A 288,358-nucleotide genomic window follows, 5' to 3' on the forward strand; every position below is an offset into this window, starting at 1 on the left:
GCCCAGCTTCCTTCTCCAGCTACCCCACAGCGTCTTCCTCAGACACAGCCCCCAGCCCCTGCCCAGTCACCTCTACATCTCTAGCTTCCCTTAGCTGCCTCTACCTCAGTTATTGCTCTCACCTGCCCAGTCACCCCCACTTTCCTTAGCTGTCACCCCTACAACACCAGCTTTCCTTAGCTGTCCCTATCATCTGCCCAGCCACTCCCACAACCCCAGCTTCCCCAAGCGAACTCAGTCCCTCTTACAGTCTTCAGCTGTCCTGACTGCCCTACATTACCCAGACAGCCCAGCCCCACTACTCCCATCCCTCAGCATTCACCCGCCTGCTGTAGTAGAATCCTACTACTACACTGTCACGTTTTTTTTCTGTCTCATTGTCCTACCCTTGCTACTGCATGGGACAGGTGTATTAAGATGAAAATTACGGTAATTTACAAACTATTAGCAAATAATTTAATGAGTTAAAGAATTAAATAAGTTCATGGAGGACAGGTCCATCAATGGCTACTAGCCAAGATGGTCAGGGACAGAATCTCATGCTCTGGGTGTTCTTAAACCTCTCACTGCCAGAAGCTGGGAGTGGGAGTGACAGGGGATGGATCACTCAATATATTGTGGTGTTTTGTTCATTTCCTCTGAAGCATCGGGTATCACCCACTGTCAGAGGTCAGGATACTGGGCCAGATGGACCATTGGTCTGACTCCGTATGGCCATTCTTATAAATTATCTTGCATATTTGCAAATAATTTGCACGAATAATAAATGTCACACACAGTGCTGGGCAAAACTTAGCAGCTATAAGAGCCCCAGCTGTTGTGGGTTGGCAGAAGATGCAGAAATTCATAGTAATATGTTGGACACCCCTTCATTCTTCCCCTTCCTCCCAAAAATGGTGGGTGCTAGTGCAGAACAGGCCTTATCTAAAATGTTCTTGCTGGGGTCTTGCCAAATTCTATTGCAGGGGGAATATGCACCACCCCCTGCCAGTATATTATTGCAGCGCTGGTATGATGCCTCATCCCCACCGTCCCTGAAAATGCTTTTTTGGTTACTGCACCCCCAAAATACTACTGTGGGGGATTCCCATCCTTCCCCCAAATGCTATTGCTTCTCCCACATGCACAGAATACTGTTTGACAGTGATGGAAAGAAAAGCAAATCTAATATCCTTATTTTTCTACTTCTCTAACGCATTAGTGCAGCAGCTCTCCTCATACACAGGCTTCTTGGGGAGTGCATATGTGGTTTCCAGAGCAATGAATGCTGATGTCGTCATGCTGGTGCATGTCAGCAGCAAGTCCCAGGATGTGTAAGCACACTTCCTCAGTCTGCATAGGAATTAGCATATTAAAAGAATCCGTAAAACTGGAGAATTACAAATTAGATTTAAAAACAAATTTCACGCTGAGATTTCTAAGTAACAAAACTGAGGGGGATACAAATTAATATTTATACAGTTTTTCGTGTGGTTTTGCTGTGCAGTGGTGGTGCTAGTTGTAAGGGGGCTGTGCAGAAGATAAGTTTGCCCAACATGGTATGGAATTCACCAGGTGGGAGTGCCTGCGTAGCAGCATGTAGGTGGAAGAAAGGAGTATGGTGCAAGATCAGGGAACTGGTACTGCAAAAATCCTTCTACCCTCTGCTATGTAGGTGAGCTTAATTAGGGACTGTGACTCCTCCTTGAGCTGTTGAACTAGGGCATGCTCTGCAAGAGTAGATTTCCAGCTGCTTGAGGGCTGCAGGGAGTGGGATCCCACCCCCCTCCCATTTAACTCTTGTATATGTAACCAGTGCCCAACATGCCTGCTTGGACTGGCTGCTGGGCAGAGGATTCAGAGTCTTAATGACAACTTTGGGAGACGTTCAGGCTTGCTACATGGTTACGTGTGAAGCCCAGTTAACATCCTCTGAAAATTTGGTGGTTCATTGTCTAAAAAAAATAAAACCAAAACATACTGAGTGTATGCAAATCTTCATAACTCAGCAAAATCTCAACCAGTATTTGCCAGCACACTCAACCCCCTCCTCATTAAGAAAATTACATTTTCAAAACAATGACTTTATTCTATTTTCCACTTTTGGAAGCTTGCCAGAAACCTTATGCTGTTTGTAAACTGTGGCAATTCACCTTTAATGTAAACGTTAGATGTTTTTTGCTCTTGCATAACTCAAAAAATGCCTTAAATTTAGAAATTCAAACCTGGCATATTCTTGCTTTTAAATGAGTATTGAAAACTGTACTGCATTAGTTGAAAACATGGCTTTGAAGTAAAGTCATGAATGTTTGAAAATGACATACTGAACATGCACAATATTTCTCTTTCCTTAACAAAAAGAACCTTGCACCATACTGAGTTCAGCTGGAAATGTCTGAAAACAGATGAATAGGGCGTAGATGGCAAGTTGTCCTTCTCATGCCTGACCCACGCCTTGTTGGTATAAATTATGTGATTTTTTTAATATATGAACACTGGATTCCAAACTTATTTCAAATCCTGACTAATATGCTCTCCAAAGAACCTTATACATATCCTCTTAAATGCACCCAATTGTGAAAAGGAGAGGCAGAGCTTGTGCAGTTGCCATTGGATGAAGAATTCTTTCCGTTAGAAAGGTGTCTGTTAGAAAGGCCTCTTGGGTTACATCTATGCTTAAAAGTTTTGCAGGCTTAGCTATGCTGGTTAGAGGTTGATTTTTTTTTTTAATGACATGCCTATGCTGCCAAAAGCCCCAGTGTGGACACAGTTCTACTAGCAACAAATGTTTTTGGTGTTATAGCTTATTGAGCTCACCAAACCAACATAAGCTATACTACCAAAGCACTGTTTGGTTGGTATAACTGCATGTACACTAGGAGGGTTTTGCCAGCATAGCTATATTGGCAAAACTCTTAAGTCTAGACAAGGTCTTAGTGTGAAAATTAAAGTTGGTGTGAGGAGAAGAGGGAACTGGTCATTTTAGATTGATTGATTGGCTGGTACCTACCCCAGCCCCTAAAAAGGTTGTGGAACCCTCATTGCTTATTGAAAGAAATGATCAATACGTAGGTCAACTTTCCTCCAACAGTTAATGGTGTCCCTTTTGGGCACCAGTTCCATGAGAACAATAGGACAGTTCTGAGGACCACTGATTGGTGGGTCCCAGAATTGAATCCATTATCTGCACCAGGATTCCTATTTGGCAGTGTGCCATAGACCAGGTATTACAGATTATTTCTGGGGCTCATTGTTACTTGGGCAATATACTGGTCACAAGAATTAATGATGAAGAGCACCTTATTAACCTCCAGAAGGCACTGACGAGGCTGTCTGATGGCGGTCTTAGAGCAAATAAGGAAGATGTGAATTTTTCAAAGATTCAGTTATGGCCATACTATTAATATAATTTGCAAAATAACAAGACAAAGTTGAAGCTATCCTTAAATCACCTCAACCTCAAAATGTGTCACAATTACATGCCTTTCTGAAGCTGATAAATTTTTACTACAGATTCTTGCCTAACATAGTGAAATTGTTACATCCTGTAAACAAACTATTAAACAGTGGACAGAAATGCACACTGCACCAATGCTTTAGATGAGGCCAAGAAGTTTTCAGAAGATCTGAAAGAATCCTTACACACTACAATACCTCATTCCCCTGTGGAATAGGCGCAGTAATTTCACATGTGATGGAAGATCATACTGAAGACCATCTTTTCTTTTTAGGGCTGTCAAGGGATTTAAAAAACTAATCGTGATTAATTGCATGATTTAAAAAATTAATCGTGATTAATTGTGCAATTAAACACACTGTTAAACAATAATATCATTTATATAAATATTTTGGATGGTTTCCACATTTTCAAATATATTGATTTCAATTACAACTCAGAATCCAAAGTGTACAGTGTTCACTTTATATTTATTTTTTATTACAAGTATTTGCACTGTAAAAAAACAAACAAAATAAATAGTATTTTTCAATTCACCTAATACAAGTACTGCAGTGCAATCTCTTTATTATTAAAGTTGAACTTACAGATCTAGAATTATGTATAAAAAAATAACTGCATCAAAAATAAAACAATGTAAAACTTTAAAGCCTACAAATCCACTCAGACTTACTTCTTGTTCAGCCAATTGCTCAGACAAACAAGTTTGTTTACATTTGCAGAAGATAATGCTGCCCACGTCATGTTTACAATGTCACCTAAAAGTGAGAACAGGCATTCATGTGGTACTGTTGTAGCCGGCGTTGCAAGCTATTTTGTGCCAGATGTGCTAAAGATTCATATGTCCCTTCATGCTTTAATCATCATTCCAGGGGATATGCGTCCATGCTGATGATGGGTTTTGCTCGATAACAATCTAAAGCAGTGCAGATTGATGCATGTTCATTTTCATCATCTGAGTTAGATGCCACCAGCAGAAGGTTTGTTTTTCTTTTTTGGTGGTTCGGATTCATCTCTCTTGGATTTTGGAAGTCACTTCAGATTCTTAAATCTTGGGTCTAGTGCTGTAGCCAGGGGTGAAAGTAACTTAAAGGACTTACCGGTACTTCGGCGTCCTTGGGGGGGGTGGGGCTCTACTGGAAGAGGCGTGGTCTGTCCCAGAAGAGGTGGGGTCTTTAAATACCAAGGTGCTTTAAATCAGGATTTAAAGGGCCCAGGGCTGGGGCTGTGGTAGCAGCAGCTGGGAGCCCCAGGCCCTTTAAATCACCCCAGAGGTACCAGCTGCAGAGGCGGTTGGGAGCCCCAGGGTGATTAAAGGACCCGGGGCTCCAGCTGCTACTACCACAGTGGAGCCCTGGGCACTTTAAATCACCATCAGAGAGGGCCCCAGCCTCTGGCGGAGCTTTAAAGGGCCTGGGGCTCCACTGCACTAGCGGCAACCGGGAGCCTTTGGCCCTTTTAAATCACTGCCAGAGCCCCACTGCCACTACCCCAGCGCTCCAGCAGCAGGGCTCATGGCGATTTAAAGGGCCCCAGAGGGTAGCAGCAGTGGAAGCCCTGAGCCCTTTAAATCGCCACCAGAGCCGTGCTGCCAGAGCCCCGGGGTAGTGGCAACAGTGCTCCGGCAGCAAGTTAAAGGGCCCGGGGCTGTAGTGGTGGCCGAGCGCCTGCCCCTTTAAATTGCTGCCACCACTACCCCAGGGCTCCGGTAGGCTCTGGGGATGATTTTAAATGGCCTGGGGTGGTAGCGGCTACCAGAGCCCCGGACCCTTTAAATCGTCCCCAGAGCCCTGGGGTGGCAGCAGCGGGGCTCTGGCGGCTATTTTAAGGGCCGGGGTGGTAGGGGCTGCTGCAGCCCCAGACCCTTTAAATAGCCGCCAGAGCCCCACCGCAGCTACCCCAGGGCTCCAGCAGGCTCCAGGGATGATTGAAAGGGCCCCGGGTGGTAGCTGCGGCAGGCGCCCCGGGGCACTTTATATCGCTGCCTGAGCCCCGCTGCTTCCCCGCTGCTTCCCCAGGGCTCCAGCAGCAGGGCTCTGGCTGAAATTTAAAGGGCCCAGGGCTCCAGCCACTGCTGGGAGCCCCAGGCCTTGTAAATTGCTGCCGGGGAAGCTGATCTGCCCCGGTACGGCACACAGGCTCTTGCCGGTATGCCGTACCGGGGCATACCGGCTTAGCTACAGCCAGAGGTGAAAGTATCTTTAGAAATTTCATATTGGTACTTCTCTGCGTTTTGTGAAATCTGCAATGAAAGTGTTCTTAAAACGAACAGTGTGCTGGGTTATCAGCCGAGATTGCTATAACATGAAATATATGGCAGAATGTGGGTAAAACACTGAGCAGAGGACATACAATTCTCCCCCAAGGAGTTCAGTCACAAGTTTAATTAACACATTATTTTTGTAATGAGTGTCATCAGCATGGAAGTATGTCCTCTGGAATGGTGGCCAAGACATAAAGAGGCATATGAATGTTTACCATATCCCGTACGTAAATACCTTGCAATGCTGGCTACAAAAGTGCCATGCGAATGTCTGTTCTCACTTTCAAGTGACATTGTAAATAAGAAGTGCAGCATTATCTCCCATAAATGTAAACAAACTTGTTTATCTTAGCGATTGCCTGAACAAGAAGTAGGACTTAGTGGACTTGTAGGTTCTAAAGTTTTGCACTGGATTTTTTTGGAGTGCAATTATGTAACCAAAAAAAATCTACATTTGTAAGTTGTGCTTTCACTATAAAGAGATTGCACTACAGTACTTGTATGAGGTGAATTGAAAAATACTATTTCTTTTATCATTTTTACAGTGCAAATATTTGTAATAAAAATAGTATAAAGTGAGCACTGGATACTTTGTATTCTGTGTTAAAATTGAAAGCAATATATTTGAAAATGTAGAAAAACATCCAAAATATGTAATAAATTTGAATTGGTATTCTGTTGTTTAACAGTGCGATTAAAACTGCGATTAATTAAGATTAATGTTTTTAATCACGATTAATTTTTTTGAGTTAATCGCATGAGTTAACTGCAATTAATCGACAGCCCTAAAAATCATATACGTCTGCAAATGGCTTTTTTTGTGTTTGGCTGCATGTATATGGTTCATTTTGTGTTTCTATTTGTGTGTACTTATACTGATTGCATTTGATATTCAAATGGGCCCTGTGTTTATTTGGAAAATTGGTAATCCTCTCTGTTTGGTAACACCTGTATACACATTAACTTTTGCACAATGATTCTCCTGCAGTTTTCCCCTAGACTTGTGAGAGGTTAATCCTATCTGAACTTTGTATAAAGAGAGGGGTGGAAGATGAAGATGGTCTGCAAATCTGTGTACCTTGATCAAAGACTATTGGCCTATAACTTTGGTATTATCCACACAGGAATATTTACCAGTATAATTATATCAGTATAGCTATACCTGTGTAATTCCCTGTATGGAAACTCTTATGTTGCTTCAGAAGTGGTATTAACTAAACTGGAAAAAGGCATTCTGACTCCAGAATGTGCGTGTTCAGGGAGGGAGATATGGTGATATAAATTATAGCAGTATAATTATACCAGTATAGTTATGCCAGTAAATTTCCACATTCAAGCCCTGAATCTTTGACTGCAGACTAAAAATGTTCGGCTAGATCAGGGGTCGGCAACCGGTGGCTCGCGGCTCGGCAGGGTAAGCGCCCTGGCGGGCCGGCCCGGTTTGTTTATCTGCCGCGTCGGCAAGTTCGGCCGATCGCGGCTCCCACTGGCCGCGGTTCGCGGTCCCAGGCCAATGCGGGAGGCAGGAAGCCGCGGCCAGAACATCCCTCAGCTCGCGCTGCTTCCTGCTTCCCGCATTGGCCTGGGACCGCGAACCGCGGCCAGTGGGAGCCACGATCGGCCGAACTTGCCGATGCGGCAGATAAACAAACCGGGCCGGCCCGCCAGGGCGCTTACCCTGGCGAGCCGCGAGCCACCGGTTGCCGACCCCTGGGCTAGATGCAACCTGCAGTTTTCCTCATTACTGTGAGGCATTTTTCAAAAGTCCCTCTTAATGGAGGGCAGTGAGAACTTTTATACAGAACTTGGCTTTTCAAGCATTTTAACCCCATCTAATATTACAAATATTTTTCCTGTCCCCTTCTTCCCCTGTACCAGTGATATACCTGTCACTATCTCCCAGCTATCAAATTTCCCTTGATTTCCTCCAATGACAAGTCCACCCCCACCTTCTCCCAAGATTACACGCTATAGAATAGGCAAATATGTATATTTCAGTGTATTATTAGATAAGTTGAACATATGGTTAGATGAATGTTCATGCACCTGCACTGAATACACGATGTGATCACAATCATGGGCGGCATGTATAAGAGGTCAGAGGAGGCTAAGCGTCCCCAAAAGGCTGTCCATGCAGGGGGGAAATGCTGCGGATGCAGCACAGGTCACCCTTCTGGAGGCACACCGGTTCACCGTCGCCTTTGGACTTCCTCCTCCTCAGCTCCCGCTTTCCTCCTCCTCCTCCTCCTCCTGCCTTGGTGAACTGGGCTCTGAAGTGTCCATGGTGGTCCTTGGAGTGGAGGTGGGGTCACCCTCAAGTATCACATCCAGCTCTTTGTAGAAACGGCAGGTCACGGGGGCAGCACCTCATGGGCTTTGTGGTAGGCATTCCGCAGCTCCTGCACTTTAACCCTGCACTGCAGTGCGTCCCGGTCATGGCCCCTTTCCATCATGTCCCTTGATATCTGCCCGAAGGTATCATAATTCCTACGGCTGGAGCGCAGCTGGGACTGGACAGCTTCCTCCCCCCAAACACTGATGAGGTCTAGCACCTTGCCATTGCTCCATACTGGGGATCACCTGGTGCGTGGAGGCATAGTCACCTGGAAAGATTCACTGAGAGCACTCCACACCTGGCTGAGCAAACAGGAAGGAGATTTTCAAAATTCCCAGAGAATTTAAAGGGCAGGTCTGACAGTCAGTCACCAGAGGGCAGGGCAGTAGAGTTCAAAGTGATTACCAGAGTGGCTAGAACAGGCATTGTGGGACACTTCTGGAGGCCGAGCAGAGCGCATTAACAGACCAGGGCATCCACACTGGCACTGCAGCGCTCCAGCGGGGGCGCATCAAACCTTATTCCACTCCACAAGGTGGAGTACCAGGAGCGGTCTAGCCATGGAGTCTGGGTGGTCTACATGCCTTGCCAGTGTGGATGCGTCGTGAGTTAGAGCGCACGGGGCTGCTTTAATGTGCTCTAACTCACAAGTGTAGCCATGCCCTTATGCAATTTACACTGACACAACTTTACCCTGACTTCTCAAGGTGGAAAAATTAAACACATGCATAAATGTTCACAGGATTGGGTCTTAAGTATGAGATGAGAGACTACTCTTGGATACAACAAACAGATGAGAAGAGTGCAAGCTCATAGTAAGTTGATTATGATTATAAAAAGCACAGGTCAAAAGCAGTGGTCATAACTCTCTATTGCCAACAGTTCTGTAGGGATTACAAGAGAGGTGAGTTTTAAGGTCTAATCAGAAGGTAGGTGGATAATATGATACCTTTGTGGATATTTACAGGGAGAAATCTCAATGAATAAGGGCAACACGGAAACAAAATGAAAAAACAAGGAGAGAATTAAATGCAAAACCATTTTAATACAACACTGAAGATGACCCGCAATGAAAGTATTTGAGGATTATGGTCTCTTTATAATGTAGAAAGAGGGCCTGAAATGTTTGCTTTTTTCCTGCTTTATTTCTAACTCTCTACGCTCGTCAGAAATTCAGGTCATAGCTATCCCTTTGCTTCCCTGGAAAATGGGATGGCTGGCTGGAACTCTGACATTAAAAGGACCAAGCGAGACAATCCTGAGCAACTGAAAGGGGGAGGTATTTTTAGTTATATTAAAGCTCTTGTTTTGTTAAGGTCTATTTAATTCAAATGCTTAATAGGTGTAATAAAAGATTCTTCATACACATCCCCATCCATTCTACTGAGGGATAAGGAAGGTTTTGCACCACTTCCCTGATCTTCCAAGGAGTCATCGAGTAAAAACTAGGAAGAAAACATTTTATATTACTGGTATTCCTAAATAAATAACAACAACAAAACAAACAAAAACTACTATCAGGTCTTCCTTATATTTCTTGAGAAACAAAAATACAGCTTCCGTCATTTTCCCCCTCCTCCCCCATTTAAGAATTTAAATCCATGAAAGTCAGGATGTTCAAATTTTCAGGTACAATGTAGCTGCCATATTGCACACACAAAATATGGAGCATTTCAGTCACTGTTCATGCTATTATAAGTAAAGCACACATCTAAGCAACTAGAGTGACCAGGTAGCAAGGGTGAAAAATCGGAACGGGGTGGGGGGTAATTGGCACCTATATAAGACAAAGCCCCAAATATTGGGACATCTCGTCACCCTATAAGCAACACTGGTAGTTCAAAAAAAACCCAGGAGTACTTGTGGCATCTTAGAGACTAACAAATTTATTTGACCATAAGCGTTCGTGGGCTACAGCCCACTTCATCGGATGCACAGATTGGAACATACAGCAAGAAGATATTTATACATACAGAGAACACGAAAAGGTGGAAGTAGCCATGCCAACTGTAAGAGGCCAATCAATTGAGATGAGCTATCATCAGCAGGAGAAAAAAAAACTTTTGAAGTGATAATCGAGATGACCTATAGACAGTGTGATGATACTTAGCATGGGGAAATAGATTCAATTAGTGTAATGGCCCAACCATTCCCAGTCTCTGTTCAAACCTAAGTTAATTGTATCTAATTTGCATATTAATTCAAGTTCAGCAGTCTCTCTTTGGAGCCTGTTTTTGAAGTTTTTTTGTCGTAAAATTGCCACCTTCAAGTCTGTCACTGAGTGGTTAGAGAAGTTCAAGTGTTCTCCCACTGGTTTTTGAATGTTATGATTCCTGATGTCAGATTTGTGTCCATTTATTCTTTTGCGCAGAGACTGTCCGGTTTGGCCAGTGTATTTGGCAGAGGGCATTGCTGGCACATGATGGCATATATCACGTTGGTACATGTACAGGTGAACGAGCTCCTGATGGTGTGGCTGATGTGATTAGGTCCTATGATGGTGTCATTTGAATAGATATGTAGACAGAGTCGGCATCAGGCTTTGTTGCAACGATAGGTTCCTGGGTTAGTGTTTATGTTGTATGGTGTGTGGTTGCTGGTGAGTATTTGCTTCAGGTTAGGGGGCTGTCTGTAAGCGAGGACTGGCCTGGCTGTCTCCCAAGATCTGTGAACTGGTAGTTCGGTTTTTAGTAGTTTACATTTAACACAGTACTGTACTATATTTACTTTTTTCTTTCCCCCCCTCCCCCCCCACCCCGCTGCTGCCTGATCGTGTACTTCCGGTTTCAAATGGGGTTTATGGTTGATCAGTTTGTAACTCTGGTGTTCATAACTCTGAGGTTCTACTGTATAGTCAATTGCTTGACCACACTTTGATTCATTATGAAATATATTCAAGAGGCCAATTAACCAATATCTGTCAGGTTTATTACTATAAGCCATTAATAATATAGTACGGGGGAAAGGTTCAATAAAATACCAGTCTCTGGGAACCCATCTTGCACTGTGTTGTCATGTTCACCATATACAGAAGGTGTGCTACCCAAGTTAAAGGCTTAAAGCCATCTTTTTATACTTTTCCTGATTACAGGTAAAAGGTGTGGTGCACGTCCTATGAAACTAAATTAAACAAATCACCATTTTTCTGGTACCATGGTGTACTTTTTATCTTTGTTCTGAACACATGCATTCCAGCTACCCCGGAGTCTGAAGGCACCTCCAAGGTTTGTACCAGAGTAGAACATACACATATCTTGCCCTTTTCCTTTATGACATTCCAGTACTATAATAAAGCACTCATCTGTCCTGATCTTGACAGGTTCCCTATTTGCTCAAGCAAAAACTTAACTTCAGTGAATGCAAAGGGTTATGGGATACTTAGCATAAGTGACAGGGTTATATAAAAAGCATAGGCCAATTTAGACTATATAACTGCTGTTCTATTACTGTTTGTGCTTAATGTTATTTATGTTTAATACGTTCTAATAACAACCTACTATTGCTGTCAGTTATTCAAGTAGCAGAGGTCTGTGTGGTGGATCTAAAGGGTCTAACCTTGCTGATGAATCACGTAGTTATCAATATGATGCCACTGATGGAATTTTTTTCATTTTGCCTTTTTTAAAATGTAGAGAATTGCATGCAAACTATGTTAAAATTACTTTACTTTGCACCCGTATTAAGTTATCAAAAGTTAAACCCCTTGTGTGTATGCATTATCATACAGTCTTTAATCACATACTTCTTTTTCCATCATACCCTTGCCTCATTCACTGCACAGGATGGATGATAATCATTTAATGAGCATTCAATATTTTGTTTTATTCTCATTGTTCACTATATGGCCCTATGCCTTATTTATTGCACACTATTCAAACCCTGCTCTGAAGACAGAATTGTTAATTTCCTCATGGGCTTTTCTATAGTGCGTATAGTTAAGGCTACATTTTAGTCACAGGTATTTTTAGTAAAAATCATGGACAGGTCACGGGCAGTAAACAAAAATTCACAGCCCATGACCTGTCCATGACTTTCACTGTATATCCCCAACTAAAACTTGGCGGGGGGCAGTCAAGGGGTGCTGCGGGTGTGGCCCAGGCCCCCTGCAGGTGCTGGGGGGGTGCATTGCTGGTTTTGGGGGGGGATTGGGGAGCTCACAGGCTCCACCTGTCCCTGCAGCTCCGGCCAGGGGGGCTCTCCAATCGCTGTTGCCGCCACAAATGCTGGCTTCGCAGGGGCAGCTCCCATTGGACAGGAACTGCAGCCAATGGGAGCTGTGGGGGCATGGCCTGTGGGCGCAGGCAGTGTGCAGAGCCCGCTGCCCCCTCCTCCACCTATGCCAGTGGGAGCTTGGGAGCCCCCCACCCCGAGGTAAGCACCCCCCTGCAACCCCTGCCGCTAGCCCTGAACCCCTTCCCACACACCTAAACTGCTGCTGCTGGCCCAGGGGTTGTCTGGCTTGGACAGCTCCTGAGCCAGCATCGGTTGCTGCAGAGGTCATGGAAAGTCACGGAATCCATGACTTCCGTGACAGACACACAGCCTTATAGTACCTGAGAGCTTCATAGACTTTGATTCATTGTTATGCTGGGGGTTGGGCAATCATACCACCTGCTTGAAGTTGTTGGTCATGATAGAAGCCTTCCATTCAGGCTAAATGAGGAAACAATAAAATACCCTTATTTAGTGATAGCTGAAACAACGGAAAACCTCTGCCCAAGGACTAGATCACATGCAAGCCTGGGCAGTGGCTGGGCCACGCAGTCCCATGCAAGGGTGGGAGGTTAAATAGATTTAGAGTGCTAACAGGAGTAAAACGATAGCAGATATGACTCAATACACATCTGAAGCAGATTAATGGGTAAATTGCCATTTTACATACTTTTCAAAGATTCTTTTAAATAGATTTTAAGTGTGTGAGGGGGAAGGAGCAGAACACTAGACAAGCATATAGCAAAGTCAGCAAGGATACCCTGGACACATCCAGAGAAGGACTTGTATCATGACCTTGAGAAAAAGCTAGGACAGAGAGCTTTTGGGCAGACTGCTGGCTGAAAAGAAGCATGGAACTGAGATGAGAGCAAAGAAACAGTCTACTGTTGTTTGATTTCTACTGAGGTCAGAGATAAAGGACTTTATGTACATTCTTTGTAAATAAACAGGATTGCATCAGAGAAATACTAGACTCTATCATCAAATTCTTCTCCTAATGGAAACAACCCACAAGACCCCACATTTTGGCTAACTGCTCTGATCAAAAGGGGAAACATATCCACACCTCTGTGAGGTGAAGGGGTAATATCTAGGTCCTGATTTTGTTCAGAGTTCTTAACAGTACATAGCACTTTATATATTCAAAGCACACCACCCTGTTACCTATTTACAGCTGTGAGTGCTCAGCAGTCCTCCAAATCAGAGTCTCAAACTGGGCACCCAGAAAATGAGGAATACACAATTAGTAACCACCTCTGAAAAGTTTGGTTTAATTGACTTGCCTAACATCTACAGGAACTCTGTGCTGGAGCCAGGGAGAGAATCCAGTTCTCAAGGGCACCATTCACCATGAAACTGTATTTTCTCTTCTTGCAGGTCCCTGCCTCATTCACGACATACCTTCCAACTTGTGCAACAAATGAGGCAGGGATCTCATAAACCTTCACTGCATAAACCTAATTCATCACCAGAGCAGGTTGATCCCATACACTAAATCAGACAGGGATCCTGTGGAAAAAATAGTATGTGACCATGTAATTAAAGATCATATAATGCATACACACAAGGGGACTGAATTTAGGTTGCACAGGCAATCTTAATTCTGGCATTTTGAGTGCTTGACTTTGTAACATTAATGTTCTTTTAACATAGTTCTTGTGCTGAATACATGCAGATTGTGCGTGCATATCATGATGCACATATATGTACAACATAGTTGAGTTAACATTTGTGAAACTTTTGAATTTTCTTACTTGTGGATGTAAATCCACATATCTTAATATCACAGTCTTACCTTGTATTGTTATATAGAGCAGCATCTTTTCCAACATTTTGTAGCTCTATGTAACAGCAATGCAGGAGTAACAAACATCAGCAACCAACACACAAGGATAAAAGACAGGAAAGATCACGTCCTTATCCTGCAAGCAGAGCTGTGAGGGTGGATCTTGGAATCCACAGGGAGCCCCATTAGAGCCAATGGTTTTCTGTATGGGGTTCAAGATTCTATCCATTTGAATCTACTTGCAGGATCAAAAGGCCACAGTCTAGTCAAAGCCTGAATACAGGTAGCTCTTTGTTTAAGACAATCCCTATATTTTTTAAAGGAGAGTTTTCCATTCCTCCTCTCAGAAACCCCCTTGTAATCTGATAGATTTCAGTAGCGTTACAGCACTTTGGAAATATAACTGCTATAAAGTGATAAATACCGTTGTGTATGTGCCCTTCTCTTCCTGTTGTAATAATATACATCTTCATAAAACACGACTGCATTCAGCAGTAAGAGGGGTGACCACCTGCCCCTTATTTTAAGGGATGGCCCCAGATAGATGTTTACCTTCCATCCATGTCAATTTAGAATGCGTCTCATCCTGTACTTCTGCAATATCTATGCAAAGGCTTGCAGCATGCTACAGCCGTTTAGTTTTGTACCATGAATCAAGCATGCAGGGCTGTCCCTGACAATAAGCTTTGTCCTGCTTTTCTCTGTGGCTGCTCTTTATTTCCCTGAAACGCAGGCGCTCACGCTGACAGTAAGGGCATCGCACACCATCCTCCAGAGTGTACTCAAGTGGGAGTATTTGCATGCATTATTGCAGGATCCTGCGGTGTCCTTTGGAAAAAAACAACAACAACGCACGGCCAAGTCTGTTAGCCCGGTATTGTCGCTCAGCAGCCCTGCCCCATGCTCGGTAGAGAAGGGAAGGGAAGGGAGGCTCAGCCCCCTGGCCCGGTGCTGCTGGGTGAAGGCGGTTTTGCTTTAGTCCCGAAGTCTCGCTGTTCTGCGCCCGCCCTGGCTGGCGGCGAGGCGGAGGCTGCGCTGGGTACCACGCGCGCCGGGGAGCCGGGGGTGGGCGATGCTCGAGGCGTTGCAGAGCCAGTGCGTCAGAGGGGAGGGGAGCGGAGCGGAGCGGGGGGCGGCAGCAGCAGCGGCGATGAGCTGCTCAGGCGCCGGGCAGCGGCTGTGAGGGAGGCAGAAGGTGAGACGCGGGACGCTGCTGGCAGAGCCGGGCGCTGCAGCCTCCATTCATTCACCGACCCACACGCCCAGCCCTGCCGCCGCCGCCGCCCTCCCGCGGCAAAGGGCCGGCCGAGGTGAGTGACTCCGACCGCGGGGCCGCGCGGCGCTCCCCGGCTAACCTGGCTGCCGCCCGCTGGTGCCTCCCATCCGGGCCTGGCTCGGAGGGCTGAGCGGCGAGGCGGCCGCCCGGCCTCCCCCGCGGCCGGCCCGCAGCTAGCCCGGGGGCGCCGCTAGCCCGGGGCCGGCGCGTGGCGTTGGCGGCGGGTCCCTGCCAGGCAGGTGGGCGGCAGGCGCTGGCCGGGGCTCCCCTCCCCCATGGCAGGCCATGGCTCCAGGTGTGTGCTGGCCCCCCGCCCCCATGGGCTCTCGGCCCTGCTCTTTGGCCTGTTCCTCCGCCGGCTTGGCCACCACCGCCCGGGCTGCAGCCACCCCACTGAAATCCGGGGGGCGCGGAGTGCTGCTCGCTGCATGGGGCCCGCTCCCCGGCTGTGTGTGAATGAAAGGCCTGGGTTAGGCAAAGGCGGCGGTTTCAAGGTGTAGCAGTAAAAATCAATGGAGGTCATTTATGGATGTGTGGGAATAAAGGAGGGGGACTGTAAAGGCCTCAGTCAAACACAGCAGAATCCTTAATTGTAAAGGGGGCTATATGCCCTGCCTTAAAACCCTCTCTCAGCCCTCCTCCCTCCCGGAGTCTCTCTCACCTAGATGAGGGAGGTGTGCTAGATTTGTCAGCTGCTGCACTACAGCTTGTTACTTTTGCACAGGACCTGGATCCACCCTAGCACCTGGGGGGCTGGATGTTTTATGTAAGTTTATCTTTGCTCCAAGGAAATGGCCACATCTCTGGCCCAAACAATTTGATGCAGCCAGGCAGTTTTTGTGAAAGGTATATATTATACAATGGACCTTTGTGGGATGTGTTTTGTTTGCCCCGCAGCAAAGTGTTTTACTTTGTCATGAGCCATCATTGATAAAGCAAAGAGAGGTTTTGGCTATAACTTAGGCTGAGCTGGCCTTCTTGTCCTCTTGTAGAGGCCAAATCAGCTCGAGGAAAAGTGGGATGACTCCATGGAAGCCAGATTTAGAGCAATGGCTTTTACCAATCTTAAAGGAAATCTCAGGTGTAATATACATTATACTTATTTTTAATTACTATATCTGAAGAGTAAAGTGCTTAGTAAAAACTAGTCTTTAAAAATAACACCAAATAAAAAACTGCCATTTTGGAAGTCTTATGAGCTTTGATTACTTTCCCTCTGCTCCTCCTTAACCATGTGCATCCTGATGAAAATGAGTCAACTGTGGGAAGTAGTATTGTCTAGTTGATACTGCTTGTTCTTTCTGTTTATGTGTCCAACTTTTTTTCCCTTCTCTTACCTACTGGCTATCTGTTCAGTAAACACAGGTGTTCACTTTGGCATATTATGCATCACTGTTTGCTGAAGTGTGGTATATCTATTCCAGTTTTTAATTTGTGTATTTGTCATGGCAGGATGATCAACATAATGAAATCAATGCTGCTCCACTGAATGATTGGTAAAGGGTTACTGGAGATCACTCTAGCCTGTGTCTTCCGCCTCCCTCAACCTTTTCATACAGAAACTGAGTACACTGTCAGTTTTTTATTCCAAGTCTTGACTGTACCCACTCTTTTTTCTGGGTTGCTTCATCAGTTTCTGTATAATGTAAACTTTCAGTTAAAATAATTTCTAGTTTATTTAATGGTTACAATGAAAACTTCATGAATGTGAATTTATCCATTATTTCAATTAGTTGAAAACAGTATATCTGACAGGTTTGTGAACTCTTCAGTTAATCTCAGATTGTGTTTACTCTGAAGCTTAATGATAGCTATTTGTTTGAACAATAATTATTTTATTGCTGATCATTTTTGTAGAAAGCACCTGATACTTTGGGACTGTGGGCATTACTTGTGTTTAATACTGTGTTTTCCCCCAATGTGACCCTATCTAGTCTCCATTGTTTAGGGCAGCAAAGTACTAAAGTCACCTAGTTACATAGGGAGCCCATATGTATCTGACAGAATAGTGAGCAGTTTTTAAAATGTACCTTCTCCATTTAATCCCCTTAGTCTCTCCAACAAATAGTCAAAGGTTGCCTTTAGAGCACTTGTTTATGACTTCTACACAGAGAAATTTTACTTTGAAAAGTATGTAAAATGGCAATTTACCCATTAATCTGCTTCAGATGTGTATTGAGTCATATCTGCTATTGTTTTACTCCTGTTAGCACTCTAAAGAATATACAACTCAGAAAGAGTAAGCTTGAGTCTCTTCTTGCTTGTCTGTCAACAGAATTGATTATCCAGTCTCATTTGTACAAGCCAGTGTAAGGTAACTGTGGGTTGCACAGGTATTTCTGAGGGCAGAATTTGGCCTGCAAAATATTTATTACTAGTAAGATGCAAATTGGAAAGACCCTACTTGAGTGTGCAGGGCTGTCCCTTAGTTTATATGAATATATGAGAGAGAATAACTGATCTGGAATAATTGAGAGACAAGTATGGAATCTCATGATGACACTAATTCTTCAGAGTACAACCACACTTTTTACCTGCATCACTTCTTAAATGTAATAGGGTTTGGTGTGGTAGGAGTGTCTACTTTTATACAAAGCTATGGTGATCCCTCACAGGTATTACTGATTATATTGACAGGTATTTTAAAATATTAATAGTTTTAGATCTAAAATGAAACAGACTTTAACTTTACTGTATTTCGAGCTCCTTTGCATGTATATATTTTGAGAAGCTTGGTAATTTGACTGTGTGCGTGCCCCTTTCCATTACCCTAGCATAGAGAAGTGCTTTCTCCCCTCCCCACCCAAAGTTGTAACCTAGTCATCAAATCTTATCAGTCAGTACATTCCAAAAAGTATTAGTCATCCTGTTGTGGTCTGTGAAATGTAAAATTTGGGGCAGATAATAGCTTGCATGCTTTGAATAATGTGAGGTGCATACTCATCTCTGGCATTTTTTATTATCCATGCCTGGCCCTTGGAGTGTTCACATTGTACCATTGCGCTGGTAATAAAGTTGTTGTTTGTAAATTAAGAAAACAAAAACCAGACTCTTGCTCCGAGGAATGTCATTATGGGTATAAGCCATTCTCAGTGCAAAGGGACTGGATAACTTCTCCCCCCTTGCACCCTGTTAAAAACTACTGAGGTGAAAAGTACAAAAGGATAGTATCAGAGGGGTAGCCGTGTTAGTCTGGATCTGTAAAAGCAGCAAAGAATCCTGTGACACCTTATAGACTAACAGACGTTTTGCAGCATGAGCTTTCGTGGGTGAATACATGCTTGCATCCGACGAAGTGGGTATTCACCCACGAAAGCTCATGCTGCAAAATGTCTGTTAGTCTATAAGGTGCCACAGGATTCTTTGCTACAAAAGGATAGTTATGCCTGGGTAACTATTGTCTGGCATCCCTGCAGTTTTGTTTGTGCATACTGACTTTTTTTTTTTTTAATGACCGAATACACCCAACACTCACTTAGTGACTACAAATAATAAAGTGAACATTTTGTAGTATTTGGAGCTCTCAAACTGAGAGTCGGTTTCAGCAAGAGAGGTTTTAAATATCTCCCTGGAATGTATTCCCTCAGTTTTCTCAAAAGTAAGAGACTTTCAAGGCTGCCTTAAAATTATTCCAGAATTAGTGAGAATAGACAGGACTAACTTATTTTTTTCTGTATTTTGAAAATAATAGGGAATTTTATTTTTTATAAATAAAAATTGAACTCCTTGTGCTATGAGTCTAGTGAGTGGACTTTATAGTGGACTGTCATTTAGTATTCTACGTCTTTGCTTATACTACCAAATAGTGTAGTTCTATCTTCTTTATGGCTGCTATGTATTTTTAATAGTAAAAGGAGTCTTTAATAAGAGTTTCATATTGGAGTAACATGGGACGAGGTCCTCCAATTACATCCATATGGGCAGACCTCTGTGCTTGCATGGCTACAATTGCAAGCTCTGGGTTAGGATGAACAGAACTTGACACCACTGTTGATATTTGCTAGCTTTCATGAAGTCAAATAAAATGAAGGTGATAGGTATGCTTCACTAACACGTTTTATCAAGTTTCTTTAATCCTGTGCAATCATGGGGGAAAAGATTACATAACCAGGAAGGGTGGAGCCTTCATCAAATCAGTAGCACCTGGAGCAATGCTAGAAGAATGTGTCTTATTTGGAAACTTAACATAGAGGTGATTAATTACCATTATAACTTCAGTGGCCATTTCTACTCATGGAATCTATTTCTTTCAATGAAGTTCAACTGGTATGGAATGCTGTACTAACCATAGTTTGTTTATACTTTTGTACACAAGCTGTCACATGTGTCAGGTGTTTTATTAGTACATTCTGCTGTGTTACTAGAAGACAAATAATGTGTCTGGCTCTTTGTACTTCTAACACACTCAGCAAGGGAGTTTAGAGGGTAAATACTTACCAATGAATGGCAGTTCTCAAAGCTTTGGTGGAAATTAACCAATAAACTTACTCTTCTATTGGAACTTGGGTGATTTCTAAATTGATTTAAAAAAAACTTCATCAGAGATCCTTAAGTGCATATTAGTTGTTCATCACAGCAGCAGCATAACCACTGCCATGCTGCAGCATTGCCAGCCCAAAGGATGGCTCAAAAATTCTGAGATTGGCTTAGAAATCATGAAATTCCAAAAATAGGGGATTTTTTTCTTTTTTGGTCTTATGGTATTGGCATTTTAGGGTTCATGATCTCCAGCTTCTCTCTGAAGACTTAAGGACTAGAAACTTTTTTAATGAAAGCAAAGGTTCTCTGGTTAAAAACCCGATTCCAGAAACTGGAGCTTTGGTATTTTTATTAATCACAAGACTTGAGAGAAAATCATGAGAGTTGGCAACGCTGATATTGGAACAGACTGATAGTCCGTGTACTATAGTATCTTATTTTGAGCAGTGGTTTATGCTGTATGCTGCGTTTGCTTAAAACCATCTGCAAAGTACAAATGAGCAGCTGTAGCCTTACAGGGAAGGGGGTCTCAGCTCTGCTCTAAATTAAACCATTCCCTCATTTTTGAATGTCTGTGGATACTTTGTAACTTGAGAGCCCATCTTCACCTTGGAATGGGACCAGGAGAGGTTGAACAATTAGGAAATTGTGGGGTAGCTTGAAGAAGTGATACAAGACACAGGCTTGGGAAAAGGAGCATCGGACACCCACAAAGAAGTGTGGGACTCTAGGAGAGTCCAGGATGAATAATGAAGAGAAAGTTAGGATATAGTAGGGAAAGGATTGTATATGAGTTCCTTTCACCTACCAACCAAACAAATGATCACCAATCTTGTCTAGAGTTTTTGTTTGTGTTGTAATATGTTAAATGGCTGGCAGTTAATATGTGTTAACTAACATTTTTGTAAACACTAGTGTAGACACTTCATGAGTGTTTATTCCTACTCATGTTTCACCTCTACCTTTGTTACATGATGTGATTTTGAAACAAAAGGACAACAACAAAATACAGCATTAAAGGTGCAAATGTACAATAGAATCTCAGAGTTACAAACTCCTCAGGAATGGAGGTTGTCCGTAACTCTGAAATCTTCGCAACTTGGAACAAAATATGGTTGTTCTTCAAAAGTTTACAACTGAACATTCTTAATAGGGCTTTACTGTGCAGAAGAAAAATGTTGCTTTTAATCATCTTAATTTAAATGAAACAAACACCGAAACAGTTTCCTTACCTTGTCAAATTTTTTTCAACTTCCTTTATTTTCTTAGTAGTTTATGTTTAACACAGTACTGTACTGTATTTGCTTTTTTAAATGTTTTTTTTGGTCTCTGCTGCTTCCTGATAGCATACTTCTGGTTCCAAATGAGGTGTGTGGGTGACCGGTCAGCTTGTAACTTTGAGGTTCTACTGTATCATTGGTGTTCAGTAGGGGCATTATAAATTCTTCTGTAGTATTCTGTATCCTCTGCTTAAGTCTAACATCTTATTTGCTTCCAGTCTGTTGCTATAAAGTATTCGTCTTTTAGCTGATCCTGTGATACTATAACCTGAAACTACGCCTGTCAGAATGGTCTGGGACCACCTCTGCTCTGTTGGCAGCGGTTTCCTCCTCATGTTTATCCTCTCTGCCTAAGTGCAATGTATTTCATGCCACTGATAACACAGTCCTCTTTGTACACAATGGCTGGTGTCTCTGGCTTCCTTCTCATATGTCTTTTCTTTTATCTTTTAAACTACCTACTCTTTCTTTGCTGCCCAGTTACCTAGGCTTGCTTAAATTCTTCTGGAATTCCTGATCCTCTCTACTTTTGATTAACCTAAATAGTTGTGTTGCTAGCAAATGTTGTCATCTTGTTTTAAATGGATCTCCATAATCATGGTATCTGAGTGCCATGCAATTCATCCTGTTTTTTGATCATTAATAAATACATTGGACACCATCAGTTCTGGTCCCTGGGGCACACCAACAAATGATAACTTTCTATATTAGCAAATTCTTACTATAGATAACAGAATCAGATTCAGTTCTCTCTTTAACACAATATTTTACCTTCCTGTCAACCTATAGGAGTAACTGTAATAATAATGTCAAAGGTATTTGTCTAGTACTGTTCTGAAGAGTGCCATACTTCAGTTACAGTATGTTTCAAATTCTTATTATTCTTAATGTGATACTTATAGGATGAGTAGTGAACTAGAGTTTTAGGAGTGCTAACTCAATTGAATTATGTTCTTAAAATAAAATCTTTAGCCACTCAAGTTCTTGAGCCACATTTATATCTTTATTAATGAAAGTATGTTATTTACACCATATACAAATAATCAATTGAAGCCAACGGCTAGCAGTAATGATGATTCATAGGTAAATGTTCATTAACATATATTATTAACCTTATGTGATGCTTATTTTGATAGGGTGTTTTAATTTATATGCTTGAATATTTTTAGATAGAAGACTGTGCATAAGTGCAGTATTGCGGTATTAAGTGAGGCACATTTTAGGATAACTTAGTTAACTAAGATTTTGTCATGGGTATTTTTAGTAAAAATAACTGACAGAGTGCAGACAATATACAATAAATCACAGAAGCCCAAGTACCACCATGCACAGGGCTGAAGCCGAAGACAAAGAAGTCACTGAGATCTGCTAAAGTCACGGAATTTGTGATCAAATTGTGTCCTTAACAATAACTAATAGCATAGACAGCAAACACCTACTGATTCTGCTGCCAATGGGGGCTGCGGGAAGCAGCGGCCAGCACATCCCTCGGCCCATGCCGCTTTCTGCAGCCCCATTGGCCTGGAACAGCAAACCGCAGCCAGTGGGAGCTGTGATGGGCCGAACCTGTGGACGCTGCAGGTAAACAAACTGCCCCAGTGGATTTCCCTGATGGGCTGCAGGCCAAAGGTTGCCAATCCCTGCCCTAGACAGTTGGAGGAGCGGTGAGGAGGATCCTCCAAAGGACATGCTAAAGGAGTAGTTATATAGAATAGGATGGAGTCACAGAAGCCAAGGAAGGAGAAGATTTCAAGAAGAGGAGCATGGTGACCAGTGTCAGGCAGCTGACAGGTCAAGAAAGATAAAGATGGAGTACTGCTTCTGAGCTTTGGCTAAAAAGAGGTCATTATAGACTTTGGTGAGAGTGGTTTCAGAGCAGGGCAAATGGTGGAACCTGAATTGGAGCGGGTCTAGGATGGAACTGGAGGGGAGGAAGTCCAGACAGCTATTGTACACCATGCATTCAATGGGCTTGGAGATGAAAGGGAGAAGGAGCAGTGGTTGGAGAGGCAAGTGGGGCGAAGTGTGGGTTTTTTTTAAGATGGGAGAGACTAAAACATTCTTGAATTGAGAAGGGAAAGTGCCAGAAGAGAGAGAGAGGTTAAGAAAAAGAATAAAGGTGGGGATGAGTGGATGCCACGCAGCTCAGGAGAACATTACAGGAAGAATACGGACTATGAAGTAAAATTCCTTTTGCTCCAGTTAGTCTTAGCTCTCTGTCATTTAGATGTGAAATATTAGCAAAGATGTATTATGTGTTAGTTTGTTTTTGTGAAATAGTATATTAACTGGTAGCTTGAGTGACAGAGATGGAAGATGGCTGAAATAATTTTCAGATTGATGAACTCTTCATTCAGATTTAATTATAAACTGTGCCTACTTCAAAGTTTCTCATACAGAGATTTTTAATCAATTAATTTAGAAGACTTCTGGCCCATTCTTATTATAGAAAGGTGCCTTGGAGGTTAATTGGCAAAAATCTTATGGACTGGAGACTTACTGTTTAAGAAAACTGGTGATTTTCTTGTTACAACAGGAATACATGGGACAGAACACGTGAATTCAAGCCAGCACATAAATATTGTCTACCTGAATCATCACTAAGGAAACTCAGGCTCTGATTCAGCAAGATACTTAATCACATGCCTAACTTTGACCACTTGAATAACTTCAGTGGGGTTACATGTTTAAAATTAGGCACACATGCTTAAAGTGCAGTTACAGAACATGCTCCTCTTAACTGAACTCTGCCACATGCGTGTTTATAACAATTAATTGTGGTCCCAATCATGCTCCCATTGAGGTCATTGATTTTTGCCATTGACTTCAATAGGCGCAATATTGGACCCTAATATTCGTCAGTATTGATAAGGCACTTAAAAGATGTAAAGAGCTATATAAGTGGTTTCTTACATATTAAATAATGTATTTGTTTGTCTCCAGGGGTTGTGTTTTTTCTCAGGCTGTGAATCTAGAGTAGGAGAAATTCCTAATTATGTTAATAGAAAAAGTAATATATAAATTGTTATACTGACAACATGAAGGTGTTTTTAACATCCAGTTCTATTTTTAATGACTATCAGTTAAAAAATATATGGCAGTGATGATTGTGTCATTTAGTAATACATGGTAAACGTGGGCATCTTCCTTGGGTATTAAATGGTGATGATCTTCCATTTTAGGATTAGAAGGTTAATTTTTAGTATTTTCTCAGAGCTAGACTTCTGTTCCAGAACAATGTAGTTTAAGGTAGATATTCATATTTCTATTGTGATTTAGAATGAAAAATTTTTGCAATGTAGTATTTTATAAACTGATGACTTTCTCTTGCAGAATCCAGTGTTAAGATTCACATTAAAACAAACAAACAAAAACAAACAAACACACCACACTTTGAGCTCAATCCTGTAGGCCTTGCACAAGCAAAATTCTCACTGATCTCCACTGAAGTTCTGCTTATGTGAGGATTGTTGAGGTCAGATCCTTTATCTACAAAAGGATTCCATATCTCTGTGGTGCAAGAATGTTAACATTAATGATTGTCAAATTCGTGTAGTACTAGCAAGGGCAAAAAAACCCCAACAACAAAAACCTACAGTGATTTCTGTTTTTCAAATCAGCAGCTCAGATTTGTTTCTCTGGTACTAACCCAGAGCAGTGTAAGCAGCTTTAAACAGATTACAAATAATGTGGTTGGTGCATTAATCTGAGGCACTTGGTGGATGTTGACAGTGTTTTCTAGACAAGAGATTTTATTCTCTCTCATCAGTATAATGCTGGATATATTAAGAACCAGGGGAGTTACTTATCTTCATGTGGAATTGTATCTTAAAGAGAGTGCTAAAGTACAGGTCTCAATTAATTTCACAATGCTATCATGAAGAGATTATGAAGAAAATTCTGTAATCGAGATAGGTTTGTGTAATTTTAGAAATAGGAATACAATGAAACCTGCCTCAAAGAACCATTACATTTCAAATCACTAATAGAGATGACCTTTATCTGTTCTAAGGATTAACAAAACCCCAGGGATACTTTTGGGGAACTTCTTGTTCAGTTCAGACTTGAGGTGATCCTTGATGGAGGTTTCATTGTGTATATTCTTGTTTGGTTTGTTATCCTGTTTTAAGGCTTTTTCTCTTTTAGTTTTTAAATCTCCAAATCCAGGTTTATGTAACTTGTGTGGTCCCATTGTTTGTAGTCTTTTAATAGCTGTATGTGAGAAAAGCACCACTAATATAGTAGGGAGAATGTGAAAGACAAGGACTCAGGAGACCTAACTGTATTTTGAGCTTTGCCACAGATCTCGTTTGTAGTCTTGGGAAAGTCACTGGGTAGAGTCATGGGGATATTGAGGCTAAATTCATTAATGTTAGAAGAGTGTTTTGAGAGCCTCTGATAAAAGACATTATAGAAATGAAAAGTATTATTCATTTATCTGCTTCTTTTGAATCCACTGTTGTTAATCAAACATTTGAACAAAATGAAAACATTTTCACCGCTTTGTTGTTTCCATTTGTTTGGGGCCTTTAAAAATGCTTTGTAATGCAAGCTAGTTGTTCACTTTCTGCTGTGTTACATAAGAAGGGATGATAAAAGTTTAATGTTGAAAGGAATTAGTGATAAACGAGGATTAAATAATCCAAAATCTTAACAAACAAACAAACAAAAACCCCTAACTGGACTTTGCATATTTATAAACACAGCCTTTCTCCTTTTTATAAATATGATGCTTTGCTTGTTTATCTAATTTTTTGAAGCTTCTACTTGGATTTGTATACAGTACATTTCAGAATCAATGTTACAGGGGTTCTTTTTGTTCTTATTTTAAGTTTGTGTAGCATACTGAGAGATTTGTCAAGGAAGTGCAAATGCTAAACATGGTAGTGAAAATAAATGCAACTCTTTTCAGCTATGTGTTGTAGGTTTTTTGAATAGAAACTCACCTGAATTGGTTAAGTACAGCTATTCTGAAATGTTGATGTTGTGTAAAAATTAATAAACTCCATTATTATCTGAAATGTGGAATTTTTGCTCACTTTAATGATGTGATGTGGTTCATAATAATTTGAAGTAGAGTAAGGAATGTGCAAAACAAATATTTTTAATGCATTTTTTTAAATCAAATATTTAATTCTTAAAATTTTGGGATTTTCCAGCCTTGTCTTATTTTCATCTGTTAAGCCCCTTGAGTTATAAAGAAATGCAGATATATACTCTAGTCAGTAGAAAGAGCTATGTTTATGTGGTTTCTGGGGGAGTGAGGAGCAGGGGGTGAAAAGACCTGCTGATGCCTTGATGTGCAGCCTCACTGGGCACCAAATGACACACATTTTGACCAGAGAGTGGTAACTGTACCAGTTATTTATTTATTTATTTTTACTCTAAAATTTCTTGGTAGGTTTTTTTATAATATTACAAGCTAGTGATGTATTTAAATACTTGTATGGCCTCATTACCATAGTCTCACAATCTAATGAAGTTATCCTCACAATACCTCTGCAAGATAGGGATTGTCCCCATTTACGGAGGGGGAACCGAGGCACATAGAAACTAAGGGCAGGTCTTGGCGGGTAGTGGTCGATCTATCGGGGGTCGATTATCACGTCTACTGTAGACGCGATAAAATCGATCCTCGATCGTGCTCCCCGTCGACTCCGGAGCTCCAGCTCGCGAGAGGCAGAAGCGGAGTCGATGGGGGAGTGGCAGTGGTCAAGTCGCCGCCGTCCTCACAGCCAGGTAAGTTGACCTAAGATCTACAACTTCAGCTACAAAGTTGTGTATCTTAGGTCACCCCCCTGCTAGTGTAGACCTGGGCTAAGTAACTTGCCCGGGGTCACTCAGGAAGTCTGTGGTGGAGCAGGAAACTGAACCTGGGTCTCCTGAGTCCCATGTTAGCACCCTGACCACTAGACTGCCCTTCCCCTCATATTCGTAACAAGGAGCCATAAAAATAGTTTTAATCACTATAAATCTGTGACACGCAGCCTTAGAGTATGTAACAATATAACATTTTTTTTAGATTTAGATTGTCCTTCATTTTTTTGTGCAGGGCACCCCGTGCTCCAGGGTTTATGCTGCATTGGAATGAAAGCTGAATTTGCTGAGTGCATGTTAAGCACCAGATTTTGGGGGATTTTTTTTTTTTAAATCAGCATAGGTTGATGTGGCTTTTCAGCCACACCATCCTCCCAGAATAGCTTCCTTGGCATTTGGCCTGGTATAGTGTGGCTGCTGTGGTTTGAAATATTTTCCTTACAAGAAGTGAAGTTTTTGTACTTTCCCCAAAATCTAGGGATTAGTTTAGGTGTGAGAGGGAAATTCCCTTTTTGTAGAAATGTAAACTGGCTTCCCTGCAAATATATTTATTTGTTTGTCTGGCTGGTCTCATAGTTTTGAAAATGAGAGGGTCGGTCCATATCTGATTCTCCTCTTCAGGATGAGCGCTTTCTTGTGCATGTGATAGATGCTGCTTTGTATAATTCACATTTAGTGCCTAACTTTGCTCTGAGCATTCTGGCCTGGAACTCCCATTCATTGCAATGGGCGTTCCATGTGCATAACTGACTTTCCGTATTAAAAAAGTAGCATGTATACAAAGTTGTCAACAATTGAGTTAGAGCACCTGATGCTGGCCATGACTAATGCTCACTTTACATTGAGTAAAGTTAGGCATAGGTGTGTCCTGATCCTGCAAATACAGGTTATTCCAATGGGTAAAAAAATTCTAACAAAATATTTTAAATAATATAAAGGCTTGAAATTTATCAGTTTTTTATGAATATTCTAAAAAAAAAACCCTAAATCTCTTCTTTACCCATCTATTACAATCAAAGGTTGCCAATATTACATATCTTAGGCTACATAGTGTATTGGCTAAAAACTCACTCTCCCACAGCATGCCTTCCTCCTCTCCTTATGGTCTGTTTGTATATATTAGAACACTGCACATCTTGACCTCCATCTATGGATGTACTTCTGTGGTGGGAATTAGAATATGGTGGAAAGTCACACAGCAACATCATGTTCACTCATCTTGTTAAATGTGGTATTTCAAAGGGCTCCTTGAATTGATCTCAGACACTCTGTGTTACCACAGCTGTTTCTAAAAGAGGTTGCGCATTCTGGCATAGTAATTTATAGGGGGAGGGTGAAAAGTCTCATTCTATTCCACGCTGAAGCAAGTGTAGCATGTGTGACTTTAGTAAAATGAATTTTGAGTATCTTATACAAGATGGTGCACTTATAGTGAGATAAAGTGACATTTGACTTTTGTTTAAATGAAAGAATTACATTTTTTGCCTAATTAAAAAACAAATTATTTGGACATTCTTTCCCCTTTAATATCTGTTTTGCATGAATGCTCATGATGAGTTAGGATGCTTAAGGCTATATCAAATTTGCTCATTCAGCCAGAATATTTCCTGGCCAATTGGAGGGTTATCTCATGAACAGAGCACAATCCCACAGAATATGACAAGGATTTGACATGACAGTTTTACAGTCATGCAACACACAGAGCTTAAAGAAACAAAAAAGAGGAGTGACAGGCTACACAATGAGGACCTGCTTTGTTCCTGGTGCCCCTTTGCTCCCCAGCTCCCTCTCCAAAAAAGTCCAAAACCCAGAATTGTGAAAATATGCAAGGCTCTCTCACCTGAAAAACTGAACAGTAATTCACACAAATATGGATTATATAAGCAACTTCTTTCAGGAGATGAAAACCTTCATGGTTTTTGCTTTCTAGAGTCCAAAAGAATCTTAAAAATGTGAAATTTCAAATAGTCATGGCAGGTGGGACTGGAATTTGCTTATTGCTGGGATCAATGTGTTGCCTCCAACAGCTTAATCTCTCCTTTTAAAATAGATTCCTAAATGTTGGTTCATGGGGCTACTTGTTGGTCTGCAGAGAGCTGCTAGTGACATATTGCTGGCCTTTCTTCTTGTTTCCAGCTGCCCTAGAAGACAGCAAAAATCCATTAGATCCTTCTCCATGTAAGCAATTACTGTGATTTCCTCAGGAATACTATGATTTTTATAGAGAGGGGAGGTAGTGCACAAGGCAGACTCTATGATATGAACTGCACCATGAACATGTCTTTGAGAACTTGTCTTTAAAAGTCATGTAATCTGCAGCACATTCAAAATTTATGGATGATGAATAACAATGATGGGCAAGCTTTCTGCTGTTGTCTGCTATGGTAGATATGTATGAACAATGTTCTTATACAAACACTATAAGAATACTACTGAGTTGGAAATTCATTAGTTTAATTGAGGAGAAAGGTGGGAGGGAATAAAATTGAAAAGTTTGCCTTTTTTTTTTTAACATTGATAAATAATTCTCTTCTGTCCTCCTTTCTGTTTAGTGTGTTAAATATTAAAAAACAAAAAAAACCCAGAGAAACAGCAGGGATAAGGACTCATTAAATAATCACCGGTTCTTGTTGAATAGAAGAAACATTCTTTTAGGATGTTAAAGGAATTTTCTACCTGTTAATATGTTCCCAAAACATGAACTGATTATTTCTTGTCCATTTTTAGATGTAAACAAATATATTTCTGTGTTTTTGTTTTCACAATGACTTAGCAATCAAAAAATTCATTCAGTAAGCCAGCTGTTGCTACATGTTATCTGCTTTGATTTTGCCTTTTTTAATTAAAAAAAAATGCCAAGAATGATGGCCTAGAGTAGAGGTTTTTAGCAATAGCCTGTGGCTTGCATATCTCATACTGTCATGTAACCTGAAGTGAGCCTCTATCATTCCTTATTGTTCTCATACTAGTTCAGATACTTGGGTGTTTATTGAATCGTTTGTTTCTGCCAACATAAGGAAAACCAAAATCTTAGTTGTTTAGGTGATTTGATTTCCCTTAAAGCAGAATTTACTGGCTTAAGATTCTCAGCTTCACCTCTTCTTTAGCAGCTGGAACTAGTTTTTCCCTGTAGTGAAATTTCTGCTTTTATCTTAGGGTCTTTACTTACCTTAAAGCAGCTAAGATCTCACTCTAAAGTGTCATCCAATCAGTCTTTTCTAGCTACGTATAAGCTCACACATTTCCTCCTTAGTTCCTGTCCTGAATGTAGGCCTTACAGAAGTAGTAGACTTACAGGAAGTCTGTATGTTAACAAGCAATTTCAACCTCCTCCTTTATTACAGTGAAGACTAGCTTTTGTCCTAGTCTCTTAATCTCCTGTGCAAACTAGTCCCTTGTACTCTGCTTCCTAATTCCACTAGGCAGGGAAGGGTGAAATTATAGTGGCATGGATGGGCCATCAGTGTGTGTGAATTTAATGTGGAAGGGGTTGGGAAGCCAGAAAAAGACTGGGGAGTAGAGGATGAGGTTTCCAGGACTGTGGGACAGAAGGATAATTCCAGCTCTTGAGGTCTTGTTCACACTAGACTAAAAGGTGGGTTTTAAAGTATTGTCAAATATGTTTTAAAACTCTAGGACAGACAGTGCAAAGTGTATTTTAGTGTATGATCTGGCAGAGGTGAGGAAAAATCCTTAGGGTTGAACAGTTTTTGCTTGCAGTTCCTGCTTTGGTCACTATGGGGCACTGTGGCAGCTGCAGGCAGACAAGGCTGTCTCTGGGTACGTCTACACTACGGGACTATTCCGAATTTGCATAAACCGGTTTTGTAAAACAGATTTTATAAAATCGAGTGCGCGCGGCCACACTAAACACATTAAATCGGTGGTGTGCGTCCATGGTCCGAGGCTAGCGTCGATTTCTGGAGCGTTGCACTGTGGGTAGCTATCCCGTAGCTATCCCATAGTTCCCGCAGCCTCCCCCGCCCCTTGGCATTTCCGGGTTGAGATCCCAGTGCCTGATGGGGCAAAAATCATTTTCGCGGGTGGTTCTGGGTACAGCCTCACCCCTCCCTCCCTCCCTGACAGCGGCAGACAACCGTTTCGCGCCTTTTTTGCTTGGTGAACCGTGCAGACGCCATAGCACAGCAAGCATGGACCCTGCTCAGCTCCATACCGCAATCGTGGATGTTTTAAACACCTCGCGCACTCTCGTGCAGTATATGCTGAACCAGGACCTTCGAACCGAGGCGAGTAAGAGGCGGATACGGCAGCGCGGCGATGACAGTGATGAGGACATGGACACAGAATTATCTCAAACCGCGGGCCCCGGCGCTTTGGAGATCCTGATGGTAATGGGGCAGATTCTATCCATTGAACGCCGATTTTGGGCCCGGGAAACAAGCACTGACTGGTGGGACCGCATTGTGTTGCAGGTGTGGGACGATTCCCAGTGGCTGCGAAACTTTCGCATGCGTAAGGGCACTTTCATGGAACTTTGTGACTTGCTTGCCCCTGCCCTGAAACGCCATAATACCAAGATGAGAGCAGCCCTCACAGTAGAGAAGCGAGTGGCGATAGCCCTGTGGAAGCTTGCAACGCCAGACAGCTACCGGTCAGTCGGGAATCAATTTGGAGTTGGAAAATCTACTGTGGGGGCTGCTGTGATGCAAGTAGCCAAAGCAATCACTAAGCTGCTGCTACGAAAGGTTGTGACTCTGGGAAACATGCAGGCCATAGTGGATGGCTTTGCTGCAATGGGATTCCCTAACTGTGGGGGGGCGATAGATGGAACCCATATCCCTATCTTGGCACCGCAGCACCAGGGCACCCAGTATGTAAACCGGAAGGGGTACTTTTCAATGGTGCTGCAAGCACTGGTGGATCACAAGGGACGTTTCACAAACATCCACGCGGGATGGCCAGGGAGGGTTCATGACGCTCGCGTATTCAGAAGCACTACTCTGTTTAAACGGCTGCAGCAAGGGACTTACTTCCCAGACCAGAAAATAACAGTTGGGGATGTTGAAATGCCTGTCGTTATCCTGGGGGACCCAGCCTACCCCTTGATGCCATGGCTCATGAAGCCATACACAGGCAGCCTGGACAGTGGTCAGGATCTGTTCAATTACAGGCTGAGCAAGTGCAGAATGGTGGTGGAATGTGCATTTGGCCGTTTAAAGGCGCGCTGGCGCACATTACTGACTCGCTCAGACCTCAGCCAAACCAATGTCCCCTATGTTATTGCTGCTTGCTGTATTCTCCACAATCTCTGTGAGAGTAAGGGGGAGACCTTTATGGCGGGGTGGGAGGCTGAGGCAAATCACCTGGCCGCTGATTACGCGCAGCCAGACACCAGGGAGATTAGAAGAGCACACCAGGAAGCGGTGCGCATCAGAGAAGCTTTGAAAACGAGCTTCATCAATGGCCAGGGTACAGTGTGACTGCTGTGTTTGTTGATGAACACCCAACCCCCTTGATTGACTCAGTCCCTGTAAGCAACTCCCCCTCCCCCTTCGAGTACAGCTTACTTATGCAAATAAAGTCACTCTCATTTAAAAAGCATGAATTCTTTATTGATTCATTATAAAAAGAGGGAGAGAAGTAAGGGTGTGCTTTGGGAGGAGGAAAGGAGGGATGGAGAAGGCCATTAAAAAATAATTCAGAGTAACGGCATCCTTCTGGTTGGGCTATCCACGGGGGTGGAGTGGGCGGGTGCACGGAGCCTCCCCCCACGCGTTCTTACACGTCTGGGTGAGGAGGCTAAGGAACATGGTGAGGGGGGAGGGTGGTTATACAGGGGCTGCAGCGGCACTCTGTGATCCTGCTGCCGTTCCTGAAGCTCCACAAGACGCCGGAGCATATCAGTTTGATCACGCAGCAGCCCCAGAGTTGCATCCCGCCACCGCTGATCTTCCTGCCGCCACCGCTGATTTTCCTGCCGATCTTCCTGCCGCCACCTCGCATCTCGGTTGTCCCTCCTGTCCTCACGTTCATCCCTCCTGTCCTCACGTTCACTGGCCTCTTTCCTGTAATTTGAAACCACGTCCTTCCACTCATTCAGATGAGCTCTTTCATTGCGTGTAACTTCCATAATATCCGAGAACATCTCATCTCGCGTCTTCTTTTTCCTCCGCCTTATCTGTGCTAGCCTTTGGGATGGAGGAGGGACGCTTGAAAAATTTGCAGCTGCATGAGGGAGATAAATATTTAGAAAGATACATTTTACAGAACAATGGTTATACTCTTTCACAGTGAAAAGCACTATTCACCTTACATAGCACATGTGATTTCCCTACAAGGTCGCATTTTTCATCTTAATAGTGACTGCTTGCATCTCTGGGGTTACAGATCTCAGACACAGGTCCAGGCATCAGGATTCAGCTTGCATGCGGCCATGGTAAGCCACTGTCTCAGTGATTTACCCCTCCCCCCCCAACGCATGGCTAATACCACGCTAGCTCCCTGCTAATCAACAACCTTCCCCCTCCCCCCCACCCACTGCTTGTCCGGTAGCTTGGGGAAGATCGCCTCGCCGGTGACCAAACAGAAAAGATCATCGGCATTTCACTCCTCCCCTCCCCCCGCTTCGCTACGTGCAGGAAAGTGTTTTTTTTAAGCTGCTGCATTCCACGAACCCAGTAGAAAAATGGCCACCCCCCTTACTTAAATTCCTGATTTTTAACCAGGTTATCCTGAACGATATCACTTTGCTGAGGATAACAGAACAAGATAAAGAGCGGATGCTTCTTGAATGCCAGCAGTCACCGGGACCATACGCTGCGATGCTTTGCCACGCAATGATACCTGATTACTTGCTACATGCATGGCATGGTAAAGTGTCCTACCATGGTGGGCGGAACAAGGATGCCTTGCCCAGAAACCTTCTGCAAAGGCTTCTGGAGTACCTACAGGAGCGCTTCATCGAGATGTCCCTGGAGGATTTCCTCTCAATCCCCGGACATGTTAACAAACTTTTCTAAGTAACTATACTGTCTGCGAATGCATCCCAAGTCCTCTGGGCAAATCAATCATTAAAAAAGGCTTGCTTAAAAAACACTGTTTGCTATTTGCAAAGGTACACTCACCAGAGCTCCCTTCCAGGGCGTCATTCTCTGGAATAGTTGCTTGTGAGGGCTGGGAGCAGGGTAATTCCGTCAGGGTGATAAAAAGCTCCTGGCTGCTGGGGTTCACGGAGTGCTGTGTGCTCTCTGCGAGGTCTTCCTCTTCTTCTTCCTCTTCATCTTCCCCGTCTGCATAATCCTCAGACATGGCAGAGATTACAACCCCCACCTCGGAATCCACGGTCAGGGGTGGGGTACTTGTGGCGCAGCCCCCTAAAATTGCATGCAGCTCATCATAGAAGCGGCATGTTTTTCGACCTGCCCCGGACCTTCCGTTTGCTTCTTTGGTTTTCTGGTAGGCTTGTCTGAGCTCCTTAACTTTCACTCTGCACTGCACGGAGTCCCTGCTGTGGCCTTTATCCGTCATAGCCTTAGAAATTCTTTCAAATACTTTTTCATTTCGTCTTTTGGAACGCAGTTCTGTTAGCACTGAATCCTCTCCCCATATAGCGATCAGATCCATTACCTCCCGAGCGGTCCATGCTGGGGCTCTTTTTCGATTCTCAGGAGACTGCATTGTTAACTGTGCTGATGAGCTGTGCGTGGTCACCTGTGCTGATGAGATGAGATCTCCACGCTGGGGAAGCAGGAAATGAATTTCAAAAGTTCGCGGGCTTTTCCTGTCTACCTGGCCAGTGCATCCGAGTTGAGAATGCTGTCCAGAGCGGTCAGTGGTGCACTGTGGGATAGCTCCCGGAGGCCAATACCGTCGATTGCGGCCACACTAACCCTATTCCGATATGTTAATACCGATATTAGCGCTACTCCTCTCGTCGGGCAGGAGTACAGAAACCGATTTAAAGAGCCATTAAAATCGATATAAGGTGCCTCCTAGTGTGGACGGTTGTGGCGTTAAATCGGTTTTAGGCTCCTAAAACCGATTTAAACGCCTAGTGTAGACCAGGCTTCTTTTGCCTCTTATTGCCCCTTGCTCACTGCTATACGGCAGGAGGAGGGAAATCACCATTGTCAGATGTCTCACTTGCCTGCTGCCATTCCTTAAAAAATAGTGGCATCTGTGGGTATCTTTCTGGAGTGAGGAGAGACCGATGTAGAGATGAATGAAATAACTGAGTGCTGTGGGTGGGGGTGGCGGGTAGATGGTGAATAATAGTATGGGGGATGGAGAGAGAGTAATGGGGAGACAGAGGGAGTAAACATGAAGGAGAGATCAGGAAGTGGAGAAGGAACTGAGGGAGAAAATGGAAGGTAAGAGAAAATACTGACACTAAAAATCAGTAAAGAGAAGAAGTGGGCTGAATCAGAAAAGGACAAATCCTTTGATAAGAGCTTTGATTTGATAAGAGATGGGAAAACAGAAAAGCAATTGAAAAGCAGACATTTAAAAAAAGTGAAAAGACCAAGATACAAACAAAAGCGAAGGGCAGGTAGATAAAATGGAAAGTTAAATGAGGGAGCCATATGTTAATTTCTTATAAATGTTCCTGGAAATCTTACTTTGACAGCAGTTTGAATCTGTGACTAAATCATGGCTGTGTTTTTAAAGACGGAAAACAATTCTGTGAAAGAGGTGACCCTATCTCTTCTCCTGGATCCTAGTGTCTATAGGTACTAGATATCACCTTTACTTACGTTTTGAAAAGCTTGATTTATAGATTACCTTTGAGTCTCCTGGGGGGGAAAAGAAGGGGTCTTGTCATATCACATACCTTTCCAAATGAAAGCACAGAAGTGTGCGTAAGAGAGACCAGAAAGGAATGGGGTGAAATTTGAGACATAAACCATGAATTTTGTCAGGGAAAAGTTCTCAGACCCTCCCAGAGAAATCTTGGTTGCTCATATCTGAAAAAGTCATATAAAGAAGCCACACAACTTGGCTTCCTTCCAAGAAGGATCAATTGGTTAGCAGTGGTAGTGGTAGTTCACTGCTTGTGGAAGCTCTGGATGAAACCTTAAAAATGAGGTCCGCTCTGTCCTATGTGGTGCTCTTTTGAGGGTGTAACTGCTGGCCTGTTGTACCTTGAGGAAGAGGCATAAGTTGACACTGCTTTCACTGGGGACAGCTGAATCAAAGATTCTCCTGAGTGTTGAGAAGCTGCTACTGCCACTCCTGCCAGCACAGTTGCCAACTTTCACAGGGTAAATAAGCACCCTGACTTCCACAATAAGCCAAAAATCAAGCTAATCTCATTTCAAAACAAGGCCAAAACAAGCCAATCCTTAAGAACCCCAACACTTTGTGACTAGATCCCCCTGACATGCAGTCTGGGACTGTGGTGGCCCCCTGTGCAACCCTGACTCTCCCCCCACCCCTTGCCCCTGCTTGCTCCTAGCCCATGCTTGCCAGAAGCTGATTTCCCCCACCCCCCAAAAAAGGCAACAAGCTACATCAAGCAACTTGCAAGCCAATTAAGCCAAAACCGAGCCCAATTTCTGCTTTTTTTTTTCTCACGGGTTTAGCATGTCTGACTGTACTTCAGCTGCCAGGTGATTTGTTAGTTGTTTTCTCCCCCCTTCCCCTCTCACCCAGTTGCCTCTTAGGTCCAGTTATTAGTAACTCTAAGCTGGTGGGCTCCCTCACTGCTAGTTCATCAGATAAAACTCCCAGCTTCAGAATTTCAGATTTTTTTTTTATTTTTTTTTAGGGATGGGTTAATTTCTTAAAATCAAAAGTCTTATGTAAATTAAACAGATAAACCAGATCCTGTTTCCTGCAGGTCTCTGTCTAACTGAGCTGTTCCTTGACCTTTTAGCTTTCAGGTCACCTGATCCCTGGCCTCAAACTCATCATCTGGGAGGCAGATAACTAGGTAACTCCCTTAAAGGACCAGCTGACTCTGTGACACTACTATACAGGAATAGTATCAGTAGCAGCTGTGAGGTGTCTTGTTTGCTATAGCCATTTCTACAATTAAGATTTTTTTTTTATCTTTGTATTTTGTGGTTATTTTGTAAATATCTGGATTGAGGTTTATTTGGTCCCATTGAAAGGACCTTTTGCTGTGTTGCCAGTATCTTGTGTTGTAAAGGTTGTGTGAGTACCAATAAAGGAAATCAATCCCATCACTTGGGATGCAGATAATTAGGCACAGGTGGGGCTAAACCCAACTCCCTTATGTGGTGGGATGACTCTTTGGCAGTAACCGTAGAGGTCTAGGCTAGCGCATGATTGCTAGGCTGGCACAGGTTCTTGTACTGAGGAGGGAGGGAGTAGGAGATAGAGGGTGTTTGTGTGACATTGAGAGTATGGTGCATGTGTTGGAGTGCGTGAAGAGCAATGGGATTACAGAGGAAATGGTGGGCACAGGCAACAGAGTAATTGAAGGAACCTAGTAAGTACCAATACCGATCAAACCAATGGTCTGTCCTATTGCGTGTATATATATTTTTAAAAGCCTGTTACGTTTGCGTGGTAGTCAGGTTTCATTGGCATTAACTTAAACCTGGAAAACTTAATTATGAGAGATGCCTGCTGAAGGATGCTGGGATTTATTAGTATTTGAGAATGGTGCGAATGTGAGGCTAGTGGAAATGAATGCATAAAACTATAATTCCTGTGATGCATGGACATTGAGATATAGGTGTCCTCTCTCATTCTTCAGGAGGAACCACAATCTTTCATTTTTCTCTTCTTTTTTTGAATTGTGGTAGTGCTCAAAGATCCTTACTAGATTGAAGTCTCTTTGTGTGAGGCGCAGTACAAATACACAGGATGGACGCAATTCTTGACCTGAAGAACAGTAGCAGACTACCTGACACATCAGATATCCACCAGGTGTGGAAAAACCTGAAAGATAATCAGTATTTATTTAGGCAAACTGAGCTCAGTTTGCCTAAATAAATACTGTTTTATAGATATTTATAGTATTTATAAAATAAATACTGTTTTATAGATTCATAGACTTTACGGTCAGAAGGGACCATTATGATCATCTAGTCTGACCTCCTGCACAACGAAGGCCACAGAATCTCACCTGCCCACTCCTATAATAAACCCCTAAACTATGTCTGAGCTATTGAAGTCCTCAAATCATAGTTTAAAGACTTCAAGGTGCAGAGAATCCTCCAGCAAGTGACCCATGCCCCAGGCTGCAGAGGAAGGCAAAAAAACCCCCAGGGGCTCTGCCAATCTGCCCTGGAGGAAAATTCCTTCCCAACCCCAAATATGGCAATCAGCTAAACTCTGAGCATCTGGGCAAGACACACCAGCCAGATACCCAGGAAAGAATTCTCTGTAGTAACTCAGATCCCACCCCATCTAACATCTCATCACAGGCCATTGGGCAGATTTACTGCTAATAGTCAAAGATCAATTAATTGCCAAAATTAGGCTATTCCATCATACCATCCCCTCCATAAACTTATCAAGCTGAGTCTTGAAGCTAGATATGTCTTTTGCCCTCACTACTCCCCTTGGAAGACTGTGTTCCAGAACTTCACTCCTCTGATGGTTAGAAACCTTCATCTAATTTCAAGTCTAAACTTCCTGATGGCCAGTTTATATCCATTTGTTCTTGTGTCCACATTGGTAGCTTAAATAATTCCTCTCCCTCCCTGGTATTTGTCTCCTGATATATTTATAGAGAGCAATCATATCTCCCCTCAGCCTTCTTTTGGTTAGGCTAAACAAGCCAAGCTCTTTGAGTCTCTTTTCATAAGACAGGTTTTCTGTTCCTCAGATCATCCTAGTAGCCCTTCTCTGTACCTGTTCCAGTTTGAATTCATCCTTCTTAAACATGGGAGACCAGAACTGCACACAGTAGTCCAGATGAGGTCTCACCAGTGCCTTGTATAACGGTACTAACATCTCCTTATCTCTATTGGACATACCTCGCTTGGTGCATCCCAAGATCGCATTAGCTTTTTTCACGGCCATATCACATTGGTGGCTCATAGTCATCCTGTGATCAACCAATACTCCGAGGTCCTTCTCCTCCTCTGTTACTTCCAACTGATGAGTCCCCAGCTTATAACAAAAATTCTTGTTATTAATCCCTAAATGCATGACCTTGCACTTTTCACTATTAAATTTCATCCTATTACTATTACTCCAGTTTACAAGGTTATCCAGATCTTCCTGTATGATATCCTGATCCTTCTCTGTGTTGGCAGTACCTCCCAGCTTTGTGTCATCCACAAACTTTATTAGCACATTCTCACTTTTTGTGCCAAGGTCAGTAATAAAAAGATTAAATAAGATTGGTCCCAAAACCGATCCCTGAGGAACTCCACTAGTAACCTCTGTCCAGCCTGACAGTTCACCTTTCAGTATGATCCGTTGTAGTCTCCGCTTTAACCAGTTCCTTATCCACCTTTCAATTTTCATATTGATCCCCATCTTTTCCAATTTAACTAATAATTTCCCACGTGGAACTGTATCAGATGCCTTACTGAAATCGAGGTAAATTAGATCCACTGCGTTTCCTTTGTCTAAAAAGTCTGTTACCTTCTCAAAGAAGGAGATCTGATTGGTTTGGCATGATCTACCTTTTATAAAACCTTGTTGTATTTTGTCCCAATTTCCATTGACCTCAATGTCCTTAACTACTTTCTCCTTCAAAAATTTGTCCAAGACTTTGCATACTACAGATGTCAAACTAACAGGCCTGTAGTTACCCAGATCACTTTTTTTCCCTTTCTTAAAAATAGGAATTATGTTAGCAATTCTCCAGTCATATGGTACAACACCTGAATGTACAGATGCATTAAAAATTCTTGCTAATGGGCTTGCAATTTCATGTGCCAGTTCCTTTAATATTCTTGGATGAAGATTATTTGGGCCCCCCGATTTAGTCCCATTAAGCTGTTCGAGTTTGGCTTCTACCTCGGATGTGGTAATATCTACCTCCATATCCTCATTCCCATTTGTCATCCTGCCATTATCCCTAAGCTCCTCACTAGCCTCATTAAAGATTGAGACAAAGTATTTGTTTAGATATTGGGCCATGCCTAGATTATCTGTAACCTCCGCTCCATCCTCAGTGTTTAGTGGTCCCACTTCTTCTTTCTTTGTTTTCTTTTTATTTATATGGAACCTTTTACTATTGGTTTTAATTCCCTTTGCAAGGTCCAACCCTACATGGCTTTTGGCTTTTCTCACTTTATCCCTACATGTTCTGACCTCAAAAGGTAGCTTTCCTTGCTGGTCCCTCCCATCTTCCACTCCTTGTAGGCTTTTTGCCTTTTTTTAATCACCTCTCTGAGATGCTTGCTCATCCAGCTTGGTCTACAACTTTTGCCTATGAATTTTTTCCCCTTTCTTGGGATGCAGGCTTCTGATAGTTTCTGCAACTTTGACTTGAAGTAATTCCAGGCCTCCTCTGTGTTTACATCCACAAGTTCTTCAGTCTGATCTACTTCCCTAACTAATTTCATTAATTTTTTTAAGTTAGCCCTTTTGAAATCAAAAACCCTAGTCACAGATCTATTTTTGTTTATCCTTCCGTTTCGTTTGAACTGAATTAGCTCATGATCGCTTGAACCAAGGTTGCCCCCTACAACCATTTCTTCTAGGAGGTCTTCACTACTCACCAAAACCAAATCTAAAATGGCATCCCCTCTTGTTGGTTCAGCAACTACTTGGTGAAGGAATCCATCAGCTATCGCACCCAAAAAATCTAAGCCCTATTATTACTAGCACTTGTCCTCCAGTCTATATCTGGGAAGTTAAAGTTTCCCATGATCACACAATTCCCATTCGTATCTACTTCATTAAAAACATTAAAGAGGTCTCTATCCATATCCAGATCGGATCTTGGTGGGCTGTAGCACACCCCAAGCACTATCCCAGGGGATATCTCTAGTAGCTTTCTTCCCCAATGTGATTTTTGCCCAGATAGACTCTCTTATCCCTTCCATCACTTCTTATTTCTTTACAGTCTACCTCATCACTGATGTACAGTGCTACTCCACCACCTTTGCCTTTATTTCTGTCTTTCCTAAACAGCACATACCCTTCAATACCTGTACTCCAATCATGACTACTATTCCACCATGTTTCTGTTATCCCTACAATATCTGGTTTCGCTTTCTGCACCAGTAACTTTAGTTCCTCCATTTTATTACCTAGGCTCCTCGCATTAGTGTATAAACATCTTAATTTTTGCTGTTTGGCTTTGCTCACATTCTTTACCCAATTAGGCACAGACATTCTACTGCCAGTATCACCTATTAGACTGGTATCTACAGTACCCTTCCTCCTTATGTCCATTCTCCTACCCACAGCTGTATCCTTTCTTACTTTGTTTTCTTCCCTGTCAATGTTAAAATCTGGCGTGGAAATTACCTGGACATCTACCAACCATCTCCCCCCAAATTCCTAGTTTAAAGCTCTCTTAATCAGTTGTTCCAGCCTCCATCCTAGAAGTCTATTACCCTCCCTACTCAGGTAAAGTCCATCCCGAGAGAACAGTCTTCTGTCCATGAATACCTCCCAGTGGCCGTACATCCCAAAGTCCTCCTTATAGCACCACTGCCTGAACTATCTGTTGATCATCATAATCTTGTCACACCTTTGTTGCCCTTCTCTAGGAACAGGCAGAATCCCACTGAAGATCACCTGAGTCTTGATTTCCTTAAGCATCTTCCCCAGCCTGGCATAGTCTCCCTTGATATGTTCCAGCAAGAATCTAGCCATATCATTTGTTCCCACATGAAAGACAATCAGTAGATTCTTTCCTGCTCCTGTTAGGATCCTCTTCAGCCTCAGATCCACACCCGTATCTTAGCACCTGGCAGACAGCACAACCTTCTGTTCTCTGGATCAGCACTGATACAGGCCTGTCTGTTCTTCTCAGTAAGGAGTCTCCAGTCATGTAGACCTGCCTTTTCCTGGTGATGGTGTGATTCTCCGGTCTATCCCCTGTTCTTGCCACGAGTTCTTGGGAAGAACCTTGAAGAGCCCTGGTGAGTGCTCTTGGGCTAGTGGAGGGAGTGTTAAAGAGTGAGAAGGAGCTTTTTCCTTTTTTTTTCTTTTTTCTTTTCTTTTCCTTTCCTTTCTGACTCCCATCACTGATATTTAAAAAATTCTTACTGTAGGTGCTGTTGCTGTCTGTTTGGAGAGCCAGCTCCTCTAAATGCAGGGCTTCCCATTGACAATTGGCAAGGAGGCATGCTGCTGCCTGTAGTGCTGATTCACCATAGTTGAGGGACTAGCGGAAAAGTGCAGGCAATGGCAATTTTAGGAAGAGGACTTCAAAAGAAAATACACAGACCCCTAGGAAGTGAAGTTGAGTGCACCAATGGTGCAGTCAGTGAAACAGCCAGGTGAAAACAGGCAAGGAAGCCCCCCAATATCTGTGCATGTCCTTTAGACCATGGACAAATGTCTACAGGGATCCACTGGCCAATCCCCTTCTCCCTCCTTCACTGGTGCATAGGTAGGATACATAGGCCATGTTGTGGGAGGCTGAAGCAATGGACAGGTATGTGGAGAAGATTCTGTTCTCACCAACATCCATGCAGCACCCCCTGTACAACTGTTTTACTCTGGTTAGGTGAAGTGATGAAAGATTTGGCTCTTTATGCATCTGTTGTACTTTACGCAACAGCAACTCAGTAAACATTGTATAGAAAAAGAAAGAAAGCATGTATTAAATTAACCAAATTGTGCTGGAACACACATCACCTTATTCTGCCCAAATAACATTTGGAAATAAAAAATAAACCCATTGTTTGGGGTGGTTCTGACAAATTGACATGAGGCTGTGATTCATGCTCCTTGCTGCCAGTAAAATTGAACATGTTTCCCTTTAGAGAAGATGAGTAAATTCATTCTAATGTTATGTTTAATAGGACAAGATAACTTCAGGCATATATACTGTGTGGTATCTCTACAATAATATATGCATGTTCAATTTTTCAAGGGGATGGCATTCCCTGTGGACATGTTAGATAATTACAGTCATGAAGACTTGGAGAGTTCTGCAGAAGACTACATGTCTGATCTTCGATGTGGGGATCCAGAGAATCCAGAGTTTTTGTCTCTTGTCAGCAACATCAAAGTAAGAAAGAGAAAAATGCAGATAAATCCAGTCTGTGTCTATTGTGTTAAAATGAGTATTTAAATAAGTATTATATTTTCTATATGTTTCTATCCTTTTTAAACTGTATTTTTATTGTACTTTGGAACACCAAAAAGCACATTATTTTATACCAAGTGGGATCTTTGTGTCAGCCACTCAGATTATTGGATGATGAATCTACATATATTGAACAATTCTCTTTCATTTTAAATCTTAACTGGTGAGTCAGGCAAACTCTTTGCTAGAATTTTTCACAGAAACGCACATGCATAAGTTATGATAGCAGTTACTGCATCTAATTGGTCATTTATGCCTCAGTTTTGCAAAGTGATCTGTTTGGGTGGACGTTTAATCCCAGAGGCAGTCCCACTGACATCCAAAATGGTGTCTATATTGGATTATTTGTCCTAAAAGTTTCCCTGTTGCCATCACAGCAGCTGTACTGGTGGAGGCACTAATTGAGACCGGATACTGGAATTTGATGATCTGACCCACCTTATCGCTTAGCCTGTCTTTGTGATGCAGTGGTCAAAATCGGATCTGCCTATGCTGGCACTCCCACTTGCTAGTATCTATGGTAACAATGGTGTGAAATTTTAACTAAAGAGTCTAGAATAAGTGAGGCCAGTGGGACTCCTAAGTGGGAGTAGGGGTTCTCACTTGCAGATCCCTTTTCAGGAGCAGAGTTTTAGGCACTTTTCTCTAATCATGGATAAGTGCTGTGTACGTAAAAATAAAAATTCTGAGCCATAACATACCATAAGCTTTAAACTGTTTTATAAGCAAGCAAATCTTTCTCATGGTCTGAATGCCTAGTTGTTTGTTCATCACACAATCAGTGCTAATATATACATATATATATTTTCTCAAATATCTTCATTAAATATTAGAAATACTTGAATTTAAATAACTTCAAAATCCTTTTGATGAAGATATTGAACTTTCTAAAACTAAGTGGTTCCAGTTTCCATATGTTGGTGCCTTAATGCCACATTTTGGTGCTCAATTGAGCATTTGGATGCTGAAGTGCCTATTTTAGCACCAAAATGTGGGAAGTGTTCACCTGTTTTAAAAGTGACCTGGCCTGCAAGGGAAGACAATTTGGGTTTGTGTATCAGGCATATCAAGTTTTTTCTTTCCTGTTTCCTGGAAGTCTTTGTTAGAAGAGTCTACAAAATGTATTTGAGGCTTTCTTAGCCCTTAATTGAGGACGAGATGTTGAATCTTTAATAAAGACAGCTTGTCTTCCTGTTGCTCATATAGCTTTTGAGTCAAATAGATATGAACAGAAATAAAAATGGCTTCCCCTCTCAGTAGAGATTCACTTCCTTGGGGTCAGATCATAATGTTAGGCTGAGCTTTGTTCAGTGCAGGGCCTAATGGTAGGGAGAAGAGAGGGATATAGGGGCTATATGCCAACTTTGCATTCCACTGTTCTCTGGCACAAGTTATACAGCCAGAGATCACCCCATCATGCTCGTGATCAGAAGCTATGAAGGGTGTTAACCAGTGGAATCCCCAGCTGGTCACTTAGGAGATGTCTGTGCTGCAAAATAAAATAAAATAAAAAATATATATCTTTATATCTGGTGGCAGAGAGTCTCAGAGCCTGGGTCTTCAGACTCAGGCTCACAGAGCTCGTGCTACGGTGCTAAAAACAGCAATGTAGTTGTTGTCGCTTGGGCTCTGAAAGTCACTCACCTCCCCCAGGTTTCCGACCCTAATATCCAGCCTGAGTGGCAACATGTACACTGCTGTTTTTAGCGCCATAGTGTGAGCCCAAGTCTGTAGACCCGGGCTCTAAGACTCACTGCTGCGGGTTGGTTGAATTTTGCAATGTACATGTACTCTGAGGCCAAATTTAAGGCTGGCCTATTAAAATTGAGGAAATGGCCCAGACTATCTGATCTCATAAACCTAATAGTTCTTCAGTCATTTATAGAATCATCCAGGAAAAAGAGGATAGACAAAGTGTGAATTCCTTTGATTGTTTTTTTGTTTTAACAGAGGAAAAACTTTTTAAACTTCCTCCCTCCAACATGCACGCACCTTTGGAGGTCATCTTTATAAAGAAGATCTGTAATATAAAGAGGCAAAACAGGGCCAAACTCCAGTGGTGGGGGTGTTTTTTTGGGTTTGCAGGTCACCTTTAAACACCCAAGTTTGAAAACTGGGTTTGCTTGTCCTCTTTAGCATGCTCTATATATTTGACTAATGCTATATTAGCAAGAGTCCATTGAACCATTCTAAACTCTTGTTTCAGATTCCTATTAGCTTGTCAACTATAGGCTTCGTTCCTCTTTACGGTGGAGATCAGACACACAAAGTTCTTGCTTTATTTGCACCTGAGGACTCGCTCACAGGTTTCATTTTAAAATTCTAATCTAAATGTTGTAGCATTTTGCTTTTGTGGCAAATACATGTAACCAATCCTTTACTCATTCCATGCTACCTTGCAATAACTAATTACCTTTTCCAGCTTGAATGCAGTGTCCATACCTCCACTTTCAGATTGTTGTTAATTTCTGTTGTAGATTCTTATCCACATCTCAATAAGTGTGAAATTACTATGCCAATCGGAGTGGAACCAGCTAGATTAAATTTGGAAGATGTGTAACAAAAAGGAAAGACAGTGCCTTCCTGATTTAATGTGCATAATAATTAAATGCACCATGTACTTTCTCTTGAATTTTCTCCTCTCTGGCTTTTTTGATACCCAGCTATCCTCCCCAGTCCATCCAAAATGAGGCTACTAAATTTATCTTCCTCTTCTGTCAAGCAGTAGAGTCCCTCTGCTGATCTACCTACCACTTCAAGCCCCTTTTAGTCTACCTGACAGCTGACATCTCTTATTGCATTTACTTTCCAGTCCTCCACTGTGCCAGTCTCAATGCTATGCTTGTCTCCTTCTCCCAATTCTGTCTCTGAATTTGCCCATGCCACCCAAGTACAGAATGTCTACCTCATGCTGATCACCATCCTACCACCCTCTCCACATTCATCTCCCTTGTTGAGATTTACTTTTTCTGTGATGCCCACAACTGAACCAACATTTAAAAAAAAACAAAAACTCCACTGTTGTTAACTCCTCTGGGTCCCGAGCATATCCTGTCTCTTCGGTTACTGTCCTTTTAAATCATCATCTCTTCAGAGCAGGGAGTGTCTTTGTTTTGTGGCTGTACAGCACTGAGCACATTGTTTTTGCTGAAGAAAATAACTGCATTAATGTGCTTCTTACTACAGCTTAAAAGACGTCTATTATAACTTGGTAACTATAGCTGTATAATAACTTTAGTGAATATCTTAAGTTTTAACATGTCACGATCACTAACTTTTTATATCCATCTTTTTCCTTTCAAGCTGTAGCCTTGTATCTTGCTGACCAATGGTGGGCCATCAATGATATTGTGAGAACATCTGTCCCTTCTAGAGAAGGGCTTCAGCAGGTAAGGAGTTCCAGCATTTATATCTTAACAGTTTTTAATCTTGTAAGGACCACTTCATGTAAATTTAATGGGGATAGTTAATTATCTGATATGTATTGTACATTTTGATTTGATTTGGAAATTAATCTAATGGTGCAAATAAATAGGTAGGCCATCTTGCGTAGTGGGAGCATCAGCAGAGATTGAGGAGCTGGGGCTCTTTTCACATCTTAGTTTTCCATTTAACTGACCTCTTCAAAACAACATTGCTCTTATGCAGCACTCTCATGTGAAAGATACTTTGCTTCTAATGGTTTAAGGGCTACCTTCTCAGACTCGTGCTGTCTGGGCCCCTGGCAATTAGGCACCTCATGGGAGTTGTGCATTGTACTACTGGAGAAGCTTGCCGGCTTCACCCCCCCCCTTTCTTTTTTTTTTCCTCTTTAAGTTTGTTGTCAATTGTTAGAGTACCTTTCTGAGGGAGAAGGTTGGGGATGAGTTAAGTGAAATACAGGGATGGTGGCCTGCAGTTTTGGTATGGGGTTTGAGTAAGTCCAGATAAAGGACATGCCCTACTGTCATAATTAAGGCTAAGTTTTAGTCATGGGTATTTTTAGTAAAGGTCATGGACAGGTCACAGGCAGTAAACAAAAATTCATGGCCTGTGACCTGTCTATGACTTGTACTATATACCCCTGACTAAATCTTGGGAGGTGGCCTGGGGTATGCTGCAGGTGCTGGGGTGGGGAGTTTTGGAGGGACTGGCATGGTCCCTACCTGGCTCTGCGGCTCCCTGGAAGTGATGACATCCCACTCCCTCAGCTCCTAGGCAGAGGCGTGGCCAGGCAGCTCTGCACTCTGCCTCTGTCCATAGCGCTGGCTTCGCAGCTCCCATTGGCCGAGAACTGCAGCCAATGGGAGCTGCAGGGGTGGTGCCTGCAGGTGGAGGCAGTGTGCAGAGCTGTCTGGCTGTGCCTCCACTTAGGAGCTGAGCGCCACTTCTTGGGAGGCCTCCCCCCAACCCCGTAAGTGCTGCCCAGAGCCCTCACCCCCTCCTGCTCCCCAGCCCTGAGCCCCCTCCCACACCTAAACTCCTGCTGCGGGGAGGCAGTGGCCTGAGACTGCCCCAGCAGCGGCCAGTGCAACTGGCGCAGGGGCTTCCCGAGCTGCTCAGTCGGCCCCCGGGTCAGCCATACTGGCCACTGCAGAAGTCATGGAGGTCCCGTAAAGTCACGGAATCCGTGACCTCTGTGACAAACTCGCAGCCTTAATTACCATTCATCATCAGGCTTGTATAACTTTTGTTAAACCATAGCTAATGCCTATGTCTTCTGAAGCATATTAGACTCTAATTTTGCAGCAGGGAGTCTAGAATATTTCAGCATTGCCACCACAAACTTTTTCCTCTTTTTGCCCCCATGTCCAGTAGAATCAATGCAGTATTGTTGTTCACTGCATTCATCTTCTCCTGTCTGTGCTTGTTAAGTGTTACATTTCCATATCAGAGACCGTTCCAAACTGGAGTTTAATAAAACTTTGCTGCTGCAACCAGTGCTATCGCCTTTGACCCCTTCAGCAGATCTTCAGTCCTTAATGGGAGAGGGGCAGTGCACAGGTAAATCTTACTCTGACGTTTCTGTGTGACTGCTATACCTCTACATCCAACAATGATGGAGACGTATGTTATATGGGCCTTCCCAGAAGATCTGAGCGCATGTTCTTTGTAGCACTCCAAAACTCCTGCTAGCCTGGGAAGACTAAGACTAATTGACACTGTGCTCTCGTATTTGGCGAATGTTTCTTAAAATCCAAAAATACTGTGTTCATTTAAATTTTAAAAAACAAAAATAAATCATCAGAACATGTTTTTAATATGAAGGTGTGCAATGCATTTTATCTAATCTCTGATTTTATGCACTGCCTGTCACCATGGCATCTGAGCTCTTCTCACCGCTCAAAAAACGTTAGGCCTGATCTTTCAGAAGTGTTGATCATTCGCAGCTCCTGCTGACATCAACTAGAGTTGTGGATAGTTAGCACCTCGGAAAATAAGCCCCCTAATGTCTAAGCTTCAACTAAATTGATGTTGGCCTTTTAACTGTTAACTGTTGCACATTTAAATGTACTTATGTGTTTCCATAGGTGAAGACTCTTGGAGAGAGGGTGGTTCTGTATGTTTTGAATCGAATTATTTATCGCAAACAAGAAATAGAGCGAAATGAGATCCCCTTCCTTTGTCATAGCAGCAATGACTATGCTAAGATTCTGTGGAAAAAAGGAGAGGCCATTGGGTTCTATTCTGTTAAACCTGCAGGTAAAAACATTTAAGTATTTTTTTAATAAAGCAATGGAAACCCAAACTCTTTTATCAGAACTTTTAAGCTGCACTAATGTGTGTGATTGATACATGAACCTTTTCTTGAATTCTTAGAACAGACAAGGTTTGGGTAAAATTTTCAAAAGTGACTTTAGGTGCTGAAATCACTTATGCTTTTTTTTTTTTAAAAAAATTTTGTCCATAGTCTTTTTAGTAGCCATTATGCCCAGGACTCCAGGTTTCAAAATTTTTGCTTTCTGCACACACTCCTTCTCAGTCAGCAATGACCATCAACACTGCCTTCACTGTCACAGTGAAACCCATATCGTGGCAAGGTGCAGTATCTGCTGCTTATTCCTCAGTTGTACCCAAGAAGGGTGTGAACTTCGTCTTAAGAAGTACCTAAAGGAAAAGGCCTTGAGGCTGCAGTAATACCTAGGCCAGGGGGACCTCTCCCATACTTCAGCTTGACTCAATAAGGTGTGTGTCTCATGCCACGGGGTCCGACTCAGGAGCGAGGGAGTCTACCCCCACAAATCTCTTGGCGGGGTCTTGTCAGGAGGACAGGGAGTGTTTTTATAAATATAAGGCTAAATCCTCCTCCAAATCCACTTAGAAGAAGTCGAATAGAGCCCTGCTTAAATTGAGCAAGTCTTCTAGTTCAATCCATGAGAATTTACAATGTCCTAAGTTTCAGGGGCATGACAAGAAAGCCCACAAATCTAGGGCTCTGTTGGTACCAGACCACAATTTGGCAACAATAGTGTCTACAGTACCATCCATTGTCAGTTGGTCTGGAAGCATGGCTTCAAACAGTGTGCTCACCAAATCAGCCATGAACACACTAGTAGCTGTTCCCACCAAATTAATATAATTTTGGCTATGGTGGAAGACTCCATGCCAAGAATGCATAGGCATGCGATTCCTTTCCTCCTCACTGGACAGGATGATCATTACAGATACCTCTGTGATGGGTTTGGTCACAGAGACCCCCTTGGGATTGTCACCTGATGTGCTGAAACTACCTATGAACCCATTTTCCCTGCCAGCTTGGGACTCCAGAACCCTGTCTTGTTGAGCCAGACTCTCTGCTCCAACACAGAGGCTGGGGCTGAACCATGTCCCCAAAACTGCAGGCTTTAACTGAAAACGACTCAAAGCAGGTACTCCTACCTTCCGCACCCAGCTCCCAATGGGATCCGAACCCAAATGAATCCATTTTACTCTGTATAAAGCTCATACAGGGTAAACTCATAAATTGTCCACCCTCTATAACACTAATAGAGAGAGATGCACAGCTGTTTGCTCCCCCAAGTATTAATTACTTACTCTGGGTTAATTGATAAGCAAAAGTGATTTTATTAAATATAAAAAGTAGGATTTAAGTGGGTCTAAATAATAACAGACAGAACAAAGTAAGTTACCAAGCAAAATAAAACAAAACGTGCAAGTGTAAGCCTAATACAGTAGGAAACTGAATACAGGTAAATCTCACCCTCAGAGGTGTCCCAATAAGCTTCTTTCACAGACTAGACTCCTTCCTAGTCTGGGCCCAGTCCTTTTCAGACCAACGTCGTGGTTTATGGCTTGTGTCCAGCAATCACTCACACCCCCTTAGTTACAGTCCTTTGTCCCAGTTTCTTTCAGGCATCTCTTTGGGGTGGAGAGGTCATCTCTTGAGCCAGCTGAAGACAAAATGGAGAGGTTTCCAGGGCCTTTTATATTCTCTCTCTTGTGGGCGGAAACCCCTTTGTTCTTCTGTGAAAAATCACAGCAACAAGATGGAGTTTGTAGCCACCTGGGCAAGTCACATGTCCATGAATGATTCCGTATTTTACAGGCCGGCGCCATTGTTTACATGTTAGTTTGAACATTCCCAGGAAAACTCCGATGTGGATTGGCATCTCCCAAAGTCCATTGTCAGTTAAGTGTTTCTTCATTGGGCACTTACTGAGAATAGTCCTTTCTCAAGAAGCTGACCAAATGCTTCACTGATGCTACTTAGAATCAAATACATTGAGATACAAGTACATAGCCAATATTCATAACTTCAAATACAAAAATGATACACACATACAGACAGCATAATCATAACCAGCAAATTACAGCCTTTCCATAGGCACCTTACTTGACCTATTTTCTACAAGATTTGGTGCAACTATAGAACCTTGGTTGTCACAATAATCTATATGCTCACAGTTCATGTCAATAACGTCACAACATCCTTGTTAGATTAGGCAGCTCATATTGGCAACCACACAGCACAAAGCACTCGATATCTCAAGAGTCCAAACAGAAATCTCCCAAGCTGTCTGCCACTGTAGCAGAAAGTATTCGGGGTCAAGCTATAACCTCTCAAAGAATCTTGAAATATATCTCAGGCAGTATTTTGTTCTCTCTCCCTCTCACTCATGGGGTGAGGGTTCATTCCACAAGAGCACAAGTGATGTCTGTGGCATCGCTTTAAGAAGAACCTCTACATGATATTTGCAGTGGCGTTCCATCAACACATTTGCGAGGCGTTATGTTTAGTACAAGACTCCTCTGCCGATACATCCTTTGGAATGGCAGTCCTTGCTTCTGCTCTGCCATCTGTATCCTTGCACCCTCCTCCTACTTGAGTACTGTTTGCAGTCACCCACATTGGAATACATATAGGGACCAGTACTCAAAGAGGAAGTTACTTACCTTTGTAACTAGAGGTCCTTCATGATATTTGGTCCTGATGTGTATTCCACTACCCGCCTTCCTTCCCCGCTGCTTCGAATCATCTTTTGATTCGTGGCAGAGAAGGAACTGAAGAGGCAATCGGTCTGCCCCACTCCAGTCTCTTCGGTTGGAGAAATGAGGAGAGTGAAGGTGCATGCCAGACCGACAGGCACTGCTTTCAGAATTCTCCAGCTCTGGGTGCATGGAGCACATGCGTACCTCACAGTGGAATACAGATAGGGACCACATGCCTTGAAGAACCTCCAGTTACAAAGGTAATTAGCTGCTTCTTATATCCCCATAACTCAAGAGGCAGAAATTTTGTCCTGTGTTCTACCCTTTGAATACTGAATATGTACAGTAGTGCTGCATAAAGACACACATGTGGGTCATAGGGGACGATATTTTGCACAGTTTAATATATTAATCTGGTGAGGGTGAAATTCACCCAGATTGTGGAAGTTACAAACATTAATGCTGTATTGTGCACATTTAGGGTCTGATCCTGCAATTCTTGTGTGCAGAACTCCAGTTGATCTCAGGGTGGCTGCAGGGTCAGGTGTCATTATTGGTGTTCCTTATTTGTGTGTATTGTGCTAATGCCTAGGACCCCAGTCACAGACCATGACTCCATTGTGCTAGGTGCTGTACAAATACAGAACAAAATGATTGGTCCAAGGGGCTTACAATTTAAGTAGCATGTTTCTATGTCATTAACTTTGCTTTATAGATAGTTCTCTCATTTTTTCTCACTGCTTAAATATACATTGTAAGTTCTCTATGATTGTTTCAGAACTCGATTTCATTTTTCAACTTTTGCTGAATTAAATCTAACTTAATTGTAAATAATTTGTTGATCACACTGACAGCCCTCCTCAAATAATAGAATATCTAATTTTGGGCCAAAGTGGTATGATCTGACATCCTAACTTTATCCTAGTAGAAGGTTTTTGGATTAATGTCAGGGAAATTTGTGGTGAATTGCAACTATTGTACAGCTAAGTGCACCAGAAGGGTTTTATGCCTTCCTCTGAAGCATCTGGCCTTGTCCACTGTCAGAAACATGATATTGGGCCAGATGGGCCATTGATCTGTTCCAGAATGGCAATTCCTGTGGGGAGGGTAATTGGCAGATGGCATATCTTTGTTCTGTTTATCAATATTGTGCCTTTGTGAACATATCTATGAAACTGCTCAGGTCCTAATAGAGCAGTTTTCAAGCTAAAAGTTAAGCCAACACAATGATCACAAAAATGACTTCTGGGTTGAAATGTTAATACTTTATTCTAGTTTCTGTACAACTGATTTTATTAGATTCTGAGTGATGGAGGAGTGTTTATAACAAATATTTGTTCCATATACATTGTGGCAATTAGATCATGCATTAGATGGGGGCTAATTTAGCTACAACGAGTCAGGAAAAAGATCTTGGAGTCATCGTGGATAGTTCTCTGAAGATGTCCACGCAGTGTGCAGAGGTGGTCAAAAAAGCAAACAGGATGTTAGGAATCATTAAAAAGGGGATAGAGAATAAGACTGAGAATATATTTTTGCCCTTATATAAATCCATGGTACACCCACACCTCGAATACTGTGTACAGATGTGGTCTCCTCACCTCAAAAAAGATATTCTAGCACTAGAAAAGGTTCAGAAAAGGGCAACTAAAATGATTAGGGGTTTGGAGAGGGTCCCATACGAGGAAAGATTAAAGAGGCTAGGACTCTTCAGCTTGGAAAAGAGGAGACTAAGGGGGGATATGATAGAGGTATATAAAATCATGAGTGATGTTGAGGAAGTGGATAAGGAAAAGTTATTTACTTATTCCCATAATACAAGAACTAGGGGTCACTAAATGAAATTAATAGGCAGCAGGTTTAAAACAAATAAAAGGAAGTTGTTCTTCACGCAGCGCACAGTCAACTTGTGGAACTCCTTACCTGAGGAGGTTGTGAAGGCTAGGACTATAACAGTGTTTAAAAGAGAACTGGATAAATTCATGGTGGCTAAGTCCATAAATAGCTATTAGCCAGGATGGGTAAGAATGGTGTCCCTAGCCTCTGTTCGTCAGAGGATGGAGATGGATGGCAGAAGAGAGATCACTTGATCATTGCCTGTTAGGTTCACTCCCTCTGGGGCACCTGGCATTGGCCACTGTCGGTAGACAGATACTGGGCTGGATAGACCTTTGGTCTGACCCGGTACGGCCATTCTTATGTTCTTATGCAACTACACTTACTTTTCCTGTTGTTCTACCATTTACTAATCCTGAGCTAATAAACATCCAAACTATTTGAATATGAAATACTGTTATACTTCAAGGTTGTTTTTTTTCTCTTTCTGTGGCGATAGACTGAGATGTAGTCCAGTGGTCAGACCACAGGTCTGGGACTTACTCCTGTTTTTCTGATTTCATCTCTGATGTGGACTCACTGTGTAACCTTAAATAACTTAATCTCTCTTGACTGAGTTTTTCTTGCTTTGCAAATAACAATAGCAACTGACCTCACAAAAGTATTGTGAGGACTAATTAATGTCTGTGATGAGTGCTATATATGAAATTTGTGTTATTATTTTACTTGGATTGTAAACTCTTTAGGGTGGGGACAATCTTTTCTTTGTGTGCACAGGGCCTAGCACCATGGAGTTCCAATCCTGCCTTGGGACCAGTATTTACCACTGTAATACAAATCCAGAAAAATAACATTTATTACTCTGATACCAGTGAGTTCATGGTTACCTTTCAAGAATTTTTCAATACTAAAATTGCTTTGTTGTGTCACAGTGCACCTGTTCTTAATTATAATTATGTGTAATCCATGCTATGCTATGAATGGAAAAATCCCTTCTTACAAAATTTTGCCTTGACTTCAGCATTATTGATGTTCCATAAAAAAATTGGGGGGGTTGATGATTTGTGTTTCAGTTCTTAAATGAGAGCTGACTTCCATACTTATGGGTTTGTTTTTAAACATTTTTTTAATGTATGTAAAACCAATATATTTGAATTGAGCCTTTTGGCTTTTTCTTCCATCTTTTCACTTCATTCTCTTTTGCAGATTTCCTCAAGAAATAACTCAGCAGGATTCCAAAGTGTGCCTTTGCCCCCACTCCCTTCTCCTCTGTAGCCTTCCATTCTTTATCGTGTAGCAGTAGGCCACTATACCAGACAAGCTTTCTTACGTTGTGTTGCCTGCTGTAAAGCTGCAAAAATACAAAGTTGGCCCAACGAGCCAGTGAGTGGCTGAATGTGGCTTCTGTGTGTACAGTACATCTATTATCATCAGGATACAGTAAAAGCCAAGCCACTATATGTTGATCTAAAACTATGACAAATCAATGATGAAATACTGATGTATGGTTTTTCCATGATTTCAGGAAGCGTATGTAGCTCCTATCTTACCCAAAGCTATCAACTTCCAGTGCTGGACACAATGTTTGTGAGAAAGAGACATCGTGGGAAAGATTTTGGGTTAATGATGTTGGAGGATTTTGTGGATTCCTTTACTGAAGACACACTTGGTCTTCGCTACCCACTGTCATCTTTCATATATACAGGTAAACTCTGTAATTTTTTTCCTGTCCTATCCACTCTGGCTTTCTTTGAATTTCCAAATAAATACTCCCATCTCAGTTCAGCATGGAAGGAAGAGATTAAATTTCTTAACATGACAAACTTTAAATAAATATAAAATATGCTGGTATTCAATGAACCTTAAAAAGTCAGATGGAGAATGTGCATGCTGCTTTATTTTCTTGTAATCCTTGAATTTCTATTGGTTAATATTATATCTACGGCTGTCAATTGCAGTTAACTCATGCGATTAACCCCAAAAAATTAATCACGATTAATCACGGTTAAAAGGTAATAAAGGTAATAATTGGAGATATACCAATCTCCTAGAACTGGAAGGGACCTCAAAAGGTCATCAAGTCCAGCCCCCTGCCTTCACTAGCAGGACCAATTTTTGCCCCAGATCCCTAAGTGGCCTCCTCAAGGATTGAACTCACAATCCTGGGTTTAGCAGGCCAATGCTCAAACCACTGAGCTATCCCTCCCCCATTTTCAGAAAATAGATGGGCTTTTTATTTATTTATTAAATATTTTGGATGTTTTTCTACATTTTCATATAGTATTCTGTGTTGTAATTGAAATCAAAGTGTATATTATTTATTACAAATATTTGCACTGTAAAAATGATAAAAAATTGTATTTTGCAATTTACCTCATACAAGTACTGTAGTGCAATCTTGTTGTCTGAAAATACAATTTACAAATGTAGATTTTTTTTTTGTTACATAAAACTGCACTCAAAAACAAAACAATGTTAAAATTTCAGAGCCTGGAAGTCCACTCAGTCCTACTTCTTGTTCAGCCAGTCGCTCAGACAAACAAGTTTGTTTACATTCACGAGAGATAATGCTGCCCACTTCTTATTTACAATGTCACCAGAAAGTGAGAACAGGTGTTCATATGGCACTTTTGTAGCCGGCATTGGAAGGTATTTACGTACCAGATATGCTGAACATTTGTATGCTCCTTCATACTGCAGCCACCATTCCAGAGGACATGCATCTATGCTGATGACGCTCATTAAAAAAATAATGCGTTAATTACATTTGTGACAGAACTCCTTGGGGGAGAATTATATGTCTCCTGTTCCATTTTACTTGCATTCTGCCACATATTTCATATTTCTGTGGGCACCAGAAAAATCCTGCTCTCTCTGGAATTGCAGATATACTTGGCTGAAAGTGCTCTGCCCAAAATAAGTCCATAATGCTTTTCCCTTTTAGTTTTAAAAGTAACAGAGGTTAGTTTATTTTAATTGTAACATTAATTAGTATTAAATAAGGGGAAGGGGGAGGTTTGCTGTCTCTCACGTGCTGGCTTGTTGAGATCTCGCCACAGAGGTGAACAAGAATCCAAACTGGTGAAATAACTGAAGTGTTCATAAGTGAGATACAAATATTTACAAGCTCTGAGGGCAAATGTTACCCAGAATGTATGTGGAGTAGGGAGAGAGGGTCGCTAGTTCCTGAGGCTGTGGTATGTCCCAAAGCCAAAATATGAGGGCAGTTTAATAACATGTGGAGGCTCTTCCTGCACTCCCACGATGAAGCATACTGGCTGTGGGAGTCCTCATGGGTTCCTGTCTACTCTCTACTGCCAGGGGCAATTTCCAGATATGGTGTAGGAGCCAGAACACACACTCTGTCTCCTGTCCCCTCCCTTACCTGCAGGGATGAGCCATTAGGAGAGGGCCAGTCTTCAGGGAATGCACCAGAAATAGTAGCTGATCACTTTGAGGAGGAGAACAAACACCAATAGGGATGGTGACAAGTGACGCCAGCTCTCCTCACCTATTGCTGGTAACAATGCCCTCTCAGCTTTTGGTTAATGCTAGTAAGGCTCGAAGTGGGAGTGATGGGGATCATATAAATGGATAGTTGCTAGCATCCTTTTTCTCTAGATGTGGGGGATACCTGCTGTGGTGTGCTTCCTTCCCAATGCGTGCTATGGTCGAGTTGTGTGGAAGGTGATGTCTGGTTTGAGTCAGATGAAATATTCACCAATAGGATTTTAAGAGGAGAGGGGAGAGGGAAATGCCAAAGGTTAATGGTGAGTGCGTTGTAATAAACAGTGCTAAAGACAATTCCTCTGCATTCCCACAAAGTACTTTACATTGGTGCTATTGGGAACATCAGTTGGTAGAATCTGTTGGCTGCATGCGCTATTCATGAGCATATCCCTGATATGTAGACAACTTTAAATCCATGTTTGGTTTAAAATTCTCTAGAAACAAATAACCTTGTAACTTGCACATAAACTGACAGGTAATATTATAAATTAGGATTCATTTTTGAAAGTTGGGATTCAAGGATATTTTTTATTGAAGAAATTTTTCCTTGCACCTTGTAGACACAAACTGGCATAATAAGTACAGTAACTCCTCGCTTAACGTCGTCCCGGTTAACATTGTTATGTTGCTGATCAATTAGAGAACATGCTTGTTTAAAGTTGCGCAGTGCTCCCGTATAACGTTGTTTGGCAGCTGCCTGCTTTGTCTACTGTTTGCAGAAAGAGCAGCCTGTTGGAGCTAGCTGGTGGGGGCTTGGAACCAGGGTGGACCAGGAGCCCCCCATCAACTCCCCTAAGTTCCCAGTGCAGCAGCTGCCCAGCAGGCCCTCTGCCTTGGATCTGCTCCCGGGAGTCTCCTGCTTGCTGTGCGGGCGGGTGGGAGGGGAAGGGGAGGGAAGAGGGGTGTTAGTGTCAGGGTGTTCCCCTCCCCCTGCACCCCATCTCCACAGAATGGGGAGACATGACACAACAGGGCTCAGGATGGAAGGAGCTTGCTGCTGTCTCAACTTGCTGATCTACTTAAAAAGGCAGAGTATTTAGAGTGGGGTCAGTGTACTTAAAGGGGAAATGTGCGTCTCTCTCACACACACACACACACACACACACACACATACACACACACACACACACACACACACACACACACGGTGTGTGTCTATCTCTTGCTGCTGTGCTGTCTCCTCCCTCCATTTGTGCTGCTTTGTAGAGTGTGAGGCTACATTAACAACAATGTGTTAACCCTTGAGGGCTCAGCCGAGTGTCAATTCATTGTTTAGCAGTAAGGCATTCCCTGGGAAATATCCCAGCCTCTAACTCCACCACCAATCACATTACTGTGTACAGTATTAAATTGTTTGTTTAAAACTTATAGTTAGTGTGTGTGTGTGTGTTGTGACAAAGTTCCTCCTCTACCTTGGTGAGTCCTGCACTTATTGGCAGATTTTGCTCACCTCAGTGATCTTCTCCACGGTCTGGGTCAACTTCTTCTGTGTCTGATCAGGAGTTGGGAGGTTTGGGGGGAACCCGGGCCCACTCTCTACTCTGGGTTCCAGCCCAGGACCCTGTGGATTGCAGCTGTCTATAGTGCTTCCTGTAACAGCTGCATGACAGCTACAACTCCCTGGGCTACTTCCCCATGGCCTCCTTCAAACACTTTCTTTATCCTCACCACAGGACCTTCCTCCTGGTGTCTGATAACGCTTGTACTCCTCAGTCCTCCAGCAGCACACCCTCTCACTCTCAGCTCTTTGCGCCTCTTGCTCCCAGCTCCTCACACACACTTCCTCTCCTCTGGCTCCCTGCCCCCACCTGCGCCTGACTGGAGTGAGCTCCTTTTTAAACCCAGGTGCCCTGATTAGCCTGCCTTGATTGGCTGCAGGTGATCTAATCAGCCTGTCTGCCTTAATTGGTTCTAGCAAGTTCCTGATTACTCTAGTGCAGCCCCTGCTCTGGTCACTCAGGGAACAGAAAACTACTCATCCAGTGACCAGTATATTTGCCCTCTACCAGACTCCTGTACCCCACTGGTTTGGGTTTGTCACAGTATATATAATTAGTCTTTTGTCTGGCAAAAAAAATTTCCCTGGAACCTAAGACATTAATTCTTTATGGGAAAATTGGATTTGCTTAACAGCATTTTGTTTAAAGTAGCATTTTTCAGGAACATAACTACAACGTTAAGCAAGGAGTTACTGTAACTATTTTGTAATACCCAAAAATGCTGCTTAGAAGACAGGAAAAAACCCCTGCAGTCCCTGCCCCCTTAACCTTACAATCTAAATTTAAGACATAGTACAATGATGGAAGATGATAAATAAGAGGATGGGACTGAGTTCTGGATGGATGAGGATTACAGAAATGCTATCATATAGTTACTCAGGTTAGACATGTGCACATCTTGGTGGCTAAGTTCCTTTTTGTTTGTGATGTATTATAAGTATGATAAAGTAGAAGGTCAGATTATAATTGACTCAATAGGATAGTGTTTGAATAAATTCTTAAGCTGAGTTACAGATGTGCATACTGTGTGGTGTGGTTTTGTTTTATTTATATTTCTTCAGCTTGTAAGCAGTATTTTGAAAAGTACCCAGGGGATCATGATCTTCTATGGGAAGTTGAAGGAGCAGGACACTGGTTCCAGAGAACACCTATTACCAGTGTATTGCAAAGAGAAACACTCAAACCTACAGGTAAGAATTCTTTGGAAAGAAGGCCAGAAAACTATTGAAACTTGAAAAATAAAGTTACATTGTACAGTGTCTACAATAACTTTTGTAGACAGTCCCCATTGTGAACAATCCCCACAGAAGTAATTGGAAAGACACCAGCTAACTTCATTATTTAAATTGTATCTGCACTTTTTTTCTGTTGAATTTTTCTAAGCGCAGGAGCCTCTCAAAAAGAAAACAACAGTTCCCAGACTGAGGAGTGTTTTCTGCTGTCTGCCATGGAATCTGAAACGGGAAGCGAACAAAGCACAGAGATTGAAACACAGCTAAGGGTAGGTACACACACACTGTTCTCTTTATATATAAAAGCCAGGAGATTTTACAGAATTGTATAATTTATATATTCATATTCTTCTGGTTTCCTTAATTACTTGTTCTGTAAAATCTTTTACTGAAGAGAAAGAGATGGGTCTCCATATAGGAAGTTATATATTTTTTAACAATCCATTTTTTAAACTTCTAACTAGAGAGCAATGATACTGGATAAACTTTTGGGGGAAAATATAGATGATTCCTAGGAAATTGATTATAAAATCCATGAATTTAATAAAAGTGTGTCTCTTCCTTGTTCATTACTCCTGCTTTATCCTCCATTTTCCCGTGCTTCTCTCCCTCAGTAAGTCCTTTTAGGAATCCAGCTTGAACTTCTAGTATCTCTTCAGTGTTCTCTGGGCCTGAGAGCCTGGACTATATCTTTGGATGGTTTTCCAAAAAAAAAAAAAAAAAAGTCTATCAAAACCCATGACTTTTTATCAGATTACCATTGAAGACATAGTTGTGGCTTCAATGAGAAAGCCAGAAACATACTTACTGTGAAATTTTGTTGTAGTTGAACTAAATTGACATGGGTGTCGGGAGCTATGAAAGACACATGCTTTTGTTACACTTGGGTTAATGTTACCTTTTTCAGCGAAGCAGGACCAGCTTGTTGCTTAGACATTACAAATTCACCTAGTGTTAATGGAATACTAGGATGCATCTTGTACTATCATTTTTTTTTTTCAACCAGTGCTCTCTTTGTATGCTGTAGGGTATGAGATGGCCTTAGTAGTGTCTATTAACTTGCACTGGCAGATTGTTATAGGTTTGGGGGAGGAGGGTATTTCAATTGATTTCCTCCCCGACCCTGCAGTCTTGGGATGTGTGAGTATTCAGACTATGACACTTAGCACTGTAGACACAAACAGTGCAAAGGCTGCATTTCTCTGGCATCAGATGAAAGCATCAAATGTATCAGTCTAAGAAGATAGTGTCCATGAAATTGCATAATCGCATTGTAGATGAACATGTTGTAAAGTGTACAGCCTGCATTCAGATTTATTCTGTTCTCCCGCAGAAGGACTGCGAGTCTCTTTGTGCATATTTGAAACTTCATCCAAATTTCATCCGCATATAGATATGCAATTGAATATTTTTGTTCGTTGACTATTATGCAGCTGTTAAGAGATGGAAAATTCTGCAAGATAAAGCTGCTTGCATACAGTGAATACTGATGAATGTTAATGAGGTATTAATTTGCATTGTACAAACCAGTCAAAATGCACTTGGGAGTAAACTTTAATTATGCAAGACTGGTGCCTTAGGCACAAAACCTAGCTACTGAAATCTAAACTTTGTATTCAAAGTAAAATGTAACTGTCTAGCATGGTTGAGAAGGTTACCTCCCAAAGGTAAACTGAATGCAAACAGATATAGTGTTTTCTTTTTGAGTTTGTAAACAAGCCTGAAGCAATAACTCTGAGCGCTGTCATTCATAACAGTAAGTTTTTTAACTCCGAAACTTGATTATGATTATTTAAATGTCATCTCCACTGGTAATCATTTTAGCAGAAACAACGGATTAATGCACTTTTACATAAGGTTGTTGGATGGAGCCTATGGGGGAAGGAGCAGGGGACATTTAGTTGCTGTTAAGGCTTGCTGTGGTGGTGAATTAGGAATTCAAGCCCTACCAAATGAGTCAAGTCACCTGTGCCCCTGCCCAAAAGTTGGAGGGGAAAAAATAAATGCATCTAGGGTGACCAGATGTTAAGGGGAAAATATCGGGACCGTCGCAGGGGGTGGTTTTAAAAAATTTTTTTTTACACTCATCCATCTGGGAGTTCGGCGGCAATTCGGTGGAGAGCCCTTCAGTTGCGGACGGTCTTCGGTGGTATTTTGGCGGTGGGTAATAAACCTTGCTGCCAAAGACAGAAGCACCCGCCGCCAAAATACCGCCGAAGACCGTCCATGACTGAAGGACTCTCTGCCGAATTGCCGCCGAAGACCAGGAAACAAAATGTCGGGACAGATGGCGTCCTGACCGTACTCTGACATATACCTGTGTATTACATTATTTTTGTCTATAAAAACACAAGGAATACTGAAGTGATTATAACACTAATATATAAACAACCCCCTCTATTTAAATTTAATTGACGTTCTCTCAAATATCAATGTATTACAGAACTCATTGCAAACCATTGGGCCTTGCAGCAGAGGTCTTTGGTGTTGGGTTGGAATTGCAACAAAGCAGGTGGACATGGCCTCTTTTTAGTGCTAGTTTACCTAAAGTAGCTAATCTAGGGCAATTAATCATAGGTCTGTTTTAAAAACAAGAAGCTTATACTCTGAAAAATTATTGTAAAAATAGATTTGTGGGATTGGATGCTTATCTCTTAATGACTGCAGATCTAGTTTGGTCATGAATAAAAAGACAGCTCATCTACCTGCTGGCTCTGCAGACTACACCTAGAATCTAAGGCTGAAGCTCTGTTTTACCCAGCTTGCCACATCATCACCAGTAATAAAGATTTATTAATTTGGTTGATTTTTCTTTTACTAATCCCAAACTAGATGTTTGGGATAGTAAGAATGTGTATTAGTCACTAAGAGAGTAGATCTGATTCTAAATTCACCCAGTGAGCCGATCTCTTTATTGAGAAGATACCATTTTTTCACTTAACTCCTTCATCTGAATGTAGTCAGTCTCCCAAAGAGCAACTTTGAATTAATATTCCAGAATGTAACTGGGGGTTGGGAGATGAAGGCATTTCAATCAGGAGAATAGAATCTCCAGTAGTTCAGACTTTTAAAGTACAGTATGTTTTTCTGCTTTAGGTTGATTCTCAAAAAGGCAAAGACATCCTAGATGCCCATGCAAGCACTTCTGAAGGTAAAAATAATGTTGAACATCAGTATTATGGTTCTTACATTTTAGTAGGGTGATAGCCCATTTTCACCATTACTTTTAACTTCTCTGTGCCTTGATTTAGTCATCTGCAAAATGGATAAAATACTAATGCCTCTTTTAGAGGTGTTTTGAGGCCTAAACAATGTTTGTAAAGTACTTTAAGATCCTTGGATGAATGCTAGTATTATAAATTTATTTTGGTCTGTTTAAAAAAAATCCCATAATGAAATGCTTTTTCAATTAGGCCCTGCATATGCCTACTTTTATGAAAAATACTCAAGTTATTCTCTTACTATGTGCAGATCCATTAGGTATGCATATTCTTTCATTTACATTCATTTTTTGTATCTTTAAGAGCTTGATGTTACACCCGTTTCCACTCGAACACGAAGCAGTCATTTAAAACGTCCCAGGATAGGAAAGAGGAGCCAGGAATCTGAAACTGAAACTCCTTCAGGAGAGGATGAAAACCTTCTTTGGATATCAGGAAGCAGGTAATGTGTCACTTTTCATTTTGCAGTTTCAGTGGTGTCAGAGCTGTGGTGTACCTACTCATGTGGTACAGGCTATTTCCTATCCCATTAGAAAGCAAAATTGATATACCCTCCCTTTCCCTGCTTTAGTCTGATTTGCTGATTACTTTAAAAACAAAACTCTAGTGGGGAAAAAGCAAGCTGCCGACTCTGAAGTGATCACAACAAAGCAATGGTTTGTGTTTCTGTATAAACTCGGCAGATTTTGGGAACGATATTAACAACACTCTGGTGACAGTTGCAGATTCAGCACTTTTTATGGTACTGAAATCTTGAAGAATCTAAGTTTAAATATACATCACTGTGAGAATGTTCTCAGAGGGGTGTGTGTGGTATTTGTAAAATGGGAACATACAGAACTTTTTGTATTCTGATTTATAGCTTGTATGGTACAAAAACTCTTGAAAGGCCACTGAAACCCTGAAACATTAATTGCACAGACTCCCATGGAGAATATTAGCGTTAATTTAAAAAAGCAAACACAAAAATACTAAACCTCCCTAACTGAAATGAAGAGAATTTTACTGGTTAGGCTCTGAATTGCTAAAATGATTACCAGGATTGAAAGGAAATTAGTTGTATTCTGTTAAAACTGCATCTCTAGTGGAGGCCAGGGAAACAAGAGGCCAAGTCACTTCATCATAGTAATTGGAATGTAGTTTGTGTAAAAATCTACATTCCTGCAGCATGTCCATCTGGTATCTGTTTTCATGACTTGTTGGGGAGGGATAGGTTTCCTAACTGAAACCTGATCAAGTTCAAAAGACTTAGTGTGGCAAGCGGCAGTCTGGTGAATCAAATTAGCCGCGGCAGCGCTTTAACATGGCGTTGTAGTTGCGGCAAAGCACTGGGAGAGAGATCTCCCAGTGCTCTAAAAAAACCACCTCCACAAGGGGAATAGCTGCCAGCACTGGGAGCACGGCTGCTGGCGCTGGGACTTGCAGCACTAAGGGGTGTGTTTTTTCACACCCCTGAGCACTGCAAGTTTCAGTGCTGTAAAATGCCAGTGTAGACAAGCCCTAAGTGGCTTCACATGTCTTGCATTATCCAGGGTCTGCTTTTTACTTTCCTTGTGAATAGCTAAATGGAATCAGAGATGATATGCTATTATGCACTTCTAGACGATATGCTACTGTAAAATGGACAGTGTTTGGAATATGTAAAATTTATTGGCAATCAGTGCTTCGAGACTTGTAGCCACAGATAATTGGCTAGTTGGATACTTGGGAGCTGATGACTATTCTTGAAAATCAGGATATTAGGGTTCGTAGTAAAAATTTTGTGGCACCACTTCCATAATCCATCTTGAGAAACTGTGGTGTGTAGTTACAGAACACTTGTGAAACAACTGTATACAAGTCAGTTGTGCACAATATCATTTCTTCATATATAAAACTTAAGTGCACTTAAAGATGAAAAATTCCATCATCCCAAAAATAAAAAGTGAACATTTCCGAGACCTCATTACCTATTGGCTACAGCAAAGCTGTATTTTTCCAGACAATCTACGTTCTGTCTGCTATCTTGAATTCTAATCTAGGTAGACGTTTTGTAAGCCATATGAAGTTAATGATAATTGTTTGAGTAGCCTTGTAAAGCTAACATTAAGTCACAAGACTGATAGTGGTATACCTGGGGGTTGGGAGAAGCTGGGTCTCTTTTCATGGGGTCCACTTTTTTTTTTTCTTTACAGTTAAGGGATTATCATTTTATAACTTCATAAGCTTGCAGCCCTCATGAAGGTGTTCTTGATTTCTAGCTTTGAATTCAATGGAAGGAAGATAGAAGCCTCTTTATATATTGGTGCAGCAACAGTCTAGTTGAATAGCTATCTAGTTAGGAGTTGGCCATTTTCAATATGTAATTGTATTTATTTAGCTGGGTTCCACACACCTATATGATGAATGTGTATTATACTAATTAACTTACTGTGGGAGAAAGTTCTCATTATTTAATGGTGTCACTGAGATTGTTAACCTAAAAAAATTGAGTGTTTTATTTTCTGTTGCAGGTTGGAACCTGTAGCACTTACATCTGAAAGCTCAGAAGAGTTAGTAGAAGAAACTGAAGAAAATGTAGTTGAAAATGAAGAGGAAACAGTAGTTGAAAATGAGGACCAGTTAGTATTGGAAACACAAGAGTTCTGTACATCATCACCTGAAAAACAAGATGAGAAAGAGGTAACAGCTAAGACTGGTTGAGGTTCAGTGTAAATAAGGCCCAGGTGGTGATGGTAGGCTTGAGGAAGCTTTCCATCCACATCTGAGCAGGAGATTGCAACTTTTGTGTTAAGTGTGGTCTTTGCTACCATGATATGTGCCTTTGGCAACTCTATATGAAATTATTGCATTGCACTTTATGTGGGACGACATCTTAAATCCATTTGGAAGATGAAGCTGGTACAGAATTATGGTTAGGGAAACTTCCTCTGTACTTACTGTGAACATTAGAGTCCACAAGAGCTTCTGTAAGGTGAATCCCCAGCTAGCTTGTTAACTCTGGCAGCACAAAGTAGCTGGAGCAGATGTCAGAATCTGGTCTAATATCTCTAAAGAAAATTAGATGATCCTTGAGGAACCAATGGCTTGCTTTATTCCAGAGACTTCTGTAAATTTTGAAAATGCTTGTTTTAATTCTTGGCTTTTTTTCCAAGCATAAAACATAAAAACAACAACCCTGTTTGCACAACAGTTTTACTCTGTAACTGAAGTTAAAGCTAGAAGTAACATAGGTGTCTTGGTAGAATCAATGTCTATGCAAAAGTTCTGCCTCTGAGTTTTTTATGCTGATGTTTTGAACAATGGTTGTGCCCTAGCTTGACTTATGAATGTCACTTTAGGAAACTGAATCAGAGCCACTCAATGGTGAGCTAACAGAAGGGACTATCAAAACATCACTTATGACTGAAGAGGAAACAGCTAGTGAAGTATTAGATGGTGAATCAAAATTACAGTCTGACAATCCAGAAGAAGAATCTTTAACTCTGTTTGTTCCGTTAACCCTTGACCCTTCAGCTAAATCTTCTGAAGACACTGCATCAGATAAGGTGAGAGAAGTGCAACAAAATGATATTTTAGGTCTTTTTTCTGCAATGCATATATTACAATTATTTATTTAATAGGTATAGGCCATGAATTACTTGTAAAAGTAGTTGTCAGAATGTATGGCAAAATCCATAAATCAAATAAGGCTGCTGTTTTAGTAATATGCAGTAGCAAGGAATCTGTGTTCATTAAAACTAAGGAAAATGATGCTGTGGTCCAGTTTCCCTTAGCAATACTTAAATACGTCTCTAGTATCTTAGGGGAAGATAGCCACATTCAAAAAGCCATCCCTCTGTTGTGGCTAGTAATTTCTCTCAATGCTTAGATTTGATAAAATGAGTAGGGCAAAATAAAATAGGTTGCACCAATTATTTGCTGGTAAAGTATAAGAAACTTATTTATTTGTAATACCGTAGCACCTAAGAGCCCATGTTCCAGGCCAGGACCTCATTGTGCTAGGTCAGTGGCTCTCAAACTTTTTTTTACGGGTGACCCCTTTCACATAGCAAGCCTCTGAGTGTGACCCCCCCCTTATAAATTAAAAACGCTTTTTAATATATTTAACACCATTATAAATTCTGGAGGCAAAGCAGGGTTTGGGGTCGAGATTGACAGCTCGCAACCCCCCATGTAATAACCTCGCAACCCCCTGAGGGGTCCCGACCCCCAGTTTGAGAACCCCTTTGTTAAGTGCTGTACAAACACAGAACAAAAAGAAGGTCCCTGCCCCAAAGAGCTTTACAATCTATCTAAAACAAGAGATGATGCAGACAGACAGGAGTACAAGGAAACGAGACCGTATTGGTCACCATGTTGCAGTGGTGGACTGTAGCAACTGAACTGTGTCAAGTTTTTTGTAGGCAAGAGTTTTAAGGAGGATAATGTAGTTTTGTGGATGTGTAGGAGTAGCTGCTCCCAAGAGTGGGGAGCAGCATGGGAGAAAGCACAAAGATGCTTGTTTGAAAATTGAACAGTGGGCCATGACGACTGGCATCATGGACCGATCAGAGGTGGGAGTCAACCTTTTGATACTGCATGAGAGATGATAGGTAGGGTGTAGATAGGTCTTGAAGGGCCTTGACAGTGAAGACAAGTAATTTATGTTTGATACAGTAGAGAGGGAGGGAGATCCACGTCCCAAGGAATTTACAATCTAAAGTCACAGACAGTTATAGGCACCAAGCAGAATGCTAACTATTGGAACAAGTACATATGCTTACTCCGCACTAATTTCTCATTGTGCCTCATTGTGCCTGAGTGATCCTCTGAATTTTTGTATTTCAAAGCTTTAGAAAAAATCAGATAATGTCAAGGCCCTAAGCCAGGAAGATGGCTTGTGTGAGGGGAAGGAGAGGCTTGTTAATGGTGCACCCAATGCTGTAAATTGCTGAGTGCAACTCCCACTGCGAGTTGAGGGTGATCAGCACCTTGCAGGGGAAGACTCAGAGTCTGTACCATCTCAAGAACATGTGAATTGTCTCCTTGATTGTTTTGACTCTTATTTTTTCCTCAGGTTATGAACACTACTGATTCAGAAATACTGACGGAGGAAAGTGTATCGATGGAAAAAGAGGGCATTGAAGAGGAGCAGCAAGCAGCCCAAAGGAAGAAATCATCTGATGAAAGTGCAGATACCGTAGCTTCAGTGCCAAAAGAACAACCATCTGATAATGGCCTTTCAAACTCTGTGGTAACTGAAGCACTAGAAGAATCAGTTTCTGAAAATGTGTCACCCAACGTATCATCTTCCTTGGAAGAGCAAAGTGAGGAAGCAGGGCATGACTCACAAGAAACCCCTGTTGTCCTTGGTCAGAGTTCTTTGATAGTGGTTGAACTTGAGGATGTCTCGTTCCAGCAACATTCAGAAGGACAAAAGAACCAATCAGAAGAGCAGTCTGAGGAGTCTTCTGAACAGATGGATCAATATACGCAGACAGCGGCAGAGAGAGCTGCTGACAGCAGCTCAGAAGAAACAGAAATTGAGGTACCAATAGTAGATCGGAGGAATTTACGAAGAAAGGCCAAAGGATACAAAGGACCACCGAAGAAGAAAGGAAAGCCAGCTTAACAATGAAGTCGCTTGTTAATCCAGCTATTTGTAAGTTATTATTTCGTTTAAAATAGGGTATTCTTAAATCGCATGGGACACAGGATACACATGTATTCAGAAGTTTGGGTTGGACTTCCCTTTGGGATTCACCACCTTTCCTCAACTTTTCTTGAATTTTTAACCACTATACAATGAGCTTCATCAGGGTATGGAAGTAAATGGCCAGTCTCCTACTTTATAAAGGATAAATGCTGAATAAATGGAACAGTTGTGCTGGCAAAGCAACAAAATTTGCATTTAAGATTAGAATTGTTAGAAGAAAATACCATCTGTGAAATCCTAAACCCATTGACTTCAGTGAGGCCAGGATTTCACACCAGATGTTTATAAAATTGTGTTTTCCGCTTAAGAAAAAAAACAGGACTAAGGGGGAAAAACCCACATAGACTACCAGAGAATAGAGTAAAAGACTATATGGCATAAATATCGATCTCAGGATATACACAACAACTTACTCTTACAACGTAATGGTCCAAAATAACATGAACAGTGCTATCTATTCTTTCTCTAGTATTGTTTTAGGTGAACTGATTTTCCAGCCCTACTTCCAAATCCCATTTACTATTCATTTGAAAGAGAAACAGCTGAGTCCATGATCTGAAGCACTGTCAAAACAATGTCTAGCTTTGTACAATACAATAATGAAGCTTTTTAGTGGAGCATTAATTATGCTTATATGGTAAGTTATACATTTATCATTTCAAAATTTGACGTTAAGCATACATTTTACAGTATCTACGTTTACTTGTGTTGAACTGCCCATACATTTACAGAACTGTTTGGACTGCCACCCCATGTGCATGTGCTGATTTGGTTCTTGATCATTTTACCTTTGTGTGTCACAGTGCAGAAAATAACTTAACATAACCCTTTAGCTGGAAATGGGTTGAATGGGGAATGCTACCTGGTATCTTCCAAATACTTAGCTGGTACATTCAGCAGCTGTTAGCTGTAATGTCTATCAGGTGCAAGACTCCTGTGAGCCCAGAAATTCCAGGTATACCATGACATTTCATTAGTGTAAAGTAAACATTAATCAGAGTTGCAGCAAACATCTGGGTATGCCAAATTCTTGTCTTTGTGCAACTACCAGAAGATTGTTGCAGTTAGATCAAAAAGTGAAGTAGCCCTGACTCTGATATAATTCCTGGGATAACAGCTTTCCAGTTTGGTTACTTGGATAGTAACACCCAAGCTTGCAGCATTAAGACAAAGTAGGCAGGAAAAAACCCAGACCATTCATCTGTGTTTCTGAATAGTCCCTTTTACCCTATGTTCAGTGATATCTCTAACACATTTGACTCAAAATGCAATGTCATACATTATATATTTTTAAATCGCTGTTTATTTCTGTCCAATAATGAAGCTCCTGTAATAATGGGTAAAAATTCAGGAATAAGAACGAACAGTGGTGCATGCACAGAAAGGAAGAAATGTGACTATTTGTACTCTTACATATTTTATAAGATAGATGAGCAAAAGTTGGCACCTAAATGTCTCAAAATTGAAGGTACCTACTTATTTCTCTTTAGGGTTTATAAATAAAAGGTTCACTTGAATAACATCAATGATCTTTTAATTTTTATCCTCTATGAAACAAATATAAGAATCTGCTTTGATTTTATGGATGTACAGTTTAACTTTTTAGATATTTTCTTATCTTATTTAGGTGGTGAAACACCCTTATTCTTTTAAACTGTTTTCACTCACTTTAAAATGAGGGTGTAGGTTTTTTTAGAGGCTTGTATTGCATATGCTCTGGAACTGGGGTGCATAGAATCATTGAGCTATATTTGGATTTCTTAAAATGTTGCAACTTTTCCTGTCAATGTACATTTGTTGTATCTGAACATTGTGGATGAGAGGTATAAGCAGAACTTTTCTTGATTGTTTATAAATATTCAAGTGAACCTTCAGCCTTTCTAAAACCAATTAAACATTTTCTATAAAGCACACAAGAAAAATGTTCTGTTATGTATGCTGTGGCTTCTCTTTTAGCGCTAAGATTGTTGTAAAAACAGACAGCTGGAAAACACCACATTTTGTTGTTGCAAGAATTGAACTTGTTAGGGGGCAGGGAGTTGACCTAAAAGATGTTTTTTGTGTACAGTACATTTTAAAAAGTGGAGGATATGAATGTTAGGCTGTTAGTTGAAAAGAGTTAAGCTTTGGGAAAGAGTAATAGACTCATGTGTACTTCAGTAGATACTTACAAAAATATCTACTTTTAATTCAATTGTGTTAAACAACAGCATTTTTCAGACCATGGACCCTGGCTTGCTGCATTTAAGGTCTGTTCACTTGCGTGTTTTTTTCCCCACATATGGATTACCCAGAACTAACTTATGCGAACATATCCTGTTTCAGATATTTCCCGTTCACTGAACATTTAAATTTGCAGTCGCACAATTAGCACCAATTATTATTTCAACAGTAAAACTCCACTTGACTTCAGTGGCAGCAAGAGCAGAGTCTTAGGAGTTTAATCTGATTTCACTTAAACTGGTGTAAACTGAGTTACTCATTGATGTCCAAAGGAGTTACACTTGTGTAAAACTAGCAAAACTGAGATTAGAATCAGGCCCCTGATTATTAGGAAGAACTGAATATGGAGATCAGGTGCATAATTAAGAATTCTTACAGCCACTCTGCTGCTAACAGGGATAGCCTACTATTAGAGAAGGATTACACCAGTCAGTTGAACTAAATGTCATATTTGGTATCAGCTATCTTAACAATTAATAATGAGCTGGTGAAATCAAGCTATTTGCAAAAAAAGAATTAATGTCCATTACAGTGCTGAAAGTCCAATTACAACATAGCATAACCTCAAATACCTTCTGCTATACTATTGCAAAGAGAACATCTCCATTTACAACTAAGTATGTCAATGAAGAGTTTAACTTTGGGAAATAAAATAGCCTGTTTTAGGCTTAACAGAAGTAAAACACGGTCTTTCTTGTTTCAGATTATCATTGAACTGTTAGAACTTCTTAAGGTCTTACCACACCAGCAATCCAAAATCAGAACAGTGTTTGATTTTTATACAGTTTGTACCAAATGTTACTAAAACAGGATGTGGAACAATATATGGGCAACTAAAGCAAGCAGTATTATTCTTGAGCCTTACTTAGTCTAGGAACAGAGCTTAAAGAACACTAACTTTTGATCTCTGCCTCACCCTTAGATAAGTGGTTTTGTATTTGAACCTGACATTCGTTCCTGTCTTATTTGTACTGCTCACTAATTTTCATGAAGATTTGCTCTGCTTCCCACAAATTCATATTCTTTTCTTTGTAAAGGCTATGTTCATTTCATGCAGAAATATTGTTTACTGTTCCATCCTGTTTCCCAGAATCCATCACATTAAACTTGCATTCATATCTTTTTTTCAGAAATGGAATTTTACTTTTAGCTTGATAAATGCTATGTCGCTTATTCTTTGCCGTGATCCCCACCTCCACTATCACAATATTCCCTGGACTTCAGTAATTAGGTCTCATTTGCAATGACATCAACACCACTACCTAAGTTATACATACACAAGCAATAAATAGTCTAAGTGTCAGCTTATGTGCTCCATTCTGATAAATGATACACCATTCTCAAACTTTATTTCCAAGGAGATACATTTTAAATTTATTTTCATAAATGTGGTGTTAGGTGTTTTCTAAACATGTGGTACTATGTTTATAAATCTCTTATGGAAGATGTACTGCTATTCTGGATTACAGTGTTAAGTCTTGTTATAGTATTTTTAGTTTTTCCTTTGGTATTGTCTTGATGGCTTTTTGAGATGTTTCAAAGTAGTAATTAAACTTATATTTTGTGACTTTTCCTTCTTGGTTTCAGTATTTGAGTCCCCTCTGCTAAACAGCAAACATTTTCAATCACTCTAGCTCACTAAGGTACAATTTATAGTTCTCCAAATGTCAGTATTTAACTGTTAGCTTTAATCCATAATTTAAATACTACCATGGAACTTTGAAAGCTCACTAACCAGAGTACAGAATAAATACATATTAAAATAACCTAGCTTTATGAATCTGAATTTTTCACCTAATGAAAAATACTTGTCAATAAATCCTAGGATTGCAGTCTTAAAATGTGAACTGCAAGACAAAACTGATTTCCCCCCCTCGCTCCCCACTTTATAGCTTCATATGTCTGCATTTAATTTTCTTATAAATCACTAACTTCAAACTATACCACTGGAGGTATAAGGTACAACTAATAATTTATCCAGTCAGTGCAGTATATTTCATGCATATCTTAAACAGATCTTCCAGAGTTAAAGGTTCTTTAACCTTAAGTTTAAAATAGTAACAAAATACAAATTGCAACGTGATCCTCCATAGACTGGAGGAACAAAAACATAAGTTGAGAGAAGGGAGAAGTCGCACATGTAGGTACTGATCCTGCAACTGGACCGATGTGAACCCCCGTGAGGTCAGTGTAGCGCCACAAGGTGCCATGAAGACACAATTGTGGGAGTAAGTCCTTATTGGCAACAACTGTATCAAGCAGCTAACAGTGGATTGTGTTTACAGCATGAATATGAGAAGTTAAAACACATCTTTGAGATTGTTTTCATAAGCAGAGACCACAATTAGTTGAAAACGTCCCTCTAATTGTCTATCACGTACTGTATGTGAAGATTTAACAAATTCAACTGGCATTTCAGACATGAGATGTGGGAAGGATTGGGGCCAGAGCCTAACATCAGAAAAATGCCCCTCCCCAACCCCAAGCAAATATCAGTACACACTATATTTGCTTGTGATCCTCATTAAATTCAAATCAGTCATGTAACTTCTTTGTTTGTTCATTGTATGAATGTTTGTCTGAAAACTAGTTAACCAATTAGAAGGCATAGTCTTGGGAAATACACTGCTCTGACAAGATTTTCCTAAAACACTAAAAAATTCTTGCTTAAAAAAAAATGCAGTTAAGTCAGTCAGTGCATGAACACAACTTTAGACAGAAGCTTCCGTAGTTATATTGGTACAAAAAATGCATTTAGCTTGATCCATTAATGGCAGTTTCTTATTGACTTAAGTCCCAGTTCTGCAGACACTTGCATTGTGCGTATGCTTCACTTTATGCATGTCAGCAGTCCCATTTGACTATGTAGAATACCTTTTGATATATCTAGTACTATCAACTCCAGGCATTCAGATAAATGAGGCAGGTTCAGAAAAATCACACAGGCAAGAGTGTTTTAGGCATCTTGGCCCAGAGCTTCAAGGGTCTTGACATCAATGGAAGTTGGGAGCCTAAATACCTTTGGGAATCTGGACTCTTTTTTCTACAAGTATGAGGGCTGGAACTTTTTTTTTTTTAAATGAAAGCAGATTATGAAATCACCTGACACAAGGGGAATGGGGCTTTAAGAAATAAAATATGGCATGAGCTTGCAACAATGTGTGTAATACAGAGCCTGTTTAAGAGTGGGATTACAGACTGAAGTATGTGCAAATGTTTGCAGGTTTGGGGCCTTAATTTATATTCTATTTTGTATGTTGCCTTCTATTTACAACTCTACCATTATGGAGCTAAAAATGTGATCATGCAGCATAAGGCACTGGTAGTGATATAGTCTACACATGTACAAAATAACTTGTAATTGCAAATTATTTTCTTGTTTAGGACTACCTCTGGCTTCTTAAATCATCAGAGTAAGATGGTTGATGTGTATAATTGCTGAGAATTTGAAGCAAGTATAGATGGAGTAGCTAATGACAAGTCAGCTTCTGAGCTGAGTGATCTTTAACATCTTGGATTGGCTATTTATTGGTGGGGGTGGTGGTTTCATGGACTGCTCTAAAGAACCTGTTCTCCCTCCCCCAACTTCTGATGTAGTGGGTCATCTAACCCAAAAACGTGTATTCCTAAACAGCTGATGGAAGATGAACATGCAGTTACTTGCAGCTTTTAGCATATCAGATTGTTCGTTCCAATCAAATTTAATATGCAAAAATCTGTACAGTCTGGGAGATTGTAATAGAGGGAACCACTGAAGATACATTTTTGGGAGGGGGAACAAAGCTTTGACTAGATCATACCTCAAGTATGAGAGGATCCAGGAATCAGTATTTGTCTAATCCAAAGGTCCCCAAACTGTGGGGCATATCACCCTACAGGAGGAGGGCATAACCTTGAAAAGTTTGGGAGACCATTGGTCTAGTTAGTCTACTACTTGTAACCAATAGTAACTGCACCAACAAGCACCTTTTGAAATGAGTATCTTTTCTAAAATTCAAAATAAAGTTAAAGGTCTAATTTAGCTTCACAATAGCTTGGACACTGCATTAGCGGTGTCCTCTAACACATGAAGCTTGATTGGATGTTTCTGTATGTCCCACTGTGGTTAAAGACTAAATTATATACCGCTTAAACTCAAGTCACTTACTCTGAATAACTCATGTCTTTGTCACTTATTGAAAAAATTCTGTTTCCAATTATTTCAACATGTACAAAAAGGTAGGGAAAGTTATTTTTAAACTTTCAACTAATAGTCTAGGTAAGAATTTTCCTACAGCTTGTTAGTATGTTCATGATCCGACCAACATTACAGCAGAAGAAAAAATTCTTATTTTGAAAGCTTAATTGCTTTCTGAATAAATATTTAGAGTATAACCAAATGGCATTCAAACTAATTTGTGTAAATTCAGGGGTTATTCTTAAATTAATTCACTAAAGAATTTACATTAGAACACTTTAAAAAAATGTTGTCATTGATTTAATTGTAGGTATTGTCTAGTATTTTCCTTCACTTCTGAGGTAATTCAATAGATGGTATATACACCTAGTACAGGGGTCGGCAACCTTTCAGATGTGGTGTGTCAAGTCTTCATTTATTCACTTTGATTTAAGGTTTCGCGTACCAGTAATACATTTTAATGTTTTTAGAAGGTCTTTTTCTATAAGTCTATAATATATAACTAAACTATTGTTGTATGTAAAGTAAATAAGGTTTTTAAAATGTTTAAGAAGCTTCATTTAAAATTAAATTAAGATGCAGATCTCCCCGGACCGGTGGCCAGGACCCGGGTAGTGTGAGTGTCACTGAAAATCAGCTCGCGTGCCATAGGTTGCCTACCCCTGACCTAGTAGATACTGCCATCAGGAAACAAGACAGCAAAGAAATTATGACTGCAGACTCCTCAGTATTCTCTGCCTCCTTGTCTGGAAGCACAGAGCCATGCTCTCAGGCCCTACTTCCTCCTCTGATGCAGCTGAGATTTGGGAGAGAGAGGGATGATGATGAAGACAGTAGGTTTGTGCATAGGATTGCCAGAGGTGTGTCAATCTTTATCCTTGCATCAAAAGTCTGAGTGATTGAAAAAAAACCTGTTCAAAGCACACAGCTTTTCAGATAGCTAATGCCTATAAGTCAGAGGCTTTCCCCTTCTAACTGCAGTTCTAAGCCCGGGAGGATACATAGTGGCAAATACTAAAATGTTGGTACTGTTATTTATGCTCAGACATCACTATGCAGCTAAACCCCTCTCCTTCCCTTCTCCCAGCTGCACTGCTTCCTCCAGGTTCTCTCCATTCGTTCACATATGAATCTGTGAAGTTTGAGGTACACATCTTCCCTCTTTATGGGGTTTTCCCACCAGCAAGTAAGCTTCAGTCAGCTGGATACCCGGTATATGGCAGAACATGCCCTGTGTGCTGTGCAGTTTCTGACAATCCACCTTTTGGACCCCAGCTTAATGTATGCTCGGAGGGGCAGTTTGAATGCATGACTCTGCCCTATTGTTTCCCCACTGTCAAACACCTCAGTTGAATTTTCTTCTAGATTTAGCAATTCTAAAGTGATTCCGGCATCAAATTGCAGGAGTGCAATCATCACTCAGTTTCAATAAAAAGTTCAGAAAAAATAAAACTTTGTCCCCCACAAAGAAACCCAAAATTGGAAAGGTGATTAACTTTATTCTGGTAATGTTCAATGGAACAAACAGTTTGTATACTATTGGGCTTTAATATTTGTAAAATTTTCAGGAATTTGTTTAAGTTCTTTGTCCTTCCTCTCCTGGGTTCAAGTTTGACATTTGGTTTGTGGGAAGCTAAAGGTCTTAAATTGCTTGCAAGCTTCTTGATTTACTTGCCTCGGTTTTGCAAGAGTTCATGTGCAATATTTACTAAGACCCCAATCAAACAAGCAGGACTGCATTAATGCAACCATCATTTTCTGGATTGTTGGTTACCTGTGCATATTTCCCTAAAGAAAAAAAAAGAAAAAAAATTGAATAAAGTATTTTCCAACAGCTTCTGGTACTACAGAAAATTAAAGAAACTTAATCCTGAAAGATAATTAAGTGTACATAAGAATGGCCATACTCGGTCAGACCAAAGGTCCATCTAGCCCAGTATCCTGTCTTCTGACAGTGGCCAATACCAGATATGTCAGAGGTAATGAACAGAACAGGTAATCATCAAGTGATGCATCCCCTGTTGCCCATTCCCAGCTTCTGGCAAACAGAGGCTAGGGACACCATCGCTGCCCATCCCGGCTCATAGCCACTGATGGACCTATCCTCTATGAATTTATCTAGTTCTTTGTTGAACCCAGTTATAGTGTCTTGGCCTTCACAACATCCTCTGGCAAAGAGTTCCACAGGTTGCCCGTGCACTATGTGAAGAAATACTTCCTTGTGTTTAATAGGCAGCAGGTATAAAACAATTTCATTGGGTGCCCCCTAGTTTTTATGTTTTGAGAATAAATGTAAGCTTATTCATCTTTAAAAGGCCCCTCCACTAATCCGACCCTGTCTAGTCTAATGGACTCCCATTCCAAAACACTAACTGCATTTTGATATTAATATAATTATTCTTAAAGAAAAATGAGATTTCAACTTAGCAACAACATTTTTCAGCTTATTTATGAAAGCTCCCTCCAGAGCTCAGAGTGTATAATGAAGAACTTTAGACCCCAAACAATTATTTAATCACACTGGAAAAAAAAGTTGCCTCTAACCTGCCAAGTCTTGAGTTCAGGAATTTGTCCATTGTAACTTCACAACTGCTAGAAACAGTAGTCCTGATCCTGCAAATACTTATGCATATGTTTGAAACAAAAGGAACTACTCACAATGCATAAAGTTACGCATTTGCTTAAGTCTCTGCTGGATTAGGGCTACTGGTTAATACACAGAAAAGCAAACAAGATTCTTGAACTTAAACCCAGGTAAGAAAGTGATTTTCAAATATTTTTGGTATTGTATTGCTGATTTTGGACCCTTACATAATTTGACATACAAGGTGAACTTAAAGTTTAAGACTAACATGCTTATAACATAACAAATCAGATTCAAATCTCTCTTTATTCTTTGTTAAAATTCTAGACTAGTCATGGAATACAGCAGGTAACTTTTTGTTGGATACTTACCCCAGATAACTTTGCCCCCTTGTGTCACAAGGCCAAGCTCACTCACATTCACCTCAATAACGGTACCTTTGGTAATTACACCCAATGTTGTGTACAGAGGGGAAGAGGGATTCTTCTTTACACCAAGTATCGGTAGACAAAAAGTAGCTTTAAGTTCAGGATGTGTTACATGAGCCTTCTTGAAACGTAAGCCCTGTTACATGAACATAAAATGATTACAGCCATTACTAAAAAAAAGTTGACCTCCAACTAACTACACTGCTATTTCCATAATTTCCTGTATTTTTAGGAATTATGGTGAGAAATGATTGAAGTGATTTTAGTATTTTTAAAGAAGTCACCTGCCTGTTGTAAAATGTCAGATTTGTTTAACCCTGATAAATGATCAGATTAGATAAGATTTTCTAGAGACTATTCAGATTTGTACATTCTCAGTGTGCATCACTTTAAAATTAGCATGGGAAGAAGAATACTTGCTATTGCAGATGGTTTCTGCATGTTGATGAAATCAGGAGCTAATAGTAACGTATTTCACCTTATTATTTTTAGACTCAAGCTCTTAATTTCTAAGTGTCCCTTGTAAAACCTAAAACTGCAGCCATTCCTCCCCGTCCCACCTATTGTGAAATTATAAATATCAGGGTCATACAGAGCTCTTTCCCATCCAGATCACAAAACACTTTCCAGAGTAGGTAAACAACATTAACGTATTTACAGATGGGGAAACTGAGGTATGAAATGACTTGCCCGAGGTCACCCAGCAGGCCAGTGATAGAGCTGGCAATAGAATCCAAGTGGTCTGTGTGTCAAACCAGTGCCCTATTCACTGAGCCACTGCCTCCCTGAAAGAACTCGGGTCACCTCATACATCAGATTTCAGTTGGTTAGTCAAACACCTGTCAGGGATGATCTAGGTTTACTTGGTCCTGCCTCAGCACAGGAGTCTGGGCTAGAACACTCTCAAGGTTCCTTCCAGCCCTATATTTCTATGATTTAGGCTTCTATAGGGAAACTATTAGAAATGTGGCTGGTTTGCAACAGTTTCAACCTTAGCTCTGGATTATCACTAAGGTTATGAGGCTTCAGGGCTTCAGCTCAGATGGTGGGGCTCGGGCTGTCAGCCCTGGCAGGGGGGATTGGTCTTTAGCACTGGGGGCTTAGGTTTTCATGAATTCTTGTTTAGTGCCAGCAATCTGTCCATGACTTTTACTAAAAATAATAAAGTCTTAACCTTAATTATCACCAAAGTATATTTCCTCACTAGGGAGAGTCACTGTTGGCAAATACTATGTACTGACTCAATGTTTAAATATACTCTAAACCAGGGGTTCTCAGACTTTTATACTGGTGACCCCCCCTTTCACACAGCAAGCCTCTGAGTGCGACCCCCCTTATAAATTAAAAACACTTTTTTATATATTTAACACCATTATAAATGGTGGAGGCTGACAGCTCCTGACCCCCCACTATAGTAACCTCGTGATCCCATTTGAGAACCCCTGCTCTAAACCATATTTGTATACAAGTAACTTACCATTGGTCGAATAAATCGTTCATATTTAGGAGGTTTTCGAGTAAAGCCATCCCCAACAAAGCAGACTTTGGTAACCATCCTCTTCCAGGCCTTCTTCTTTCTCTTTCCCGTACGGATCACCTTTAAAACTTCTGTTTCTCCTTGTGCACGGACTTTTGGCACAGGAACTTCCCATTTCCCCTACAAAGGGCCGGTAGCATTATTAAAGTGTTGGTGAATGGAAGGGAAGAGATCAAAGAATAAAACACAGTTTTACTAAAGAGAAATTATAAAAAGGAGGAACTATATGACTTACGGTGTAGCAACTCAAAAATATTATTATAAAGACATTTATAAAAAGAGCCACTTACCATCATTCTGACAAACTGGGACAATTAGCATAGGGAACACACTATTGTCTCACATCTGAATTCTTTATCTATTAGACGATATTTTTAGTTACTGTTCTTTTTCTGGCAGTATTTTTTAAATGCAAGAGACATTACTGATTATGAGGAGGAAGAACATTCTATTGAAGTCAATGGTGATTTAACACTATTGCTAAATGTCATGAAAGTTAGCTACTGTATATGCTTGTTAGCTATTTTTCTAACTCAATAGCTCTGCCATTAAGAGTTTTTGCAGGTACCAATATACTGAGTTTATAATTACTGGGAAAAAAAAGTGCTTAACATGATGCCAATCAAACCTGCAGAACTATTCAGACTCTGACTCCAGATTGCAAGTGAAGTTAGTATTAATACTGTGACTGGTCATTAAACAAACCCTACTAATAGCAATTATCTGAATGTTTCTATTGTTACTTACAGCTTTTTCTTTTCGTTTCTGTTTGATCATGTTGGAGAGAACTTTAGCCCGGGACTGGCCCTCTCTATCCAGCAGGTATGCTGGCACAGCTCCTTCTGGGGTTTTCTCATCGTTCTTTTGCTTGGTGTTTCTCTTTTCGTGCATCTTAATGCTAAAAGGAAAAATACCAAGTATTCAGAAAAGCATCCTCAGGGTGTGCAAAAAAATCTAATGTAGAAGCTTGACAACATGAGCTACTATCACATTGGCCTGTCATCTTAAGCCTTATGTATGCTCAGAGGCTCTCTTTAAAGATACAAGTTATTTCTAACTGCAGCATTTATGACAATTATCTATGCACAAAATGCTGTCAAGTGGACAAGCTAAATAAATCAAAATATTTTTCTTCTAATTAATTCAGTTATAATAAATTGTGGGTATTATCTGCAACAATATAGGGGAAAAGTTTCAAACAGAAGTGTGATTTTAACTTGGCCGTGTTTAAGATTAGTATGGTAATTTATCTTAAAAGCCAAATAATATAGTATAAACCACTGTGCTTTTTCTGTTAACAGTTTACAAGAAGGGCAACAGAGAGATCTCAATGAATATGAAAGTCATGGAAAGCCCTTAAATGCATTTCCTTGTATTGTTGCATTAAACCCCACCCCATGACTGGTACATCAGTGTAAGATCTAGAAGCAGTTCTAGTGTTTAACATTCATCACTGGTAGTGCTTCTAGTGCTAGATCCTCTGATAGTGCTTTTAGTGCTAGATCCACTGCTAGCATCTAATGGTAGGAACAGTTTTGATAGGGGAGAGCAAGAAGGAGAAATATTATAAATTAGGTCTCAAAACAATTTGTTCCTGCAAGTCATATGCATTTTTCAAGTTTTAGTGTGCAATTCAAACAGGCCTCTATGGACAGTAGTTTAATAATTCATAACTATATCAATGTCTAGTCACAACCTTAAACTACCATGAGAGCTCAACCATGTCAAGGAAAAAATGGATACGCACGTCTTTTTCATTTGTATCTTCTCAGCATGGCGCTGCTTATGGTAGAGTTTGGCCTTCAACCCAATCAATTTCTTGGCCTTCTTTGACCGTTCATGAGCCTCACGGCCCTCCTTCTTCCTCTTCTTCTCGTGGTAATCCAAGCGATAGCCATATCGCTTGCGGTGTAACTCTATGTAATCGTTCTGTGGCTGTACACGAAAGGAGATATTTTGTTTAGAAGTTAGCAGAGTGTGGCAAGAAGCATTTTGCACAATATACTCAATTTCCTCTTATCTGCATAGTGTGTACCGGAGATCTGATATTCACCATGATGGAATACTTCTTGGAGATAGTTGGTTCCAAAACTGCTGGATGCATCACACATAACATGGTCAATTAATAATGGACTGATAATAGTACTATGCTGTTACAACAGTCACTGTACAAGCAAAACAAATCTGAAAGAGAGAGACTAAACAGGTGGGGTTCCTACACTGTTCAGGACAGAATGCACACACAGGGTCTAGAGTTCACACATACCTCATTCCTGAGGTCAGCTTAGTGTTAACTCAAACAAAAACACAGCTAATCCTCAGTCTGAAGCTTGGCTGTTCCCTGAGTTTCCCTGCAGGACTGCCTCTCCCAGAGAGATAAAGCAGATATTCCCAGGTTTACTTGACCACACACTTGCTAGATGATCAGTCTCTCTCTCCCATTAGGAAAAGTGGGTATAATAATCTTTCCCTACCTCATATGGGCATTGTGAGGATAAACACATTTAAGGTTGTGAGGCACTCCTATTATGGTAATGGAGGCCATATGTACAATTGATATCCTGTTTGCAATTAATGATAAATATCTGCTTCCATGATTCATGTGCCCAACTTCAGGATAACTCAAAAGAGAAGTCCTGTATCCCTATACAGGGTCCTGGGAGCCTGCCCATATTAATGAAGACCTACTATATTGTATTCCTCCTCCACTCGACAGCCCTTTCCTAGTGCTCTTGTTTAACCACACAGGAATGCAAGGGTGGCTTGTGTGAAAATGATAAGCACTTGAAGTTAAAGTTTAGATTTACAAGATAGTCCTCTTAAGTGTCCAATGTTTAAATATCTACAGAGTTAGCTGAGTTGCCACCATCAGACCATCTCCTGCTTGTTACAAAACAGATACAAAATATTCTCTTCTTCCATCCTAGCTTGGAGGAGCAATAGCTGGATTAGTTGACTGGGTTTCGTTTGTAGGAGTGTGATTAGTGCGATGCGTGTCTGGCTGAGCGGAGCTGGGAGGCAGGGAGCATAGCACAGTACCGAGCTGTCAGGCTGATGCTCTGTCTATGCACAGGGCGGCACCAGCTGAAATGCCGCAGCGGGGGCTGAAGACAGAGGCCACTCGGCCCAGGGCACTGGTTTTTGAACTGTGGGGCGCACCCCTCGCGGGGTGGGGGTGTCCGCTCGGGCAGGGCAGAAATGAGGAGTCTCCGGGGGTGGGGAAAGGGAGGCACCGGGGAGCCCAGGCCCAACAGGAGCCTGCTGCTCGCCCGGGCGCTGCCCCGCGGCTTTAGCCGTCTCGTTCACCGTGGCCCGGCTGGTCTGGTCAGGTCAGAGACGCGCGTTTTAAACCCTCCGGGGCCCCGGACTAGGCCGCACTGTCACGGGCTCCTCCCGCCGCGCCAGCCGTGAGCCACCCGCTCCCCCGGTGAGCCGCCGCGGAGCGCCTGCGACGGGGGCTGTTCCGTGACTCGCCGCAGCCAGGCCGGCCTGTCTCCGAGGAAGAGGCCCCCGGGACGTGACGCTGCGAAGGAGGCGCAGGGCCCCGCTCCCTCGGGGGCCGCTGAGGACAAGGGGGCTGCGGCTACGCCTGGCCCAAGGCCCGCTCCAGGCACCGGCACCCCGCCCCCCCCCTCCCCTCCCCTCGGCGGAGACGCTCTTCGCCCCTCCCAGCGCCGCCTGCTCCTCTCACCATGGCGGCCTAGCTCGTGGGGCCGCGCGCAGCAGCTCGCGCTCGGGTCTCTGCCGCCAGCGATCCCGTCCGGCCGCCGCACGACGAGAAGGAAAAGACTGGTGCGTCCGGGAAAGGCCTCCGGGTAGAACCACTTCCGGTACCGACACTTTCGTTCCGCCTATAGCAAGGGGTACACGCCGCTTTTGGCCGAGGTCCTTCCCTTCCACCCGCCTCGGGGTGTCGAAAAAAGCCCGAACCATAACCCAGTAGCTGAATCACCAGCAGGGCCTGCTGGGACATCCCGGCGGGGCCCGGAACCCAGGGAGAGTCGGTGGGGCTGGCCGGGAGGGAGAGAAAGGACACCGCGCCGCGGTGCGATCTGGGAAGGCTGTGGTCGGGGGCGGTGCCGGCGCGGCCGGGCAGGGAGGCAGTGGAAGGAAGCTGCTGCCGGTGCGGGCCAGGGGTGACCTGGGGGCTGCCACCCTTCTCCACACGGGGACACCGGACACCCGAGGGCGAGGCCCCGGCCCCCTTCTCCGCGCCCATCGTGGGCCGGGCCGGACCGGAGTGAGCGAGGCGCCTCCGGGAGCTGCTGTCCTGGCTGCGGCCGGTGAGTGGTGCCGGGCAGCGGAGCCCTGGGGCCGAGTGCGACCTGCCGCGCCGGAGAGGCCGGGGGTGCCGGGCGCTGCCCCCGTCCCGGCTCCCTGCTACTGTGGGTCACTGACGGCGTTTAGGGCGCTGATAGCGGCATCTCCCAGGCTCTGTCCCAGCTCCCCGAGAGGCCGGGCGGGATCCCTGCCAAATGGGGCCTGAGGGGCAGGGAGGCAACGTGACTTGCCCACGGGGTGTGTGGAATCCTACCCTGAGGCCCAGTCTAGTGCCTTAACCACACAGCCAGCCTGGCTTTCTGCTGGCGTTGGGGTTGGTGATGCTTGGGGAGTTTTGTTTCTCGTCTCACTTTTTCATTAGAAGCCATTATTGATAACAAGTCATTAATATTTGTAACTGTACCTAGTGTTGTCATTACTGAGACAATACGTTGTTAAAAAAGAAACTTAATGTAAAAAGAAAATGGATATGGAAAGCTTTAGGCTAATGATTTGTGGTAAAGTGCAAGGGTTCCCGTCTAGATTATGGCCCTATTGTGATGATTGCACTACAAACCTTTCTGTGGAAATCTCACAGTTTGCCTGATGCACGATTGTTATCTGTATGGATGGTCTGCTACACCTGCACAGATTGCAATACATGACCTAACAAACATGACTTACTTCCCCTCCTCGCCATGTCCTTCTGGTAACAGTAATGAGGAAAATAAGGTTATGTAGATTTGCTGTGTGTTTAATTTCAAGTTTTAATTCGAACTTTTTTATATTAATCAGACAATGTTGAAATTATTAATGATATTTAACATTATTAATAGGAGAGACCACTAGACACTAATTTAACCAAAAATTCCTTTATTAAGTCCAAAGGCCAAATGGTATTTAGTGTAATAGCCTAAAAATAAGTAGTCATTATACCCAATACAGTAACAAAGTTTCCATAGGCATGTGATCAGTGTACAGTAATTCGTCACTTAATGTTGTAGTTATCTTTGTGAAAAATGTGACTTTAAGCAAAATGATGTTAAGTGAATTCAATTTCCCCATAAGAATTAATGTAAATGAGGGGGTTAGGTTCCAGGAAAAAAAATTTTTCACCAGACAAAAGACATATATAAAATGTCTTTTGTCTGGTGTGTGTGTGTGTGTGTATGTATATGTATATATATATATATATATATACACACACTATAAGTTTTAAATAATTTAATACTAGTATACAGTGATGATGATTGTGAAGTTTGGTTGAGGTAGAGGAGTCAGAGGGTGGGATATTTTCCAGGGAATGCCTTACTGCTAAATGATGAACTAGCAATTGGCTGAGCCCTCAAAGGTTAACTCTCTGTCTACAAGGCAGCAGGAGTGGAGGGTGGGGAGAGAGCATCACAGACAGAGACACATACTGTGTGTGTGAGAGAGAGATGCGCATTTCCACTTTAAGTACACTGCCTTGTTAGTTAGATCAGCTTGCTGAGACCCCAGCTGCCAGCAAGCTCCCTCTGTCCTGAACCCTGTTGTGTGTCCCCCCTGCTCTATGGAAGATAGGGTAAGCAGGGTGCAGGACCAGGAGGGAGGGGGACACCCTGACATTAGTCCCCCTCATTCTCTCCTCCCCCGCACAGCAAGCAGGAGTCTCGGAGAGCAGCTCCAAGGCAGAGGGCAGGAGCAGCACATGGCCGTGGGGGGAGGGGCAGGTGCAATTGCTAGCCTGCTGGGCAGCTGCTGCACAGGAAACTTAGGGGAGTGGGGAGCTGATAGGGGGATTGTCGGTCCACCCTGGTTCCAAGCCCCCACCAGCTAGCTGCAATGGGCTGCTCTTCCTGAAAGCAGTGGACAAAGCAGGTGGCTGCCAAATGACCTTAGAAGGGAGCATTGCACAACTTTAAACAAGCATGTTCTCTAATTGATCAGCAATGTAACAATGAAACAACATTAACCGGGATGACTTTAAGTGAGGAATTATTGTACATACAAATAGGATAGACCTTGGGAAAGTTGTCTTGTCCTGGGTGTGCTCCAGTATGACACAGGTTCATGGCTTTGGTTTGTACCCTTCAGCTAACTTGCTAGTTTTAGCAAAAACCCAGTTTGAAGCAGTTTGTCCTTGATGCCTTCCTTTCTTATCTCCTCCCTCCCCCCCCCCCCCTTGCTTACCAGCAGAACAGGGGGAAAGTTTGTGCTCATTTCTTTTAAGATCGTTTTTCTTTGTCTTGTTACTGCAGTGCTTTATTTTATTAGTTACTTTTTGAACCATGCATCCTTCCCACACTATAGATAATAAGTAATACTACTACTTCTTCTTACAGCCTTATTTTATTTGCAATTTGGGGCCTTTTCCTTACTAGCCACAAACGTAAAGCAAATATATTATTTTTTTAACCACACTTAAGCTAACTTGAATTTTTTAAATGTATAATTAGCCCTGCAGACCAGAAACAAAAATATAGTGTGATGATCAAAAAGCCTATCTAGCGTGTGTGTAGCCATAGCACATCTTAAGCATTTGGACAAGATACAAAAAACTGACACTTTGTACAGTGCATAATCCCAGGAATACTGTAGGTGTTAGTCCTGGGAGGTCTTATAGCCCTAGTAGCTATAGTAATGACACTGTGGATCGCAGCAGAGAGAGCTAAAGTCTATATACCAGTTTGTCCAACCTAGAGAAAGAGAGAACTTAATTTTTTTCATTCTTTCTGCCTCTACCTCTCTGCAGCAAACTTAAGGATTCGGTATGGGCAGTTGGTGTTTTGCTGGGGAGAATTCTTCCTTCCTTGGCTCTAACCAATCTCCAGTTGCCATGTGAAGGAGATAATGTGGGTTACGAGACATGACTTCTTTTCATTTCTCTGGTTGAGCTCCCAAATACAGCTTCAGATCAGCAAAAGCCTGTGTTTTGGGGCCCGACTTTTTTTTAGAATTGTTTCCTTGCTGACTGACATTCAAGAACTTGTCTTCTGTGCTGGGATCTTGAGTCACTGAGTATTCCCTTGAGTCTGATTGCGATGTAATGGATTTGATGCTGTTGAAAACTTGAACTGGTATTATGCTGTTGCTACCAAACCATATTTCCTCAGTGGAATTAGAGTCATACTGTACAGCTTCATCTGACGAAGTTGGTATTCACCCATGAAAGCTTATGCTCCATTACGTCTGTTAGTCTGTAAGGTGCCACGGGACTCTTTGTCGCTTTGTACAGCTTCTGGAATTTAGCCCTGAGTTCCAGGAGTTTCAGCGACCGTTTGGGCCTGAATAATATGTCCCATGCTTTTAAACTGAGTAGTTTATGGTTACAAAGTGAGTACTGGCATATTTTTTGTCTTAGAAATAGACTTTATATTGTTTGTAGATGTACATGTACAGTTTTAACATCTGTTGGCATTACTCTATTTCTGATCAAATATGGCCCAATTCAGTTCCCATTTAGGCCAGTGAGAGTTTTCCCATTGACTTGAATGGAAACAGTTCAGATACTTAGTTTGTATCATGATCTTTTTACAGTATTTGCTTATATTGGCAGGGTGCAGCTGTAGACAATAGAGTAATAATGTTGAGAGTTCCAAGGAAATTTTCAGTGAATGTCCTGAAAGCATCGAGTTTGTGCAATGAGGTAAGCTTTTCTCAGATTTTTATTTGCCAGTGAGCATTTGCTCAATATTTTCTTTTAAGTAAAATGGGATACCTTGGCCAATCTGAATAAATATAAATATTTTAATGTCTGGAATGAAACTTAATATTCATTTTGTTACAAATGTCAAAATAGATTTTTATTTTATAGTTTGTGGGGAAGCGCAGAAATATGTAGATGAGTTTTCATGTGTATATCTTTACCTCAAGAAAGTGGCAGTTTCTGTAAATGTTTTGGTTTATACTTGTAATTTCAGTGAGGTCCGGTATACGATTTTCCCTCACTCCTTGTATGTGTTTAAATACTGTTAATACTGACAGTTTATACTGATTTCAGTATAGTCTTTGACTTTGACTTGCATTTTCATTAGGCTTTACAAATTCCGTTGGGTACTGGTTTTGGTCTTGGTCTTTGACTCTAGCAAGTAATGCTGAGATGCCTGCAAGTGTCCAAAATATTATTCAGAATAGCTAACATGAAAGTATAATCAAATTATTCACACATATGTTGCTGCAGATATCATTAATACTCCTTTAGGATAAGAACAGTACAAGAAGTTACCATAGTTTCCAAAAAGTATTTCTACAAAGGAACTCCTTTTAATTTTTTTTCTTTAAAGTGTATTTACTGCAGATGGGCAAGAACAGTGGTTGTAAAAAGACTAAAATCACAAGAATGTCATCAAAGAAATTACAGCTTTCCACCAGGTAATATTTTATTTTTTAATTTTTCTAAACTTGCCTTTCACTTATTTGTAGTAGAAAGAAAATAGAAAAAAAAAGTCCTAAATTATACTTATCTTATCTTATTGTTTTATAACCATTGTGTGTAACATTTAGCATATCAAGCAGGAAAAGAGCAGCGTAGAGAAGAGGCTTAAAGACAGAGGAGTGAGGCATTGCATAGTAGGGGGCATAAGAGGAAAATGTAAATCCCTTAGCCAAAATGAAAAAGAATCAGTCCATGAGCTAAGTGTTCTTGAGACCTGGCCTTTTGGTTTGAAGTACTCAGTAAAGCTAGAATGGCTAGTAATATCAAAACCTGCCTTGAGCATGTAGCATGTGAAGAGAGATGGGGATTCCTGCTCAGAGAGAGAGGTTCTGAACTCCCTGAAGGACAGTTTCATTATTGAATCTTTTGTTAAAAGGGGGCTGTCAGAAAATTTCTGTGAAAACAAAAAATTAATTTAAATTTGCTGTTAAATGGGGGCGGGGGACATCTCTAGTGGGGTCCAGTACTAGTCAATATTTTAATTGAGAACTTGAGTAGAGAGTTATGCTTATAAAATTTGTAGATGACACCGAGCTGGGAGGGGTTAGAAGCATTTTGGAGTAAAGGATTAGAATTCAAAATGACCGTGACAAATTGGAGTATTGGTCTGAAAGCAACAGGATGAAATTTAACAAAGACAAGTGCAAGGTACTCTACAGCTACAAAATGGGGGAATAACTGGCTAGACAGTAGTATTGCTGAAAAGGATCTGGGGATTATAGTGGATCTCAGAGTGAATATAAGACAACAGCGTGATGTAGTTGTGAAAAAAGCAATAAATTGTGGGATGTATTAAGGGGTGTCATATGTAAGACAAAGTAGGTAATTGTCTTGCTCTGCTCAGCAGTGGTGAGATCTTGGGTATCATTCATAGACTGGGAATTTAAGTTTTGACCATTGCTTTTTTTTTTTTCTGCAATAGGAGATGTCAAATCTTTGCGTTCTATCATTACTCCTCCTATATCTAAGTAAGTACTGCCTATTTTCAGTATGTAAGCAATAGATATGATGGTGGTGGTGTGTGTTGCAAAAGAACCATAGAATACTGTAGTGACCACTGCTTAAATCTGCTCATGTTCTAAACTGCACTCAATAGAAGTTCTTTCTTTTTATGGAGGATCGGGGATATATTCTGGGAATAAATGTAAGGAGGCAGAAACCAATTGTGGAGGGGGTTTCAGGTTGGTAGAATTGGGAGTCTTTCCATTGACTTCAATGGGCCCTGGACTGAACCTTCAGTGGAAAGATCAATGTATATACTGATTGATTTCCAATCTCTTCTGATCTTGGGAGCAGTGGTTGCTAGTGAGAACCTCGTGGCATACAGTCTAGCTGTCTGGTATCAAGCACTGGAATCAGAGAGATCTGAATATAAACTGTAGTACAAACATGCGTTCGCTGGTTTTTAATCTTCTTAGTATTGTTTTTAAAATGGATGATTAGTGGTGATGTGGAAGAAAGCCCAGAGCTGTATTTCTACCATATTTTAACATTGAAATGTTGCGAGTATGTACATTACAGTTATGCACTAACTACATCATTTGTGCAGTGAATGGGGGGAAAAAAGCTACCTCTGGCTGTTGATCATGAAGTCATAAAATATTTCTGAATAAAAAAACATTTACATTAAATGCCTTTGCTTGTTTTTATGCAGGATCCGTAACATTGGCATCATGGCTCATATCGATGCAGGCAAAACTACAACCACAGAGAGAATGTTATACTATTCCGGATACACAAGAGCACTGGGAGGTTAGAACTGCTGTTTTTATTTTAGTAGATTTCAGAAATTTAGCAGAACATTAATATAAAATTAGAGGTTGTCCTGTCGATGGGTTGTATAAAATATAATCTGTCATTTTGATATTATACTGATATACAATGAAAGCACGATGCATATTTCATTATACAGAACAATGTATATAACACAAGGGCAGTAAGAATCTTGACAGGTTCTCAGTTTTTAATTCTTAACCCAATTAAAAGCTGTTTAACTTCAAATTTCAGGACCCCCCGGTTTATGTATTTTGTAGTGTTCACAGAATGTTCTAGCCAAGCTCAGACGGAAATGCTAGCGAGATCCTCGATTTTGCTCCAGCATGCCAAGTAACAAGGACAAAGCGGTATAAAAAGTCCCTAAAACCCTAGTATCTGTCCAGGGAATGATTTTCCTGGCACAGGTACTGAAACAGAAAGCTTTGAGGCCATGTTCTTTGTAAGCATGGACATAGGGGAGCATGATGGAGGTAGACTATAGCAAAGTTTCTGGGCAGCACCTGTTGCCCCTAGGGCAGCCCAAAGAGGCTGGGACTGTCTAAGCAGCTTATCTCCAGCCCTTGGAATAGCTCAGTTTCAGAAAAGTGGCACAAACCTGGCTTACTTTAGCCTCCCACCCTCCTGTGTTGTGAGTTCTGTGCTGCACCTGTTAACTGGAACACCACAAAATCCCATCCATTGATTCTACAAAAATGAAGCATCCATGAATGTTCAGCCACTGGGATCTCTGGCGTAGCTGAACGTTCTGACACATTTGTTTGGGAAAGAAATGCTGCCACTTTGACAGTAACAGTATTAACCCAAAAGCAGCTTTAATATATATTTTAAAACATTAAAATAAATAGTAATCAGGGTGCATATAGTAAATGCTCCCAATGATATTCCTTTTTGTAATAGTGCCTTCTGTTCACAGTTGGGGTTTTGTCTTGTATTTACATTTTGCACAGTGACTCTTCAGTAGCAAAAACAATGTTGGCAGCACTTCACTGTAGTTTTCCTCCCTGAGTTGGTTGAGAATTTATCAAGTATTCCAATTGTATTTTTGGTGGAATTTTAAGATTGGGATGCTGTCTGAGAACAGCATTATGAGGGGGGTCAACAGTCTAATTATAAACTAGCAGGCATTCAGGATGAGAAACTAAGTATAAAGGAAATTAATATTTAGGAGAAGGAATAGGTACATCTGTGTTAAAGTGTTTTGGCTTCTTACTGCTGGGAGGATTTTGTATTAGTATATCCAAGAAGCAAATGCGAATGAAAGCAAGAAAGATTGAATAAATACAGTTGGGGAATAGTCCCTGGGCCTGGATTCTCCATGCAGCAAGAAGCTGAAGTAGCTGGCTCTACACAACCTCCTTGCCTGGCCTTGGCATAGGCAGTATTTTGTGGAGTATTTTGTAGGAAAGATGTGTGGCAGGACCACTGCTGTGCTCTGGTGATATCCAGCTGCTGTAAACTGTTGGGGGCTATCTGCCAACACAACTTAAAGTAGCTCTGAGACTGTTTTAAAGTTACATGGGAGTTGGGGGAGCATAAACCAGCCCATATCAATCCACAGGACTGACGGGAGTGAACAAAAAGGTGGCATAAGTGTACCACTTCTTGGCTGCATTCAGCAGTGTTTTACCACAGTTGAGGATTCAGTCACGAGTGGGGAGGTGGGCTTTATTAATTGTTTGGGTTTTTTTTTTTAAGAGCATTTGTTTTCTAAAGAGGAGGAGTTTAGTTATGAGCTCGCATTACCAATAGCCTTATCATTCTATTCTATTAGTCTGGAAAAGAGAAGACTGCGGGGGGACATAACAGTTTTCAAGTACGTAAAAGGTTGTTACAAGGAGGAGGGAGAAAAATTGTTTTTCTTAACTTCCGAGGATAGGACAAGAAGCAATGGGCTTAAATTGCAGCAAGAGAGGTTTAGGTTGGATGTTAGGAAAAACTTCCTAACTGTCAGGAATAAATTGCCTAGGGAGGTTGTGGAATCTCCATCACCTGGAGATTTTTAAGAGCAGGTTAGACATACACCTGTCAGGGATGGTCTAGATAATACTTAGTCCTGCCATGAGTGCAGGGACTGGACTAGATAACCTCTTGAGATCCCTTCCAGTTCTATGAATCCCTGAATCAGAAGCAATTTTCATGGCTTGGAAGTATACAGAGTAGACAGGGTCTAGGAGAAATAACCATCATCTTTACTTTGGTCCAAGGCAGGTAATTCAAAATGTAAAGTTATGTGACCAAACTGAAATGGGGCATATGTTCATACTGATTAGATGTCGATGATGGGGACACAGTGACGGATTTCATGGCACAAGAGCGAGAACGTGGCATTACCATTCAGTCTGCTGCTGTTACTTTTGATTGGAAGGGATATAGAATCAACCTGATTGACACACCAGGTACAGTATTTTGAATATGTTCTATCAGGCTTTCTCCTGTTGGTGGTAGGGAGGAGTAGATGGGCTCGGGTAGCTCAGAAAGTGAACCCTGGTTTTAAAGTTTTGTGCAGTCTCAGTGGGTTTAGTAGATTGGATGCAGGACCCAACTGTTGCTGTGGTTTTATAAAGAACAGGTTAAAGAATATTTAGATAAGTTAGATGTATTCAAGTCACCAGTGCCTGATGAAATTCACTCTAGGATACTTAAAGGAATTGGCTGAAGCAATTTTGGAACCATTAGCAATTATCTTCTAGAACTCAGGGATGATGGGTGAGTTCTCACATGACTGGAGAAGGGCCAATATAATACCTATATTTAAAATGGGGAACAAAGACGACCTGGGAAATTATAGATCAATCAGCCTAACTTTGATACCTAGAAAGATACTAGAGCAATTTGTAAGCTAGAGGGTAATGGGCTAATAAGTTGTAACCAACGCGGGTTTATCAAGAACAAATCTTGCCAAACCAACCTGATTTCTTTATTTAACAAGGCTACTGGCCTAGTGGATTTGGGGGAACAAGGGGGCAGAAGAAGATGTGATACATCTTGATTTGTAGTAAGCTTTTTGCACAGTCTCATATGACAGTCTCATATGCAAACTAGGAAAATGTGGTCTAGATGAAATTATTATAGAGAGGGGTGCATAACTGGTTAAAATATCATACTCAAAGTAGTTAGTGGTTTGCTGTCAAACTGTGAGCATGTATCTAGTGAGTCTTGCATGGATTGGTCCTGCATCTGGTACTGTTCAATATTTTATAATGATTTAGATAATGGAATCGAGAGTGTTCTTACAAAATTTATGGGTGATACCAAGCTGGGAGGGATTGCAAGCACATTAGAGGACATGATTAGAATTCAAAACAACCTTGACAAGCTGAAGCTGAATTGAGCTGAAATCATCAAGATGAAATTCAAGTAAGACAAGTACAAAGTACTCCACTTATGAAGGAAAAACTCAAATGTACAACACAAAATGGGAAATAACTTGCAAGGCAGTAGTACTGCTGAAAAGGATCTGGGTGGATCACAAATTGAATATAAGCCAACAATGTGGCACAGTTGCGGAAAAGGCTAATATTCCGGGGTGAATTAACAGGAATGTCATATGTTAGATTGGAAGTAATTGTCTTGCTCTATTTGGCACTGGTGAGGCCTTAGCTGGAATACTGTGTCGAGTTCTGGTTGCCACAATTTAAAAAAGTTGTGGACAAATTGGAGAGAGCCCAGGGGAGAGCTACAAAAGGAATACAAGGTTCAGAAAACCTGATTTACGAGGAACGGTAATAAATATTGGGTGTGACTGGTATTGAGAAAAGACTGAGGGGGGACCTGATAACATTCTTCAAGTATGTAAAGGAGTATTGTAATGAGAATGGCAAGCAATTGTTTTCCATGATGGTCGGCCAATAAATGATATGCTTAATCTGCAGCAAGGGAGATTTAGATTAGATATTAGGGAACATTTTCTAACTAGGTTATGGAATCCTCATCACTGGAGGTTTTTAAGAACAGTTTAGAAAAACACCTCTCTGGGGTGGCCTAGATATACTTGGTCCTACCTGAGCACAAGGGTTGGACTTGATGATTTCGCAAGGTCCTTTGAAGCCCTATAGTTCTATGATTCTGTAATGAGTATGTGTGAGCCCAGAACACTGGATGTGAGCATTTTTATAAACTTAAAGAAGTGTTGCCATTCTAACTTACTACTTTTACCCGTTTGAATTATGACATTGCATAATGTAAATCATTTAGGTCACGTAGACTTTACAGTGGAAGTTGAACGTTCCCTGAGAGTGCTGGATGGTGCAGTGGCTGTATTTGATGCTTCAGCTGGTGTGGAGGTAAAAATTACTCTCAGTGAAGATTTTGCAACATGTAATGACTTAAAATAAGCTCAGGTAGCGTCCTCTGAGACCCGTACTAACACAGAACAGGTTTATGGTCTGATGGCTTCAGACAGTCAAAATTTAGTTTCAGACAGCCAACCTAATTTTGAGATCTGATTTCATGTGGAAATTACAATTTTCTGTGGTATTGAGAGCTTTCTTATTACTTTTGCCCTGTCATCAGAAAGTGTTTTCACCATTGGTCTTTTGTAACAGATACAGAGCTTGAGATCATTAAGATGTTTTGGCTAGCTTTATCTGTGAGAAGAAATTAAGTAGCTGTTCATTTCTCACATTGAATTTAATTGTAGAGAATTACAGCATTCTGGCTGAGAATTAAAGTTTCTCCTTGGAGGTTCTTCAGGTTCCGCTTGGAGCGTCTAGTATGATGATCAGATCAGAATGCAGAAGTCTTGGGGACCGGCCAGAATTTGTGTTTCCTTTGTGGCACCCTGTGTGCTGCCATGTTGGAGAGAAGCTTTTGATTAACAACAACAAAAATAGATCTTAAGGGTTCTATTCATCTACTAATACATGGAACACTTGTATAAACTTCCACCATGTGTTAAGATATTAGAAATGCCCAGCAATGTGCAACTTGTAGTAATTGCTGCTGTTATGCCAACCCAGTTGCAGTAAAAATTGGTGGCCTATCCATAGATATACAAGTGTTTACTTTGTGTGCACTTTGACGTGTTAGCAATAATATTTATAGTGTGTATACGTATTAGGTTTTTATTCCTTATGGAATCCCCACATCACTTAGATTGCTTCCATTTTCCCCTAATTTTATCCCTGACATCCTCAAGGCCACAACCTGGGGGGGGTCACAGTCATTCCTTCCAGCTTTGAGAAGACTGGATGGGACAAGGCTCATTTTGGAGCCTATCAATGCTGCAGTTTAACAGGTCAAGGAGTAGCGGCTGAGCAGTTCAATGCATATGCTGATCTTGCTGCCTTTGCAGCAAGGGAGCAAGAGTTCAAGATGAGAAAATGAATCTGGGTCTCGTACATCAGCGAGCTGCCATTCGGCCACCAGGGCAAGCATTTTGAAATTTTCTGTCATTTTTCTTTAGGCACAGACTCTAACAGTATGGAGACAAGCAGACAAGCATCATATACCACGAATTTGTTTTTTAAACAAGATGGACAAAAATGGGGCAAGGTATAAATGTTAAGTACGCTACAGGGGGCTGGCTTGGGAGAATATTTCTAATTATAATTAAGGCTAAGTGTTTTGTCACAGATATTTTTAGTGAAAGTCGGGGCAGGTCACAGGCAATAAACAAAAATTCATGGAAGCCTGTGACCTGTCCGTGACTTACACTAAAAATAGCTCTGACAAAAGGGGTAGGTGGGTTCTGCACCCACTGCTGCTGGGGCTCCCAGGCCCCACACTGCTGCGGCCCGCAGGGTTGGGCTGCTGCGGGGTCCCCTTTCCCTGGGGCAGCTGGGAGCTGCAGGGTCCCCCAGCCACTGGCCATGGCTGGACAGCTGCAGGGTCCCCCATGGAGTCCCCGCTGCCTGCTGGCTGGGCAGCTATGGGATCCCACCATGGCTGAGCAGCTGCGGGGGGTCCCCGGCCACCCGCCAGGCAGCTGCGGGGAGTCCACCAGCCCCCTGCCACAGCTGGGCAGCTGTGGGTTCCCCCACCAGGATGGGGGCTGGGAGCTGCAAGGGGGGGGCTGGCTGGAAGCTCCAGCCCTGGAGCGGAACATGTCACGGAGGTCAGTGGAAGTCACGGATTCCGTGACATAATCGTAGCCTTAATTATAATAAAGCGGAACATTTTTATGAAGTAGAGTTGAAAATATCACAGTGGGGGTGACCAGCAAAAAAATTACAATGCAAAATCTTATTCAAAAGATACATTTTTTTTAATTGTGGAACTAGTTTTGCAGTAAATAAGAAATATTAAACCAATGGATAAACTGATATTATATCATTAAAGTGGGCTAACTCTTCTTTTTAACATCTGTTGTTTTTTTTAAATATAGTTTTACTTATGCTGTTGACAGCATCAAGCAAAAGCTGAAGACAAAACCTTTGCTTTTACAGGTAAACTAAGAAATTTAATGTTAATTATTTTTTAACTTTATTTTCATTGTTATAAAATATAGACAACAAACAAAACAGTTATAAATACATTCACACAATGGAAATAGGATATAAATAACAAAATTCAGTGCTCATTATTTGTCGTGTTAATAATTTTACTGTTGAACAAATCTGCATGTGATGGGTAGATTTTATATTCATACTAGTGTTTCCTAATTGTGTAATTTTCCTTTTTCTTTACAGTTGCCAATTGGTGAGGCCAAGACCTTCAAGGGACTGGTTGATGTAGTGACCAAGGAACAAATTATTTGGAACCTTGCTTCTAGCTTGGATGATGGAAAAGTTTTTGAGCAAAAACCCCTGACAGAAACTGATGATCCTGAATTGTTAAAGGATGTCAGAGATGCAAGAAATGCCTTAATAGAACAAGTAAAGTTTCTAAAGTAAATATGTAAAGTACTTAAAAATATATTAATTTTTAAAATACTCTATTAAGGCTGTCGATTAATCACAGTGAACTCACTTGATTAACTCAAAAATTAATCGCAATTAAAAAATTAATTGCAATTAATCACAGTTTTAATCGCACTGTTAAACAATAGAATACTAATTGAAATTTTATTAAATATTTTGGATGTTTTTCTACATTTTCATATATTGTATTCTGTGTTGTAATTGAAATAAAGTATATATTTTTCATTATAAATATTTGCACTGTAAAAATAATAAACAAAAGAAATAGTATTTTTCAGTTCACCTCAGACAAGTACCTTTAGTGCAATCTTTGTCATGAAATATAGATTTTTAAAAAAAAAATTTGTTACATAACTGCACTCAAAAACAAAACAATGTAAAATTTCATAGCCTACAGGGCCACTCAGTCCTACTTCTCGTTCTGACAATCGCTAAGACAACAAGTTTGTTTACATTTATAGGAGATAATGCTGCCCTCTTCTTATTTACAATATCACCAGTAAGTGAGAACAGGCATTTACATGGCACTTTTGTAGCCAGTATTGGAAAGTATTTACATGTCAGATATGCTAAACATTTGTATACCACTTCATGCTTCAGCCACCATTCCAAAGGACATGCGTCCATGCTGATGACACTCATTAAAATAATGTGTTGATTAAGTTTGTGACTCCTTGGGGGAGAATTGTGTGTCCTCTGCTCTGTTTTACCCACATTCTGCCATATAGTTCATGTTATAGCAGTCTCGGATGATGACCCAGCACATGTTCATTTTAAGAACACTTTCACTGCAGATTTGACAAAACGCAAAGAAGATACCAATGTGAGATGTCTAAAGGTAGCTATAGCACTCGACCCAAGATTTAAGAATCTGAAGTGCCTTCCAAAATCTGATCGGGACAGGATGTGGAGCATGCTTTCAGAAGTCTTAAAAGAGCAACACTCCGATACGGAAATTACAGAACCCGAGCCACCAAAATCAACCTTGTGCTGGTAGCATCTGACTTAGATAGTGAAAATGAACATGTGTCAATCCACACTGCTTTGGATTGTTACTGAGTAGAACCCATTGTCAGCATGGACGCATATCCCCTGGAATGGTGGCTGAAGCATGAAGGGACATACGAATCTTTAGTGCATCTGGCACGTAAATATCTTGCGACACCGCCTACAACAGTGCCATGAGAACGCCTGTTCTCACTTTTAGGTGATATTGTAAATAAGAAGCAGGCTGCATTATCTCCTACAAATGTAAACAAACTTGTTTGTCTGAGCGATTGGCTGAACAAAAAGAAAGACCGAGTGGACTTGCAGGCTCTCAAATTTTACAGTGTTTTATTTTTGAATGCAGTTTTTTTTGTACATAATTCTACATTTGTAAGTTGCACTTTCATGATAAAGAGATTGCACTACAGTACTTGTATTAGGTGAATTGAGAGATGCTATTTCTTTGGGTTTTTTTTACAGTGCAAATACTTGTAATAAAAAATATAAAATGAGAGCTGTACGCTTTGTATTCTGGGTTTGTAATTGAAATCAATATATTTGAAAATGTGGAAAACATCCAAAAATATTTAAATAAATGGTATTCTATTATTGTTTAACAGTGCGATTTAATCACGATTATTTTTTTATAATCACTTGACAGCCTTACTCTGTATATCTGCACTGCTTTCCTTCCATCAAAAGATCTCAAGGCACTTCATGAACATTAATAAATTAGGGCCCAAACCTGCTTTGACCAAAGTTGGTGACAAAGCTGCCACTGACTTGAGTGTAAGCAGAATTGAGCCCTTTAGTCTCGCAACACCTATGTGATAACATAGGGATGACAAAACTAAAGTACAGAGGCACTGTCACAGAAGCAAATACGTTACTTTTTTGTGTTTTAGCTGGTTTTATATATATAAACAACATATTTATATAATCCTGTAAAGGATTATGCTGCCTTTAATGGTTAACAGAGCCACTGATCATCTAAAACTGAAATTTTATATATATATATAAAAATTTCAGTTTTAGATGATCAGTGGCTCTGTTAACCATTAGAGCCAACATAATCCTTTACAGCTGTGAAGAATTTATTCTAATTGAGCCCTTCACAGCTGTCACTGTTGGCTGAAATCTTTCAGTCTGAGAGATGATGAATGTGCATTATCTGTCGGTCTAATACATTGTCCAGCAACTTTAAGTCAGCCTGCAGTTCTCACTTCTTAAAGAACCATTTCCCCAGAGGCTCTCTTTTGCCTCCTTGTAGATTCACTCCCCAGACAATCCCCCCCCAAATCCCAGAGAGCCCTTTAAAGTACCTAAAAGGGTCCGAAAAAGCTTGTCCTAGGTAGTAAAAGCAGTTGTGGCTAGGTAGAGTGTGCATATTAACAAGTTGGACATTTTAGCGTTTAATGTTCATTTATTATTTCAAAGTTTTCTTTCCTCATAACACAGCAGATTGCTTTAGTCTACTTTTTGTATTTGGTAGTATACTAAAGTATCTATTGTTGTTATAAACTAACAGATTCCAGAACATAAGAGGGAAACATGCATTTTAACAATGTGTTCGAAATTGCAATTTTCTAAAATAAAACCACTTTTATTCAAAGTTCAGCTTCTCAGTAACTCAGATTCCATCAGTGTTAGCTAATCTTGTAAATTGTTCAATTTTATTGTAATAAATGTAAATTATATTTGCAAGACTCTGAATCCATGATCTCCAATGTTTGCAAAAGCTTCGTTCTGTATTAGTTTTCTGGCTCAGATAGCTAGTATTGCTGGGCCAACTGTGGAATAGTATAGTTACAGATAATGCAGAAATATTCTCTCCTGCAGGTTGCAGATCTGGATGATGAATTTGCTGAGCTGGTTCTAGGAGATTTTAGTGAAAATTTTGACTTTCTACCAGCTGATAAGGTACATTTTTTACCATCCAGTTATTATGACTGTATGTTTTTACCAGCTGTCATTCTGATTATATTTTTTTCTGTTGTGCATATGAATTAAGTGTGATGTAGCAAGCATGCATTCTGTGTTGACGAGTGCTAAAATAAATAAATACATGTTTAAATTTCAGACTTAAGCTACTGTAGCCAGCTGTAGATCATGTGAAGAAGTGTTTCCTTTTGTTTTGGTACCAAAGCATTAAGCCAATTTAGATGGTGATTAAAGTGCTGTGAATTTAACAAGCAGTATTCTACTCAAACTATATAATGAAAGGAATCATCTGATAATTGCTATTGAATCTGATTCTCAAACATGTTGGACACAATTAATAAAAATAAGTTTAATTTTATTATGGGTGATTTTTGTTTAAAGTTACCTGGATGTTGGAGGAAGAGGCTAAGGAAGAGAAAATACAACATCCTATGCAGCAGGCCAGTTTCTGCTTTGAGCGGGTCTGGATTTACACCAGTGTACTTGAGAGCAGAATCTGCTTGGTGTGAATTGAGGGGATGTTCAAACATCCCAGGATGGATGTCTGACACAGGGCTCCTTGATTGACTTTCCTCTTATAGGGGATGGGGGAAGATAGTGACAGCCTTATTACCATTTATTATTGCCGCCACCACCACCACTGTAGCGCCTATGGGTCCCTTGTCATAGCCAAGGACCACCTTGTGCTAGGTGCTTTACAAACACACAACAAAAATATGGTCCTTGCCTTGTGTGACTTCAGCATTTAAGACTACAAAATGGAAATATAGTAAAGAACTATCAACCTACAAATAAAATAAATCTGATTAAAACGTAAACAATTTCTTAATTTAAAACAGGATTTTTAAAAATCATGATTTTTGTCCACCCAGAAACCACCTGATTTGTAATCTACAGTTACTACAAATTATAGGTGTGGTTCTGTGAGGAAAAACTCCCATTGAAATCAGTGGAAAGGCCATGTGTGGAGGGTTTCTGGAATTGTGCCTTAATTTTCCTCACTGCTTCCCTGTATTCAATTATTTTCTAAGTCATAAATACATGAATTGAAAATACTCTTCTCTCCTTCTGCAGTTACAATCTGCTGTACGTAGAGTAACGCTGGCACAGAAAGCAGTACCTGTATTCTGTGGAAGTGCATTGAAGAATAAAGGAGTACAGCCTTTACTGGATGCCGTTACTATGTACTTACCTGCACCTAATGAGCGTTCCTATGACTTTCTGTAAGTGTAAAGAGAAGATAAAATAATTATCTGTTTGGGGAAATGAATTGATAAAATTACATTATTCTACATTTTCTCCTTGTAGAATAGTTTGTGATTTCCAAAATCAGGGTTTTTTTTTTTTAATATTTACTGAGGGTTTTTTTTATCCAGTAGGAATGCTATTGTACACAGGGAATAACATTAACATGTGCAGTCATAAAAATATACTTGAGTACTGAAGCTACTTGGTCAGTACTATCCAAAGCATCTGTGTCTATTTATTTTTGACTGCAAAACTTATTGTTTAATCATAATTTATAGTTGTAAACCACCGTTCATTTGTGGATCCGGGTGTTTTACAAAAGTGTGTAAATATTATTCTCCATTTTGTAGGTGTGGAAACTGAGACACCAAGAGGTTAGGTGACTTGCCAAGATTATGCAGTGTGTTAGCAATGAAGCTGAAAATAAAATCTTCCCTAAGTAGTTCTCTAATTGCTGTTATTCATCGTTTAAAAAATAAAAGGGGGGAAAAGAGAAGTAGGTACACCCACCCCTTAACTGAATTGTCTGAGTGAACTGCTACTATTTCAAAGCTAGGTGCATTTAAAAGCCATACATATGAATTATTATTTCATGGTCTTCCAGGTTTGATGCTTTTGAACTGGTGCATTCTGGTTGTTAATAGGAGCAATCATTGACTAGGCACTGTTATGAAGTAGCCTGAGGTACTCCAAGAAGACGACCTTCCTGCAGAGTACAAAGGGCCTTGCATGAGCCACCTTCTGTTCTTAATTTCACCTCAAAAAAAAAAAAATCTAATGTTCACCATACTCCTGAAAAGCCCGATAGGGGACATGTCTAATATCCACTGATTTACATCATATTTCAGCACATCTATTTGTAGTATTAGTGGGACTACCTAGAGTAATCACAATTGTGTAAATTTATATGCTGTAAAAAAAAAATTGCCTCTGAATTAATAGTTACAAATACCAAACACACGGTATCTTAAATGAGTGGAAATGTAGCTAAAACTGGAACTAGGATGTCTTTTTTTTGTTTGTTTTTTTGTTAATGAGTTGTATAAGGTTGCTCTTCTGTTTCATTGCTTATGTTTTGTAGGCCGTGGTACAAAGATGACTTGTGTGCCCTGGCATTTAAAGTTCTTCATGATAAACAACGTGGGCCATTAGTTTTTATACGCATTTACTCAGGCACAATGAAACCTCAGTCGGCTGTATATAACATCAACAAAAATTGCATGTGAGTAGGAGTGAGATGTTCATTGAAGGATTGGCATTTGTATTTGAGTAGTAGATAACATGAATAATTCATTTGCAGAGAGAGAATGAGTCGCCTTCTGCTACCTTTTGCTGACCAGCAAATAGAAATACCTTCACTAATGGCTGGCAATATTGCCCTTACTGTTGGGCTAAAACAGGTAAAAGAAGACATTTGATTCTCAAAAGAGTTTATTTGAAAAGCTACTTACCACATAAATACGAGATACAAGATCATGTTGTAGTTTCAAATATTTTTAGCTTTTAATGTTATAAAATACTTAAATTCACCTTATTTCAGTTATTTTTTATACATGTAGTTGATCTATTTCCTCTGGTTTCTGTGTGTTGTGTCTTTTTTTAAAAATACAGTCACTTTGGCATAGAAAAACTATTAAAAACTCAGCTGGTGCTGAACAGACAGCTATGCAGTTAGAGCTTCTGATGTCCTTCTGAATCTGGTTTTAATTTAATTATGCAAAGAGAACCTATAGTAATTACTTAGTTTTTATCAAAAGAGCATTAAAAAAACAATTATTTGCAGACAACCTGATGTCATGTGATGTTTGACTTACTTTAGAGTGCTACTGGAGACACCATTGTTTCATCAAAGGCCTCTGCTGTGGCTGCAGCCCGTGGAGCTGGAAGAGAGGTTGGGAGAAAGCCTGGCTGTAACAGTGAAGTAGAGAGCCTTTTATTAGCTGGCGTAGAGATCCCCGAGCCGGTCTTCTTTTGTACAATAGAGCCACCTTCAATGTCCAAACAGCCAGGTACAACACTGCTACTAAAGCAGTTTTAGAGCGATACTGTATCATACCCTTGATCTGTGCATGCGCATACGGTTTATGTAATTGAATTGCATGCGTGGATCAGTAACACATTAAGGCCCTTAATGATTTTTCAAAAGTGCTAAATTTAATAATTTGAGTGTGCTTTGCTACTATTCTTTTCACAATTTTTTTTGGTCAGCTCTAAAGATTAGATGATGGGTTCTTACCTCATTTTGGAAGGTGGGATAGCTGTGTTTGTCGTCCTACATCCATTCCCACTTGCATGGTTAGCTTTGTGAGATCCAGCCTCTTGCTGAGAGAGCAGGATATTGTAGTGTGTGCAATATGTTTGAAGGAAAGTACATTTCCAAATCTAGGTACTCTCTCCAGTCAGCACTATCCACCATGTCTATGGCCTTTATCTCCACTGATCAGGAGTCTGGAAGTCACTTACCATAATTCACCCAGAGAACACTGCCTCTTTCGTAGACATCTTTCAGAGAACCTGATGGGCAGCTTTGGGTCTTTGATTCTGGAAACCCTCTCTTCTCTCTCATTAGCCCGACAAAGCCTAGATTTGTTGACTAGCAGGACTGGTAGCATGTCCATGTGGTCTCCTGGATTCTAGTGGAATTGGAGGGAAGGGGTGCAGAATGATTGAGTGGATTGTCTCGGTATTGATCTTTTGATTACAATCTTTGGAAAAAACCTACAAAGTTCATAAACAAGTCCAGACTATTAGTTTATTACTTTATTTTGGAGTTGTAGTCTTCTAGTAGTTAGAGGATGGGAGTCAGGAGATCTAGTTTGTATTTTGAACTCCACAACTGACTCGCATTGAAATCAGAGGCAAATCATTTAATTTTTGTGCTTCAGTGTCCCCATCTGTAAAATGGGGATATTTATCCATCTTGATAAAGTGCTTTCAGATTCTCTGAGTAGCTATAGAAGTGCCAAATATTACTTTGACAACAGGCATTTTTTTAAAAAACTTGTACACCAGTTACTTTATTATACCTTGTTTAATTCAAGAACCCACTACTTTGAAATGAGGCATACTGTAGTTCTAACTTTTCTTGTAAAGGCTGCCTTGACAAGGTTATACTTTTGTTCATGGGGTAAAGAAACCAACTTCTTCAGTTACCAAAGCACCTTGTCTGGTGTCAGATGCCTCGGATAACTGGAGAGTATCCAAGGTGAGAATTATCTCTGACGAGTTGATTTCTAGTGTCTGAATATTATCGCCAAAATCTTTTCTTGTATGACCCTACAATACCACTGAAGATATAATCTGATCCTATGGGTGAACGCTTCAGATCACTACTCATAGCTAGTTACAAGTTACTAATATCTTTTTATATATAGAAATATTTGTTATTTATACACAGACTTGGATAATGCATTGAACTGCCTTCAGCGTGAAGATCCAAGTTTGAAAGTGAAGATAGATCCTGACACTGGACAAGTAAGATTGTTGATACATTGCTGACTTAAACTTAGTTCCCTAATTCCTATAGTTATAAGCAGTTATTTTAGGGTTCTGAGATCCTTTGGTGAAAAGCACTGTAAATGGCTTTGCATAAGTGCTAAATTTAATAATTTGAGTGTGTTTTAAATGGTGTTCACATTATAAATGCAATAAGTATTGTGTGTCTGATCAGATTAAAATGAAATCCTATAAACATGACCCATGGAGGGAGAGAGATTGTAAGCTCACCTTCCTTGTTTGTGCTCTGTAAATAGCATATTTCTGATCAATCCTCTTTTTTTCTAAACTCTAAAAGCAAGTTCAAAGGGTCTTTAAATTTCGAAACTAATATAGGATGGCCTTTTTTGTAGTGGCATCAGCAACAATTACCATCTCCAGTTAAGTGTGTTTTATGCCAGATCACCCAAAACAATACTTCTTAAAGTTTTCTTGGTCCTACTTGTAATATCTGGGCTTTTTATGGAATTTTTAAAACTTTCTTAAAATGTGTACAGTACGTATAAGCCAGTTCCTAGTGTAAATAGTGCATCCCAAAAGCTCCCATCTGTGTCTGCATATAAGCGTGAGTGTGAATGTTTACTTTTTCTCTCACTTAATTTTTTATTTGATTCACTTCAACTAGACTATTCTCTGTGGCATGGGAGAACTGCACATTGAGATTATTCATGATCGAATCAAACGGGAATATGGCATTGAGACCTATCTAGGACCTCTTCAGATAGCATATAGAGAAACCATCCTAGACTCGGTCCAAGCCACAGGTAAAATGAAAGAGAATATTAGTTTTCTGTCCTTGCAACTTGTTTACTTACTCATTTTTAAATGGTGTTCTAATAACGTGACTAGTTAATATTAACTTTTAAATGAAGTGTGGAGCATATAAACTGTTTCTCAGATATGTGCTTCATTTTACCATAGATACATTGGACAGAACGATAGGAGATAAACGGCATTTGGTGACCACCCAGCTGGGAGTAAGACCATGGGTAGGAGAGAGATCATCAGTAACACCAGTCATTGAATATGCTGACAATTTCATGGAACCACTTCAGAAAGACATTCAAGAAGCTATAGAAAATGGAATTAATAGTTCATATCTTCAAGGTAAAGAAACCATTATGACAGTAAAATTTTTGTAGGTATTTGAATAAAATTTCATATTAGAAATTACATGGTCCGAGTGCTATTAGTAAGGCTAAGATTTTGTCATGAATATTTTTAGTAAGTCATGGACAGGTCAAGGACAATAAGCAAAAATTCATGGAAGCCTGTGATCTGTCCAAGACACTGACTAAAACTATCCTTGACAAAATGGGAAGGGAAGAGGGTCCAGTGCCCACAGCTGCTGGGACTCCGGTTTCTTCCCACCCCCGTCTAGTGGTGGCTGGGATCTCTGGGCCCCCATGCTGCCCACAGTGGCTGGGAGCTGCAGAGGGGCTACCAGCTGACAACTCCAGCTCTGGGGCAGCGGGGCTAAAGTGGAAAATGTTATGGGGGTCTCTGGAAGTCACGGATTGGGCCTTAGCTATTAGAATGAAGGGCTCCTTTATAGCCATGCATAATGGTAGCACTATTAAAATGAGGGGGGCAAAAGCAAATTTTCAGAATTCCTTCAACTTCCACAGAATGTGCTGAATGCCCCTTGACTCAGACTGGGGGGGAAATTTGGCATATTCTTAAAACTCCACTTTTTGTCTTCCTCTTGGGTACCTCGATATTGAACCCCACTTTGATTTGACTCCATATCCAACATGATGCTCCAGAGTGTAATAGTATTGCGATATTCCATAAACAATGGTGGTGTGATGGAACTGGCCTGTGGCGTGGGATTCAGTCATGAAAATGACATTTTTGCCATATTATCTGACTTATTTTGCAGGGGGTCAAATATATTCTCTGAAGGTGTAAAATAAAAAGTTTTTTGCCTAACTGAACAATATAGGCTTTAAAAAAAATAGGCATTAAACTGATGCTCTATAACAGAGGTCCTCAACGCGGTGCCCGCGGGCGGCATGGTGCCCTCAGGGGCATCTAAATGCACCTGCATCCTGGTTGGCGGTCGAGCATCCGCCAAAATGCCGCCGAAATTTGCCGGTATTTTGGTGGTGACGCCTCTCGATGATGTCGCTTGTTGGCGGCAAGCGGCGTCATCGAGAGGCGTCGCCACCGAAATTTGGCGGCATTTCGGCGGATGCTCGACTGCTGCCACAGTCCTTGGGGACCGCTGCTCTATAACTTCATTCTGTGTTGCTGGGCTGGTTGGTGTTTCTCACCATCTCTCTGACATGCACTGAGGGATAATAAACCACAAGGCTACATTATGATTTGCCTATCTGCCCCTTTTGGCAAAGTTAGACAATGATAAAATGATTGTTGGAGCAAGAAATAAGACAAATAGCCTGTTACTGAGTAGGTCAGCAGGGATGTCAGACCCTTCAGGTTAATCCCAAAATACTTTTTCCATAACTTAATAATATGAAAAACTACATGAAACATTGTAATGCTAATGTATTGTTCTTTGTCTAGGACCACTCCTGGGATTCCCAGTTCAGGATATAGCAGTGACTGTGTATTCCATGACCATGCACTCTGAAACTTCCCTTACTATGATCGCTGCTTGTGTTTCTCGTTGTATGCAAAAGGTATAATGCAACTAGAAGACTATTCTACAGTGCAGTTTCATGGAAAATATGGTGAATTAGACAAAAATGCAGCCTTTAGGAAGTTGACAGGGATGTGTGCACCTCACTACTTGTTCAGAAACATATATAACACTCAGAACATAAGGAATGTCTTGAATCTTCCTTTTTCCCTTGTTTGATGTCCTTCAGAATTTTGATTGTCACCTCTAGCCAGGTAGCTTCCAGCAAAATGTTTAAACTCCTCAAGGTGTACGTGATGGGTCTTTAGTCTTCTAGGTTAGAAAATCAACATCATTTTATTTACATCTGGAGCGCTGTTTATCTCAGGAATATCTGGATTTTATCAATGTGTTCTCTTGCAAGTTTTTGTGATGTGCATTATATTTTCCACAGATTTAAGATATACACTCAAGTTACTTCTTATGTAGTGTCACATTATCTGTCTTTATTTTCTATCAGGTTTCTTGCAGTGTGTTCCCTGTACCTTCTATTTTCTCTGTACATTACTAATTCACACATCCTATTAGAATCTTTCTTATTAATCCTAAAAAAACTTTATATTGATATTGTGCACTTCTTTGCTGTCTTTAGTGGCATGTACCACTTCCCAGCTTTATATGTAGCTGTATATACAGTTACTGTCAGCTGAAAAATGAGGGGTTTTTTTGTTATGGGCTTTGTAATGTAGTCTTGGTAAAATTGGCTCTAGTGCTTAAAACTTTGTGAGCTATTGAAGTGCATAACATGTTTGCCTATGGTTACAGCACTAGTAGTATTTTTTTGCAGACTATTTTAGATACCTAGAATATGATAGGTACTGTATAAAATCGATTGGAATGAAATAAGCTCTTTATTCCCACAGTGCAGTCTGCTATAATCTGGGGGCTCCCGAAGGGGTGTTAGTCACTCAGCTTTTTGGCATCGATTCTTACCATTTTTTGTGGTGTTATCTGGGTTGAATTAGTTAAGAATTAGAGATTCAATGTAATATGGCTTGTTGCATGGAGCAAAGTCAGGCACTTTCTTGGGTTTACTGAGTTCCTCTATATCCTATACATTTTTCCTGTCAAAATGTTTTTGTCCCTTTTAACCTTGGTCTCATGTGTCAATCTTACCCTATTCCAAAGTGAGGTACTGTACCATTAATTCACATCTTGCCTTTTTTTAAGCTTTAAAGCCTTCAATTTCAGCTACATCATTTCTTTTAACATAATCACTTGCAGTTGTTTCATGTCACCATGTTTTGTTTTCTCTGAATCAAGGGATTCTTGACATTTGTATACTTTTCCTTAATACTTGGTGCTGGCATAATATACTTTTCTACTGCTGCTAAGGGGTGAGACATGGCTGGAGGCCTCTTAGTAAGAAATTGTCGTCATCTCTGGTTCATGTATAGGGGAAAGGGAGGTGTGCATGTATACACACACTTATTGGTATGGCAGAGGTTCCCTTTTTCTCTGATCTAATACCTTCCGTAAGAACATACACTATGGGACGAAGGGTGTATGAGACAGAAGTTAGTTTCATTATATAGTCCACACCATAGAAGAATTGCATTTTAAAAGGGAGCAAGGGTAACTTATTTCTTTTCAATTTTAGGCTTTGAAGAAAGCCAATAAACAACTGCTGGAACCCTTAATGAATCTGGAAATTACAGTGAGCGAAGATCTTCTTAGTGCAGTGCTTGGTGACCTTGCACAGAGGAGAGGCAACATTCAGGAAATCCAAAGTCGTCAAGATAACAAAGTAGTGGTTGCAGCTGTTCCCCTAGCAGAAATGATGGTATGTAGTCATGTTAATGGTGAAAGCAAAGCAAAAAAGTGTGCATGCCCTTTTCTGATTGTTTTTGATATATGCAGTTGTTTTCATATGATGAAGTCAGGAACGGATATTTCTAATTTTGCTGAAGGTCTGGATTAAGATCTCTGGGGGATACAGTATGGTTCATACAGCTATGAAAGAAAATGTCTCATCATTCATGCTGTACTGAACTAACACTTGTTTCTGTAATATTGGGAATATGGGTGAAAAATAGTATATTTATTAAAAAGGTAATGTTTACCGTATACTTTGTATTATGCTTGTGATAGTCTTTTCCCCAGCTGAATCTGAAGTAAATGAAACTAGGACAGAAAGCTTTCTTTATCTCCACTAACCCTAAATTGATTGATTTATAGTAATGATATTTAAATATGGTTTGTTTTTGTCTAGGGTTACTCAACAGTTCTGCGCTCTTTAACATCAGGCTCAGCAACTTTTACTTTGGAATTGGCCAGTTACCAAGCCATGAACATTCAGGAGCAAAACGCACTGCTTCAGAAGAGGAGTGGGTCGGTGTGACCACTTTACCCCACGGGAGAGCAACAAAGACCTGCGTTATTCTCACTAGAAAATATTAGGGGAATCCTCTTTCTGAAAAATGGGTGGGGTAAAGTGTGTGGGGTTAGAGCTGTCTTAAAATAACATGCTACGACTGGTAAGTGGCAAAGGTAAAAGTGTGGTGAAATCCTGGAATTTCTTTGTTTGCATGAAGGGAGTTAAACCAGAGAACTAGAATTGACTGTCTTGATATCCACCATATTCTGTGTACTACCTGCCTAACTGTTGGAGCTGATACCTCACTGGAAGACAACATTCCAAATCCCCCACAAGAAGTGATGGTGCAGCTCTTTCTGTGAAAGTGAGCACTACATGCAACTTACTGAATCTTGTCAGAACTGTTTCACCTAAAGTATGTAGTAAAACTTGTTTTTAAATAGTTTAATATTTCACATATAAAAGTAAACTTAACTATTGGCCACTCTGCTAGTCAGCGTCTTTTGTTGGTCTAGCTTCAACTGAACATTGAAAGCTGCAATTGTCATTAAAGGGTTTTAAGCTGTGCAAACAAGAATTACTTACTTTAATGTTAGTATGATACAGAGTAGGTATCATATAAGGTGAGTGAGCCCTATGTAAGCTTGAAAGCTTGTGTCTTTCACCAACAGAAATTGGTCCAATAAACGGTATTGCCTCACCCACCTTGTGTATCTCATATCCTGGGATCAACATGGCTATAGCAAATAGTAGTTTGGGCATCGTGGTTTAACTACTGAAACAAATTTAGATAAAGGTAGAGTGAAGAATGTTGTTGTATAAGACAAAAACCTTTTGTTGGAAAGGGGGAAATGTTGGTTAAGTGCAGGATCTTTCTACAAAAGATCTGTGCCCAATAATGCTAAGCTTATTTAAAGGAAGAATTGTTCCCGCTGCTAGCATTGCGTATAAGTGCGAAGTCCAGTTTATATGAATCTGACTCTCAAGAGTAAATGAATGATTTAAGGTAATGTATATCATATAGCCTATCGCTCTGGGTCACGATGGATCAGTACTTGTCTACCTGAAATTGTCTAGTCTCACTGCAGTACTGTGCAACCTCTGGGTTATTTGAGGTAGTAGACTAAGGATTGACTAGACACAGATAGTGAACTACTTTTCTCTCTCCCTCATACTCTGTCCAGAGTACATTTGAGGAAGCTTGTATTGCTAACAATTCTTACGCAGCTGTAACAGATTAAGTGTTTTATCAAAAGTGTACTGTTCATATCCCTTATGGTCACACATTTATATAAATAACTTTACCACTTAATGATAGTTTAGTGTAAGCTCTGAGCCTCTAAACACGGTGTTCTGTTGTCCTCTACTGCCTAACATTGAGTGGTCTGTCAGTTATGTCGTGATTGTCGTGCTCAAGGATTGTAGAGTGAAGAATTCCAATAGATAGCTATATGGACACCCATATCTAGGTCAGGTAGTGGTAGCTGCCATTTGGAATTATACATGTTCAATAGGAATAAAACCTGCTACATACACACACTAACTGTGTGTGAGGTTTCAGTAGATGAGTCCTTGATTCTCTGTACATCTATTGTAATTTATTGCATTAGTATCAATTGCTAAAGTTTTAAAATATCTATGATTTCTGCCAGAAATGTACATAACTAACTTCCAGCATCTCAGGATTTGTTTTTTCAGTGCAAATTTCAGGTGCTGAGTGTGTAGATTCACTTCCCACAAAGACACTTCAGATAATTCGGTAAAATGTTGCTGCAGCAGTTACTGGCCTCTGTATTCATGATCACAATACCCAACATACAGCGGTTCAGCTGCTATTCCACGTCTGTTAAAAGAAAACTTGTTTTATACCGTGCACACTTATATAAAAGGAACTAGCAGTACAAATAGTAAGATGAGACAGTGCTAGCTTTGCTTACAGAGCAAATTAGGCCTGATTAGTATGAGAACTTGTCAGTTAAGGCAATAAAATAATGGATGACTTACTGAGGGGATGAAAAGATGGCCCCATTCTGAGCTTTAAAAGTCACACTTAGATTATAAAGTATGCTACTATGTGTGGTCTAATTAGAGATACTGGCATATTAGAAAATGGTCTCAAATGCCTAACTTAGAATGAATACAAAATCTTAGGACGGGGTTCTCCATACTGTTGGAAGAGCTTCAGCATAGCCTTGCTGCCATTTGAAAACAAGCAGCATGCAGGAGAATCATGAAAACAGACCACATTTTGCCTTTACATGCAGCTTTAATTATTTTACTTTTGGCCAGATTGTAGTACAGCTGACAGTCTGGTGAACAAGACCCTGTTGCAGTATAGCATTAATGTCTGTCAGGTTCATTCGACTCCCACTCAATTCCTCTTCAGTCTTTTAAAGCTATTCTAGTTTTTGGGGCAGCAGCCTGTGCAGGAATTACTAAGGTCTTTAAAATCAGACTTGATGTTGCTGTAGATCCTTGACTTCCACATAATGCTTTATGTAGAAACTTTGTGGTAGTTAATCTTGTGCAAATAAGATGTGGGTGCAGTATGGGTTAAAGTTTGGGGATGGGAAGTGGTAGCATTTATAATCTCTGCTAAAATGATAAATGGTTCAGTATTTAATTTTGGCATCTAAATTAAGCTTCAAAGCTACAGTGAAAGGAATGGGGTAGTCAATACATCAATCAAATATTGAACACCTCTATGGCAGGTTTAATTCATTCTGCACTGACATCTTCTAGATAAAAGGCATGGCTCTTATCTCCCAACTCTGTGTGGAATGTGGGTTTAACTATTCTGCTGCCAATCCTACAGCCCCATTGACTACAGCAGTAGCAGCTGGGCTTGTGTTTTCCTACAGAGGGAGTTACAGCTGTGGCTCTGAACAGTCACCATTACCCTCTATCACCACTGCACTAGCAGTAACAGGGGCCTTGGTATGGAGTTTTTCCTTTTGTTTGAGGTGGGTAGGGCACTGAGTGCCTTCAAGATACTGGCTTGCTCCAGCCTCAGCACTACACCAGGTCACGTTCTGAATAAGGGCTACAGCTTTTTCTTTTTAACTGAAGAGTCAGATGGTAATGCAGCCACCCAGAAAGTGCAGTAACAGTAAATACCTAGAAACTGCCTCAATTAAATCCCTGGTTAAGAGCATTTACAATGGTATCTTTACTATTAGGAATTGTCACGTCCTCCTCCCTCCAGCACTGTGCCATCTCAGCATGACGGTTAGTGGTAGAGTTTAAATTTGTTTAGATCATTTACATGGAGAAATAGTTCTGAGTAACCTCTGCATAATCCCCATTGTGGGATGCACCACCTGGCTCTGAGCTTCAGGCATGCTCTGTAAAAGCAGTCTGTGAGGAGAAGATTCAGCACAAGGTTATAAGAAACTAGGTAAGCCCTTGCCACCTCGGTTCCATTCTCAGGCTAGCTGCAAGTATGGCACCTTCCCTCAAGGCCTGGAAAGCTTTTCCGTTTTCCCCCCACCCACCCCTACACAGACAGCTAGAGTAGCCCAGAAGTGATGCATTAGCAAAGACATCTCAAGAACCACAGAAGGGCAGCTTCAGTCCACAACTCCTTATTGCAACAGGGTGAACAGGCTCACAGACACTGCCTTTTGGGAGTTTTTGTTTGAACCTCTTAGATGCAAAGACACTGCTGGAAGGATAGGTTAGTCTACTTAAGTGCTTAGGTCCTAAAAAACTAGACTATCCTCACCTAGTTTGGGTCCCTAAATCTAATCTACCTCAAGAAAGGAAAGTTTCAGCAGGTCCCACCTCTCATAGGCAGTGTGTAACTTAGGGCTACACACAAGAACTTTGATCTTCCACACACACTTCCTTTTCAAGATGATGAGTTTTTTGGAACGGGGAAAGGATAGTGGTAGTTTTTCCTTTGTGTTCACAGTTGGTTCATCCCCAGCAGGCAGGGGCTGGGGTTTGGATTCGGGTACGAGAAATGCTGGGATCAAAATATAACCCAAAAGGAGGCATCTCACTCTTCACTAGTCCTGCTGTTGACAAGTGGCTTTGTCTAAAATAAGATCTCTCAAGGTGAGGATTTGTATGCCAGTAAAATCCACATAGGTCTGGAAAAGGAGGTAGAATCTAATGCACAATTGCTACTGTTGACACAACCCAGCAAGAGAATGAAGTTCACTTCATCTATGACACTTCCGCAGAAGTTTCATCTATGCCAACAGGTGATACATTAGAAAAATATAAGTTCAGGTAAGTTTCTGTCCTTATCCACCCAGCCTTAAAAAATGACAAGTTTCTCCAAACTCCAGTTTCTTGTTGCATTTGTTATCTCCTAGAACAGGGATGGGCAAACTGCAGCCCGTGGGCTGGATCCAGCCCCTCAGTGCTTTGGATCCAGCCCATGATATTGCCACCCCTGTGGTGCCATGGGCCCTACGCCACTCCCGGAAGCAGTCAGCACCACATCCCTGCGACCCCTGGGGTGGGGGGACAGAGGGCTCTATGAGCTTCCCTTGCCTATGGGTACCTCCCCCAAAGCTCCCATTGGCCAGGAACAGGGAACCATGGCCAATGGGAGCTGTGGGGAGAGGTACACGGAGCCCTCTGCCCCAGCTTCCTCAGGGCCATGATGCTGGCTGCTTCCTGTAGTTTGCCCTGACTCAGATGTGTGCTGCTGCCACCCCGGACTCGCTCCAGGTAAGTGGTGCCAGGCTAGAGCCCGAACCCCTCCTGCAGCCCAGCCTCCTCGTACACCCCGCACCCATCCTCTGCCCTGAGCCTGCTCCCACACACCTGCCCCAGCCTGACATTCATGGCCCTGCATGCCATTTCCCCACCCAGATGTGGCCATCAGGCCAAAAATTTTGCCCATCCCTGTCCTAGTGTGTGTGTGTGTGTGTGTGTGTTGTAAAGAGAAATGGTCAATCTATGGCCATGCTATGCTGAAGATAATCCAGTTTGAATATACAGTTCATTTCTCCCTCATCCCTTATCTTCAGTCTCTCTTACAAGACCCTGCTCAGAGCAAAGGTGGGATTCATTATTAATGAGCGGCACCATAGATCTTCGGAAGAAAGGCATTAAGGCCATCATTTAACTAAAAGCTCTTTAAAAACATTTAGTTAACCTGGTGGAAACCCTTCTCTAACCCTTCAACTTGATTTGTTTAAATGAGTGTTCAAATAAGTGTCTACACAAGGGTTTGCATGAGGTTAAGTGTTTTTAAATTAATTTCAGGTTAAGCTAGTGCAACAGTGCATTTAGACTGGGCCTAATGTATGGCACTACTTGTCCAGAAGAGACTCTTTCTGGTATCAAGTTCCAGCTGCGGGCTGTAGCTTCTGTTATCCCTGTCTTCTCTCAGAGAGATTAGTTGGGGCTTTTCCCCTTTTTTAAAAAATGGTATTCTTTCAGCAGTCAGGCCAGCTTACTGAAAGGACCTGGACTGTTGCGGTGGAGACAATCATTTCTAAATCTTGCCATTTGGATAATCTACTGTAGTTTTATGCTAGGTATTGGCTGTGGTGGCTGCATATCATAAGCAGCAGGTACTAGTTGTTTCTGTCCCTCAATAGGTAAGTAAGAGTCTGAATCAGCCATAAAAAGGTTTAGAAATACCTGGAAATAATGTGCAGTGTATTTCAATCCCTAGATTTGTAGATAAATAAGGCAGCTACTGATCATCTTTCAGCAGGTCTATGTTGGACTTAGCATTCTTTTCAGAGGAAAAATGTCTGGACATTGTCAAGACACACTTGTCCTGAATTAGAACCCTCAGAGCAGGGAGCTCTCTCTTTAGCCCCATGACCTCGGCTGAGTGTTTGGTAGCCTGAAGGAGTGTTTGTACAGACCCAATAGGTATGACTTTTCTAGAAAGCTCAGGAAACTCAGTGCATTTGACAAGTGTGACTATGCAGAGGTACCACTAATGAATCCTGGAGCTGAGGGTTACTCTAACTCCTGCTATCTTACCTGAGCATACGACAACGATGCTTCACCAGTCTGTTATAGGCATCCTGTATGTTAGTTACATTTTCACTGCTCCAGAGCCTCTCCCCAACAGCACTGGCTCGAGGCCTGTAGAAAGAGATTCAATTCAGTCTAAGAATTTATTCTATATCCCAGAATAGAATGAATTTAATAGTGGGGCTTGACCCCAGAGGAAACAGTTTTTTACCACTGACCAATATTAGCAACAAACAATGCTACAAAGCACTGCAGTGCCCTCAACATCCTCATAACACTTGCAGGTCTGCACTGACCATGATTAATCAAATCTCATGCTGAAGCATCTGTAGAGATTAAGATGCATTTTTTTCTCTGATGCACAATTGGCTAGATGGAGGCTGGGTTTTTTACCCTTCCTCTCAAGTATCAGGGACTGGCCACAGTTGGAGACAGGACATCTGAGAGAGTGAGTCAGTGCTCTGAGGTGATACAGAGAATCCTCCTTTTCTTTAATGCTTAGCTGGTGAGTCCTGTCCACATGCTTATGGTCAAACTGATTGCCACATCTGAAGCAAGAAGGAATTTTCTCCCAGGTCAGACTGGCAGGGACTTGGGGGATTTTCACTACCTCTGCAGCATGGATCACCTGCTAGGATCAGCCGGGCATCTCACCTAATCCATCCCTGGGATTAATGGCACCTCAGTCTCTCTTACTCTGCCTGTGGCACACAACAATTTAGTCTGAGGACAAATACTGTGTTGAGCAAAAATTATTGGGCAACAGTGAAATGTAATGTAATGGCCTGTGATATGTAAATCAGACGAAGAGATAATGCTCCCTTCTGGTTTTAAATTCTAAATAGATTATGGGATTAATTCAATCCCATAACGGTTAACATTTTCCAAAAAATCTGAAAGTGATCAAGAAGTTCTATACCATAATCTTGGTGTGAGGTTAGTTGCATCCACAAATTCTCCCCAAAGGCAGGCTTCTCCACCTATCACCAGCTTTTTCTGCTTTTCACACCCTGTATTCAAACCACAAAAATGGTTAATTTCCATGCTAAATGCAGTTGACAGGCAGCTGCCATAACCTTCACCTTTGATAGCTGAATGTAGATTTCAAAAAACCTAATGTGCACATTTTAAGCATATCGTAGACATTAGAAGTTTAACACAGTCTAGGGTAGGATCACAAGCTTAGCATGAACTAAATGAAGTCTTACATGTTAGTTAATGATTCAATATGGCTTCAGTAACTTTTGTTTCTTGAAGTGCACTTAAGTACCAGTAGGTATTTATGATCACATAAAAAGTGTAGGAAGTTAAGCATATGGATATGGAGACTGCAACAACTATGAAAAGCAGTTACCTTTTAAAAAAAAACTAATTATTTGGGCATTGTGGTTCTCTTATGATGACTTTTGTATTGATCGGGGGATAGTTCAGTGGTTTGAGCATTGGCCTGCTAAACCCAGGGTTGTGAGTTCAATCCTTGAGGGGGCCACTGAGGGATCTGGGGCAAAAAATTGGTCCTGCCTAGTGAAGGCAGGGGGCTGGACTCAATGACCTTTCAAGGTCCCTTCCAGTTCTAGGAGTTTGGTATATCTCCTATTATTATTATATTTTTATATTGTATTAGTGACCTAGAAAAAGAGGCACCTGGACACCTCCCCCCCGCAGCCTTCAGAGCCTAAGCCACAAATCAAAGTGCACACAGAAAAGCCACATACAAGTAGTTATCCAAATAGAAATGAGTAATTTAAATGCAGTTTAACAAACCAGGGAAGTTGAGTGGCTCAACGCTGTAGTATTTCTTCCAGTCCTGTCCGTAACTAATATAGTCTAGGTACCAGGGGGCTGCCAGAATAGTGGTGAACCCAGCTCCTGTTACACGGCTTAGTTCTGCGGTATACAAACTCCCTATCCACACTTCAACTATTGTGTCAGGTTTTATCTAGAAAAATAAGAAAAACACACTAACGTAAGTAAATGGCTACACATGATTTTGCAATTAGTTTCATCATTGAACACCTGAGTCTAGTTCCAAACAAAGGGTTTGTTTTAGTAAAACCAGTATTTCAAAGATGGCAGATTTCCATTCTGTATTTTTTCTAAAGAAATGAGAGTATTCTCTAAAATTAAGTTCTTGGACTTGGTATATCAATGATTTTTTTAAAATATATGTTCCAGATTTCATTTTGTTATAATCTCTTTTAAAAGTAAATGCCTTAGGGTTGCTCTGGATGAAATAAAAAGCAGCTTATCAGTAAACTTTAACTCCTAGTTCAGATATCAGAACTATTCCAATGTAGTTTCAGAGTACAAAATTATAGATCACCGAGCCCAGGACAAACAGATTACTCTATGGACTTTCCCACCCATGTCAAGAAGTTCTGAAGTCATTAGGACTATCAGTTTCAAATCAAGTGCAGTAGAAAGAAGCTTGGTAAAGTTCCTAGCATTTTAACTCTGGGGAGCAGTGGGGGCAAAAATCCTAACTGGCTTCAAGCTGAGCATGATAAGTTTATGGAGGGGATGGTCTGATGAAACTGCCTACAACGGCATGTAGCAAGTCTGTCCAGTGGCTGGTGATGAGACACTAGATGGGAAGAGCTCCGAGTTACCATAGAGAATTCTCTCTCAGGTGTCTGGCTGAAAGGTCAGGGTCTAACTGATCTCTATATTTGGAGTCAGGAAGGAATTTTCACTGGATCACATTGGCAGAGAACCTGGGAGTTTTTCACCTTCCTCAGCAGCATGGGGCATAAGTCACCTGCAGGTTATACTAGCGTAAATGGTAGATTCTGTGTAACTTGAAGTCTTTAAGTTGTAATTTGAGGACTTCAGTAACTCAGCCAGCGGTTAGGGGTCTATTACAGGAGTGGGTGGGTGAGGTTCTGTGACCTGCCATGTGCGGGAGGTCAGACGACATGATTATGATGGTCCTTTCTGATCTTAAAGTCTATGAATCAAGTTAGGCTCCAATTCTGTAAAGTTTCAGCACCTTTCCAATCCCATTGGTGTCAGCAAACTACTCACATGCCTAAACCTTTGCAGGATCAGAGACTTGTTTAACCAAGGCATTTTTGCAAGCCTACTGCAGTCCTGTGCTGTTAAGTGATTTGTCCATTTGTCAGATCTTACCTTTACTCCTTTATCAAACACCTCCTGCCAGACTATGTATCCTTTGTTAGCTGAGGAAACAATATCCAAGATTCTAGAATTTTAAAATAAAAAAAATAGGATTATAGTTAAGAATTAAGACCTGTTACTGTCAATCACCTCATTTTACTGCAGAAATACTGAGCCTGTGTGATGTTTATGCTGAAACAGGTTCTCAGCCCACTGTGCAGTGTTGTGGAAGGCCTAAGAGAAAGCCTGATCTTTGCATTTCTTGTCCTTCACCCATCCACCTTACACAAGACACCAGTTCTAAGAATCAGATGAAAGGGAAGTGGCCATATGGTCAGGAAATTCATGAGCATTAATGCAAACTGGTGACTCTAGCCAGAGATTCACTGCTACAAAGGGGTGTGGTTTTAGTTAAGAAAAAAAAGGGAACAAGTTAGCTCAAAAATGTTGAGGGAGACAAAGGTTACACCTGGGTCCTTCTACCAAAATTTTAAATAGTCAACTCTGGTTAAGACATTTGAATGACAAGACACATCTTATATATGTATTTAGAGCATGCTTATCACTAGCATGCAAGCACCTGAATGTTAATGCTGCACCACACCACAAAGTTGTAAGTTTCATACTCCATGTCTGAAAAGGAAAAATATGGGTGTTCTCGTAATTCAGCCTCCCTCCACTCCATCACACATGCACTCTAACAAACTAGGTGTTTTTAGGGCTGATAGAATTTGAGGATGGGGTAAAGGACGGGGAAGAAAGCTTTATTAAATATGCTGGCGAGAGTGAAAAACAACTTACTTCTGAATATAGTAAGATTCCAGTTTAGCATAGTCAATGCCAAATCCTTGCTGCTTCATAAACTCTGTCACATCAGGGTTAGATTTCCTTAAAATTGGAAAATATTAGCAGTGTTATTCTGATTCCTTACAAAGATTCCCAAACCCAGTTTCCAGTAATGTAAGTTTTACTTAGCACAAGACCGCTTGCTATGTGTTATAAAGGGATATCGGTAGCAGTAAGTGCATGAGATGAGGCAAAACTTAAATGTCACAACCCAGAGAAAAGCAATTGCCTTTCACAGAGAACTTTAGTAATTCAAAACTTGAACTTTGAGTTTTGTTCCAAATCAGAACAAAACCAAAATTCTCTGAAAGGAATGGATTCCCAGCTCTGGGGCAATTCATCTGGCAGGCTGTCCAGAAGCCCTGGGGTCTCCTTCTCCAAGGCAGTCTGGCTGGGAGGTGCCAAGGAACAGGGTGGAGCAGCAGGTAGGTAGATAAATCTAAATCTTTTCTAGGTTAGGCATAAATTGATCAAGTTGATATTTTAAAATATGTATGAAGTGTTAAATTACTAGTACAGTCTTGGATAACTAATTTCTTTTCAGAACTTTCCCTACTCCATTTCCCCAATTCTAGGAAGACTCTAGTAAAGCCCGTTGAAAAAATTTCAGTGGAATTTGCCAATTTGTCAAAATTGAAACATTTCAGACAGTTTGATTTCAACATAGTTCCACTGGAACCATGCCTGTAAGGCAGGTTTCAGAACCTAATTTCTGTATCAACAGTCACTCCTCCTACTTACAGACTCCCCAAAATATTCAGTGCTCACTGCCATTTAAAGTAACTTAAACAGCGGCATGCTGTTAGTTTGCACTATCGGTACTATTGTCCTTTTAAACCCAGTTGGGCAGGTGGAGGAAAGGCAGGTTTTTAAAGAAAAAAGTCCATTTATTTAAGAAGAGGCTGCTTTTCAGTTTTTATAATGCATTAAGATTTCAATTTTTTGGATTAGATGAGTTATTTCATATACCACTTTTCTGCAAGGCTGTAGCTCCCTTTTAACCTATTAGTTTTACAAAGGCATCTTTCAACTTTAATGTTACTTTGAATGTTTTAATCAAAACAACCATCCATGCTAAATAGAATTAGCCCCACTCTAGTCTCTTCACTTCCTAGAAGTTGCAAGCACTTCTCCCTATAATGCATCTTGTTACATAGCTATGATTAGAAGAAACCTCAAATCATGAGGCCTCACCCTTACATCAACCAGGAAAAGCCGCATTACTTTCCATATGCATCACTGAACTGAATGCCGTAATTGCTGACATTAGGTAGATTATAGATGCACCAGCCTCTATGCTTTGAACTGTCACCTCATACCAACAAGTGAAATCCACTTCATCTCCTCCCAAGTGGATGTAGGCATCAGGAAATACACCGCTAATTTCTTTGAAGAGGTCAGTCATGAAATGATAAGTTGTATTCAAAATGGGGTTTACAGGTCCATAAGAACCACTCCGGTGCTCTCCATTGAAACATGGTGTGAGAAGGTCTTTTTGACCTAATAAAAGAAGCAATTAAGAGGATAAAAGAACTAGTAGTTCTGTGTATTAGACAAAATGCTTTACAAACATTCAGAGTAGCAGCCGTGTTAGTCTGTATCCGCAAAAAGAACAGGAGTACTTGTGGCACCTTAGAGACTAACAAATTTATTTCAGCATGAGCTTTCATGAGCTACAGCTCACTTCTTCGGATGCATAGAATGGAACACACAGACAGGAGATATTTATACATACAGAGAACACGAAAAGGTGGAAGTATCCATACCAACAGGAAGAGTCTAATCAATTGAGATGAGCTATCATCAGCAGGAGAAAAAAACTTTTGAAGTGATAATTAAGATGACCCATAGAAGGTGTGAGGAGAACTTAACATAGGGAAATAGATTCAATTAGTGTAATGACCCAACCATTCCCAGTCTCTGTTTAGGCCTGAGTTAATTGTATCTAATTTGCATATTAATTCAAGTTCAGCAGTCTCTCTTTGGAGTCTGTTTTTGAAGTTTTTTTGTTGCAAAATTGCCACCTTCAAGTCTGTCACTGAGTGCTTAGAGAGGTTGAAGTGTTCTCCCACTGGTTTTTGAATGTTATGATTCCTGATGTCAGATTTGTGTCCATTTATTCTTTTGTGTAGAGACTGTCCGGTTTGGCCAATGTACATGGCAGAGGGGCATTGCTGGCACATGATGGCATATATCACGTTGGTAGATGTGCAGGTGAACGAGCCCCTGATGGCGTGGCTGATGTGATTAGGTCCTATGAGGGTGTCAGTTGAATAGATATGTGGACAGAGCTGGCATCGGGCTTTGTTGCAAGGATAGGTTCCTGGGTTAGTGTTTATGTTGTATGGTGTGCAGTTGCTGGTGAGTATTTGCTTCAGGTTGGGAGACTGTCTATAAGCGAGGACTCGCCTGTCTCCCAAGATCTGTGAGAGTGAGGGATCATCTTTAAGGATAGGTTGTAGATCTTTGATGATGCGCTGGAGAGGTTTTAGTTGGGGGCTGTAGGTGATGGTTAGTGGCCCAACAAAGAAAATAACAGAACGCCTGTATGTATAAATATCTCCTGTCTGTGTGTTCCATTCTATGCATCTGAAGAAGTGAGCTGTAGCTCACAAAAGCTCATGCTGAAATAAATTTGTTAGTCTGTAAGATGCCACAAGTACTCCTGTTCTTTTTACAAACATTAGCGCTCTCAAGACTGGTTTAAGTATTATTCCTACTTTATATAATCAGCAAAAGAAGAAGAAGAGTGTTAAATGACTTGCCCAAGACCACAGAAGGAGTTTGGGTCAGGATGAGAACTCAGGACTTACTGATGCCCAGTTTAATGCCTAAAATATTTACAGACCATGCTACCATCTGGGAAACTGGATTCTGATGCATCCCTGGAAGATTAGAGCTCTGCAAATCCGCTTTGTATCCACGTCCGCTTCAGACCATTTGTGGATACAAATTTTGTATCTGTATAGGGCTCTGCAGCACACAGTCACTGGAACAGAGTGGCTGTCACACAGCCAGCAGGCTCCAGCTCAGCTCTCTGAATCACGCAGCAGCGTGCTGGGCATTCTGGGAGTTATAATCCCTAGCTTGCTCAGAGGGAGGAGGTAAACTACAACTCCCAGAAGGGAGTGAGCCCAGTGCTATTTTGAAGGTGAGGCTGTTCTTTAAACAAGCAGGCGGCAATGGCTGCATGCATTAGAGCCACTGCAACTGCGCAGGCATGTCCACGCCCCCTCACGGGGAGGGCAGCATTGCATAGAAGGTCCCAGAATTGTAGCCTCCCTGCCTGCAGCAGGGAAGGAGGTGGAGCAGGCAGGACGTCTCTGGGGAGAAGTTGGGGGCAGTTGGGGGCTTGACACAGCCTTGTGTCCCTGCTGTGCAGTGACCTGTGGAGCTGTTTAGAGCCCCGCAAGTCCGCAGATATGACAATTTTTGAGGATCGCGGATTGGATGTGGATACATGTTTTTGTATCTGCGCAGGGCTCTATGGATGGGAAGTGCCACAATGAGTCTAGGAAGGAAGCAAAGGCAATGGTGGGTTTTCAAGAGGACATCTTAGAAAGCTGATTTCAGATCACAGGTTCCCATCCACACTTTTCTTTGCAGCTCTAAAAATTCAATATAGGAAAAAAAGCTCCCCATGCCTTCCGGACCCATCCCACTAGTAACTAACTTTGCTACTCTGAAAGTCTACATACATGCCAATACAACGCACAGGAAAACACCTCTACTGAGCAACTAGGGAAAGAGAGAAAAGGAGAGCAAACATTTTGCAGGACTGCCACCTCCTGAGTCACCAAGTCAAGAAGGATCAGCTTACATGAACTAAACTAGGATACGAGTTGTGAAAATTAATATTGTACACTAATTTAGGAGAGGTCTCCTTGTCACCTACCTGTCCTAAGAACACCTTCCTTGCAGAAACCAATGCAAAGTTATGTGGAAAATGTCAATATTAAGACAAGGTAAAAAGCAATGGCTATTTCATTATATCTATTTTGTACCCTCCCTATTTCTTCTCCCTGACTGTAGGATTTTTATACCAACTTTCTTCTTTTTGCCTGGACACCCACCGTTTTTAAATCACTATGTTACTTTACAGTTTGGTTCTGGCCTTCTGTCACTTCTCCAGAACTGTATGGTCATCTGCAAATCTGATCACAATTGATCAAACAAACAGACACTCAGCAGGTATATTTAAACAAACACCACACCTCACAACCACCCACCAAACAAGACACTTCTCCTTCCACCCACCTTTCCCTCTGGGGAGAGGATAAGAGAATAAACAACACATGACAGATGCGTAGTCACGTTGTTTAATGCACTACGGGAAGGTGTTCAGATGCTCTGGTGATGATTGCAGTACAAAAAACCTATACAAAATAGACACTAGGGGAACAGCAAGTGGTATGGCCTCCTCCAACAATTCTAGATAATCTCAATGCCCTGTACAGTATTGGTTTTGATATCTTATTTTACAGTGTTACTCTGGTGTTTGCCACCCCCAACTTCTGCAAGTGACCTATGTCACTGTCATCTATGCTTTGGTAGAATATTGTGTTATTGGAAAAATGTGACTTCTCCTATAGAACTGTGGTATGGTAAAACAGACTGTCCTTGTAAAGGAAAAGCTTTCACACCAAATACATACCCAACAGAAGTGGCAAAAAGGGGACAGGTATTTAGAAATGTGGTCACCCTTTTTAATGCAGTCAGAGGAGGAAGGCTCCCCAGCAAGTAAGCTAGAATCTTTAGTCAAGTTCTTTAAATATTAACCTGATCCCAAATAAGTAATATATGATGTATTAGGTTAACATTTCATTGTAACTCTGCCTTAATAAGAAGTTCAAAACAACAAAGTGAGACTCCACTCCTCACTGTAATTGCATTCCACAAGCTGAATCAGCTTCTTATCTCCATCATTCTAACAGCAATTGGACTAGAACATGTCATGATGAGTCCTGAAAATTCTAACACACTCAGATAATGAAATAAATACAGCTGCATTTATGTGCTTTCCTATGCCCACACTTGTGCATATCCACACTGCAAGGAAATGAAAGCTCAGCATGTACCTAACATATTATTTCAATTGCTTCCAATGTCACTGTTTTTCAAACAAAGGGAATGATCTTCACTGAATCCATCTCAGGGCTTTTATCATTCTTCTACCTCTCACTGAAAAGAGTTTCAAAATCTTCATAATGTGCTTTAAGCATGGGTAGTAATTCATATAGTCACATTACTCTGTGCCTCATTTTATTACAAGCATTAACCTTTGTAACCTTGTTAGAGAGACATGGATCTTACCTTTCCCCCAAGATTGTGTATGTCCCGGGCTATCAAACTCTGGGATAACCCTAATACCTCTTAACCGAGCATAGTCAATCACCAGACGAACATCAGTCGGAGTATAGATGTGATCATAGGAATAAGAGCCCTGTGAAATGTTCACATTTAAAGAGAATGTTTATGAAATATACAAGGAACTTGCAAAAAAAAAATGGTATTGAAATTCTGGAACCCCTTCAGTTCAGATCGAAAGCAAGTCACAAATGTGTAATTACACCAGGGATAATTATGGTCCAATAAATCTGGCAGCCCAGCCCTGGGAGAACTGCATTTTTATCCAACAAGAATGAATGATCTGCACTTGGAGAAATTTATTCTGTCCTAGATCTTGCTTAATAAAGGAAATTTCCAGTGACAAAAAAGTCTGATTGAACAAGCTAGTTCCTCTAAGGGTAGGTTTACACTTACCTTCCGGGTCGACGCGGTGAGTTCGAACTATCGTATCTGATCTAGACGCGATAGTTCGAACTCCGGAAGCGCTGCGGTCGACTCCGGTACTCCACCACTGCAAACGGCGGTGGCGGAGTCGACGGGGGAGCCGCGGAGTTCGACCCCGCCGCGTCTGGACGGGTGAGGAGATCGAACTAGGGTATTTCGAATTCAGCTACACTATTCACGTAGCTGAATTTGCGTACCCTAGTTCGACCCCCCTTCTTAGTGTAGACCAGGCCTAAGAGTCATGGGGTTGACAAAGTACAAAGTCATTGTTTATTAGACTTCTCCCCACATCCACCTGATCATACCAGCATTACTGGTTCTGAAACATTATGGGCCCTTTGGCTGGCCACGCAAAAGACCAAATTAATGGAAAAGGCTGATTGAGTTGAGAGGTGGAGTCAGTTTGAAGTTACTAGGTCTCTGGTTGTCAGTTTTTATCTGCTGCCTGATTTGAAACCCCAGTGTCCATTTTATGGTGCTGAGTTTGAGCACTGTACTGTCCCCCCAGCTGCAGCTTGAAAGTGACAGGAGCCTCTCCCAGTTATTGACTCGGTGTAGCACATGCTAGTCACAAAGTGAATTCTCAACGGACAACAACATAACCCTTCGTGGCTATCAAACAGGAACTTAAGCCTCAGAGTTCTAGCCAAATGGTGACTCAACTGCAGAAACAGGCATTGAAAAAAATGCAACTAGTCATTAAGGCAAAATGCTCTCCCTCCCACAGCCTGCAGGTTGGAAAGAGGCAGGACAGACTGTCATTGACCCAAGTGCACCATATGGAATCCCCACCTTGATTTTAAATAAGTTCTTCAAACCTCTACCCGAAAGCCATTGGATTTTTGATATGAAGAGATATATTTGTCGTGCTTAGGCTCAATAGGATGGAATTCCAATAACGGAGTAATCCAACAAAATTTAAAATTTGGCCAAATTTTTGTGTTGTAGTGCATAGAGCAGAACCTCACTACTGATAAGGTGACCCACTGTGAATTAGTGACTAACCAGCATAATGATGTATACTAACGAGTGTCATTTAAGACTTTCATAGTATGCTATGAATATTCTGTAGTATATTTTGGAACATTAATCAGTACGAGATCTCACTAGTGGCTCTGCTTGTTGGATCATAGAAGACTGCAGAGAAGTCACTGGCATATGCAAATTATGCATGACTGGCAAGGCTTATGCTTATCTTCCAGAAACTAGGTGAAAACTGTGTATGGTGCAAGACCACCTTCATTTACTGGGCTATGCCTGTGGTGCTGCAGATGCCTGCCGAACTTAAGGTAACACTGACAAAAAACAAACAAAATCTCTTTTCAAGGCCAGTTGAGAAGCTAGATGTACCACTTATACTGTTCACATGCTGTGACCCTAGGCACTCCTGTACTCACACTTTACACACTAATGCAATAATATTTGTACAAAATATGCCTTGGAAGGTATCACATGAAAACTACCACCACGCTGGTTATTAATATTGTTGTAAAATGCCTGTGTGTTCACATGTAAGGTTAAGTTATGAATTCCCTTTATATTATGTTACTAGAACATGTTTAAGACAGACAGCTGGGCCTAGGTAAAGGTGATAAGCAGGTCTGTTCGTAGACAAAAGAAGGTGGCTCACATCCCAAACCAGGTGGGGCCCAAGTTCAATGGACTATTCATTTGTATGAGAGGCTGCAGCAGGAAGAGAATTTGCACAGTAGCGGAGGAACCAACACGGAGCCTTATTTTCCAGACCTCATGGCTTCTTTAATCAGCATGAACTAATCCCATTTGTACCCTTCAAAAGAATAGATTTCAGAGGCTCACTGAACTATAAAGAGAGGGGGAGCGAACCCCTAAGTTACCCTTCACTTTCAGTCAAAGAAACCAAGTGATTTGATTTCTGTGATGGGTCCTGGCCAGGCCAGCCAGCAAAAAATTGGAAAGACGACCGTGGATGAGAGAAAACCATCTTGAACAAAGACTGTATCTTGCTAGATTAAGATTCAGACTTTAAAATGCATGTTTGCCCTTTTATTTGTTTGTAACCATTTCTGTCTTTATCCCTTATACTTGATCTCACTTAAAACCTCTTTCTTTCTGTTAATAAACTTGTTTTACTTTAGTCCAACCCATCCCAGGGCTGCATTTGAATTTAAGTTACTGTTAACTCCAGTTAAAGCAACAAGCTGCTGGGCTTTTGTTTTTGTAAAGGAGCAACAGACCTATAACTAAGGCTGTGTGCCTATCACGGAGGTCACGGATTCTGTGACTTTTGCAGCAGCCACTTCTGGGGCAGTCTTGGGCTACCGCGCCCCCGCCTCCCAGCAGCAGCAGTAGTTTGGGTGTGGAAGAGGGCTGGGAGATGGGGTGCGCCACTTACCTCAGGGGGTTGTTTGGGTTGCCCCTGCCTGCCAATGGGAGCTGCGGAGCTGGTGCTAGTGACAGGGGCAGCGCGCGGAGCCCCTTTGGCCTTCCCTCCCTGTAGGAACTGCAGGGACATGCCAGCCGCTTCCCAGAAGCTGTGTGGAGCCTGCCAGCCCTGCCAACCTTCCCTACCCCCTGCATCAGCAGGGGTCCCAGGCCACCCCAGAGCACCCACAGCACCCCCCCCCCCCAAGTTTTAGTTAGGGGTATATAGTACAAGTAATGGATAGAGAGGTCACAGGCCATGAATTTTTGTGTACTGCCCGTGACCTGTCCATGACTTTTACTAAAAATACCCATGACTAAAACATAGCCTCACTTATTACTGCTCTGTATGATCCACAAGGGGGCTGGACATTTCAGGGCAGATGGTTTGGGGGAAATTCAGGTGTGCTGGGGGTCATTTGGCTAGTAATAACCGAGGCTGGTGGAGACCGGAGTGTGGCAGTGGTGTAACAAGAAGGCTGCTGGAGTCGGAGTTGCTGAACTAGGGCTGCTTAACACACGGACACTCAGTGCATCCTTGTTGATGGCTGAAAGAGTCTGAACAGGGAGCTACAGCAGCAGAGCGTTTTGAGGCACTCAGGGTTATTGGTCAAGCAAAAATGCAGCGTCTCACTGGTCTGGGTTGAACTTCAAAATGCAACAGATCCTCTACAATAAAATATTTAGGTATTTCATGCCAAGAAATTCAAATATTACACTCATGTTTTTGACTCACCTTGCCACTCAACGCAGGGAAAGTGGCGCTCTGGTAAGGGAATGAATGATCATCTACTATGTGCCAGTGGAGAACGTTAAACTTATTAAAAGCCATGGCATCCTGTAACGAACAATGCAAGATTAACATTTTAGTTCAGTGCTTCACCTGCACTGCATCCCTGTTAGAAGGGTGCTACTTCTGGCCCTGCTCTAGGTTCGGCTGCAGTATCCTGTAGTGCCTATGGAGCATTGCAAAGTGTCCTCACCTCCTCCACTGCCACACATATTCTTGAACCCTAAATGCATTTTGTATCTGCTTTTAGGTGTTTTACCTATTGATCCTCTCTCTAGCCATCCATTGCAGGTAGTCAACCTGATTCTAGCTGACTGGCTCATAGGAGAGCAGCTGTCAAATTAAGAAACTGAAGAGTTTGAATTTCACACCAAATCCTGCAAATTCTCCATGCCGTGCTATAGTCAGACAGCATTATATCACCACCACTTCTCCCCAAATACCATGTGTTTAGATGCAAAAAGTGTGCCAAGGGATTCTACAGTCTACAGGTTTTTACGTCTCTACTTTATTTTGCATCCGACTGAATTTTAGTCTATTGTTTCCTCATCAGGGTTGGTATTCTCCCTTAGTTTACAGTTAATTTGGCAGCAATACTGGGAAATGGATACAACTGAGATTTCCCACATTAATACAGGTTCTCCATATGGAGTTGTAGTACTAAGACTAGATGTGATATATGGGACTCCCCACTTTGGGGATTATAGAAAAAAAGTTGCCATCTCTTTTTCAGGTTCTGGCTCAAGCCAAGTTAAGACCTACACCATTTGTAGTCTCTCCAAATGTATTAATGATATCCACCTTATTAATGATAGAGCAAGTATTTTAACTTAATTGGTAATTGTCTGTAATTCATTACTGGAAGATTAGTATTGAATTCAAACAGAAGTTTAGCTAGACAGATAAGAGGAAAGTTCTGCATGTTTTAAAGCAAGTAGAAAGGACATAAAAAGCAAGAAGATATTAGAGCCATAAACTTAGTGCATTTAGAAAAATATTAGGAAAGCAAGAAATATGTGGGTAAGCTTTAAGAATAACGTAAATCCTAGGACAGTCAACTTACATTTGGCTAACTATCTTAGAATGTTAAGATGTCAGCCCTTTCAGAGAAAAGAGCAACAAGTATTATTTTCACTGGAAATGCTGAAGACTATGCAGCATGAGTCTATAAATTACTGACTGTACAAACACCTGGTTTGCTGGACACAAACAGAATCCTAAAAATAAGTATTTTAGAGGTCAAACGCACACTGAGTCGACATACCAGCTGACTTAGATCTAAATGCATCAGAGTTGTTACAGGTAAACTGCAGTAAATAGTGAAAAAGACTTTAAGCACACGATTCTGTCTTAAAAAAACAAAAAAAGGCAATAAGGAATTGAGGAAGTTATATATTCTCATATTCAAAGGCTTCTCTACATGACCCCTGGTACATATTTCCTCTACCAAGTAAACCAGGTAGAAAGAGTGTGGAGGGAAAGGAGGGAAACCATATAACCCAGTGTTGCATGTGCTATAGCATAGTTATTGGCAAATATACTCCTTTCCACTACAACGTTGATCCGTTTGAAGCAGTGAACCTGAAATCTTCAAGATAGGTTTAACATCACTGCTGTTCCTTTAAATGCATTACCTTCAAAGCGTAGGCTCAACTTCAGGTTAGGTCAGAGTGAAAAAAGTCTAGTAATCTTAAAATTTGTCTACATTGCTCTACCATTTGGACTATGGGAGCGTGAACTGCAGTATGCATTAAAGTGCAACACTAACTCTCCCATTGGACACTGCAGGCGCATACTAGGCACCTTTTAGTTTGTGCCTACAGCATCCACGCAGGGGAGTGACAGTGTAGCACTTTAATGAATACAGCAGTTCATATCCCCACAGTCCAAGTAGTGGAGCCATGTAGACACAGCCTCTATATAATAGGCTGGAGAGAAAGACACACCACCCAATCTGTAAAAGCTAGGTTGTCAAGAGCATCCACATCATTCCTCAGTTGTGCAGTTAGTGGTTAGAAAAGACAGCTTGATGGGAGAAAAATGTTTTTAGGAGGCCAGAAACCATGAACTTCAATGCTGTGCCCCCATGGCTCTCTGAATACTGTGAAGAAGTCGTATTTGCAAATCAAATTACAAGATCAGCTGAAGGATCCAGGATGTTAGTGCATCAAGATTAACTTTAATTAAAACCCTTGTTGAATGTGTTAAAACAACTACATTGAAGTGGGTCACACTTTATAAAGTACAATCAGAAGGAAAGCTACCTGTCACTATTACTTAAAACAGTAATTAAGTCACTTAAAATGTGGTTTTACACCTTAATCCCATTTCATTTGTGAACCACTTTAAATATTTTTAAAAGTTTATGGTCTTTTTCATCTCTTTCCCCACCTCAACTCATGGCCAATTTCCTCTTTGTAGGATCATGATGTAGATGCAGAGGTCACTTCCTGTTTGATTAGGAAGTAAGGGCTATCAATCAACTCCTCAAAAGAGGGGGACCTGAGGCCAGGACTTCAGGGGCTTCTCCTATAGCAGCTGTCCTCTTCTTTGTATGGGGATAAAAGAAGCAACCAGGATGGGAGTAGCAGAGCAGGAAAGACGTGGACAGAAGAAACTCACTAAAATCTCAGGAATGCTTCACAAAGAGGAGCAAGTATCTTCCCTTTCAGTTGGAAGAAGTGGAGGAAGAGAGATTGTAATTTGTTCAGGGTCTTGCAATAAATCAGTATATAATAGAACCCAGATTTCCCTGTTTGAAGTCCACATATTCAAGCCACTAAACCACACTGCCCCTCCAATAGCTCTATTCCCATAGCCCTGAAGAGAGGGTCTAAATTAAAAATATTAATTCAATAAGGGCTCATTTGCCCACTCCCTTAAACAGTTAAGGGCCATACATTATCCCATCTACTACTGGGGAAATTCAGCTTGTTTGATACTACTACATGGTAAGAGAGAACTTTTGCTGCTGCTTCTCATTTTTTAAATAGTTGTTTTGGAATGTGCCTTTACCTTTGTATGCATGTAGATAGTGAACAAGTTACGCTCCCCCAGACATTTCAGTTTTCTGGTCCGTTACTGTAACCATTTGTATTTAAATAAAGTTATGAAGCATATTTGTGCCAAGTGATGTTAGTCCCTCTGTTGTAAATCTAGAGCATTTTCATCAGTCTATCCACCCCATCAGTTTCTTTTTACATTGAAATTTACAAGTTAAAGCCTGCTGTATGTCCAGACAGAGAGGAAACTAGACCAACATAGTTTTAGACACTTCTAGGCAATTCTAAGTTGCCTAGCAACTGAAATAGGCATTTGTTACTGTCTCCAGGTTTCCAGCATTAACTGCTTTCTTAACAATTAGCCACCTATGATTATTGTATAAAGTTATTGTTTTACAGTGACAGATTTACTGAATTTGTGAAGATAAGGTATATAAGAAGACCTGAGCAGACCTTTGAGGAAAAACCACTGGTTACTACAAAATGCCAACTTACCAGGTTTGTAAGAATACTTTTGAGGGGTAGAAAGTGTCTTGATGTATCCAGTAAGATTCCTCTGTGAGCAAATCTTGGGTAGTCAGTGATTTCTGATTCATTGATAAGGAACTATTACAAACAGGATTTGGAGAATTAAAAAGATGTTATTCTATAACAGATTGTCAAAGTTCAGCTACAGTGCAGTGTACAGAAATATAGCTCACATAGATAATACCTTTAAAGTTAACCAAACATCGAGAAGTCTATATTAACTAGCTTCAGGGGACCATTTAGGAAGACAAGACATCATGGGGAGGATCATCAATGCAGCCTCTAGTCTAGAAGATCTGTGGTAGTGTCTCTTAGCACTAGTAGCATGTGGTTCTATTGCTACCAAGAATGTGTTTTTAGTTAATAGCTATACTCACACTCCCATAGTCATCTTCATAGACCAACTGGCTGAAGGTTTCCAAACCTAGAAGAATCAAAGAGATTGAGGTTTGTGGAGAACAATCCAAATACTTACATCACTAAAACATGGGACCATCACCAGTTATTGTAGTTTACATAGCTAAGAAGCATGTTTCAGGCATCCTTTGAGATATGTTCTCTTCTCCACCGTATACTGCATCTCAGTTCCCTCCAAGACCCAACTTTAGTTCAGTAATTGGGAAGAGGAAACTACTAATCCTGAACATAAGGTAAATGTCTCTCCACTATTCTATGTATATTAAGTTTAAATATACTAACACTGCTCCACTGCACCAAATTAACCTTGTAAAGGAATGGAAACCCTCACACATACAGCCCTCCAGAGTAATACAGGAGGATTTCAATAAGCTTGTGTTTATGAGCCAGAAAATTCCAAGATACTGACAACTCCAATTCTATTTTCAAATATTAGCAGAGAAAAGTTACACAATGGAAGAAATTCCAGATTCAATGTGAACGCTCGTTTTCAGTTTCAAGTTTAAGAAGGATTTGGACAACATCCTTCTTCCACAAGTTATAGGAAAACAGAACCTTAAACAGCACAATAAAATCTTGATAGGTGTTTTCAGTCAAAGACATTCATTTACTAAATAAAATTCAGAGTATGCTTTTCGTAGTTCTATGGTTTTCTTGCGATGTATTTGCTTTAATTATACAAACAGGAACAAAATACTTCCCTCTACAGTAGTAAAACCCTTAGAGAGCAGCATATAAAATGTCAACTTACCTCTTAATGCACCCCAGACCTTTTCTGCCCTCAGTACTGCCACAGGTTCTGTTACACTTAACTGATCTTTGATGGAAATGGACAAAATACAAGTTATTGTCTCAACAAGATAAAATAGGGATTAGTTAACTTTAAACAAAATATAATAATGACTTTAACTGGCATAACGCTAGAAAAAGACTCTACAAATCCTAATCTTTTCTTATAACAACTTTTAACTCTGACTTCCACTGCTTTTAAGTGGTGGAGTTGTACTGTTACAACTTTGCATTCATGTATGTCCTTTTGCACATGCACTAATATATTTATTAATAATGAAAATTCATTTTGTTACTGAAAAAAACAAGTTTCACCCAATGGAAGGAAAGTAAGTAGATGTACAATGTTGCAATAAGAAAGTTATTGCAGTAAATACTTCCTATATTTCTTGAGATTTAAACACTGCAGTGTTTATGCTAAGAAAGGTTACTGCTACTGCATATGTAGTTATTTCAAGAAGGAAGTAAATCTGTAAGTAAGAAGATGTAAAACCATCCCTCCCCCACCTTCCAGAATTTGAACAGATGTTTAAAGTCTTGAATATTTCTAAATCTTGTTCTGCAGAATTAGAAATGGGGAAGTGTTAGTTACCACAGGATCTATAGCAATTATTATTAGTGGCAGAGCTACACTTGGGCAGCATGTACAATACAGACACTGTACACCCAGCTAGCAAAGGTGTAAACAACAGGGTAGACAGTGAGGCACTGCTTAGGTGAGCAGTGTCCCCCACACATCTGAACCCTAGGGTATATACCCTTCACAGCTCTCTCTGGATCAAAGCAGCGCCTCCCATGTCTATGCTGCTATTTTTAGCAGGGTAACATCCTACTGTCTCCATACTGCTGGAGCCTTTCCCCACCATAGTAAAAGACTGTAGAAGGGATAAAAGGCCCTGGCAATGGGAGCAGCAAGGAAAGGCTCCAGCTGTCAGTGCTTTTCCCCACTGCCAGAGCATTTCACAGTGACCATGGACACAACCTGCCTTTCACTGCAGCACATAGCTACGTGTACCCTATGCGCTGCCACAAGCGTGGGCAAGCGTAGACAAGGTCTAAGAGTTCCACCATTTAACCTATTTACCTGGAATGTAAACTGAAGAAGTCACTGACCAACTTAACTAGTAAGATAAGTAAAAAAATTCATCAGAGCTATAAAAGCAGCAATCAGTGTCAGGCTGCTACAATCGTGAGAGGTTTTCAAGGTCTTTTTACAGCTTGAGTGAGCCCATTGTTAGTTCCATTTGTAATAAACCTTTAAATATGCTGCTGACTATTACATTTGTGTGCTTGGAAAATAAGTGCTAGTGAGGAAATTCTGAATGGCTCTTATAGCTGATGAAGGAAAAAAGCTGACCTACAGAAAGCTGAAGTGTATGATTCAAATGGACTTTTCCTTCCTCCCCTCAGTTAGACATAGTTCATACCAGATCAGATACTCACAAGCCTCATTCGACATGATGTTGGGATAATTGTCACACTCGGAGTCTTTGGAACCAATTATGACTTGAAGCTGAAGTAATTCTGTTCCAGCAGGAAGTGTTCTTTGACCCTGATTTTGCCATTTGGAATAACCAAAGATGTACTCGTAATACCTGCACAAGAAGCAAAGCCAGAGAAGGAAGCTCTGAAGTGATTAGTGGCCTCTCCATCCCACCCTCGGTGCCCAGGACCAGTGCAATGGAGCTGGGGAAATTTTGTACAAGGAACCAGGACACAGAATTTTCAGGCTAATTCCCACCCCCAATTAGCAGCTACCCTATAAAAACAATCAGGAGAGACAGACAGTCCGGAGAGGTTTGAAGTGCAGCTCTCCCTCCCCTCCGTGGTGCTTTGCTTGCACCCAGGAGGAAGGAAGTCGCTTTCAGCGGCCCTTTGGCCGCTGGCAGGTTTATCTGCCCAGCCCATAAGTCGCTCTGCTTTTCTCCCCACAACAACGGTGAGCTGCAGGAGCGCGACCCCAGCCGGGCCATGCTGGGCGCAGACCGAGCCCCATGGCCGCCAGCCGGCCGGGCCCCTCACCTGCGGAAGGCGTCCTGCAGGAGGGCGCAGCCGGGCCCCGCCGTGGAGTTCGGGCCGTGCACCAGCTGGAAGCGGGCCGGGGCTAGCCGGAGCTGGCCCGGGAGGATGCGGAGCGAGCGGGGCAGAGGCCACAGGGAGCCGAAGGGGGACTCGCCCAGCTCCGGCTCCTGCTCCTCCAGCAGGGACTCGGGCTGCGGGGGGCGCTGGTGGAGGCTGGAGGCGGCCAGCGCCGCGGAGGCGCACAGGAGCCCCAGGAACAGCCGGGCTGGCTCCATGGCTCGGCGCTGTCCCTGCATCGTGAGCCGCCCGGGCGGGACCGGGTCAAACGAGCCCCGAGCTCCGCCTCCGACTTGTCACGAGACAGCGAGGAGGAGCCTGGCTCCCTCTGGACTGGCTGCCGGCGGTGCTGGCGGCCCGGCTCCGCCCCGTGGAGACGCTGGGGCCAAGGCCAGGGCGCTGGCTCCTTCCCTAGCTCTGGCCTGGCAGCTCCGTCCCGCTGCTCCAGGGGCCTGCGGCGGCCACGGTTGCTAACTTTCAAGGGGTAGATAAGACTCCGACTTTCACAATCAGCCAAAAATCCAGCTAATCCCATTTCAAAACAAGCCAGTCCCTGAGAACCCCAACACGCCATGTGACTAAATCCCCCTGGCGTGCAGTCTGGGACTGCGGTGGGCCCCTGTGCAATCCTGAGCCTCTTCCCCCTTATCCCTGCTTGCTGGGAGCCGATCAAAAAAAAGAGACGCTACTAGTCAACAAGCAACTTGCAACCTAATTAAGCCAAAAATAAGCCCAATTTGTGTTTTTTCCAGGGATTTGGCATGTCTGCTTCCCCGGGAGGTGTTACAAGGGCTGATCACAGGCTCCTGCCCCCATCCCCTCCTGCCAAGCTCCTGGCATCGCTGCCCATTTCTTCGGCTCTGTCCTTCCCCCAAAGCTCTGCGGGCACTGAGCCTGTGTCAGCCATTAGCCCGCTGCCAATGCAGGGCTCCATGTGGTGTCTGGCCTGGGGCACTAGGTGTCCCTTCAGCAGTGCGCACCCGCTCTGATTCGCTGCTGGGTGCTATGTTTGTCGTGGTGCTGTGTTTGTGTGAGAGTGACACATACATCCCTTTGCAAAGTGAAGTGCCTGATTTTCCTCGGGGTAGACTCTCCTGCCTTGTTCAGTGTCTCTCTGCCGTTTAAAGAAAAAACCCTGATCTCTAATACACTTTAACAAAACCATATCTCCCGCCCCAAGTGAATAGAGAGGTTGGTGGAGCTGGTTACCCCACTGCAGCCTGTGCGGAGGTGACTCCCATTTGATTTCAGCTGGAGTTACTTCTGTCCTGTGATAAAGGGACAAGGCTCATCTTTTTACTCCCTGTGTGCACACTTTGGTGTCACTTTCATGATTGTGGTGCTGTAGCACTTGCTGGGGTGAAGCCCAGATTATAGGATACCTCACAACCACCTGCCCTTAGCATGAAGAAGCCTTGTGTGTGCTGGCCATCTCCCTGTCTCTACCAGCCATTGGCAACACAATAATTCACCTCTCAGCAAATGTAGGCTCCACTGTCCTGCTACACCGCAGGCTAGCGATAGTCTCACGCTCCAACTCTAGGGTGTTCCAAGCATCTCCCTAAAGTGCCCAGCCCCGGTTCCACTGGACACTTGCAGTATTCACAGATTTGCTGCTCCCAATGAAGCAGAACACCCCAGCTTCCCAGTTCCACCTCAGATCACCATTCCGCTAGATCAGGGATGGGCAAACTATGGCCTGCGGGCCGGATCCGGCCCTTCAGGGCTTTGGATCCGGCCCGCGGGATTACCCCTGGTGGTGCTGCTCTCAGAAGCAGCCCCCGGGCCGGGAGGCAAAGGGCTCCATGTGCGCACGCAGAGCCCTCTGCCCCCCTCCCCACCCAGGGGCCGCAGCACTTCCTGGAGTGGCGTGGGGACAGGGCAGGCATGCAGGGAGCCTGCCCTGGCCCTGGTGTGCGCCACTGCCACCCCGGAGCCACTTTAGGTAAGCGGCACCGGGCTGGAGCTCAAACCCCTCCTGCCCCTCGCCCCCCAACTTCCTGCCCTAAGCCCTCTGCCTGTACCTCGCACCCCTCCTGCACCCAACTCCCTGCCCTGAGCCCCTTTCTGCACTCCTGTGCTTTCCAACCACCTGCTCTGAGCTCCCTGCTGCACCCTGCACCCCGTGCACCCCAACTCCCTGCCCTGAGCCCCATCCTGCACTCCGTACCCCTCCTGTACCCCAACCCCCTTCCCTGAGCCCCCTCTTACACTCTGCACCCCTTCTCTGCCCCAATCCCTTGTCCTGAGCCCCTTCCTCCACATCCCGCACTCCACCCCCCCTGCCCCGGCCCTGCATACAATTTCCTCACCCAGATGTGGCCCTCGCCCCAAAAAGTTTGCCCACCCCTGCGCTAGATGCACTGCACTTAGACGTTTATAGTGAAAATAAACAAAAAAATATTTAACAAAAAGATTCAAATGAGAGCAAGCAGAAGTATTGGAAAGCTGTGATTACATATAAAATAAATTCATAACATGCATTCTAGGACCTAGACACTTTAATGTCTTACAGAGCACAGCTCACCCCAAAGTCCTTCCAGCATTTTTCAGCGAGGCCTGGCTGTGATCTTTTATTCATGAGAGCAAGCACTTTGCCAGCTTGGCCCCTAGGTAAAAGATAACCCTGTGTTCCTTTGCCTCCCTAGATAAAAAGTCCCTTCTTTTGTCTTCATTTGTAAACAAGACTTCACCCTACTATTTTCCCCCCTGTATATTCCTTTCATGTGGATTCCACAATGTCTTGTTGATTTTGCACTCTCTTGATTAGTCTGTGGCTCAGTATGAAAATAGACCAACATTGCAAAGCAAACAATACACAATTACCAGACAGGTTTCAGAGTAGCAGCCGTGTTAGTCTGTATCCACAAAAAGAACAGGAGTACTTGTGGCACCTCAGAGACTAACAAATTTATTTCAGCATAAGCTTTCGTGGGCTATAGCTCACTTCTTCGGTCTAACCGCTCAGTGACAGACTTGAAGGTGGTAATTTTGCAACAAAAAAACTTCAAAAACAGACTCCAAAGAGAGACTGCTGAACTCGAATTAATATGCAAATTAGATACAATTAACTTAGGTTTAAGCAGAGACTGGGAATGGTTGGGTCATTACACTAATTGAATCTATTTCCCTATGTTAAGTTCTCCTCACACCTTCTATGGGTCATCTCAATTATCACTTCAAAGGGTTTTTTTTTCTCCTGCTGATGATAGCTCATCTCAATTGATTGGACGCTTCCAGTTGGTATGCATACTTCCACCTTTTCATGTTCTCTGTATGTATAAATATCTCCTGTCTGTGTGTTCCATTGTATGCATACGAAGAAGTGAGCTGTAGCCCAGGAAAGCTAAATTACCAGACAGGGAGATAAATATCTATTGCCTCCTCCCTGAAAGCGACCTACCCAAGGTGTGTCATCGCCTGTTTACCTGCCTTAACTCCAAGTCCTTGAAAACATTATTTCCAGTATAGATACATAACTCCTTAAATATTATCTGTACTTACATTTTTAAATGGTTATGATGACCAGTGGGCTACTGGATCTCAGAAGAGACCTCACATGCCACCCTTTGGTGAACTTAAATGCATATATCTGACTGAGGGAATCTCTGCATAATCCGATGCATTTCCTGTGCCCTCTGCCAGTTGGCATGAAGAGGTCCCTGCGTCAGAGGTGCCTGCTGTTGAAAATCCCAAGATTTTTAGACGCTGTACTAAGGGCCTGACAAATTCCTCAAAAGCCTAAATCTCAAGTCAAAAGTCTGAAGTTAGGCAGGTCCAATGTGATGCTGCCATTTTGTGACTGGCTCACAGAAAGGATAAGAGACCTACTGCTGCTTACTGCTACGGGGGAATCTTTCAAAGGACGGAGATCTACATTTGTGTAGCGGGTGGAATGGTGTTCTTATCCCAGCTCTTCACATATGTATATGATTTAATCTAGTAACTGTATTTGTTTATTGCAGCACATGGATTCATATAGTGTCTTGCCATATAGGGTAGAGATGTGTAACCCATTTGGAGAAGAGGGAGGAGTTCTTTGTTCCATTGGCCAGGGTATATATTCAGGCAGGGCCGCCCAGAGGGGGGGGCAAAGGGGGCAATTTGCCCCGGGCTGCGCAGGGGCCCCCAAGAGAACAGCGGAGGCTCCCACCTCCGCCCCTCTCCTGGAGCCTCAGCGCATCAAGCGCTGAGTCTCCGCCGGGGCCCCTGAGCCCCGCCCTGCTCAGAGCCGCGTGGGGAGGGGGCGGGGCTGGGAGCTCCAGGCTGAGCTCAGCTCCCTCCGCTCGGCGGGGAGCTCCCAGCCCCGCCCCCTCACCACGCGGCTCTGAGCGGGACGGAGCTCAGGCCCCGCCGGCCACACGCTGCGGCTGTTCCGGCGAGGCGCTGAGACTCCGGGTGAGGAGGGAGCCGGGGGTAAGAGGCTGGGGCCGGGGCGGGGGGGAAGCGGGACCCGCCGCCGAAGCGCAGCCCGGTCTTCGGTGGCGGGGGGCCCTTCCGTTCCGGGACCCGCCGCCGAAGTGCCCCGAAGACCCGCGGCGGGGACCCCCCCCGCCGAATTACCGCCGAAGACCGGGCTGCACTTCAGCGGCGGGTCCCGCTTCAGCGGTAATTCGGCGGCGGGGGGCTCCCGCCGCGGGTCTTCGGGGCACTTCGGCGGCGGGTCCCGGAATGGAAGGGCCCCCCGCCGCCGAAGACCCCGGGCGCCCGGAATCCTCTGGACGGCCCTGTATTCAGGGCTATATACACCAGAAAGTGTAGTGTGGAATGCTCACAGATGTCAGTAGGAGATTTCCACAGAGATCAAGGAGTAATTAAAGCTACTTATTAATTATTTGTTCAACACCTAATAGTTGCTTTCATCACTCAGGGAAAAAATAAGCTCCCTTTTAGGCCCACAGTTGTTTCTGTCGTTTGTTTCTCTTCCTCCCCCATCCTCTTCTCTATGTTTCTCTTCCTCTTGCCTATCTGTGACGTTATGAGTGTAACGTTATGAGTGTATCTCACTGAAAGATGACAGGGCCAAAAAAAGTTGATTAACTCACAGACTGACCTGACCCATGGCCAAACTTTAGAAACTGATTAGGAAGATATGTAAATGAATAGAGCTTTGAAATGCAAGTCTGCATTGTTAGAGGTAGAAGGGTAGTTGTTTGCTCAGATCTTGTAATGTAAGCAAACAAGTCTTGTCTATTGCTATAGCTTTGATTCAAAGATAAAAAAGGAATATTAACATTTAGGAAGATATTTGAGTGAAATATTATTATTGTCTATATATCTCTTTGAAGGTTGTGGTAACCTGTATCTGAACTGTTTAATGGATAAATTACCCTGTGCTAATTGCCAGGATGTTTGGGAGAAGGAGAGTTAAGCCTATTGTTTTCTCAGGCCAAAAGGGTGCTGGAAATGTATAAGAACCCTGGGACATGATCCTGCTTCATCTCAGATCTGCTTTGGGTTTCAAGAGGGGGAAACCTTAAGCCATAAGGATTGAGATCCCCAGTCACTGACTGGAGTCACCCTGAATATGGACATTGGGCTATAACCTATGGACTATTTCTAAAAGGACTTTTGGCAACTACAAGCTCATCTCTACTATGTATCTGAATCTCAAGAATTGAATTCAAGTCAAGAATTAGAAAGAGAAGCTGCTGAGAGAGAGAAAGAAGCTGATAAAAGAAAGAAGGAAGCTGCTGAGAGGGAGAAATAAGCTGATGAAAGAAGGAGACCGATGAAAAAGAAGAAAAAGCTTGTAAGGGGCACATGGAGCTGCTGGCTGCTGAGGAGAAGGTTCGCCAGATGTGACAAGAAACTGCCAAACTTCAGCTCCAAGTCAAAAAAGCAAGGGAAGAACATCAGAAATTGTATCCTCTTGAAAGTCCAGTTTGTAACAATGTTGGTATGTTGTATAACTAACTGCCTTGGTCAGGGGAGAGGACACAGACCAAGAAGACTTAAATGGATCCTAAATCCATGCTGCTGAAAGTTGCCCATCTTTAAAAGCACTTATCAAAGGAGTCAGAAACTATGATGTGTGTGGCATAAATAACTGGCCAGATAGATGTACCTAAAAAGTCTGTAAATAGTGTGAATCAGCCACGTTTATGTTAATTAATCTTGTATATGATGAGATTCCCACAAACAAAAACTTCATTAAAAACAGATATGGGTGAGTAGGAGACACATAACCACACAAACCATTCAAAACAAAGAACTCCATCCTCATATCTCTCTTAAGAGTATTAGAAACCACCTACTTTGCTAGCACACATATGACATGTCCATTCACTGTGACTAAGGTCAAAGTTCAGGATTTGTGCTGTGGTGCATGTTAGTGAAGTGTATTGTATGTGAGTGGTGTGTTTGTTATTTTAACTTTTTAGAGGTAAAAGGGAGTTATTTGGGGAGGTGTGGCCTCTGTTGGTGGGAGTAGCTAATGGGATGTGTGGGTGATGAGACATCAAGGGTGTCATTTACTGTGGGATAAAGAGGGGCAGTTATGTTTGATTTTCATAGATTCACTTTTTGCTCCTCCCCGCTCTAAACTTTGCAGGATATAATATAATCACATAGAGTGTTCTATACCCTGTGTGAACAACTTCTCTCCTCCCCTCCTAAATTTTTCTCAAATGATGCCCTGGAGAGGCATGTTAAGGTTTCCTGAACTTGTAATTTCCTTATTTTGGAAGGCTTGTGTGGTTGGATTTTACCCTTGTCTGCTTCTTAAATAAGTTCTGGTTTGTGGGAACTTCCTGATTTTGTTTAGCTTTTATTTGTATAGAATCCTGTAAGGGTTACAGGGGCGGCTCTAGGGATTTTGCCACCCCAAGCACAGCAGGCAGGCTGCCTCCAGCGGTTTGCCTGCGCAGGGTCCACTGGTCCCGCGGCTTCGTGACTGGCTCACAGAAAGGATAAGAGACCAGCGGACCCTCCATAGGCAAGCCGCCGGAGGCAGCCTGCCTGCTGCCCTCATGGCGACCGGCAGAGCACCCCCCGCGGCTTGCCGCCCCAAACACGCGCTTGGCGTACTGGGGCCTGGAGCCGCCCCTGAAGGGTTAGTAACTTGGGGGAAAGGAGAGATGTTGGAGGGCAGAGGAGAGACTAGTACTGGGATGGAAGTAGGGGGAGTAAGTGTGGAGAAGGCAGGATTGTGGCAGGGAATCCTCTGCTGTTCTTCAAGGAACTGGGGGAAGAGCAGCTAGGGTTTGTAGCAGAGAGGAGCTACAAGCTCCACAGCTGAGCACTTTCCACTCTCATATGTCTACATTACAATACAACACCCCCCAGGTGGCCTGTGTCAGCTGACTTGGGCTTGTGGGCTCTGCTGGGTGTGGGGCTATACAGTTGAAGTGTAGACATTTGGGCTTGGACTGGAGCCTCCCTGCTCGTGGAACAGGAACATGGCATAGTGTGCCAAATAGACTATGCAATTCCAAGGCACCACTAAGAGTATTATAATTTTTTTTTAAAAGGCATATGGTGTGAGTTACAAAGAGGTTTAAATGGTGAATCCAGATGCAGCCTCAACTGTGGTGACATTACCATGCTTCCATGCTACTGCTGCTAGCAAATGCTTCTACTGAAGTAATCTTCCTCTATGGCAGTGGTTCCCAAACTTGTTCCACCGCTTGTGCAGGAAAGCCCCTGGCGGGCCGGGCTGGTTTGTTTACCTGCCGCATCTGCAGGTTCGGCCCATCGCGCCTCCCACTGGCTGCGGTTTGCTGCTCCAGGCCAATGGGAGCTGCTGGAAGTGGCGTGGGCTGAAGGACGTACTGGCTGCCGCTTCCAGCAGCTCCCATTGGCCTGGAGCAGCGAACCGCGGCCAGTGGGAGCCGTGATGGGCCAAACCTGAGGACGCAGCAGGTAAACAAACTGGCCTGGCCCACCAGGGGCTTTCCTTGCACAAGCAGCAGAACAAGTTTGGGAACCACTGCTCTATGGGCCATTCTAGCTTTGTGCTACTAAACCACAAGGCACTCTGGGGAGGTGCTGTAACTTATGTCAGGAGCCAGCCTAGACTCACTGGACTACAAAGGTGGCATAAAGCCACCGCCACCACTGTTCCTCCCCCAGGGGTGCAAGTTTTGTGCTGTCTCTCTTAGGGTATGTCTACACAGCAAAAAAAGACCCGTAGTGGCAAGTCTCAGACCCTGGGTCTACATAGTTGGGCTCCTGGGGATCACACTACAGTAATTTAAAAAAACCATGTAGACATTCCCTCTTGGGCTGGAGCTCGGGCTCTGAAGCCCAGGGTCGGGAGTGGGTTTCAGAGCTGAGCTGGAATATCTTCCTGGCTATTTTTAGTGCTGGAGCACAACCCCTGCAAGCCTGAGTCTCTAGACTTGCTGCTGCAGGGTTTGGGGCTGGGACGTGTATATTTTTTGCAGTGTAGGTGAACTCTTAGGCCTTGTCTACATTACAAAGTTTTGTTGGCGAAAGCTGCCTTTTGCAGACAAAACAGGAGCTGTAAACACTACAAAACTAATTTTGGTGGAAAAACTCTGCTTTTTGCCGACAAAATAAAACCACCTCGACGAGAGGCATAAAGCTTTTTGTGGCAAAGTTAAAGCAACAAAGCATCAGTGTAGACACTGCTGTCTGTCTTGTCAACAAAACTGGCTTCCACCAGTATCCCACAGTGCCTGCAGTGACCGCTCTGCTCACTGTTTTGATCTCTGCTGCCCTGCATGCATGTGCCCCTCCCTTTCAAAGCTCCCGGAAGTATCTGACAGCTGAGCCTGCTGCTCCCTTTGGGGAACAAAGAGCAAATCATTAGTGTGGAATGCTCCTGTGCTGAGGGGCAGACTACTGTGCTGCTTTGACATTCCTCAGTGCTGAAGAAGCTGAGGAAGCTGTGGGAGAACTTTGAGGAAATCACAGAACCATAGGCAGGCAGGCAGAGCAGGCTGAGTCAGGGTCTGACATGGGGGAGGGGTGTCCCTCTCCCCGTCTCAGGATAAGTCCATCAGCCTGCTGTCTCCCCAGCCCAAGACACACCCCTCTCCCTCTCCCCCCTTCAGTCGAAAAGCCACAACATGACAATCTATTAGGATGCCCCTGGAGCAATGGGATTGAGAAACCTGCATCATGTGATGCTGTACCTGCCCCATGAGGCATTGCAAACCCTTCCCAAAGCACCCTGGCCAGTTGCACAGTGGGATAGCTATCACAGTGCACTGCTCTCTGTGTCAATGCAAGAGTTGTTACTAGATGTGGCTGTACTTTGCCCACACAAAGAGCTAGCATGGACATGCAACAGCTATTTTAATTAAAGCGGCATAATTTTGGCCAACAAAACTTTGTAGTGTAGACAAGACCTTAGAGGTTCAGCACAAAATCTCACTTCTAATCTGACTAGTCTCCAAAGTTTTATCTTGATTGTCTTTCCTTGTTTGGATTGTAAACGCTTTAGGGCAGGGAACATATTTTTATCTATGCTTGTAATAAGGTCTTGTGTAGCGTTACAGCCCACAATTGACATTTTAAAAATGAGTAACAGTAGTTATTAATACTTTGCATTTCTATGGAAATTTAAAAAAATATTGCAAGCAGAAATCACTGATGAGCTGGAGGCAGCTTGTCTGATCCTCTTGCTAACAGAGCTGGCCTCTGGATCTTGTACAGAAGAATCTAGGCATTTATCTTAAAGTTTCTAGCCCTTTGCCTCGGGGAAATCTTGAAAATAAAAATTGATTGCTAAGATTAAAACATACGTAGCTGGGCTCCACTTCTGAAACAGGCAGATGGGGTGATGTAGAGACCCACCCCCATCAATAAGTCTTACATAAAATGAGTCAGTGAAATGTAGGGTATATTCCAAAGAATCATCTTGCTAAGCATAGTGGTGTGATAGGTGTGGATAGAAATTGGGTATAATTTATGGGCGGAGGTGGGAAAACAGTTAGGGCAAAATGGAGATAAAATGATAAGACTGCTCTACTTTCAGCCCTCAGAGAGGGCATCCACTATTGTTGTGACTGCAGCAGCTGTTGCAACCCCCACCCCCATTATTTGTAGGTGCGCACAGGGGGTTCCCCACAAGGCAACCTATTCCCCTGCCAGCCACTCCAGAAGTACAAAGGGGGCAGAGAGGAAGTAAAGCTTTGCTGTTGCTGAGTAGAGTTTTGTAACCTCTATGGCTTGCCTGTTCCCACTGGTGACAGCCTGCCCAGCGGTAGGTCTGATCAGCTGGTACTGGCCCTGCGGGGGAGCCTACAGCCTTTTTTATGGCCAGTAAAAAGTGATGGGGCCCTGACCGCCCCTGTTCCGGTGCCCCTGAATGTATAAGAGCCTCAGTGAGGTACTGGGGAGGGTGACAGATATGGCAATTTCCTGCAATATCATTGAAAAACCTTACTGAATTCAGTTTATATATCTTTTGAGTCCATTGTAGTAAATGAAAAGGTTCTGTATTATTGTGGGCCTGGAAGATTACGGGACTATACTGAACAATGTGGAGACATGAATAGTCTTTTGGGACAATGTGTGTGAAGTGGATCTCCTGGGGAATATTTTGTGGAGGGGAATGCAAATTCCCCACCCCAGGTATGCAAAACCCAGCCTTCTGAGACGTGGGCCTTTGTCTGCGGATTGTTCCTGGAATCTGAGGATCAGAGTCCCGCACTGTACACAGTAAAGACTGAATTATTCATGGTTGTGAAGTTCTAAGGCTGTAATGAACTTATAACCACAGCAAAACCCCTTTGTGGGGTTTGAAGGACTGACTTCTTTCAGGGGCATTGCTGTGATCTCATTAACATGGTGTAGGTTCTTTTATTGTTTTTAATATATTTTCTCTGTAATTCTTTCACCTTAAGAATCATAGAATATCAGGGTTGGAAGGGACCTCAGGAGGTCATCTAATCCAACCCCCTGCTCAAAGCAGGACTAATCCCCAGACAGATTTTTACCCCAGTTCCCTAAATGGCCCCCTCAAGGATTGAACTCACAACCCTAGGTTTAACAGGCCAATGCTCAAACCACTGAGCTATCCCAACATGCTTGCTTATAAAAGGCTGTGTGGTAACTTATAACTGCTGGCAATTACAGCTGTTCATGAGCTTCTTAAAAATGCAAAGCACAGTCAGTGGCCTATTTAGGCAGTCTGGCTTGCAGGGGATATTGCAGTATAGTCAGGGAACTGTGCAGCTTGGAAAAACCCTGGTCGGGAGTGAGAGAGATGTGGGTCTCTTTGCCCAAGAGAAGTGATGGACAAGGAGCCAGAAACCTAGACTGCATGCCCTGAAGTGACCAGAGAGGGGGAATAAAGGTGCATCTAGCTCCTTGATTGTGAATGAGATATGGGTCGTTAGACCAACCTGGAAACCTGTTTGAATGGCAGACTACACCCATTTAGTATAGGGGCTGTCCATAAATTATGTAACACTTAAGGGAGTGGGTGGGTCCTTAATTGTGCTTGTTTGTTTCAGTGTTACAAAGTGTTACAAGCAGTGTTTCAGTGTTACAAAATGTGTTACCTAATTTACGGACAGCCCTATACACAGTGTAGAGTTTTTGTGACTTCTTTTTGTTTTCACTCAAATTAAAAAGGATGGAGGAATGCTTTATTAGTGAAAGTCTAACCTCAGCCCATAGATGGTATGGTTCTCACTAGTGTCTTTCATTAAGTCTCTGGGCTAACTCTATTGAAATCAATTAAATTGTATTGCCGTGTGATTAGCTCTTAAAGTCTTATCTAGATCTGCTGTTAGCTGATTTGCAAGCACTGGTGTGGCTTTGTGTGTATTGTGTCCTGGCTGTGTTCTCATTTACTTTCTTGCAAAATAAACAAGTATTACTATGCAAGAGATCAGTGAAAATGAGACACTTATTCCATTGATTATTTAGATTTTGCTAGTAAGACACAAACTCACTAGTCACCTATTTTGATAAGATTCTAGTTCAGGGGTAGGCAACCTATGGCACGTGTGCTGAAGGCGGCACACACACTCATTTTCAGTGGCACTCACTGCCCAGGTCCTGGCCACCGGTCCAGGGGGCTCTGCATTTTAATTTAATTTTAAATGAAGCTTCTTAAACATTTTTAAAACCTTATTTACTTTACATACAACAATAGTTAAGTTATATATGATAGACTTATAGAAAGAGACCTTCTAAAAACGTTAAAATATATTACTGGCACACAAAACCTTAAATTAGAGTGAATAAATGAAGACTCGGCACACAACTTCTGAAAGGTTGCCGACCCCTGTTCTAGTTAATAAAGAGAACGTAACTGTTGCAGCTTATGAGATAGGGACAGAATTTTCTATCCATGAAAGTATCCCATGCTTTGTAAGTTATACAATGAAGGAAATAAAATGGAATTTTCCTTGGTAAAATGACATAGCAGCTAAACTCACAAAGGCAAAAAATAAAAAGGTTAGAGCCCCAGACACGATGGACACCACAAGGAAGAAGGAGGAGAGGTAGACCATTGGGGACGTGGCAAAGGACCATTGAAGAGGAAATGAAAGGTATGGGAATGAAGTGGGATGAATTCTGCTGTCTCGCTCAAGAACAAAATGAATGGAGGAGAGAGCCCCAGACAATTGAATGGCTTGTAGTTCGCTCCTACCCACTTTTTAGTATCCACTGCAGTTATTTACATTTTATATTGTATGAAATCACCAGGCCTTTGGGAAAAGTTTTGTCCTTTTATCAGTGCTAGAGGACTTGGGGCATGTATATCATGCTGCTAAGTGTCTCAAATGGAGTTCTAATCCTTTGGGAGAGGATTGTGCAGACAGGGACAGAAGGTGTGGTCTGATGTGATGCAATTTCAGTGAATATTCTAAAGTTATTGAACAAAGATTCATGGACTCTGTGGTATTTTTCTTAAATCTCTGCTTTGCATGTGCATTTGCTTCCTCAACAGATTTTAATGCCAGAAGGGACCAGTGTGGTCATCTAGTCTGACCCCCTGCATAATACAGCCCATAGTATTTCATCCAGTATTTCATTGTACTGTGCATTCACTTATTACAGTGTTGCCAGATCTCACTATTTTATCATGAATCTCACAATATTTGTTGTCTGTCCTAAAGCCCAAACCTTAGAAGTCATATGATTCCATGAAAATCTCTGCTTTTTTTTTTTTAACAAAAGTTCCAGCCCTCATGGTTGTGGAGGAAAGATTGAAGGCAAACCCTACAGGTTCCAAAGCAAATAAGGAGAAGCTAATGTTTACTGTCTGAAAAAACTTTGTGACTTTTTAGCCAGTCTCATGACTTTCTGAGGCCTGACTCCTATATTTTTGAACATTTGAGGTTGGCAATACTGCTTGCACTAATATTTCCAGTTTCAATTACATTAGTTGCTTGATCTGCTCATAGTAAACATTGCCTCGTTATGTGTGCCTGCATTTACATGTGAAATATTAACTAAGTACATCTTTAAAAGGCAGCCTTAGAAATTGTATCTGTTAGCATTATTTAAATGTATCCCTTTCAATGTAATGAGTGAATGAGACGCCCCCATCACACGTCATTTATCAGTATCACGTGACATACCATTAACAATATCGCAGAAATGTTTCATGTAGCTTAACCCCCCATCTCTCCCCATTGCCCCTTGAAATGAATGGACTTCAGCAACAGTTTTGACAACACTCTTGTCTACAAGTTATAAAACATCTGGAAAATTAGACTAAATGGATAAAACAGTTCTATGTAATAATATGGATCTGGCATCTATACAACCGCTGTATAAAGCATGGGTTTTTTTATGGACCAGATGTGGTATTTATGTGTTATGAAGAACAGAGGCATGTTCAGTCATGCTTTTTATTGCATTTAAATGCAAGGTATATTTTAATAACTCTCAAAGGGAATTGTATCCCATTGATTAGAAACTGTCAGTATGTCAGGTATAACCCTGAAAAAGTGAGTGAATCTGTCTGAAAACTGCAGATATAATTTAGGCTGACATTAAACTATGCACTTATTGTGAGATGGCTTTAAAAAAAACAGAACTCTACTAATAAATTTCCATTTACTATTCCAATGAATGGGATCCATGAATCCTTTGATCTTCAGTTGTTTATGTCCTTACTAGACCTGTGTTCTGTTAAATTTACAGCTCTATGAAATAATTATTCCTTTATGTTTATTCTCCACCCTTTCACATTTTCTCATTAAGATTATAACTTTGCATGTAAGCCACCTGCACAATCTCTGTTTTTACAGTCCTGCATGGGGTTTCAGTGGAATGAATTGAACATGTGTGATAGAAGAGCTACTCCATCCACCTTACTTTTATGACTGGTCTTTCCCGCGCTGACTTTAGAAGTAGATAGCATTGATACTTTTATTTTCTAGTCCTCTTTGACTCTCCTCACCGTCTAAGATCTCTGCTATTGTCAGCCTTACTCATAATTACTTTGATAAGGACAATACCCAACTCTACAACTCCTTGACTCTGACCTGTCTCCCAGCTACACAACATATCCCTACTACTATCTTCCTTCTTTGCTGAAGTCTCTTTTGTTCTACGTTCTTTATTCCATTTTCATTATCCTTAATTGAGCTCTCAATTTCTAATTAGAGCTAAGTGAATAATTGACTTTTGGTTTCAGTAGCCAAACCAAAAAAAAAAAAAAGTAAAAATTTATTTAGTTTTGATCTAAAACTGAATGTTTTCCTTTTTTCTTGCCAAAATGAAACAGCAACAAAAATTCATGTGGGTTGAATGAAACTTTTCAAATGTCAATTTGAAATGTCACTTTGAAATGTAATCTCAATTTGAAATGTTAATCAAAACAAAATGTTGAAATCAGTGCCGGGTTTACAATGGCGCCATGGAGCCGGGCCCATGCTCAGAAGGGGCCCCAGCCTATTCCGCTTGCACTGCACCCCGAGAGCCCACCAGCCCACTGGCTGCCCCCAGCCCACCACTTTCTTCTCTTGGCCAGCTCACTGGCAGACCAAGGGCTCCTCTCCACCCTCTGGCCTCACCCGCCAGCTCCTCTGCCCCTTGGCCGGACCCAATGCACCTCTCCCTCTGGGCAGTGTCTGCTTCCCACCACCTGAGGGGCCCCACCTGTCTCCCCAGAGCTGAGGCGTCTGGCACTGGTGCAGAAGCCTGGCCAATCTTAGCCAGTTGGGGGGATGGACAGTGTGGGGGGCTTGGCTGGGTCCCTCCAGGCAAGTGGGTCCTGAGGGAGCCAGGCCGGAGCAGGTCCTGGCCTGGCTGATCTTTCCACTCCCAAGGGGCTGGAGCAATTCCCCACCCTGGGGCTAGTCCTGGCTGTGCTGCTGGCTCAGCCTGGCAGACACTGTCACCTCCCAGCAGGGCTGGGGAGTGCAGCCAGGAGGCAGGGCATGGGGGAGTGGGTCTTTGGGGGATGTGGGTGGGTGCTGGGATGTGAGGGGTGGGGCAGATATGTGTTTTGGGGCTCTAGGGAGTGGGGGTTCTGTGTGGGGTGCTGGGCAGTTATGGTGGGGCTGTGGGCAGGGGGGTGCTGGGCAGGAGTGGTGTGCAGGGTGCTGTGAATTTGTGGAGGGGGTCTGGTTGGGGGCTCTGGGCATAGTGGGTCTGGGGGGCTCTGGCCATAGGGAGTTGGGATGGGTTTGTGCTGGGGGAAGCTGTGTGGTGTGGCATGGGCCCATCCCTGAGGGGAAGGGGCATGCTGGCAGCACAGGGCCGGGCAGGCTACTATGTGTCTGGCAACTGCCGGTTTGTAACTAGTGCCCTCATACTGGGCTGGGTAGAGCGGGGTTGCTCCTGCCATGCCATGCCCCATTGCCCCTGGCTGGCCCATCGCGCTGAGGACTGACCTCCCTGTGCCATGCTCCCATGCCTCCATAGGGGCCCACAAATATGTTTGGCACTGGGCCCACAAAAGGTTAATCCGGCCCTGGTCGAAATGGTTGATTTCGACATTTTCAAAATGAACGATTTTGACATTTCTGATTCTCTCTCTCTCTCTCTCTCTCTCAGTCTCTTTTAGCCCATATCTGTGAAGAGTTTAATTGCATGCCAAAATGCATTTTTTAGCAAATTTACTATTTGCTGAAAACTCTTTGCCCCGCTCTGTTTTTGATCTCTTTTGAACCCTTTTTTATTACATTTTTAATTGGCCAAAACCAATACAGCCTCAAGAACAAATACCAAATACATGATATGAGTAGTTCAAAATGACTTTTATAGACCACTCTAAGGGAAATGCATGAAGTGAGAGCAGGCTGAACTTGTGTAAGTGACAAGTGTACAAAAAATTATTCCAGTACTCATAGCACATCTCTCCTTACGCTATTAACTTTTATTGTGGAAAACAGACCTGGGAAATGTTGGCTTGGCTGCTGTGGAATCATCTTCTTTAAACTTCGTAAATGGAACCCAAGTGACATTATAATTTACATATGTGTCTTTCATGGGGTGAACGCCAGAAATCTTGGGGCCATCCTTGAGCCTGAACTTGCTTTTTCCTTCTACATTTTTCTTGTGTGTAATTCTGTCTATTACAATCTCCACAGCTGCATCCGACGAAGTGGGTATTCACCCACGAAAGCTCATGCTCCAAAACGTCTGTTAGTCTATAAGGTGCCACAAGACTCTTTGCTGCTTTTAAAGATCCAGACTAACACGGCTACCCCTCTGATACTAATCTCCTCAGCATGGCCAGACTTCTTTCTAGCTTTAGCTCTGACTCTGCTGAAATCCTTATTCATAATTTAAGGCAAACTACCAGTGATGACAATGGAGTTTGAGCAAAAATGAGTGAGTTGCTCAGCATTTGGCCTGTTGTTTGCCGTTTAATATACAAGGCATCCAGGAATACAACACAGAAACTGAGAGTTACAACTATGAGTTGGATGACAAAGAGCCTTAGAAAATAGGATTAACATAACATTGAATCATGATCCAAAGTTGCCCTAGGACATACTGCCCAGGGTGAGTAGATGATACATGTTTGTAAATAGAGTTGTACTTGCTGAAAAAAATTCCAATATTTATTGTGAAATGTCTTGGGGGAAAGAGGGATATCACTTTTAAATGATAAGGAAACCCTAGAAAATGTCAGTCTTCAAAGAAGGTAAAATATATTTAAAGTGGATTCTGGATTATAGGAGCTCTGGAATGATTTTGATTGTGTCTGAATGGTAATACTGTTTTCTTTGTAATAAACACCATTAACAGATGTTCCTTCCTGTCTTGGAAGCTTATAAACAATCTCTTTTGTTCTCTGAGTTCTAAAGATTGTGTACTGTACGTGCAGCAAAGGAAATCATGTGATGTATTACTTAATACCTCACATATCTTTTGATCAGTGCAGCTACTGCTGTTACCTGGGATGTTCTGTGTAAAGGTAGTCTGTATTATATTTCCTGGAACTAGTAGAAGGTGTCAAAAAGTGATTCTATTGGTCAACATAGTGAAAATACCAATTCAGAAACAAAAACACGTCGCTACGTTGTCAGAACTTTCCCTCTTTGTTTTTCACTTCTGCTGGTGACTTTGAATGCACATGGCCACTGAACCCTTGACTCCAGGGAGAGATATTACTCCAGTAGGGGCAAGAGGCCTAACACCAGGGGCAGAAACTGGAAATGAGAGAATCCTTGGGAAGAGGCTAGGTAGAGGCGAGTGCTGGACTCAGGTGTGGGATAGATGGACTAAGAATGATGTAACTACCCAGCTGAGATGTTGGGGTGTTGGTTGTGTTTTGCTTTGGCTTTTCTGTTAATAAATGAGACCCACAGGTCTGTTTGGAGTTGTTGAGACCCTGGGTGAGGAGGGAAATGAAATAAGGGCTCATCTGCAACACAACACCTGCCTGCAAAGGGGTGTGCTGGGGCAGCCTGGAACGATGACATTGTGCCAAGTGCTGCTCTGGCACAGCTGAAGCGGCTGCTTAATATGATGAGTGCTGGCTTGCCATATGCTGAATTTTTGAATAATCAACTTAAAAGAACACTTATCCCCACTATTAATCCTGTACACTGAGGGACTCAAGTGAAAATTCATGAATTGTTACAGAACTGAAGATGATTTTCCTATAACAGATGCAGTTTGGGTTAAAAAAAACCAAAACAAAAAACAAAACAAATTGCAGTGTGTTTTCTCACCTCTTAAAATCATTTGCATGTAATAACAGCATGGAGCCTAAGTAGCTCGATTAGCATGCAGCCTACCAAAAGCTGATTGTTGGTTGGTGTCACCATTCAACAGCAAATGTGAAACATTTGGCTTCTGAAAGAGAGGAAAACCTTTATTAAAAGAAACTCTCACATGGGGGCTCAGTGCTCTTGTGGGTAGTGGTCTAGCCTGTCAGCTCGGGAGACTTGGGCTTGAATTTCCTCTCTGGTTAAAAAGGGATTGGGTGGTCTGCTCATAAAGGCTGAGCCTGCTCCCATTGAAGACAGTGGATGATTTTTCCATTGACTTCACTGGGAGCAGGATTGGACTCCTCACAAACCCCCCCCCTATAATGTTTCATGACTGGCAGTCTCTGCTTAAGAGGGACCTAGGAATAGAACAGTAAAGGTGCTGAAATTTGTTGGCCAACTCTCATTGGCTTCAGTGAAGCTGGGATTTGTTCTTAAATGAATATTGACTACAAATTTGTTTCAGAAATTTGAGTTAAAATGGTTCAAACTGGTGTAGCTAGATTGGAGTAGACAAACTATGGCCTGCAGGCATCAACAGATCAGACCGATCTTTTGACAGCTCCGTCCATCTGTATGGTAACTACTAACATAAAAGGAGTTGCATAGAGATTGGATTATATAAATAGTGTGGTGTGAAATTCTGCCCTTAGTCACACTTTTGCAACCTTACTGAAGTCAAGGGAATTGCAAGGGCATGACTGAGGCTATGTCTACCCTAGCACTTTTGTTGATATAACTTATGTCACTCAGAGGTGTGAAAAAACACCTCTCTGAGTGACATAAGTTACACCGATAAAAGTGCTAGTGTGGACAGCACTATGTAGCTACTGCTGCTCATTGGGGGTGGTTTGATTAGCTCTCTCCCGTCTGCATAGAGTGGCTACCCAGGAGATCTTACAGGGCACAGCTGCATCAGTACACCAATGCCATTATAAGATCTCTAGTGTAGACATGGCCTAAATGTAGACGCTCAGCAACTCTCTGCAGCTCCTCTCATCTTTATAGACCAAATATTGTAAAACTAGAAGGAGCTGCTCAGAGAAATGGCATGTCCAAACTGACTACACTGGGATGGAGGGAAGGAGACAAGGACACGAGGATGGAGAAACGCACACAGGGCGAGAAAGAGGTGGAGGAAAACAGTGCCATAGTCATGGGTGTCTTATGAATGATTATTTATTTTATTTGATTGATTGATTGATTTGCAAAAGTCTCATTTACTTCATGGAGCCAGGATTTCATTCTCTTTAATAACTTTATGTTTATTCATACTGCTGTTAAGAGATTGTCCAATCAATCAATTTATGATCAAGTCTCATAATCTTGGGCAATATTTTGTTCTGTGTTATTTGGAAATTTTTGGTGTGGTTCTTTGTGTGTGTGCATGTGTTTTTTTGTGGGTTTTGTACCCTAGTATATGCGTTAGTCCTTAACCTGAAACCATAAGAGGGCGCTCTTGTTTCACTCAAATATCTAAAAATACAATTTCACTTGCAGGTCTCTTCATATCCAGTATATTCAGCAGCATTGCTACATAGTGGAGGGAGAAGAGTAGGAAATCCAGGTACAAAACGCACAGTCTGGGTTTTGTGACTATCACAATTGAAAAGTGATATTGAGTGTCTAGCAAGTAAAAGATTCCTTGAGTCTGTTAAGTCATTTAATTGATTGGATAATCTGTTTTGCCACTAGGCTCAGTTTTGTAATCCTTTGAGCAAACCTGGGTAAATGATAAGACAGAGAAAGGAAAAAGTGGACTTCTGAAAAGTAAAGGAGTTTAAATGTTAGCCTTCACTTAAATTTACTCCAGAATGTTAGTGACAAAATTCCATGTCATTTCTTGCTTCAGATACTTAGAGTTTTTTTGTGTTTTTATTTTATTTTATTTTATTTTATTTTATTTTATTTTATTTTCTACAATGTGCCTATTACCTCTAGGTGCACTAAGATTAAAAATTTAAAACCACATTCCATACATTATTCATTTGCTTAGAATTACATACAATGACATCATTTGGTAAAATATAGACAATGGTAACTGCAGCAGTTCATCAGACTGCTTAAATCAGATTCAGGTAATATGGTTCTTTTTAACTCCAAAGACAAATCTTTACTAGACTTGCTCAATGTAACATTGTGAGATCACTTATTTTTTCAAACTCTTTTTGTCAACTTTATCAGTCTGTTCTACAAGATACTGTGTTAATGACACAGAAGAGTACTATATGCTTTCCAGACAGGTTTTTCTTTGGCTTGTTTTTATTTTGGTCTGACCTTGCTGCCAGTGAAGTCAATCTGAGCAGAATCAAGCCCTTTCTTCACATGATCTTATTTCTTATTTCATACTTCATCAGATTACACCTTACTGCTGTTGCCCCTTGTAGTAGGCTGGAATAGGTAATGAAATACTGTAATGTACTTACGACATAGAATGAGAAGCCAAGAAACCTTGTGTTTTACTCATCTCTGCTACAGACTTCCTGCATGATCCTGAGCAATTTACTTGATCTTTCTGTTCTTCTCAGTTTCCACATCTGTAAAATAGGTGTAATACTTACCTACTTCACAGGGGCTTTGTAAGGCATAATTGATTGACATCTGGACAGCACTTTGTGATCCCTGCTCTATAGCAGTCAAAGGTATTGTAACTATTGTGCAGTAATTGTTTCTTAACATCAGACTGGGTAATACGTTAATACTGGAAACTTCATTGATTAATTCCCAACAAACAGAAAGAAAAATACGTCAAATGTATTCAGCCAAAAGAAAAACAGAAGTGCTGTCCAGAGTGTGTCTGTCATAGAAGCAGGGCCGGCTTTAGGAAGTGCGGGGCCCAATTGGAACAGTTTCAGTGGGGCCCCAGCAGGGATTACTTTAAAAAAAAAAAACATGTAAAAAAAACACGTGGGGCTTGTACTCACCAGACGGTGCTCTGAGTCTTCGGCGGCACTTCAGCGGCGGGTCCTTCACTCACTCCAGGTCTTCAGCGGCACTGAAGGACCCGCCGCCGAAGTGTGCCAAAGACCCGGAGTGAGTGAAGGACCCGTCGCTGAAGTGGCATTGAAGACCCGGAGCGCCGCCAGGTGAGTAGAAATTAAAAAGGCGCCTCTAGCCAGGGAAGGGATTCTCACTGGGCGCAGGGCCCTCTTAGGCGCGGGGCCCAATTCGGGGGAATTGGTGGAATAGGTCTAAAGCTGGCCCTGCATAGAAGTACAAGTGGATTTTGTTTTGTACGTGCAGAAAGCTGTCGTTTGCATGCAGTTCTGCCTGTAAGACATGCAGCTATTCAGTTTGCACTCCACACATTGTTCACATGAAAAGAGCACATACTAAATTGGCATGTATAATTGTTGAGGCTATGTTTGAAAAGCTGACATGTAATATGTATGCTTGGCTGTTTCTCCACACCTCATCTGTACATGTCAAAGACCATTAGTGCAAATTAGAACAAAATGCTACAAATGCATTGATTTGAACTTCAGGATGTTCCTTCATGTATCATTGGAGACATATTGATGCTTCACATGTATTAGTTAGTTAAAGACATCAGCTTGGCTACATTTGCAAGCAGGTGGCTGCACTACAGAATCATCCAGTTAAATGCCAGTTAGTTAGACAGTACTTGTCAGGCAAGCAATTCAGAATGCAGATTTTTTAAATGCAATATGCTAATTTTAATGACACAACTCTAAGCAATTTTTCCATCCAGAATTGTGAGATGAAGAGACTTGTATGTTATATATTGTATATTGTATGTTGTATATTTAACAATGTATGTTAAATATGTGCCTATATTCACAGAAGAACATACTGGTGAACACCTTCTGGGGTCATTTAGCAGGCATAGGTTAGTGCTTTCTTTCATTTGTCTGCATTATTCCATTATGAAAATCTAATATTTCCTCCTCCGTGTATTCAAATGAAATGAATCACTTGCCTAGATGGTTCTATTTGAGTGAACTTTAGTATCTATGTAGAGTTAAAGGTAAATTCTGAAAAGACTTTGTCAAGAAAAGTAGTAGGTAAATTTCTTTATGTAATAGCATTGCCAGGTGTCTGTTTTTTGACTGGAACACCCGGTCGAAAAGGGATCCTGGTGGTTGTAGTCAGCACCGCTGACCAGGCCATTAAAAGTCTGGTTGGCAGGGCTGGCAGGCTCCCGACCTGGTTCTGCATGTTTCCCTGGAAGCAGCGACATGTCCCTCGGCTCCTAGGCAGAGGTGTGGCTGGGGGGCTCTGTGTATTGCCCCCACCCCGGGCACTGGCTCTGCAGCTCCCATTGGCCAGGAACCATGGCTAATGGGAGCTGTGGGGGTGTGGCTGTAGGCAGTGTGCAGAGCCAACTGGCTGCGCCTCCACCTAGGAGCTGAGGGACATTGTCGGAGAAAAACATAGTTCTCACTCTCTGGTTGGGTGCAGCAAAGTCAGATACTTTATTCTCAAGCAATTGCATAGTGAGAGCTATGTTTCCTCTTCTGGGGAGCCCCCCAAGGTAAGTTCTGCCCAGAGCCCACACCCCTCATCCCCTCCTGCACCCCAACCCCCAGCCCCCTCCTGCACCCAAACTCCCTCCTGTAGCCCATACCCGCTTCCACACCCCAACCCCCTGCCTCAGCCCAGAGCCACCTCCCACACTCTGAACTCCTCAGCTCCACCCCCCATCCTGGAGCCCCCTCCTGCACCCCAACTTCCTGCCCCAGCCCGGTGAAAATGAGCAAAGGTGGGGGAGAGCAAGCAACAGAAGGGGGAGACGGAGTGAGCAGAGGGTGAGGGGCAGGGCAGGGGCGGGGCCTAGGAGAAGGGCAAGAGTGTTCCGTTTTGTGCAGTTAAAAAGTTGGCAACCCTATTATGTAAACACAAATCATCAATGCTCTGGTATTACCATCTCTTTAGAGTCTTCCAATGCGTATTTCAAATTCTTTCTAATTTAATTTAAGCCTCACCTCTCCTATATCTCAGTACACAGCTGATTATTAAGGGGAGAAAGTATTGCCTGTATTTCCAAATTACTGAGAGTCCTTTTACTAAACTAGGCTATACATGAATTTTCATACCGCAATGGTTCCTTCTTCAGGTATGGACATGCTCAGGCATGCTCTGGAGGCTTGGAAAATTGTCAGAAAATATGCAGCCCAAATAAAATAGTGACACATTCATTTTTACCACTTTCAGCAGTAATCGTATCTCTAACTTAATTAAAAACAGTAACCTAAAAGCAAAAAGAACTTTACAGATGCAAATCGACAATCAGAATAAATGTCTTACTAATGATATCACTACAAATGGGTAAAGCTCTGCCTACCCTACATGTTTTACCATGCTTAAGTACTATGCTGAAACATGGGAAAATGTGGAGTGCAGAGAAAGAGGCTTAGACACAACTAACTTATCTAAATCAATATTTAAAGCAGAAAGATAATTTGAACTTTTGGAACCAAATCAACCTACAAGCTTTGGTTATTTTTTTCTCTGAACAGGAATATTTCAAGGTTTCAGACTAGTTTAACCTATACTTATGTTGAATTTCTTCATATGTAAATTGTTTTTCCTGTAAGAGGTCTTATTATACATAGCAATAGAGACTGCAGCAGCATTACAATAACAGTGAATTTCTCTTTCACTCAGGTTATTTTAAAAAATGCTACTGGTATCAATGAAGGATTAAACCTCACAAAGAGCCTGTAACCTTGTGCATAATGCATAAACTATATGGCAAAAATCCAAGTCAGTTGTTTCCTTTATGCATAAGAACAGTAAAGACTCAAATAAATGCTATGAGGGAGTAAGTAAACGCATTTAAAACAAAAACAAAAGGGTCAATCTAGTTAAGTTGAAATGGGTGGATGAGGATATTGAAGAGGATATTATACTTAGGAGAACTGCTGGGAAACAGCCTCTGTACTTACTGACGTCCTAGTCTAGCCAAGGAGTTAAAAAGATCTAAACCAGAGAAATACCATATCCATGTGACACATATCATTTCTGTGAAAATACTATGGAATCAGGTGAACATAGTCAGCCTAATTGTCCAACTTCACGGAGCAAAAACAGAGATTTGAGACTCCAATGTAGCACTTCCTATTCTGGCAGAGCTTTCAAAAAGTATCCCTTTGTTGAAATTCACTTGACGATGTGCAAAGTTCAGATGGCCTCCGAGGTAGTGCTTCTTCCAGTTGTACCTGGTAAATAGCGCAGCAGTAAAATGCACAAAGCTACATTCACACAAACCTGCTTTAAAATAACACGCTGGGTCTGCCCTGGATCCATGGAATTCTCGGTTGGACTGTCTCTCAGTATTTACATGGCCCATATCAGTCACCATACGAGTTGAATGCCTCCCAAGTACTCAACAATAGAAATAACAATCTCTCTCTTTCTTCCTTACCAGCCTGAATCAAATCTGAAACTCTGTCCTGAACATACATCCTGGTCAGGGCATTTGAGCTCATATGGAATCACCCACTGTTCTGAAGTTGTTGCAGTACCTGTGCACAGTAAACAGGGCTTGACCCTGCACTTTTAAAGTCAGTGAGAACTTTGCCAATGACTTTAATGGGTGCAGGATCAGGGCCTGACCTATCTGGGTGGGATATAATGTGAAAGAGGTGGGGAAATAGGTTGAAGATTGTATAATAAGTAAAGTCCTAAAACTAACTCAGAAAAGATTGAGACCGATACAAAATTCTAAATTTTTAGACGTTAGTGCCCCAAGTTTCACCCATAACAAAATATGCAATCCCATCAGATGAACAAAACCATGCACACCATTTAAATACATGTACAAACTACGGTAGTACTTAGATACACATTCCTTCTGTTTGTCTGTACAAATGTGGCTTTGCACTCAGGTGTTAGTACAGGTGCATTTTTGTGCACTCACTTTAGATAATAGTACCAGAAAATTGGAGATAAGCAAATTCCTTGATCATTCAGGGACCTTGCTAGATGATTTATTCCATTCTTTCATTTAATTATCATTTGTCACTAAAAGTCTTTAAGAAAAAGACTAGCTAAACCACTGAAGTGATTAATGTAGAGTACAATCTGACTGTAAGAGCTTAGACTAGATCAGTGGATCCCAAACTGTGGTCTTGTGAGTCCACAGAGCACTGGCTTGTGGTCTGTGAATGGATGGAAGATGACATGGGGATGATGACTCCACCTACATCAGTTTTCTGCTTCCAGGCTTTTTCTTGCAGTCTGCAGGGCTGTAAAGAATAGCTTTCTCCACTGGGGGCCACTGCTACATATGAGGAGAAGAGGAAAATGGGAGCTGCCTGCAGGGACCAGAGCCCAACACTGGGATGGGAGCAACCTGCAGGAGAGAAGCCAGGAGTTGTCAATGGAGCTGGAGCCGCTGGTTGAAGAAAGGAACCTAGCAAAGAGGAAATGGAATTTGCAGAGAGTGAGCATAAGAACCAGGCATTAGTCAAAACAGAGCTTCAGTATGACGTAAGTGGTGCATTATCTTTGTGCTAGTCCTCTGCACAAGGGTTGACCTCTCCTGGTAAGAAGACGACCAGGTATCAGGTAACTATTTTCAGGGAGTAGAGAAAAAGTGAGAGATGTAGGGCAAGTGGAGATTGAGAGGAGTTGGAAAATAGCAGATGGGTGGGGGAAACACGATGAAAAGCAAAACTTGTGAGTTTTTTAAATGACAAAACACTTATTGCTTTAAAGATGGTTAAACATAACTAAATTCTCTCCTAACATTACTCCTACATGTTAGCAGTTGCCATAAGGGGAATTGCATAATTGTGATGAGCGAAGAGATGATCCACCAGGCACTTCTATGACTATGACATGGCTCATACAATATGAAACTTGGAGCATCTCTGGACTAGATGCCCAGAGGGCCTTTCCAGCTCTATCCTCCCCAAAAATTAAGGATGGAGTTTGAGTCTTATGCTAACTTGTAATGAAACAGGTATAATTTCCCCCTCCACCCCAAAATACCCAGTGTTATAAACTTTCCTGGAAAATATCAATATAAAAAGCAAATCAATTTTCATTTGCAGGACTACAAAAAAAAATTGTAATCATTGCCATATACATTGATTGATAGATTCTTAACATAACTGCTTAAAAGAAACCAAATTTTTTCTATTGTGTCATGTAACATTAAATTTTATGGAAACCACATAGTACACCGCTAGTACACAGTGGTGCGACTCCATTGATTTCAGTGGGGCTACTGGTGATTTACAGCAGTGCAAATGCCCAGAGACTCAGGCCCCCAAACTCTTAGTTATATTAGTGCAATCCCATTGACTTTGGAGTTTTATCAGTGTTACTGAGATGGAAATGACAAAGGAGGAGAAAGACCTGGGTGCATCGGTTGATCATGTGGCTGTGAAAAAGGCTAATGCAATCCTAGGAAGCATCAGGCAAGATGTTTTCAATAGAGCTAGGGAAGTGCCATTATACAAGGCACTGGTGAGACCTGTTCTGTGTGTAATTCTAGTCTCCCATGCTTAAGAAACATGAATTTGAACTGGAACATGTGCAGAGAAGGGCTACTAGGATGATTAGAGGAAGGAAAACCAACCTTACAAGAAGATACTCAAGGAGCTTGGCTTGTTTAGCCAAATCAAATGAAGGCTGAGGGGACATATGATTGTGCTGTATAAATTCATCAGAGGATAAATACTAGGGAGCATCGGTGATGGGGGAGGGGTCTAGGGTGACCAGATAGCATGTGTGGAAAATTGGGATGGGGGGGGGGGATAATAGGTGCCTTTATAAGAAAAAAACCCAAAATAGGGACTGTCCCTATAAAATCGGGACATCTATCTGGTCACCCTAGAGGGGTCACGTCTGCCAGGGTGGGAGTCGGTAGCCGCAGCTGCACTGCAGAGATGTGCCTGGGAAAGGCACCAGCAGCTCGCAATCCCACAGATCCCCACCAGGTGGCGCCCAGCGCAGGTAAGCGAGACAGGGCTGGCAGCCCAGCTCTCTGCCAGAGGGTGCGGGGAAGCAGTTCTGTCCCTTCCTGGCTGGCAGCCGCAGTTACCTGCTCAGGTACATGTCTGGGCTCGCCTGCCTGAGTGCCACTGACTGGGGTGAGCAAAGGGAGCGAGGGGAGGAAGGGGGGCCTGGGGATGGGGTGGGGGGCCGGTGGAGGCAGCAGGGGCCGGGGCAATGGGGATGGGGGAGGCAATGAGGTCAGGGGCCATGGGGTGGATAGGTGGGTGTCTGGGGGAGGCAGCGGGAGCTAGGGGGAAGGGTGGGTTTCTGGGGGAGCATGGGATGGAGGAATGGGAGGGTGGGGGAGGCAGTGGGGGGCCACAAGGGCAGTGGGGGTGAGGGGAGGCAGCAGGGTCCAGCAGGGATGGGGGATATGTGGAGGGCCAGGGAAGGCAGCGGGGTCGGGGTGATGGGTGAGTGTGTGGGGGGAGAAAGCGGGACCAGAGGCCCTGGGGTGGAGGGGTGGGGTGCTGGGGGAGGCAGTGGGAGCCGGGGGGAAGGGTGGGCATCTGAGGGAGGCAGCGAAGCTAGGGGCAATTGGGGGGGTGTCTGGGGGAGGCAGCAGGAGCCATGGGGTGGATGAGTGGGGGGCTGGGGGAGACAGTGGAGCCAGGGAAAATGCGGGGTGGGCAGGCCTGGGAAGGCAGTGGGGAGCCACAGGGGCAATGGGGGGGTGGGGGAGGCAGCAGGGACCATGGGTGGGGTTCTGAGGAGGCAGTGGGAGCCAGGGGAGATAGGGGGTGGGTGGGGAGTCTGTGAGGGGCCAGAGGAGCAATAAGGGGGTGGGGGAGGCAGGGTGGGCCAGGGGGATGGGGAGGGCTGGAGGGTCTGGGGGAGGTATCAGGGACAGGGACAATGAGTAGGGGACTGGAGGAGGCAGTGGGGGTGCCAAAATACAAATTTGCCCCAGGTGCCATTTTCCCTAAGGCCAACCCTGGCAGGGCTGACCTTAAAGGCGGGCGGTCTTGTATTTTGGTGCTCTGGCCCCCACTGCCTCCCCCCCCCCATTGTCCCTGTGTTCCGTGATCAAGGGAGCACCATGGTCAAGAGGCTGTTGCAGGCGGCTGCCTTGGCAGTCACCAGGAAGTTGACCATGGCTATAATGGCGGGGGGGGGGCTGCTATTGTGCCCCCCACTATCAGCAGTTACCAGTTGCCTAAGTTAAGTGTTAATGTTGACACAAGAAACAATGGATATAAACTGGCCATCAACAAGTTTCAGCTTGAAATCAGACAAAGGTTTCTAACCATCAGAGGAGTGAAGTTCTGGATCAGCCTTCCAAGCGGAGCAGTGTGTGTGTGGGGGGCGGGGGGGAGGAGGACACAAACTGGCACAAAATAAACACAAACTGGCTTCAAGACTGAGCTTGGTAAGTTTATGGAGGGGATGATATGATTGCCTACAATGGCATGTGGCCCATCTGCGATTGCTAGTAGCAAAAATCCCAAACAGCTGGAGATGGAGCACTAGATGGGGAGGGCTTGGAGTTACTACAAAGAATTATTTCCCAGATGTCTGGTGGGTCTAACATGCTCAGGGTCTAACTGATCACCGTACTTGGGGTCGGGAAGGAATTTTCCTCCAGGTCAGAATGGCCAAGACTCTGGGAGTTTTTCACCTTCCTCTGCAACATGGGACATAAGTCACTTGCTGGTTTAAACTAATGTAAATGTTGGAGTCTCTGTAACTTGAAATCTTTAAATCATGATTTGAGGATTTCAGTGACTCAGCCAGAAGTTAGGTGTCTATGACAGGCGTGAGTGGGTGAGGTTCTGTAGCCTGCAACATGCAGGAGGTCAGACTAGATGATCATGATGGTCCTTTCTGGCCTTAACGTCTATGTGCAGAATTTGCCCCACAGGGGCTACCAAATTTCAGCCTTTATTTTGCTTTGCAGTTCAAAGCCATGCAGTGAGGACATCTAAGGGGCATGGCCAGATTACAATCCCTGGAAGGAAATCTAAAATAGTTTTACCCCTTCCTCTCAAAAGTTGAGTTTTTTCCTTTTGTCTTTTCCCATAAAATGGGCATCCAGTAACAGTTTTCATCGAGAATCACTATATTTTAACCTTCTTTCCAAATGCTTACAAATATCTTTGGCATTCAACAAGAAAATATTGCGCTACATCAAATGGGAACTATATTTTAGAGGCAGATTGGAGAAACCCATACAAATAAATTGATAAGAAAAACAGGTGTGGGCCATTGAGAGGTGTGCGTGGCTGTATCCTCCTGAGATGTGTCTGACACTGGTATGGCTGTTGTACAGTGTTAATTAGATCATTCTAATTAATTCAGTCAAAGTGTAAATTAGGAAGGAATGAAGAAAAATTACCTTTGAAGGCTGCTAATACATTTAACCCCATGCTGTTTATTTAGCAGTCTAACAAAATAATGATGTTAAGAGTCAAACAAGGCACCAGACCAGGACACAGCTGTTAATAGCATTAAATATGAGATTGCAGTCTGTGCTGCAGGCATGTAAGCCTGGTCTGTGCTTTCAAAGGTTTGCTAGTACAGCTGTATCAGCAGACCCTGCTAGTGTAGATGTGGTTCATATTGGCAAAAAAGTCCTGTTTCTGGTGCAGTTCATACCATTGTTCTGGGTGAAATAAGCTACGCTAGCGAAAGGACTTTTTTGGGAGTATGACTGAACTAAAAGTGTATTGCTAAATCAGTTTAGTTAAAATGGTGCAACTTCTGTGAGTGGATGAGGCCTGAGCTGAGGATGGACTAAGACAGTATGGCCAACCCCAAATGTTCAAAAATCCAAAGCCCCTTAAAGTCAATGGGAGACTTTCCAATGACTTCAGTGGGCACTGGATCAGGCCCTTGGTTTCTCGGCTATAGCATCTTTTACAAGATGCTGCTTACTCTGCATGAGTTCTGAGAAATTCACATAGCCAAACAGGCTTTAAATGTATTTTGTTACATACAGATGTGCAATATCTTAATATCTCTGTATCTCTTGTGCCTAATTTCATAATGCTATTTTGTATTTAAAAAAACAGAACAAAACTGTAACAAATTACCCTTTCATTTGCTCACCACTGCACCATTTTCTATTTCCTTATGCATGCCCCTAGGCTTCCTAGAATTCCTCATGATGTGCTCCTGCTGTAAATTGACTGTGTGCATATCTGTATTCTAGGGAGTATTTTGAATCCAGACATGTACATGAAAAAGGAAACAGGTATTATGAATTGGCCTTTGGCCTGTTTATATCATAACAACTTTAGATGACATTTTTCATTGTGAAGAAAGAATGAACTTCCCAAACTGACCTATCCAGAAAGCTTAAAGTCATTTCCATTTTCTTCCTGTAGCTATTAGAGACCATTTAAAAAACAAACAAACCCAAAACAAACGCTCCCCCCCAAATCTCCTTACATAGTTTGGTGGCAAGTTTGAAGAACTTTATGACAGTATCAGATTTCTTATCTACTAAAATGTACTAATCTGCTCAGTGTCTTTATATAATATTACTGTATGCTTAGATGTTTATTTTTAAAATCAGCCTTCTTGCCAATTAGTTTTTTCCGCTCTGCTAATTAGCAAATAAATAAAGTCAGACCGAAGTTTGCGCTGCTGAATTACTTTATTGTATAAGCGTTAAGCGATAAAACTAAAAAGGCTTAATGAAAACGCAATCACAACCGAGTGTTTTATCTCAGCAGATAGAAGGAACCCCAGCGTACAGTTTCTCTGGGCACTGTAGTTTGCTTTGAATCATGCGCTGCTGACTATTGGTTGGGGAACACGTGGAGAGGGTGGAGGGAGACGCGTTGCTAGCAGTGGAAACTGGCTGCTCCCGCTCGCATATAGCTCAGACCGAGATCGTGCCGTAGTGTTCCCAGGTTAGCAGCAGATGCTTCAAGCGCAGAGCCTGTTTTTCTTCCAGGGAGGAGGATCCTAGCGGGCTGCAGATGGAGTTGCGAACAGCTGCTTTGTTCTGCTCCCAGCTCACTGAACTGGCTTTATCATCGCACAGAGAAGCGTTTAAAGACAAACAGTCCTACCTCGCTTTCCGCTTCCCAAGGCTTCCCACGTGTGATTGATTCACCCTGTTCCCTTGCATTGCATTAGGCTGGGGAATTTCTGCACAAAGTTAACAAGCTCTATGACATGCCTTGTTATTTCTGCAAACATAGCTTAAGCCTTTTTATATGCAGTCAGATCTGTGATGGGTTTTTCTCAGCGTGGTGTCCCCGTGCACCCTATAACGTATATCTGAGTCCATCCCATGTAGCTCATCTCTTAAAATACACCTCATAGCACAGCTCCTCTGTTACCGTCTGTAGCATTTTGCAGATCGACTCTGTCTCATTCCTTTGGTGCGGAGAGCCGAGCTCTCCGGTGGGGGGCGTGTCCCTGCGGTGTGCCAGGCAATGGAGACGGCACCGATGCCAGGGCAGAGCTCGGTCCCAGACGCTGGAGGAGCCACCTTTGGCTCCTCGTTGTCTGAGGAGGCTGGAGAGGAGCCTGTGTCTAGCAGCCCTGTCCCAGGGAGATGGGGGGAGGGGGGCTGGCCCTTGCTAAGTGCACTGGGATCCACCGGGCCGCAGAGGGGGGGGGGGAGGGAGACAGTGGGCTCGGCTCCGCGCTGGGGACATTGGGCGCACATGTTCTGCGGCTCCTGTGGCCCGGGCTGGGCGAGGTGCCCCATCCCTGCCGCGGAGCCTCTTCCCTTTGTGTCCCTCCCCGCGCTGGCCGCTGGCCCATGTGACAGCATTGCTCGCAGCCTCCCCGCGGCTCCGCTAACTCGCGTCCTCCCTCCCTCCCCCCCCGCGTGTCACTCAGCCGCTTTGCATATGTGCCCCCCACCCTCGCGGCCGCAGCCCATATACCCGCTTCCCCGCGCCGCAAATCGCAGCAGCCGGCGAGCGGCCGCCTCCTGCAGCAGCCGCAGCAGCAGCGCCTCCGCCTCCACTCCCACTCCGCGCAAGCGCTCGCCCGGCCCGAGTGCGGCTGCCTGCGGGTCTCCAGTCCCCAGCCCGGGCTACAGTGGGGCGGCACCGCAGCCCCCCGGCGCGAGACGGGAGGAAGGAGCGAGCTGGAGGCTGCCGGCCGCCGGGGAAGGGGCGGGACAGGCTCCCGCAGCCTCTCGCCTGCCCTGAGCGGCGGCCGTGAGGCCGGAGGGAGCCCGGCGCCGCGGCTGTAAGTCCCTGCGCGCGGACCTGTTGCGGGGCCGGGCCGGGTGGGCTGCTGGCCGCAGGCGGGAGGAGGGACGGGTGTTCGGGCAGCGCTCCGGGGAAGGACGGAGCAGCTCTTCCCTCCCTGCTGGCGGTGCGCTCATGGCAGGACGCGGTTCTGCGTCCCCAGCCCCGGGAAGAGGGAGGCTGTGGGGAGGAGAGGGCTGCGCTAGGCTGCCTCGCTCCCTTCGCAGGGATCGCTCTGATTCTCACCCCAAAGCGAAGCGAGCAGCGTGAGGGACTCGTTGCCACAGGCAGCCCTGCGGGTGGCTGAAAAGGTGCCTTGGCAGGGAGCGGAAAACGCTCCGAGCTTGCAGACTCGGTGCAACTTGTTCCATGCATAGATCAGCTGGCGCTTTGATTGCTTGTATTGCAAAATGAAGCAGCCCTGCACTGAGGCTGTTAAGTTGGGAGATATTTTCATCTCGCTGCCAGGGCGCATTTTCAGCTGCCTCATAGCTTTTTTTATTATACATATGAACTGAGTCTGTGTATTGATCTCTAATTGAATATTGAACGACTGTGTGAGCTTGATGGTCACATCAGACCACCCAAATGGTAGATTCTCTGCATTAGTAAGCATCCTGTGTTCACTCCTGAAAGCAGGTCCGCTGTTTGTGCACCATGTGCCCATTGCAACCTTTTGAAGGAAAATGCGACACTGGTGGATAGATATTTGCACTAACCGTTAGACAGTTCTGGTATGTGTCTGTCTTTGGCAAATAGAAACACTTGCTTCCCGTTAATGCTAGATACTAACCTTAAATATTGACTTCTTGTAGTTTCCTTTTCAAACTTTTCAGATGACTATTTTGGAAAATACACATAAGAAATGTCAGTTGACTTTTTAATAAGTCTGAGTAACCAGAATTAGAATGACGATGGACTTATACCACTTTCAGAATCAAAGGCAAAACCCATTTCTTCTATTCTTTCTTTTAGGAAGTTTTTCATACACAACCAATACAATGCTCATTTACACAGATAAAACAGAAATCTGTATAAACTAATTAAGTTATTTCTTCTGCAGGTTGGGAAGAAACATATTATTTCTGATTTGAAATACTGGGGAGGTGTTCAGATACTACATTGAAGGAGATCATATAGGCACGTGGGTACATAGGTATGTACTATCACACAGTCATTTTGAAATGGTCTGCATTTGGCAAAAAACAAACAAACAGGAACTGTACAAAAAATTAATGCATAATAAGTGATGTCCTGTTTTACACCTCATGTAACTTCTGTGCAATGGGTTATACTGAGGAATGTTAGAAAGGGGTTGGGCATCACTGCAGACTTAGCAACTGAAAAAAGGATCAATTCATGCAATGGGTAGTTGAGCAACAGTGATTCCCCCCTCCCCCCCAAGTATCTCACTGGAGAAACAATGAGATTATAGTGGTCTAATAGGAAGTTGTATCTGGTACATAATAAATGTGCAAATAACTGAAAACACTTAATTTTTTATTTGACTGAGCTGAGACCTTCAGAATCTAAAGCTGTTAAGAAGTAGGGCAAGAGGTTGTTGAACATTGTGTATTACCAGATTTGAGGTTGCTGTGACAAGTAGCTGGTTGAAGTACATCATAAATCAATCCCTTGCTTCAATGTCTAACTCTATTTAATTAGTGATTCATGATAAATATATATTTGTATTTTGCTGACCATTTGTCCTTTACATTCAAATGTTACTGTTTCTAAGGAAAAATTGCCTGAAGGGAGTTGACTCATTTTATTCAAGATGAACACTTGCTCAGTGACTCTGTGAATTACCTCTGCTGAAATGTTTGAGGCTTGCATAATTTGCAACAACAACTAGAGAAATCAAAGATGTCTGTCTGAATAGTTTTATAGCTTTGAATATACTTATTAAAATTTTGGCCCAACTTGCATTCTCAACAATCGCAAACCAGACTTATTCGCAAAAACACTACTTTACTAGTAAATTATAAGAAATCTTTGTTAATGGTACTTTGCCTCTACATATTGACTGTAGAACAACTCAAAAACTAGTGTGGGGACTTGAGGGGGAAGATGTACAAATATGTATCTTTGCTCTTTTTGAGGAAATATGTTTAGTTTACTAAAATGTGACTTGCCACACCTTGGAATTCTTAAAAGAGGCAACTTTAGAATGGTACAGGTAATGCTTTTGTTACAGTTTGCTAAAGAGGAACATTATGAATACTGCAAGTAATTAATAAAAATGGCTTTGGTCACTAAAAGACCAGACCTTGTCTGTTAGGATATTGCTGTGTGCAAAACAGAAATGAGGCGAAACCCTGACTTCCTATTCCACGAAAGTCTCACAGTGGTTTTTACCATTTTTTTTTTTTTTTTTTTTTTTTGCAGCTGAGATCAGTATTTCTTTCTAGGGCCATGGGTGGGCTTGAGCAACATGCAGTGGTTTGTACTTTCCTACCTCTGTCCCACCCCTCTGCATATGGTCTGTAGTTCACCATTCTCAAACATAGGGATAACTCTAGTTCCTTAGCTCTTTTATTTTGTGTGCAGTGCTTGATCCTGCATGGTTCTGTGCAGCCACAAATCATCAGAACTCACAGCACCACTCTGGATCAAAACACACCTGTATTTGCAGCGTTTGAACTTTTCTTTATCACTGCTGCTGTGATTTTTTTGTTTGTTTAATTATTATTTAGTGCTGAGTGCTGTTGGTATGCTTAGCATTGCAGGAGTATACAGGGGGATACATAGTCCCAGATGCAAAGAACTCCATCCTGCAGTGAATACCACCGGGAAGGGCAGGGATCCCTGTGTCTTTTTGGTCCCCCATTGACTTAACTGGGAATGCCCAAGAGTGCAGGGATCTGTTTTTGTGTAGCTTGTGTTAGGGTGGGCACCTAAGGGCCTAATGCTAAATGCTGCCTGGGGATGTTGAGTGCCTGCATCTCCCACTGACTTCAGAAACTGGAAGCTGAGGTTGCTCCACACCCCACAGGAGGCACTCAGCCTCTTGCAGGTTTGGGCCCTAAATGTGAAACAGACCAATCCAGAAAAACATACAGAATGTTGTGTATTGAATCATAACAATTTATGAAATTACAAAATCCCTGTTACAAAATCTGGCTCCACAATGTTTGCCAAATGAGGGTTGATCTTCCCACTTTTGCATCCAAACTGTTGATGCATTAATACCCAGAGCCATGATCCTCTGTGTAATTCTGTAGCCTCAACAAACCTGAAATTGAGGCACATGTTCAGTTTAACCTTTTGGCAATAGGGTAAATGGGTAAATTTAGTCCTGGATTAGTGTATGTGACCCTTGAATGTCCTCTGAATGATGATTATTTGTCAGGTAATGCAATTATATTTAATGGGTAATGCAATTATACTTACCATGTAAAAGTAGTTGCATGTATTTTAATAGCATACTTGGCTATAGTTACTGCAGTTAACCTAAAACATGGGTCCAAAGTGCTTTGCACAGCTCATGTTTTCAGTCACAATGAAAAGGGCTTGATCTAAATCTTACTGAAATAACTGAAGAGATTCCTATAGATTTTAGTGGGCTTTGGATCAGGCCAGATAAAGACAAACAATATGTATTTCCCATGTTGTTCCTTCTTTAAAGTCCTGATGATAATCATTAGGAAATTAAGTTCCAACTTAAAAGAAAAAAAGGTGCAGCGTTTTGGTGCATATTTGAGCCATGACCATGAAGTGAAACTGCTCCACAGGTTATTTGGTATGCAGCAATCCCTAAGCAGGTGTATAAGAAGTCTATCATTTCACAGACATAAATGTAATATTATTAAATGCTGGAAAAATCAGGTTTTTATTCTGTTGTGTGTTTTAGCCTATGATCTCCAAAAGAGTGAAAGGAATATTTTCTTGATTTTTAGAATGACATACAGACTTCTGAGGCTATTCAAATTCTTATGCAGTCTCTTTATCAGAGTGCTGGTCTGAGGGCAAGGGGCAAAGTTTTCCTCTTAAAAAACATGAACCACGTGGAAATGGAATGATGTATTAATTAGCAGCATAGAAATTCATGTTCAGGAATATAAATGGGGAGGGGAATTTCATGGCAATCAGAGAAGCTGAACTCCTTCACCAAACTTCTTCCCCACCACCCTCTACCCAGGCTGTAGAGCACCAGTGAAGCTGTTCCATGATGGCTGCTACTGCAGCCCCTAGTCTGCAGTAACCTCTGTGGATGCTGTGTAATCTGTCCCATCCCTCCACTGCCCACCTGTTTAGGAGTGTTTTGGTCAATGGATCTGTGTAGATGCAAATCCAGAGCCCGTGTCCCTGACATGTCCCCATATCATACATCAGTTCAGCTTAATTCAGGGCCAACCACTTGCCTTACTTAATCCAGAAGATTGGCCCATATGAAATACATAAACTTGCAAATGATTGGAAGGGACCATGGAGGGCAGTTGAATCCTTCCAAGGTCACTTATAACTTGTTTCCCTTAAAATGGGAGCAAAACAGCGCTGGTGTTGAGAGGACAGGGGTAGCAATGTAGAATATTCTTTCCTCCCACCCCCAAACCAACAACTGCAGACGCTTGTTCTCTGAGAGCCTAACTCAGGGGGACTGCAGAATAGCAGTTAGTACAATTGCGTTACCCTGCCAAGACTGTAAGCACATACCGTCACCCAGTAGCAGGTGACCACTGGAGATATACAAGATGTAGATCTCTATAATATTTAGCCATGATATTGTAATAAAGCTTTGGTCATATAACAATATCTTTGTAATGTTATCTGTCTCTGTCTTATCTTTCCCACTCCCTGCTGTTAGATATGGAACCATTATATCAAAATAAATCATCAAAATGGAATGAGTACATTCTTGTTCTCCCATGCAGTTTTTTTACATTCCATAAGGTATCCTGTCTGGTAGCTCTTCCTACTATGATTCAAAGCAGGAGAATGTTCGAGTGTGGGTATGTGATGAATCAGCTGTGCTACACTGGGGAGGAGTGAGAAAATCAGCTCTAGGTCTTTATTTTAACTCTGTCTTCCTTGCCTACTATTGTCATAAAAGTTGGAGATCAGGTTTCCCAAGATAAACCTGCTCTTGGGCAATAATAGTGGGGCATGTCATTTAAGAAACTCATCGGGAAAAAAATAAACATACACTGAAGTAGTTATAATTATTTGTCCTCTCATGTCTATAATAGGCTCAGAACAGGCTTCCTGCTTACAATGATTATCAGGGATGCATATAATTTTTTTAAATTAAAAGTATGTCATAAGCATTTGTCATGAGAACCCTTAATCTTATGTAATTTTTGTTTATTTTTAGGTGTGGCAGAAAATGTCAGTCAGCATGCATGAGAATCGCAAGTCTAGAGCCAGCACTGGCTCTATAAACATATACTTATTCCACAAATCATCATATGCTGATAGTGTCCTTACTCACCTGAACCTTCTACGCCAACAACGGCTTTTTACAGATGTACTTCTCCATGCTGGGAACAGGTCATTCCCTTGCCATAGAGCTGTCCTAGCTGCATGTAGTCGCTACTTTGAAGCAATGTTCAGTGGTGGACTTAAAGAGAGCCAGGCTAGTGAAGTCAATTTTCATAATTCTATTCATCCAGAAGTCTTAGAACTTCTGCTGGACTATGCGTACTCCTCCAGGGTTATCATCAATGAAGAGAATGCAGAGTCCCTGCTAGAGGCCGGAGACATGTTAGAATTCCAGGATATCAGAGATGCTTGTGCAGAGTTTCTGGAGAAGAACCTTCATCCCACCAACTGCCTTGGTATGCTGCTGCTGTCAGATGCTCACCAGTGCACCAAGCTTTATGAACTCTCTTGGACGATGTGTCTTAGCAACTTCCAGACTATCAGTAAAAGTGAAGATTTTCTCCAGCTGCCAAAAGACATGGTTGTGCAGCTCCTTTCCAGTGAAGAACTAGAAACTGAAGATGAAAGATTAGTATATGAGTCAGCTATTAACTGGGTTAACTATGATCTGAATAAGCGCCACTGTTATCTCCCTGAACTATTGCAAACTGTGAGACTGGCTCTCTTGCCAGCCATCTACCTTATGGAGAATGTAGCCATGGAAGAACTTATCACTAAGCAAAGGAAAAGCAAAGATATAGTAGAAGAAGCAATAAGATGCAAGCTAAAGATCTTACAGAATGATGGTGTGGTCACCAGTTTGTGTGCCAGACCTCGTAAAACTGGCCATGCACTGTTTCTTCTGGGGGGGCAAACCTTCATGTGTGACAAGCTGTATCTGGTGGACCAAAAGGCAAAAGAGATCATTCCAAAGGCTGACATCCCAAGTCCACGGAAAGAGTTCAGCGCTTGTGCTATTGGCTGCAAAGTGTATATCACTGGAGGCCGGGGATCAGAAAACGGAGTCTCCAAAGATGTTTGGGTGTATGACACTCTTCATGAGGAGTGGTCAAAGGCTGCCCCCATGCTGGTAGCTAGGTTTGGGCATGGTTCTGCTGAACTCAAACACTGTTTGTATGTAGTAGGAGGACACACTGCAGCAACTGGTTGCCTTCCAGCTTCCCCTTCAGTATCCTTAAAGCAAGTAGAACAGTATGACCCTGTGACCAACAAATGGACAATGGTTGCACCACTTCGAGAAGGAGTAAGCAATGCAGCTGTAGTTAGTGCAAAGCTTAAGCTGTTTGCTTTTGGTGGCACCAGTGTTAGCCATGACAAGCTGCCCAAAGTTCAATGTTATGATCAATGTGAAAACAGATGGACAGTACCAGCCACCTGCCCCCAGCCCTGGCGCTACACAGCTGCAGCTGTTTTGGGTAACCAGATTTTTATTATGGGTGGAGATACTGAATTCTCAGCATGCTCAGCTTATAAATTCAACAGTGAAACATACCAGTGGACTAAGGTGGGAGATGTGACAGCTAAGCGAATGAGCTGCCATGCAGTAGCATCTGGAAACAAACTCTATGTAGTTGGAGGCTATTTTGGGATTCAAAGATGCAAAACATTGGACTGCTATGATCCCACATTAGATGTATGGAACAGCATAACCACAGTGCCCTATTCACTAATTCCCACAGCATTTGTCAGCACATGGAAACATCTCCCCTCGTAACTGTGTGTATGTTATGATTGCAGCTTGTCAGGTAAGAAGTTATACCTATGAATACAAATATAATCGTACTTAGCACTTACCGTTCTTTACATCCATAGATCTCAAAGGAGGGTAAGTACATCATTTGTATTTTACAGTAAGGAAAACTGAGGCACGCAGCTGTTAAGTGACTTGTCCAAGGTCATGCATCATATTAGTGACCGAGCCAGGAATGGAACCCAGATTGCTTGGCTCCCAGTACCATGCTCTCTTCACCGGATTGATCACTTTGCCTCACAGTTTAAATGTTGAATATGTAATTTCCACTAGGTGTGATGCTGATGGGGAAAATATGGTTTAATTATTACAAATTCAGTTATAAATCATTAACCTACTAGGGATAGGTGATGTTTCCTTAACTACACAGAACTGGTCAATCAACATGAGGACCTAAAAAGACTTCTGTTAACCCTCCAACCATGAGCTGCGGCAGGGTGGTGACTAGTCCAAATGGACAGCTTTCTGTCTGTGTGAACAATCTTGCTGCAGCTGCATTGTTACCAGTGGATCTATAAGGTGTTGCACAAACACACTGGGCCAAGTCCACCCTCCTCCAACAGCTGAAGTCAATGGAATTGCACCTGCTTATGCCAAGGTTGAATTTGGCCCATTAAATATACTTTTTAAAAGCTTGTTTTTCAAAAGAAAGCTATGTTCATATGTCTGACTGTGTATCATGTCACTCGGCTATACCAGTAATACTGTGGTTCAAATAATTACTTGGCAGTGTTCCAAAGCAAATGCCACCTCATTTATAGTTGGGCATAATGGGCCAAACTCACACCACTTGCAACTTCTTACAGGCAAGTCTAAATTTGGCCTTGCTTGTTTTTCTGGTTATGTGGCTCTGCTAAAGAAGGATTTTCTACTTTTTGTTTCTTCTTCATTTGGAAAACAACTAAAATATCTGAGCAGCCCAAAATATGAATGTCAGTTTACATCAGCACCACAAAACAGAGTTAACTTGCTAAGCATTGTCTCAAACTAAATCTGATTTTTCATTATTCCCCCCCCATCTTTTCCTGAATTGTATCACTTCAGCTAAGCCTCTGATATTTTCTAGAGTTCTTACGTAAGTTATTTTGCATTAAAACTTACAAATACTATACTTCAGTGTGTGTTGCTCATTTTTTTTTCTGAGACTGCAATGCAGCATCATGACTACAAACACATTCCGATGGCATGTTTAACACTCAGAAGCACCCTATGTTGCCTAAATGAGCTATGCCCTGCGAGTAGTAATTTCTTAAGGGATTTGAATACTGCATAATGCAACCATAAAACCAGCCAGGTTGCAAAAAACTATTGAAGGAAAAACAGTTTAAAATAATTAAATAAGCTCTGCAGTAACTTTTGCAGTAACCTAGAACCTCCAGATCAAAGTAGGTACCTCAGAAAGATAATGATTCCAGTCTGCTTTTATAGACTTCATAGCATCTTGCTCTTCAGAAGGGTCACGTTGACAGGATTTTATTGGCAACTGGACTACCAGGAGATGGCTGGCTGGCTCCTGCAATAAATAGCAGGACACCCAATTGTCCTTGTAATAGGATAAATCTGATAATCTGGGGATCATTGGGGAATTTTTTCGCCCAATGGTGTGCTGAGGCTTCATCTTGCCATTTCCCCTTGAGCTGAATTGGAATTTTGACTAAGTAAGGAGTGCATTTTTGGGCCTCTGCTGAATAGCAACTCAGAGCTGAAATCTAGTAGGAAATGTAGTGAGGTCATGTTTCCAATGACACTTTGGTCTTTAAGTTGAATAACCACCTGTAACTTTTCCATCTCCCCCCACAACTTAGTCTTAGAAAAACAGAGTCTTGGATTCCATCCAACATTTGCAAACATTGGAGGCTGATCATATCCTGGGTGTCTGAGAATAATTGCACTCTTCCGATAACTCAAAAACTGAGCAAATAGGCTTCTTTGAGATTACTTCCTTGCTAGCTGGAAAGCTGGGAACACATCTTTAAATCCATACCATTCAGCCAGTTTCTATTATTACTCATTTCAGCAGGGCTCAGTGTTATCAGAACAGTAGTAATGAATGCCCAAACTCAGGATCTGTGCCAAGAAAAATATTGACTTTTATTCTCCTAAGATTGACTTCATTGTTCTAAAATTTACAGCACATAAAAACAGAGGGTTTTTTTTCTGAAAAATAGTAGTCTGCATATAATGGCACTTAAGGCTTTCGTTTGCTTTGCAATATCCTGTTAAAGGCCATTACTTTAGCCTCACTAGCCTGTAAGATAACTGGATGAATGCAACCGTAAACTGAAACCTCTCTAGTGCGGCATGCTCATCCAGCCAGTAGATTTTTACTGACTCCCACTGTTCTGTCAGTGGGTGGGAGGGACAAAAAGGAAATTACTTCTGATTACCCTCTGTTTTGATGGTGTTGTGTGGCCCCAGCCTGCCACAGCTTAGGAAGATTTTAGTCTGCTTTGTTTCTTCCTTCAACTTTGCTCTTTTGAGTAGCTTTGTTTTATTTTCCCCTTGCAAGATTGATTTTTCTTTTTTCTTTTTTTTTTTTGGTTAATCATCCCATGACAGGAAACATTATTTTGGCTTCAGTGTTGAGATATACCTTTCAAGAAGGGAAAAAATGACACACTAGTCTGAAGAATGTCTAGGCGACATGAATCACAATAAGAAATTGCAAAATATTACATTGAAAATAATGAAAGGGGTCTGTCTTAAATCCTCAAAGCAAAGAGATTTCAGGCTAAGGGTGTGTGTATACCCTGCTGTTCTTAGGCATTACGGCACTGACAATATAGGGCTACATTCTGCTCTCCTGCACATATGTGTTCATTCAGATTAACTGCACTGACTTCAGTAGAGTTACTCTGCATGTGCACCCTAAATTCTAGCTGTGCTGTCTAAAGCTACTGTAATAATGAGGCTGGTGTTTGGTTTGGAAACTTGCACTTAACATAGGCTTCATAATTAAATATGGTAGCCAAATCTCAGCATCCAAGGGCTATATTTTTCACTGAATAATGAACTCCTGGAAAAGACTCCAGTGTGGAGTTGTTGAGGAATGGTGCATTGTCATGTGAAAAGAAGCGAGACAGATTTCTGCCATAATGAATAGCAGAGAAGTTTTAAATAAGGGGATTAATATGTCCACATTCTCTATGGTGAATAAATTCAGTTTAGAGTTCTCCATGGTGAACAGAGGAGAACCCGCACCCTCCCAGCTCCTTCCCAGCTCTTTCTTCAACATCACTCTGATCTAGTTTGACATGGCCCATGAGTAGAATAAACTGGTTGTGCTAATAATTTTTGAGGCTTTTTTGGAAGAGAGAAGTTGCATGAGGTGGTGGTTTTCAGTTTTTTTAAAGCATATCTCCATCCCATTTGTTGAGAACAGGAAAAGTAGTGTGTTGCAAAATCCAGCAAAAATAGCACTAGTGACCACATGCTATTTAACCTTATAAGGGTCAGATTCACACTGAAGTACAACTCTACTCCGTGGCTAGTCCCTATTGGAGTCTCTGGGGCTGCTTGCAGAGTAAGGCCAGGCAAGTAAAGGAGGCAGAATCTGACCTAAGTGTTGTGGTTTGTTTATTTACTATCAGTGATTAGTTATTACACAGAGACGTGCAAAAGGCTTTTAGTTTTTCTTTGACGTCTAATGAAACCTTATTATATATTGTCTTACGAGAATCCTCTAAATCTTTTCTTCTCCCTCTCCTTTTTTATTTAGTTTGCTCTGTTATTTGGAGAAGAGACTTGGAATCTCAGCTATGGAGAAATGGTTTTAATGAAGAAAAATCGTTCAGAGTCTTTGAGTTTGAAGAAAAATATCTGCACCTTGTAAATTATCTAACCTGGACATGAAGGAATGGGAGGAAAAAAACTGTCTTTGGTGCATCAGCACATGGTTTAAATATGAAAGAATGAACCTATGGTCTGATTCCTTGTACTAGTAATTGTGGATTAATGTCAGTGTTAATCAGACCTTCAAAGGGAGGAGATGGGGAAAAGGACAAACATAAAAGCAGTACAGAACTTTCCATAGTTGTGCAACCTACAACTCTAGATTTTCATGGACTCCATTGTGTGTGCGTGAAATTTGAAATGGTTGTCACCTCTTGCTGTGACAGTTTGAAGTGTCAGCACCAGCTGCCGGGGAAGCAGGCCGGGTCTGAAACAGTGAGATGTTGCTGTGAATGAAGATACAGCTGTGTCACTGCAGCGTACTTCTACAGGAATGAACTTGTTTATAGGTAGTGTCTGAAGAATCCATTAGATTATCACGTTATGATGTCCTATCTGCAGTGAGTGACCTTTCATTGGATAAGGAACAGCACAATTAAAAACATAAATAAAAGGTTTTTGCAATAGTGGGGAACTAAGAAGAACTCATTTTCCCCAAATGTTTGATTTCCCTTCCGCCCTGTATTTATAGGAGACATAAACTGTCCCATTCCTGTTATGTTACTTGTAGATGTAGCTATTTATTGTTCAGTGCTTGCATGCTGAAACAATGCCTGCAGTTGTCTTCATGTTGTAAGGATTTGTGTGATTTGTTGTTTGTTTTGCACATTTTGTGGTCTCTGACTCGCTCTGCTGCAAACAAAAAAGAAAACTGTTGAGTAATAGTTGGAGGTGGGAGTGAGTGAGGGGATGGCTTCCCCAGTCGGAAATGGAAGGATTACAAGGCAGGATCTTAAATTACCCACATACTAAAGGAAGAAGCCATGGAGGTCACTTTCTCAGGCCACCAACTCCCCAGGTTAGATGTGGTGTATCCTGTAGATAGTGTCCCTGCTCCATTTCATTGGCCTGCTCATGCCTTTGAATTTCTAATCTGGAACTAGCCAAAACCATTTACAGCTTTCTCTTTGTGCAGCCTCTCAGTTACCTAGAAGATGCTGTGGGATGGTTTCTGTGCACAGAGCCCCGAGAAAGGCATTGGCCAAAAAGTTATTTATTTATTTATTTATGAGTTTAGACTATGGGACATTTACCACAACCGCATTTACCTGATTGAATAGAGGTCTGGCTGACTCACAAGAACAATACAGATTAGTAGTGAACTAGTTAAAAAACAAAACAAAAAACCAACAACTTGCACTGACAGGATTGGCTCCTCTGTCTGCGTAGAAGTGGGATGAATGAGTGCCATGGTTTCAAAGACCCAAAAGGCATGGCCCAGTTGTTACAATGAAGCATGAAAAATTGCAGAACTAGAACTTAAAAATAATCCTCAAGCTCTGCTGCATCTTTTATTTTCACACAGCCAGATGAGTCTTCAGACATTTTGGTACTGAGAAATGTCAGATATGATCATGATAAAACAAAGGATTAAAAAACCCGCCCATTTTATTTGCTCAGTCTAGTTTTGAGTCGGGTATGAACCCACTCTTTTCTTCATTTCTTTACTTCTGTTTCACAGGTGCTTACTTTGCCAGATTTCATTGTGAAGCACGTGTTGTGTTTTTCATAAGTCTGTTGAGCCCAACTTAATAATGATGTGGTGAATAACATGGTTGTAGTATTCTGCTGTGGTGTAAGTAAAAGATTTTTAGTTGCATGCATGCAAAAACTAAAGTAATTATGTTGATGTTTGCATTTCTCTCTCGGATAGTGAAGTCACTGTGCTCTTTAAGCTTACCATCTGAAAACCTTTACACTGATCACCATTACATTTTTCTCACAAGGGAGGAATTTTCTCACAAGGGGGGGAATTTTTCAAGGCTGACCCCTGGTTTGACATGAACAGGACTCCACAACTATATACTAAACGAGTTACAGTTATAGTTCCACTAGGTTAGGTTTAGCTGTTGAAATAAAAACAGAAATTTAAAAATCAATCCCCTTCTTCTAAACAATAGACATGCTTCTTAGGTAGAGCACCTTCCTATAAGCCCGAGTTGCCCCAGTAAAGTAAATGGGCTGAATTCTATACTGCCTTGTATGTGGGGTAGTCATTCACACCTGTGCAATGTGGGTATAAAATGCTCCCAAATCCAAATAGTCACGTTTTACATATCTTCGCACAGGTGTATGTGGTTACCCAAGTTACAAGGAAGTGAAGTGTTGGGTCCAATGGGACTACTCATTTGACTAAAGGTATATCTGATCAAGCCCTGTTTTCTTCATTGAACGAAGGGATATAGTTCTGTCTTGAAGCTGCACCGTACATTGCTATTTAGCATCTGACATAAATCTGTTTTATAATACCATGTAACTTCCGAAAGTGGGATGAATTTCTGCAGCTGTTTTCAAAGTTGTGGTGTGCTTTCAGCTGCTTGATTAATTCCTGTGTGTAGGCTGAAGGAAACTGAAGTCAGGGTGGGCCGCAGGCCCTGCAGGGAATATTCTGGGCTTCTGCTCTTTGAATTGATGTGGGAATTCTGGCTTACTACTTGACCATTCCAGTCGTGCAAAACATCCCACACTTTGAAGCAAATGCAATTCACAGCAGAGTGCACACAAAAACCTTGGCATAGGACGGGAAGGTTCTTATTTTGTGGGCTGGTTGCTGTAGAAACTTATAACAAAGGACAGCCTTCCACTTCTGGTATAATTGTGTAGACCCTTTTCTCTAGGCCTGACACCTGTCTAATAAGAGTGATTAGAGCTGAATAATGCCCCTTCTCTGACTATTGAAGATGTGGTTCACATACTAAAAGAAAACTATAAGTGAAGAAGGAAAATGTCTATGTTCTGTCTCAGTTTGCTACTATATTTTAAGGTTTTGTAAAACTGCATTTTTTTTTTCACAATGTGAAACTGAAGGTCAATAAATTATTAGAGATTTTCTCTTCAATGAGTAGTTCCTTTGAGGGTTTGGTTGGTATGTTTGTTGTTTGCCTGCAATTTTTTTTGATCCTTGTAACACACATCTTTTTCATGGGAAAAAAAAGACATCCTTGATATGTAGTTTACTGGTTTGTTTTAAACTTCTGCTTCAGTTGCACTTGGACTGTTCCCTTTGTTCTATTAGGCCACTTATTATGATCTAGATCTCAGAGTTCAATAGGTAAAACTACGAGAGCTTTAAAACAACAACAGGAAATGCAAGCCTTCATAATTTCTTTTGGCCTTTGAAGTACAGTTTAGGGTCTAATATGAATCTAGAACAAAATTAGACAAGTCAGATCTTCCAGAATAGTTCCTGAGGAAAAAAGGTTGCTGGCCCTGTATAAAGCATTTTAATCAGTGCTTCTGTATGGTGATGCCAACTTTTCCTAACCTAGCGCTAAAAATTTCCCAAATCTAGTGAAAAATTCCCAGATAAAAGTTTTTTACAGTGCTTCTATATCCTGGGAAATTTCCCCAAAATTTCCCAGGATACAGAAGCACTGATTTTAATATGTATATATTTGTGTGTGTGTGTGTGTGTGTGTGTGTGTGTGTGAATATACACTCTCTCTCTCTCTCTCTCTGAGCCAAAGTCATCTCTTATTTACACCAGCACAGCCTATGAATTTCTAAGCTTATTTTTTATGGTATAAAATATTTTTAATGCTATTGGTTTTATGCTTGTATAACACCAAGGATCCCCAAACTCTTTTATAAACTGAGGCCCCCATCCCGCAATGAGACCCATGCATGCATACCCCAGGGTACTGCCAAGGTTTGTGGCCAATGGCCCCATTCTTCTGCCCAGGGGAGGGATAATTCTACCCTTGTCAACCCATTGTGATTCCAAGGAATTCTTGCTTGGAGGTGTGGGAGGAGGGGATCGCTCCCCAGGGAGAAAGAGACTGGGTGTTCCACTTCTTAACCTGCAGATCACTTGAGAGCTGCACAGCATTGAACGACACAAGGTGTAGCCTTGGACTGCTGCCTGGCTTCACTGGCTCCCACTAGTCTCTAGATAGTATAGTTGTGCTTTCCCCACAGAAATCCCCTCTAGTCTGCCATATAAGCATGAAAAGCAGTGATTTAGTGGATAGAGCACTGGGCTGGGAGTCAGGAGACCTGGGTCCTGCCACTGGTCTGCCATGTGACCTAGGGCAAGTCTTGTCACCTCTCAGAAATAGAGAGGGACCATGTTCAAAAAAACTTGGTCCATCATGAGTTAAAGGACTGATTCAAAGCCCAGTGAAGTTAATGGACTCCACTGACTTCAAGGGCCTCTGTGGGTATATGGCTTCACCTTTGGTAGTGTGGGCTGTCTATGTACAATCACTTGTGTGAATATGAGACAATTACATTTAAAATCAGCCCCCAACTAATACTGCAACCTACAGTAACCTATTGTGCTTAAGAATGCAATGCTTTGGACAAGACCAGGAAGAAAAATATGTCGTTTCCCCAGATCCCCTAATCTTGCTATCAGGCTCTCACTAAAGTCTGCTGCTACTCCCTGAGAGATTCAGTAGCCCAGTTCTTTTCAAGCCCTCTTTCTGCTCAGAGGCTTCTGCTGATCTACTCAGAGACACAATACCTTGTGACTTACAGGACTGGGCAGAACTAACCAGATAGCTGGAGTATCCAATGCTCAGCTGTTTACAATCCATAGAGTGATGAAAACAAATTGGTGGAGGAATTTTGAATAATGAAAAAATTGGAGGAAATCACAATTTTCTGAGATAAAAAAGGATAAATTATTGGAGTAAATTGTTCCCTGCACACTATTGCCTGGACACTGCTCTGGGTCCTGGATTTACAGCTAATCTGGTAATATGGCACTATGTGCAGCACTATGCATGGCCATGAAGACTCAGAGCTGAATACCACCCGCATCATTTCTTGCAGCATCTAGTTGTTCTTGGGAGGACTTCCATCCAAACACTGGCTCGGCTGAGGGCAGGGTGATTGAAATGGATGGTATGAATTACCAAATGTAAATGCCAAGAATCAAGATGGTAGGCACTATAAGAGTGAATAGTAAACACTCTTTAATAGTTGCAGTGGGTCACCATTTATTAGCATTGTGGTAGGGCTCCTTGCACTCAAATCAAGCATACCTAGATGCTCAGTCCTCAGCAAAGAAGGGCTTGAAATGCTCCCTTGGCAACATGATCAGTCCCTAGCTGACTGGGGAGATGAATTGTACCTACCTGTGGCAGAGACCTCAGATAACATGCATAGCATTTCATGTCAATGTAGTATCGCAGGATTGATGGGGGGAAGGAATGCCTTCTATCATCCTACAGGGACTCCAGGAGTAGAACGGATGGTTCCAAAAGGGGGGTTGATACCTACTACTTGTCCAGGAGGATAGATGCTGCAACTTGGGACCTTGACGGTGATAAGGAGAGAGAGAGAGCTAAAGCAAAGAGAAGCATGTGCATGTGAGTGTATGAAATGGCAGGATCGTCAGAGCTTTGTCAAAGGAGGTACAGCATTTTCTGCTATTGTTTTTAATAATAAGGTATAATGAAGCTTTTTAATCTGTTGTGTATAGATAGTATGAATGCACACACTAGAGAGAGAGACACTGGAGCAGCTTGGTGTGGGAAAGCAGAGTAGGCATCTGGGAGCCAGATAGACTCTTTGGCCCAGATCCTCAAAGTTATTCAGGCTCCTAACTTTCATTGAAATGAATGGAAGTTAGGAGCCTAAATACCTTTGAGGATATGGACCTTTGATTCTCTTGGTTGACCCTGCCTCCAATATGAGTTAGCACAGTTTACTCTGACTTAGATTACTGGCATAGGCTTCCTGTTAGCTCTTACACCAGTGGAAGAGTGATATGATGTAACCTGGTGTCACCATACTCTCTTTTCATCCCTATCATGTCCCCTCACTCTTCCTCCTTGCCCAAATGGTGCAAAGGGGCTGGAGCAGAAATGAGAATCTGGCCCATTATTTGTGTCTGTGTGTATGTATATGACATACACAAACATGCATATGTATCTTATAGGTTAAGGTGAGGTTTATGCACAGATTTACATTGCATTTTACGCTTGTTGTAAATGTATAAGGTATGAGTTCTTTCAGTGTCTAAGACAAGCAGGTAGATGAGACCATCTGTCTGGAATGTGACTTTAATGGTGATCTATGAATTTTAAAGCATCATTATTTGTTGGAGACAGGAGTAAGAGTCAGCCTCAATATGTAAGGCATGACTATGAATTAAAATGAGTTTAGCTAAGTAAATTACAAATCTCTCGCAATCATGTTTAGGCCATGCTTCTGGCCCAGCAGTGGTTTTGAGAGTCTCAGGAAACCAAATTAGAAAAAGTTTCCCTCTTTTTCTTTTTTTGGTCCAGTTGCCCTAGCAACCATAATCTTTATCTCTGAAGAGATGGGAGCTGTGGAGGAGGGAGAGCAGTAGGAATTTCAGCTAAAACCCCTGCTAATCCTTTACTTATGTTATCAGATTTGCACTGTTCAGTTATTTCACACTTGCATACTAGATGGTGCTGGGGTGTGTGTTTGATATCTTGTAAATTCTAAAGCACTTTTTATTGATCATATGCGGATCCTTTGACTCAAAGATAAAATCTATGTCTGACTGCATTTAATTTTCACAAAACTAGCGAGACAAGGTAGATGAGGTAATATCTTTTATTGGTCCAACTTCTGTTGGTGAGAGAAACAAGCTTTCAAGCTTACATAAAACTCTTCTTCAGGTCAGTTAAATAAAGGTAGAACTGATTGTTTAACATCAGTAGTTTAACACATATTTGAAGGGACCATTCAAGATGAAGTGGCCCGTTAACACCCCTCCAACCATAGGGAGGAAAGGGGGAGAAACAGTTGGGGGGGGGTTGTTAGTGGGCTATAGATTGTTTTAATAAGCCATAAATCCAATGTCTTTATTCAGTCCATGATTTTTGGTATTTAGCAAAGTTATGAATTTAAGCTCCCAAGCATGTCTTTTGAAAGTGTGCAGGTTTCCTTTGAGGATGAGAACTGATAGGTCAAATATAGAGTGATCGCTTTGTGAAAAGTGCTCTCCCACAGATGACATGGTGTTTTTGTTTTTTATCGTTTTTCCTGTGTGAATTCATTCGAGAGCATAGCGATTGTCTGGTTTTACCCACATGGTCGCTATTGGGGGTATTTAGAGCACTGGATCACATGTTGTGATAGGCATGTGTAGGACTCATGGACTTGAAAAGTTTGTTGTGATGGGTGTTGATCATTGTAGTAACAACCCCCCAGCTGCTTCTCCCCCCCCTTTCTTTCCTCACTGTGACTGGAGGGTGTTAACTGGCCACTTCACCTTGTTGTTATTGTTCATCCTTCATGTTCGAAGATGACCATGACATCACTGATTGGTTTGGTTGATCAGGCCAATTTGAGCTGTAAACTGTCTGTGGCACACTGAACATAAGATGCTGCTGTGAGTTACTTGATTAACAGTGGACATGCTGCTGTTGCGGGATTTATGCTACTGGAGCTTCTGCTTTGCCTCAGCAGTTTTCCTCTGCTCATAGACTGTAGCTCCAGTATGGATGAGATTTTGCCAGATAGAAAGATGATGAGCGATATCTTCCCAAATGTCTGGGTCAATGTTGAAACACCTCAAGAATAACTTGAGGGAGTCCTTGAAACATATCTTCTGGCCTCCCTGAGAGCGCTTTTCCTCCTTTAGCTCACCATAAAAGATCTTCTTTGGCAGTCGCTCATTTGACATTCTGGTGACATGGCCTGCCCATCTCATCAAAGAGTATGGATGCTTGGAATACCTGCCCGTATGAGAACCTCATCTGGAACCTTGTCTTGCCATCTTATCCTCATCAGTTTCCTCAGACAGCCCAGGTGAAATTTATTCAGCTTCACAGCATGGCATTTTTACACCATCAAAGTTTCGTATGCATACGTTGGCAACATGATGGCTTTTCAGTTTTATTTGTTGACTAATGCTATCTCCCACACATGTGCACGTAGTCCGCCAAGGGCCACACTTGCTTTGGCAATTCTGGTGTTGGTTTAATCGTCAATGTGAACTGCACATGACAGTGTACTGCCGAGGTAGGTGAAATTGTCCACTGCCTGGAGGGTTTGGCCATTCACTGTGATAGTAGCTCTACTTAAGGCTTTCCTGGTGCAGGTTGGTACATCACTTCTGTCTTCTTGATGTTGATTGTGAGACCAGAAGTGTCACAAGCTGAAGAGAAATAGTCCGTCCTCTGCTGCATGTCAGACTCAGATTTGACATTCAGGGAACAGTCATCAGCAAACAGAAGGTCACGAACAGTCACTTCCTGTACCTTTGTCTTTGCCTGTAGTCTCCTCAGATTGAAAAGTTTGCCATCAGTCTGGTTTCTGATGCCAAGCTGGTGTCACATTCACGAACAGCATCTGTAAGCATGGCAGGAAACATCATACTGAAGGACTGCACAACCAACTTCTAATAGTTGATGCAAACTCTAATATCATTGAAGAAAATTAGGCATCCTTTAGAGACTCTGTGTACTCAGCTGCATCCAGTACTCTCGGTTCCATCACATGTAAAGATCAAGATTGGTTTGATGAAAATGATACAGACATAGGGAGACTATGGAACAGGAAACATTGGCACCATAAGGCCTGTTTAGGAGACAGCACTTCAATATCTAAGAAGGCAGCCTTCAACAACATCATGAGGACTGTCCAATGCAAACTTAGAGAGATGCAAAACTCATGGCTGAGCAACAAGGCGTCCTATGCAGACAGGAATGTTATGAAGAACTTTTATGATGCTCTGAGGACAATCTATGGACCATGGTCATCAGGTACATCTCCAATACTGAGTGCTGATGGCACCACACTACTCACTGACAAAGAAAAGATACTGCAAAACATGGGCAGAACACTAACAACATCCTCAATCAACCATCATCTATTAGCAAGGAGGCAAGTGATCGACTGCCCCAGATTGATATCTCTTGCTGATCTCTCATCACTGACCAAAACTGCAAAAGTGGTTGACCTACTGTCAAATGGTAAAGCACCTGGAGCAGATGCTATACCACAGAAGTCTATAAGGCCGGAAACTGGCTGAATTTTTCTAGTCAATGTGGACTCAAGGAACTATATCCCAGGAGTACAAGCATGCATCCATCGTCCACTTGTACAGGCAGAAAGGTAACACACAATCCTGCAACTATTGGAGCATCTCCTTGTTGTCAATAGCTGGCAAAATTCTCACCAGAATTGTGCTGAATTGCCTCGTGCAACACATTGAACAAGGGCTCCTGCCTGAGGCCTGGTCTACACTATGCGTTTAAACCGAATTTAGCAGCGTTAAACCAAATTAACCCTGCACCCGTCCACACAACGAAGCCCTTTATATCGATATAAAGGGCTCTTAACACCGATTTCTGTACTCCTCCCCGACGAGGGGAGTAGCGCTGAAATCGGTATTGCCATGTCGGATTAGGGTTAGTGTGGCTGCAATTTGACGGTATTGGCCTCCGGGCGGTATCCCACAGTGCACCATTGTGACCGCTCTGGAAAGCAATCTGAACTCGAATGCACAGGCCAGATAGACAGGAAAAGCCCCGCGAACTTTTGAATTTCATTTCCTGTTTGCCCAGTGTGGAGCTCTGATCAGCACGGGTGGCGATGCAGTCCCAAATCCAAAAAGAGCTCCAACATGGACCGTACGGGAGATACTGGATCTGATCGCTGTATGGGGAGACAAATCTGTTCTATCAGAGCTCCATTCCAGAAGACGAAATGCCAAAGCATTTGAAAAAATCTCCAGGCTATGATAGACAGAGGCCACAGCAGGGATTCAGCACAGTGCTGTGTGACAAGCGTAACGGAAAGCCAAAGAATCAAATGGACGCTCATGGAGGGAGGGAGCGGGGACTGAGGACTCCAGCTATCCCACAGTCCCCGCAGTCTCCGAAAAGCATTTGCATTCTTGGCTGAGCTCCCAATGCCTGAAGGGTCAAAAACATTTTCCCGGGTGTTTCAGGGTATATGTCATCAATTTACCCCCTTCCCCCACCGAAAGAAACGGGAAAAAAATAGTTTCTCGCCTTTTTTCAATGTCACCCTATGTCTACTGCATGCTGCTGGTAGACGGGGTGCTGCAGCACTGAACACCAGCATCCCCTCCCCTCCCCGGTGGCAGACGGTGCAAAATGACTGCTATCCGTCCTCATCATCATCCCGTGAGTGCTCCTGGCTGGCCTCGGTGAGGTCAGCCGGGGGCGCCTGGGCAAAAATGGGAATGACTCCCTGTTATTCCCGGCAGATGGTACAGAAGGATTGAAAACCATCCTCATCATAGCAACTGGAGGCTGAGTGCCTCCCCCCCTCCCCTTTCATATCTAATGAAGATTCTGTATGGCCTAGACTATCATAGCAGCGGGAGGCTGCCTCCCCCTCATTTTATCTCACTAAAAAGTCAGTGTTTCTTATTCCTGCATTCTTTATTACTTCATCACACAAATGGGGGGATAACTGCCATGGTAGCCCAGGAGGGGTGTGGGAGGAAGGAAGCAACGGGTGGGGTTGTTGCAGGGGCACCCCCTAGAATGGCATGCAGCTTATCATTCCTGCGGGATATCTGAGGCTCCGACCCGGAGTGGCTGTGCTCTCTGGTTCTCTAGTAGACTTGCCCCATATTCTAGGCAGGACTGACTCTATTTTTAGACAAAACATAAAGAAGGGAACGACCTGGGGAGTCATTCCCAGTTTTGTCCATGCACCCCCGGCTGACCTCAGCGAGGCCAGCCAGGAGCACCCATGACAGCAGCAGACGGTACAAAAGGATTGATAACCGTCATCGCCAATTTCCAATTGCAGATGGTGATACAGGGCTGGTAACCGTCTTTGCTACCTTGCAATGGCGAATCAATGCTGCTGTGTAGCACTGCAGTACCGCGTCTGTTAGCAGCATCCAGTACACATACGGTGACAGTGACAAAAGGCTAAACGGGCTCCATGGTTGCCATGCTATGGCGTCTGTCAGGGCAATCCAGGGGAAAAGGGCGCGAAATGATTGTCTGCCGTTGCTTTCACGGAGGAAGGATTGAGTGACGACATTTACCCAGAATCACCCGCGACACTGTTTTTGCCCCATCATGCATTGCAATCTCAACCCAGAATTCCAATGGGTAGAGGAGACTGCGGGAACTATGGGATAGCTACGGGATAGCTACCCACAGTGCAACACTCCGGAAATCGACGCTAGCCTCGGTACATGGACGCACACCGCCGAATTAATGTGCTTAATGTGGCCGCGTGCACTCGACTTTATACAATCAGTTTTAAAAAACCGGTTTCTGTAACATCGGAATAATCCCGTAGTGTAGATATACCCTGAGAGTCAGAGTGGTTTCAGGAAAGGTCGTGGGACCATAGACGTGGTGTTTGCAGCTCGTCAACTTCAGGAAAAATGCCAGGAACAGAACTCCAACCTGTGTCTGACTTTCATTGACCTGACAAAAGGATCTGATACAGTCAGTTGGGAGGGCCTTTGGGAGATCATGGCAAAATTTGGTTGCCCGGAAAAATTAATTGCAATGGTTCGGCAATTCCATGATGGCATGCTTGCTTGTGTTATGGATGACGGTGAGTCATCTGAACCATTCTCAGTCACCAGTGGGTTCAAGCAGGGCCCCAACCCTCTTCAGTATGATGTTTTCTGCCATGCTTACTTCAGCGTGAATGGTCCTTGAAATATGTGTTTACTACTTCTGCTAAACAATTTGTTCCATCTTGTATTTAGCTGTGACACTCTCATTAAGTTTCCCAGACCTGGAGAACAGCTCAGTGTAAGCTTGAAAACTTGTCTCTCTCACTAACAAAAGTTGGACCTCACCTATCTTGTCTTTCTAATATCCTGGAACCGACATGGCTACAACACTGCATATATTAATAAAACTAGATATTTAAATAGTAACATGGTCACATCTATAAGTAATACTTTACACATCTGTAACACCTTTAACAGATTTCAAAGTGGTTCACTGATGTGGTTTAAGAACACTCCCCAATATACAAGAAAGGGAAACTGAGGCACAGAGAGGCTAGGTCACTTATCTTGATGTCACATAAGGCAGAGCTAAGGACCAAACCTCAGGCCATATCTACACTACAAAATTATGTTGACCTAACTTACATTGGCATACAGCCACCTCAATTATTAGATCGCTTGAGGTGGCACACTGCCGACACATGGAACCACTCACGCTGCCCAGGTCCTGGCCACTGGTCTGGCGGGCTCTGCATTTCAATTTAATTTTAAATGAAGCTTCTTAAACATTTTAAAAGCCTTATTTACTTTACATACAACAATAGTTTAGTTATATATATAGACTTATAGAAAGAGACCTAAAAACGTTAAAATGTATTACTGGCACGTGAAACCTTAAATTAGAGTGAATAAATGAAGATTCGGCACACCACTTCTGAAAGGTTGCCGACCCCTGGTCTACACTGACACTGCGTCGTATCTAATTACATTGACCGTGACTCTGTGCTGCTTGGGGAAGTGGTGTTACTAAATTGGCATAGAGAGGCACTTACATAGGCGGAAGCCAGCTTATGTCAGCCTAATCCTATGGTGTGGACCAGGCCTTAGACTTTCACATACCTTAAGCACAAGACAATTAGGCATACAATTCCATTTTCCTAATGGATATCAGAGGTTTGGGGCTTCTCAGTAAGATTGGCTGTGATAACCTATATTTTTATTCATTCATTTATGGGCGTGAGAAGTAATTAAAATATGTACAGAATTGATGTCTCCCAGACTGAAATGGAGCTGTAGAAAAATGCCACAAGGTAAACAAACTGGCTGGCACTTTGTTTAACAGGCTCATGAAAGGAACAATGGCTCTTTCAGGAAGATGGTTACACTTTAGCTAGTTAAGGACAGCTGATAGGAAACAGACAGACTTAGGGACCTGCTGATAGCACAGTATTTGCATGTGAGAACAGTTATCAAGAGCTGCTGGATGCCTTCAGACACTAGACGCTTTAGGTCTCTGTGCAGAGGAGTCCGTAAGCAATAGGAAATGAAGATACAATTCTGATTTTTCATCCCAAAGTCATACGTTTACTCTCAGTTACAAGAATAGAATTAGCTCATTTTAAAAATTAAAGAATAGGGTTCAATTTAGAGGTTAGTCTAGAGGGGCTTGTGCAACTTATATTTTTATCTCAACCCCTGCTCCCCTCCCTGAAGCCCTTCTCATGTGTATGTTGCAGCTACACAGACCGCCCCAGATTCCATGAGACACATACCAACTACATTGCTGTATTTCACATACCCTGGAGCCAGAAGAGAAGACCAGCAAGACTAGCAAAAAATCAGGCAGGAGGGAGTTAAAGTGGGTCACTCCACACTTGAAATTACACCTCCTTGCAGCTCCACTGTGTGTAAATTACTCCAGCTTAGACTCCCCTACTCTCTGCATGATTAAGTGGATCTAAGTAGGTCTAAGGGAGTCTGGGCCCAACTCATCGGTGGCCATGGTTCATTTGAGCTGGCTATGCTGGTACAAAGGGGTTGCAAAGCAGCAGCCATAAGGCCTCTCTCTGACTCTGCTGGCTCTGCACACCCTTCGTCCCCACGGTGCAGTGGGTAAACTGGGGGAAGTAGAAGGTGTGGCCATTTCTGTGCCCTAGCTGTTCCCTTAGAGGCCATACTGACCAGCCCTGGCAGCCCCACAAGCTGCCTCCTCAGCATCCCTGTGCCAGACACTGCACAGGCACAGGGATGAATTGGGCCCTTTGAGTCTGAAGGAGTTTAACTTGCACATCACCTCTGAATTTGATCCTGTGCCTGAATACCATTGTGTGACAGCCCTGCTGGAATGTGACTCATTCTACCTGAAAAAGCTTTATTGCCCCTTGCAACATGGCTTGCAATTTAAACAGTAACTCTGGCACATCACAGTATCTAGTGGCTTCTGGTTAACTTCACAGTTCCCTAAAAATACCAGAGTCATTAGGTAAGATCTGATGTGTTGTGTTAGGTAGCGTTTGGTTAACCCTAAAAGGCTATTCAGCACTGATGATATAAATTCTCTTCATTTGATGTGAAATGGTCCTTTGTGTTTTTTTTTTAATAAAAGGTTTTGGAACAGTTTAATGCATATTTTTTATTAAATATTTCCATAAATAGCATTGCTGTGCATTCAGATTTTTAAACATAGCCTAAATCATTCTTACAAAGTAGTTATCCAATATACTATCCAACAGAGTTTATTTTTCATTTAGTATTTTCAGACAACAATGTAAAGTGGACGGTAGCACAAAGACCTTGTAGTAATAGAATAAGCTAGACTTCCTAACCCTGAAATTAAATGAAGTCAAATCATTGTTCCACCCAACTGGTGTTTAACCCCACACCAGCCCAATTCTTCATTCATGCATGTCTTTCCCCAAATCAGATTTTTGCAGATATTTTTTGCATAACTGTAAAATTTTTGCAGTGTGTTACTGCCACTCAATGTCATTTGCCAGAGACAGAATGTAGGATCTTAAAAATGGCAAGAAGCAGTTCATGTAATTAGACAGCAGTTATGGACAGATGGTTCCAGCCGTGTTTGCTCTAACATCTCTTCCCAGTACCTGCTGAGAATTCCAATCTGCCTGTGTGTTCCCATAAAGCTGAAAGGAGTTCCCGGGACCACCTGCAGTCTCGGTGGAAGACAGTCAAAAGCCCTTGCGAATACTCCCAGAAAATGGTTCAGCCTGCTAGAGTCTAAACTCTAATCCCCTCTCTAACAAGGCTTTCATTCAGGCCTTCCCACAGATTACAGAAGCTCTGGTTTCTCAGAACCCTTTCTACTGAAAACAAGGCTCTTCTGCTTTCAGAGGTCAAGTTCTGATTACAACCCCAGAGAATTTATAGGTGGCTTTGGATCCTGACTCTAGACCTGTGTTCAACTGTAGACAATACAAATAAGGCCGCTTATAAACTCTTTGCAGCTCATTCTGACGCCTCCCCTGTAACTCAGCCCATTCCCTTTTGTCTAATCCATTTCAAAATCTGAAGAAGGAAAAAGTAGTACACCTCTACCCCGATATAACGCTGTCCTTGGGAGCCAAAAAATCTTACCACGTTATAGGTGAAACTGCGATATATTGAACTTGCTTTGATCCGCTAGAGTGCACAGCCCCGGCCCCCAGAGCACTGCTTTACCGTGTTATATCCGAATTTGTGTTATATCGGGATAGCGGTGTACTTACAGTTTAAAAAAGCCAACTGTAGGAATCTTTTATATATAAACTTTTAAAATGCTTTGGTAAACGATATTGGATTATTGATCATTTACATAATCACTCTGCAGCAAGCACGTTCAAATAAAAGTTATAGGAGCATCTTTTTAATTCATCTGGGAGAACACTGAACTCTTTAGTGTTGGTCTCTAGTGTTTGAAGAAGTGAGTTTTTTGATGTCCATGGACCTATGCTAATTTACACCAGATGAGGATCTGGCCAATAAAATAAAAATATTTTTTGTCCTCTTAAAATCTCTAATAAGTCCCTGATTCTGCACAGATTTATGCATGACCTTAACGTTACACAGTGGGAGTAATCCCATTGAATTTGATAGGATTACTCGCAGTCCATAAAGTTAAACATGTATCTTTAGAGGATTGGGGCCTAGATTGGTAAAAAAAAGGCAAAAATAGTCCCACAATTTCCCAGTGTATTATTTCAGGACACTGTTTTTAATTCAGCTGAGGGACCTGCAAGCGCTTTAATTCTACTTTTTAAAGTTTGAACACAATACTTTTGAGAAAAAAAGAGAGAGGAACAGTATTGTTTGAACTGCTGTGGTTTGACATCAGAAATAGCATATAACTTCTGATACAATGGGATTATTAATACTTCAGAGTTTTTTTCAGTTAATATTTTCAAAATGTTATAATTAGATCATATTTAAAGTTTCCAAACCATACTAAGTAGTAGGTTCGTAGAGTAATTATAAAACATGCAGTGCAGCAAAACAGCTAGGCAGCCAGTGGAATTTACTCCAACCAGTTAAACAGTAAATCCCATAGATAGCACCTCTAATGCTGCCTAAAGGGCATGCTTAGCTGCAGTAGCTATGGGTCAGGCAACGGAAATCTATATTGCAATGCATTAGCTCTGCTGTGGGTACATTCATTTAAGCAGCCATGGAGGTAATTAATTCTTCAGAATGAACAGGAGGGCAACACCTTCCCTATGCAAGGGGTCCAGATCTGCGAGCCCTCTGTGTACAGAACTTCCATTGATTTCACTGGCACTTCCATGCTCAATGTTTTCTGCAGTTCTAATCTGAGAGAGAAATTCAACATACTTAACTCGGTCATAAATCAACAGTATGCTATAAATCTATTGCAGTTTCAAACTAAAAGTGCATTTCTCTTGTTGGGTACAAATGACTCCCGAGTTTGATTTATACCAACACAAATAGCCAAGCAATATTTCAAAGTATGTCTGAAGTAAAATATAGGAAAAGATGCTTTCCCCATCCATTGTTTATGGAAATAGTGAAGAATGGCAGCTCTGTTCTGTCTGAAGAACATCCCTGCCAACCTGCCTCATCTTGTAGAGCAAATGATCCACCCCTGGGGTATGGGAAACTTACAGTAATATGCTTATTCACACTAAGCTAGTAGATAGAAGATGCACATTTTGGGTGAACTTTGTGTGAATCTGAATTTGCTCTAAACCTAAATTTTAGTTTACCATGGAAAATAAAATAAAAAAAGGCTGTAATGAGAGAGTGGCAATGTAAAAACACTCCATAATATACACACAACCCCATATATTTAATTTTTGAGCTGAAGAACGTTTATGCCTCCTAAGAACCGTCAGTTACTGAATCCATTATATCCACTACCATAGTATTTTGTACAGTGGTCAACAAAGCAAGTAGCCATCTCCAGAGAAGTTAAAATATACTTCTGACCACTAAACACTGCCCAGAATTTTTTTTCATGATCTAACGGCTATGTGATTGGACTGGGAGTCAGGAGACCTCAGGCCTAACCTTGCCACTGACTTGCTATGTGACCTTAGGCAAGTCACTTCACTCCTCTACACTTGTACTTCACCTTCTCCTGCCCCCTTTGTCTATCTTCTATTTAGATTGTGAGCTCTTTAGGGTAGGACTATTTCTTATGCTATTTGTACAGCACCTAGCACAATGGGCCCTGATTTTAGCTGGGCCCTCTAGTACTACTATAATATGCATAATTATAACTTTTGGCAGGAGCATAACATGTTCTATCCCTGGATCTTTTAGCTGTTTTTTCACTTTATGAAAAACAGCTTCAATTTTTGTAATACTAGGATATCATTAAATAAAAAAATAGGTAAACAGATGATGTAGTCTCATCATATCATGATGATAACACTCTTTCCATTCCACTGATATCTCAGGATAATGTTAAACTGTTAAAGTTAGACATTTTTAAATCAGCAGGTCCAGATAACTTGCATCCAAGAGTTTTAAAAGAACTGGCAGAGGGGCTCTCTGGACCATTAATGTTGATTTTCATTATATTGGAACACTGGGGAAATTCCAGAAGACTGGAAGAAAGCTACTGTTGTTCAAATATTTTAAAAGGGTAAACAGAATAACCTAGGCAATTATAGGCCTGTGATATCAATTCTGGGCAAGATCATGGAGCAGCTAATAATGGACTTAATTAACAAAGAATTAAAGGAGGGTAATATAATTAATGCCAATTAGCATGGGTATATGGAAAATAGATCCTGCCAAACTAACTTGATATCTTTATTTGATGAGATTACACATTTGGTTGATAAAGTTAATAACATTGATGTAATATACTTAAACTTCTGTAAGGCATAAACTTCAGCAAGGCATTTGTATCACATGACATTTTGATTAAAAAAATAAAAATATATGAAATGAATATGGCACATATTCATTGGATTAAAAACTGGCTAACTGATAAGTCTCAAAATGTAATTGTAAATGGGGAATCATCAAGTGAGTATGTTTCTAGTGGGGTCTCACAGTGATCAGTACTTGACCCTATTTAGCATTTTTACCAGTGACCTGGAAGAAAGTATTAAATAATCACTGGTAAGGTTTGTAGATAACACAAGCATTGTGGGAGGTAAATAATGAAGAGGACAGGTCCCTAATACAGAGCGATCTGGATTGGTTGGCTAACTGTAAATATATACAACTAGGAGAAAAGAGTGTAGGCCATATTTATAGGATGGGGGACTCTAGCCTAGGAAGCAGTGACTCTGAAAAAGATTTGGGGGTCATGGTGGCTAATCAGGTATGGCCTAATTTGGTGTGGCCAAAGGGCTAATGTGATCCATTGATGCATAAAGTTGGGAATCTCAAAGAAGAGTAGACAGGTTAATTTGCCTCTGAATTTGGCATGGGTGCAACCACTGCTGGAATACTGCGTCCAGTTCTGGTGCCCACAATTCAAGAAGAATATTGATAAATTGGAGAGGAATCAGAAAAAGAGCCAAGAGAATGCTAAAAGGATTAGAAAACGTCCTTGAGTCTATGTAGCTTAACAAAGAGAAAGTTAAAGGGTAACTTGGTTACAGTCTATAAGTACCTACATGAGGAACTACGATTTTGCATACAAACCCCACACTGGGTAACACAGAGTTAACGAGCTAACATGGGCTCAAGTGGCCCTGCCCTGCTGCACTTATGGGAGATGTCAACATTGAAGGGAAGCACTTCAAAGGGAGAAACCCAGTTCACTTGGTGGCAGCTAGTGAGAAGAACATATCTCCCATCCTTAGCTCCTGGAGCCAGGCCTGGCTAAAGGCAAGGACTCCTGAGCTAACTGTTGCCTAGTACCTCTCTAGTCAGGGAGGATGGATGGACTTACCTACTTGTGCCCACTGCTTTACAGAAGCCCTCTAAGGGACGAGGACTCTTACTCCATCTGTGGGAAGTTTCATGTGTGCTTACTTCAGTTGTGTTTATTGATAAACCCTGGAAGGGGTGGACTATCTGGTGCTCAGTTGGAGGGCTGAGTGTGGGGTTTGTATGCAATATCATAGTTCTTCATGTAGGTACTTATAGACTGTAACCAAGTTACCCCCTCTTCCATCTTTGTTCTCAGTCATGTCCTTTTTAATCTTCCTGGCTAAATCCACAGCTGTCATGGAGTGGGCTCCCACTGCCAACTTTAACTGTGCAATTTTCTCCTCTGTGGCAGAGATCACAATCCCTGTTGAAGACATTTATTGTCTAATAATATCTTATCAGTTTCTCTGCTGGTGTAAATTGTCTCACCATACTTGACTCAGTGGAACTCAAGGCTCAGTAAGTTTAAATCACTTCAGTGGAGCTGTGCCAATTTACTCAAGCAGAGAATTTATCCAACAGTATGTATCACTGACATCTCCAGTGTTTTGTGCAAACATTAATACTGTCTACCTGCTACAGTCTCTTAACCAAACTGAAACCGCTGAGTACAAAATGATCTTAGAACCATGTGATAGTCAACCATATGTTCCCTCCATGTGCAGAGCTCCCACTGACATTCCTGGGAGCTTCACATGTGTAGGTAGAGCAGATTGCCAGCATTGAGCATGGCACTGTAGATCCCAGAGAATAATTTTGTCTTCATTCAGTTTTATCGCTGAGTAATACATATTTAAAAAAAAACACAACCATTTGATGATAAACAATGTTTTGTCTAAATGTCACATAATGGAGTGGAGTTTAGAGCTTTAAAAAGGTGTTTTCTAGCAATTAGGAATGGGTTACCTACAGACTGGTCTTGACAGTTGAATTTGGGAGTTAAATACTTAATTGGTAGTGGCTGGGCAGCAGAGCCTGATCCAGAGTGGTACTGAGCACTTGCAACCCCCCTTTGATTTCAAGGAGTGTTGTGGGTACTCACACCTCTCAGGATCAGGTCAATAGATCAGGATCCTAGGAATTGCTATATTGGCACATCTAGTTCAGTGTCCTCCTCTCACTGACAGTGGCCAGTACTAAATGCTTTATAATTGGTGCAAGAAACCCACAGTAGGCAATGATGGGGTAACCTGCCTCCAAAGAAAGTTTCTTCCTAACCCCCAATAGTTAGAGGTTGGCTTAAACCCCTGAAGCATGAGGGTTTATCTCCCTTCCAAAACTCATTTTAATTCTTTTAACGTTTACTCTAATTGCTCTGGATATTCCTGGTATGCACATAAATGTGTAATTCTTGATTCAATTATTTCATTGCTGCCACAACAGAGTTCTTCCAGGAAAGAAGATTAGAATGAGTGGATGTTCAATACTTCTGTGTAAGTAGGACTGAAGTTATCTCCTCCATAGTAATCTACTCAGATACATTTTTAAAATACTAGGCATGAAAATTCATTTCCACACAAAGGATTTTTTAACTTATTTATGTATAGAATATATATTTACACAGTTGACTGGAATATCGCTACAGCAGAGAGGAGTTAACTTCAAATTAGTACAAAAACTTTGCTACATTTATCACAGTTCTACTCTAATACCATATATGGAAACCATCCCCATGTCATTTCAAAGGATTTCAATAGCACTATATATTTTAAAATAACCTCCTCTCTTTGAACTTGCTTGTGGGATGGGCAATATTAATTTCAAGAGTTCCATATATTTTCAGCACTGGCAGGGGGCTCTGACCATAACTTGTACTACCTGGGAGTGAGGATCCTAAATATGTTGACTATTTAAAAAGGTTACACGCATACAGTCCACTACCTTGCCTTTCAGAATGTAATAAAAATAAGGATTACTCCTTTTACAATAGGGTAGGAACTTAGAACTCTGTTATTTTATGGATGGACTATATATTTTATGGACAAGGTAAATAACGTGATTTTTTTTATTGGTCCAACAAATAAATTATAGTCACTTTGAAGCCAAAAAAGTTCCCATAATTAGGTGTTAGCAGTTGTATTCCATCACAAGAAGAAGACCCAATACTGCATTTCTTGGGTATTTCCAACTGTTATTATCATTATTACCATAGTGCCTAGGAGCCCTAGTCATGGACTAGGACCCCATTGTGCCAGGTGCTGTACAAAGAACAAAAAGACAGTCCCTTACAATCTAAGGCTATGTACACTACAGTGTATGTCGGTATAAGTTATGTCACTCAGGGGTGTGAATAAGCCACCACCCTGAGAGATGTAAGTTTCACCAACCTAAGCACCGGTGTGGAGAGCTTCTCCTACTGACATAGCTACCGCCACTCACGGGGACTGGAGGCATTAGATGACAGGAGAGCTTTCTGATGTCAGCTTAGAGTGTCTGCACTGCAGCACAGCTGCATCAGTGCAGCTGCGCTGCTGTAAGCTCTGTAGTGTAGCCATAGCCTATGTATGGAATCCGAGACAAAAGATGGATATTGACAGACCAACAGGAGTACAAAGAAAACAGTAAGGAACCTGGTCAGTGTGACAGGCAAAACTCCTAATGAAATTAACAGCAATTTGGGGCGTGAAATTAATTCAGGGTTGGGCCTGCTGTCTGTATACAATAAAGTATGCTAATCTGTTACCATAGCATTGGTATATTACAGGGAGATAGTTACCAGTTGTTACAGGTTATACAGTGATGACGTGAAAGGCTCTACAAAGGTGTTAAGGACAATTCACATTCTACAGTATGCAGTAGAAACAGCAGGTCAGTAAACCGGATTGCATCCCCCTCACAGCTTAGAGGCGGTAGCTTGTGCATAAAGATCAAATACAAATCACAGTGAGCAAAGTCATCATGCCATGGCCTTAATTGCTTCTCCTGGCCATAATCAAACAATACCTTTGGACATAGACCTTGCTATTGTGCTTCATAGCCTGTAGGGTGGATAAACACTCCTATAAGGATAAGGAGTTACCCTTCAAAAGCACCTGTACAGTAGTTTGTAGCTACAGTGCTGCAAAGCGAGGCAGCATGACTGTTTATGGGCCTTTGCCTGAAAGAGCTGCTGCCCTCCAATAACAAAAGTGTTGGGGCTTGGAAGCCTTTGAAACATGAGATAATTTTTATTTAATGTTTATATAATGCTGTGAAAAGACCAAGTGCTGTATAAGTGCTATGTGTTGTTTGGGCTAAATCACTGAACAAAAACTACCAGTGCTAGAGCTAAGAAAAGGCTGAGATAGAGCTGAATGTCTCTCCTCTCTACCTCCCCCCAAAATGTCTGCAACTATTTGCTGAAATAAAAATTGAGTTTGTTTTAGCCATGTTCACTTTCCACAAATGTTCTATCAAATGAGTTTAATGGCAGGTTAAAGGAGACCCCAAGACACAGGAGAATTTTCTAGGGAAAATCCTTGCAGGCTCTAGGCTCAGGTTTCACCTTGTTTTTAAAGTGATCACTGTGGTGTATGGAATACCTACAAAAGGGTTAATCAGCTCTGAGAAGTTGCTAGGTAGCTACATGCTTGATCATTGAACAGCCAATGAAAGCTTGTTCTGATGGTGTAATGATTCTGCCTGGCATTTCTGGTAGAGTGTATTCTGTTCTGATATCCTGTTGAGGGGAATTCAAAGAGTGGAGTCTCTCTGCTCAGGGCCGGCACCAGCACAGGAAGCAGGTGCTTGGGGCGGCCAATGGAGAGGGGTGGCACGTCTGGGTCTTTGGCGGCAATTCGGCGGCGGGTCCCTCAGTCCCTCTTGAAGGGAAGGACCGGCTGCCGAAGAATGCAGTGGCGCGGTAGAGCTTCCGCCAAAGTGCCGCCGATTACAGCTTTATCTTTTTTTTTTCCTTCGCTGCTTGGGGCAGCAAAAAAGCTGGAGCCTGCCCTATCTCTGCTAGTAATAGAATTAGCTCCAGCTTTCTGCTGCAGTTGATCTTAGCCTTTATTAAAGGCAGTCACAGTTTATTTACTTACTAATTTGACAGGGGATGCATAATAGTTGCAACTCCAAAGACAACAATCTCAACATTTATATAAAATCATGACTGGTGTAGAGAAAGTAGATAAGGAAATGTTGTTTACTACATCTCATAACACAAGAACTAGGGGTCACCAAATGAAATTGATAGGCAGCAGGTTTAAAACAAACAAAAGGAAGTATTTTGTCACACAGCACACAGTCAACCTGTGGAACTCCTTGCCAGAGGACGTTGTGAAGGCCAAGACCATAACAGGGTTCAAAAAAGAACTAGATAAATTCATGGAGGATAAGTCCATCAATGGCTATTAGCCAGGATGGGCAGGAATGGTGTCCCTAGCCTCTGTTTGCCAGAAGCTGGGAATAAGCAACAGGGGATGGATCTCTTGATGATTATTTGTTCTGTTCATTCCCTCTGGGGCACCTGGCACTGGCCCCTGTCAGAAGAAAGGATACTGGGCTAGGTGAACCTCTGGTCTGACCCAGTAGGGCCATTCTTATGTTATGTTCTTAACATTGTTTCTCCAGAAGCATATTATTATGCCAAAGAATATACAGAAATATCAATACAGTTGAAGGCTAAATCTACACTGGGAGCTGGGGGTGTGATTCCTCTGCCTGTATACGCATGCTCATGCTAGCTTTCATTAATGTAGCACAAGTATACATAGCAGGGTAGACCAGGTAGCAGAGGCATGGCTCAGCGGTGCTACCGTAAGTACATATCCACCAGATTCGGAGTGGGGGTTGTACTTGGTACTGGCACTGCCAGCGCGTCTGTGACTACACTGCTATTTATACTAGCACTAGTTCCATGAGAGGTATGGACACACATGAGTAGGGGAATCACATCCTTGCTTGTAGTCTAGAGATAACAGTCTAATGTTGCATACACCCATACTCTGACTGGCCTTGGCTACTGAGTGTCTAGAAAATCAGATTCAAGGTCTTACTGTTTGGATCTTCATTTCAGGCTTCTAATACTATCTCCCATTATGGTGGTAGAGATTGGCAGGGTTGGAGCAGCTGACAGTTCTACCGTGTAATCTCAAAAGGACATGAGCCCATGATGCTATTTAATCCAATCTATCATTTATAAAGATGGCATCAGTTTCATATTTAAATACTAGACAAAATTATGACCACATGTAGGAGTCCAGAATAGGGGGTACTTTCTCTCTGTTCCCCAGATTATGGGCATGTGTGAATTATATGGTCAGGGAGAGTGAGAAACTGAGACAGAGGCACAGATCCACAGAGATGTTTAGGCACCTAATTCCCATTGATTTCTATGGAACTTAGGAGCCTTAAATACCTTTAAGGATCTGGGCCAGAGAGTTAGAGGGGCTCACCCTAGGTTATGCATCTAGTCAGCATCAGAGGTGTGACTCCAAAGGCCACAACTCTTTAAAGTCCTCTTTTCCTCCCTTTGGACTTGCTCTTCAGCATTTTGAAGGGCAGTTGGGATAGCCATCATGAATGTCCACCTGCTTCCAAGAGTTCTCTCTCAAGCTAAATGATACATTATATGAACTATTTCTAAATTCTCGATGCACATTCCAGCTCATCAACATGTGTTTTAAATGTGATGTCACAGGATGCATGGTCCCTTTAAGAGGGAATGGGACAGTCCCTGCTTCTCAATGGGGTCAATTTAGCCTGATTGAGTACATGTGGAGCTAGTTCAATTGGCACCATCAGTAACAGCTGAGGAAGGGCTGGGACAGCATTAGATAAAGTGAAGGGCAGATAGAAAAGAGGCCTTTTTCAATAGATCTGCCTTGGGGTTAAAGAGGTGGAAGCTCAGGGGTAGTCAGACAGTGTTTCCAGAATCTCCTGGAGTAGATACACGCCCAGGTGGGATGGGTTATACTTTGTTTGGAACTAAGGTTTAACCTCAGAATGAAGAGGATGGCTTAATTTTTTCATTTGTCAGGCAACATTGGGTAGGGGAGAATCTGGTTGTTCCCCATCAGGAATGGGAGTGACATGAGACTTAAAATGGATCTGGCTGAACAGCCAGCATAAGGGGTCATATCTCATATGGGATTGTCACAGTTGTGCCTTGGGGACTTTAAGGCTATGGTTTGGGGTGAGACTGGAGCCTTCACAGGGATTTTTCCACTGGAAAAAGTAGCTTCTCTGGTGATGTGAGAGACCTGCAGGGACATGTCCCTGGTGTTGGGAGGCCTCACCCCCTTACATATGGTTACTCAACCAGTGCTGAACTGTTTAGCCATGGCTAAATGGGGGCTAGCACTGGTTCAGCTGCACCCATTGTTAGCAAAAGATCATTTGGCTAGCAAGGGCTAGGTTGGTGGTAGCCATTGCAGGGTATTACTCTTTGGTGTGCTGTGCAGGCTGTTCATTTACTCCCCTGTGCACAGTGGAACTCTAGGGAAGGAGGCCTATAATATTTCAGCCCTGGTAGGTCAACATAAGGTGAAGAGGAATCAGGATTTCATGAACATGAGTAGACAGAAGTCTGTTAATGATGGGTGAAAAATTGCACACTACTGCTTAAAAAGAAAAGCAATAATAATTGGGGGGTGGGGGGAGAGGAAATGTTGTCTGCTTCCCTTCAGAGAAAGTGTTGGGATAATGAATTCAAGTGAACTTCTCAAATAGCATTTGCTCACTGCCTCCTATACTATGCTAAACATGCAGTCGAGTGAGTTGTGCAAACTAACTCCACCATGACTTGTGGTGGTGTCAGCTGACCATCACTTGACTGAAATGGGCTTTTTAGATAGATCATGGGCTTCTGATCAGTGAGTTGTTCAGATATTTTCTGTGGAAAAAGTTATTCAATGGACAATTGGACCGATAAACTGTTCTCAAATTTATAAAAATATTTTTATAAATAAAAATATCAATTATCCTGTCTCTTTGCTATAAAGATCGGTTAAATTAGCATTAATGTATTCACAATATAGTGGGTTTCAAGTTCATTTCTAGTGGTGTGCACACTCTTCCTAACTTATACTTTGCTCTACATATTACAGTGTTTCTTTTGTGAGAACCGAATTCCTGATATTGCTTTTCTCAGAAGGCACAAACATGTAATAACTTTGCAGCCAGGTGGCAGCTATTGGTTATGAAAGTACATGGCATGACCATTACTGAGTAATCAGTTATCTGGCTGTTCTTAATCTTTTTGAGCTAATCAAATAATATTTGAGGAAAATATTGTCAGCTAACCTGGGAATTACTTGTTGAGTCCAGTGTGGTTATCAATTAATCTACGTGCATGGGATGAAGATAAGAAATCTATTTGCCATAGAATGCAATACAGTGAATGTTGTTTTTTCTCACTTAAACCAATATAACACCACTGTAACTTTATTGGAGTGAATCCTTAGTGCCAATTACACACACAGCTGAGTAAAAGGAGAAGCAGCCCAATGGAGCATCCTTCACTAAATATGAATATTGCTTTCTAGGTACAGGTACCAACGTGAATAATCTAGAGCATTCTGCATAGTCTGAAAGCTCTAAAAGGACACCACCATACAGAGAGAGTGAGAAGAAAGCATAGGGTTAAAAAGATAGAATAGGAATAGGCACTCTCACTAGCTAGTGAGACACAAACAGTGGGCTAAAGTAATGGGAATGGAAATGTGCTTGGTGTTTAGTGTTGGTTTTAAGCTAAAAGTGAATAAAACATGGCGAGATTTGGCAGTATGCAGGTGGGATCTTCCAAACCTGTAGCTGAAGGGGCTCTTGAATCATGAGGGTCCCCAGTTTTTGAGACCGTCACAAAGTTAACTTGGTACTATGGGTTCTGTCTGAATGCATTGACATCTACAGAGCAAAGGTCATTAATGTCTTCACTTGCCCTCTCTGGGAAAAGACCTGGTTGCTAGGCCTCTTTACCCACCATGTAGGTAAGACAGCAGATCTGTGGGTACTTTACTTTGCAGCTATGGCAGGGAAGAGGGTGAGAAGGAGAGAAGTAGCAGGGTGAATGAGCATAGGGATAGTGAAGGGATTTGGGTGGGAGAGGATTGAATAAGTAGATGAGGGGCTCCCAAAATAATTCCCCTGGGTGCTCAAAGTCTGAAGCCATCCCTGTAGAGGAAGGAAGGTCTAAACAGACAGACAGGGCTGCCCAAATGAAAGAAATATACCCTAAGTGTAGGTATTGCTAGAGAGGAGGCCACCATTGTAGGGCTGGAGTGAGTTAGCAGAGAACTATGATATAGCAATAAGGTGGAACAAGCCAAAGGGGCTTTTGAAAACCAGGTGGGTAGATGTGCATTGGATTCAGGAATGGACATAGAGCCAGTGAAGGCTACAATGTGATGCAATCTGATTTTTTTTTCTTTTTTTGTAGAGCCCCTATTATACAAAGTGTGGCCCAAAATGCTTTTCACAGCTGACTGAAAATAGAAAACAATCAGAGGGGAGAGAGCAGTTAAGAAGTACAGGCAAGGGAGGAAAGATGTCTCTAGATAAGAAATGAAAAAACCTGAAGGCTGAATCAAGAGGGGAGATACAGGGATGCTGTTCCAGAGGGCAGGAGCTGCAGAGGAGTATGTTCTTATGCTGGTAGGGGCTAAATTGGGTGTAGGAACAAAGAAGGCTATAAGAGTGGAGAGAAGGGGGAGGGGAGTAGAGAAAAAGAATGTCCATGGAAGCTATAGGTTAGTAAAATGTGGAAGGGCCTGATCCAAGTAATTGGCTTCAGTAGACTTTGGATCAGGCCCACATTGCACAGTAGGCTATTGACCTTTGCTGTTATCATATAACATTCCTTTTAGTCCTTGCTGTAACATATTTCCAGCCAAGCTCTTGACTAGCCTTACTATTACCATATGGAGGGGGAATAGTAGTGGAGCCAAATTCTCCCCTCTGATAAAAGTATAGTGCTTTCTGTGCCTAAGCCATACTACAATCTCTAGGGTGAAGACTTTGGCAACTTCACTCCCATGGCACAATGAAATGCTCTACAAAAAGGGTAGAGCTCATCTGTGCAGGAAGCAGAGGTTTCTCAAAAGCCAGGTTGAGACTGTGAAATGAACTTCTATAGGAATTAAGAACCAGCACACCCTCTCCCACCTTCTGCTCCAAGTGCCAGTGTGTATTTCTTTGACTGAGCCTCTTCTAATGCAGTCATAGCAACATGGCTAGAGAGAAGGAGACTTATATAATGAGTCCCAACAGGCAGCTATATACTGGTATAACCTTCCTTATAGCTGTATAACTTTGCTGTGCAGATAAGGCCCTAGTGACTTGCTCAAGGTCATGCAGGCAGACTATGGCAGAGGAGGGAACGGAACCCAGCTTGCCTTAGCCCTAGTCTAGGGCACAAACCACTAGGCCAGGGGTAGGCAACCTATGGCACACGTGCCGAAGGTGGCACGTGAGCTGATTTTCATTGACACTCACGCTGCCTGGGTCCTGGCCACTGGTCCGGGGGGCTCTGCATTTTAATTTAATTTTAACTGAAGGTTCTTAAGGTTTTTAAAATGTTTATTTACTTTACATACAACAATAGTTTAGTTATATATTATAGACTTATAGAAAGAGATCTTCTAAAAATGTTAAAATGTATTACTGGCATGTGAAACCTTAAATTAGAGTGAATAAATGAAGACTCTGCACACCACTTCTGAAAGGTTGCTGACCCCTGCACTAGGCCGTCCATCCTGTGTAGAAAGTTCATGAGACTACTCTCAGTGATTAAAATTAAGCATGTGAGTAATTCTTTACACACTCATGGCCTTGTGTTGAAATACTCCAGCCATCCAACTTTCTCTTTGACTAGTTTGACAGTCATGAAGCTGTGCTAATATGCTGTAGCAGCAAGCAGTTCTCTCTCTCCCCCATACAGTATGCTCTCCCATATGCTAATCAGTCTCCTGTACAGTGTGTTCCTAAACATTCTGAATATAAGACTTTCATATTGAGTTAATAAAGGAATGCCCTTTCTTTCAGTGCCCAGCTACTGCATGCTGTCCCCAGCCTCTGAGTACAAGAGAATGAGGACACTTGTGCATTAGCTGTAAATCCACACAAACTGTGGCATGTGGATCACTTGTAAGCCCAGTTATGTTTGTGAAGCAGCTGTGAAATATGCAGCCTGACTCAACTGTACAAAAGGGAAAAAGCCTTTCAAAATGCATGCATGAGCCATTTCTAATAAAGTGAGACCTTTGTTTTTAATTAGGGCCCAACAAATAATTTCAGGCTCATGTTGTCTATTTTTGGTGGCACTTCCTAATCTTCTCTCTTCTCTTTAACATTTTTCCTTCATAAGAAAGGTTTAGGAAACAATCTTCAACTACTCAAATGAGCATGCTAATACTGAGGATGAGATTTAGGAAATCCCTTTAATTACTGGAACCAGATTTAATTGCAAATACCAGTTTACACCCCTTTTAAATTAGACCTTAATTAAAGATGGTGAGGTGCTGTTTAAGTAGTGTGAAAAGCCTTAATTTCCATCAGCTCCCAGTTCCACTGGAAGCTGGTAGTAAGGGCTCATTCTGAAATCTGCATATCTATTTATTTCATTTGTTTGAATTGGAAAGTCAGGTGAAAAGGGATTTACCTACTCTATGGTCTCATGTAATTTAAAAAAAAATCACATCTGATTCCTTTAAATACCTTTGTGGGATTACTATCCTGTCCTGTAGATTTGTGGTATGTCTCTAAACTCAACCATACGTTCTAGAAGCTAATCAATACAACTGTCATATTAATCATAAACAGTTCCAAAAAACCTTGATATTAAAACAATGCTAGGACTTCAGCTCATAAGCAGATCTGTTTTTTTCCAGGTAACTCTACATCTCTGTCACTGCATTGCTATGTCCTCTTGTGTGCTGGTCATCATTCTTGGGTATGTACAATGGTGCAGCTTCTCCATCTTCTTGTGCAATCTGCTTTAAATTCTGTTTTCCTGCTTGAAGCTCAGCAAGTTGTCTTTGTCTGAGCACATAAGGAATTCACAGCTCATTAACAGTTTGTGTTAAAATTCCTAGTGGGAATATGTTTTCCTTTGGGAGGTGCAAATTAGATAAAGCTTTGATGTAAACTAAATAAATGTTATTTAGTTGAGGGGATTATTGTAGGATTTTGCCTGGCTTGCAGTGCCTGAGTAAATCCTCCACAGTATCCTGGAAAAACTCAAAACCAGTATTAAAATATCTTCATTTTAAACATTAGTGCAAGCTCCTTATCAGTATCACTTAGCTTTGTTAAAGTTGATCATTTCCAAGTGTGAGACTGAAGTTGTTAGGGTGGATTTCACCAGCTATCACTATTCAAATAATTATTTAAAACCCATCCCATTGGGGGATGGGTCAGTATCAAAATGCTCCAGAGCCCCAGTCACTACCAAAATGCTCCTAAGAAACAGGCTGATCCAGCACACCTGATGCTCATTATCATAAGTATCAGAAGGGTAGCCATGTTAGTCTGGATCTGTAAAAAGCGACACATACATGCTCCAATACATTTGTTAGTTTATAAGGTGCCACAGGACTCTTTGTTATCATAAGGAGTTACCCAACACTGACTGCCTGGGGTTGGCTCTGAGAAGGAAAATAGCTTTCTTGCATTAGCTATGGGGAAGGCAGAAGTAGAGGAACATGATGCATCATGTGTCTCTTTCTGTAGGGGAATATACTTCCAGAGCACTCGATTGGTGGAAGCAGGTTCTAGCCCTGGCACATTGTTAATGAAAGGTATGTTTTTAGATGCAATTTGAAAAGAATTAGCAGGTAGATAGTGCTGCTTTGGATAACAGGAGCTGAAGAGAAGGCTCTACACAAACAGTGGCTACAGCATGTGGAGGGGGAGAAAGGACAACTGCCCTGTGAGTGGAGTGGAGCCAAGATCCAGGGAAGCTGTCAACTTGTATCTAATGGGAAGATTAGTAAAATGCTATGCTGTGGCATACAATATAGACCTTTGCTATTGTGCTAATTGTTGGTGACTAAAGTGCTAGAGAGTTCATTTTCTCTTTGTTCCCTTCTGTATTACACTTCCAACTCTAATTGCCTAACAGAAGGAAACTCCCCCTATTGGCAGGTTGTTCCATAATTGTCCGTAACACGATTTATTTAACCTTCCTCTGAAACCACTGGCTCTGGTCTCTATCATACGGAATAGATGACTAGATAAGCTACTGGTGGCAAGGCAATTCTCTCATCAGAGTTGTTATGGAAGAAGTGATTAACAAGTAAGTTTAATCAATACTAAAAGAACACTGTATGGTGGTGGCACTCCGCTAAGACAGTTAAATTGGTAATATTTAAGATTCATTGGGCCTGATTCTCCCCTGCTTTACACCTTGAGTAGTCCTCTTAGACCTGTAGAAAGAGCATGTAAAACACTCCCAGATCAGAACAATAACATGTTATACCCACTTTGCACTTGCTATTGAAGGGGCAAGGCAGTGGTGAATCAACTCCAGTGTATGTTCATGGCTAGCTTCAGACTGCAGGTGAGATAACAAGGACGGTAGGGTTGCCCGCTATCCTTGTATCTGATGTGTCAAAGGCACAACAGTCTCTTACATCAGGTGCTGGAGATGTATTTTGGAATCTTTACACTTTTCTAGCATAGTAGAGGCACATTGATGAGGATAAACCCCAAGGTTATTAAATGCTCATTCATATGGGACTATCACCACTGCTCTGCTGTCTGCTTTTTGTTTTCTCTTTTGGAGGGCATAGCAGGATGTTCCTCTCCCTTCTCCAGGCTCTGCTCAGAATGGGCTGGAGAGAAAGCATGACAAAGAATACATATAAGGAAGCCTCTGATTTGGCAATGTCAGCAGGACTGCTGCAATATGGTGCATAACACTGACTTCGTTTCAGAGACATCTACAATTTTCTTGACATCTTAGCATTTCACTCCAGGCCCGGTACCTTAGCTGTCAATATGAACTTTGCCACTGACTTCAAAGGAAGCAGGACCAAGTTCTCATTGGAGGAAGAAGAGAAGAGAGACTGTTTGCAACTGTTGCTGTTCAGTGATAGCATTGGTTTTCTTGGGAAATCAATTGTGGGGAACTGGATGGCTCATGGTAAAGGATACTGATTCCTGGCTTGCAGTGACTGAAAGCTGTTGCTATCTCTGAACTGGCCTATATCAAAAGAGTTGCTGGTCTCAGTCCTGTTCTCAATGGACTAGTGGTGTCCATATCCCAGAATCCAACAACCCCTTGACAATAATTTTCAGTCTCCACCAAAAGGCCCACAGTTATGGGCATGGAGACTGCGTTACCTTCTGACTTTCAAAGGGAATTGGGATGGGCACACCAGTATGGGATGCTGGTGTTGCCACTGCCTCGGCTGTGCCTGGATACAGAGGGGATGCCTGTCTCCAGTGCTGTGAACCTGGCATCATTTGGGAGCACTCAACTTCATATAAAAAAAGCAAGGTTGTTGTTGCTGTCTCTGTCTCTATCTCATCAGCATGTTAGCTGCCAATGGTTTCCAAACAGATTTCATAACAGTAGCCACAGACTGTGACTTTGCTTTCAGGGCTGCTAGTGATATGAAATGTGGGCCTTCAAAGCAGCCCTGCACACCCATCCCACGCTTAGTACTTTCCTTCTTTTCCTTTGTCCGAAGGATTGGTTACTACTGGTATCACTGCAGACTGTTGTGCTGTAGCAAAAGGGAACCTTATACAATGTATTCAATCAGCAGCCATAGAGCCAAGGTTCTGGGAGGCCCAAGGAGAAAAGCACAAAGCATTTCTTCAAGCTCTTATATACCCCCAAAATATTAATTATACTATTTGCATTTAAGAAATTTGGCCCTGTTTAGCCCCTGTCCCAGCAGTCAGCAGGCTGGCTACATAAGCTATTAGTCTTTCATCTGCATAATGTGCTTTTGGCCTGAAGCAAAACTAGCTCTACAGTAATGTCAAAAGAACCACAACTGAAACAAACATGCACTTCTGATGTCATTGCTCCAAGGCTTTAATTTGTGTGTGAAATATTCAAATTCCTGATGAAAGTCAGGGTAACTTCTTCAGACAGCAGAATCTATTTTTTTGTTCACAAAAGACAATTCAGTTAAGGCACAAAGGCCCTGATTCTTCTTGCTTCCACCAGTATAAATCAAGAGTAACTCCACTGACTTCAAAGTAGTTAAACGACTGAGTGGAGAATCTGGTTTAAAATGTTTTTATATGACCAAGGCAGCGTTTTGGTGCTGATTAGTACTGCTAAACTCTAGCAGTCTGCTGCGGCCATAGACTGATTTTCTAGGATTACTGAGGGTACTTTGAACACTACAATAATCAAAAGTGCACTTCCATCAGAGCCAGTCTTTTAAAGGGATGTTGGTATCATTTATACCAGGCCCTTTTCTTATTTTTTTTTTTAATTACCTTCTGAAATCCACTTTTCTGTCTTGCTCAAATATTCATTAAAACACTTTTTTTTTAAATGGCAGAGTTTAACATTTCACTTCCTATCTTGCTTCCATCCTGTCAAATACAATTTCAGATAACTAGAGCCACTTGTCTTTCGTGATCAAAGTGGTACAGATTCTTGTGTTCTTAAGATTTCTGGGCACCATGCCAAAAAATCAGCCGCGTCATGAGTGAAATAGATAATTCACCTTGCTGCACTGCATTTTTCCAAGGAAGGAGTAACTGAGCAGATCTTTGGGAGCCCAGTTTTGAGATGTGATAAGAAATACAAGGGCAAACGAAAGCCAGAGACTGAGACATTTCAACATTTTAACATTACAACTGAGAAACAAAACAAATCTTATGACCAGAAGGGACCATATGATCATCCTGTTCTGACCTGCTGCCATAGAATATACACCATAGAACGTCACTCAGTGATTCCTGCAGTGGAAGGAAATACTTTCCCCCTCCTGTAACGTAAGTGGTCACTACATGTGATCCTTGCCTTGTAATTTATTTTAAATTTAAATGAACATCACATGAAATGCAGAGTAAATTTTACCAGTTGTCTTCCTGATTTCATATGCTGTGAGGTCAGTGACCTGCAAACTCCTTTATGATCCCTGTGTTGTGAGGAGAACCCTGGGGCTGAAGTCATGGTGACCTCAGAGCCTCAAGAAAATCTACAGGTCAAAACCTTTTATTTCTGACCTTTTAACTGGCTCTAGTCGGCCATGAAGACCTAAATGCCTGCTCTTTCAGATTCCTGGGAAGCTTCAAGCCTCTTGAATCTAATTCTCTCTGAGTCTTGCTCTCCCATATTCAGGTCACTGATGTTGTAACAGCAACTCTGTCATGTGTGAGAGGGGGAAACTTTGGGCCATCAAGTATAATGCAGCTAGTAGTATTTGACAATGCAGTCAAGTAACTGAATAACTGCTTCTTCCTTACCACAGGAGTCCCTACCCACTCCTCACCTGACTGCTGCTTTCGAAGGAGAAAGCTAATGAGGAGTAGGATTATCATTTGCCTCACCTGGACAGGCTAAAGAGTCCATCTTTCACAGGGGCCCTTTTCCCTCTAGTCTTGTTCTCCACAATGAAACCCACTGCTTTCCCCTAAGGATGCATTCTAATGGCCTGTCTTTAGTGCAATTGTTTTAAGTATAATTTCTCATATTTTTCTGTCTCCTTCCATCCTGCAGAATCACAAAGCACTTCATAACCTGTGGGCCTGATCTTGTTCCCTGTTTGAAGCCAATCACCGAACCCATGCTGACTTCAAGGGAAGCAAGTAGGGTGACCAGATGTCCCGATTTTTGGGTCTTTTTCGTATAGGATCCTATTACCCCCCCACCTCCGTCCCAATTTTTTTACATTTGCTGTCTGGTCATCCTAGAAGCTAGATCAAGCCCTAATTCCACTCCACACCACTGACGTGCAACCACTTTGAGGAAATGATACCATCAAAAACAGCAAGATGAGCTGGAAGTTTTTTTGGCCAAGAACACCACGGCAAATCACTGCTCTTAAGAAAAGTGGCTTGGGAAAAGACAGGATCTTGATTTTTGAAGGTGTCCTAAAAAGGCCCCCATCCAGTCAACTGGATTTAGCTGGCATTTTCTACCTTGGAAGGCTGATGGTCTGAGTCAGGCTTGATCAGATTGCTCTTTCACCTATGTGTAGATAATGAATGGGGTAACAGAAGTTTTCACGACAGAATTAGCTCTTGTGTTCTGCTTCTTTCATTCAAAGTAAATTGTAGGTGGGGTGGCTCCACGCACCAGCGCAGCAAGCTCGTGCCTGAGGCGGGAAGCCACGGGGGGCGGTGTGCTGGTTGGTGTGAGGGCAGCAGTCAGGCAGAGTTTGGTGGCATACCTGTGGGAGGTCTGTCGGTCCCGCGGCTTCGGCGGCAATTTGACAGCGGGAACGACAGGTCACCTGCAGAACCACCACCGAATCTGCATGACCAGCGGACCGTCCGCAGGCGTGCCGCCAAAGGCCACCTGACTGCCGTGCTTGGGGCAGCAAAAAACATAGATTGTAGGTAATAGTAGCTCTAATGTGAGAACAGGCTCCTGTCTTCCATGTAACACAGCGACAAACTCTGAGGTCCTTACTTGGTTTTATTCTGCCCTTACTCAGGCAAACTCCCAGAACTTGGCCAACAATGGGTCAGAGTAACCACAACATGAAACCATACTGAAATGGCAGCACCCATTTACATAGCTGGCTCCTAAAGGAGTGCAAAGGGTAAGCAAATTGTTCTAGAACTAAGGCCCTAATTAGGTGGTTTGAAAGTCATTGTTCCATTTCCATACAAGAGCAGGCCAAGCAGCCTGCCTTTGGCAGGCCTTTCCCTAAAATCCAGGTTAGTTACGCTGTCTTTTTCTATCACTTCTAAACTTTCAAATACTTTTTCGCAAGTTTTGGCCCTCATTGCTTAATGGTTCCAGAAGCGATGATTTCCCCTCCTCCTCCAATGACATAAAGGGAAGTTAGGGACTCTACTCTGGCTTACGCATTTGAAAATCTTTCCCTCCATCTTTTTCAGTTTAAGCAGAAAGCAGATATATCTGTTTGTTTTAATTTCTTAGGGGATCAATAGAACGTTCTTAGTTTCAAGATGGAGTGTGCTGAACTCTGGCAATCCCTGACTGGGATAATGGTTGCTAGGCCTGCCCCATGCTTGGATGGTGCTGGCTGTGTGGGGAAAAGTAGCATAAAGCCACCTTTGCCTCTCTCTTTAGGTACACTGAGCACTGTTCTAGCCTGCTGAGGATTGAATCTACTTTTAGTGTGTTCTGAGCTTTGGATTACTCTGGGAACAAATATTGAAGCAAGCCTGTGTGCTGTGGATCTGCACAGGTATCAAAAACTGACTCAGTCTGGATGAAAACATGTACAGTATTTACTACTTACAAACTCATTTTAGTCTTGTTAGAGTTTTATGTAGCTAATAAAAAGGGCTGTATATTACTTCTGGCCTGGTCTGATGGGTCCACAGATAGAGCCTGAGCCAAAGCCCACTGAAGTCAATCAGAATCTTTCCAGAGATCAGGCTCATAGAACATTATGTTACTATGTAAGAGTCCCTGGTTTTAACCTTGGGAACTTGCACAGCTCAATTCATTGACACTTTATTGGCATGACTAGCAATAAATGTGCATTGCCAATGTGTAAAGAAAAAGGCAGCCCATTCAGGGATCTCTTGGAGGGTCTGACCCGCTGGGGACAGTCACACACTCTCTAAGGTTTAATTCCCTGTGTCCATTTTGTTAGCAATATCTATTCCTCATCCAGTAGCAGGTTGCTACATGTCACAAGGCCATTTCTGCTGTCTCTCCTCTTTCTCCCTGTGTCAGGCTCAGTTTTTCCTCACTCCACATTGATGCTAGTAGTACAACTTCCGAGGAGACTATCATCTCCTTTGGTGCAAGGTGTATGCTGCAATGCAGCAGTGGCACGCGTTATATGTGTATAGAGAAGCAACACCTAAAAGTAATAGATTTTGTGTGGGGAACCTCCAGTGACCTCTCCTTAAACTCTCCAATATCCCTTCCACTAGTTTAAGTGTTGAGAGCCATATGAAATTAAGCCCTGGAACAGCCTTCCAAGGGAGGCTGTGGAATCCCTGTCATCAAAGGTTTTAAAGAACAGGTTGGACAAACACCTGTTAGGGATAGTTAGGTTTACTTGATCCTGCCTCCACACAGGAAGCTGGACTTGCCAGTGGGTTTCACAGCTATTTGTTGACAGCAGAGGAATGATACTCAAGAATCCTGGGTTCTATTCCAGGTTCTATGGGGACCATACTCCAGTGGTTCCATCAGACACTGGCCCTCCATGTTGTCTTCATCCCAGTCTCCCCCCAACTATGTATATATAAGAAAATGAAATAATGAGTCCAACAGCTCTGTTGTTGTATATATGCTAAACCATGTTGATATATTTTCTTCAGGTGGTAAAAAATGCATCCACTGAGTCTAACAGGAAATACGTTTGTAATTGAAAGTTTTTGGAATGAAGGAACTACATTAAGTTATATCCTTGTCACTGCATTATGACACGGTAACCATAAGATCTGCTTGTGTGTGTCTCATCTTAGTCAGTGTCTCGTGGTACATTTTATATACTTGAAGGATGTTACAAGATTTTAAGAAAAACATCATCCTCTCTTCCCCTGAACAGCAGTTTTGTTTAATATTTGTTTTGCTAACTTACACCAATCTCTTGTTGTTTTTGCCCTGCAAACAACTTGCAGGGAAAAACTGAAAAGTGATGCGTTACTAATCCAGTATAGTGATTTGACTTGCATCTTGTCTACACCATGCAACTTTTAGCGACAAGGCTGTGTCGATGCAGTCTTCTTGCTAAAAGTCAGTGTGTGTAAACCCTCTTTGTCGGTACTTTGTCAGTACTTTTGCTGACAAAATACTTCTAGCCCCATAGCTTTGTCGGCAGGAGAGTGCTCCTGCTGACAAAGCTATGTTCACACTGCCACTTGTGTCGGCAAAACTTTTGTCTTTCACGGGGGCGCTTTACGTACTTGTGAAAGACAAAAGTTTTGTCGACAACTTCACAGTGTAGACATACCCTTGGATCGCTATGTCTTTAAATTCTAGATGGTTTGATAATTGCATCTAGCCACATGTAAGCAGTGGACCTGCATCTAGTTAATGATTTATAGTTCCCAAATGCAAATTTTTCTGATAGAATTCTTGATAACACAAAAGATAAATGTTACCTGGTGAGGTAAATCAAAAATGTCCATATCATCTTTCAGCTCTTCCTCAGGCCTCCTTACTGATCAAATATACCCTTTATGCAGAAGACTTTGCCTTAGCTTCAGAAATGGAATTCACAGATTAAACTAAAACACAACAGGCTAGGTATCCTAGGGAAAATATCAGCTTGATACAGAAAACCCCCTGAGAAATGCAGTCTCAGAAAGATAGCTCATCTGTTACTAGTATGAGGGATCTTGCATATGAAGTTGTATACAAATGAGTAAGAGTACATGGCATATAATTGTGGGGGTGGTGGAGGAGGGGAAGCTAACATTGCTGATTTATGGAACAGGGTGCCCTGCTTCTTGGGTTTGGTGACTAAAACTTCCAGTTTTCTAAATAAACTGGTGAATAGGGTTGGCTGGAAAACGAGAATTCCATTTGGAAAAAAAAGTCAAGGAATTTGGTTTTGTTCAGCAAGACCTTTTGGAATCCCTAATGGGGGTGGAGGGAAGAGAGGGAGAGAGACCCACTCTAGAATAGCCAATAGCCCAGTGGTGAAGGAATTCATCTGGGATGTGGAAGGCCAAGGTTCAAGTCCCTCTGTAGTTGGCCTGGTTGCAAGGGCTATTCTGGTCAGTGTCTGTCATATTTTGGCCAGAAATTCCATCCTGGATGTGAGAAACTTTCCTGATGAAAGCTTTGTTAAAACTAATATGTTTCTGTAGAAAGTTTTGGTTTAACTGAAATGGCATCTTTTTGACAAAAAACATTTTGTCAAGTTCCTGACTATCTCTATTGGTGAAAACTTTCCCTTTTTTGCAGGTTTTGAGATCTCAAAACCAGCCAAGTGGATTTTTATGAATAAACTTAACTATTTACCTATTGATCTGAAAATTAAGCACGACAAATTTCAGCCCCAAAGGGTAAATTTTAAGGGAAAATAAGTTGAGTGCCTGAAAACAGGGGATTATTATAAAGTATTTTTGCTGCCATAGCAGTAGCCTTTCTAGTGCAAACCATAAGATCACCAAAAATATCGATATTATTTTTTGCAAAACCACATATATCAAAAACACCTTCATCCCCTTCACACTCCCTCCCTCTGTGACTTAGTAATGAATTTATTTTCAATCACAAAGGTCTTATTTTGTCACTAGGTATGGAATGCAGGAAGCACAATGCTTAATCATTCAGTCAGTGCTTCCACTGCAAATTCTTCAAACCAGTAACCATTTCCCATTATGTCATTCTTACTAAGATAGATGTGGTTGAGTGATAAGCCTGGGGGAGGGAAGCAAAGCTGCAAATGAATGATGCTAAATGCATAGCAAAGCCTATAGGCCTTGTCTCTTGTAGGCTCTCTGATTTATAATTGGGGATTTTATACATTCGATCCTATATCTGTAAGACATGAGGAATGAAAGAAATGAAAATGTCATTTGTTTCTTACACTGGTGACTTATGTGTTTTTAAGTGGGTTCTGTTGCACAATGAAACAAGTTTTCCTTGACACATTGCTCTGCCACTGTATTTGATTTCAATTTCCCACTGAATAGTGCCAAGTGAAATCTGTTATGCTTTAAGTTGTAATATGACTTTCCCCACCACCACCACCATCATATCAATCATCCCACATCTCTTAACTAGATGCCTGAAAACATAACGAGTACAAAGGACATTTTTCACACATGGACCAAACACTGGACGAAATAGCCTTTAACCCTTTATGATAAACAACCAAGTAAAACACATAGGATGCTCTTAAATGGTGATAACCTGGGTTTTCCTGGAGAAACTGTTTTTCTTCTTTGTATATAACTGACGAATGGTCTGTGTTGCTGTGAAATACATTTTTTAGGCATCTAGTCACACTTACTGTATTGAAAACAAAACCATCCAGTTCAGAGAATGATAAATTAGTGTTTGGAGGAACTTGTCATGCAGATTACCAGATGTCTGTCTCTCTTTGAACTTGTTCCCTTTAAGGCTAAAAGACAAATTCAGGTTTGGCTGTGTATACCTCATCGTTTCCTGTTAGAGAGCTACCTTGTAGCAGGAATAAATCAGCATTCTGGAGAATCCTGACCTCGCAAGCAACCTATAAGGAAGAAATCCTTTACCTCCCCAGATAGAGTCCAAAATCAAAAGTAAGAGCTCAGTTCTCCAAGGCACCACTTGCATGTAAATCCTGTCCAGCTTGACATTTTGAAGTGGACAGAGGGATCTCTGTGTATTGAACATACAGAACAGATGCTCACTTCCCTTAAGTATGTGAAGAGGAGCAAAACCTGATGGTGGCATGGAATGGAGTAATGGACATCTGTAGGGAATGGCAGAGGGTCAGTCAAAGGCAGCAGGGCTAAGGGGAACACGGGGGAGGTGGACCCTGTAATCAGTGCAGTTCACCCGGCTATTCCTACAGATGCTCCAGGATCCACACAGGTTGCTCTGTTGGCCGTATAGAATGCTGTGATCCATGCTGTTCACAGGCTGAGCTCCCTTCCTTCTCTGAAAGGCCACAAAGGAAACCCCACCACAGAATAGTCTTTCCTTCCTCCAAGTTTGTTCCTTTGGGAGAAGAACATCTGGCTTTGCTAATATACATATAACAATCCCAGGTAAGGACATGGGAGAGACAGCTTCCTTCCTATTTAGAGCCAATGTTCCAGTGAACATGGAATGACTATGGAACAGATAGGAGCTTGTGAAAGTGTAGCTCCCCTGCTCTAGCAGTGTTTTGTCTCTGGTCTTCTCCAGTCAGAATGCACTCCACATTCTTCAGCTAATGATTTTTAGTCCAGCAGACAAATCAGTAAGCAAAACATTAAAGACTTTGGCCTGGTCTACACTACAGGGTTAGGTTGACCGAAGGTGCCTTGCATTGACCTAGCTGTGGAAGTGTCTTCACTTAAATTTGACATAAATGCCTCTCTGTGCCAGTTTAGTACCACCACCTCCCTGCGCGGTGGAGAGTCACGATCCATGTAATTAGCTCAACACAGTGTCAGTGTAGACGCTGCATTGCTTACATCAACTGTTACTGGCTTTCAGGATCTGTCCCATGATGCTCCACACCGATAGCACAATTGATACAAGCGTTCCTGGTGAAGACTGCCGACACAAGAAGCTAAGTGTGTGCGCACACAAGTGATTTAATAACTGTCGTGGCTCTATGCTGATGTAAGTTAGGTCGACATAATTTTGTAGCTTAGACATGGCCTTGGTTACTTGTTTACAGTAATTGTATTACAGACCTTTACTTTTCTTGTGTTAGTGTTTGTTTCTGAATGGCTGAAGGAGAAGGAGGCTCAAGAACTTTAAAATGTTTTGCCTCCCTCTCATCAATCTTTTTAAGGACCATTTAGAATTTTTGTTTCATGGAAATACCCAAAAACTATTGCCTGTGATCTTTCTAGGGTCTTTACAGATATTTCCTGACTGCTATCAGCTGTAACTACACTTCTTTTTCGCTATGCATTCAAGTGCCATCTTTTTTTTTACTACATATCTTACCATCCAACCCCTTTATTTTTTTATACAGTAATTGGTTATTTCTGGGCACTGGCTAGATACAAGCATATATTCTCCGGCTCTTTTGATCCTCCCTTGGCTTTGTCACCTCGCTGACCACAGGGTGGGATGTTGTTTCTCTATTGTTTGCTTTACCCCCCCTGCTGATTGCTTTCCTGAAACTAGCCTGGGAAGACTCACACTATCTAGATTGTCAACCAGAATCCAGGAAACAGGATTAAAAAACACCAGTGCCTTTCTCTCTTGGGATGATCTGGTGAACATCTATTGCTATCCTGAAACCCTATCCCATTCTTTCTTCCTTCCTGTGATGCTGTATCGGAGACAAACAGATCTCAAAAGACTCATGCATCAATCCATAATAACTTTATTTCTACAGTGTCCAAACCTAAAGGTTTCTATCTATTTCTATTCTGGTATTTACATTGCACTCAGCATCACGGTGCTATCTGAGCACCTTCTAACTTCAAAGATTTGACACAGGAATGTCCTTCACCCCTGTGGCAATGGGATTTCTTTTTAATTATAGGAAGGCACAGTCACAAGTACATATTACTCTGAGCTCCTAACATGAAATCATTTCCTGTCTTTGGCTTGTCTTTTTCCCGTAGTCACACTTAGCTTTGGGCCAAATCAAAGCCTGATGAAACCTAAACTGTGTAGGGTTTTAAATAATGAGTCCAATCCTGGCTTCAGTGAAATTGATGGGAGTTACGTCACCGACTTCAGTGGAGCCAAGGTTCACCCTATATGTTTAATCCTGTTTATTGTATTGATCAGTGATAGCAAAGCTAACTCAGTGATGGCTGGGGATATTGTGTGTTCATTCTGCTTTGCTTTGCTTGCCCCTCACTGTAGCTATGCTACCTGACTGTTTGGTAGTTACCAGTGGTTATGGTCTGATGTGCTGTTTCACCACTAGTCAAGCAGGGCTAGTTCATTTTTAGTCAATCCTAGAAAAGCATAAGCTACATGGAAACAGCTGAAAGACTCTCTTTGTGATTGGGATAGGCAAACTGATGTAGTTACACTGGCACAACACCCTTGTGCGGACACTTAACGTGAGTGTGTCTAATATAGATTAGAGGATGTCCACAGCTGGGCTGATTTAGAAACTGGGTTAGTCTTTTACTTCATACATCTAATGAAGTGGGTTCTAACCTATGAAAGCTTATGCCCAAATAAATTGTTTAGTCTCTAAGGTGCCACAAGGACTTCTCGGGTTTTTTTTGCTGATACAGACTAACACAGCTACCACTGAAACCTGGGTTAGTCAAATTGGTGCAACTTCTTTCTTAACTTGCAAGTAGATGGGGAAAAAGTCTGCCATATGCACACTGAAGTAGGAATCCTAATCTGAAAGTATTTAATCATGGTAATGTGTCTAGTTCTGTGCAAGGCACAGCCAAATACAGGCCTTAGCTTTCACTCTACAAGCTGGCCATAGGGAAGGGGCAGCACAATGCAGTGGGGGATCCAAACAAGAATACTTGATGAGGAACAGACTGTCCTGGGTTAGTATTTGTTGGCTTTATGGAAAAACTGAGTCTTTTAGAAAGAGTCTGGTTAAGGAGAGAGTAGGGACCCACTGTCCTGAGGCTGGTGATGCATTCCATGCATAGGAGGGACCACGGACAAAGGCTTGAAGATAGGGGGTCGACCCAAGACTGTGAAATGAATGTCCAGAGATAGGACCGTGCCAAATCTCACCACCTTCTGGTTTAAGTGCAAGGCACATTTCTTTGCCCTTACTTTCTCGAACAAACTCCCAGCGATGCGCATGTAGATATTTAAATAAATAAATCTCCAAACCAAACATTCCAACACATGTGCTTCTCCCTAAGCGGAGCAGATGAGAGAACAAGCATGTGACAGATGATAGTCATGCTCCTTAAAGCCCTACTGGAAGGTGCTCAGATACTTCGGCAACAAGTGTGCTATAAGAACCTCTATAGAGTGGAAAAATGAACTAAAGAAGGGTATGCTGAGGCTGGTATCACTGGTGGAGTGAGGGTCCATTGACAAAGCCTGACTAGGTCTCCCTTGTGCATGGTGCTGGCAAACACGAACAAAGAGACAATTGCTGCCTTGAAGAGCATAGTGAGAAACAAGATCCAGTGTAGGTGGGGGTGACGGATTGTTTAGGGCCCTGAAGTACGGGAGTGTAAGTAGAGCTTTACTGCGGCTGTATCTGCAACAAATATAAACCTTTCCTGAAAAATGAACTCACCTAACATAGCTTGAGTTCTGAGTGTTCACTAGGGAGTGTTTGAGGTGTGGGCTCACTTGCTTTCGGGTCTATTGGGCAATAGCCTCTCTGTTTACTCATAGTTTGGCAGGTAACCTTTTCTCATGGGTACCTGAGCTATTTTTAGATGATCTAGCTGGCACATTTCTAAAGGCTCATTAATGAATCAGGAATGCTCATCCTAAGATGGTGTATTTGTTGTTCCCTGATCCAGGAAAGCAAAACTGTCAGGGATCAAACAAAAGATTTATGAGACTTACTGAAAAGTCTCCCTGCGTTGGTGTATTTCCCTGCATTGTTCTCAGCAAGGATTTACAGGAAAGAGGCACTCCCCCCACGAATGCAAGGGGAAGACTTTATAGATAGTGACCGTGGAAACCAGTTCATTAGGACTGAGCTATCAATATCCCCTTTGGAATGTGTCTGTAGATTGTACTTTGCCCCAGAAATGGATTGACAAATGTACAGAACAGTCCTAGCTTTTTAAAAATTTCCTATCTTACTTTGGCTACCCCAGCACACGTTCATCTCTGGGATGGTGAGGGCTCCCTTCTTACTTTCACTGTAAACGTGGGTCTTGAATTAAGCCTTATCTCAAAACTTGGGAGGTGTGTTAGTGCTGAATCCAACCCTGCTATTTTCGATCCATCTCAGCTGATGAGTCTTCGATTTTGTTGCAATAAACAATTCCGCAAGACAGGAAATGTCAATCTGCCACTGGTTAAAAGTGGAGTGTGTGAGCGGGAAATCCTTCCTATTCAGGTTCGCAAGCATGCCCAAGAGAACTTGCTGCTTGCCAGGATACCTCTAAACCTTTTCCTTTATTGATAGGTCTGATCCAGTTCCCACTCAAGTGGCTGGCAGAACTCCCACTGAGTTGAGTGGGAGCCAGCTCAAGCCTCTAGAGCCCAGGCAACATCACTGCTATGAAATAACTGAGTTTGAAGAGGACAATAAGCAGGAATCCATGTCTTTTTTCCATTCACAAAGAGCACTACCCTGCTTTCAGATAGTGACTTTCATTTTTTATCAGGTGACAAACACAAGAGAGTATAAAACAGAGGCCTTTGTTCTCCTGTCAGTCCAGTGTAAACCAGGAGTAACTCTGTTGTAGTCAATGGAGCTACACTGGTGTCAGTTGAGAGGACAATCAGAACATAAGAACGGCCATACTGGCTCGGAGCAAAGGTCCATTTAGCCTAGTATCCTGTCTTCTGACAGTGGCCACAAGGACTCTAGGTCTCCATGCAAGAGATCGAGCGTGAGAGAGTGAGTGTGTGTGTATGTATGTGTATATATTATCTTCCATGGGAGGCTATAGCTGAACACATAATGGCAGCTACCTTTGCAGCAGATTAGGGGCCCTCCTCTCCATGTGAAGTAACGGCACATAGGGCTACAAGGCATAGCAGATATGGCACAAGTTGCATACTTTAAAAGAATGCATAATGTGCGAGAGTAAGGACCAACTTGAATTTTCACTCAGTACTCAAAACAAATATTTTTTGAGCTTTGGAAAAAATGGTGACTATTTTCCTCCCCTCCCCCTCCCCCTGCCTTCACGTTTTTAATTCTTGCTTTTCTCAGCTAGAGTTGGAAACAGGAAAGCCAGGTTATGACAAGGGAGACTGTTTTGAGTCTATCCAACCCAAGTGGAAGCAGAAAGCACTGGGATACTTGGGAGACAGCCTGTTCTCACAAGACTTCCTGCAGCTTATAACAGATCCATGTACGTATCTGTTTTCCCCACTTCTGTGCTGATACTGAGATTAGCAATGGCAACCTCAAAAATACAGATGCCAAAGTGTTTTGTTTTTTTTTAAAACATGATTAGTAGATTTTGTTCACATTCTTCTGTGAAAAAGGATAGTCTGGAAGGAAATACTCCCCGCCCCCCCACTTCAAGAGTGATTGGATAGATAAAACAGATCAAATTCTACCAGTTCTAGGTATTTGTAGGTACCACTGTCATAGCATCTAAGTAATATATGTTACACTATTATTGTTAGAGATTTTGAATAAGTTACCACCTCTTCCATTGGTGGTTGTGCTCCCTCATTGTGCTCCCTGCTGATTTACACCCAGAAACCCTAGATCCAGAGTTGTGGCTTCCCAAATGCAGTCATTTAGCATCAGTGACCCCAAAGCAGGTTTGGGAAGAAGGCTTTCCTAGAAGGAAACTTCAATAATGATAGGGCTGATAGACCTAGATTGAACAAAGAAATGAAGATGTAGGGGTTAGGGGTGATAGATTTGCAGTCAGGAGACTTGGGTTCAACTCTTTGCTCTTCCACAGGCTTCCTATGTCACCCTGGACAGTACTTCCCTATCTCACTAGGTCTGGAGTGAGGATGAGTACTTCAGAGATTGTGAGGCTATGTTAAAGGAAGCCTTCTGTAAGTACAGGAGATAGCATTCCCTCCGACTATTTTATAATAAATGGAAATTTTGAGGCTGCAACGTTACCAAATTTCCAGCTTTTCAGTACCCCCAACCCCCAGGGCTGAGTCTGTAGTGACTGTGGATGTGGGCATATATACCACAGCACTTACTGCCTGAACTCATTGGGCCAAATAATTTGCTGGCATAACTTCAGTAGCATTATACCAGCAGAGGACTTGTCTCCATCTTCTCCATTCTGTTCAGGTAGCTGTTTAATTTCAATATCCTGCCTGCCTGTTCAACTTTGAATATGCATGTGTATTTCAATCATGTAGTCTTTAAATGCCTAGATGGAAAACCATTAATTTCCTGACAGTCTCCTAATAGAAACTTGTCACACAAGATGATCATCATTACTACATGGGAGAACACCATTCTCCAGAGTAAGAGATGGACTTCTTAATCAAAGATCTCAAGAAAAGCTCAAACTTGTGTTCATCTGTCGTGTCAAGTCTTTTCAATCCTCTTTTGACACCATGACACTGCTAAACATCATTATCCTGAAACATGGTATTTAAGCATGATTTATGATGATGAAGTGCTTTAGATATATTGTATTAGGTTGCAGTTATAAAACCTTTTGTTTTCCCAGGAAGGTGTGGTTGTATTTACATGGGGAAGAGACAGATTGTGATATTTTATAGGTTTGTTTGAACAGCTTTCTCATTTCACAGAACATTTAAAAAAAAAAAGCAACAGCAAGAAACCCTTTAACTGTTAATCCCACTCAGTGTTTACTTATCTATTGGCAATAGATCAAAAAGGGAAGAAATCTGAGTACAAGACACGGTGAAGAGCCAGAAAAATAAGGCTCTGGTTCAAGATTTTATGGTGAGAACTAAAAGTTTTCAATGTGACTTTTAGCTTCTCCAGATGGGAGATGCATGGTCAATAAACCGCATCAACACTTGGGAAAACTTAGTGGAACTCTCTCACCCCTTCCCCTCATTCACAACACACGTTGTGATATGAGTCTATTCAATACATCTTGCAAATTAAGTATATCAGTTTCTCAGGGTTTCTCAGACTATGGGTTGCACAAAGGCCCAGGGTGTGTTCAGGACGGTATGGTACAGCGTGCCAAAAAAACTGCACCCTAAACCCCGGTACAGGGGTGTCCCTTTATAACCCTAGAACAATAACTTGCAGGGGGTATGTGAATGCTTGTACAACAGGCTGCTACAGCCTTTGCTAATAAGACAGTACCTATGTGTGCCTGGATTTACAGTGCAAACTGGCTTGGGCCCCAGCCAGCTCTAGGCTACAGGAAACAGGAGCCACATTTCTCCCCTATTCCCATCTGGGTGCTGCTGTACCCAGCCAGATTGGCCAGACCCAGGAGTCTGGTCCTTGGGCCACACTTCCATAATGAAACTTCATAATTAAGTGGAGGTTTCTACTATGGCTAGAGTTACAGGATTTTGTCTCTAACTGGATAGATGTATTTTGGTGGGGGCAGTGGGGAAATGTTTCTTAGGCCAGGTCTACACTACAGACCTATATTGATAGAACTGCGTCACTCAGGGGTGAGAAAAATCCACCTCCCAGAGCAACGTAGTTATACCCACCTAACCCTGCCCTGTAAACAGTGCTAGGTCATGGGGAGAAGCTCTCCCATTGACATAGCTACCACCTCTCGGGGAAGTGGATTAACTACGTTTTCCCATTGGCATAGGAGTGTCTTGTCTACAGCGGCGCAGCTGCACTGCTGTAGCTCTGAACGTGAAGACGAGCCCTTAGCCTGGAAGGGGATCACTAGCTCCAGAGGTTTGGGAAAGCATATTTTATCCCATGTCTCTAGAGTAGGTCTTGTTCTCCCCGTCAGTGGACCCAGCTCTGGCAAGAAAGCTCTTTTAGCAGATGCTCCTTGGAAAAATGATCATGCTGTAGGTGCACTTCTGACCCTAGTCACTGATGGGAATTCACCTTCACTTGAAGATCTGTGTTCATTCAAAAACTGGATGCTCCTGCTAAGGTAACGTGTTCCAGTTGTGGAAGGACTGGAGTTCAGTCTTTATGTCTGCACAACAGATGGCTGATACTGCCAGCAAGCATGCGGGCTATAAATGGGATTTTTCTTGTATTATCACCAGTACACAAGGAAATGGACTAAAGCTACAATCTGACTTAACATGTGACTATAATGCCAAATGCCACAGGAAACTCCCTCCCAGGAGATGAGAGAGAGAGAGAGAGAAAGAGAGAGAAGGCGGGTGAGATAATATCTCTTATTGCGCCAGTTTCTGTTGGTGAGAGAGACAAGCTTTAGAGTTTACACATGGCTCTTCTTCAGCTCTGGGAATGGTTCTCAGAGTGTCACAGCTTACAAGGTGGAACAGATTGTTTAGCATCAGTAGTTAACACACATTTTGAGGGACCTTTCAAAGTGAAGTGGTTTGTTAACACCACTACAGTCATGGGGGTCTGGGAGTTGGAATATTGATGACAAATGAAGGCGTGATTCTTGTAAGACAGGATGTGTAGGCTAAACCATGCATTCCTGTATTAGGTCTGACCCTGAGCAGAAAATGTTCTTCCTGTCAAATACAGATTGGGGTGTTATCTTATGCATGCTTTTCATTTTAACATGTTCAGTAAACATTTAAGGCCTGGCTTTTAAAAAGCGAAAGGCCTATTGTGAATAGTTTTGGGGACTATATTTGCCAGGGCCAAAGGATTGGATGAATTTGTCATACCAAGAAATAGCTTTCATTTAACAGTGGGTTATTGTGCCACAGAAAGTGTTTCAGTGTGACCTGAAATTTCACCTGTTCTTATCCATGAATACTCAGCCTCAAACCATTTGCCGTGAGTTTAGTTTTCCTTAACCACACCTGTTGAGAGAGATCTATTACATTTATATTCTATTTTTTATCCCAAACTGTAACGTAATCTGAAAAAATAGAAATCTAAATAAAAGGACTATCGGACCCAATACTTTCTTACTGTGGTGAGGAGGAAATACAACAGCAGTAAATAGATATAAGAGCCTATTGTGACTGTGGCTTAAATCGCCGAGAGACCAATTAACACCTTGTTGTTAGGATTAACCATTATGTTTGTAAGAGCCTTAAATTGGTACTTTTTTGTAGTTCAAAGCATGACTACACTGCAGTTACAAGGGAAGTAGAGATCAAAGAGTTTCCAGAACAAATAATTACATGAAGGTAAATTCCATCTGATGTAGGAAACTGCAGAAGCCTCCACAGAATAGCAAATAGTTTGGCACAAAGTAGCATGTAGGAGTGTGAGCAATACAAAAGACAAGCTTACAAAGGGAAAACGCCTCTTCTCAAATGATCCTGTGAACTGGCTGTTCTAAAGTCACTTTGCTATATGGGGCAGCTATTTGCTGTATCAGCAGCTCCATTATAAAGCTTTATTTTCAGGGGTTCCTAACTAAGCTGAACCAGTTTGCTCAGTGTTAAAATGTAGCACACACAGGAATCTCGTTGTGTTTGGAGAATTTTAAGGTAATTAAAGAAAAAGCCAATCATGCTCAATTTTGTTTTGTTTGGTTCCCCCCCCCCTTGATTTTGGTCCTGTGCTCTGGGTAGATGTGAGAATAATGGAATTCATCTCACTGCCTTCATATTGCCTTTGAGTCCTTCCAATGGCATCTCGCCAAGTAAGAAACGTATATTAAAATAAATAACCCTATACTGGTTGAACTTGGATGTTATATGGTTTGGATGCTATTGTCTGTCTAGACTGTAAGTCTCTTGATGCAGGGGCCTCTGGTTTTGAAGCACCAAACAGCTTCTTGGCTTTGAGTAAACAAGAAGTATGTTTTCTGTTCCAAATGAATGCAGATAGATAGCACCATGAGTCTAAATCATTTCACTTTCAGAATAAAATGACCTTTTCAAATGATCTTGCATTTACTTTTCATGCAGTTGCAAGATTTGACCATTTCATGCCACTGATAGCCTTCTGCCAGGAGTATCCCTTATGGATACAAAAGATTTAAACTCTAAAACTCTAGACTCCAGGACAGGGAATAAGAAACTGACATCCCAGCACAGAGTTGACTTCTCTGTACTTCCCACGTCCTCCTGAAGCAGATAAATACCATGCAGTTTAATTGGTAGTGGATCTTTTTGGATGAGATCTTAGGGCTTGTCTAAACAAAAAAATTGCTCTGGTTTAATTAAAGATAGCATTTAAAAAAAAAGCTGATTTACTTAAACCAGTGCAAAAGGCTGTGTGGACACTCTTATTTCAAATTAATTCAGACTGATTTCAGTTTAGCTTAAGTTAACTAGAAAGAAATTAAGATAAACCAAAAAAAGAAAAAAAAACCCAAACTCTTTAAACTGAAATTATAGTTGTTTGCACTAGTTTAATTAACTCAACTTAAACTTTAGTTAAATTAGTGCAACATTCTCGTGTGGACATGGCCTTAGAAACCAAGCTCCTATCTGTTGTGTGTGGCCACTAAGGATCTTGTGCCACCTTTTAAAAGAAAAGGTCTTTGCCCAGGTGTCGCTGGTTGAAATAATTTCCCTCCCACTTATGGGCAATTTGTTAAGCAAAGGACTCTGGTGGCACCTTAAAGACTAACAGATTTATTAGGGCATAAGCTTTCATGGGTAAAAAAACACTTCTTCAGATGCATGGAGTGAAAATTACAGATACAGGCATAAATATACTGACAGATGAAGAGAAGGGAGTTACCTTACAAGTGGAGAACTAGTGATGACAAGGCCAATTCAGTTAGGGTGGATGTGGTCCACTCCTAATAATTGATGAGGAGGTGTCAATACCAAGAGAGGGAAAATTGCTTTTGTAGTGAGCCAGCCACTCCCAGTCCCTATTCAAGCCCAAATTAATGGTGTTAAGTTTGCAAATGAATTGTAGCTCTGCAGTTTCTCTTTGAAGTCTGTTTTTTGAAGTTTTTTTTTCTTGAAGGATGACTACTTTTAAATCTGTTATTGAATGTCCAGGGAGATAGAATGTTGCCATTCCTGATGTCTGATTTATGTCCATTTATTCTTTTACATAGCGACTGTCCGGTTTGGCCAATGTACATGGCAGAGGGGCATTGCTGGCACATGATGGCATTTATCACATTAGTAGATGTGCAGGTGAATGAGCCCCTGATGGTGTGGCTGGTGTGGTTGGGTCCTCTGATGGTGTCGCTAGAGTAGATATGGGGACAGAGACGGCACCAGGGTTTGTTACAGGGATTGGTTCCTGGGTTAGTGTTTCTGTAGTGTGGTGTGTAGTTGCTGGTGAATATTTGCTTCAGGTTGGGGGACTGGCCTGCTTCCCAAGGTCTGTGAGAGTGACGGATCATTTTCCAGGGTAGGTTGTAGATAGTTGATGATGCGCTGGAGAGGTTTTAGCTGGGGGCTGTATGTGATGGCCAATGGTGTTCTGTTATTTTCCTTGTTGGGCCTGTCCTGTAGTAGGTGATTTCTGGGTACCCATCTTGCTCTGTCAATCTGTTTATTCACTTCCCCAGGTGCCTTCAGCTTCCATCCAGGACACATCACACGATCCATTGTCTACAGCCAAGCCCTAAAAATATAACCTCATTTGCTCCAATCCCTCAGACTGAGACAAACACCTAAATGATCTTTACCAAGCATTCTTAAAACTACAATACCCACCAGGGGAAGTGAGGAAACAGATTAACAGAGCGAGCAATGAAGATTTAAAAGTAGCCATCCTTCAACAAAAAAACTTCAAAAACAGACTTCAAAGAGAAACTGCAGAGCTACAATTCATTTGCAAACTTAACACCATTAATTTGGGCTTGAATAGGGACTGGGAGTGGCTGGCTCACTACAAAAGCAATTTTCCCTCTCTTGGTATTGACACCTCCTCATCAATTATTGGGAGTGGACTACATCCACCCTGACTGAATTGGCCTTGTCATCACTAGTTCTCCATTTGTAAGGTAACTCCCTTTTCTTCATCTGTCAGTATATTTATGCTTGTATCTGTAATTTTCACTCCATGCATCTGAAGAAGTGGGTTTTTTACCCACGAAAGCTTATGCCCAAATAAATCTGTTAGCCTTTAAGGTGCCACCAGACTCCTCGTTGTTTTTGTGGATACAGACTAATGTGGCTACCCCTCTGATACTTAAGAAAAGGACTGGCTGCTACCCTCTTGGTTCAGAGATGGCTACTACAGCAGATTAACCAAAAAAATCTTGATGTTTTTCAAAGGAAAAAAATGCAATTTCTGCAAAATCAAAACTTTCTGTAAGGAAATTCCAATTTTGCCAAAAGTCTTTGGGGTTTTATCATCCTCAAGAAATTCTGAAACAAAAATCTTTTGTTTAGGTCAGGTTGCCCTTCACTGAAACACTTTTGCTCGTCTAACTGAATCAAACCTGTCTGGACTACATTTCCCATGATGCTCTACAGCCTTCCCTCTGAACTACTGTGGGAGTCAAATGGCCATAGTGCATCATGGAATATGTAGTCTGGTCCAGGAGTCTGTCCCATACAGGAAAATGAGGGCATTGGGCATCTGAACTGTAACTTCTGGGAGGCACAGTGGCAACTCGGGGGGACACAGATTACTGTCAAACTGACTTGAAATGAATCACTTAATTTTGGCTCAACAAAACCAGATGTTTTAACATTTCCAAACTGATTTTTTTTCAGAATTTTCCATTTTGTGAAAAACAGCATCCTTTTTGGGACAAAACCAAATGTGAAAATACATTGGTATTTCTCCTGGGATGTTGACTCTGGTGTTCAACAAACTCTAGTGTCTGCATTTCAGTGGTGTAGTATGCAGTGGAAGGTGCTGTGAAAAACAAAATGTTGCTCTGGGCAGGGCCTGTCTCTATTTCTGGGCACTGCATAGCACTGAGGAAGCTGTTGGGGTGAAGCTACTGCTACTAATCCACTGTTACTTCACGCTGCTGTGTACAAATAAAAGAAAAACGGAAGTGCATGGTTGTGTTCTGGAGTTTGTTTGCTTGGAGCAAACATACTGTCACTTTCCAGGAGGTGTGTGGGTTACAAGTGCAAAATTCCCAGAGGTCTGATGTTTTCAGATGCCGTTTTATGCTCACAAGACTCCTCAAAGACCCTCGCTCTAAAATATGAAATTTGGGCTCCAAAGCACCACTCTAGTGCTTGATTTATCAGTACAATAGTGAGGTCATTTTAAAAACAGAGAATTCCTATGTTTAGTTATAGTTGGATGGAGTGACATAAACTGACGAAAGCCAGGAAACGGACACTTTTGCAATTACCCCGAGTAACTCACTAGCTTGTGCATGCGCGCACATGTGCGTGTTTCTTTCCGCAGTGAGGAAAGTTGTTAAGGACAGAGTAACAGTTTTTTACTTTTTTAATTTCCTGTTTTTTGTCAGTTTGCCTCACAACCATAGCCCTGTTTTGATGTTTCTTTCTGCATTTAATATTAATGTTGGAAGTGCTATTTACAATAGCCATCTTCTAATGAGTGGGAAACAGTACAAAGCATGTCTAAAAGGGGAATATAAAGCTTTTGAAATTGGTAACATGCATAAGGGCCGCTGGCAAAGGATCACTTGTAATAAATGATCTTTTGTGCCTTTACTCATTAAAGGGTGAGATCCATAAAAAACACTTGGCTTCTCTGGATGCTCTTATCACAAACAAGGCTACTGAGGCAGAAGGGGAGATGTTCATATCAAAGAAACCGAGAGTGCGGAGAAAAGTCCTTACAAGACTATTTAAAAATAAAACGTAGCTTTATTGGCACACTTACAGATGAAGGACTCTTGTCTATTTCCCTTTGATGCAGCATCAGGGTAATGGGAGCATGTTTTGATGATTCAGGGAAGTTTCACCAAGCATGCAGCCTCTGTTGGGGCTAATGGGAGTTAAAGGTTCACAGGGACATAAATTTGGCTAAAGTCAGCCCTCCCTTGATGTCATTCGAGTTACACTGGGGATGAATTTGCCCCATACACCAGGGGAGCATTCACAGAACCACTCCCCAGCATTTAGATAATAGGGATTTAATAGGAGGCAAATGGGGCTTGACTTCCTTGACAACACACTCCAGAGCTATTGCCTTTCATTACAAATGTGGTTTCATGGGAGTTGAATGGATTATAGGCAACAATCACAAAAAAAGTATTAACAGCAATACAAACAAGCAAGTCCAGAACAGATCCAAGAGACTGTTTCTCAGGGAGGATACTGCCCTGTGTGATGGACGCTGAGTCACACACCACGTGATTGCTCCCTGTTGCTGTGAATAGGTTCTTGGTGTGTTTTGTGTCAAATTTTGCCCACATGTTCTCCTATAACTCTAGCCTCCACCTATTCTTTACCCATTGGCCACGGGAAGGCCCATGCTGAGATGAGCCTTTGGCACTGGTTGTTTCATCAAACTTTTGGATGAATTATCTCTGTGCTTCTCATTTCAATGAGGGTCCCAGGGCGAGATGCTGCTCGGCTCTACTGAACTGGCTTAATAGACCTGCCCTGTGGAAACATGATTTCTCCCTTCTCCCCCTGTTTGATCAACAGCAGGCACCCAGGGAACAATTTTTCTAATTTTCCCCTGCGGCTTGACTCAATTTCTGATGCTAAATCATCTGTCTGAGCGCAGAGAGCCAAGTTCCTCTGGACCCATTGTGACACAGAACTTCAAGCCATGTTTTTAATCTGGAATAAACCCTATGTTATTTTTACAATGTAATGACTATTAATATATAACATGAAATGATAAATGTCGTCTCCGGGGCATGCTCTAATGTTCTGATACTAGGATTATCAGTACTTGATCATTTCAACATGGTAATAATTCCCAGTCATTTAGGCCATCAGTCAGCTTCAATGGCTTTAAGAGGTAAGCTTTGCTGAATAGCTCTGGCTATTGAGCATTCTGCCTTGGAGCTCTGTGAGATGACTCCCTTGAGGAGGCTTTTGTTCTCTGAACGCAGACATCCTGATCTATTGTGTGCAAGTTCGGCAGGGCACTGAGCTGACATAGGTCTTGACACTGCCTGAAGTAATTGTACTCGAGCCATGGGAGATAGAAATTGTCATTTGCTTGTTAGCCTCCTGCTGGCAGAAGCGCCATTCCCCTTTGTTCTGAGCTGGAGACTCCCTTTCCCTCTCCAAGCTCTTAAAGATTTCTCCATAAGAACAAAAGAAGGATGTTCTCCCTACAAGAAAAGGTTTTCCCCACAATAGGTAGAGTCACAAAGACCTGAATGACAGGATTCGGCCATCTGACAAGCAGCTGGACTCAGGAGCGTTGTTGGCACGTTCAAATAGACACCATTGTGCTGCGTGTTTGTGGAGTTGCTCATTCATTAGATCTGTTTTCATTAGGTTAATGAACTTATTGGACCTGATCCTGCTTCTGTTTTAGTCAATGGGATTAATCGAGTCGTAGAGTTTAAGGCCAGAAAAGAACGTGACATCATCTAGTCTGACCTCCTTTATATCACAGGCCATTACATTTTACCCAATTACCTTGTATTAAGCCCAACAATTTGTGTGTGACTAAAGCATATCTCCTGGAAAGGCATCCAGTCTTGATTTGAAGACATCAGCAAATGGAGAATCCACCAGCGCCCTCCATAGTTTGTTGTGATTGTTAATTCTCCTCGTTTTTAAAAATTTGTGCCTGATTTCTAATTTGAATTTGTCTGGCTTCACCTTCCAGCAATTGGTTTGTGTGTTATGCCTTTTTCCGTTAGATTAAAGTGTGATTTAGTACCTGTATCTTCTCCTTGTGAAGATCCTTACACATCTAATCAAGTCACCTCTCAATCTTCCCTTCTTTTTTTTCCCCGCTAGCCCTCAAATCATTTTTGTACCTCTCCATTTTTTTAACATCTCTATCAAAAATGTGGACACCAGAACTGGATGCAGTGTTCTGGTATCCACCTCACCAGTGCTGTGCACAGAGATAAACTTTCCTCCCTACTCCTACTCCCTTGTTTATACATCTAAGGGTTGCAATGGCCCTATTTGCTGGAGCATTACACTGGAAAATCATGTTCCGTTGTTTGTAGGGTGACCAGATGTCCTGATTTTATAGGGTCAGTCCCAATTTTGGGGGCTTTTTCTTATATAGGCACCTATTACCCCTCCTCCCCCCATCCTGATTTTTTACACTTGCTATCTGGTCACCCTAGTTGTTTGCCTCTGAATTCAGTAGAAGCAAGATTGGCCCCACTGTGTCTTTGGACAGGTTGGAGGAGTATTTGGTTCGGCACAATCACCTGCATTTTTTTAAAGCTTGTATGGCACTTGGAATAGGCTCTGTGCCATGACTTGCTCCTGATCTGAGGCAAAAGTTGGAGGTGGGTCACTTTTGGGTTGCCATGTAGAGCAATTTACCTCACCCCTGCTCTTCCATTCAGAACACTTTACCTCAGACCCAGTCCCTGATGCAGGTCAGAGGCTGGTGAGTTGGAAAGGAAAAACCCCTATGTGCCAGGGAGGGGAAAACACAATTATTGGAATTATACAGAGGTGAGGTCAATACTGAAGTCAATCAGGCACTTCCATATCACTGCATGAAAGGCTTGTATACTAGCAAAATATTGTTATTAATTGAGGAAGGGCCCAAACTGTGAAATTCTTATCTGAAGTTCCCCAAAGCTCAAGCATGTTGTGGTTAGGATTTACAATCTGGAATTTTATAGAGATTGGAGCCAAGTGTAGACTCTAACTTTCCTAAAGTTTGGAGGGTTGGTGGGGGTTGGGGGGGACAAGGGCAGAAAAGGTTTGAAACAAGCAAAGAGGCAGTTAGTCAGGTAGAATGGATACTAGACTGAGTGCCAGGAGATCTGGACAGGTGGTGGTTGGTTTGTGTTGTAGTAGCACATAGAGTTTTGGCTCAAGACTGGAGAGCCTATTCCTTATTCTGCCACTGACTTCTGTGTCCCCATAGGTAAATCAGTTCACCTCTCTGTGCCTCTGTTTTTCTCCTACTATTCTTTTTCTTGTCTATTTAGGCTGAAAGCTCTGATTCTGTGTGTGTGTGTGTGTACGTACAGTGCCTGGCATAGTGGGCACCTTTCCTCTGATTCTAGGTGCCACTACAGCTAACTCTTCCTCCGGAGTTCTGGGTCAGGCCCATCTCATTCATTCCTCTGGCATGTCATGGGTAGCTATACAATGTCTAAATTATAGTGCAAATGGCTCCTCTTAAAATACTCACCTCCCCCATTTTAAAACAATCATCCAGAATTTCAGGATGTGTAGCTGGCAACAGGGGAGGGGGTGGAATCATGTCCGGTGCTGTTGTCCCCACTGATCAACTCCTCCCCCTCCCTCCCAGTGCCTCCTGCACACTGGGGAACAGCTGTTCCCCAACGTGAAGGAGGGGGAAGAGGGCGGATGGAGGCACTTGGGAGAGGGAGCAGAAAGCGGCAGAGAAGAGGAGAGGCAGAGTGGGGCTGGGGTGGGGCCTTGGAGGAAGGGGTGGAGTGGGGGCAGGGTCTGGGGCTGAGCAGGGGGTTTGAGGGTCTTTGGCAAAAGTTTAAATCAAAATGGGGGTCCTCAGGTTACTGAGAACTGCTGCTGTAGTGTTCACCAGAATCATATTTTAGAATGGCTCCTAGATGCTCATTCAATATTGTGGTAGCTGTGTCGGTCCCAGGACATTAGAGAGATAAGGTGAGTGAGGTAATAACTTTTATTGGACTAACTTCCATTGGCGAGAGAGCCAATAAAAGACATACCTCACCCACCTTGTCTTTAGAGGCTCAGACACTATGATGAGAGTAGTAGAAAGGTGTTGGCAGGTACTTGCGTAGATAGAATCCAATCTATCAAGAGCAGTGGAGAGATACTTTGTAAAAGTGGATGTGGGAGAGTGTCTTCCAAGACTGGTGGGGGTGGGGAAATCAGAAATTCTTCCAGGTCTAAGAAATTCTTCCAGGTCTTCTTGGAAGTCTTAGAAATAGAGGCTGTATTTTTTTTTTATTTAAATAGACATAGAGCAGTTTCTCTAGTTCCAGGATGGCCAAACTTACTGACACTCTGAGCTGCATACGACAATTTTCAGAAGTTCAAGAGCCAGGGTGCACTTGCCGAGGCTCAGGGCTTCTGCCCTCTGGCAGGGTGATGGGGTTAGGAGCTTCTGTCCTGTGGGGCATACCTACAGGGGCTTGCGGCTGATGCCCCGTGCCCCAGCAGGCGCCTCCCACAGGGCTGAAGCTCTGAGCCCCCAACCCTGCTGGTCAGAACCCTCTAGCCCCATAACCCCACCACAGGGCAGAAGCCCCAAGCTCCCCCAAACAGTCTGGTAGGTGGAGAATGGGGGAATGGGCATGGGGGGCTCTGTGAGCCCGACTTTAACTGTAAAAGAGCCGCATGCAGCTCACGAGCTGCGGTTTGGTCACCCCTGCTCTAGTGCATTATGGCCCCTTTACACTTCTCTCGTGGTGTAAAGGAACTGATATTTGGCTGCAGATAACTCCTCTGGAACAAGAGAACAGCCTGTTGGGCACAATTGCTACAGGAAGGTGTACTGGGGTCAGAAGAGGGTGTTACGGAGCTTTTTACACCTATCCCCCACTGGTAGAGGTGCCATTAACGACACTGAGTCAGTAGGACAACTTAGGGCTTGTCTACATCGGAATTTTATTTTATTTTTTACTACTGATCTGGCTATAATTAAATCACCATAGTTATGTTAGTATAACTTCCCAAGCATGGGCACTATGTGAACTGCTGGCTGAGGGAGGCTAGCCCTCAGCCCCTCTCCTTTTGCCCGAGGCTCCGCCTCTTCTTTGCCCTGCCCAGAGCCTCTCCCCCCACCGAAGCCACTGGCCCCCATCCCAGGCTAGCTCCCTCCCAACCCCAGAGTGCCGAGAGGGCGGGCTGCATGGCTGCAGCACAGCCCCCCTCAGCCCTGAAGCGCTGGGAGGGCGGGTGGCATGGCCCAAGCCAGGGCCACCCCACAGGGAAACTGGACTCTAGCCACCGAGCGGGAAGCAGGAGGGGGGGATCTGGAGGCAGAGTGTGGGTGTGGCCACACCTGGCTGGGGAGACACAGCCTCCCCCAGCCTATGATACCTGTCGCCAATGGCCCTGAGTGACACTCTTCTTCAGGAACAAAAGTGGCTTTTTGTTTGTTTTTGGTTTAGACAAGCCTCTTCCAAAGTGACAGAAGCTAACCCAGAAAAAGGCACTCTCATACTGGAACTAGTGTGTCCATATGAGGGCCTATACAGGCATAACTATACTCATTTATAAATTGACATTTTAGCTTATATTGGTATCACTTCATTGTGTAGACAAGCCCTTAGAGTTGCAGTGCAGCAGCTGCTGGAAGTGGTGTGGGGGCTGGAGACAGCTCTGAGGACCAGAGCACAGTTCTGGTGCAAGAGAAAATCCAGCCTTTAGTTTTAGTCTCCTAATATTTCAAAGGGGCCAGTTATAAGAAACAGCAAAACGGTCAATTTGTGTGGGGAATTGTCAGATACACAAACGGCTGCTACGAGGAGGAACACAGAAATGGTACTATGAATACAGTCTAGAGAGACTTCTCCGGCATACTCCTTGGGGGGGGGAGGGATAGCTCAGTGGTTTGAGCATTGGCCTGCCCAGGGTTGTGAGTTCAATCCTTGAGGGGGCCACTTAGGGATCTGGGGCAAAAATTGGTCCTGCTAGGGAAGGCAGGGGCTGGACTCGATGACCTTTCAAGGTCCCTTCCAGTTCTAGGAGATTGGTATATCTCCAATTATTACCTTTTTAAAATCTCTTTATTACTGGACAAATTCAAATTCTAGTTTGAACGGCTTGTAATGGAATGTTAAAATGTCTGTAATTAAAGGAACCCTCTTCTCTGTACTTTTTAAATTGCTCCAGTACTTGAAATGAATGAATTCAGATTGCTGAAGTGCCAGGGAATGAAGGGTAAGAGAAATCACAGATGATGGATGAGTTGTAGCACATGGGTTATCCACCCCCACTTCGCAAAATTGACTGAGGCCTGGCTACACTGCAGTAAAACCAAGTCAGGGCCCTTGCATACAAGATGGTTAAAGATGTAACATAGACAGGATCTATTTGTGTCCCTGTAACGGCTGGAGCCTTGGATTTCCAGCATTTTAATCCCTATTACAGGGACACTCTGAATCGACGCAAGGAATAAACATGTCTTAATATACTTACAATTATTTTAAAATTAATATTCTCTAAATTCCTATTCTGTCTTCCTCATTCCCTCATTGTCAGTGTTTTGTGGCCAAAGGGACTGTGGTGTCCTTTGTAGTAGACAGGACTTTATAATCACTATGAAGGGGATTCTGTACTGAGGTTCCTACAGAAAGCCAGAGCATGAGAGTCTCTTTGGCTCTCCTACTTCTGTGAACTATGTTTTAACTGGATCAGCACAGCCAATTAAAGCTGTAACATACATCAGGGTCTTCATCAGTGTGGAGGAGTTAGCAATAACCCAGACCAGTCCCTTCCAGCACCCTCATGCAGAGTATATCCTGGACTGTCCACTTTTAAAGGGAGAACGTTCAGTTGCCAAGCTGCCTCCATGGTGTTTGTTGCCATGAGGGCTGCTATTTGTAATGAAGCGCCCCAGGCTGTCCTTTCCCTATGCAATGTGTCCCGCATTCTCCTGTCAGAAGGTGTTAGAAAGTGTGATAAACAATCTGACAAACGACAGTGAGAGCTAATTTGTTTTGTCTATGGGTGGTGCCTCTAAATCCTTGGAATGGGATTTAAGCATATCTAGATCTCCATAGGTTATTTAAATAGAATATTAAAAGGGCATCATTGAAAGACAAGTGATTAAATGGCAAGCAAATAGATAATGAAAAGATGGTAGGTGAAGGGATGCGTAAGAATTCAGTAGTTTTAACCGACTCTGCACGTGTAAGAGTTTTGGTGACAAGGAACGGTATCTATATTCTTCCACCATGATCTGCTCTGACCTTTCCTCAAGACTCAGTGGACTTGAATTCATCTAATTGACATATCTGAGAGCTGTGGCAGAACTAAGCATGCTATGCAACATCTGTTGTTGCTGCCTATCACCTCCGTCCTTACTCATCACACAGTACTGAACCGGGAGCTGGGATGTATGTGATTAAGACAGTTATTTCCTGACATGGTTAAAATATTGTTTTGGTCTTTGTAGAGAACATGGAGCCTAACTGTGCTATAACCAAGTCCCGAGTGGTAGTGGCTTGTTATGTGCAACTAGAGACCCATACCAAGATCAGAGCCTCATTGTACTAGGCAGCATACAAACACACAGCAAGAGAGAAGCTCTCCGGGGCAGAGACTACAGTCTGAACAGACAAGACAGACCCAGGGTGAGCAAAAATAGAGCATCATCTCCATTTTACAGATGGGGGACTGAAGCACAGAGATTAAGGGATTGCGTACACTTACAGTGCTGCAGCTGCAGCACTTAGTGATGACTCTATGTAAGCTGACAGAAGAGCTTCTCCCTTGGGTGTAGGTACTCCGCCTCCTCGTGAAGCTATGTCGATGGGCAAAGACCTCCTGTCAACATAGTGCTGTCTACATTGGGAGTTATACAGACATACGTTTGTAGTGGAGACCAGGGCTCAGGTGCTGTCTACACTTTGAGCTAGAGGTGTAATTCCCAACTTGAGGAGACATACACATGCTAGCTCTGATTGAGCAGGAATATACAGAATGAATATGAATTAATTTTAAGTATGTTAGGCCAGGTTGATTCCTGTTTAACTGTACTGACTCCAGTAGAGTTACCCAGGGATGAATTGGGTGCAGTAATTTTATCATCGTCTAGTACAGGGGTGGCCAACCTGTGGCTCCGGAGCCACATGCGGTTCTTCAGAAGTTATTGTGCGGCTCCTCGTATAGGCACCGCCACCGACTCTGGGGCTAAAGCTACAGGCACCAACTTTCCAGTATGCCGGGGGGTGCTCACTGCTCAACCCCTGGCTCTGTCACAGGCCCTGCCCCCACTCCACCCCTTCTCGCACCCCCGCACCCCAAGCCCCCTGCACACCACAAAACAACTGATTGGGATGTGCAGGGAAGGAAGGGGAGGTGCTGATTGGCAGGGCTGCTGACGTATTACTGTGGCTCTTTGGCAATGTACATTGATAAATTCTGGCTCCTTCTCAGGCCACCTTTGCTCTAGTATAATTCTTCATCTAAAAAAAAATTGTAACAAACACAGTTATAATAATTTTAGCACATTGGCACAAATAGCTGCATTGTCCATTATTATAGGCACCTTTGAGGCACCTGATCTATTTTTCAGCATTGACATCAGTAAAACAAGAGAGAAGAAAATAACAAAATGAATCTCATGTTAAATGTTACAATGTTTTCTCTCATCTCAGGCTGATGCTTTTCATTTTAGGAAACACTTGCTCTACTGCCCTAGGCCCTCACTATACAAAATCAGGCTTGCCAGTGTTCAGTTAATAGTGATCGGGTAAGTTTAACACTGCAAGTGCTTTATAAAGAAGGATTTCATTACCTTGAGGAATGCATAACAAACTACCCGGTATTAAGATTTCTTATTCTTTTAAATAAATTTTTATATACATCTTCAGAAATGTCAGACAAAACAAATAACCAGCCCATATAAATAATATACTCCAGTTTAATTCTTCCAGCAATATACAAAGGGAATATCATACAATTAGGTTATAATGTCTGACTTGAATCTAACACGTTGAAAAATTTCATGTTGAATTAATCTAAATATTTATGAACTAATCATAGATTTGTTTAATCTCCAGACACAATTCTGCATGTCAAAAGTATCTTGAGGGTGATATCAATTTCACACTTGATTCAGTTATGAAGTCAAGGGGGTTGCGCTGATGTAACAGAGAAGATAGCGTGGTTTTCAGACTCAAGTTCAGACAAAACAAAAAAGATACAAGGAACATAAGAAAGCAGTAGGTTTAGAAAATAGGTAGCAAAAGAATAGATTTAAAAATAGATTACAAAAATGAAAGAATAAGAGACCCTGGCAGCTTATCTCCAACCTGCCATGCAAAAATCTGTGTGGACCCTGTGTGGACACATTAATAGTTCTAGATTAAAGAGCATTAACGACCCTCATCAGCAGGGTCTACACAGACAGTTATTCCATGGCAAGCTAGTGCAAGGAAGATTCATACCCCAGCTTGCAGTGAACTAAATGGTTGTGTAAAGAAGCTCTAAGTTTTGAAAAGGGGCTAGTGATTTTGGGTGCCTCCTTTTTTGGGTGCCCAACTTGAGATGCCTTTAAAGGGGCCAGATTGTCAGAGGGTGCGTGTTAAGCATTTCCTTAAAATAAGCCCCCTTGTAATGAGTTTCAAGATGGGCAGCCAATTGCTAGCCACACTTGAAAATTTGGAACTGGGTCTGTCTTCAATAAACTCCTTTCATGCAGAATTGCAATCTGTCATTTGTGTCACTTAGTTCAGTGCATTAAATATATCCATAGGCACATACCTCAGTTATTTCTGGATACCTGTCCTTGATCAATAGGGACTTCATTGGGAGGAAGGGTGGCCATGTGATTTTTTAAGATACAGAAGTGGGGTCAGGAGATCCCGAGTTATAGTCCCATCTTTGTCAGAGATTTCCTCTGAGACCTTGTCTATATCCCAAGTTTCATTGGTTGAATGAAATTAGTTCTTACACGGGTGCAAAACCCCGTGTGGTCATTCTTAAAATTTGCCAAATGTGATAAATAGTGTGGTGGTTATGGGATATGCGTTAATGGGGAATAGGTTAGGATGATCACACTCCTTTCCCTCTATGCTTTGGTTTATAGTACACTCTCCCCTGAGACGTTGTAAAAATGTCACTGAGGCTGTGACTCTCCAACATCCAACTCAAATTTCCTCAGTTTAAAAGGTGAATGACTTGCTCTTGGGCTGCCCTTCAAATTCAGCCTGGGATCTGAAAGTCAAAGTGTGTCGCCTCATGCTTGCATGTCAACAAGAATAATCCTGATCCAGTGGAGGTGTACCAGAGGGGGAATCAATATTAACATAACAGGGAGTAATTGAGAGACAGTAAACACAAGACCCCTCAATGTAATTTCAGAACAGAATCACAATTTAAGATTAGTGGAATCCACCCCTTGCCATGGTGAATTCAGCAACTTGGAATTACAGTATAAGAGGGGTCCAGATTTTGGCAGACCTATCCTTAGGAAGGAGTTCTACACAACCAACGTATTAATAATCAGGCCTATTCATTAAGGTCAACATAAATCATGGTGTGTTGTTAAGCATCCCCAGGTTGTTTAGCACAGCACCTCTGCAGCATGCTGTAACTTAATTTACAAGTCAACAACCCCCACTGCATCCTTCTCTCAAACAGCCCAATAGCACTTTACCAGTTGTGCTGCAATTAGTTTCCCCTCCCCTCCCACTTGCTAATGTGTTAACTTAGGATCAAGAAGAACATTAACCAAACTACATCATAAATCTGACTCTACCAGGTAACTTATTTCTCCTCTCTGCCACAGGCGTCAGTGATAATAGCAGCAGATGCTGGCAAGCCATAGAGCTCCTTTGGCTCAGCAATGTAGGTTCTGTAAACAAGAAGGCTGGAATAACAATGGCAGCACAACACACTTCCCAGAGGTGGGGAGGAACCTGCACCCAGATCAAACTGTTTTCTGGTTTTTTTTTCCAAATAAAACCTATAATTTGCGATAGGGGAATTTTATAATTATCTGGTAATTATGGTGCTGCTTCAGTTTCTGTTTTTAATCTTGCAAATATATTTTTACCTCTGGGATAATACTGGCAACATGTACAATGGCACAACCATCTTGCTTTTTACCTGGCTGCTACTGCAATCTTTTCTGTTTTCTGCTTTTGAAATAAGCCACTTCGCCGTTGCAAAGTATCATTCTGAGGTAACATGCCAAGAATTACTCTATCTAAATCAGTGCTTATATTAGGAGCTGGGAGAAATCAGTTCAGCACAAAGCAAATGTTGCCCCTCAAAGAGGGATCCAGTAATATCCAGTTAACGTGACCTCCCTAGGAATTCTGAATGTGTAGCCTCACCCGTTTGTTGCTCAGGGAAAAGAGCGCCCTCATTTGGACTGCGCTGATATGCTGCTTTCCAACAAATGTATGAAGAAGATGTGAACAGATGGATCAGACTGTTTCTTAATTCAGACGTTTAGTTGAACTATTGTCTAGATGGATTCATATATAACGTGAGGTGTGACAACTGTTCTCAGCTCGCAAGTCTCTCAGTACCAGCGATATGGTCTGAGCCCCATTGATTGCTGCATATATTTATTTTTAAATCTGTATTTTATAAATAAAACTATTTCCAGCTGAGAAAACCACTTAGTTTACAAAGAAGCTTTCTGGCTGACACACTCTGGCACAAATGGAAGCCTAAGGGTTGGCACATTTCCACTCAGTGTGCACAGATCAGACACAAGCAACAGAGGGTCAGCCTGTCTCTAGGAGGGAGCTGCCAAGAAATGCTGCACATATGAAAATATTGGCCCTGAGACGGAATCAGCCTTTAGGGAAATGATGGGAGGCAGTTGGTTGACTGAGAACTTGTTTATGGAAATAGCACATATGGAAATCACAGGCCGACTTAATTTCTCTAATTTGTTTAAATACTATATAGAATTCAACCTTAAATATTTACTTATCCTGGTGCTTGTTGATGGCAATGTTGGTGACACTTCACAAAAACATTTCTGTTTAGGACCTATGGACTTATTTGTATGTATCCCCAGTTAAAATTCAGTGGAGCAGTGATTTCACTTCATTAAGATGATTAAAAATGGGAGAATAATAATAATCTTTCAGACATATGTATACATAACTAAGTGACCCAAGCTAGACCTGGTACGTGGAGCTTTCTCTGGACAATCATTTAGAATTAAGATTTGCAGGCATTCTTTGAAAGAGCAGTCCTGCGAGGCTAAAAGGAGCTTGATGTATCTCAAATAGCTTTGGTACATGCCTTGCGTCTCTCTTGCCTTCCCTAGTACATCCTTTCCTTTGTAGTTTCTTTCCTTTCCCTGTCCAAAAATTGCAGCTAAAATCCTCTTCCTGTCTTGCTGTTCTGAATGCCCCTCGGAGCCCTTCACTAATTTGAGCTCTGCATAAAGTTTTGAGTCTTCACCCCAGCCTTCTTACCTCTGTGCAGATCTACAGCAGAACGACATAATCAGGTAGTTTTAATACTCTGTGATTTGATCTTCGTTTTATTAGATGAACATGCAATTACTATGTCAGAGAGTAAGGATCAAATTGATGGAGTAGTATAAACTGGTGGAACTTGTATCTTCCATCCCCATCAAGTGAAGCTGTGGTTACATTCTCGAAAGCCATGCCTACTTTATGTTCTTCTTATGTTCTGTGGCACAGCAGAGACATGAAGCTGGGTTTCCCAAGTCCTAGGCTAGTGCCCTAACCATGGGACCACTTTGCCTTTTCTTTCCCAGGTGCTCTATTTCCCACTATTGCTAGTGAAGTGAAATCACTGCTCAGCCCCACTGGTGTTCATGATGTTGGGAGTCATATTGCAGATAAGTGGGTAGCAACCAGATGTCTTTTTAATGCCATATATTCTCTAAGCTTTCTCAAAACAGACCTAATAGATAAGATGCTGAAAAAACCTCTGGGAGCTGTTGATCTGCCGATGCAAGGGCTCCCAGTGTTGCTAACAACGGCAGAGTTGAAGTGGCCACTCCTGTGAGCCCCATGACAAATCACCCGCCAATGGCTCTCAAATACCATGGTAAAGAGTACAGTATAAATGCCTAGATAGACGGATTAGTCATTAGGCTTAAACTGGTTCCCTTGGAGACCTCCTGACTGCATGGATTCCAAGCAGACTATACTGTAAAGTGTTATTATTTGCAGGGAGTAGATGAGACAAGTTCTTCTTGTTACATGTTTATCATTTTAGTCTAGATCTAAAAATATTCTGAAAAGCTGTTACACAAAATAGAGAAGGAAGGATTGGTTCTAGGCCATAGCTGTCGCAATGTCAAGATTTTCACTTAGAAAGTTAACCTACGTATCAATTATATCAGCTTGTCTATTCCTAAAATTTCAGTGTACATATGTATGGTTTCACTGCACATCACCTTCACTGCATGCAATTTAGGCTCTGCCAGTAATGGGTATTCTCTAAGAGCAAGTAACTGCATCTGATTATTTAAAAAAGTAGAGCTATATGGCCAAAACCTTGCCAACACAACCAGGGCTGCCTTATGGTTTTCATCTACTAGAGCTGGCCCCAGCGTTCGAATCTGAACTTTCCCAACATTGGCCAGTGCTAGCCTGGAGTTCAGGGAGTAGTTGAGATTCGGGAAGTTTGGATAAGTCAGTTTGTAGAGTGACGTGACAGCTGAAAAGTTGGGATTTGGGTCAGAACTTGCCTACATTTCAGCAGGATGCAGGGTTTTGGTTAGGCCCTCGTCTTGTTGAGACAATGCATAGTTTGAAGGTTCATGTACTGCTAATGCCAAACCAGGTAAAATGCAGCTGTCATGACTAAGTTTTGCTCTGATTTAGGTTTTATTGGAAACTAAAATCCAAACTTGGTGGAGTTTCTGGAAGCCTGCTCAGACTGCAAATGATGATTAATGTGACCTCCTTTAAAATGAAACCACTAAGGTTTTCATAGCTTCAGTTAAGAGGTGTTATTTTCCAATCTTTGTCACTGACAAACTTGGAAAGAGAGGATCATCTTTAAGGAGTAAGGAAAGAAGAAAGTGGGAAATAGTTATAATAAGTAAACTGAAAGAAGATATAGAAAGGATTCTGGCATGTAAATGCTGCTTTACTTATTGGAAATGTGTGTGGGATATTCATTCCTGGTCTTAACTCCTTCTGATAAGTGCTTGGAGGGACGTTTAATTATAACCTTGCTCTTGAGTGTCATCAAAATATTTAACTAAAGTTATGAATAGCACATCATACAACCATCTCTACTGTATCCAAAGGAAACAGTAGGATGTGCTAGCTATTTGTATGACCTCATCTCCAATGTCTCCCTCTTTTGTGTGGTATAGAACTGTATAGGTTGCCAGAAACACTGGTAACAGAGATTCATATTGACAGAGAGGGTGGCATATTGCGTCTCATACATGGCGTTGCCAATTTTGGTTGGATGTATTCCTGGAGGTTTCATCACATGACATAATCTTTAATTAAAGATTAATCTTTAATTCCTGGAGACTCCAGGACAATCTTGGAGGGTTGGCAATCCTACAAAAAAGTGACTTAGATCTGATGGTGTCACTATAAATGTGGCAACATTAGGCTATAAAGATTTAAGTACTGAAGAGGCTTTTCATGCCATTTGTATTAATTTGGAATGTAACATTCTGATCTCCCTATAATATGTAAAGACCTCCCAGAAAATCTCTTTATGTATGGGCCTCCTTCCAGTCCCATTGAAGTCAATAAAAAGATTTCCCCATAGGAGCTGGATCAGCAGCATCAATGAACAAAAACACCACAATGTGGAAGGAGGAGGAAGGATTTATTGACAAATCACATTTAGGGGATCCTAAATCCCTGCTATGACAGTCCTCTACCAGCTCTGTTTTTAATGTCCCCGTTTGAATGGCTGCCTGTATGCTGGGAAAGTCCTTACTTAATTCTTGGTTGTCACTGGTCACTTTCCCAAATGAGCTAGGTCTGCTCAGACTGTGCAGAACCAACATGTTTTCAGAAGATGACATGGATCCATGCTTTGCTCAGGATTCTTAGTTTCATTTTGTTTTTAGATGCCATGGAGTTACTATCAGATTTCTATTGGATCGAGGTGCCACAATGTGTGTGTTTTATGTGCTCACCCCTGGCCTCCCTCCCTTTCAATTTTTTTTTTAAATGGTGTAATTATAGAAAAAAGCAGCTTGAACATACTGGTGAATATGCCCCTTGTACTGCACATGATTAGAAATGGGGGTTACTATTTTAAACCATTTTATCGCAGTAGTTCCTAAGGGCCAACCAAGAATGGGGCCACGTTGTGCAAGGTGCTGTACAAACACAGACTAGTAGAGAGCCCCTCTCCTGAAGAGCTTACAATCTAAATAGACCAGACAGACACTGGCAGGGGGAAGGGGTTTAACATATATGCAGTATCAACAATGTGATGTCAGCAAGCATCATGTTCCATGATTTTGGTGGGGAAGGTTAGTTAGGAGAGGCGAGGCTAAATGGAAAAAAAAGAGAAAGGGAATTGGACTAGATGACCTCCTGAGGTCCCTTCCACCCTTGATATTCGATGATACATCTAGTGGGCTGAGCTGGAATGTCAAAATTCCTTGAAATTTGGGAAAATTCTGCCCTAGATCTGGCTCCACATCCAAACTTCACAATTTGGGCCCATCTGTACATATGCACATAGGTGTGGTGTATTGAGGACTGTGTTGGAAATGCAAACTGTTGCTTTAAGAGATGAGGGGTTTTGCTGGTCCGGATTGTAGGCTGCCAGGACTCTGTAGCCAAGCATGTGATGAGAGTCAGTTTGCAACCAGCCAGTTTGAGTAAGGTGGGGTGAGTTGTGCCTCTCTATTTATAAACATCTTTTATAAAATTCGCAGAAAGATACTATTTAAGTCTCTGAGTATATGTTGCAAAATCATCCTCTTTTTCATTAAGTTGGAAACAGGCCACATTAAATGCATTAATTCTGTTTTTCCCCCCTCTTCTACTAAATTCAGTATCAGTATTGGCAACCCCAGGTATTAAATGAATCATGCATCAACCCCTCAAAATTGAGATTGTTTTTAAAATCATGAGATTTTAAAAATAAATTGGTTGTTCTTTTCATTTGTCTTCTAGTCTTTGAGCCTTTAGGGTTCACATTTGCATGGTTTCACTACAGCCATGCTGTCTAATAACTTTTTTCTTTTTCTTTAAATGTAAGTTGAGAGTCTCAGGTAGCCACATGACTCCAGAAGCTGGGGCTTTTAGAAAAACGCCCCAAATTGAGATACTTTAACTAAAAATTTCAAAAGATGGCAGCACTAAGCAGTGGCGTTATAGGTGGAAGGATACAAGAAATAGTACCAAACCATTCTAAAAAACCTTCTTTAAAACAGCTTTCCAGTCAAATGTGGCATGTACAGAACATAGGACTCGTGCGTTTGTGGTTTTGTTGGCCCTTATTTGTCACTCACTTCAGAGTTGATTAGTGATGTCATCAATTGCTAGTAACTCAGTCATCCCACACTCATGCCAATAATTTTTTCCCCATACCACACCCTGATACTATAATGTGCGCTTATATCTCCCTCTCTCTCAAATTGTGGGTGTGGAAGATATGTAAACAAACATATATAATTAGACCTGGTCAGAAAATGGAATTTCCATCCCACAGGAAATTCTGACATTATGAAACTTGTTTTTATCTTGAATTGGGATGAAAACTTGGTATTTTCTGTGGAATGAAAATTCTGAAATATTTTTGACTTGAAAACATTGAAACAATCTTATTGAAACGTTTAGTTTTAATAATGTCAACACGTTCATATTGTATATTATAAATGTAGTATATACTAATGTAAATAATATTAAACTATGAAATGGGAAAGTTGGAACAAAATGAGACAATCTGAACAAAAATACTCCACTTCACTCATTTTTTCCCATCAAATTTAATCGAAATCAACATGTTCCCACAACACACATTTGATTTTTTGACCAAACAACGTTTTCCTATGGAAAACAGTTCCATAATTTTTTTGACCCCTCTGTTGTTAGTAATAGTATTACAGTAAACACTTACAGTTTTTATAAAATGCTGCACAAAATTTTTGTTTATTTTTGCCACATCCTTGAGTAGCAAGTGTCAAAAATTGGGACACTTTCTTTTTCGGGGGAGGGGAGGTAATAGTTGCCTATGTAAGACAAAGCCCATAATATCAGGATGTCTGGTCACTCTGTGCTTGAGTGACAGGTTAATAAATATTATCTCCATTTTACAGATTGAATTAGGGGTGCTGGAACTAGGGGTGCTGTGGGTTCCATCCATACAGGGCTTACAGTTTTGTTCAATGGCTTCTAGTACCCTCATTATAAAAATTGTTCCAATGCCAGTGGATTGGAACAAGGTGGAGAAATGACTTGCCAAAGGCCACACATTAAGTCAGTTAAAGAGCAGGGATTGGAACTTTGGATGCTAATTTCTCTGTTAAACTACTTCATGGGAAAATCACGTATTTCTTAATTCAGGTCTGTAATATCCAATATCCTGGCTTTTCTTGTAAAATCAGAAAATGTTTCTATTTTATTAGCTCTCTATTCTCTGTTGTATTAGATTAAATGGAAACAATTAAAACCATCTTTCTGTAGGTTCTCATACTGGGACCCACCACTGTGGCATCTGAGTAGCTCCGAAGAGTAAAAAATTATCACCAAGATGTGTCTCTTCTCTCCCTTCCAAAAAATGATATGCTTGGATTTTTTTTCCTGTTGATTGTTGAATATAGAAGACTGTGAATATTGATAAGACTAAGAGTACTTTTGAATGAGAGTTTTGGTGAAGCAGGGTTGGGGTTCTAGTTAATTGTAAAGTTAGCAATGGAACATTGAACAGTATGGGACTATTCAGACACCATTTTAAATTGTGAACTTCATCTGATTTTTGATAACTCAGATCTTTTTTCATTTTAAAGGGTTAAACCTCGACCCAGTGGTAAAGCTCACATTGACTTCATGGAATCAAGAGACAAATCTTTATGTTTAAAATACTGTGTCTAGGACTGGACAAAGGATTCTGAAAGCCGTGCTCTCAAACGGAAGGAATTGCTGATGATTGTAAAATACACCGTTCTGATAGATTATAACAGTGTGTTGTAGATGGTAGCAAATCTGAGAAAATGATGGTGAACTTTTAAGATCTGACAGCATGGCCTAACACAGGCTGAGTCAGTAGCGACAGCCATGAAGGATCTTAGACATTTCTTTATTTGTTTCACATTTCTCATGATCTTTAGCAATAAACATATTTGAGTGACCAAAGTCTAGACAAACAAATCACAATTCTGGCAAAAGCCTGTGATCTGATGACATGTTATGTCTCTCAGATGCATAAGAGCAGGAGTCAGCTTTTAAAGTCTAGCACTGAGTCCTTTGGAGCTGACACAGAATGAGATGCTGGTTGAGGAACTGCATGAAGAGAACCATCTGTAACCAAATGAAAGCCTTTCTCCAGTTTGCTCATTCTGATTTCTAAGGCTCCCCCTTCCTTCAGGCTCACTCTAGGAAGCTCCACATACTTCTCTGAAGTTAGTGAAATATAAGACCGTTATATATTATTTATTTCTCAGGCCCCCCGGGTAGGTTCACCACATGCCACCTGATACAGCAGCTGTCCAAAGGCTGAAATATCACTTTTCCATTTAACTTTTAAAAACTGAAATCCGTTTATGATTAAACAAGAGAAGATTTCCAAAGATTATTTTAACTTTGTTTTTTGGTGGGCTGCCTCTAAGGAAGCAGGACACTGAACAACTGTCTAATTGCATTATGACCACTACTCCAACCAATGAACTGTGTTAGTGGCCATGCCCCGATGTCCTGTTTAATGAAGGGTTTTAGCTGATAGATCTGTGTAGTTTTGCAGCAGTGCTTAACTTGTCATGAAAGAGGTGCCAGGGCTCAAGCAATTTTTTTTTACATTCATAACTGATGCAGCAAGCTCAGAGGTGCCGGGGCTATGAACTGCCAAGCCTAAAGGTGCCCGGGGCTCAGCCCTGGAAAACCCTGGCACAAATTAAGCATTGGTTTGTAGAGCCAGTGGCTGCATTGATGCCTCACCCCCAGCCAGGGGCGGCTCCAGACCCCAGCACGCCAAGCGCGTGCTTGGGGCGGCATGCCGTGGGGGGGCGCTCTGCCGGTCGCCGGGAAGGCGGCAGGCAGCTCCGGTGGACCTCCCGCAGGCGTGCCTGCAGAGGGTCCGCTGGTCCCACGCGGCTTTGGTGGAGCCGCAGGACCAGCGGACCCTCCGCAGGCACGCCTGCGGGAGGTCCACCGGAGCCGCGGGACCGGCAACCGGCAGAGCACCTCCCGTGGCATGCCGCCCTGCTTGGGGTGGCAAAATGTCTAGAGCCGCCCCTGCCCCCAGCTCGCACCACCACTAAACCTCTCACACCACAGGTCTGCAGACAATGCAGTACTCCATGAAACAGCTGGACATGGAGTCCCTTGAGTGATATATCTGTAACTTCTCCTGATTCCTGTAGTATGGGCCATGTAAATGTGGCGGGTTGGCAGCAACATCTGGCTCAGTAGCAAGAAGGAATACAAAACTCAAATGCAGTTACCATTGGGGGTGAATACTGGCCAGATTATAACAGTGTATGGCACTGCACAGCCTAAAAACAAAACCATAATGCAAACAGTTCTCAACATGTGCTTCTTATAGACATATTTCAGAGTGATGGTCTGTCTAGAATGTAATCCCTACTGCTTAGAGATTTTGGTTAGCATGACAATGCTGTTGATCTTTAGCAGCTATTGGTATTTTCAGTTCAAAACCAGCAACTTCCATTTGTTATCAATACAACTATTTTAAAAAGACCATTTCAAAATTGTGGCCATAATAAGAAAATTATGACTATTTCCTCAATATGGACCGTTCTCTCCAAAGAGCAGAACTGACCAAATATCTTCACAAATTGTGTTACAGATTAAGGCAGAATGTTGCAGAGCCCCAGTGAGCTGCATTACTGTTTTGGCCTTTAGGCAACCTCCTTGGTTTATAATTGACTTAGTGAGAGCATTTAAATAAGAGTAAAAATTAATTCCTGATTGTCACCATAACACATTTTGTTCATTCAGGTGTACATATATTCAAAGCCTACACTAGGCTGCGCATCCTGAAGTAATACTACTACTACTAAGGATGGCCTATTTTCAGGCCTGCTGCTTGGTTTAGTCCCAAAGTTTCCAGCATTGCACACAGATGTCATGAACATTTACCTCAGAAATAAAAAATCATCTAAATTTTTTGAGGCAGGGACTCTCTCACTATGTGTGTGTACAGACCCTTGCACAGTAGGGGCTCCTTTCTTAGTTGGGCCTTGCAATGCTATTGCAACAGAAATAATAATAATGAAGCTGAGGTGATAGTTATTCACACTAAAAGAATGAATCCCAAATCACTGTAATTTTTCTGCATGATTATTTGTGTGTGTTCATTTGGGGTCTTTGACACATGGGGCATCTCACCTTTGGAGCTTGAGAGGGGTACATTCCAGGACCTGATTCTATAACCTTATTTTGAGTGCTGCTGATGGACTCATTCGGGGCTTTGCCACAAGCCCAAAGCAAGGGCCAATGTGTTGTTCATGCTGAGGAGCAGCCTGGGAAACAGATTGTGACAGCTGCCCAGGCCAGCGTGTGCCCCTTTCCTCCCCATTCCCACCCACGTGCACAGGGGAAGTAAGCTGTGGTTGTGTGGAGGCTGCTCTCCCTCCTGTGGAGTTATCCATGGTCAGAGTCATCATCAGTACAGGGGAGAAAGGGCTTTACATCCTCAGCCTACCATGCATAGGTGTACGGGTTGGGCCACAGTCTGGTCCTATACCTGTATGAATAAGTACTACTCAACATGAATAAAGGGCGTGGAATCAGGACTTTAAATGGTGCACATGGGGAAAGCGGGGAGCAGAGACTGTAGGCAAACATGGAAACTTTTGGGGGTTTTCCTCTCATATTTATAAAGAACAAAATCCTGATTCACATTAATCTGTAACTCTCTCTCCTGCTCACATCCATCACTGTAGTATCAGAGCACCTCACAATCCTTATATGTATTTATCTTCATAACACCCTTGTAGGATAGGGAAGTATTATCTCCCTTTTACAGATGGGAAACTGAGACACAGAAAGCCCAAGTGCCTTGCTTAAGATCACACAGTCAACCTGTGGAACTCTTTACCAGAGGACGTTGTGAAGGCCAAGGCTATAACAGGGTTCAAAAAAGAACTAGATAAATTCATGGAGTATAGGTCCATCAATGGCTGTTAGCCAGGATGGGCAGGGATGGTGTCCCTGGCCTCTGTTTGCCAGAAGCTGGGAATGGGCGACAGGGGATGGATCACTTGATGATTACCTGTTCCCTCTGGGCAGGGCCAGATTAACTTTTTGTGGGCCCGGCACCAAACATATTTGTGGGCCCCCCTGGGGAATGATTGTAAAAGGGGCCGGGGGTAAAAGCAGAGTGAGGCAGGAGCTATGGTTGGTCTCTGGAGCAAGGGAGGGGTCAGGAGTAAACTGCAAGTGCAGCAGGGCTGGGGAGGGGGGCAAACAGGATCCCCCGTGCCCCTGCCTACATAGAGCAGGTACCTACCTGGTTCTAGGCCATTCTCTTTGTGTATCTCTGAGGAGGGGCAGAGATACACAAAGTGCCCCTCCTCAGTGCAGAGATACATACAGTGCAGCAGGACAGGTTCTCTTCCAGCCCTCTGGGGTGGGTGTTGGGAGTTGTCATAAACAGATAGTTAAGGGTTAAGGTCTCTTTTACCTGTAAAGGGTTAACATGCAGTACCTGATGACCACCTGACCAGAGGACCAATCAGAGACAAGATAATTTCAAATCTCTGTGGAGGGAAGCCTTTGTCTGTGTTCTTTGTTAGAGAGTTCTCTTTTTGGATCTAAGAGAGGCCAGTCATGTCTCCAGGTTCTCCTGGAGTAGTTTCTACTATTCAATAGTAAGTATTAATTAGAAAGGCAGATTAGTCTTATAATTTGATTTCTACATTTGCAATTGTGTGTTGCTAAAGGAAATTCTTTATTTCTGTTTGCTGTTACTTTGCTTTTACTGAAAAAGAAAGGAGGGGGGATTCTCTCCAGAGATTGATAAGTTTAGACCTGTATATTGTTCCATCTTGGTTACAGAGACAGTGACTTTCTTTTTTATTCTTTAATAAATTATTTTCTATTAAGGACTTGGTTGGTCTTTCCTTGGGTGGATTCTCAGGGAAAGGAGAGGAGGGTGGTATCCCTCTGTAGTTGGATCCCAGTATCTCTCCTAGGAAAAGGGAGGGGGGAGAAAGCAGGGGGGAATGGTTTATTTCTCCTGGGTGTAAGAACTCCATGGATTTGGGGCTCTTGGGATCCCCTAGGATTTTGGGGAAGGGTTGTGTCCCAATCCACGTACCTGATTGGGTGGTGGCAGCTTTACCAGATCTAAACTAGGATTTTAGTTTAGAGGGAAACCAAGGCAGGTCCCCACTTTGGAACCCAACAGCTCTAAGTGGGGGTAAGACCTATGACAGGAGTGGGAGGAGTGGAGGCTAATGTGGTTACTGCAATAACCAGACATTTAGTTTCTAGTCAGCACTGCTAACCGGACACTCAGGTCCTGTTTTCTACTGGAGTTTCCAGTCTAAAACTGGATACCTGGCAACAGGACTGCCAGAAAAGCCTGACAGGGGGATAGGGGCAAGCAATCATTTTTAAAAGTAAGAGGGCTAAGCCTTAAGGGGGGGGCAAGTGGTAGGTGGGCTAGAGAGTGGAGAGGAGCTAGTGGGCAGGGCCATGTCTGCTGTACTGCCCAGGTAAGTTGGAGACTGTGGGGATCAGCTGACACAGTATCCAGGGCCGGTGCAGAGCCTGCCAGGGAGCCCCAGCAGCCGGCAGCATCAAGCCTCTGACCCCATAGGCGAGAGCAGGGGGCAGAGAAGAACAGGACGGGGCCCCTTTCGACCATGGGCCTGGCGCCATGGTAAATCCAGTACTGCCTCTGGGGCACCTGGCATTGGCCACTGTCGGAAGACAGGATACTGGCTAGCTGGCCAGAATGGCCATTCTTATGTTCACACAGGAAATAGGAAATTGAACCCAAGTTTCTCAAGTCCTTGGCCAGTGTCCTAACCACTGGATCATCCTGCTTCTTAATTCTTGTAAAAGGGCTAACGGGCAGATGGATATTGCTGTCTGCTAAATAAATATGCACAAAACAAGATAGTATGCAATAAAAAAACCATCTGACATACAGCTTTTCTACTCCTGTTCCTTGGGCAGAAAGAAGCATGTGTTTTGACCATTTTAAACATATAAGTAGTTCAACCCTTGGGGGGAGGGGGAAAAGAGTCCAGTTGTAGTAACCACTTTGTAGCTAATGTCCACCCTAACAATATCTTATCATAACACTTAAGGACTGCGATGTGAACAGGTCCACCAGCAGTAAACCCACTCTGCATTGTCACATTAAATAGCTACGTGACATTATTGTGTCAACTTCTCTAGGAACAGTAGTTTCCTCAGTGCCTTAATGTCTGTCTTTATAATTGGCAATAGAATAAGAAGTGATCTACCAATGCTGTTAGCAGTATTGTACATAGCCAGAGCCAGTTATTCATTTAGAAGTATTAGAAATGTAGTGAAATCTTTGCATGGAAAACTGGAAATATTTCACAATGCTTTCACCTTTGCTAAATCTGTTAGTAGCAAGTTAGTTGTGATAATTGTATGGGACCTATTGAAGACTTGGCAAAAAATCTGAGTAAGCCAGGGTGGGTGAGCTGGTATACACTAAAACACGGAGCTCTTAGCCATTGAGTTGCTTTTGTTGGAAGTGAAAAAGTCTCTGTATTTTCTGACACAGCCTCCTGCTCCTTGCTAGGGCTGGTCTGATGTCATATTGGGTAACCTGTGAACCCTGAAGCAGGGGCCCTTAGACCAGCCACAAGATTGTGAAAATGATACTCATTAAACCCTGCTGCCATTGAGAGGCCCTGGGAACTGGAGTGTCCATGAGGCTGCAGGGTACAATGGGTTTGGGTGACTAGAGTCAATGCTGACCCACGCTGTATTCATTTTAAGATGCAATCCTTAAATTCTTCAGAGAAGAGCCTCTCCCCTCATGCTGACTTTTGATATATAGCGCACAGGGCTCAGGCAGAGTAAAGCAAGAAAAGCTTTGAAACTATGGTGGCTCTCATCGCGGGTGGTCCTGGGAGAGAGACTCCTGAATGAATGACTTTCCAGCTATGCGTCATTGACTCTTATCTTATCACCAGCACTGCTGAACTGTTATATTTAGAAACAGGCCTTTTCCCTCATGGTTACAAGGGCAACAAAGGCCCGACTGTGAAACCAGTTACGGAAGGACCAATAAAAAAGCCAAATTAAAACCAGACTAATACAACTTCTCTGTAAAACACCACATAAACAGAGCTCTTCAGAGTGCCATGCAAAACCCTGGGCAATTAATTTTTTTAAAACACTACAGGCAACACCTCCATAAAAAGAGCCACAGAATATCGTCTATTAAAGGTAAACAAACAAACCATGCCCCCAAACCTCTTAGCTTTGTGTAGCATTACTAGCATTTCCCCCCTTCATAAAATGCCTACTTCAAAGCATGTAGTGTGGTTACCGCAAGTTGCCAAAAATATTTGTTGGCCTGTTTGGATGTGAGACTCTAAATTTCCTGTGCAGGGTAAGAGGGGGTGTTGAATGAGAATTCTACAGCTAGAACCATTTCTCTGTTTTATGCTACTTTGTTCCTTTTGCTCATTAGGGAGTAGCAGTGGATGTGCTGCCACTTGACAATTTTATTTCCCATTATTTGGGGTAGACCCAAACCAAAACCTTGGTATCTGAATGGCCCTGAACTTTGGGAAAGCAAGGTCTGGATGTGAACTCTGGGTATTACTGACTTAGTAAATTCATTAGTTTCTTAAGTATGTGGTTGATTACTTAAATTCATGACAAATTTGAAATATAAAATCCAGTCTTTTGAAGTGGCTGAGTACAATAAACTCTTCACCCTTTTGTAAAGGGGTTTGAATATTGTTTTCCTGCTTGAACTCTTTCACTCAAAAATGACTCAAATTTTGTTGAAACTTTTAAAAAAGAAAATTCACTTTGGGGGAATCTAATTGTCAGCCCCAAAGGCAAATGATAGGGGAAAGAGGAAGAATTAAGGCTTTGGATAGAATGGCTCTTTCAATTTACAGTTATGCTAGCTGTGATGTCTCTTTGGCAAAGGAACCTGGAATGCCTGAGAATCTGAGGAACTAATGATTAGATTTCTTGATTGTCTGAAATGTTGTTGAAGTACAGGATGAATCATATTGAATAGATTATTAAAGCTGTAACCTTTGGATTCAGACTCCACTCCTCAAAGCTGGGGGATGTTCAAGATAAGCTTTAACATTTGTACAACAAATCAGACCTATTTTTCTTCTTTTGGAATAGGAAAGTTTTGGGATTTGGTTGTTCTTATATCAAACCTTTGTGTTTTATCTTTGTAAGTATAGCTGTATCATTAGCTAGCATGTTAGCTGGGAATCAGATTAACTGTGTAATTCAGCTCATGAAAGGAGAATTATGAAGACTTCCAACCCCCCTTCCAAATCTCATTTATTTAATTACTTGTGACCCTAAAGTCAGCAGCATGAGGCAATGGCACAAATATATAGAACAAATGATTCCAAGAACACCAGAGACAGATAGGTGATGTTAAAGCAATACATGCATTTGGAGATTTCTGTCAAAGACATTCATAGTCAATTTAGTTCCCCAAATTTCCTCTTTGCATTAATTTAATCTGATTTCCAAGCTTTAGTATTAGAAATGTAGTTTAAGACAAAAGCGACATATGTTCAGAACTGCTGTAGAGTGCTAAACCCAAATCGACTGTCCAGCTGACAGCTGGACAAATTAACCAATGCCTCTCTCTAGCCACAGGTCTTTCACATGAAATAATCTATCAGAAGAACATTGTTTTAGAAGTTAGCTTTATCTATAAACTGAAGTAAAAAAGGGTTTGTTCTGATTTGTTTTTAATTGAGAATTTCTCTGTATCAGTTAACAGATGCTTTAAATTACCACCATGCCATTGCTATTTGGCTTCCTAGTATGAGATCATGAGGAAAGTTTGTTGCTGAGCAAGGATGCTTTTGTATAAGAGCATCATTCATAGTCTTGACTGTAACAGTTATGGGACAGCTTGTGAAGAGGTATCCAAAAGTTTGACTTATTCAGCTAATGAGAACCTGCTGGGTCAGAATAGTAATGAACAAAGTCTATGGAACCCTTACTCCTCAGGTACTTTCTGTCTAATGGTTGAAATGCTATCTTGCTTAATATAGACCTATACTGGGGAGGGGCAAGAGGGAGTCATTCATCTCTGTTTAGGAGGTAATTATTTTCTTGTGAGACCTTCTTTTCAAAAGAAGGGCCTGATCCGGGGAGGTGCTGAGCAACCTCCACCCCTATTGACTTGCATAACCAGACTTAACTCCTAGCATTTTGCAGGACTGAGCTTAAAATTTTCTTTTCCACCGACTTGTTCTATTTGAAAGGTACCCAGAAGTTGACTGACCAAAATATCCTTATCTTAGATCTACAAAATCCATGCAATATTTTACGTTCACTGTCTTCATATAAATGCTTCAGTGCTGTTATTTATATTTCAGAAACATAACAGTGAGTCAGGAGCAAAGTCAGTAGAGAATCCATGTTCCCATTTCCCTCTGGTAACCAGTAGATTATTAATCAGATCACCTAGACTGAAATGGCAGGAAGCCAGCACCAGGTTTAATTGATGTACTAAATGAACTTTTGATTCAAATATCTCTGTTGGGATTATCTGTGGATTTTATTACAATTAATAGATGGAAGAAAGAAAAAGTAGTAAGATGATAAAACTGAGCATCAGAGGGGTAGCCGTGTTAGTCTGGATCTGTAAAAGCAGCAAAGAATCCTGTGGAACCTTATAGACTAACAGACGTTTTGCAGCATGAGCATGCATCCGAAGAAGTGGGTATTCACCCACGAAAGGTCATGCTGCAAAACGTCTGTTAGTCTATAAGGTGCCACAGGATTCTTTGCTGCTAAAACTGAGCATGTAAACAATGTTTCTTCCATTCAAAGATTTCCAAGCACTTTCCAAAAGCATCATTCCCTCACATTTTTACAAATGGGAAAACTGAGATGCAGAAAGATACTAAGCGACTTGCTCAAAGTCACGGAGCAGTCAGGGGCAGAGCCAAGAGAAGGATCCAGCTCTACTTTCTCCATGGGCTCTGATAATAAGAAGTGGCCTATGTTTAGAAGGAGACAGGTCAGTGTATCTGAGAAAATTTATTTGGAATTCAATTTCTGGGTAAGGACGAAAGAGATGAGGATACATAAAGCCAGGGTTTCTACTGATTTTATACCCATGTTTGTTTTGTTCTGGAGATAGTTTCCACCAGCAGGTTTCCTGTAGCTTTACTGTAAGGAAAGAAAATTAAAATACTTTTACTAGATCTATAATAACATACAAAAACCCTAGAAACAGATGTGAGTTAAATAGCAATCATTGCAAAATGGTTGTTAGAATAGATAGACCTCACAATGACTCTAAGGATGCTTTAATAAACCCATTTAGAAGAGATTACTGAGATTAGGAATAATAATCAATAGCATATGGCAGCAATATCTTTTACATAAATAGTGGTGGCTATAGCTGGTGCGTATCTCTGCTAGAACCATTTTGTATCTGGTAATGGTCTCTTGCCCCCTCTCCCTCCCCCCATGTTAGCATACATAACACAGCTTGGTATCTATCAGATTTTCAGGATGAGGGGCGTGGGGAGGGGGAGATGAAACTGTTGCAGCTATTTAGCATCTGAATATTAGAACAGGGTGAATTGCTATCAAAGCTGAGTGTATATTTAAATGTAGCACAAGTCTGCAGAAGTACTGTTTTAAAATGTCCTATTCTTACTCCATAGATCTGCTTCCCATGTCTATTCAGAGTCCTAGCCTTCTACTCTTGTGCCAAGTCTTTGTTGTTTTCTTACTTAGCCAGTGCAGACAAGAGACAGTGAGCTGCATTCTATTCCTTCTTGTAAATCACCCCAATAATTGCTTATTAAGTTCCAATCCACTACCATTACACCTGCGCAATGCACGCAATGGAACTGTACAGGTGTCATGGAGGACATAACTTGAAATCATGAGGCTTGATTCTCCTGTAACTGGTGCTACTCTCACAGCAGTGTAATGCTATTGGCTTCAATGGCTTCCTGGGACCGGTTTTATTCAACATCTTTATTAATGATATGGATGATGGGATCAATTGCACCCTCAGCAAATTCGCAGATGACACTAAGCTGAGGGGAGAGGTAGATATGCTGGAGGGTAGGGATAGGGTCCAGAGTGACCTAGACAAATTGGAGGATTGGGCCAAAAGAAATCTGATGAGGTTCAGCAAGGACAAGTGTGGAGTCCTGCACTTAGGAAGGAAGAATCCCGTGCACCGCTACAGGCTGGGGACCGACTGGCTAAGCAGCAGTTCTGCAGAAATGGACCTGGGGATTACAGTGGATGAGAAGCTGGATATGAGTCAGCAGTGTGCCCTTTTTGCCAAGAAGGCTAATGGCATATTGGGCTGTATTAGTAAGAGCATTGTCAGCAGATTGAGGGAAGTGATTATTCCCCTCTATTCGGCACTGGTGAGGCCACACCTGGAGTATTGTGTCCAGTTTTGGTCCCCCCACTACAGAAGGGATGTGAACAAATTGGAGAGAGTCCAGCAGAGGGCAATAAAAATGATTAGGGGGCTGGGGCACATGATTTATGAGGAGAGGCTGAGGGAACTGGGGTTATTTAGTCTGCAGAAGAGAAGAGTGATGGGGGATCTGATAGCAGCCTTCAACTACCTGAAGGGGGGTTCCAAAGAGGATGGAGCTAGGTTGTTCTCAGTGGTGGCAGATGACAGAACAGGGAGCAATGGTCTCAAGTTGAAGTGGGGGAGGTCTGGGTTGGATATTAGGAAACACTATTTCACTAGGAGGGTTGTGAAGCACTGGAATGGGTTACCTAGGGAGGTGGTGGAATCTCCATCCTTAATGTTTTTTAAGGCCCGTCTTGACAAAGCCCTGGCTGGGATGATTTAGTTGGTGTTGGTCCTGCTTTGAGCAGGAGATTGGACTAGATGACCTCCTGAGGTCTCTTCCAACCCTAATATTCTATAATGGAATTATTCTTGATATGTGTTGGTGTAAGTGAGAGGAGAAATATCCCCATGGGTTATGCACAGGAGTCAGTGAGCCCCTTTTGAATCTCTGAACCTAAACTCAGTCAGTTGAACTGGAAGACAGAAGGTGTGGTGAACTGGGAATTTTGTGTAATATTTGTATGAATCCTAGGCATGCCTCAGTTTCCCTCTGTATGTTGCATTGCTACCCAGTGGGTACAAAAGGGTTCACACTGTCACTGCTCCTGGAACGCTGAAGGAGACAGGGTGTGTATGTAGGTCACCTTGCTGTGTGGGTGGAATGACTGGAGTCATTAAAGAACTGGCTTAAACTGACCCAAATCAAAAGAGGGTCCAGAAAGACAAATGGATTCCTCAACAACTGAACAATCAACACCTAACAGCAGGAAACCCTGGTGGGTGGGACTTGTGAACTGAGCTGGAGAACGATGTGTCAGATGACTGGAGGAAGGGTTGCCCTTTTCGAGGGGCAGAGGAGTCTGGACCTGGGGAGACAAAAGGGGGACAGGGGAAGAGGGCCAGAGATGGAGCCCATCACAGCTTAGTTGGCACATCATGGTGCTGACTTGGCCAGGATGGACTATGGTTTAACTTCTGCCTCTCTCTGCTAACCTCAGGATTTTCAGATTCTGTGTGCCAGGTGACAATAAATGGTTACCTTGTTTTGAAAAGGCTGCCTATGTCACTGCAAATACTCACTGAAAGCATTGAGCCATGGAGAGACATGGGGTTTGCTGGTGCCAAAGGCCTGTTCTCAGAGTCCTGGAGGCCATGGGCCTGCCCCTGAAGAACTCTACGGGTCCTGGGTGCTGAAGGGGTCACTGAAGGGGTCACTCCCAGGAGCAGGGCCGGCTCCAAGTTTTTTGCTGCCTCAAGCAAAAAAAATTTCCCAAGCCCCCCCAGCCCCGCCCCAACTCTGCCCCTGCCCCGCCTCCTCCCCCGGGTGCGCCGCATCTCCCCTCCTACCCCTCCCCGCCCTCCCAGGCAAGCCTGGGAGGGAGAAGCGGAGCAGCGTCGTGCTCGGGGGAGGATGCAGAGGTGAGCTGGGGGGGAGCAGTTCCTCTGCCCCCCCAGGGTTACTTCCTGCGGCCCTCCCTGCGCCCCCCACCGCCGCAGCTCACCTCCGCTCAGGGCCGGGGTGCCGCCCCAAGCACATGCTTGGAGCGCTGGTGCCTAGAGCTGGCCCTGCCCAGGAGATTGGTTACAGGGTGGGGCATAGACCAGACCCTGTGACTCTCTGTCAGGAGGAAAAGTACTTTTTAATAGGAAACTGTTTGTTTTGAGCTTGACATGGCATCACTGACTGGCACAATAAAAATGGAACCAGCTTTATAGAGTAGGACCATGCTTTAAGAAAATACTGACCCATGCTGGTGAAAAATAGCTTATATATGGCCCAAGAGCAAAGAAAGAACTGTTCACACCACTCTCCTCCTTTGGTTACAGTGAATTACACCACTTCCACTTTTATTGGTGGTATTATCAGAGGTGGAAACCCTGTGTTCCAGCTGATAAGTCTTCAAATGGGGTTTCAGTCCAGAAAATATTGCAGAGTGTGATGTGAAAGGATAACAGAGCAGCTTTGGCCTTGGTTACAAAGGTCCTCACAGAGCCAGCAAGCCATATAAATAAACTTGGTTGTGCAGGCATCTTGCATTCATAATGACAAGCTGACTCCTAACCAAATAAACTGTGCAAACATATTAAAAGCAAAAAGTGATAAAAGAAGTTTGGCAGTAACAGAGGCTGGTAATTTCTCAAGGTACATGTGTACATATGTACAGTCATCATCAGCTTACACCCACCCTGCAACCTCATTGACTGAAGTCTACTCCTATTGAAGGCAGTAAATTTTACCATTGACTTCAATGGGATGGAGCTAAGCCAATCCTGGGTGCTTTTGGAAATCACACCTATATCTCCTGTAGAAGTCAAGCATACCTTGTCCATCATGTGTGGGTGGAGGGAGCTTCTCTTCACTGAGTTCCTGTGGAGGAGCCAGGCACAGTCATAGCCCTCAGCACAGAACCCTGCTGAGCACAGGGACTACTACAGTTCAGCGTGGCTGTTAATGTAGGACTCTCAGGGGCTCAGCAGAGTGGACCCTGCATAGGGGAGGTGGGGTAGGAGAGCACATGAAAGATTGTACAGTGCCTGCACTTCTCTGGGAGCTTGGGAGCACTGTACTGCCTCCACCATAAGGTATCTTCCACACCACCCATGATGCAGGCTGTGCCATTAAAGTCAGTCTATTCTTGTTTGTGGAGAACTGTGTGGTTGGATTATAGTATTATGATGTCAATGTGATAATGGAAAAGCTTACACAAGCTACTGAGCATCATGCCAATTTATTTATTATTAATTTAAGGCTGCCCCAATTTAAATTTTCTTTTTTTTTGGTCTTATTTTTGCTATCATTTGATGAAAAGCATTGTCCATTGAAAGATCTTGCCAGCCTCTGTTCCACAAGTAACTATATCTTCCAGCTGCATCCCATTTCTGGAACTGAAATGTGCCATAACCACTGGCACCAAATAATTAGTCCCTAGTCCAGGAAGGGAAGGAGCTAACTGCATTGTTGTCTAACACTCTTCAGCCATGGGCACTGGAACCAGGGAGGGGACCAGGGGGCTATGACTCCCTGACTTTTTACTGAGTGGGGTGGGGTGGGGGGTGGAGTGGAATAAGGCTTCGGCGAGGAAGAGGTGGCACAGGAACAGAGCCTTGTGGGGAAGGGATGATGCAAGGGCGGGGCCTTAGAGGAAGGTGTGGTGTGAGGGCAGGGGAAGATGTGGTGTGAGGCTGGGGGGAAGTGGTGGTGCGAGGGCATGTCTTGGGGGGAAGGGGCAGTGTGAGGGTGGAGCCTCGGGAAGGGGTGGTGTGAGGGTGTGGCCTTGCGGGGGAAGGGCGGTGTGAGGGTGGGGTCTTGAGGGTTAGGGGCAGTGGCACGGGGTGGTGGGACCATGGTTTGGGCGCCTGTTCCTGCCTCCAGCCTTTTACCAAAGGGCTGACAGTAGAATTCTGCTGTGACCTCATAAAGCTCTTTGTATAAACTAGAACTCAGTGCTACTTCACCACGTGTAACTAGCGTGTAAGGCTGTGTGTTTCAGAGAAACGAGTGCCACAAGCCTGTTGCTAGGCAAATCTAATGTCAAACCACCTAGGGTGGATCACAATTAGGATTAAATAAACTACTGAAAGCCACATCTTGTCCTCCTTACTCATGTAAGACTCCCATTAAAGTCAAAGGGTGTTTTACCTGCGTAAGGAGAGCAGGACTTGGAAATCAAGCCTGTAAAATTAACTACCGTCTACATATTATAGGTCTGACTTTCTTCCCATTGAATTCAATGGCAAAACTCCTACAGAGTTTAGTAACATCAGGAGTTGGCTCTATGTGGTATTTTACCTTTCTCATTTTCCATCTGTCAAACCCCAAGTGCTAGACACTGCTGCTACTACAAGAATGAGCTTGTAAAGATCCTATTGACTTTCATGGGAGCAGGCCCACCGATTCCATTATAATGTGAAATATTGGATATAAATGTAGCTAGCAAGAGCTAGTTTATGCTCTCTTGGACCACTATTTTGACTGATTGATTGATAGTTTTTTCCATGCCTGCCAGTTAGTTCCATTGTTGTTACTCTTATAAACCTCATATTTTCCTCAACTCCATATATGCCCCTGTTGCCATAGCAATAAGGGGAGGTGACTGTTTACAGAGTTGTTCTTTGGGTACCTACAGTGGAAACATCCCACCTGAAATAACAACATGTAAATCACTTTGGCAACTGATGAATGACAAAGAGATACTCACTGTTTTTGGATGCAGCTTATTTAATTTATTTAATTAAGTCAAGGAAGCCCTCTACTTCAGACTTTGTCCATGAATACTATTCACTTGGAACAGTTGTAGTGAAACCTCTGATTGGAAATACTTTCTTATGCTAAATGGATTCTACTTACGTGTATGATAGATAATGCTGTTACTTACAGTTCCCTAGGATTCTCTTTGGAATGATCAGCAGTAAGCCCCAGAAATGGAACCACCCAAGCATTTGAGTGGCTAATAATAATCTGTTCTAAATAGTGTAGTAGGTGTGCTGGGATTCTCTTACACTGGCAAGGATGCATTAGGACAGTATAAAATTGATGCCCAGGGCCAGATCATCAATTGGTGTAAACTGGCTACGTTCTATTGACCCCCATGAGTCAGTTGACACCAGATGACAATCTGGCCCCACTATGTGAAAGGGTACACAATGGAAATCCCTTATAAAAAATACAAAAAAGGACGGCAGTATTTTGTGATGTGGCATGGCTCTCAGTGAATTGAAAGACACGCCACTCAGGTTTGTCCAGTGAGGCATGCTAGTTGATGTCATATGTGACAGCCAAAAACACCCAGCTGATGATATGCCTTTAACTTCATCAAGGAGATGTGCCACATACCACAGAATGCTGCAACCTTGCCTTCCAAATGTTACTGTGCATATTATATTAAAGTACATATAGCTCAATATTATATCACGTATTGTGACTGCAGCATATGAAAAATGGGGAACCAAATGTGTGGGGAATTTTCTGCCTATACATGCAATATGTTTGTTACATTTGGAGTCTGCTGCTTGCCTGAAAGATTCTGTATTTTTCACACACAAATGCTGGTCTTAATGGAATCAGTGTGAGTTTTTCCACTGACTTCAAAGGGACTGGGATTTAAGCCACAATACTAATTTGATATTGGGTATATAAGAAAATGGCTAGAAAATTTATCTTGGATTGGAGATAGCGAACAAGTGCATAGAGGACAATGCATAAATGTAGAACTACCTGGGCACAGGTGCCAGAGGAACACCAACCATAGTTGACAGACCTGGAAATCCTGCCCAGAGACAAATCCACACAGAGATCTGCCAAAACAAACAGAGGTGCACTGTGTAAACTGAGCTGCCTTTGTTGCTCACATAGATATTACTTCCTCCTAGCTATTCTTTTATTCTCCTCTCAGACTTTAGATCGGAGGCCTAAGTGCAGCTAAGCACTATACGAGCGTCCCATATATTTGTCAATGCACCTCTGTCCCAACTTATAACACTTCTGCTAATACAGTCCTTAAAAGAGACGGCCAATTTACCAAGGTCTTGTGCAAAATTGTACAATGGTGGGATTTGTTTACTCAATTGTGGATAAATGTCTATAGACATCTAGAGCAGACCACCAGAGCCAACTGTTCTTTCCATCTGTGAACCCAGGCCCCATCTATGAGAAGCTTGTGGATTGGTTAACCCACTGACAGCAGATCTATGAAGATGGAATTTTACCTCTGAGCTCCCATGTGTTGGATTAGGTCATATCTTGGCATGACCCAAACCATTGTTGTATGGTGTGTTTATATCTGTGATCTCAAAGTACAAACACTATACAACTGAGCTGAAGTGCAATCAGTGCTCTGATACGTCATAGTTACCATTGGTGCCAAGTGCATCACATGACACTTCCCCATTTCTTTTGTTCTTGGTCTTTTCATTTGTTTTCCTGCTGATGTTGAAAATCCATCCACCAGGATATATGCTGAGAACATCTCAACTGTTTTCACATATTATAGATGTCCTAGCATATAACTGAATACGCATTGTGTGAATAACACCATCATTACTGTCCTATCTACTCCTATGTGTAAATGGATATGTAATGTGTCTATGCAACTCAGTGTGACAAAACAGAGATGAAAAACAAATTGTAGAAAGGACTGCTACTGGACAAAAAAATACCTCCTATTTAGAAGAAATAAATAAATAGATTCACTTGGCTAGAGTTCCTCATATGGGATGAGCAGGCAGAAGTAGCTATAAAGCTCATTTACTCTCCCCTAATCCTGTTGCTCCTGGCCAGGAAGAGGCTGATTGTTGGCATAAATGAGAGCAGCCATGGGGCAGCTCTTAAATTTGTACCCAACAGTTTATTTTGGCAACCAGAGATTACTGGGGTCTAAGAATCCCTTAACGATGCCCACATTCCCATGACCAAACCCTTTTCTCTGGCCATGACCTCTGTACTAGTGGTCAGGAGGTGGTTGTCCAGAAGCCACACAGGTGGAATTCTTGAGGACCCTAATTCACCATCTTTACAGCTGTTTTGCATTCTTAGAGTGGTGTAAAGAAGCTGAAAAAAAGGACCAGCGCTGCCTGACTTTAGTTAATGGTTGCAGAACTGTGGTGGAACATGATTTCTGAGCCAGGTGACTGTAGAACAGTAGAATGGCTTTCCCGAGGCCACCCCATACACAAGTGACCATTCTCAAACCAAATCCAAATGTTTTTGGGGTCTCCCAAAGCAGAAGGCTTTGACTTTCCCATTATTCTGTCACTTGAGTGTGGAATAAAACTATCCCAAAGTTACCCTCTAGGACTGAATTTGAAACCCTTGCATGGGAGGAGATGGTGATCTGCAGTTGTCCTTGGTCACTGATGATGTGTCTGAATATTTGCTAGTGCATCTAGGAGAGGTGGATATAATCAGATTGAATAAATATAGAATAAGTATGTCATATGTAGAAAATCAGCATGCCTCTTTGTGCAAGTTGTTTTTAGTAAGTCAGCACTTTTCTAACAAGGTGGGTTGAGAATGACTTACAAATGTTAGTAAAAACATTTTTCTTGTACTGTGTATAAACTATAGAACATTATGATTTTTTACTCTAACATGACTACAAAATGGAATAAATGAGAAGCAATTTTGTGCTACTATCTGATTAATTTTTTCTCTAATTAACTGAAGACATCTAGTTAACAGTGCGATAATAAAAGGTTTAGAAATCCTGACCTATGAAGAAAGGTTAAAAAAAAAGTGGTATATTTAGTGTTGGGAAAAGAAGACAGAAGGGGGACCGGATAACAGTCTTCAAATATGTTAAGGGCTGTTTATAAGAGAATGGTGATCAATGATGATCAGTTGTTCTCCATGTCTACTGAAGGCAGGACAAGAAGTAATTGGCTTAAACTGCTGCAAAGGAGATTTAGGTTAGATTTTAGGAAAAACTTTCTGACTATAGGGAGAGATAGGTACTGGAATAAGCTTCCAAGGGAGGTTGTAGAATCCCCATTGTGGTGGGTTGGACCCCCCTTTTGGGAGGCCACCTGTTGTACTGGGGTTTCACTGAGCCCCTCCTAGTCCATTAGCTTGGATTCCCTCTCCCTGTTTTGCTGAATTAGGCTCTGCGGCCTCTTGCAGCACACACATAGGTAGGACCACACCCAGCTGCAGACACAGACTGAAGTCAGCTCTGTGTCAGAAGAGTCCCCTAGCACTTATGTGCACACCCCTTTTGGGGAATAAACCCCCCCCAATACTGTCTTGTGCTGTATAGAAAGATCTGCACAGCGCAAGCTCATAAAAATTCACCCTCTCCTTCAATGTGAAGAGAGAGATGCACAGCTTCTTGCCCCCTCCATATGAATTGCACAAACTGGGTTATGTTATAAACAAGAAATAAGTTTATTAACTAGAAAATAGAGATTTTAAGTAATTATATGGGATAGCAAACAGAACAAAGCAGATTACTAAGCAAATAAAACAAAACACGCAACCTAAGCTTGATTCAATAAAGAAGCAGGTTACAAAATGTAATTTCTCACCCAAAATGTTGAATTAGGCAGGACACAGAGTTTTTGTAGCTTAGAGTTCCAATTATTTCTTTTTACAGACCAGACTCTTGTCTCAGTCTGGACTCAGCCCTTGCCTTTGTCTCTTCAGGTGTTTTTAGCAGTCTGTCTTCTTGAGTGGGAAGGCAGTGGAGAAGAGTCCAGATCAACCCCCTCCCCAGCCTTAAAAGGATTTACCTAAGATGGGAATCCTTTGTTTGATCCCCATCCCCCTACAGTGGAAAAGAACCAGCAGTGTCCAAGGGGGTATTTTGCATCAGGTGACATTATCACCTGACCTTGTAGTGTCACAGCTACGTTCCAGGATGCCTCTCAGGAAGGACAGAGATTAGTATCTTCAGAGTTCTATTGTCCTTCTTAAATGGGTCATTCAGGAGGATTGCCTACTGTCTGGTGGGCGTTCCCCCCAAGTATACACACAGTTGTAATTGTTACATAGTCAATATTCCTAACTTTAGATACAGAAATGATACATGCATACAAATTAGATAATCACAGTCAGTAAATCATAATCTTTCCAATGATATCTTACATGAGCCATCTTGCATAAACTATATCTTAGCTATCCCATATTCATATCATAACCATATTTCTATGAAGAATATGGGGTGTAACATCACACCCGTCATTGGAGGTTTTTAAGAACAGGTTGTACAAACACCTCTCAGAGATGGTCTAGGTTTACTTGGTCGTCCCTCAGCACTGGGGGATGGACTAGATGACCTCTGGAGATCTTGTTCAGCCCAACATTTCTCTGAGTCTGATTCTGCTTAAGCCAATGAATTTATATAAATCATCAGGTTCTAGATGAGGTCCTGGTTTTTATTTTGCATTACTGAACCTATCATTCAAGGAGACAGACTAGAGTGGTAACCATTTCTCTGTGCAGAACTTTGAGACAGAATGTACATTTACAACAGAGGTGAGCGGATATAGAAATCCCTGGTACCCTCTTGAGCCCGGAGGTACCCATGCAATAAAGATTGGTTGGTGGACTACCTGATCCAAAAGTTACCAGCAACTGTGAAGATGAATGGCTTAAAAAATGACTGGCAGTCAGGACTTGGACCAAGTATTAGTATCTCATTAACATTCAGCAGCAGTACCATGATGTGACGATATTTTTTGGGAAGGATTGGGGGTGGGTGGGGAACGGGCTATCAACAGCAACAGAGATAAAATGAGAGCAGTGTGGAAGAGATAAATGTGGGGTGACTTTTTATGGATCCATTCTAACTGACACACACAACCCAGTTTTACTCCTACAAATCCAGTTTGTCAGCTTGTGTAAGTTGATGTAGCTCCAGTGACATCAGCTGAGAATTTGACCCACAGCATCTCATACAAGCATTTATTTTGCCATCAAGTTGGTCAGCCAGATTGGGACTGAGGGCGGGACCATGACATAATACAAACTGGCTGCACAGAAGGAAAGAGAAACAATGCAACCATTCATTTCCTCCTCTTCATCAATATTTGCACAATTTAATTCTAATCTATAAATTAGAAAGGTGGATATACAATAGATTGTTTTGCCTGAATCTGCAGTCTTTGTGCATGTAAAATTTTCACTGGGTCTGATTCATCACTGCATTACTCCAGTTTTACACCAGTGTAACCCCATTGATTGCAAAGGCAGGGGTGAATCAGACGAACTGACACGTATGTAAGGACTACAGAACAGGGCCTTCAGGTTTGGAATGCCAAATGTTAAGTGCAGAATGCAGCTTGCTCTCAATTTCAGTTCTTCTTCCCCGCATTCAGTCTATGTCACAAATAATTGATTTGGAAACACCCTTTGGGTTTAAAATGAATTAGAGCAAGTCTGAAACATTGCCATTATCAACACTTTTGTTTTTTCTTTTTTTAACTTATTGAGGTTTCCACGGCGGTATCACCCTCAGGGTATGGCTACACTTGCAGCCGTGCAGCGCTGCCATGGGAGCGCTCCCGCGGCAGCGCTTTGAAGAGCGAGTGTGGTCGTGGCGCTAGTGCTGGGAGAGAGCTCTCCCAGCGCTGCAGGTACTCCACCTCCCTGTGGGGATTAGCTTACAGCGCTGGGAGCCGTGCTGGGGCACTGTTTACACTGGTGCTTTACAGCACGGTAACTTGCTGCACTCAGGGGGGTGGTTTTTCACACCCCTGAGCACGAAAGTTGCAGCGCTGTAAAGCGCCAGTGTAGCCAAGGCCTCAGTAAAGATCCAGCAGATAGAGGTAGGCCTAACTGGAGGAAATAATTAACAGCATCACAGAAGACTTGTTTCACTTGGGAATTACTTAAAGTTAGTGTAGACGTAGCCTATGTCAGCATAACTTACGTTGCTCAGGGGTGTGACTAAACCACCCCCCTTAGCAACATAAATTACACCGACACAAATGCTGGCCTGGACTGTGGTCTGTCAGCAGGAGAGCTTCTCCCGCTGACGTAGCTTCTGTTGCTCGTGGGGACTGGAGTAGTTAAGCCAACAGCAGAGTTCTCTCCTGTCAGCTTAGAGCAGCTAGCGCTGCAGTAAGCTCTATAGTGTAGCCGTAGCTGTAATTTGTTTCTGTGGATAAGAGTGGATACAGCTAAGAAGAGATCTGATCTTGAATTCAATTACATGTCACAAGTTATTCCACTGGAGGTCCTTCAATGTGACTTTATTAAACTTAACTATATGATTCCTCTTCTCACCTAGAGAGAGAGAAAACAAATTAAGAGTGAAAAAATTGTGGGCTATCTACAGCTGAGGAGAATAGCTTCCTAACATCAAACTCTGTTAGACAGAAAAAAGTAATTCCTGCAAATAAATAGCCCTTGGAGTTGGAGGAGTAAAAGTTCAACCAAACAATAAGAGAAAAGATTGGGAAGGCGTCCTTAACACTAAAAGCAAAAACCACATGCTTGGGGGGTGAGTGGAAGAAAGGATGTTCTCTTCTGGTCAGTTTGGGAGGTGGAGCTAGAGATCTTTGTCCCTATAGACCTTGGACTCTGCTACTAAGTTTTGGTCTGTTTTGGCCTTTTCAGATGGAAGATCCCTGGTGACTTTCCATGGCCCCATTCAGTCTCCCCAGCTGAATGACTCACATCTAAAAACAGCATTACCAAAACCCACGGTATTATAAGGATCTCAGCCATCCTCACCTCAATTACTTTACTTCTTCACTGAGCTCCTCTCTCCTACCCTTCATCTGTTTGTTCCTAGCTCTTTGGGGCGGGGCCCTACTGTCCTTGTTTTTACAGAACCTAGTACATTGTGGGTGTTCCTATAAGCAGGCAGTAATAATTAACAATGCTCAAACTCCCATTAACATTGGCAGGAATTACATATGACCTGCATAAGGAATGGGAGATTGTGTCCTTTGCTTATCTCTTTCATATAGTAAAACAGGGTATCAGATAAGCTGTAGCCTGGTATTTTTAGTGTGATTCAAATTGTATTTACATTTATTAGTCTTATTATTTCCTATGTAGATGAACGGCTTTCTGGTTAAGGGACTGGAGGGGGACTCAGCTGGCCTGGATTCTGTCCCTGATTCAGCCACAAGCCTCCTCTGTGACCTTGGGAGAGTTCTGTACTGTTACCTCTCTGTTTTTTAGTTTGTCAAGGAATTTTATGCGAATGAGAAAAAATATAAACTAAATAACAGGGCAATACATATAAAATGACTTGAATGCAGTACATAATCTCTTGACCTGTCTGAATGGATAGAAGCTAAATTCTGCTCTTATCTATAGCCATGCAATTCCTTTGAAGTTAAAGAGGTCATATGGGTGTAACAGAGCAGAATTTGGCCCTTGTTATCGGAGAATAAAGGAATTTCTCACGATTGCCCTTGATTGCGGAAGGCAGTTTTTATAAACCTGTCATCCTTATCTTGAGTCATGCTTTAAATATAGCTTTTTACAATTTCCTCTGTGGCTTCCAAATCACTTTCATATTGTAAGCCTGGCCATGTTAACCCATTGTGAAGGCCAATAGTTCTTGGGCATTGCACATTGCAGTGAATAGTGCTAAGGGAAAATCATCACGAGATAGTGTCACAGCCTATATGAATGCTCATGCTTTCTGACAGCTCCATTTTCTCCTGCCATCTGTGTCCTTACTCTTTCTGGAAATTATGGTACCTCAGCAGTTTCATTTTATTACCCAAAGTTAAATCCATTTGGAAGAATATTTAGTATGGCAGCAATTTATTCTGCACGCCACAGCTGAAGTAGAATATTTTGTTGCTTAAATAAATGAAAGTTAAACATAGGGAAGTCATATTTGATATTGTGTATTCAGTATCGGAACAGAATTTCTGTATGCCCAAGCCTTTAAATCTGTTGCCAAGTTACCCTGAACCCTTTTACACAGGCTTTTGGGGCAAAACACAGGGGAAATTATGTCCATTTTCTTGAGTGATGCACGATTTTTAAGGATTGGACTTTTTGTTAGTATGAGCAACAAAAAGTAGCCTGTGAGAGTCCCCTCTCTGCATGTAATATCAGGAAAGCCAAGGAAGGGGCTGGGGAAATGTCTTTTGTTAGGTAAGGGAGAGCTATAGAAACAGCGGTATGTACGATACTGCAATGATGAGCCTAACAACATTGCCAAGAAGACCTTCTGTTAGTGCACAAATTGACTATTTATGTTAAAATTCTAGTGTCCAGTGCAATAGTGAGTTAAGTTTTCAAATATGGGCCCTTAAAAGGATATTCCAGTTCCACATTTGGATATGCAAATTGACACTTATTTGGTAGCTGTGATTTACAGCATGTGATGATCCAGAGCAGGAACATGTGCCATTCATGACCATGAGTCTCATTTATTGTAATTCTTCCAGCATAGCGTTTACAGCAGGTTTTCTGTTGCTTGCAGCTTGCTTAGTATGCAGCAGCAGGCATGCTCATGGGTTTCAGCTATTATGAATATAGCAAGCAAAAACCTGGTCCCATTCAAATCAATGGGTTGATTTCCATGGGGCAAAGATTTCACCCACTATGCCTGCTAATTTTTTAGATTGGAAATAAGCTGACACTGGGCTTATCTTCAGTACCAGGGTAAGTCGACCAAAATTATGCTACTCCAGCTATGTGAATAATGTAGGTTGACTTACCCGGTGCCTTCACTGTGCTGCATAGACGGGAGAAGCTCTCTGGTAGATGTCCCTTACTCTTCTCACTGGAGAGTGCTCTGCCATCGATTTAGACCTGCTAAATCAACCCCTGCTGCATTGATTGCAGCAGTGTCGATCTCCCTGTAGTGAAGACCAGCCCACTGTTGGGTTAGAAAGCCCTTAGCAGTATAGGCCTTGGCTGTACTCAAGACATTATTGAGCCTCTTTCTGAGGGGTATTTGAACTTGTTCCTAGTCCTCGTTTAAGTATCTGTCATCCCATCTTAGGTTAGTAAGTGATCATTGTGACAGATGCTATGGTATATTCAACTACCGTTATTTATAAAGTTAATATATCTTTATGGGCTGGCTAGTGATTCATTTGTCCAGAGATACAATAAGAGAAGGGATGCTTCCTCCCGGAACTAAAGACAATGGGTGCAGTGGGGCAATAATCAATGCAAATCTCCAGTACTGAAACACTGCAGGTAATAAAAACAGGAGTACTTGTGGCACCTTAAAGACTAACAAATTTATTTTAGCATGAGCTTTCGTGAGCTAAAGCTCACTTCTTCGGATGCATAGAATGGAACACACAGACAGGAGATATTTATACATACAGAGAACATGAAAAGGTGGAAGTATGCATACCAACAGGCAGAGTCTAATCAATTGAGATGAGCTATCGTTAGCAGGAGGAAAAAAACCTCTGCCTGTTGGTATGCATACTTCCACCTTTTCATGTTCTCTGTATGTATAAATATCTCCTGTCTGTGTGTTCCATTCTATGCATCCGAAGAAGTGAGCTTTAGCTCACGAAAGCTCATGCTAAAATAAATTTGTTAGTCTTTAAGGTGCCACAAGTTACTCCTGTTTTTTTTGCGGATACAGACTAACACGGCTGCTACTCTGAAAACTGCAGGTAATGAGTCTTTTGCAGACTGGTTCGACCTGGTTCAAAGGCCTTGGCAGACAAAGGACTTTAAACTGTTTAAAATAACAGCCATTGACCTGGGGAGGGGTAAACATCATGCAAGAACTGACCAGCATGAGACTGTGACCAACAGGATAAGGCCCTGAGAGAGGGGCTTGAGGTTTCTTTTAGGACCTACCAAACTAACCAAAGCCTTCATGTGGAAGATGGGTGACTCCTTGTAAGCTAGGGTGTGTATAAACTGTTCATTGTTTTAAGATTTGTTTTCTCTGTAATGCTTTTGTTCTGAATAGTAATTTGCTTTAATTACTGGCTGGTCACTGAATGCCCCATCATTGCCCCTCAGAGAACAAAACTGCAGGTGTTGAATTAAAGTCAGACCTGCTGAGTTGATCATAGTGAATTGCATGATTCTGCAACTGAAGATCCTGGTCTGGAGGGAGAGAATTGCAGGATTCTGCCCCAGAAAGTAACAGTTGGAAGCTGGAGGCCTGAGACCTAACTGAGGTGTCCTCGAGATCACCACGAGGGGGTCAGAGGTATAGTTAACTCAGCAAGTGGGACAAATGTATCTTGCAGTGTTATCATAGCCATGTCAGTCCCAGGATATTAGGCAGACAGGGTGGGTGAGGTGATATCTTGTATTGGACCAACTTCTGCTGGTGACAAAGGCAAGCTTGTCAAGCGAGAAAGCTTACCTTTCTCACCAGCACAAGTTGATATTGCCTCACCCATCTTGTCTCTACAATTGTATCTTCATTGTTATGAGCCCAACAGGGTGGAACTTGCTATCTTCTAAAACACATTTTGGTCCATTTCTCCCCATTTTTAAATAACACCACAGGTAGCTGGTTTTTTAACTTTATGTTGTCAACTCATTTATTATCATTCCTTCTCCTGCCTCTTTCATTTGGTTTTGTCTTTGTGGATTTCAGGATGACACAGGCCCCTTCGCAGTGGGTGCTTACATAAAATGGTGATGATGAACTCCAGTGTATTAATATATTTTATCTTGCTTGAGAAACAGGAGGCCCAGCTTCTCAGTTGGTGTAAATCAGTATAGCTCTGTTTACCTCAGTGATTTACAATAGCTGAGGATATGGTCTGGAAATGGGTAATATAAAGTTATACTTTTATTCATTTCGGAGTTCTGAAAAGGCCTAATTAAAATGAGAAAGATGGACATCTGGCTGTGGCTCCATTTTTTCCCTCATACTCTTGAACACAAGGAAATTATCTTTCTTTCCCCTATCATTTCCATGCAGCTACTAATTTTGTTTAAAAATAATAAAAATGAAAATGATTTTTTTATTTTTAAGTTTTAATTCTTGTCAGAACTATCCTGGCTGCTTCAGAGAATATATTCTACCCCTTAGCTGATAAGAAGAAAATGTAAAACTGCCTCCCAGCTGATAAAAAAAACACTGTGACAGAAAAAGTGGGCGGCTTTTGCATATGTACCACCTCTCTCTGCTCTCCAACCTCTCTCTGCTGGATGGAATTTGTCTGATCTGCTCAATGTATTAGAACTGGCTTAACTACCAAAGTTGCTCCTTTAGCTCAATGACAGCAACCTGTGTTTTGGGAGCTGAAGCTCACAGACTCTACTTCAGACACCAGAGGTGAAATCCTGGCCTTGCTGAAATCAATGGCAAATCTCTCGTATGCTTCACAGGAGCCAGGATTTCACCCATGTCTTCAGGTGGTTAAGCAACAACTACAGTGTCTCGAAATCCACATGTACCTGAAAGCCTCCTTATTTTATTATGGGCCCTGTGATATACGGTGACATACACTATGCAGATTGCAGTCCCTTCCTCAGAAGGCACTTTCCTTGGTGACTTCCTAGTCCCTACTAACCATCCCTAGTTCAGGGTTGCTCTCTGAGACTCCCCAGCCTGCCTATCTGGGGCCAGCTTTTTTATATTTGGCAGAGCCTAGCAGCTGCATTCCTAAAGTGGCCATTTTCTAACAGCAAGTGCCACTTGATGTATCTTTCTCTTCCAGCTGGGAGGTTCTTTTAGCTTCTATTTCTTTTTCCTTTCTCCTTGCTAAGAGGATGGCACATTCTCAAATTCCTGTACAGCCCAGAGGTAAGGGATTGTTTCCACATTTCATTGTGGGACAGAAATCTCCTGCTCCTTTGTTACACATTCCCTTTGTGCCTAGAGAGCTGTGCTGTTATTGTCCTGACAACAGTGTTGAGATAGTTTTGCTATTTGAAGCTGACTGACCTGCCCTAGGAGATCGTTCTGCACCTTGAATTTATTTTGTCATTTGTTTTCACAAGGGAAAAAAGCTGACCAGGCTGAACAAAGACATTGGTGCAGGGACTGAAAGAAAACACATTTTAAAATGACATTTTTTTCCATTGGAGCCAGAAAAGAAAAGCCCAACATGTTGTGGGTGGTGAGGGACAGTCTCTTGCTCACCTCTACTGATAGGCTACCCATTACTGAAGAGGGTCTTTGCAGCCTGGTAAGAAGTCTCTTTGATCAGGTGTTATTCAGATTACAGGGCCCACTGTTATCTGCTCTTAGGCCTCTTTACACCACTGTGGTGCTTTGATAGTGTATATTGATTAGTGACACAGGTGAGAATCAATCTCATTTTTCAAGTGACTGTGCTGTTTCTGTTAGCCTGCTTTTGTTGGTGCATGCTACTGAGTGGGGAAGTGTGTCTTTTTTACAGCACAGGGAGGCAGATCAGATCAGCTGTCTGTTTTATATTTTGAAGACCTTCAGCTGTGATTATTCAGAGTGATGATAATTTATATTTTTGGACTACATCTCCCATGATGCACAATAGTGTCATTCTTTTGGTGAGGGAAGACACCACATCACTGCAGTCACATGCAGTCTATGTGCATGATAGGAGAGGAAGCTGGCTGGGGAACTTTGTTCCTAGGCTATGTTTACACTTACTGCAATTTAAAAAAAACATGGCTGGCCTGTGCCAGCTGACTCAGGCTCAAGCTAAGGGGCTGTTTAGATGTAGGTGTAGATATTCAGGCTCAGGTTGCAGCCTGGGCTCTAGGACTCTCTAAGTGTCCCAGAGCTCGTGCTACAGCCCAAGCCTGAAGGTCTAAATCTCAGTTAAACTGCCCTTTAGACCATGCTTTGCAAGCCCAAGTCAGCTGGCATGGACCAGTCACAGGTGTCTCACTGCAGTGTAGACCCATAGAGGAGAATAGGAGCAGGGAGCACCCAAACTACAATTCTCATGGGCCACCTCAGCAGTATTTCAGAATCAAAATATTTCAGTTTTTAGCCCAAAATTAAGAAATTTCAGTTTTGGGGTGTTAAGTTTTGATGGAAAAAAAATCAAAAATTTCAGCAGAAAGGTGACACTTCTCATGAAAAAAAAATTGGTGTAGTCAAAAACTCAATTTTCTCTCCAATTGTATAAGTGAGGCAGTGCATGCATACATTGAATAATATTCCCCACACTGAAGACTACTTTTTAATGATGACAGATAGTTATGAGGCTGAGTATTGTGTTAATCTTTTAACATCCAAATGCAAGGTCATACGTATAGGAACAAAGAACTGAGGTCACACTTATAGAATGCGAGACTATATTCTGGAAAGCAGTGACCCTGAAAGAGATGTAAAGCATTATGGTAGATAATCAACTGCACATGAGCTCTCAGGGTGATGGTGTCTGAGAGCTAACTTCAGGGATGCCGGAACAATTTGTATAGTAGGGGTGCTGAGAGCCATTGAACCAAACTGTAAACTCTGCATATAATGGAAACCACATCAAGCCAGGCAGTGCTGCAGCACCCGTAGTTCTAGCACCTATGGCTAACTTGTTCCTTGGATGAATAAGCAGAAAAACATTGAGTAGGAATAGGGAAGTGGTAGTACCACTGTATATTGCATTAATAGAGGCATTATGGAATACTGCATCCATCCTTGAAAAAGGATGTTGACAAATTGGAAAGGATTCAGAAAAGAGCTACAAGAATAATCGAGATCTGGAAACCGTATCCAAGGGCTTGTCTACACAGTGAGTGACGGTGTGAAGCTGCAGAGCAGTAGCTTGCCATGTGGACCCCGCTACAGCGCACTACGGAACTTTTAGTTTACTGTCATAGGGCACATGTGGCAAGCTAGTGCTCTGTAGATTGACATTCTGCCTTGCCACCCACTACCTCACCATAGACGAGCACGTCTTTAGTGAGAAACTAAAGAAGCTCAGTTTATTTAGTTAATCCAAGACAAGGTTAAGAGGATCATGGTTGATCATAGTCTAGAAATGCTTACATGAGGAGAAAATATATTTTAAATAGTAAAGGGCTCTTTAATCTAGTAGACAAAGACATAACAAGAGCCAATGGCTGAAAGTTGAGCCTAGACAAACTCAGAATAGAAATAAGGTGCAAAATTTGATAAGTGAGAGAGGGTATTTGCCCAATGAACAGTTTTTACCCAGGGACGTGGTAGATTTTCCATAATTTGGAATTCTTTCAATCGAGATGTCTTTCTAGAAGCTATATGCTCTAGCTCAGCCAGAAGTTATATGCTTAGTGCAGGAACTATTTGATGAAATTCTATTGCTCTGTTATGCAAATCAGTCTAGATGAACATAATGTTCCTTAAAAATCTGTTAATCTAATTATCTGCTTTTGTAGTCAGTTATTGTAGTTATTCATACACTGCAGTAATATTCAGGAACAATAACAAAATATCCTTGAGGCATTTCATAAGAAATTGTATCTTTCTTTGCTCATTAATTTTGACATGTAATGTTAAATTCTAGTCCTCTTATAATACAAAACTAAAGGCTAAAGCAGCAACCAAAAAATGGGTTTCTGTTTTGTTAAAGTCCACTTGGTTGCGTACTGTACACCCCACAGGAATTACTGTACACGCTCTGGTTTGGGTTCTGATTTATTGGCAATAATAGAAATGATGTAGCTCTCTATCCAGAGAAGTCAGAAGGTTTCAAGCTTAATTGAACTCTCTCACACCAGTGTAAATGAGGAGTCATTCCAATGGAGTCAGTGGGAATTGCACTTGTGTGAGCCAAGCATCAGACTTTCTATCATTTTGTTTTCTGCCGCACCTGAACTGTCACACCACAAGGGAGATCTGTCAGATGAAATCTGCCATCTTACTATGCGATAGAGTGACATTTATGCAAATGGTACACCAGCTAGCGCAAAAACTGTTCAGAATAGTAAATTAAATGATAATATGTGGTCTAGGTTAGTATATGAAGCAATAAACAGCGCCGAACTGGACGAACAATGAAGTAAGGCAGAGATCCAAAGCCATTTCTTCCAAGTATATTACTCAAGATCAAACATTCTTGTTTAGTTATGATAGGCTGTTTTTAAGTGCATTTCAATAAACTGGTGTCCTTTGACTCCTTAAAACACCCAGCGTCTGAATCAGCTGTATTTTGAAGCCCAATGCCTCAATGGAACAAATAATCCACATGCTGATTTCATGGTTTGCAGTACAGTTGATCCACATGCTGATTTCTTAAAAAAACCTAAACCAGCAGTTTGATCAGCTGCTCTTAAATGAGAGCTTGCATCACATGCCAGTTTGGGATCTCCATCTGGATCAGCTGAACTTCAAAGTGTAATGTCTCAGCGAAGTGTTTGCTCTGTATATCTGATCCAGACACCAGTATTCCTAAAGGGGTTGAACCTGCATCTGGCCACACAGATCTGTCATGTACTTCTGTACCAGATACAGGCTGGCTACAGAACTTGTTTATACACTTCAAATGTGTTCATCATAAGATCCTTTAAAGCTCTGCCAGGTATGACTGAGGTTTGTTTAGAATAGATATTTTACACCCCATGCCACCTAGTGGCTGAATGTATAATACAGTTTAGCATTCCATTCCATCTCCCCCTTTAAGTTCTACATTTCTGCCATTTACAATATTTACACTATCACGCTGTCTTTGAAGTTCAGTGTGTATCAGTCTGTTAAGTGGGTATGAATCATACTGGTTTTCTAATTATATGACTCGAATGCGTAATAACTTGATCATCTGGATATCTATTAGTTGCGACGACTGGCTGTGGTCAATTTGCAATCCTTGAGTCTTTGTCATCTTATTCTGCATTTACCATCTGTAGAGTTTGCTCTGTTGATTGGTCTTTCTGAGGAACAAACTGTATATATCAATAGTTTTTGTTGAACTCTCCACTGCTGGTCTCAATTACATATGATCTGGGCGCTGAATTATTTTTCTTTACAACAGCTGGAGTTATCCATCCTTTTTCTCCAACCAATTTAACATGAATGTAATCATCTGGTTCTAGACATGGCAGTTCTCTGAGTGACATCTGTTGTAAAAGGGTTTATAAGCTGTCTGAGCCTTTTTATCGGATTTGGTCACTCTCTTCATGTCTGGGCACTTTGGAAATAGGTTATTTTCCAAAGTTGGAACAGGAGTTCTGAGTTGTTGTCCCATCAGGAGTTGTGCTGGACTATATCCAGTAGCTGCTATTGGTGCTTATCCCCAACTCAGAAGAACAAGGAATGGATCTTTCTGCTGTAGGATTTTCTTGGCTCACCGTACAGTTCTCTCAGGCCTTGTCCAACCTACGGGAGGAGATCGACCTAAGTTACGCAACTTCAGCTACGAAATACTTACTGTGGGGTCCACACTCAACGGGAGATGCTCTCCCTTCAACTCCCCTTATGCTTCTCGTTCAGGTGGAGTACAGGAGTTGATGGGAGAGTGGTCTGCAGTCGATTTAGTGGGTCTTCACTAGACCTGCTAAATTGACCGCCAATGCATTGACCGCAGTGCATCAATCCCTCAGTAAGTGTAGACAAGCCCTTAGCCTCTCCGTGCACTTGTGGGTAATGTGGGCTGCTAGTAATATGATCAAAAGCATATTTTGTTCAGAATGACTTAAATTTTGCTGCAGTGAATTGTGGTCTGTTGTTCCTCACTAATTGTTCTGGAATATTGAAGTAAGCAAAAGTGCACTTCAGTTTCTCGGTAACATTATGACATGTTAGGTCTTTCAAGTACATTATTTTTATACACCTGGAAAAATAGTTCATGATGACCAGGTAATGATGTCCTCAGAATTCGCATAAATCTGCAGCTAGTCTCTTTCTCTGATAGAGGTGGTGTTATTTAAAGGTTCTTTCTGTTATGTTGGTCTGTTAGTTCTGCAATGTTCACATGCAGAGACTTTATATTTTTGCTGAAACCTGGCCACCACACTGACTGGTTGGCCCATTCACAACATTTAATTAATCCTTTGTGTCCTTTGCAGATGAGGTTTAGGATTTCTCCTCTCATTTCATTTGGAATTACAATGCAATTGTCTTTAATCATGAGTCCATTTGATTCACTTAATTGTCCACACACCTCAAAGTAGTGTCTTGTCATTTCCTTAGTGCCCTTTAGATACTTGGACCAGCCACCAATGAAGTTGCACATTAGTCAAGGTTGCTTTTTGTAGCTGGAGTTGTCTCTTTTCTGACACTGGTTTGTATGTGTCCACATATGCCTTTACTTTGAGCTCACAGATACTTGAGTGTGATGCTGGACTCTGTGACAGTGTCTGCTACAACCAGATTTTTCCCAGGAACCTATTTAGCAATTGGGTTAAATTGCATTCACCTTATCAATAGACATTGGCATCTCAGTGAGTGCTTGACCCAGGTCTTTTCCATTGATGAGGGTTGCAAGTAGTTTATGGTCTGTTATCAGTGTAAACGAAATCAGTCCCCACACACATCTGTAGAAGTTCTCACGTTCCTATACATTTACCAGGCACTCCATTCAATCATGTGTATCATTTTTCTGCTTCTGTAAATGAGCGAGAGCAAAACGTAACTGGCTTTCACTCAGCGCCATATTGTTGTAGGAACATACCACAGAAGCCATAGGTGCTTGCATCCACATTAACCATTGTGGGGGTTGTTCACATCATAGTACTTGAGAACTGGAGTTGTTGAGATCATTTCTTTTTATCTTTTTGAAGGCAATTTCTTCATTTGACCCTCATAGCCAAGATGGGTTGGACTTTCAAAGTTCATTCAGTGGGTTTGTCACCTGCAGAAAGGTCTTGTAGGTAGCGACCAAGGTAATTTCCCATCCCCATTATACATCTCAGTTCTTGAACATTAGTTGGTGCATTCAATTCTCAAATTGCTTTTACTTTATCAGGGCTACAACTGATTCCATTTTTGTTTATTGTCTGTCCCAAAAACTGAATTTGGGGTAGGCAGAAAACCCATTTTTCCATGTTTAGCTTCAGTCCAGACTAACTGAGCAGGCTTAGGACCAATGTTCCCTCTAATTATTTCCATTCACGTGCAGAATAAATTTTGTTATGCGCACCAAGGTATGTGCGGATGGGAGCCACCAGTAGAAACCTAGATATAATATATATTTTTAAAAAGTTACCATAGGGATAATTACTTCAGCCAGGACAGGTTAAGCATTTTAGAATTCACTATTCAAAGAATTAAATTTAAGTGTAAGAGAAATAAAAATGATGAAATGCATAGACCAGTCAAAACACAAAAATAACACACATTGAAAGAATAAAATGACAGCAAATGTATGTGCATTGCAGGAAATACCAAGAAGTAACAACAACAATGATACAAGTATGTGTTGGGAGGTGAGTGTGAAAGAGACAGTGTGTGTGTGTGAGAGACACAGAGACTTGGTGTGGGTGTGTGAGAGAGACACACACAGACTCGGGGTGTGTGTGTGTGTGTGTGTGTATAAGTGTGACACAGACAGTGTGTGCTGGTTGCTGGGGACAGCCATGCACTGTCTCTTTAAGACACTCACTGAAAGATCTCCTGTTCTGTCCTGAGCCCTGTTGTCTCCCCTCCCCCACTCTTTGGAGATGGGGTACATGGGCAGGGGGAGGAAGGGGGAAAGAGAGAGAGAGAGATTGTGTGAGCTGGCTGCTGGGGTAATCTCAAACAGTGCACTGTCTCTTTAAGAAAGGCACTCTGTCACTCACCATTCAGACCTCAGCAGCTCCAAGTCCTCCTGAGCCAGGCTGTCCCCTCTGCCCTTCTCTGCAGAGATGGGGTACAGGGGCAGGGGGAGGGGGACACCCTGAGATCAGCATCCTTCTCCTCCTTACCCCACCCCCATCCCTGCAAATGTGAAAAATCAGGACAGGGTGTGGGGGGGTAATAGGTGCCTATATATGAAAAAGCCCTGACTATCGGGACTGTCCCTATAAAATTGGGACATCTGGTCACCCTATCTGCACAGCCATCAGGAGGGTCCCAGGAGCAGCTGCAGGATGGAGAAATGTGGCAGGAGGGGCACCTGAACACACGCTGCTGGTTGTGGGGGTCTGCTACTCAGCTGGGTGGCACTTGAATCTCTCCTGCACGGCCGCCCAAGTGCTCAGCTTACAGGGAACACAGATTACGACTACACTAAGGGTTTTGTTGTGTTCTTCCATTGAAGATCCATATATTATAATATCGTCCCTGAAATCTACAATTCCATTTGTGTTCATTAACAATTCTACCATCTTTCTTTGGAAAATTTCAGGAGCACTGGTAATCCCAAAAGGTAATCGTCGAAAGCCAAATCTCCCAAAGGGCGTGACAAATGTAGTCAGTTTAGCTCTTCCTTTGGCTAAACCACTCTAGGCATCCAGCTTGGAGAATATTGTAGGCCCTTTCACTTTGGGGAGGAAGTCGTCCAGTGTTGGAAGAATATATTTTTCTCTCACAACTGCTTCATGAAGTCTTTTAAGATTCACACAGATCTGTATTTTTCCATTTTTCTTTATAACTGGTATCATTGGGGCACACCATGCGGTTGGCTCAGAGATTTTCTTGATTATGTCAATCCACCCCATTCTTTTTAATTCAGTTACCACTTTATGAAGTAATTGGATAGGAATCCTTCAAGGTGGATGTGCACTATATGGTTCAGCATTGTCTCCTCAGGTTATTTGTACTGGATCTCCTTTCAAAAGTCCAATATCACCAATTATTCCATTGAGTTCTTCCACCTTTCTCACTAGGCTCATCATGGCTGCCATGCTGTGCCTGAGAAGGCTGTTGGTCTGTGGTACACTTTGAATGCATAGCATGTTGTCTTTGTAAATTGTTTCTGTGGCGAACTGGATTAGTTTAAACTGATAAAATACCACAAACTGCCTGTAACCTTCATCAAAGGAAAATATTTGGATCAAGAACTGCCGAGATACCAGCTGATGTTGATAATTCGAACGCAATGTAACCCAGTTGCTAAATATGTTCCTGGGAAAAATCTGGTAGTAGCAGACAGTCTGTCAGCATTGTACTCAGCTACCCGTGAGCTCAAAGATGACAAAGGCGTACGTGGATGCTGTGGACATATACAGATCAGGAAAGAGACAACTCCAGTTACAAAAAGCAATCTCGACCAATGTGCAATTTCAGTAAGTTCTAAGTAATATTAGGGGTGGCTGGCCCAGATATCTAAAGGGCACTAAGGAAGTGACAAGAGACTACTTTGAGGTGTGTGGACAATTAAGCAAGTCAAATAGACTCATGATTAAAGGCAATTGCATCTCAATTCCAAACAAAATGAGAGGAGAACACATTCTATTCTTCCCATTCTGTGACTGGGGGAGGGGAGATTTACTAGTGCATAGTTCTTGCATTTCTGTCTTAGGCCTGGTCTACACTAGGACTTTAATTCGAATTTAGCAACGTTAATTCGAATTAACCGTGCACCCGTCCACACCAGGAAGCCATTTAATTTGACATAGAGGGCTCTTTAGTTCGAATTTTGTACTCCTCCCCGACGAGGGGAGTAGCGCTAAATTTGACATGGCTATGTCAAATTAGGCTAGGTGTGGATGCAAATCGAACTTAGTAGCTCCGGGAGCTATCCCACAGTGCACCACTCTGTTGACGGTCTGGACAGCAGTCCGAGCTTCGATGTTCTGACCAGCCACACAGGAAAAGCCCCGGGAAAATTTGAATTCCTTTTCCTGTCTGGACAGTTTAAATCTCATTTCGTGGTTGGACATTGGGGCGAGCTCAGCAGCACCGGCAGCAATGCAGAGCTCTCCAGCAGAGGAGTTCATGTAATCTCTGAATAGAAAGAGGGACCCAGCATAGACTGACCGGGAAGTCTTGGATCTGATCGGTGTGTGGGGCGAGGAGTCTGTGCTTTCGGAGCTGCACTCCAAAAAACGGAATGCAAAGACCTACGAGAAGGTCTCCAAAGCCATGAGAGACAGAGGATACAGGCGGGATGCAACGCAGCGCCGTGTGAAAATCAAGGACCCCAGACAAGGCTACCAAAAAATCAAAGTGGCAAACGGACGCTACGGAGCCTGCCACCACTGCCCCACCAGTGACCATGGACTCTGACGATGGGACAGTGTCGACGGACAGTTCCTCAGCGATGTTCACGGACGGGGAAGATGAGGAAGGGTTTGTGGAGGACGAGGCAGGCGACAGCGCTTACAACACTGGTTTCCCCGACAGCCAGGATCTCTTCATCACCGTCACGGAGATCCCCTACCAACCCTCCCCGGCCGTTAACCCGGACCCTGAATCAGGGGAAGGAGCAGTCGGTAAGTGCTTGAAACATGTAAACTTTTATTCTTAATATAACAGGAAGCTGAAGTATGTGAAAAGGAGGTCTCTATATATATATGGGGATAGAACAGAAATCCTCCTGGGAGATCTCCACAAAGCTCTCCTGGAGGTAATCGAAAAGCCTCCGCAGGAGGTTCCTGGGGAGAGCTGCCTTATTGGGTGCTCCGTGGTAGCACACTTTTCCGTGCCAGGCTTTCATGAGGTACTCAGGGAGCATTGCCTCCCCGAGCACGGCTGCATAGGGCCCTGGTTTGTGCTGGCTTTCACGCAGCATGCGCTCTCTATCTCCTTCAGTGACCATCCTCAGGGTGATCTCGCTCGGAGACTCCTGCATCTAATTAGGGGAATTACTGTAATGTTACGCCTGGTCCAAAGTATTTTTAAAAAATCTCCGGACAGATGGCGTAGCAGAGAGTCAGCACGCTGCTGCGTGACAAGCGTAACGGAAAGCCAAAGAATCAAATGGACGCTCATGGAGGGAGGGGGGACTGAGGACGCAAGGTATCCCACAGTTCCTGCAGTCTCCGAAAATCATTTGCATTCTTGGCTGATCTCCCAATACCTGTACGGTCAAACACATTGTCCGCGGCGGTTCAGGGCATAGCTCGTCAATGTACCCCCCTCCCCCACCGCCAGAAGGAAAAGGAAGAAAAATCGTCTCTTGACTCTTTTAAATGTCACCCTATGTGTACTGAATGCTGCTGGTAGACGCGATGCTGCGGCACTGTACTCCCCCCCCCCCTTATGGGTGGCTGACGGTGCAATATGACTGATATCCGTCATCATCATCATCAGCCTTGCTGTAGATGGTGTAGTGCAATATGACTGGTACCCGTCCTCGTCATCAGCCCATAAGTAGACGGCCTGCTAACCATCTTCATCATAGCAACAGGGGGCTGAGCTCCATCAGCCCCCGCCCTTCATGTGTAAAGAAAAGATTCTGTACTGCCTGGACTGTCATAGCAGCAGGATGCTGTTTTCCTCTCCCACACACTGCTTAATGTCCTGTCTGGACAATCATAGCAGCTGGAGGCTGCCTTCCCCTCATTTCATTTCAGTAACAAGTCACTGTTTCTTATTCCTGCATTCTGTATTACTTCAGCACACAAATCAGGGGACACTGCAACGGTAGCCCGGGAAGGCTGGGGGAGGAGGGAAGCAACTGGTGGGGTTGTTGCAGGAGCACCCCCTGTGAATGCCATGCAGCTCATCATTCCTGAATAATCTGACACGGAGCGGCTGTGCTCTCTGGTTCTCTGAAACACTGGATCTCTACTACACTAGCCCCATATTCTATGCAGGAATTATTCTATTTTTAGATACCATAAAGGAAGGATTGACTCGGGGAGTCATTCCCAGTTTTGTCTTTTGCGCCCCCGGCTGATCTCGGCCAGGGGCACCTATGACAGCAGCAGAAGGTATAATGCAATACGACTGGTAACCATCATCACCTTGCCAATTTACAATGGCATGGTAGATGGTACAGTATGGCTGATAACCATCTCTGCTGTCATGCAAAAGCAAATGAATGCTGCTGTGTAGCGCTGCTGAATCGCCTCTGTCCGCGGCATCTAGTACACATACGGTGACAGTGACAAAAGGCAAAACATGCTCCATGGCTGCCACGCTATGGCGTATGCCAGGGCAATCCAGGGAAAATGGGCTCGAAATGATTGTCTGGCGTTGCTTTCCCGGAGGAAGGAATGACTGACTACATTTACCCAGAACCACCCG

General features: G+C 42.3%; 5 protein-coding genes across 7 annotated transcripts; 3 read left to right on the forward strand and 2 right to left on the reverse strand.

Annotated features, from left to right (window-relative positions):
• The first annotated feature begins 14,819 nt into the window (after window positions 1-14,819).
• Window positions 14,820-71,502, forward strand: FAM169A (family with sequence similarity 169 member A). 3 transcript variants are annotated; one of them, XM_045021780.1, is made up of 14 exons: window positions 15,197-15,342; window positions 42,831-42,968; window positions 45,253-45,352; window positions 46,350-46,435; window positions 48,557-48,728; window positions 54,817-54,996; window positions 59,362-59,490; window positions 59,689-59,801; window positions 62,629-62,683; window positions 63,057-63,195; window positions 65,246-65,414; window positions 66,074-66,280; window positions 67,792-68,376; window positions 68,900-71,502. In XM_045021780.1, the coding sequence occupies exons 2-13, from the start codon at window positions 42,834-42,836 to the stop codon at window positions 68,344-68,346; spliced, it is 2,040 nt and encodes a 679-aa protein (XP_044877715.1). In that variant the 5' UTR covers window positions 15,197-15,342; window positions 42,831-42,833; the 3' UTR covers window positions 68,347-68,376; window positions 68,900-71,502. The 3 variants fall into 3 exon arrangements, with proteins under 3 accessions (XP_044877714.1, XP_044877715.1, XP_044877713.1); XM_045021779.1 differs by lacking the exon at window positions 15,197-15,342 and adding an exon at window positions 14,820-14,906 and having other exon boundaries at window positions 67,792-71,502; XM_045021778.1 differs by having other exon boundaries at window positions 67,792-71,502.
• Window positions 71,503-76,309: 4,807 nt separating this feature from the next.
• NSA2 (NSA2 ribosome biogenesis factor) lies at window positions 76,310-83,227 on the reverse strand. Its single transcript, XM_045020133.1, has 6 exons — window positions 83,071-83,227; window positions 81,127-81,314; window positions 80,127-80,277; window positions 79,320-79,499; window positions 77,786-77,978; window positions 76,310-76,618 (listed from the first exon to the last, which is right to left on the reverse strand). The coding sequence occupies exons 1-6, from the start codon at window positions 83,071-83,073 to the stop codon at window positions 76,551-76,553; spliced, it is 783 nt and encodes a 260-aa protein (XP_044876068.1). The 5' UTR covers window positions 83,074-83,227; the 3' UTR covers window positions 76,310-76,550.
• A 230-nt stretch (window positions 83,228-83,457) lies between these two features.
• Window positions 83,458-110,288, forward strand: GFM2 (GTP dependent ribosome recycling factor mitochondrial 2). The gene is made up of 21 exons (XM_045020791.1): window positions 83,458-83,662; window positions 87,178-87,267; window positions 87,905-87,992; window positions 88,979-89,024; window positions 89,711-89,808; window positions 92,103-92,228; window positions 94,027-94,115; window positions 95,237-95,325; window positions 96,158-96,218; window positions 96,462-96,647; window positions 99,519-99,599; window positions 100,695-100,843; window positions 101,950-102,090; window positions 102,169-102,268; window positions 102,688-102,877; window positions 104,266-104,342; window positions 104,989-105,127; window positions 105,285-105,470; window positions 106,893-107,008; window positions 108,608-108,790; window positions 109,220-110,288. Exons 2-21 carry the CDS (start codon window positions 87,205-87,207, stop codon window positions 109,346-109,348), a joined length of 2,337 nt encoding a protein of 778 aa, XP_044876726.1. The 5' UTR covers window positions 83,458-83,662; window positions 87,178-87,204; the 3' UTR covers window positions 109,349-110,288.
• Window positions 110,289-110,900: 612 nt separating this feature from the next.
• HEXB (hexosaminidase subunit beta) lies at window positions 110,901-135,335 on the reverse strand. The gene is made up of 14 exons (XM_045020792.1): window positions 134,984-135,335; window positions 134,405-134,556; window positions 132,924-132,989; window positions 132,133-132,179; window positions 131,723-131,833; window positions 128,172-128,273; window positions 124,553-124,682; window positions 120,559-120,739; window positions 119,195-119,281; window positions 118,406-118,478; window positions 117,041-117,215; window positions 116,196-116,286; window positions 115,283-115,387; window positions 110,901-111,167 (listed from the first exon to the last, which is right to left on the reverse strand). The coding sequence occupies exons 1-14, from the start codon at window positions 135,277-135,279 to the stop codon at window positions 111,104-111,106; spliced, it is 1,680 nt and encodes a 559-aa protein (XP_044876727.1). The 5' UTR covers window positions 135,280-135,335; the 3' UTR covers window positions 110,901-111,103.
• Window positions 135,336-167,105: 31,770 nt separating this feature from the next.
• On the forward strand, window positions 167,106-181,183 carry ENC1 (ectodermal-neural cortex 1). The gene is made up of 4 exons (XM_045021988.1): window positions 167,106-167,274; window positions 168,340-168,432; window positions 172,591-174,403; window positions 178,127-181,183. The coding sequence occupies exon 3, from the start codon at window positions 172,603-172,605 to the stop codon at window positions 174,370-174,372; it is 1,770 nt and encodes a 589-aa protein (XP_044877923.1). The 5' UTR covers window positions 167,106-167,274; window positions 168,340-168,432; window positions 172,591-172,602; the 3' UTR covers window positions 174,373-174,403; window positions 178,127-181,183.
• The last annotated feature ends 107,175 nt before the right edge of the window (window positions 181,184-288,358 follow it).

This window comes from Mauremys mutica, chromosome 6 (genome assembly GCF_020497125.1).
Source record: "Mauremys mutica isolate MM-2020 ecotype Southern chromosome 6, ASM2049712v1, whole genome shotgun sequence".
Classification (NCBI taxonomy): Eukaryota; Metazoa; Chordata; order Testudines; family Geoemydidae; genus Mauremys; species Mauremys mutica.

Bases quoted from the DNA above. Each gene is read 5' to 3' on its own strand.
- FAM169A (XM_045021779.1), top strand. From the start codon at position 42,834: ATGGCATTCCCTGTGGACATGTTAGATAATTACAGTCATGAAGACTTG. The intron at 54,997-59,361 runs GTAAACTCTGTA...ATATTTCTTCAG, and splicing joins GTCATCTTTCATATATACAG to CTTGTAAGCAGTATTTTGAA. The intron at 59,491-59,688 runs GTAAGAATTCTT...TTCTAAGCGCAG, and splicing joins AGAAACACTCAAACCTACAG to GAGCCTCTCAAAAAGAAAAC.
- NSA2 (XM_045020133.1), bottom strand. The intron at 80,278-81,126 runs GTGCGTATCCAT...TTTTCCTTTTAG, and splicing joins AAGATACAAATGAAAAAGAC to CATTAAGATGCACGAAAAGA. The intron at 76,619-77,785 runs GTAAGTATCCAA...TTTTTTCTTTAG, and splicing joins AGGGGGCAAAGTTATCTGGG to GGAAATATGCACAGGTAACC.
- GFM2 (XM_045020791.1), top strand. From the start codon at position 87,205: ATGTTGAGAGTTCCAAGGAAATTTTCAGTGAATGTCCTGAAAGCATCG. The intron at 89,025-89,710 runs GTAAGTACTGCC...GTTTTTATGCAG, and splicing joins ATTACTCCTCCTATATCTAA to GATCCGTAACATTGGCATCA. The intron at 96,219-96,461 runs GTAAACTAAGAA...TTTTCTTTACAG, and splicing joins CAAAACCTTTGCTTTTACAG to TTGCCAATTGGTGAGGCCAA.
- HEXB (XM_045020792.1), bottom strand. From the start codon at position 135,279: ATGCAGGGACAGCGCCGAGCCATGGAGCCAGCCCGGCTGTTCCTGGGG. The intron at 116,287-117,040 runs GTTTGTTAAACT...GTTTGAATACAG, and splicing joins TGAGCCACTCAACTTCCCTG to GGTGTGAAAAGCAGAAAAAG. The intron at 111,168-115,282 runs GTAAGATAGCAG...TTCTTTTAACAG, and splicing joins CATCGTTGTCGTATGCTCAG to ACGTGGAATAGCAGCTGAAC.
- ENC1 (XM_045021988.1), top strand. From the start codon at position 172,603: ATGTCAGTCAGCATGCATGAGAATCGCAAGTCTAGAGCCAGCACTGGC.